At 39.2% G+C, this 251,741-nt stretch overlaps 4 protein-coding genes across 16 annotated transcripts; 3 read left to right on the plus strand and 1 right to left on the minus strand.

Annotated features, from left to right (window-relative positions):
* Positions 1 to 10,443: 10,443 nt before the first annotated feature.
* GRAMD1C (GRAM domain containing 1C) lies at positions 10,444 to 112,638 on the plus strand. Of its 4 annotated transcripts, none has more exons than XM_036018114.1 (18): positions 10,444 to 10,576; positions 14,356 to 14,505; positions 40,640 to 40,724; positions 49,491 to 49,594; positions 50,318 to 50,413; positions 55,580 to 55,660; positions 75,914 to 76,032; positions 78,987 to 79,119; positions 82,075 to 82,237; positions 86,831 to 86,968; positions 93,615 to 93,733; positions 95,348 to 95,490; positions 96,277 to 96,380; positions 97,709 to 97,877; positions 98,928 to 98,996; positions 101,080 to 101,190; positions 101,419 to 101,524; positions 111,046 to 112,638. In XM_036018114.1, the coding sequence occupies exons 1-18, from the start codon at positions 10,550 to 10,552 to the stop codon at positions 111,124 to 111,126; spliced, it is 1,998 nt and encodes a 665-aa protein (XP_035874007.1). In that variant the 5' UTR covers positions 10,444 to 10,549; the 3' UTR covers positions 111,127 to 112,638. The 4 variants fall into 4 exon arrangements, with proteins under 4 accessions (XP_035874007.1, XP_035874004.1, XP_035874008.1 ...); XM_036018111.1 differs by lacking the exon at positions 10,444 to 10,576 and adding an exon at positions 10,594 to 10,662; XM_036018115.1 differs by lacking the exons at positions 10,444 to 10,576; positions 86,831 to 86,968.
* A 753-nt stretch (positions 112,639 to 113,391) lies between these two features.
* Positions 113,392 to 126,209, plus strand: ZDHHC23 (zinc finger DHHC-type palmitoyltransferase 23). 7 transcript variants are annotated; one of them, XM_028504429.2, is made up of 6 exons: positions 113,393 to 113,636; positions 114,251 to 114,445; positions 117,071 to 117,778; positions 119,503 to 119,670; positions 121,508 to 121,683; positions 125,976 to 126,209. In XM_028504429.2, exons 2-6 carry the CDS (start codon positions 114,285 to 114,287, stop codon positions 126,002 to 126,004), a joined length of 1,242 nt encoding a protein of 413 aa, XP_028360230.1. In that variant the 5' UTR covers positions 113,393 to 113,636; positions 114,251 to 114,284; the 3' UTR covers positions 126,005 to 126,209. The 7 variants fall into 7 exon arrangements, with proteins under 7 accessions (XP_028360229.1, XP_028360230.1, XP_035874012.1 ...); XM_028504428.2 differs by lacking the exon at positions 125,976 to 126,209 and having other exon boundaries at positions 113,392 to 113,636; positions 119,512 to 119,670; positions 121,508 to 124,914; XM_036018119.1 differs by lacking the exon at positions 125,976 to 126,209 and having other exon boundaries at positions 114,164 to 114,445; positions 121,508 to 124,914.
* CCDC191 (coiled-coil domain containing 191) lies at positions 125,460 to 210,202 on the minus strand. Of its 3 annotated transcripts, none has more exons than XM_036018117.1 (17): positions 210,012 to 210,202; positions 207,933 to 207,971; positions 197,849 to 197,990; positions 192,493 to 192,630; positions 185,668 to 185,846; positions 183,133 to 183,356; positions 180,435 to 180,588; positions 167,069 to 167,259; positions 160,058 to 160,316; positions 155,824 to 156,275; positions 154,962 to 155,074; positions 153,007 to 153,089; positions 152,158 to 152,259; positions 134,443 to 134,586; positions 129,674 to 129,826; positions 129,010 to 129,155; positions 125,460 to 128,270 (listed from the first exon to the last, which is right to left on the minus strand). In XM_036018117.1, the coding sequence occupies exons 1-17, from the start codon at positions 210,099 to 210,101 to the stop codon at positions 128,120 to 128,122; spliced, it is 2,760 nt and encodes a 919-aa protein (XP_035874010.1). In that variant the 5' UTR covers positions 210,102 to 210,202; the 3' UTR covers positions 125,460 to 128,119. The 3 variants fall into 3 exon arrangements, with proteins under 3 accessions (XP_035874010.1, XP_028360226.1, XP_035874011.1); XM_028504425.2 differs by having other exon boundaries at positions 160,058 to 160,301; positions 210,012 to 210,138; XM_036018118.1 differs by lacking the exon at positions 210,012 to 210,202 and having other exon boundaries at positions 127,232 to 128,270; positions 192,493 to 192,625; positions 207,933 to 208,262.
* An 86-nt stretch (positions 210,203 to 210,288) lies between these two features.
* On the plus strand, positions 210,289 to 231,574 carry QTRT2 (queuine tRNA-ribosyltransferase accessory subunit 2). 2 transcript variants are annotated; one of them, XM_028505179.2, is made up of 9 exons: positions 210,289 to 210,503; positions 214,472 to 214,692; positions 215,453 to 215,508; positions 217,110 to 217,186; positions 218,915 to 219,127; positions 223,556 to 223,755; positions 225,792 to 225,943; positions 227,962 to 228,079; positions 229,706 to 231,574. In XM_028505179.2, the coding sequence occupies exons 2-9, from the start codon at positions 214,493 to 214,495 to the stop codon at positions 229,935 to 229,937; spliced, it is 1,248 nt and encodes a 415-aa protein (XP_028360980.1). In that variant the 5' UTR covers positions 210,289 to 210,503; positions 214,472 to 214,492; the 3' UTR covers positions 229,938 to 231,574. The 2 variants fall into 2 exon arrangements, with proteins under 2 accessions (XP_028360980.1, XP_035874015.1); XM_036018122.1 differs by lacking the exons at positions 210,289 to 210,503; positions 214,472 to 214,692; positions 217,110 to 217,186 and having other exon boundaries at positions 215,467 to 215,508.
* Positions 231,575 to 251,741: the final 20,167 nt, after the last annotated feature.

Consider the following 251,741-nt stretch of genomic DNA (forward strand, 5'->3'; position numbering starts at 1 on the left):
AGGTGGCATGGGACCAGCTTGTTTTGTGTCTCTGCCCCTCATACCAGTCTCAATGTGGCTTCTTTAAATTCCTAGCTGTAGGACTTCTATTCAGCTAGATTTCAGGTGGTCCTGAATAATGGTTCTTCTGTAGTTTAGTTGTAATTTTGATGTGTTTGTGGGAGGGTGTGAGTATTCCATTTACCTATGCTACCATCTTGACTGGAAACTACTTGTGGTTTTAATTTCTTTTATTCTGAGTAAAATTAAGCATCCTTTTCTACTTTCTGTTTTGTTTTTTTTCTGTAAGTATTTTATTGTATTTTTCCATCACTGTTTATCCTCTTCTCTTTCTATTCTTTAAAGAGACACTTGTATTTTATTTTCTCTGAACTTCCTAACACATACTTTAAGAATTTTTTATTTGAGTATAGTCTTTCCATGTCAGTGTCTAGGAGCTCTTTATACATATTAATGTGCTCTCACTCTGAATGCATGTCCATGAATCTTGGTTAGGCACTGGTGCTGCCTAGCAACCCTACTGTTTTCCTAGTACATTTGTCCATTAATTTTTCTATGGTCCCAAGTAAGTATTTCATAATTTCTCCTTTCTCCTCAGACTTTCAACAACTTATCCTCCATAGTCGCTTTCAGCCTGTATTCTCTTTTACAAAGAAATATCAGTGCCCTCAGCCAAGACCACCAGGAATACACCTGTAGTTGAACAACATTTGGCTTATTGACTAATTGCAGCCAGGCTGAAAGCACACCATGGAGAAACCATGTGGACATCTTAGTTAAAGGGTTAGAAAGGTTTTAGTATAGAGGTTTATAGAATTTAGGTTGTGTTAGGTAATTTGGGGGGAAGATTCAATAAGTGGGGCTTTCTCTGGGATTATATGTTGTCAAAAGCTGCAGTAATTCTATGATGGGGTGTGTTAATAAACTAGTCTTACTTAGAAGGTGGGAGGGACAAAATGATGCTAAAGCTGTGATTGGGAAAGAAGCAGAAGTCATTCATATTAGCCACCACAGGGGGATATGTGGTCTTTTTTATAGTTTGAACTATGCCCACATTTTTATGTCTGTTTAGACATGATTATGCAGAAGCCTTGGTTTTGTTTTACTTTATTATGGTCACAGAGTGGCTTTTTTTTTTAAACTTTGCTGTTGTGTGAAATTTGTGTGTGTGTGTGAAATTTTTTATGTTCAACGGATCACCCCAGCCTGGCTGAGGGCCAGGCGACCTCCTGGCTGCCTAGGGCTGCTTTGGAGCAATCAGAAGGGAAGTTCCACACACTCTCCTTACCGCATCTTTTCAAGTACCTGCACATGTGCTTGTATTTGTTTCTTGATACTAAGGGTGAACAATTCATGTTCCTTTCCAAAGCCAGCTCATCTACTTGCATAGTAGACCCTACCTCTTTTCCTATTCAAGGTCTTCACTTCCTGTCTCTCATACATCAGTAATTTTACCCATCATGAACATTCCATGAATATTCAAATATGCTATTATTATTCACATCTTAAAAAACACACAAAAATTTTAAAATGAAACAAAATAGGAAACTCTCTTTTGACTCTTCTCCCTCCTCCAGCTACTTTCCTATTTCACTGTAAAACTTACACTGAGTTGTTTCTACATGCTGCCTTACACTCCTTTTTCTTTCTCTTGAGTTTGCTCTCTACTGAAATTGTTATGTCAAGGTCACCAATAACATCCAGATTGCTAAATGCAGAGTGACACAGACCTATTCTCAGTTCTCACCTTACCTGACATATTAGTAATATTTGACATCTTGATTTTCCATTCTCCTTGAAATACTTTTTTGGCCCCAGGGTAAAGTCCTCTATCTCGTTGACCATTCCATCTCAGCGTCTCTACTGTTTCACCTCCTCAACTTCTCTTTCTTGGCGTGTTCCAGGAACAAGGCATGGGATGTTTTTACTACCTACATTTATTCAGCTGGTTATCTCACTAATTTTTATAGCTTTAAAAAACATTGGTATTCTGATAATTCCAAAATTTATATCCTCTGAGCTTCAGGCTTATGTATACAACTCTCCATTCCACATTTCCACTAGGGTGAGTAATTGGCATCTCAAATTTAATATATTTAAAACTCAGCTCTCTGGAGTGTTCTTCTCTGAGACTTTCTTATCTCACTAAGTAGCTAATCCATCCTTTTAGTTGTTGAGGAAAATAGCTTTAGAGTTTACCTTAACTTTATTCTCTCATACTACAAAACCAATTCACCAGAAAATAATTTTAATTCTTCCTTCAAAATACTGCATATGCAGAATCTGACCATTTCTTGCTACTGCCATCATTATCATGCTGGTTCATTATCTCATCTGAGTTACTGCAGTAGCCTTCTAATTTGTCTCTTTGTTTCTATTATCACCCCTTTTAATCCCTGCTTCTAGCATTTGTGGAGCTTGGGCCAAGAAAATGAATGCCCATATTGCAGACATTTTTTAAAATGGTAAATAAAAAACTTAGATATCTTCTACTTTCCTGTCTTGACAAATATATGTCTACAAAGACCTGAGAGACCAGTACAAATTTAGAATTCTTGGGCTCCTCAGAGTTCTTGCCAGGAAGTAAGTGATGTGGAGATAAATTTCCTCGCCACTAGCCTGCAGCCTGTTCTTCTGTTCCCAGCTCTGGTTCCATTCTCCACTGCAAGGAGCACTGTTTTCATGCATATGGACACTGCAGTCTGTATGTCCATGCTCCATCCATCTCCATTACAAACAGCCGCTGGTTGGTAATGCCACAGCCTGAGGGTATGCACACCAGTGATGTGATCCAGTCTTGGAAGAGCAAATCAGTAGGGGAGGACTTTGTAGTTCCTGGAAGAGGACTTGGGCAGTTTGGGCAAGGAATTCCAGGGTTCTGGTTACTTGGAGTGTGATCTAGAAAGGGAGATTGTGCCCAGAGGAAGCCAGAATAGAACCCTCAAAAACAGTTCCAGGCAGGGGCCTTTCTTATTTGGGTGTCAGATGAGACACCTCTTCACTGTCCATAAGGGGAAAGGACGGAAGCAAGAAGGCCAGTCAGGAGACACAGTAGCCAGAGTGGTTCTTTGACAATGTAAGTCATGCCACTCTTATTCTCAAAAACCTCTCTGGCTTCTACCTCATGCAGAGAAGAAACCAGTCTTTACAATATCTAAAAGGTTCTCTGAGACCTGACTAGTCCTCAGCCACCTTGCTTGACCGATCTGATTTACACTACTCTTCCCTTCGCTTACTTGTCTCTGTCTACACTGGCCTCCCTTGTTGCTCTGCAAACAGACCAGGCACCCTCCCATCCTACAGACCTTTGAGATCACTCATCCCTCTGTCTCCAACTCCTTGTCCCAGATATCTGTGGGGCGTATTCCCTTCTTCCTTCATGCCTTTATTCAAATATTGCCTTCCTATTGAAACTGTCCGTGACCTGTTTATTTTTTTAAATGGTTATCATTTTTCTGCTTTCTTTTTAAAAAATTTAAATATATATATATATATATATATATATATATATATATGGAGAGAGAGAGAGAGGAGAGAGAGGGGAGGAGAGAGAGGAGAGAGAGAGAGAGAGAGAGAGGAGAGAGAGAGAGAGAGAGGGGAAGGGTGGGGAAAGGCAGGAGAGAAACACTGACGTGAGAGAGAAACATTGATTGGTTGCCTCCTGAACGCATCCCGTCTTGGGATCAAACCCGCAACCCAGGCATGTGCCCTGACTGGGAATCAAACCATGGATACTTTGCTTTGCGGGACATCACCCAACCAACTGAGCAACACCAGTCAGGGACACGACCTCCTTATTCAAAATCTTTCTCTCCCTTCCCTATTTTCTTTTTTTTCACAGCTATTATCACCATCTTACATAGATATAATTTTACCTGTCAGCCATCTTCCTACTTTAAAATATAAGCTCTATATGGATTGGGATTTTTATGTATTATTTATTCATGTATATCCAACTCTCAGAACATTGTATAGCCTATACAAGGGGCTCAATGTATCACTTTGAGTTAATGATTACAAACTGTTTTCAATCTTTTTATTTCAATACAGTGGTGCATAGAGACCTGAAGTAAAAAGTGTCATCACTTATCAATATAGTACCAATTTTGTGCCTGATTAAACAGAAATAAATTAGTATGTAGTCAAGCTTAGCCCTATAAAAATCACACTCTCATATTTTATATAGATGCCTATCTTCATTCTTTTTTAAAATGTATTTTATTGATTATGCTATTACAGTTGTCCCATTTTCCCCTTTCACTCCCCCCCACCCTGCTCACCCTCTCCCACCCACATTCCCCCTCCTTTAGTTCATGTCCATGTGTCATAATTCTTTAGCTTCTACATTTCCCATACTATTCTTACCCTCCCCCTGTCTATTTTCTACCTAACCTATGCTACTTATTCTCTGTACCTTTTCCCCCCTCCCCTCCCACTCCCCTGTTGCTAACCCTCCATGTGATCTCCATTTCTGTGGTTCTGTTCTTGTTCTAGTTGATTGCTTAGTTTGTTTTTGTTTTTGTTTAGGTGTGGTTGTTCATAATTGTGAGTTTGCTGTCATTTTACTATACATGTTTTTGATCTTCTTTTTCTTAGATAGGTCCCCTTTAACATTTCATAAAATATGGGCTTGGTGATGACAAACTCCTTTGACTTGACCTTATCTGGGAAGCACTTTATTTGCCCTTCCATTCTAAATGAAAGCTTTGCTGGATAGAACAATCTTGGATGTAGTCCTTGCCTTTCATGACTTGGAATAGTTCTTTCCAGCCCCTTCTTGCCTGTAAGGTATCTTTTGAGAAATCAGCTGACAGTCTGATAGTTACCTCCTTTGTAGGTAACTGTCCCTTTATCTCTTGCTGCTTCTAGGATTCTCTCCTTCTCTTTAATCTTGGCTAATGTAATTATGATATGCCTTGGTGTGTACCTCCTTAGGTCCAACTTCTTTGGGACTCTCTGAGCTTCCTGGACTTCCTGGAAGTCTATTTCCTTTGCCAAGTTAGGGAAGTTCTCCTTTATTATTGTTCAAATAACTTTTCCACTTGTTGCTCTTCCTCTTCCCCTTCTGGTACCCCTGTAATTTGGATGTTGGAACATTTAAAGATGTCCTGGAGGTTCCTAAGCTTCTCCTCATTTTTTTGAACTCTTGTTTTTTCTTTCCTGTTTGGTTGTTTCTCCTTCCTTCTGGTCCACTCTATTGTTTGAGTCCCAGTTTCCTTCCCATCACTATTGGTTCCCTGTGCATTTTCCTGCATTTCTCTTATCATAGTCTTCATTTTTCATCTAATTTGAGACCAAATGCAACCAATTCGGTGAGCATCCTGATCACCAGTACCTTGAACTGTGCATCTGATAGGTTGGCTATCTCTTGGTTGCTTAAAAGTATTGGCTCTGAGGATTTGATTTGTACTTCAGTTTGAGCCATTTCTTCTTCTTCTTTTTTTTTTTAAATCTGGTCGCGCATGTTATGTAGTGAGGGGTGGAGTTTTAGGTGTTCTCCATGGCAGGACAATCCAGTCACTGGGTTGTGACGTTTATGTGGGGGCAGGGTCCGAGAGGGGACAGTGGCGCTTGCTCCTCTCTGTTGGATTTCAGTCCCTTCCGCTGCTTCCCCCAAGTAAACTGGGATTTTCTGGTGCTAATTCCTATGTGAGTGGGCTTGTGCACATTCTAGGACCCTGGGGGGTCTCTCCAATGAACTCTCCTGTGAGGCTGGGAGTTTCTCCCTGTGCCTCAACTCCCACAGGTATTTTCAGGGTCACAAGGTTCTGTTTCCCGTGCTGGGACACTGGGTTGCACAGGTCTGTCTCACTGCCCAATTTCACCTGGTTTATCTGCCTGCCAAATGTGGCCAAGACAGCCAGGCACCTTGCATACAGTGCCTTGCTTCACAGTTGCCACCTCGCTGGGTCTGCCAGCTGCCTGTGCACTCGGGACACTTTAAGCGCCTGGGGTGCCTTGTGTGCCCAGTCCCACCACTCTTTGTGCCAAACCCTCACCCCCTGGCCTGCCCGGACTCCTTCCCTCCTACCGGTCTGGATGAATGTGTATATTTTAACTCTTTGGTTATCCGACTTCCCTACAGTTCAATTTTCTGTCAGATCTGGTTGTTATCTTGTTTCTAAATTGTTGCTGACCTTATTTTGGTTGTGGGAAGAGGCACAGTTGTGTCTACCTATGCCTCCATCTTGGCCAGAAGTCCCCTATTTTCATTCTTATATTTTAAGTTTAAGAAATTTAATTTTTGACCTCTGCCAAAATCAAAATAGTGTCTTACAGATAGTAAGTCTGAAACATATCATGGCTTCATACTGTAATTTCATTAATAACTTTTCCATATTTTTCTGAATATTTACTTCCTAATATATCACAAATTAGAAAGGCTACAGAGAATGTTTTGGTGAATAATGGATTGTTTCTTTAGTAGTACAGATTCCCAGAAAAGGGCTTATTAAGTACCAATTTATACTATCATACACCTGAGATATAAAGTGATTTATCATTTTATTTCTTTAGATTTTATTTATTTATTTGTTTATTTATTTATTTATTAGAGAGTGGGGAAGAGAAGGAGAAAAAGGAGAGAACCACGGATGTGCCGTAGAAACATCCATTGGTTGGCCTCTCACATGCCCCAACTGGGGACCTGGCCCACCAACCCAGGCATGTGCCCCTGACTGAGAATCAAACCTGTAATCTTTCAGTTGCAAGTCGGGCACTCAATCCACTGAGCCACACAGCCAGGGCTGGTCTCTCATTTTTAAATATGCCTTAATTTTTTTTGTATGTATTGATTTTGGAGAAAGAGAGGAGGAGGAGACAGAGAGAAATACTGATTTGTTGTTCCACTTATTTATGCATTTATTGGTTGCTTCTGGTACATGCCCCGATTGAGGATTGAACCTATAACCTTGATGTATTAGGATGATGCTCTAACAACTGAGCTGTCTGGCCACGGTTCTAAATATGCATTTTTTTTAATTTTTAAGAAAGATTTATGCATGTCCCAACTAGCAACCTGGCCTACAACCCAGGCATGAGCCCTGGTGGGAATGGAACCGGTGACCTTTTGGTTTGCAGGCTGTTTCTCAATCCACTGAGTCACACCAGCCAGGGCTATGCATTTTGTTGTGTTGTTGTGTTTGATTATCATATTCTAAAAAGAGCAAAATGGTAACTAAAAATTTGCTCTGTACTAGAGGCTGTGCTATTTTACATAAACATCACATTTGAGCCCATTATTACTTAGTATTTATGGACTGAATGTTTGTGTCCTATCTATATTAATATGTTAAAACCCTCATCCCTGTGCAGCTCAATTTAAAGTCAGGAAGTATTTAGGTTTAATGAGGTCATAAGGATGGGTTCTTATCAATAGGATTAGGGTTTTTTATAAGAAGAGGCATCAAAGAACATACCATGTGAGGACATAGCAAGAAAGCACCGCCTGCCCTCCAGGAAGAGTCCTTACCAGAAGTCAAATTGGCCTTGGACATCTAGCCTTCATAACTGTGAGAAAATAAATTTCTATTAAGATACCCAGTGTGTGGTATTTTGTTATGGCAGCCCTAGCAGTCTAATACTGTACTGTTGCTATTTCTATATAACAAATGAGAACACAGGCAAAAAGGCATTAGGTGAGTTGCTAATATGTAGCAGAGTCAAAGCTTTGAACCCAGACAATTTTTACTACATTTGTTTGTCTAACCAACAAGATTATCTATCATGTCCTTTGTTCATTTTATCTATGAAGGTTCTTATCTTAATAGTTACTTTTATTGAATATTGAGTAATTACATAATAGAATAAATATAAACACATATAAGGTTTCCAGAATGGCTATATAACAGACAACTTTATATCCACAGTCTGGTTTGAAGTTCCCTATACAACTCTTTCTGTAGAAATTCCTCTAGGATTCTAACCCCTTTCCCCCCTAAGGGAAATTTGTGCTTCTCACTTTTTGCTTCCTCTTAGAGTTTTATTAAATTTGTATTTTTAACTGTATTGCAGTATAATGTTTGGTTTTATATGTTTTGAAATTTTATAAAGTGGATTTACTGTATTTTTTGTGACTCCTTTTTACTCAACACTATGTTCTTGAGATCCATCTATTTTATTTTGTGTCTTCAATTATTTAATAAATTTCTATGTACTTAAAGATACCAAGTCTTTGTCTTTTTAAAAGTGTTATTTTTTTAAAGATTTTATTTTATTTATTTTTAGAGAGGGAAGGGAGGGAGAAAGAGAGAGAGAGCGAAACATCAATGTGTGGTTGCTGGGGGTCATGGCCTGCAACCTAGGCATGTACCCTGACTGGGAATCAAACCTGCGACACTTGGTTCTCAGCCCGTGCTCAATCCACTGAGCTATGCCAGGCCAGGGCTAAAATGTGTTATTTTTTACCTTTGGAATTTGTCATTTTAGTAGAAATCATTAATTTTTCTTTTGTGATTATTCTATTGCTTTTAACATAAGCCATCTTTACTTTTCAGATATTCAAATTCTATTATCCACTTCTCTTTCTTAATAATTAGATTAAAAATGTGTCATTCATTGTAAATTGAGTCTAAAACCAGAACAGTGATTTGCTCCGATCTACCTCAAGATATCCTTTATAAGATTAATCTTTTTAGCCTTTACAAACAATTTGAACTATTCAGTAGGGGTGGCATTCAAAGGTGTTGTTAGCACCTGCTCAGAGTGAGGAGGGTGTAGAATGCAGGGACTGTGATGGTTGGGCAAGGGGTGTTAAGGTGGGGTGGATGAGGAATGAGTCTGCCCTCGGGGGAGCATTTTTTTCCACACTGAAGGAGATATGGCAACTAATTGTAATGTGATTTGGGGTGAGGTTCTTTTTGCTATAAAGGACATTGTTGGGATGAGTGGTGGAACTTAATGGGATGTGAGAATTAGAAGGTAGCAATATAATGTTAATTTCCACTTTTATCATAATTTTAATATATTATTATTTATGTATTAGGAAAATGTTGCTCATATGTAGGAAATATTAATAAGGTACTCAGAGTTTAGAAGGGACAGTGTTGATAGTTTGCACTCAAATGGTTTAGGGAAAAGATTATTGTACCTATTTGCAACTTTTCTGTAAGTTTGAATTGGTTTCAAATTAAAAGTTTTTTGAAATACTTTTAAAATACTTTACATAATGACCACATCATCGTGAACCATTAAAAAGATACTGGCACTATTAACTCTTTCAATTCAAGTACAATAGAATTCTTGGTATGGTTTTCCAGTTCAAAGAATAGGCCAGCTATTTTTTCTTCAGCCTGCTCTTGTACACAACAGTGAAGAAAAAACACAGCTTATGCTAAGTTTTACAGCACAAGGACAAGAGCTTATCCTTTCTTGAATATCTTAATAGGTAATTTGTCATTTAGCATGTAATATATATTGTTAAAAATAACCCCATATTTGACTTTTGTGGACTGGATATTGACTCTCTCTTCTCATCATTACATTATATTATTTTCAAACATACAAAAAATAGAAAAAATATCATTGAACAGTGGTATTCATTCTATCTATCTATCTATCTATCTATCATCTATCTAGTTTTAGTCTACTCAGGCTGTATACGAAAAATAACCACAGATGGGGGGCTTAAGCAACAAACATTTTTTTCTCAGGATTCTGCAGTTGGACGTCTGACATCAAGACACCTGCAGATTTGGTGTTTGGTGAGAGCCACGTGCTATTTGTATTCGTAGACTGCAGTCTTCTCACTGTTCTCACATAGAGAGAGAGGATTATGTGTGAACACATGAATTTCCGGGGGGTGGGGGTGGTACGTGGCGCATTCAGGTCTATGGCATCTATTTTTGTTGAAACAATTGCAGTCAAGTTGCAGACTCATAACATTTCACTCCTAAATTACTTGAACATGAATTTTCTAACAATAAATATATCTCTAACATCAACCACAAAGTATTAATTATCCATAAATGATATCTATAAATTTATCCATAGGTCATTAATTATTCCATAAAAACAACTCTAATATACATTTCATATTCAATCTTCCCTAAATTGCTCTAGAATGTCTTTTATAGCTGCATTTCAGGGAATCAAGATTTGCACTACTCTTTGTCAGTAACTTCAAGGAAGGGATTAAAGGAACAAGACTGTGGTGCACTCACTTTTTGCGCCCTTTGGAGCAGGGTATGTATTGCAGCAGAGAAGGGGCTTAGAGAAGAGTGACTTGTGCCTGGAAGCCATTTCACGGTAGGTACAGGAATTGGAGATTGGTAGGTAGGTAGGGAAGGGCAGGCTCATCCAGACCCCTAGTAAAGACTGACTTCCAGGCTAACAAATCAACAGTAGTACATCAGGAGCTAGCGAAAGGTAGGGGTCCTCAGCTGCCGCCAGAGGGCGCGAGGCCCGCAGGCAGGACCCAAGGTGGCCCTCGGAGGCCAGCGGGCGGGCAGGCGAGGCCTGCCGGAGGTGGGCGCCGGGCGCAGGGTAGGTCGCCCCCTCCCCTCAGGGGCGCGCGTGCGCGGTACCGCGGCGGGCGGCGGAGGGAGCCGCGATGGAGGGCCCTCTGACTGTCCGCCAGGTAAGTGGCGCCTCGCTGGGTCGGGCTCCCAAATGGTGGTTTACCAGTTCTCTTCTCGACGGTTGTTTGAATCCTTTCGCATTACGGTAATTCATTTTTCCCTTTCCTTTTCTTGGTGCTTTTTGGAGTATCGTGGAAAGTTGTTACAAGGAAACGGTTTTCCTGTGCTTCCTGCGAGCCTGTGCCCTCGGGGCCACGGCGGGAAGGTCTGCATCTCTGTGGGCGCAGAGTGCGGGAATGTGGTCCCGAGCTGTCCTATTCCTGAAGTCTCAGCCTCGGATCCCGCTGACTCAGGCTCCGAGGCCGTGATTCTGGCCCATGTCACGTTGGTCCAGTCTCATCCACTTCCCTGAAATGTCAGCTCTTGATTAAAGGGCTCAAACAAGAGAGTTTAAATCACTGTGCTGTCGACCACGACTTTGGTTTCAACTAGTTTTGTTTAGTACCTTTTTTGGTAAATGGAAGAACTTGTTGGTTAATCTTCAGAGTGAAACTTTTGTTGCAGGACGCTGTCTTCATTACTTTTACGTTGGTTTTGTGTATATATTTTAGAGAATTGCAACCGGTGCAGTACGTTTTGAGTAAGATTTTACAGTTTGCAAAACGGTGGAAGCACTCAGTTGTTGAATGAACAAATGATGAATGTACTATTTCAGTTGATTCTCAACACATTACTATGAAATAGGAAAGATAGATATTCATGAACCTAATCAGTTACTCATTCAATTACAAGGGTGGGCACAGTAAGTTAAATTACTTGCATCATTACCTAAAAGATAAATCATAAGTAAAGATATGAAGTGATAACAATAATAGGACAAATAATACACATAAATAATATAATAATAAATAAATACGTAAAAATAAACTGTTTTGTGTACTCACAACTGTAAACCTACTTTCATGCGCCCGGGTATGTCTCTGGCACTGGGGGTTTGGGATAAGATGGTGAGCAACACAGACATGACATGCTCTCCAAGAGCTTATTGTCTAGACTAGACAGAATTAGTATCCCTGCTGTAGAGTGGAGAAAAGAGATTTAGAGAGATTGTGTGACAGCCAATGACCACACAGCTAAATAAGTTAGGGAGATAGGATTCTGTGGTGGCCACTCTACAAAGCCAGAATTTGATTTGGATATAGAAAGTGATGATGCCAAACACATACACCATGAAGATATGAAGAGGTTTATTACTCATTTATAAAGGCTTATTACTTACGTACTCACATAATGAAAAGGGAAGAACAGGGCAGTCTCAAGCAGATCTGAAATGACTTGAAAGGGCAAGGAAAGGAGACTGGCCCCAGGTTTTTTTGTGATTAGAAGGTGGGGTCCAGCGTGAATGGAGAGGACTTGCCTGGTTTGCCTCTCCTACCCACACCAAAGGGAAGAGCACCCAGGCTTTCTCACCAACATGCCCATTTGAGGGACAGAAGACGAAGAAGGAGGGGCAAGGCTTAAAAGCTGTCAGCAGGCAAACATAAAGAAAAATCGAATGAGACTTCTTATTCACCCCTGATGTTTGATGACAGAAGTGTACCATTTTTCATTTAGTTGAATTTGAACTTGCTTATGTAAGCCATCATGGCTCTCTGTGAGACCTGTAACCTTAAGCTAGTAAGGAAGATGACAGTTCCCTTGAATGCCTTGTTCAAGATCCCAGTGATGATTTTGAGAAATAAAATGAGTGCCTTGGTCACTATGAGTAATGTTTGGAACTCTGATGGGGATAAGGAGTATGTTGGCAACAGCTGTTGTTATGGCTTTACTATATGTAGAGAAATGCGTGACCTTGGTTTATATTTTGAGTATCTGGAAAGCACCAGAGTTCTTTACTTGAGAGGTCACAACTCTAAGGCAATGACCCAAGAATCTGTAAAAATGTGCTGATGGCTCCAGTTGTTGACTAGCGTATTCACTGTTAAGATGACTGTGGGAAGCTCAGCTAGTCGTGTTGACTCTTGGGTTCTTTCATTCATCAGGGACATCCTGGTTAAGGGATACAAGGCAGTAGGTCTCCAGTGAGTTTCATCATGTGCCATGGTGGTGATGCTGTCCACCCCACAGCAAATTTGTCCATTAAACTTCAAACAGGAGTTTGAAGAGTACAGACTGCTATTGCTGTTTACTCAGTTGAACCCAAGTTGCTCCTCAGGTAATCAAGGGGTTTAGAAAAGAGCTCACCTCTTCTGATACCATGACATCTGATAAGGGAGTGAAGGCCCTGGCTGGGTGGCTCAGTGGATTGAGCAATGGCCTGTGAACCAAAGGGTTGCTGGTTTGATTCCCAGGCAGGGCACATGCCTGGGTTGTAGGCCAGGTCCCCAGTAGCAGGTGTGCAAGAGGCAACCACACATTGATGTTTCTCTCCCTCTCTTTCTCTGAAAATAAATACATACAATCTTAAAAAAACGAAAATAAGGGAATGAGGACAAGGAAGGCCATGTCCTCCTGTAGGCGGTTGCAAAGTGTTGCTTTCAGGATGGAAGGCATAAGTAGTCCCTGGCAATGGAGGATCACAGGCTTTGTCTGTGGACTCTTTCCCACAGAGTCCAGTATGCTGGCAGTACTTGATGCTCTAATGGCATATAGTATGGAGCTGAGGAGGTAGTTTCTCATATCAGAAGCCTGTGGACAACCTATGGGCATTATTGGGGCAGTTGCTTCCCATGCCAGTGGTTACTCTGTAGTGTTTAAGCCCCAAGACTAAGTAGAGTTTGAATTAACCCTTTGCTGTGCCACACAAGTGCCCTGGGAGCTTTTTCCCTGTAACCCTGATCAGGATTTTTGTTAAACAGAGAATAGGTGGCGGCAGCAGCAGCAGCAACAGAGCTATGTGCTCTTGTCTTGGCTGCTCCCCCTCCACCTCTACACCTCCCCTACTCTACTCTTTTTTTTGACTCCATAACTGCTCTTTCATGAGTGACCACCTGATGGGCCCATATCTTGCATATCTTGTATAGCCTTTCCCCTGACCACTCTATATATTAGGGGCCAATGCCTGCTTGAGACATCTGATTCATTTATTTTAACTTTATTGTTTTTAATAAACCATAATTAATATATCAGTTTCCTTACCAGTGGACAGTAAGGTTATTTGCAGTTTTTTAGTATTAAAAACATTGCTGACTCCACGAACCCATTAAATTGCCGTGTTTTAGTATATATACCCTAAGACTCTACTAGGCATTGAATATTATTCTCCAAAGAGGTTGAACCAATTGTCACTCCCTTCTTCTTCTTTTTTTTTAAGAGTTTTATTTATTAATTTTTTTAGAGAGGGAAGGAGGGAGAAAGAGAGAGAGAAACATCAATGTGCGGTTGCTGGGGGTCATGGCCTGCAACCCAGGCATGTACCCTGACTGGGAACCGAACCTGCGGCACTTTGGTTCCCAGCCTGCGCTCAATCCACTCAGTTACACCAGCCAGGGCGGCTGCTGCTGCTGCTTCTTCTTCTTCTTCTTCTTCCTTTTTTTTTTTTTTTCCGTTTAATTATCCCTCTAGCTGACTGAACTACTGGAGAGTAGGGACTTTGTTTTATTCACTTTTGAATCCATAGTGCCAAATAAACTACCCAACAAATAATAGTAGCTGGAAAATACTTGTTTTATGTGTACCTGTATGAACTATGGAAGCAAAATCATACTAATTACTGTTTTCTAAAAGCTTAAATATTGTCCTTTTCAAGTTAATTTACATAGTTTGAACATTGACTCTTTTCTTTTTAAAATGGGCATTTCTCAATAAGTGACTTAAATTGATTGATACTTGTTTCCAGGTAATAAATGAAGAAGATGCAAGCTTTGCCATCGAGTCACAGGAAGAATTAGAGGAAAATTCTAGTCCAGTTGTGGATGAGAATAATATAGTGTCAGCTAAAAAACAGGGGCCACATTTACATAACTGGAGTGGTGACTGGAGCTTTTGGGTAATATTTTTTCTTATATCTTTATTTTAATCTTAAATGCAAATTTTTATGAGTCTACAGCAATTCATACATTATTTATAATTTTTTATTAGCTTCTAGATTTTAATTGTTTTAGTCCAGAGTCCCTAAGACATTTCTGATTATGCCCTCCTTTGGCCACTAGAATGCACTGTTGTCTGGTTTAATGGAGTGGAATCATCTGCTTCAGTTTCCCTGGGAGAAAACTATACCACGGAATTGGATTCCACTTACACTGTTGTTCGTTGTATTGGCAAGAGACTAATGTTATACAGAAACCGTATTTCTAAATGTTACTAAGAAGCCAGCTGTTTTACATAATTTTGATTTAAAGAATTAGTTCCTGTACCTAAAAGGAAGTTTAACTATTTTTGACCTGTATGTAGCATGTAGTGATTGTAAGATAGGTTTTAAAGTTAAGTGTTTCATATTCCGTCGCACTGTGCTCAGTAGGTTGTGTAACCTGGATATGCTTCAGGTTTCCCCACTGTAAAATGAGACTACTGCTTGTTGATTAGGTGCATAGAGTCTTTTGGTAAGAACGTTTCTTTTTCCATATGAATGCTAGCATGTATTATATTACAGGGTTCATTCTAAATCCAATGGTTCCTATGAGATTTATGGGCCATTTGACAGAATAATGCACCTACAAGTGGAATTTATATAAGATTATAAGGCATATATGTTCCAATATTAATTCATTAGAATGCTGATCTCTTGAGGATTAGGCACTTGGTAATAGATTTTCTAATAATTTTAGAGTAGACCAAAGACATATTATTAACAGGTTATAAGGATTAATACAAGTACCTTCATTCTGTTTATAAATAGCAGCTCAGTTATTGAATGTTATTGAATCTTCAGATGAGTAACAGGTTTTTACTTTCTATTAAGAAGGAAAATATTACTAAGAAGTAAATCAAAATAACTACACCCTAAAAATTATATCATCTATATTGATTTTATTATTTTTGGTCACATTCAGAGAAAGTTTATGACTATTAAAGTGTTTTGACCCTTCTGTACTCTGAGTTTTATAGCTTATGTTACAGATTGGGAACCTTTGTATTTCCAAGGACTGCATACAGGCCTAAAGAGTTACTGTGGTTACTCTTGGCAGACTTGGTGCAAGAAACAGGGTAAAGCAAGAAAAGGAAAAAGGAGGGGAGTGAGGACTTAGAAACAGGAGGGACAGGGAAAAAGGTACGTGTTCTGTAGCTCTGTAACTCAAAGTGTAGAATGTGGAGCTAGAATACTCGTATCACATGTCAATTGATTAAAAATGCAGAATCCTGGGCCCAACCTCAGACCTCCTGAGTCAGAATCTTCATTTTCACAACATTTCCAAGGGATTTGTATGCACATTCAAGTTTGAGAAGCATTGGTTTAGAGTGTTGAAGGCTCAGTTTTAGGTCCCTATGCTCATTGTAAGCACTTTATTTTGAGGAATTTTTATAGGGATTCATATGAAATAGACTTACAGATAAATACAACTTCTCAGAAGTTTTACTGACTTTTCCAGAGGTCACTTACCCAGAAATTGGAACTATCAGAACTCAGAGGCAAGCAAAAATAAAAAAGAACCTGAATATCTAAATCAAAGTTCATGCTAACATATGCGTATATTGTAAAGAGAGAATTCCTCAAGTTTTCCTCTGGAATTTAAAATATTTTGACATATTTTTAATAAGCCTAAGAAATAAGTTGGTTCTCACTATTTAGTTGACTAGACTGTTGAGGATAAGGGGATTACATGGTGAAAGCACACGAGCAGAAGCGAGAAATGGCAGCAGAAGCTCAAAAAAGATAGCAGTAACCTTTGCTTCTTAATGTGGAGGCCAAAGGTCTGTGCAGATGAGTTGGCTCTAATGTCATACCACTACAGCTGATAGAAATGATGATTAAGAAGTCTGCAAAATAATGCCCATTTTTCTCTGCCATTTTATTTTTTAATTTCTCTCTTTTCTGCCATTTTAAATTCACCTACTTCTACCCACTGACTCTATAATGTCACTATTTTCATGTTCTCCCAGCAATAGAGTAGGAATTGAATGAGGACAGTAAAATGGTGTAGTTCGCTGAGGGATCCAGAATGAACACAAGGAAGACCAGTAGCAGTAAAGGGAAAATACTCATGAGGCGCATGATCTTGTCCTTAAGCAAGAATTAAAAGAATGTCAGAGTCATTTCACTAGAACATTAAAAGAATCTGCATTTGTGCCTTTTCACTTTTGGAAGGTTTCTACCAAAAAGGATTAATAACTTTTTAAAGTTTTGGTATTTATAGAGTATCTAGGGACCTGAAAAATTCACTAATGTAGAATAACTCATACTCTGGGCTGGCTAACTCAGTTTTTCCATAGCAGTGAATTTAGAGGGCAGCATAATATAATGAACAAATTGGAGGTTGGGAAGAAAACATCTGGGATAGAGTATATGCTCTATCTCTGGTGATTTCACCTTGTGGTGCTCTTGAATATGCTGTTTAACCTGTCTGGCCTCAGGTGACTCACTTACAAAATTAGAGACTGGGCCACGGTATTGCAAATTTGGCATGTCTTGAATCAATAGGAGCAAAAGGGAGTTATGCCAGCAAGTGCTCATAACTTACAGTTGCAGTAGCTATGTGTCAGTCATAAAAAACTCTGGGCACACTCACCAGGAGGGTTTTACATGGGGAACAACTTTCCTTAAGACCATTCCAGAGTAAAAAAAGTTGAAAAGTGATGGATAAGAGGACCTACTCTTTGTAATACTGGAAAATATGTTTTGATGAATCCCCCATAATTGTGAAAACTTAAAAAGGATACAAGAGAGTGAACCAAAGTTTATGAAAGTTTTGTTGTTGTTGATACTGAGGTTGATTTCTTTTAGACTCTATCCATTTAATCTTGACAGATACTGAGGTTGATTTCTTTTAGACTCTATCCATTTAATCTGTGCTGCTTGACAGATTGGCTAGTGTCTTTCTGACAGAACTTTAATTTAAAGGAGTATGATTAAATCTCCATAGCAATTGATAGTGAGATCAACAGCTGCAGGTTTTCTATTTTAATCCTGTAATGTTAAGACAGGGATATAAAGTGTTACATGTGTTTTATTTTTAATTTTAAAATGAAAATATTTAATCCTAGTGTGTGGGAAATGAATTTCATCATTATAACTTTTAAATCCTAATGTCACACTGAAAATTATGTGAAATGAAGAAATGAAGTTTAAAATAAAGTTAATGGCAAGTAAATACTTATGCTTTTGCTTTTTAACTGTTGGTAAAAATACATAGCAAAAGAAAAAAGCTTTAAACAAGAGGCTTTTGTTTTCCTATTTAAAATAATGGTATATTCCAGGTGGATTAAGGTCTCAGAGGAAAACCACACAGAGATCTGCAGCAGATACATTTGTTGAATTTAACGTCTCTTAGTGATGTAGAGCTAGCAATTATTGGGAGGAGAAAAAGCCTTTGAGAGTTTCTGTTGTGTATGTTTAGAAGATGACATACTTTCCTGGATATTTCATAAAAGTAAAGTGCTGTGGGTCAGGCACTTAATATTGTGTCCATTTATAACCTGGTTCATTAATAATGTTTCCCTTAGAAATATGTGTCATTTGTGTATACTTTTCCCCTTAATACCTGATTTAGTTGATAATTACATTTTAAAAACTGGGGGATTTATAAAGTTTTCTGATTGTGTAACTAAAATTAAATTTGTCTAGGGTGTGGTTTTCTTTAAATAATCGTGTATTTGAAAATCTTCACAAATATATATAGAGTAAAAAAGATATGAAATCTCAGCTCCCTCAAATCTTTGATTTAGGAAGAGAAATAGGAAAAAAGGAAGATGGAGTAGGAGAATTTTAAAAGAGGTTAGAGTTCAAATTTGTCATTTCTTTTATATATTTGTTCTAAAATATTGTAAAAATAAAACAAGTCTATATTTTGAAACATTACCTATATATGTTCATATAATAACTAGTATACAAATGCTTTTCTTAAATATTTATTTTTTTATGGTTGTTTTTATGTTGCAGTTGTCCCAATTTTTTCCTGTTTGTCCTCCTCCGCCCAGCCGACCCCCTACTCCCACAGTCAATCCCCACACCGTTGTCCATGTCCGTGGGTCATTCATACATGTTCTTTGTCTAGTCCCTTCTCCTTCTTTCCACCATTATCCCCCTCTCTATTCCTGTCTGCCTGATGTCAATCTGTTCTGTGTTTTTATGTCTCTAGTTCTGTTTTGCTCGTTAGTTAATTTTGTTCATTAGATTAGTTTTGTAAGTGAGATTATATAGTATTTGTCTTTCACTGATGGGCTTACTTAGCATAATAGCCTCCAGGTTCATCCATGCTGTGGCAAAAGGCAGGAGCTCCTTCTTTATTTCTGCTTCATAGTATTCCATTGTGTAAATATATCACAGTTTTTTGATCCACTAATTTACTGATAGGCACTTAGGCTGCTTCCAGCACTTGACTATTGTAAATAGTGCTGCTATGAACATTGGGTACATAGGTTCTTTTGAATTGGTGTTTTGGGATTCCTAGGGTGTAATCCTAGGAGTGGACTCCCTGAGTCAAAAGGCAGTTCTGTTTTTTATTTTTTAAACAGAATATTTTAAAATATTTTATGTATTAGTATTTATTTATTTATTTATTTATTTATAGAGGAGAAGGGAGGGAGAAAGAGAGGGACAGAAACATCGATGTGTGAGACTACTTCAGTCTGTTGGCTCTCACATGCCCCCATCTGAGGACCTGGCCTGCAACCCAAGCATGTGCCCTGACTGGGAATAGAACTGGTGACCTTTCAGTTCTGAGGCTGGCACTTAGTCCATTAATCCACCCCAGCCAGGGCAGTATTTTTAATTTTTTGAGGAAATTCCATACTGTTTTCCACAGTGACTGCACCAGTCTGTATTCCCACCAACAGCGCAGAAGGATCCCCCTTTCTCCACATCCTCACCAGCACTTGTTTGTTGCTTTATTAACCATGGCCATTCTGACAGGTGTGAGGTGATGTCTCATTGTGGTTTTGACTTGCCTCTCTCTGATAGCTAGTGATGTTATACTTACATTTTAATAAAAAAAATTTATATTTGATCTTCTCTGGATCATAGTCAAGTTTTTTCTGATTGTACAAGAAATCGGAAGCCTTGATTCTGTACTTTATCATCCACTCGTCACATGATCACAGTCATGTGACTCACAGGTACACTTTCACACTCATAGTGGGGGATAATTGTTGCTACAAACCTGATTGAGAGGTATACATCATGAGGATTAATTCATGTTGTACTGTTAAATTTTAAAAAAGCCCAAGAGGATTAATTAGTATGTTTGTAACATATTTTGGCAACTTTGGTGAAGAGGCTTTTTGTAATCATATGTTGTCCTCTATAACATATCTTGGATTTATTCAACCTAAAAAGGATATTTCTGATTTTCACTTTGGTAACTGATAAAAAAAAGAATAAACTCATATTCCAATGTCTGTTGGGTTAAAAAACTATTTTATCCAGTTAAAATTTTCAATAATAGATACATATTGTTTGAAAGCCTACATATCTTTTAATACTTTCTGATTACTTTTAATTAGAAATGAATAGGAACTAACATTTTTAGAAATATGGAGACAGGCCGGTTTAACTTAAAAGCTTTTCTGTTACAAAGTCCTTAGAAATGCTGGGTGAAACATTATAAACATCTTGAAATGCGTGTGTGGGCTCACAAAATCGCAAGGGAAATATCTAAGGGCTAAATAAGAAAAGGGAACTGATTACCAGAGTTATAAGCAACGTAAGCTTCATGCTGAGGCCACCCTGAGGAATTTATTAGCCTCAGTAACTAAAGCTTTAATGGCCACATTGGGATAGGAAATGATGCCTTGAATGTGTGTGAATTGGTACTGAGAACTGTTTATAAAGCCATGACTCTTGAAGAGTTATATTGTCTGTGGAAGGTAGACTAGGAAAGAAATCCAACTATGTATGCAGGTTAAAGACACAGGCTTATCAGTCTCAACTTGGGCTTGGGTGGTGGGGGGAGGGAAGTCTCCCTGAGAGTACACAACTGCAGTTCATCGCTCATGAAGTTTGGAGGCTAGAATAAATAGCATATTAGACCCTCCAAAGCTTCAGATAAAACTACCAGATAAAGACTATGAAACAATCATTTGATATTATTAAAGGCTTAATAGAAGAAACTTAAAACATAATAAATGGATAAGATATTCTCAAAAATACTAGGCAGATTTGGAAAACAATCCAATACAACCTTTAGAAGTGAATAATATGGTTGTTGAAGTAATTAAAAATTCGGTGAACATGGGAAATAGCAGCTAGGGAGAAAATCAGTAAACTGAAATATATATGAAGAAATTATTGAGATTGTATTACTGAGACATAAAGATAAAATATTTGAAACAGAATGGTTTAATGAGAAACCTTAGAAGAAAAGTAGAGAAGTTCATTATGAATCTAAAAGGAGTTTCAGAAGGTGAACATAGAGACTAAGCAGGAGACAATATTCAAAGATAATGTGCGTGGAAATTTTCCACTTTTGATGAAAGACTTTAGAATCACAAAGTACAGTGAATCACAGAATAAATTAAAAGAGTATGAGAGCAGAGACATTGTTATAAGAGAAGTGGCAAAGGTAAATGTAACTTTTTCAAGGTAGGAATAACCTTATTAATTCATTTAGTGTCTTTTATGCACCAGACTGTTTGAACAAACAGGACTGCCGTCAAGCCAATAGTTCAGAATGGGAGATGGATAGTATATGAATAAGCAGATGTGTAATATTATGTCAGGTAGTGATGGAACCTCTGAAGTCAGTAGGAGAATGTAAAAATGTAGAGAATCACATGGGAAGGAGCAGCATCTTTGGTTAGGATGGCCAGGAAAGGGTTCTCTGAGGAGGTGCCATGTGAGAAAGCCCTATATGGGAGTTGGGGGTGGGGGACAAAGAAAGGACACAAACAAACTATGACGGAGGAGAAAGGGGAGTGGTGTTCCAGGGAAAGTCCCAAGGCAGGGAAGAGATTGGCTTGCTTAATAAACAGCTTGCTGATGGGATCAGATATAGTGAACAAGAGAAGGAGAAAGATCAAGAATAATCATTCCGCCCTGGCCAGCTGGCTCAGTTGGTTGGACCTTGTCCTGGTGTACCGTACCAAAAGGTTGCATGCTCAGTCCCCTGCCAGGACACATACCTAGGTTTCGGCTTTGATTCCTGGTCTCTGGTCCGGCACTTACCAGAGACAGCTGATTGATTTTTCTCTCTCACATCAATGTTTCTCTGTTTCTCTTCCTCCCTCTCTCTCTAGAATCTATAAAACATATCCTCGGGTGAGGATTTTTTTTTTTAAAAGAAGAATGATCGGAAGATCAGTGCAACTGGGTACTGGCAGCATCATTTAGGGGAAAGACTAAATGCTTCCTCCCTAAGGTCAGAGAAAAGCTTTCTTTAATGTAAAAATAGAATGGAATGATTTTGAATAAATTATAAGATTTGAGACTGTAAAAGTTAAAATTGTATTTTAATTTTTGGATGATTTCAGTTTTTATAAATTACAGGAATTTTTTAAAATTTGGAAATTGGAAAAATATATAAAGAAGAAAAGTAAAGTTACTTACGTTCCCACCAAAGAGAGAAAAGTATTTTGAGAATTTTTGTTTTTTCCATGTATGTGTGTGAATTTTTTCATTTGGCATATTTGGAATCAGTGTTCATATACATTTATATTTACTTTTCTTAAAGTTTAAACTATTGAGCTTTTTCTAAGGCCAACAATTTTTTATAATCTTGAGTTTTATTGACAGTGTTATGTACCATTACATTAATATTTTCAATGTTATTTAATGTCTCTTTTTTCTAGACATTTAGTTTCCAAATCATCATAAACATTGCAATGAGCATTTTTGAATAAAATCTGCCCAAATGTTTCTTTCTTTAGACTTAGATTACCATAAATGGAATTACTTGATTATAATCTGTATATTGTTTCTCTTTTTTTAAAAAAAGATTTTATTTATCTTTTAGAGAGGAGGAAAGGAGGGAGAATGAGAGTGAGAGAAATATCAATTGGTTGCCTCACACACCCCCACCAGGGGACCTAGTCCACAACCCAGGCATGTTCCCTGACCTGGGATCAAACTGGTGACCTTTCAGTTTGCAGGATGACACTCAACTCACTGAGCCACACCAGTCAGGGCTATTGTTTATCTTTTTTTTTTTTTTTTTTTTTTTTAAAAGATTTTATTCATCCATTTTTAGGGAGGGAAGGGGGGGGAGAGAGAGAGAGAGAGAGAGAGAGAGAGAGAGAGAGAGAGAGAGAGAGAGAGAGAGAGAGAGAGAGAGAGAGAGGGAGGGAGGGAGAGAGGGAGAGAGACATCAATGTGTGGTTGCTGGGGGTTATGGCCTGCAACCCAGGAATGTACCCTGGCTGGGAATCGAACCTGGGACACTTTAGTTCCCAGCCCGCGCTCAATCCACTGAGCTACGCCAGCCAGGGCTATTGTTTATCTTTTGATATGTATTGCAAACTGGTTTTTAAGAAAAAATGTGTCAGTTTATACTCCTAGCTGTAGTATATAAGAGTATGTACTAATCTCATTATATTTTATACTTGCGTAAATTTACTTTAAAATAAATTTGAAATGTTCATTTTAGTGAAAAGTATCTTTCTAAAATTAGATTATCCTTGATGAAACATCATCTTTATGAACATAAAATTTAGGTGTTGTTATTCATTTGTTGCATGTGCTTCTCAAAGCATAGTTTGGTTTATAAAATAATTATTAAAAATTAATGGTGTTTGTTGCTTGTAACCTGATATGCATAGTGTACTGAGAGATATACCTTGGTGTATGTAGGTCAATATCTCACTTTCTGTAGTGCAGGAGGGGAATTCTCAACACATTCATAGCAGCACTAATGGTATTCTTTAGTGAGGTGTTTCCCAGGTAACACAGACAGATTCCGATCTCCAGAGTTTTACTCAGGACATTTTTTTTTTTGTATGTATGTCCTCTGAGTGAGTTTTCTTGAAGTATTCAACAAGGTCACATGAATACTAATTTATGACTTTCAGGATTTTTCACAGCATGACTTAAATCATTCTGGCCAATAAATATGACTCATGTCCTTTAACCTAGTATTATTCTCTGCTTATCTTGCTTGGAGTTTGTAGGGCTTGTTGAATATTTTTGCTGTCTTTCATCAGATTTGGCAAGTGATTAGCCATTATTGATTCAAATATAACATCTACGTTTTTCTCCCTCCCTTCCTCCTGGGACAGTAGATATGAGGGGAGACCCCAAAATACCCAGAATTATCTTCTAGAGGGCAGTTCCCTTGTAGTTCAGGCTTTCCCCACTAGGTGAATGTTCTAGAAACCTGTCTGTATCAATGTACCACCTGTCATTGTTATGAGAGGCAGCCTTAGCCTCAGTAAATTTTTTTTTGAAGACACTTTCAATGAGTTTGCCCATTTCATGATGGATGATTTACAAGCACACCTGCCCATACTATGTTGACTGTTCAGCAGTTTTTGACCAAAAATGACATGACCCTTGTGCCCCACCCTCCCTATTCACTCAATCTTACCCTGAGTGGCTTTTTTTGTTTGTTTCCCGGGATGTAAAAAGCCCTCAGATGTTTTGCTGATGTGGAAGAGGTGAAACAAAAAACAGCAGAAGCACTAAAAGGCATCAAAACTGATGAGTTCAAAACTGTTTTGAGCAGTAGAAAAACTGTCTCCATAGGTGTATTGCATCAAATGAAGAGTACTTTGAAGGTGACTAAAGTTTATTTATTTTTTATGCTATTACAGTTGTCCCACTTTTCCCCCCTTCGCCCCCCTCGCCCCAGCTCACCCCCCACTTCCATAATCAGTCCCCTCACTGTTGTCCATGTCTATGGGTTTCTCATATATGACTGACAGATCTTATCACCTTCCCTCAATCAGTCTTCACCTTGCCCCTTCCATCTTACAGCTGTCTGTTCCATGATTCCCTGTGTCTAATTCTATTTTGCTCATTATTTTGTTCATTAGATCCCTCTTATAAGTGCAATCATACGGTATTTCTTTCACTGACTGGCTTATTTCATTTAGTATAATAGTTTCCTGTTCCATCAATGTTGGCAAAAGGTAAGAATTCCTTTTTTCTTTCTGTTGTGTAGTATTCCATTGTGTAAATGTACTACAGTTTTTTTGTCCACTCGTCTACTGATGGACACTTAAGCTATTTCCAAATCTTGGCTATTGCAAATTGTGCTGCTGTGAACATGGGGGTGCATAAATTCTTTTGAATTGGTGTTTTAGGATACTTTGGGTATTTTCCTAGCAGTGGAATCGCTGGGTCAAAAGGCAGTTTCATTTTTAGATTTTTGAGAAAATTACACATGTTTTCCACAGTGTGCATTCCCACCTACAGTGTACTAGGGTTCCCTTTTCTCCACATCCTTGCCAGCATTTGTTGTTTGTTGATTTGTTAACGATGGCCATTCTGATCGGTATGAGGTCAGGTTTTATTGTGGTTTTAATTTGCATCTTTCTGTATGTATTTCTTTGAGAAGTGTCTATTTAGGTCCTTTGTACATTTTTTAAAAAGATTTTATTTATTTTTTTTTAGAGAGGGGAAGGGAGGGAAAGAGGGAGAGAAATATCAAGGTGTGGTTGCCTCTTGCACACCCCACACTGGGGACCCAGCCTGTGACCCAGGCATGTGCCCTGACTGGGAATCAAACTGGTGACCCTTTGGTGTGCAGGCCAGCACTCAATCCACTGAGGCACACCAGCCGGAGCCCTTTGTCCGTTTTTTAATTGGATTATTTATCTTCCTGGTGTTATTACATAAGTTCTTTACATATTTTGGAAATTAAACCCTTTTTCAATATATTGTTAACAAATATGTTTTCCTATACAGTTGGTTCCCTTTTAATTTTGATGGTGGCTTCTTTAGCTATGCAGAAGCGTTTTAATTTGATGTAGTCCATTTGTTTATTTTTTCCCTTTATTTCCCTTGCTCTAGTAGATATATCGGCAAAAGTATTGCTGTTTGAGATAATACGAAATTTTACTGCCTATGTTTTCCTCTAGGTTTTTTATGGTATCACAACTTATATTTAAGTCTTTTATCCATTTTGAGTTTATTTTGGTGTATGGTGTAAAATGGTGGATCTAATTTTATTGTTTGTATGTACCAGTCCAGTTCTCCCAACACTGTTTATTGAAGACACTGTCTTTACTCCATTTAATGCTTGCCTCCTTTGTCAACTATTAGTTGACCATAGAGACGTTGATTTTTTCTGGGCACTCTGTTCTATTCCATTGATCTGGTCTGTTCTTAAGCCAGTACCAGACTGTTTTGATTACAGTGTACTTATAGTATAGTTTTTTAAAAGAGATTTTATTTTTAGAGAGTGGGGAAGGGAAGGAGAAAGAGAGGGAAACACCAATATGTAGTTGCCTCTCACATGCCCCCCACTACTGGAGACCTGGCCTGCAACCCAGGCACGTGCCCTGAATGGGAATCAAACCGGTGACCCTTTGGTTTGTAGGCTGTCACTCAGTCCACTGAGCCACACCAGCCAGGGCTATAGTTTGATATCAGGTATTGCGATCTCTCCAACTTTGTTTTTCTTTCTTAAGATTGCTGAGGCTATATGGGATCTTTTTGGTTCCATATAAATTTTGGATTATTTGTTCTCGATCTGTGAAATATATGCCATTGGTATCTTAATAGGAATTGTACTGAATTTATAGATTGCTTTGGGTAGTATGGACATTTTAATTATGTTAATTCTTCTAATCCATGAAAATGATATATGCTTCTACTTATTTGTGTCTTCCCTGTTTTGGAATTAGGATAATAGTGTCCTCATGTAAAGAGTTTGGAAGTCTTCCCTTTTCTTGATTTTTTGGGAATAGTTTAAGAAGGATAAGTGTTAGTGCTTTTTTGAATGATTGGTAAATTTTGCCTGGAAGCCATCTGATCCAGGGCTTTTGCATGCTGGGAGTTTTTTGATTACTGATTCGATTTCAGTAGTTATCGGTCTTTTCAGGCTTTCTGTGTCTTCCTGATTCAGTTTTATAAGATAGTATGTTTCTAGAAACTTACCATTTTACCCAGGTTGTCCAATTTTCTGGCATCTATTTTTTATCATAGTTTCTTAAAATCCTTTGTATTTCTATAGTATCAGTTGTTACTTCTCTTTCATTTCTGATTTTATTTTGGTTCTCTTTTTTTCTTGTTGCGTCTGGCTAAAGGTTTTCAATTTTGTTTATCTTTTCAGAGAAGAAGCCTCTGGACTCATTGATCTTTTGAATTTTTTTTAAGTCTCTATGTCATTTATTTTTGCTCTGATCTTGACTATATCCTTCCTTCTACTCACTCTGGTCTTTGTTTGTTGTTGTTTTTCTAGTACTTTTAGATATATGGTTAGGTTGTTTATTTGAGATTTTTCTGTCTTCTTTAGATAGATCTGTGTTGCTATGAATTTCTGTGTCAGGAATGCCTTCACTGTGTCCCATAGGTTCTGGGTTGTTGTGTGTCCATTTTCATTTGTTTTCAGGTACTTTTGATTTCTTCCTTGATTTCATTGTTAACCCATTTATTATTTAATAACATGTCATTTAGCCTCCATGTATTTGAATGTTTTGGAGTTTTTTTCTTGAGGTTGGTTTCTAGTTTCAAGCCATTGCGATCCAAGAAAATACTTGATATGACTTCAATTTTCTTGAATTTTTAAGGCTTATTTTGTGTCCTATCATGTGGTCTATCTTTGAGAATGTTCCTTGTGCACTTGAGGAGAATGTATATTTTGCTTCTTTGGAGTGAAACATTCTGTAAATATCAATTAAATTCATTTGTTCTAGTGTATCATTTAATGCTGCTATATCCTTGTTGATTTTTGTCTGGAAGATTTGTCCATTGTTGACAGTGGAGTGTTAAAATCCCCTACAGTGATTGTATTGCTGTCCATCTCTTTCTTAAAGTCGTCCAAGATTTTCTTTTTTACATTTATGGTGCTCCTATATTGGGTACATATATGTTTTCTAGGATTATTGCCTCTCTTTGGACTGACCTTTTAAATATTATGTAAAGTCCCTTTTAATCTTTCTTATGGTCTTTATTTTGAAGTCTGTTTTGTCAAATAGAAGTATTTGACCCTGGCTACCCTGGTTTTCCTTTCATCCCCATTGCATGAAATATTTTTTTCTATCCCTTCATTTTTAGCCTGTGTAAATCTTTCATTCTGAGGTGGCTCTCTTGCGGGCAGCATATATGTGGGTCATGCTTTCTTATCTAGTCAGCTACCCTATGTCATTTAACTGGAGCATTTAATCCATTTACATTTACGTTTATTATTGATAGGTACTTATTCATTACCCTGTTTCTTCTTTGTACCTGAGTTCTTTTCTCTATGTCTTCTTATTAAGGCAGTACCTTTAACATCTCTTGCAGTACTGGTTTGATGGATATGTACTCCTTCAGGCTTTTTTTTTTTGTTTGGCATGCTCTTGATTTCACCTTCATTTAAAGTGAGAGCCTTGCTGGATGGAGTAGTCTTGGTTGCTGGTTCTTGCTTTTTATTTCTTGGAATATTTCATGCCAGTACCTTCTGTCCTGTAGTATTTCTGTTGAGAAATCAGCTGATATACCATACTTTTTGGACCATAAGACACACTTAGGTTTTAGAGGAGGAAAATAGGGGGAAAAAATGAAGCAAAAAATGTGGTAAAATATTTAATAACATAAATAACATAATATTTCACCAATGTAAATGTAAACAGAACTCAACAGCAGCATTAACAATCATTATTCCTCCCAAATTTTGGAGTGTGGGGGGAAATGTGCATCTTATAGTCCAAAAAATACTACTTATTGGAGTTCCCTTGCAGGTAACTGATTTTTTCTTGCTTGCTGCCTTTAAGATTCTCTTTGTCTTAAACTTTACCATTGTAATTGTGATGTGTCTTGGTGTATGCTTCTCTGGGTTCACCTTGATTGGGACTTTGTGTATTTCTTGAAACTTCATGATACTCTCACTGAAGGTGACTGAAGTTTAAACATGTAAGAATAAATACACAATTTTTTATAAATAAATTCTGTTTTTGAGGGTACCTGCTAGCACATTTTGGAGCTTCTTATGGGATCCTGAGATTCTCATTATTTCTACTTTATTTTCCATCATTCTTGTAGACACATTTTGAGTCCTAGCACAATGTTGTCTTCTTCCAGAGAAGATTTTCATGTACTCTTTGTCACGGAGTTTGAGATCACCTGATTTCATTTTCAAGGATTAAGATGACCTGAAGCCGGACTCTAGTACTTGTGTTATTGATCTGTAATTTAATTCTATTGTTGACAGACAACATACTTCATATGGTTTTAATCCTTTAAATTTATTGAAACTTGTTTTGTGACCTAGCATATTTTATATCCTGGACACTGTTCTGTGTGTACTTGAAAAGAATGCCTATTCTGGAGTTGTTGAATTAAGTGTTTTGTAAGTGATAGGTATAGTTGGTGGATAATGTTTCTTCCCTTCCTCTCAGTTTTATTGAACTATAATTGACAAATAAAATTATAAGGTATTTAAAGTATATATTGTGATGATTTGATGTACATGTATATTGTGAAATTATACTTATATTTAGTTAATTAACACATCCATTACCTTACATATTAATTTTGTTGGGACAACATTTAGTCCTCTCTTAGCAAATGTCAATTTTAATTATACAATATAATGTTATCAACTATAGTTATTGTGTCATACATGAGATCCTCAGACCTTATTCATCTAATAGATGAACATTTGTACCCCTTTATCAATCTCTCCTTATTATCTCTATCTCCAATTCCCTGGCAACCACTTTCTACTCTCTGTTTCTGTGAGTTTCATGTTTTATTTAGATTCCATAGTAATCTGATACTACCCAATATTTGTCTTTCTTTGTCTTATTTATTTCATTTACCATAGTGCCCTCAAGGTAGTTGTTGCAAAGGACTGGGTGCTGTTGTTAAAGTTCTGCTTGCCTATTTTCTGTCTAGACATTCTGTCAGCTATTGATAATGGGTTAATGATATATCTAACTCATGTTCAATGGTGTTTTTTTCAGTTGTGTCATGTCAGTTTTTGTTTCGTGTATTTTGGGGCTTTGTTTTTTTGTATATACATTTAAAATTGTATCTTCATATATTGATCTTTTAATTATTACGAAAATATCTTAATGACTATTAATAATTTTTGTCCTTACATCTATTTCTGCTGATAGTAATATAGCCCCTCAAGTTCTCTTATGGTGGTTGTTTGTATGGTTTGTCTTTTTCCATCCTTTCACTTTCAGCCTCTTTGTGGTTTTGGATGTAGGGTGTATCTGTTGTAGATAGCATAGAGTTAGGTCTGTTTTTATCCAGTTTGACAGTCTCCATGTTTAGTCCATTTATATTTAATGTAGTTATATTACAGTTGTATTTAAGAGTAGCTAATTTGCTATTTGTTTCCACTATATTTTGTATCTTTTTGTCCCTCTTTTCCCCTTTACTTCTTTCTTGATGTGCCAAATATTTTTTGGATACAATTTTTTAAAAATTAAAGAGAATTTTCAATTACAGTGTACATTCAATATTATTTTATATTTCAGATTAACAGCATAGTTTAGGATACTATTTTAATTACTTCGGATTAAAAATATATTTGAGAGATCCAAGGTGGCAGCAGAGTGGGTGGAAGCCACAATAACCTCCTCCCATGACCAAACTGGAATTGCAACTAAATTATAGAAAAATTATCCTGCATAACCAACTGAATACTAGCTGGAAAGAAGCCTTATAACCAAGGACTTATGGAAAAAAATGCATCACCACAATGAGACTAGTAGGACATGTGGAGGCATGAGAGGGCTGGCTAGGTTTCCACGGGTGGCAGTTGAAGTTCCAGAAGATCAGTGACTGGAGGGTGGAGAGCATTTCCCTTGATAAGTGTGGGGTCTAAACTCCAAGCTGGTTCCTCCAGCCTGGAGCACCAGAACTGGGAAAGGAACCCAAATAACATCTGGCTGTGAAAAGCAGTGGGGTTTCTGTCTGCCAGGAACAGATGGCTAGAGTCACAGAGAGCCCCTTAAAGGGCCAATGCACAAAATTTCATTTGCAGCCACTTATCCTGCACTCCAGTAGAGGGAGAGCAGAGTAGACTAGAGCCACAAGAGGAGAGTCTGGGGTTGGTGGCTCTGCAGAGAGAGCTGAAGGGTCAGCCTCCAGGATCCCTGTGCCGAGTCATTCCCCAGAAGCCATCTTTCTTGGACAGAGCACTCCCCTCCAAGTGGCATCAGCCTGAGGTGAAGCAAAAGCCTTGCCCACAGGAATTACTCTGCCTCACCCAGTGGAGCTTACAGAGAATAGTACAGCTGGAGGCTATTTTAGTGTTTAAGCTTAACAGAAATCCTGCAGGTGAGGGAGGATTTCTGGGAGCTCTGAAACTTTAGCTGACCCTCCCCTGGGGTCAGTGCTGTTAAAAGTCAGCCTTGGTGTGCAGCCTGGTTCTTTCTGCACATACCCAGGCCATGCCATGGATTGCTGATAACTCCAAACAGGTTGGCCAGGGCCAGTCATGGGAAATATCTGACTATATAGGTCTACACCAGAGTCTGGGCAGATCTATCTAACATGTACAAACAAAAATAAAGAGGCAGTCAATAAAGGAAGACACAGAAAAAGGCCCCAAATGAAAGAATAAGAGAGTTCTCCAGAAGAAGAACTAAATGAAATGAAGGCAAGCAACTTTTCAATTATAGATTTTAGAGTAATGAGTATAAGGATACTCAACAGCAAGAAAAAAGGTATAGAAATCATAAAAAAGGATCAGTCAGAAAAAAGAATGCACTATCTGGAATAAATAATACACTAATAGGAATAAAAAGGTTAGATGAAGCAGAGGATTGAAACAGCGATTTGGAAGACAAGGTAAAAAAAACACTCAAGCAGAGCCGCAAAAAGATAAAAGAATTTTAAAAAATGAGGAGAGATTAGGAAAATTTTGGGACAACATGAAGCATAACAACATCTATATCATGGGATTACCAGAAAGGGAAGAAAGTGAGCAAGAGATCAAGAAACTATTTGAAGAAATAATAACTGAAAACTTCCTTAATTTGGTGAAGGAGAAAGATACGTAAGTCCAGAAAGTACAGCGAGTCCCAAACAAATTGGGCATAAAGATGCTCACACCAAGACACATCATACTTAAAATGGCAAAGCTTAAAGACAAGGAGAAAATCTTAAAAGAGACAAGACAAAAGCAGTTAGTTATCTACAAGGGAGCTCCAGTTAGACTGTCATCTGATTTCTCAACAAAACATTTCAGGGCAGAAGGGATTGGCATGAAATATTGAAGATGATGAAAAGCAGGGCCCTACAACCAAGGCTACTTTACCCAGCAAGGCTATCATTTGAAGTTGAAGTAGAAATAAGGAGCTGCCCAGACAAAAGCAAAACAAAACTAAAGGAATGTGTTAACACCAAACTGGTACTGCAACAGATGTTAAAGGGCTTTCTTTAAGAAGAAGGAGAAAGGAAATGGGAAGAGGAAGGAGAAGAAGTAGGAAGAAGCAGGAGGACAAGGGAGGAGGAATGAGGCGGAGGAGGCAGAAAAATAGTTAAATAAATGGCTATAAATTTGTATCTATCAATAATCACTTTAAAATGTAAATGTCTTAAATACTCCAATTAAAAGACATAGGGTAGCTGAATGGACCAGAAAACAACTCATATATATGCTGTCTCCAAGAGATCCACCTCTGATCAAAAGATATACATATACTCAAAGTAAAGAGATGGAAAAAGATATTTCATGCAAATGAAAAAGAAAAAAATGCTGGGGTAGCAATACTTATATCTGACAAAATAGACTCTAAAACCAAGGCTATAGTAAGAGACAAAGAATGACACTTTGTAGTGATAAAGGGACCAATCTAATCCAACAAGAAGCTATAACCCTAGTAATCATGTATACAGTGAACATAGGAGCACCTAAATATGTAAAGCAAGTCTTGATGGACGTATAGGGAGAGATTGACAGAAATACAGTCATATCAGGGGATTTTAACACCCCACTGATTCAATGGATAAATCTTCCACACATAAAATCAACAAGGAGACAACAGCCTTAAATGACACATGAAATCAAGTGGCTGTAACTGATATCTACAGAGAATTTCACTCCAAAGCAGCAGAATATACATACTTTTCATGTGCACATGGTACGTTTTCTAGGATAGACCACATATTGGGACACAAAACAAGTCTCAGTAAATTTAAGAAGATTGAAATCATATCAAGCATCTTGTCTGACCACAATGCTATGACACTAGAAATGAATCACAGGAAAAAAACTGAAAAATACACGAAGACATGGAAGTAAACTAACATGCTATACTAAACAATGAATGGGTCAACAACAAGATCAAGGAAGAAATCACAAGATACCTTGAAACAAATGAAAATGAGACATAGCAGTCCAAAATCTGTGGGACACTGGGAAAGAAATGCTAAGAGGAAATTGTTAGCTTTACAGGCCCATCTCAAGAAACAAACCAAAAAAAGCTCAAATAAACAATCTGACTTCACACTTAAAGGAACTTGAAAAACAAAAAAAGCCCAAAGACAGTAGAAGGCTAAAATAATAAGTATCAAAGCAGAAATAAACACAATAGAGTCTAAAACAAAATTATATAAAAGATCAATGAATCTAAGAGCTGGTTCTTTGAAAAGATAAACAAGATGGACAAACCTTTAACTACTCTTATCAAGAAAAACAGAGAAAGGACCCAAATAAATAAAGTTAGAAATGAAAGAAGAAAAATAACAACTGACACCAAAGAAATACAAAAGATTATAAGGAAATATGATAGACACCTATATGCCAACACATTGAACAATCTGGATAAAATGGATAAATTCCTAAATCAAGAAGAATCACAGAATCTAAATAGATTGATTATACCTAGTGAAATTGAAGTTGTAGTAAAAAAAAAAGAAAACTCCCACAACAAACAAACAAAATGCCTGGACTAGATGGCTTCACAGGTGAATTTTATGAAACATTCCAGAAGAACTAACAATTTTCCTTCTCAAACTGTCTCAAAAAATTCAAGAAGAGGGAAGACTCTTAAGCACATTTTATGAAGGTAGTATTATGCTAATCCCAAAGCCTGATAAAGACACTGCAAGAATAATTATAGGCCAGTATCCCTGGTGAACATAGATGCTAAAATACTCAACAAAATATTAGCAAAACAAATACAGTAATCCATGAAAAAGATCAAACACCATGATCAAGTGAGATTTATTCTGGGAATGCAAGGTTGGTACAACATTTGCAAATCAATAAATATACACCACATAAACAAAATGAAGTATAAAAACCACATGATCATATCAATGGATGCAGAAAAAGCATTTGATAACATCCAGCACCCATTTATGATAAAAACTCAGCAAAGTGGGAATAGAGGGAACATACCTAAACATAATAAAGGCCATATATGACAAACACACTGCAGCATCATACTGAATGGACAAAAACTACAAGCATTACTCCTAAGACCTTGAACAAGGCAGAGATGTCTGCTTTCACCACTCTTATTCAACATAGTACAGGAAGTCCTAGCCATAGCAATCAGACAACAAAAAGAAATAAAAGGCATCCAAATTGGAAAGGAAGAAACAAAAGCGTCATAATTTGTGACATAGAGAACCACAAAGATTCCACCAAGAAACTACTAGAACCGATAAATGAATACAGCAAATTAGGATAACAAATTAATATCTGGAAATCAGTTGTGTTTTTATATGCCAATACTGAACTATTAGAAAGGGAAATTAAGAAAACAATCCCATTCATAATTGCTTCAGGAAGAATAAAATACCTGGGAATAAATCTAACCAAAGATGTAAAAGACCTGTACCTGGAAAATTATAAGACACTGAAGAAGATACAAATAATTGAACACACATAATCTGTTCATGGATAGGAAGAATTATCATTAAACTGTTCATGCTACCCAAAGCAATCTATAGATTCAACACAATTCTTATAAAGATACCAATGACTTTTTTCACAGAACTAGAACTAATATTTCAAAAATATATATGGAACCACAAAAGGCCCTGCATAGCAATAGTAGTCCTGAGAAAGAGTACAAAGTTGAAGGAATCATGCTACCTAATATCAAACTATACTATAAGGCCATCGTAATCAAAACAGCATGGTACTGGCATAAAAACAGACACATAGACTAATGGAACAAAATAGAGAGCCCAGAAATAAACACACTTGTTTATAATCAATTAATATTCAACAGAGGAAGCAAAAACATACAATGGACTAAAGATACTTTATTCAATAAATGGTGTTGGGACTTCCAGCCAAGATGGAGGCATAGGTAGACACACTGTACCTCCTCACACTACCAAAAGAAGGACAACAACAATTTAAAAACAAAAAACAACCAGAACTGACAGGAAATGGAAGGCCCACAACCAAGGAGTTAAAGAAGACATTCTTCCAGATCGGTAAGAGGGGCCTAGTTAGGCAGCTCACAGCAAAGTAGTGGCTGGCAGACCCAACAAGGTGGTGGATTGTGGAATGGCGTATGGTGCACAAGGCTGCAGCTGGCCAGCAAGGCAGCAGCTGGTGAACCAGGCGGTCCCACATTTGTTTGCAGATAAACCAGGTGAAACTGGGGAACAGGGTGGACCGTACAACCCAGGGTCCCAGCAGGAGGAAATAAAGCTGGAAACCACTGATTGGAAACACCTGTGGGAATTGAGGCGGCAGTGGGAGAAACTCCCAGCCTCACAAGAGAGTTTGTTGGAGAGATTCACAGGGTCCTAGAATGTACACCAGCCCACCCCTTAGGGAATCAGCACCAGAAAGGCCCAATTTGCTTGTAGGAAGCAAGGGACATGACTGACAGCCGGCAGAGAGCAGAGCAAGTGCCTTTGTTCCCTCTCAACCTCCTGCCCCACATACAGCATCACAACACAGAGATGTGGGTTACCCTGCCAGGGTGAACACCAAAGGCTCTGCCCCTTACTATGTAACAGGTGCATCAAAACAAAACAAAACAAAACAAAAGGCTCAAATGAAAGAACAGATCAAAGCTCCACAGCAAATACAACTAAGCGACCAAGAGATAGCCAACCTATCAGATGCACAGTTCAAACCACTGGTGATCAGGATGCTCACAGAAGTGGTTGAATTTGGCCACAAATTAGATGAAAACAATGAAGACTATGCTAAATGAAATGAAGGAAAATGTACAGGGAACCAATAGTGATGGGAAGGAAACTGGGACTCAAGTCAATGGAGTGGACCAGAAGGAAGAAAAAAACAACCAAACAGAAGAGAAGGAAGAAACAAGAGTTCAAAAAAATGAGGCGAGGATTAGGAATCTTCAGGACATCTTGAAACGTTCCAACATCCAAATTATAGGGGTACCAGAAGGAGAAGAGGAAGAGCAACAAGTGGACAAATTATTTGAACAAATAATAAAGGAGAGCTTCCCCAATCTGGCAAAGGAAATAGACTTCCAGGAAGCCCAGAGAGTCCCAAAGAAGTTGGACCCAAGGAGGAACACACCAAGGCACATTATAATTACATTAGCCAAGATTAAAGAGAAGGAGAGAATCCTAGAAGCAGCAAAAGAAAAGGAGGCAGTTACCTACAAAGGAATTCCCATAAGACTATCAGCTGATTTCTCAAAAGATACCTTACAGGCAAGAAGGGGCTGGAAAGAAGTATTCCAAGTCATGAAAGGCAAGGACCTACATCCAAGATTGCTCTGTCCAGCAAAGCTTTCATTTAGAATGGAAGGGCAGATAAAGTGTGTCCCAGATAAGGTCAAGTTAAAGGAGTTCATCATGACGAAACCCTTATTATATGAAATGTTAAAGGGATTTATCTAAGAAAAAGAAGATTAAAAATATGTACAGTAAAATGACAGCAAACTCAGAGTTATGAACAACCACACCTAAAACAAAAACAAAAAACAAAATGAACTAAGCAGACAACTAGAACAAGAACAGAACCACAGAAATGGAGATCACATGGAGAGTTAGCAACAGGGGAGTGGGAGGGAGAGAGTGGAGGGAAAGGTACAGAGAGTAAGTAGCATAGATGTTAGGTAGAAAATAGACAGGGGGAAGGCAAGAATAGTATGGGAAATGTAGAAGCTAAAGAACTTATGACACATGGACATGAACTAAAGGGAGGAATGTGGGTGGGAGAGGGTATGCAGGGTGGAGGGGAATGAAGGGGGGCAAATGGGATGACTGTAATAGCATAATAAAATATATTTTTAAAAAATGGTGTTGGGAAAAGTGAACAGATACACACAGAAAAATGAAACTAGACCACCTTCTTACACCACACACAAGAAAAAAAAATCAAAATGGATTACAGATTTAAATTTTATATCCAAAACCATAAGAATTCTAGAAGAAAACATAGGCAGTAAAATCTCAGGCATTGCTTGTAGCAATATTTTATCTGATATAGCTCTTCAGGCAAAGGAAACAAAAAATATATAAACAAATGGGACTACATCAAACTAAACAGGTTTTTTTCACAGCAAAGGAAACTGTCAATAAAATACACAGACAACCCACTGAATGGGAGAACATATTTGCCCATACATCTGATAAGGGTTTAATATCCAGAATTTATAAAGTACTTCCAAAACTCAACACCAAAAAATCCAAACAATCCATTTAAAAATCGTCAAAGGACCTGAATGGACACTTCTGTAAAGGGTATATACACATGGCCAACAGACATATGAAAAAATGCTCAATGTCACTAATCATCATAGAAAATACAAATTAAAACTGCAGTGAGATATCATTTTACATCAGTCAGAATGCCTATCACATATAAATCAACAAACAAGTGCTGGTGAGGATGTGGAGAAGGGGGGGAACCCTTCTGCACTGTTGGTGGGAATGCAGGTTGGTGCAACCACTGTGGAAAACAGTATGGAGTTTCCTCAAAATATTCGAAATGAATCTGCCTTTTGACCTAGCGATCCCACTTCTGGGAATATATCCGAAGAAACCCAAAACACTGATTTAAAAGAACATAAGCACCCCTGTGTTCATTTCAGCATTATTTTCAATCATGAAGATACGGTAGCAGCACAAGTTCATCCGTAGAAAAGTGGATAAAACAGCTTTGGGACATTTACACAATGGAATCCTACTTGGCCATAAAAAGAAGAAAAATTTGCCTTTGTGACAGCATGGATGTACCTGGAGAACATTATGCTAAGTGAAGTGCACCAGTCAGAGAAAAACAAATATATAACTTCACTCATATGTGGAATCTAATGAACAAACTGAACTAACAAGCAAAATAGACAGACTCATAGATAGAGAACAGATGACAGCTCTGCGAGGGTGCGTGTGGAAGGGGTGGTGGGACTGAACGAAAAGGAAAAAGGACTCATGGACACGGACCACAGGGTGGTGATTGGGGGAGGGGGGGTAGCGGGTATCAGGGGGATAAATTGTAGTGGAAAAATACAATAAAAATAAAATAAAAATGTATTTGAGGGTTTTTATGTTGATTGCTAAGGGATTACAGTATACATCTTAAGTTTTCACAATATATTTCAGGTTACTAACTTAATTCCATTTAAAGTATTGAACTTCTGCCCCAACATAACTCCATTATCTCTCCCCTCCATTTATGCTGTTGTCATGTATATTGCACCTATTTGTCTCATAAACACATCAATAATACAGCATTATAATTATTGCCTTATAGATTCATATGTTTCTTAAAGATGTTAAGAGAGAAACTGGAAAATAGATTTGCTTGCTTTTATGTTTACCAACATATAGTCACTTCTGGTGCTCTTTTTTTCTTCTTGCACATTTGAGTTACCATATTTTGTTATTTCCTTGCAGCCTGAAGGATTTCCTTTATTATTTCTTTTAGGCAGTTCTACTGTCGCTATTGTTTTGTTTTATTTTATTTTTTAAATTTTTAATGTTTATTTTATGTTTTAAAAGATTTTATTTTTTTATTTTTACAGATGGGGGAAGGGAAGGAGAAAGAGAGGGAGAGAAACATCAATGTGTGGTTGCGTCTTGCACACCCCCTACTGGGGACCTGGCCCTCAACCCAGGCATGTGCCCTGACTGGGAATCGAACTGGTGACCTTTTGGTTTGCAGGCCTGCACTCAATCCATTGAGCTACACTGGCCAGGGCTCTATTGTTTTATAATAAGAAGTCAGCCATTAATCATACTGTTTTACACCTGTATGCATGAATAATTTTTTTCTTGCTGTTTTCAAGTTCTCCTTTATCTTTAAACAACTTGACTATGATATGTCTAAGTATGAATCTCTTTCCTTTATCCTAATTGGGATTCATTAAGCTTCTTTGATCTATAGGTTAATGTTTTTCATCACATTTTGAAAGTTTTGACCATTTTTTCAAGTGTTTCTGCCTCTTTTATTCCTTCTGACGCTCCCATCACATGTATTTTGCATCATATAATGTTGTCCCACAGGTCTCTATCTCTTCATTTTCTATAGTTTTTTTGTTTGGTTTTGAAATTAGATAATTTTTACCTGTCTCTCTTTAAGTTTACTGAGTTCTTTTTTTACCATTTGACTTCTTTGTTGAACCCCTTTAGTGAGTTTTTTTATTTCAGTGATTGTAGTTTTCAAGTCCAGAATTTACCTTTTTTCTTAGAAAAAAGCTATTTGTTGAAATTCTGTAGTTGTTGAGTCATTGTTGTCATGCTTTAATTCTTTAAGCATGGTTCTCTTTAGCTTTTTGAACATATTTATAATAACTTCCTAAATCTAAATCTAGTACCTGGGGTCCTTGAGTCTATTGCTTGCTTTTTTCTTTCCTTTTTTTGAGCCACATGGGTTTTTTTTTGTGTGTGTGTGTGTGTATGTTTTACAATTTTTTGATAATTATACAATTTTGATAATATATTGTAGCAACTGTGGATTCTGATTACAACTTCTCTGCCCCTAAAGCTTGTCATTGCAGATTTTTATTTAATATCACCCCTAGAGTAAGTAAATCTGTGAAGTCAGTTTGTCCTGTGGCTAATGGGAACAAATATCTCTGCTCTGTTTATTGTTGTTATTGTTTTTATTTTTAGGGATGGCTTCCTAGTGGTCACCTTTTATGCCAGACAACGAATGGTCAAAATTTGTGCACAAATACAGACAGCCAGTAAGACTTTTCTTTCCGCTGACGGATTTGTGTGGGTTGGGGAATGCACTCAAAGTTCAGACCATTTTCAAGTTTGTCTCAGTTTTTATGTTACCCTGAGACTTACTGTGTCTCTAGTCAGGAATGCGTAGGTAGTTTGGGATCCCTCTAGTCTGCTACACATGCACGCAGCCTCTGTTCAACCAGAAATATATTGAATATTTATAAAGCCCATGTATGGCTGTCTTTCTTTTCAAGATCTCTGTTTAATCCCCTGCTAATCTGCCAGTCTGCTTGTTTCTTGCTCCCATTAGGACTATAATCCCACAATTTTCCATTTCACTTCTAGGCATACGTTTTCTGCGTTTCACTTTGAGTACACTCAGCCCGCTCTCTCAGCAAAGCTGTTAGTTCTCAGGGTCTGTTCCGTCCTGGTAGAACTACAACACTGATTGAACTCTCAGGGGAGGAAGAGTACTGGAGGCTGGCTAAGGAAACGGGGCCATAGACTTCTACTGTTTCTAAGTTCAGTGGAATTTCATGAACAAATATTTTTGAGTTTGTATGCCTTTGGTCAACTTCCTATTATTTTGAGGTGATTGTTTTTGACCGTTTTATTTTTCTAGGTATAAATTTGCTTTTCCCGAGAGGATTTACCAATCTCCTTACTCCATCATGGTGGTAGCTTCCTTTTGGTGTTTTTTGAAATGTTTATTTACGTGGTTTTTCTATACAAAGACATATAAAATATTGTATAAAAAGCATATTATTTTAAAGATCATTTTAAATTTATTTTCTAAGGTGCTACATTTCAGTTCATTTAATGAAGATCATAATTAAACAGAAATTTAATCTTTTCATTGTTACAGATTTCAAGTTCCACCTATAAAGACAGGAATGAGGAATACAAAAGACAGTTCACACATCTACCTGATACAGAGAAACTGATAGCAGGTAAAAAAGACAGGAAGTTGCAGAAACCCATTTTAACACCTTATTATCAAATTGGAACTGATGAGTGACAGTATCATAGAAAATGTTAGACTTTGTGCTAGACAAAAAATATTTTTCCATATAAGCAGCATGTTATATTATTCATAATTATACTATGTTAAATTAAGTTGTAATTTGCAGAGGGGAGATTTCTGATTTACAAAAACACTAAGTACTGGCTAAGAAAATACAACTAAAGGGAAATGATTTGTCACTATTTCTACTTGTGCTTGTTTCAAATGGCTTTGTAAGGAAAATTTAAATTTGATATTCAATATATATTATCTTTCCCTATATAAAAGATACTTCTTAACATGTTATAGAGCAATTTTACAAATTTTTCTAGGGCTATATCATTATTCATGTAATATTTTTTAAAAGTATTTTTTTATTGATTATGCTATTACAATTTTCCCAATTTTTCCCCCTTTATCCCCCCTCCGCCCTATGCCTCCAACCCTCAAGCATTCCCCACCCCTTAGTTTATGTCCATGGGTTGTACATATAAGTTCTTTCAGTCCTCTGTTTCCTGTACCATTTTTTAATCTCTCCCTGTCTATTTTATGCCTACTAACTAAGCTGCTTTTTCCCTGTACCTTTTCCCTCCACCTTTTCCCTCCATTCCTCCCTTCCCCCTCCCCACTGAACTCCCTCCCTGTGATGTCCATTTCTCTGATTCTGTTCCTGTTCTAGTTGTTTGCTTAGGTCTTGTTTTCATTGTTTTTCTTTTATTTTAGGTTCATTTGTTGATAGTTGTGAATTTGTTGTCATTTTACTGTTCATATTTTTTATCTTTTTTCTTAGATATGTCCCTTTAACATTTTATGTAATAATGGCTTGGTGATGGTGAACTCCTTTAACTTGACCTTATCTGGGACACACTTTATCTGCCCTTCCATTCTAAATGAAAGCTTTGCTGGACAGAGCAATCTTGGATGTAGGTCCTTGCCTTTCATGACTTGGAATATTGCTTTCCAGCCCCTTCTTGCCTGTAAGGTTTCTTTTGAGAAATCTACTGATAGCATTATGGGCACTCCTTCGTGGGTAACTGTCTCCTTACCTCTTGGTTCTCTTAGGATTCTCTCTTTATCTTTAATCTTGGGTAACTTAATGATGACATGCCTTGGTGTGTTCCTTCTTGGGTCCAACTTCTTTGGGACTCTCTGGGCTTCCTGGACTTCCTGGAAGTCTATTTGCTTTGCCAGATAGGGGAAGTTTTCCTTCATTATTTGTTCAAATAAGTTTTCAATCTTTTGCTGTTGTTCTTCTCCTTCTGGCACCCCTATAATTTGGATATTGGAACGTTTCAGGTTGTCCCAGAGGTTTGTAAGACACTCTTCACTTTTTTGAATTCTTGTTTCTTCATTCTGTTCCAGTTGGATGTTTATTTTTTCCTTTTATTCCAAATCGTTACTTTGAGTCCTGGTTTCTTTCCTGTCACTGTTGGTTCCATGAATATTTTGCTTTATTTCATTTTGGGTATCTTTCATTTGTTTTTTCATTTTTGCCCAAGCTCAATCAGATCTATGAGCATTTTGATTACCAGGGCTTTAAATTCTCCATCAGATAGGTTGGCAATGTCCTCATCACTTAGCTCTCTTTCTGAGGCTTTGCTCTGTTCTTTCATTTGGGCCATATTTCTTTGTCTCGGTGCACCTGACAGGTTGTAAGGGGGTGGGGCCTTAGGTATTCACCCAGGCAGGGCAACCCTCCTTGCTGAGCTGCCTGTGGGGGAGGGGCCAGAGAGGGAATAGTGCAGCTCACTTGCTTATCTCTAGCCCACTTCCCCCACGGATTCTCATTTGTGACTGGGAGTTTCTTCCACTGTGGCAACCACCATAGTCCACAGTCAGCTCTGAGTCTCAGTTTCCCCTTAAGTCAGCCCCACCCCTGTGGTCTGCCGCCTTACAGCAGTTTTTCTTAGCTGGCCTGTGCAGTCTGACTGTCTTACCGGTCTGGTTGTTGTGGTTGATTTTTTCTTTAATTCCTAGGTTGTCGGAGTTCCATGAAGCTTGATTTTCTGGTGCTTCTGGTGTTTACTGATTTCAGATTGGTTGTTATCCTCCTTTTGGTTGTGCGAGGAAGCAAAGGGTTTCTACCTATGCCTCCACCTTGGTGGGAACTCACCAAAGTCTTTACTCATGTAATCTTTCAGATAGATTTTTTGGAAACAGATTTTAAGAGGAACAATTTAGTCATTTTTCTTATAAAAGTGCTTTATTTTTAATCTAAGCTTAATGTAGATACTTTACAATCAAAATATGGAAGTATATTTTAGTTTTAGTATATGCTTTATTTAAATAATTTACTCAAAGACATTTCTCAGATTTCTGATACTGTTGGTCAGTATTCAATTCAACATAGCTGAACTTGTAGATAGCTAAGTACTTTAAAGCCCAGTATCTTAAAAATTGTAATAATAAATTAAAGCAACTTTTAAGAACATTTAAAAGTATTACGTTCTCAAGATAAAATGTTCAAATACTGCAAGAGAGCTTTGGTGAAAAGAGTGTGGTCCTCTAATGCCTTAGGCTGGGGAGAGAGAGAGCTGTGTCAAGAGGTTCCCTCCCCTCAGTTCTTGTCTTGCTCAAAAGAGAATGATTCAGGTGAGAGACAAACATGTATAGTGGAAATGAGGTAGCAAGTTTTTGAGCAAAAAGCTACAAGTGGGCACTCAGCTAATCCCAGTGCTCTGACTATGGGGTTTTAGGGTTATATACCTTATTCAGCTTCTAGGTCCCCCGCCCCCTTCTCCTTCTAAACCTGGGGAATAACATACAGCTACAAAGGCTGTCTTTTCAGTTAGCAAAGGTTCTTTTTCTTAATTAGTGAAATCGTTACAGAGGCTCCAGTTCCCAGCATAGAATCTCAAAGACTACTTCCTGTATTCCTGCATTGATGTTCAGAACACCTGACAATCCTAGTAAGATTGTTACAGAAGCCCCTTTTCTCAGCTCAGTATCAAGGGCTCTCCCCTCTTCCTGTGCTATTTTGCTTGCAATGCTCAGGACCCCCGACAATCTTATCAAACCCAACTTAGGACTGCTGTGTTAATTGGGGAGACATGTCTTTCTTCTGCTTCTAAGTCTCCTGTATTACTGCAAGCACTCTGCTAGATTGCAGTGGCAAGGGCCCTGCCTCCGTTTTACCTCTGGCCTCTCGTTCCTAGGTGTTACCTAACAAATGAAGATCACTCCAACATCCTTCCTGGGTGATAATCATTTTTAGTAATTTCTTACAGATATTTCCAGAAATTTTCTGTATACATGGTGGAGCAAAAGTAGGTTTACATTTGTTTGTAGGGAAAATAATACAATAGTTAATAAATAATACAAGAATAAATTGTGTTTTGCATACTCACAATTATAAACCTACTTTTGCCTACCCTGTGTATTTCAAGGGGAAAATACATATATTTCTAAGAGAATTGTGCTTCACTTCATTCTTTTAATGATTGCTTAATATTTATTTGAATGAATTTTGAACCATAATTTATTCAACATAACCCCTATTAATAGACATTTTGATTGCTTCCTGTCTTTTACTGTTATCAATAATGTTACATTGAATCTTCTTGTACATTTGTTTTATCACACATGTACATACATTGTAGGGTAAATTTTATGAAGTGGAATTGTGGCGAAGTGGTAATGGGCATTTAAAAAGTTCACTGTTGCCAAGTTATCCTCCAAAGGGTTGAATTGGTTTTTCTTCTCATCAATAGTGTTTGTAAGTACCTGTTTTGGCCACACCTCAGGAACTTGGCTTCAGTAAAATTTGGTAAATAGAAATGGTACATAATCATTGTTTAAATATGCATTTCTTTAATTATGAAGAAGGTTGATGGAGCTCCAGTAGCGCAATTGGTTAGTGTGCAGTACTTATAAGAAGGTTGATGATCTATTTATATGTGTATAAACTATTTGTATTTCTTTTTCTATGAAGCTTTCTCTTCATAAACTTTGCTCATTTTTCTAGTGGTTATTTGTTTTTCTTAATTCAAAGTAGCTTGTTAGATGTTTAAAATATTAGGTATTTTCCATTAGTGTTCCAAATGTTTCTTGAAATGAAATGCTTTTTGTGGAAGCTTTCATAAATATATCATATTCATCATTGCTTTATTGAAAGAAATTAATCTGATGACACAGTAATATATAAAACATTAAAGCCATACAAAAAAGTATAAATAAAATATTAAGTCATTGGGGATCCTACCACCTATAGATAATTTTGGTTAACATTTTGTGGATATCTTTCTAGATATTTTTTACAGTGGGTATCTTTGCTTTTCATGTAGAAAATCTCAGATAATCTATATTTAATGAGTGAGTTTAGTAAGGTCAGAGGATTGAAAGTTAATTGAAGGTAAAAGAAAAAATCATATTAATACATACTGGCAGTGAACAATTGGAATTTGAATTTCACAAATACCATTTACATGAGAACCTCCCAATAATGAAGTACTTAGGTGTAAATCTAGCAAATGTCCAGGCTCTCTATGCTGATAGCATTGATAAAAGAAGATCCAATAAATGTTTATGCATCAGAAGACTTAATATTGTTAGCATCTCAAATCCCTCAAATGAAAATCCCAGCAAGCTTCTTCTTTTTTTAAATTGCATTTGATAGCTTTTTTTTTCATAGATTTTTTTAAAATTTATTTTTAGAGAGAGGGGAAGGGGAGGGAGAAAGAGAGGGAGAAAAACATCAATGTGTGGTTGCCTCTCATGCATCACCTACTGGGAGCATGGCCTGCAACCCAGACATGTGCCCTGATTGGGAATCAAACCTGTGACCCTTTGCTTCACAGGCCTGTGCTCAATCCACTGAGCTACACCAGCCAAGACAATAGCAGCTTTTTATAATGGTTACAAAACCTAAGCCCACTTCCAAAACTGGGAACATGTTTAGAAGCCTCTTTTGAAAGAATGTTTTAGTCTTTTTAAACTGAGTTTTAAAAAATAAGAATAATGTAATTTGTCAACACTGTTTTGAAAACTTAAGAGTGTAACAATATATAATACTTAGTTTCCTTATCTATGAAATGGCTCAGGTCCAATTCCATACTGATAAGGTCGCAACAAATTGAATCAAGCAAATACATACATATGTCTGTCTATGCTACTTGATGCTAATGTTCACTTATGTTAGTTTGCACTTAAAACACAAGAGGAAATAGGAATTGGCGCATTAGAGACCCATTTCAATCTCTACGTGTGTAAAATCCGAAAGGTAACTGTCAGTAAGTATGGCGAGTCCAGAAGAAACTAAACTGGAAGGGGTATGATTCACAGTATCAAGAAGATTTGGACTTTAAGGGTTTCACCGAAGTTTGTGACCTGAATTAGCTTTGACCCTGTTATTTCCTACTTTTAGTGAGCACCAATTTCAAAAATTTAGACTACAGTGTCTGAATAGGGTGCAGTTAACACATGAAATTTTAACTCAAAATTTGGGTAAAGAAAAAAGGCACAGTGAACTTGAACTCAATTTTATGTGCACAAGAGTTGAAAAATCTGAGCCACCTTAAAGAGAAATTGATTCTAAAATGTATAAAACCTATAAAAAAGCAGAGGCCAAATCACCATGTTAAAACATCCTCTAGCAAGTAAAATTCTTACATTTTAAACATACGATTGTATTCATTTTACATACAAGACAAAACTCACTTTTAAAGTGGCTCCACCTTGGCAGTTACATATATTTGTAATGAATGCAAATGTGCTATGTGCTGTTTATCAGTGAAGACACCCAGCTGATTCACAAAGCTCTGATGGCATCTGTCTCATCATCTCATTTAAAAAACACATTCTTTCATTCATTGTCATTTCCTGTATGGATAGATATGCTTAAATTCTTTGGTAAAACTAGATAGCACATCTTGTTTATTTAAATATGTGCATAGTACTTACTCTGAAAGCTTACTCTAGAAGTATGTACAGATGGTTCATTCCATCTGTATTCCCATAACACTTAGTATAAATTTCCACTATATCCATTGTTATATAATAATTATTAAAATAATCTTTGAGTTGGAGCCATTTGCTTATGCCAAAATTGATCATGTAATAGTAAGTTGATGTAACATGGGTATCAAATTGGCCTATGTTGCTTTTGAATTTACTTAATTTTATTTTAACTTTCTAGTAAACAGCTATAAGTTATAAAATCCATAAAATGATTTTTGATAAACATTACTTTTTTATTTCCATTTTATATGAATGAAATTGTTAGCATGACTCAAATCAGGTAGAATATCGCTTTCTAAAATGCTAATAATTGGAGAGCCAGGGAAAGAGCCAGACTTGAACGATAAAACAGAACTATATGCCTGTGGTTGCCTAATTTTCAACAACATGTGATCATCTTTCAATAGGGAGAGAAAGTCTCTTCAGCAAATGGTTCTGGGAACACTGGATATCACATGGGAAAGAATGACATTAGACCCCCACCTCACACTATATACAAAATTTAACTTGAAATGGACCAACAACCTAAATATAAAAGCTAAAACCATAAAACTTTTAGAAGAAAACACAAGCAAGTCTTCATGATCCTGGATTTGGCAATGAATTCTTAGATATGACACCAAGCAACAAAAGAAAAAAAATAGATAAATTGGACTATATCAAAATTTAAAACTTTTGTGCATCAGAGGATATTATAAAGAAAGTGAAAAGACAATCTATGGCATGAGAGGAATTATCTGCAAATCATATATTTGAGAAGGATCTGATGTCCAGAATATTTAAACAACTCAACAATAAAAAGACAAAAAAAACACCAATTTATTTTTTATTATATTTTAGTGATTATGCTATTAGAGTTTTCTCAGTTTTTCCCCCTTTGCTCCTCTCCACCCAGCAACCCTCACCCCCTCAGGCAATCCCCCCACCATTATTCATGTCCATGGGTCATGCATATAGGTAAAAAATAAAATAAAATAAAATGCTGATAATTGTATGCTTATTTATTAGTAAGGAAATTGGGAGGAAAATAGTAAAATCTTTAACTTTTAAAAAATTTTGGTCATTTCTTGTATAGGATATATTGCTAGAATGCTATTTCATAAAAATTAAATTTTATTGAGGTACAAGTTTACTATACCTGTTTCTGAGAAACTGTTTTTAAAAGCACTGGAAAGGTCTATCAACCTATATTAGTCTTCAGTTAAAGTAATCCAGTTGGTTGCGGTAGTTTTGAACATAGTTAATGTGAAGTAATGCAGTAGTTCTCAGAGAATGGTCCACAGACCGGCAATGTTGGCATCACCTAGGAGCTTGTTTGATTGACATGTAAACTCTTCACCCCACCCCAGACATTTAGTCAGAAACTCTGGGGGAGGGGCCTAGAGAATCTGTGTTTTAATAAGTCTTCCAGATATTTTTCTGACATGAAATTTTAGAAGCATTAAATTAATAAAAAGTTTCACTGATTTAGATAAAAATTTCAGGATACCTCAAGGTGACCTTTAACCTAATCCCTGTTTTAGAGAAGCATGCTAGTAAATGAATAACTCATTCTGCTTAATTATTTACTAGAATTTTTTGTTTGGTGACATCTCAGTTTTGTTTTGCTGAAGGAAGCATTTTGAAGAGCCCATTACTTTGTTCAATTTTCAGTATTGGCTTAGAATTTTAACATGAGTAAATATTTTGAGATTAACAACCTCCATAACTTTTTTCCTAAAATTGCTAATCACTGTATATGTTTTTAAAATGTATTGGTTTAACTAAATCTCCTCAAAGCAGCTCTTTATATCTTGTATTACTGATAATTTAGCAATACTATTTACATTATCGAAAGAGACAGACCTTTCGATGGTCTTAACTTGTTGATAGGCAGTGGCATTTACCAGCAGTCTTGATTTTGCTAGATTTGAGTGCTGAGGTGGAAAGGATCAGCTTTAAAACAAACTAAAATTTTTGGAGTTATCCTTGTTCCCTCCCTCACCCTTGTCCAACATCTAATTAATCACCAATTTCCCATCAACACTATCTCTTAATATCTTTGAATCTAACTACTTATTTATCTTAATACTGTCATCTGGTCTGAGCCACCATCAGTTTCTCCCTGGATTTCCAGCTGAATTATCCAAATCCATTTTCACTGTGTGAATAGAGTGGTCTTTATTAAGATACAACTGATCATGCCCCTTCCAGTTAAAACTCATCAATGGGTTCTCATCAAGACCATGTATTACCATGGCCTGAGACACCTTATATGATCTAGCTTCTCCAGCTTATTTGGGCCAGAGGTCTCTCTATATAATTGCTTCATGTGCTGTGTTTCTTTCTGCCATGGGGCCTTTGCACACACCATGCCCTCATGGTCCAGCTGACCCTTTATTGGTTGATCTTTAGATCTCAGTTTAAAGATTACCTTTTCTGGAAAACTTTTCCTGACATACTTTTTCCCTGCCCAGTCCTCCATTATCTATGTATGCCTTGTTGTATTCTCTTACAGCTTTCTCCACACTTTGGTCATTGTACTTATAAATGTATTTGTTTATTATATGCCTTCCCCTCTAGACTGTGTTCCATGAGGACAAGATCCTTTTCTGGTAGCCCTAGTGCCTGGTGCAGGAAGAATTAATTAGTGAATGAATGAATGAATGAATGAACTAAGGAATGAAGAGTGATGACTTCCCATGCATTAAAGCAGTGTAAGATTTATGAAGTTGCCATATTTTTGTGACTAAGCTGTTCCTTGTTTTTGTGTATGTAGATTATGCTTGTGCTCTTCAGAGGGACATTTTGCTTCAGGGACGACTATACCTTTCAGAAAACTGGCTATGTTTCCATAGCAACATCTTCAGATGGGAAACTACAGTAAGACATATTTTGATTTGATTTGTTAATACAAGTAACTGCTTGGATAGAAATGTATGCAGGCCTCCTAAAAGCAATGTACTTTATTAATTTTTTATTTTTTATTGAAGTTACTGGGGTGACATATGTTAATAAAATTATGTTTCAGGTATACAGTTCTACAGTATATCATCTGTATAGTGTATCATGTGTTTACCACCCTAGCCATCTCCTTCTGTCACCATTTATCCTTCCTAAAGTACATTTACATATATTTGTATATCTATACCTATATATATGTTAACACAGTATATGTGTTGTAGAAGTGTGCAATCTATTTTTCTTAATACATTGAGCTCTGTTTGTACATATGTAGTACAGTTGGAGAAAGATTTCAGATTGAAAAAAGCTTGAATATACATCCTTTTGACCGGCGAAGTCATGTCTTATGTGACAGACTGCCCGAGTTTTACGTGCGTGTGTTAATGTAGAACATGAACTTCCACATGTCTTTTCACACTTCACACTAATGTTAGAGACAGGAGTTGATGGGGGGAAATTACTGAAGGGAAGAAAGTCTGACTGCTCACTCTGTTTTTCTCAGAGAATGCAAGCATGTAATTAATATTATTAACTCCTTTAGGTTTTTCTAGTATTGATTAGATCAGGGTAATACTTGGTATTTGGTGTGATAGGTATTATGAAAAAATCCATTTTGTGATTTTTCATCTTTTGTGTGTTTAGATTTCTATTGCTTTAAAGAATATAACCTTCATGACCAAGGAGAAAACTGCTCGACTTATCCCAAATGCTATCCAGATTGCTACAGAGGGTGAAAAGGTGAAAAACTTTTCTACCTTTGCCTTATTACATAATGTGGAGAAAATCTGCTTCAGTGTTGGGAATATAAGCAATTCTTCTCGGAGTTAGGAATATCTAATTGAGATACATTGAATTTCCTACTAGATTTCTGTACACTTAAATACTTACTGATTAACTTTAAATGACTGCTAATATTTTTGTACTTTAAAGAGAAATTTCTCTCATATTTATCATTTTTTCATTGTGAGAAATAGATAGAGTAAGCATTAGCAAAACATACTTATTACTTCCAAGTCCTATTTAATAATTCCATAATGGCTTTTTATGCACAGTAGCAACTAATAAAAAAAAATGGTTCTAGTGAACAGAGGTTTGGGTAGCTTACAAGTAACACATGATCACTATAATATTTTTTAGGGTGGCAGTTATCTTTACCCGCCATCATGTTTTTATCCACCTGTAATATCTGCCATTTCTTAGTGGGGATGTATGAAGAATCGTTTTATACCCACGTAAAAATTAATTAGTGCTTTGTGTGTGACATTAGAAGCATACTGTTGGGAAAGAAAAAGAAACAAAGGAAGGAAAGTGTGGAAGGGAAGGAAGAGGAAATGAAAAAATAAAGAGAAAAAGGAGAGAGAGAAGTGGGGACAGAAATGCTCTCATAGTTTTTTAAAATGCACTTTGTTTTATTTTTAAATAATCCTCTCCTTGCAAGTGCAGTACAAAGAACTTTCCCTTTCTGAACTTTTTGAAAGTAAGTTTTTATTCTAAAGCCTCATCATTCCAGACATCAACCCACATATTCTAGTGTGTATGTCCCACAAAGACGTCCTCTACATGACCACGAGATAAGTATCAAAATCAAGAAATTAACATCGGTTGTTACCGCTCTTCAGTCCTCAAACCTTCTTCAATTCCCTATAATATCCTTTGTGACAAATGGACCCAGTTCAGAAGTTCATATTACATTAAGTTGCCATAGTCTTTAATTTCCTTATTCTGGAACAATCCCTTAGTCTTTCCTTGGCTTTTATGCTCTCAACTCTTTTAGGAAATTACAGTTCAGTTATTTTATAGGATGTCCCTCAGTTGTGTTTGTCTGCTATTTCTTTGTGATTAAATTTAGCTTATGCAGTTTTGGCAGAAATAACAGGAAGTGATGCTCTGTTCTTTCTGTTCATCCTGTCAGATGACACCCCATTCACTTTGCACCATTCCTGGTGATACTCACCTTGATCACCTGATTAAGGTGATGTCTGCCAGACTTACTATAAAGCTAGTCTATTTTTTTTTGTGACAATAATTTGCTGCAAGCTACTTTGAAACTAGGTAAATACCTATTCCTCATCAAACTTACATTTTTCATTTATTTACTTATATCACTATGATCTCATAGTTTCTTGTTTTATTCAATGAGTTTTAATCTATTACTACCATTATTTATTTTGATTCTAAAATTGTCACAAATTTGTCCAATGGGAGCCCCTCCCCAATCTAGGTCTGCTGTCCTTTTGACTATTCTTAGCATTGTTTGAGCATTTCCTTGCTTCTTAGCCCAAGATGTTACAGGCTTTTCCTGCTTAGCCCTGGAATCAGTCATTTCTCCAAAGAGTCCTGGTTTCTTTTAGGGTAGATGGATATTTAGAAGCCAGTGTGTTCATTGCAATTGAGGTATCACTGTTCCTGAGAACTCTAAGTGGGCAGAACAAGGTATATATAAGTACATATAATTACATACCTGTATACACAATACACACAGGTACACCCACACATGCATCGTTTATCTGCCTATCTAGCTACCTATCTGCCATAAACCACAATTCACATCAATACCTCTAATTGCTACTCAGCACCACAGAGTTCATTTTTGTTTTTTCCCTTTCATATTTGTAACTCCTTTCCCTGACTGTGAAAAACCAGGCCACCATTATCCTTAATATATTTACTTATTTTATCATTTGGCCTGCATGTAACCAATCTTCATGTGCTCTGCCACTCCTGCACCACATGGATGCCCTTTCATCCAGCTTGGTTTCTGACACTTCGAGTCAGGCTGCTGCCCATCCCACCGCAGCACGGATGCTGTCTCCTTGTGAAGCCTCTCTTTGCCCTGCACACCAAGCACCTTCCCTGTGTCCATTTTGCCTTGCATCAGGTCGTCCCTCCACAGGGATGCTCTCCATTCCCTGCTTGTGCTGTGACATTCTGTGCCAGTCTGTCACTTTGGTCACCCTTTTCACCCTGCTCAGGCCCTGACTCCCTAGCTCGGAATCACCCTCATGGACACCGTCACAAGGTAGGTGCTGTCCTCACCTACCCTGGCTCTGACGTGCCTTTCAGGCTACCCTGTGCGTGGCCACATTCTTTACCATGCTTGGGCTTTGATACTCACACCAGGCTATCCACTTACATGGGCACCCTCCACCCCAGGTTCTGATTCATGCCCCCCACCTTGTTCTTGTTTTAACACTGTGCTCCAGACCACTCCTGTTTGTGGAATCTCTGCTTGCCCACTCAGGCTCTGACACTCTGCACAGGGCAGCCCTTCAGTGTGGACCACCTCCATGTTCTTCTCTGGCCCAACACCCTGCTTTGGGCTGCTGAAGCTCCTCTACCTCTACCCTCACCTCTAGGACGGATGCCTACTTTACTCTGTTCCACAAACACCTTTAGGGCTGAACTGTTCAGGAAGAGAAGAAGAGCTAAAATAAACTTACTCTTATTATTACAATTAATTCATCATTTCCTCTGCCACTCCTCTGCCATGCTTAAAACCCATGACAATTCTTTTTTTTAAGATTTTATTTATTTATTTTTAGAGAGGGAAGGGAGGGAGAAAGAGAGAGAGAGAGAGGGAGAAACATCAATGTGCGGTTGCTGGGGGCCATGGCTTGCAACCCAGGCATGTACCCTGACTGGGAATCGAACCTGCGATGCTTTGGTTCACAGCCCAAGCTCAATCCACTGAGCTATGCCAGCCAGGGCCCCATGACAATTCTTAAACATCTTTTTTTCATGACTATAACTCCCAACCCCACTGCTTTTTTTAGAAGAAAACACTGTTATCAGTTTGGTATGTATTTTTCAGACCTCCGTGTGTGTGTGTGTGTGTGTGTGTGTGTGTGTGTGTAGTTTTGCTGTGTTTTTAAAGTAAATGCCCTTTTATACATGCTGGTTTTTAGTTCTCCTTTCTTAAAAAAGAACCGAATGGTATCTCTTGGAGTCACAGGTTAGCACATAAAGGGAGACCTACCTTTGTTTATTAAAATGCTGTATAGAATTTCATAGAATGGATTTACCATGCTTTCCTTGACCATTAGTTCATTTCCATTGTTTTGTTATTACAAATGGTGCTGCAGTGAATGGCCTAATGATGCCTTCTTAAGCTCATGTGTGACTTTTTCCCATCTATGTAATGGAATTTCAGGTATTTTAATGATAACAACTAGCATTTGCTGAACACGACTTGTTCGAGACTCAGTTTTAAGTTCTTTACATATATTTCCTCATTTAATTCTCACAAAATTTGCTACTTTAAGTATTCTCATTTTGTAGATAAGGAAACTTAGGCAAAGAAAAGTGATTCAAAGTCATAGAACTGAGTGGTAGAGCTAGGATGTGAACCCAGGGAGCTGAACTGCAGACACGCTTGTTCTCACCACCTCACAATATTGATTCAGAGGTCTCTCTTTCCATCATCACGGGAAAATACCTGCACTACTAAAGATTCACATGTTGTATGTATTGAAGGAGGATGAATCATGGCTTCCAGCTGTTTTAGGTTCTAGCATAAGTTCTGTGCCCCAGCAGCTTGGAGATATTATTATCTAGAACTCCTTCCAAATTAAGGTTATTATTGAACCAGGAGTTATTAATAAATTTTTGAAGCTGGATATATAGCAAAGAATAAAATAAGATGATCATTTGCATAGATTATCCAGAAAGATGGGACTGTAAAATAGTTGAGAATGTGGTGGTTGTGTACAAGGTGGGTACTGTTGATAAGAAGGTATTCAGTTTAAGAAGTGGGAATTAGTAAGCATAACATAGTGGTGAAAAGGAGAAGAAATAGGAGATTTTTCTTATTATATATCTGAACACAGGGTTGTAAGGTGGTTACAATCCAAAAAGCAAAACAGTTTGATCTAAGGAAGGGGAAAAGGGACAATAAGTAGTGATTATTAGGTCACATATTATACATATAATCCTGTTTGGAAGAGCTGCTAGCTATATCCTAATTATAAAAAGTTTTGCAGTATGGAGACTTTCATATAGCAAGGTTTTAATTTATTAACTGGAAAATTGCCCTTTAATATCTTTGTATGAAAAATATAAACACCCAAAATATTAGTTTGACATTTTATTTAATAAGTGAAACATAGAACTGAACTTTCTCATTCCTTAAAATAAGCATTTAATTATAAAATGTCACTAACTAGGGGGACTGGAAGAGATGATATACTGAGAAGCTGTGTTAGTGCTGCCACTTGTCAGATTTGCTCATAAATCCCTATTTTAAAATGTGACTTTGCAAAAATTCACTTAAATGCATAGGAAGAAATAGGGCTGAAGGCAAACATAGAATTATAGATTGAAACATGCTGTTTTTCTTCTATAACATTCAAAGCAAAGTTTATTGTTAATATGGGTGTTTTATATCTATAATTAGCCCACACTAGCTATTTCTAGATTTTTGAGAAGACTATGATATAATTTTAAATTAAGATCTTTAAAATAAATCTATCTTTGAAATCCACTGTATTCTTTCTTATTCTTTATTTATACTTGTCTTAAATGCCTACCAAGTCACATTTCTTAGCAAAGTTTAGAATAAATAACATTGATTATTTTCATAAATTTATTTAGATTGATTTTCATAGTTAAACTCTGATGAACATAAGTATATAAATATATGTAAATATATTTCAAACTCCTTTCCCTAGTAAGTATTGTAAAATGGTATTTGCTGTAAGATACGGTTTGAAAGACACCTTGTTCATGCACCAATTACCTATTTTTTGTCTAATGTAATAAAAAGTTAAACAAAAATAGTATGTAAAGTAGGCAGTGATGACCTATTAGCTTGCTTTGACCATAGCAAGTGCCAGCAGACCTTCATGACAGATACTTTCCCCTTTTTTAAAAATGACACTAAAATTATTCTATTATTTTTCTTTTCAGTTTTTCTTTACATCTTTTGGTGCAAGGGATAGAAGTTACCTCAGTATCTTTAGACTGTGGCAGAACGCACTGTTAGACAAGGTAAGTGTTCGTACCAGAGGCAGGTACTTGGTATAACAGCAGCCTCCCAGTGTGTACCTAAACAGTGCCTGTGAGTTGGGAAGCTCCTTTTCACTTTTCTGGAGTTAATTTTGACTAGGCTATTTAAATTTCAAGAAGAAACTTGAAGTAAAACATAATCCATGGTTATAAGTTAAGATATTAATTGTAGTCTCCAGGGTAACCACCAAGAAAATCACTTTAAAAATACAGTAAAAGAAACACTAAAGGAATTTAAATGGTACACTAGAACGATCTATTTAACACATAAGAAGGTAGTAATGGAGGAATAGAGGGGGAAAAAAAACCATGACATGTACAAAGAAATAGCAAAATTGAAGATATTTTATTAAATTGTTAAATGGATTAAATACTTCAGTCAGAAGATAGATAGGCAGAATGAATAAAAAAAAACATGATCCAACTATACGCTGAATATAAGAGACACATTATATTTAAAGGCATAAACAGAAGAAACGTAAAAGGATGGGAAAAGATATACTGTACAGACAATAACCGAAAGAGAGCTAGACTATTGTAATATCAGACAAAAGACACTTTGAGACAAAAATTAATAATGATAAGAAAATATGTTTTATAATAATAGAAAGATACATCTTTCTGGAATTTATAACAGTTATAGACTAATATGTACCTAATAACAGAGCCCTAAAATATATGAAACAAAACCAGGCATAATTGAAGGGAGAAATAGATAGTTCAACAGTAAGAGTTGGACCTTTCTCTTTTTTTAATATATTTTTTGATTATGCTATTACAGTTGTCCCATTTTTTCTCCACTTTATCCTCCCTCTGCCCTGCATCCCCTCACCCTCCAGCATTCCCCCCACCACTTAGTTCATGTCCACTGGTCATACATATACGTTTTTGGCTTCTCTATTTCTTATACAATTCTTCACCTCCCCCTGTCTACTTTGTTCCTACCAATTATGCTTCTTATTCCCCGTACCTTTTTCCCCATTCTTCGCCCTTCCCCTCCCTGCTGATAACCCTCCATGTGATCTCCATTTCTGTGATTCTGTTCCTGTTCTACTGTTTGCTTAGTTCATTTTGTTTTTGTTTTTAGGTTCAGTTGTTGATAGTTGTGAGTTCATTGTCATTTTACTGTTCATGATTTTGACCTTCTTCTTTTTCTTAGCTAAGTCCTTTTAACATTTCATATAATAAGGGTTTTGTGATGATGAACTCCTTTGACTTGACCTTATCTGGGAAGCACTTTATCTGCCCTTCCATTCCAAATGATAGCTTTGCTGGGTAGAGTAATCTTGGATATAGGTCCTGGCTTTTCATGACTTGGAATACTTCTTTCCAGTCCCTTCTTGCCTATGAGGTTTCTTTTGAGAAATTAGCTGATAGTCTTACGGGATCTCCTTTATTGGTAACTGTTTCCTTTTCTCTTCCTGCTTTTAAGATTCTCTCCTTCTCTTTAATCTTGGGTAATGTAATTTTGATGTGCCTTGGTGTGTGCCTCCTTGGGTACAACTTTTTTGAAGACTTTCTGAGCTTCCTGGACTTCCTGGAAGTCTATTTCCTTTGCCAGATTAGGGAAGTTCTCCTTCATTATGTTTTCAAAGAAGTTTTCGATTTCTTGCTCTTCCTCTTCTCCTTCTGACACCCCTATGATTCAGATGTTGAAATGTTTAAAGTTGTCCCAGAGGTTCCTAAGTCTCTCATTTTTTTTAAATTCTTGTTTCTTCATTCTTTTCTGTTTGGTTGTCTATTTCTTCCTTCTGTTCCAAACCATTAATTGAGTCCCAGTTTCCTTCCCGTCACTGTTGGTTCCCTGTACATTTTCCTTTATTTCACTTTTCATAACCATGACTTTTTCCTCTATTTTGTGACCATACTCAACCATTTCTGTGACCATCTTGATTACCAGTGTTTTGAACTCTGTATCTGATAGGTTGTCTATCTCTTTGTTGCTTAGTTGTATTTTTTCTGGAGCTTTGATCTGTTCTTTCATTTGGTCCATATTGTTTTTGTCTCAGCATGCCTATTACATAGTAAGGTACAGAACCTTAGATGTTCACTGGGGTAGGGCAACCCATGTCTCTGTGTTGTGATGCTGTATTTGGGGGGGGGGGTCTGAGAGGAAACAGTGCCACTTGCTCAGCTCTCCGGCAGCTTTCAGTCACTTCCTCCACTATCCACAAGCAAATTTGGCCCTTTTGGTGCTGATTCCTGGATGGGTGGTTTTGTGTGCATTCTAGGACCCTGTTGGTCTCTCCAACAAACTCTCCTGTGAGGCTGGGAGTTTCTCCTGTGGCCTCAACCACCACAGGTTTTTTCAGTCAGAGATTTTGAGGCTTTATTTCCCCATGCTGGAACCCTGGGTTGCGTGGTCTGTCTTGCTCTCCAATTGTTCCTCCTGGTTTATCTGAGCGCAAATGTGGGACCACCTGGTCCACCAGCTGCCACCTTGTGCGTGAGTCCTCAGCACCGCAACTGCCCATGTCCGCCCCTCCAGCTAGTCTGGATGAATGTTTCTGTAACTCCTTGGTTGTCAGACTTCCATATAGTTCGATTTTCTGGCAGTTCTGATTGTTTTTTGTTTTTAAATTTGTTGTTATCCTTTTGGTTGTGTGAGGAGGCAAAGTGTATCTACCTATGCCTCCATCTTGGCCAGAGGTCAGTTGGAGCTTTCGTTACCTCACTTTCAGTGATAGATAGAGCAGCCAGACAGAAGATCAATGGAGTAATAGAAGACTTGAACAACACTGTAAGCTAACTAAAACACATCTATGGGACACTCCACTCGAAACAGAATACATATCCTTCTCAAGTATAACTGGAGTGTTCTCTAAAACAAACAATATGCTAGGTTATAAAATAAGCTTTACTATATTCAAAAGGATTGAGATAATAGAAAATATCTGCTTTGATCACAATGGAATGAAATTAGAAATCAGTAACAAGGACATTTGGGAAATTCATCAAAAGTAGATATTAAACAGAACACTCCTAAATAACCAGCGGGTAAAATAAAAAAATCATAAAGGAAACTAGAAAATACTTTGAGTTAAATGAAAACAAAAATATATACCAAAACTTACAAGATACACTTAAAGAACATCTTAGAGGGGGATTTATAACTATAAACACCTATATGAAAAAAGAAGAATGATCTCAAAATAATAGCTTAACTTTCTACCTTAAGAAAGAAAAAGGAGAGCAAACTAAACTCAAAGTAAATAGGAACAAGGAAATAATAAAGATTAGAACATAAATGAATGAACTAGAGAATAGAAAAACAGAAACAATGAATAGAACCAAAAGGCCTTTTTTTGAAAAAATCAGCAAAATGGAGAAACCTTTAGCTAAATTGACCAACAAATTCATTAACCTAAGAGAAATGGATGAAGGTCTAGGAAATTACAAATTATGGAAACTGAAGTAGAAACAGAATATCTGAATAGGCCAGTGACAGTAAAGAGACTGAGTTAATAATAAAAAATCTACCCACAAAGAAAATCCCAGGCCCAGATAGTTTTATTGGTGAATGCTGTCATATGTTTACAGTACAGTTGATAGCAATTGTTCGCAAAGTATTCCAAAAACAGAAAAGAAAGGAACACTTCACAACCTGCTCTATGAGGCTGGTATTGCCTTGATATTAAAACCGGGCGAAGAACATCATAAGAAAACTGCAGACAATATTTATGTTCATTATGCCTATGAATATAGAAATAAAAATCCTCAACAAAATGTTAGCAAACCAAATCCAGCAACATCAGAAAAGATTATATGCTAGAAGTAAGCAGGATTTATACATGGTTGATTCAACATATGAAAATAAGGCAATGTAACATGCTGTATTAGTAGAGGACAAAAACTGTGTGATCATCTCAATCAATACAGAAAAAGTGTTTGATGAAATCTAACATCGCTTCCTGATAAACAAAACAAAGCAACCTAGGACTAGCAGGGAATTTCTTTGACCTGATAAAGCTAAAAGCTAACATATTTAATGGTGAAAAGCTAATGCTTTCTCTCTAAGTCAGGAATAAGACAAGGATGTCCATTGTTGCCACTTCTATTCAACATTGTACTGAAGGTTCCAGCCAGGGAAATTAAGGGAGAAAAATAAGTGTAAAACACATTCAGATTAAAAATGAAGAAATAAAACTATCCCCATTGGCAGATGACATATATATATGTATATTTCTAAGAAAGCCAATAAAAACCTATTAGAAATAAGTTTGACAAGGTTGCAGAATACATTATCAAAACACAAAAAACAATTATATTTCTATATGCTGACAATTAACAATCCAAAAAACCCAGTTTATTTATAACAACATCAAAAAGAGTAAAATACTTAGGAATAACTTTAAGAAAAGAACTGTAACACATGCATACTGAAAGCTAATAAACATTGTTGAAAGAAATTAAAGACAGGTAAATGAAAAGAATCTCATGTTTATGGATCAGAAAACTTAATATTGTTAAATGGCAGTAACCGCCAACTCCCCTTCACCCCTACTGATTTGCATATTCAGTGCAATCCCTATCAAAATCCCAACTAGCATTTTGGTAGAAATTGAGAAGTGGATAGTAAAATTCATATGGAAATGCAAGATATCCAAAATAACCAAAACTATCTTGCAAAAGAAGAATAAACTTGGATGAATTAGTATGTTAGAGCTGCCATGACAAAATACCACAGACTTGACTGGGTGGTTTATGTAACAGGAATTTATTTTCTCACAGTTCTGGAGGCTAGAAGTCCAAGATTATGGTGCCAGCAGGGTGGACTTCTGGCATGACCACTCTCATTGGCTTGCAGGCTTCTCACTAAGTCCTCACATGGCTTTTCCTCTGTTTATGCACAATCCCAGTGCCTCTTCCTCTTATATGAACACCAGTCCTATTAGGACCTCACCCTTATGACCTTTGTCATAGTCAGCTCAGGCTGCCATAACAAAATGCCATAGGCTGGGTGGCTTATAGATAAGAAATTTATTGTCTCATAGTTCTGGAGCCTGGAAATCTGAAATCAGGATGCCAGCATGGTTAGGTTCTGACTCAGAGATGACCACCTTCTCATTGTCACCTGACATGGGGAAAGAAAGAGAAAACAAACTATGGTGTTTTTATATAGGGCACTAATCCCATCAAGAAGCCCCCTGCCCTCATCACCTGATCTAAACCTAATTATCTCCCAAAGGCCCTGCCTCCAAATACCATCACATTGAGAGTTGGGGCTTCAACTCGTGACATTGGGGCAGAGGGGCGTGAGACACAGTTCAGTCCATAGCAACCTCATTTAACCAAAATGTCCTCCTTTGAGTCCTTATCTTTAAATATAGTCACATTAGGGGTTAGGGCTTCTGTGCATGAATTTTGGGAGATACAGTTCAGTCCATTACATTGGAGGACTTGTATTTCTTGGTTCCAATGTTTACTACAAAGCTTCAGTAATTAAGGCATAGGCTAACTTGTGACTTAAATCTGGACATGTAGATTAATGGAATAGAATTGAGAGTCTAGAAATAAAATCTTACCAACACTTATTGACCATAAATTGATTTTTGACAAGGGTGCCAAAACAATTCAAAATGTGAAGAATAATCTTTTCAACCAATTGGTTCTAGAACAATTGGCCCCTGCTTTGTAAACACACAAAATATTACCCAAAATAAATCATAGGCCTAAATGTAACATTTTAAATTATGAAACTCTCATAACAAACTGTAGGTTTAAATTCTCATAATGTTTGGATTAGACAGTAGTGTCTTGGATATGATACCAAAAGCTCAGGTGACAAAAAAAAATTGGACTTCATCAAAATAAAAGTAAAAAGCTTCTATGCATGAAGGAGTCTATCAAGACAATGAAAGACAACTCAAGGATTGGGAGAAAATATTTACAAGTTACACATCTAATAAGGGATTTGTATTTGGAATATGTAAAGAATTCTTACAACTAAATAAGAAAAAGACAAATAACCCATTAAAAAATGAGCAAAGGATTTGAACAGCTATTTCTCCAAAGAAGAAATGGTCAATAAGCTCATGCAAAGATGCTCAGTGTTATTAGCCATCAGGGAAACAGGTCAAAACCTATGTGAGATACCAGTTCACACTCACTGGGATGGCTAAAATAAAAAGTCAGACATTAGGAAATGTTGCTGAGGATGTGGAAAAACTGGAACCCTCATACATTGCTGGTGGGATTATAAAATTTGAAATCTATGAAAAATAGTTTAGCAGTTTCTCAAAATGTTAAGCATAGAACTACTATATGACTCCACAATAACACTTCTGGGTTTATACGCAAGAGAATTGAACACATACGATCACCAGAAACTTGCACTTGAACGTTCATAGCATTACTCCTGAAAGCCAAAAAGTAGAAACATCTAAAATGTCCATCAACTGATGAATGGATAAACAAAATTTATAGTCAATGAAATACCATTCAGCTATAAGAAGGAGTGATGTACTAATGCATGTTACAACAGAGGTGAACCTAGACACATGCTATGTGAAAAAAAGCCAGTCCCAAAGAAAACATTGTATGATTCTATTTCTATGAAATGACCAGAATAGGCAAATTCATAGAAACAGAAAAATATTGTTTCCAGGGGAAGGAGGAATGACTGCTAATGCATTCAGGTATCTTTTGGGTTGATGAAAATGTTTGAAAATTAATAGTGATAGCTCTGCAACTCTGGATATGCTAAAAGCTTCTGGATTGTACACATTAAACAGTGAATTTTATAGCATGTGAATTATAGCTCAATAGAGCTGTTATTTTAAAAAATGGCATGGGAGGAGAGTAGAGAATTCCAGCTGATAGGAAATGCTCCTCCTTCGCAGCAGGAACTTAACAGGACAAGCCTCAACTTTCTCTCCTGCCTTCCCCCCTAGCTAAGCCCCTCACTGGAGTGGACCAATTTTGGCTGCTAGGGCTCTTTGGGTTAAATGGCTTGAGAACTTTCCTGTAGCAGCTGGGGACAGCGTCTTCCTTGCTTAGATGCTTCCACTTTCCTGGAGTGTGGGGGATGCGAAGAATTGACCTGAGGTCCAGAGATGGAGGGGAGAGCAGAGAGAAGCAGGGTGGGGTGGGGGAGTTTGCTGACTGCTGACTGTCTTCCCTTCATGGGGGAAATAAACAAGGCTGGCAGGGAAGCCCCAAAACTGATCTCTCCTCACACCATGAGTCTTGGCATTTGGGCACCCTGTGCCCCACTGGGCTTCGGGCTCTCGAGTGGGTGCTGGGACCAGTGGTGAATAGCAGCCACCTGCAAGAGGCTTCAGCTTAGAGGTTGTGTGGGCCCCATAAGTCCAAGCCACACTTCCAGGTCGTGTTGCACAAGTCTCCTAACCCCACGACAGGCCTGCCCAGTTCAGATGCATTGTCATAATTACAGTGGCTGCTCTGTCATGGGCTAAAAACAACAGTGTTGCCCTGGGGTCCTGACTGACCCTATCCCCAAATGCCAAGTTTTTCCCAGTGCTCAGGGAATCCCCCAGGTGCATTCCTTCATTCTATTTAATAAGGAACCAAAGACTGGTATTGCAGCCTACATTTGGTTATGCACTGGTTCTGTGTGCTCCCAAAATCAGATTTACGCTAATCACAGGCGAGTAAGTTGGGATATGGCCTCATTAAAACAAATACCTCGAGGGAAGTCATAAAGTTCAGGTTTACAGATGAGCCGAGGGAGAAACTGTGATCTGAACTTTAATGTAAAAGCAAAAAGTTCTTTGAAGTGGGAGAAAGAAAGGGAATCCCAGGATACTGCTGAGGCCACCATGGCTGAGCATCTCTGCATCCACTCGCTGGGAGTAAAATCTAACCCTCTTTGAAAAGATCCTAACCTCACATGTGTTCTTGATGTGTATAAGAAGAGTATCACTATCGTTACTGTAGTTTTACCTTTCAAATATTTGGGTAATTTGGTTGTTTTTAACATTAAACATGCAAGTATTTTAGGAGGACACTATACTCTCATTTTTATAAATAGAATGATGGCCATTTCTGCTCTATACTAAGACAAAAATCAGTGTTTAAGTATATACTGTGTGTTAAATACTACGAGGGGGGACCCAAAAAACCCAGAGTTTATTTGTAAAAAATATTGTGGATTTATTCTTACTTTTTTTTAGTTTTATTTTTATTGTTTATATTGTTACAGTTGTTCCCACTTTTTCTCTCTTTCCCAACTTCCATCCAGCTGCACCCTCTCCCCACTGCAAGCCAATCCCCATATTGCCTGTGTCCACAGGTTGTACATAAATGTTCTTTGGTTAATCCCTTCACCATCTTTCATCCCATCTCCCCTGACCCCTTCTGGCAGCTGTTAATGTATTTTAAGTATCTAAGCTTCTGTTACTATTTTGTTCCTTGGTTTATTGTGTTCATTAGATTCCACATATAAGTGAGATCATATGGTATCTGTCTTTGACTGACTGGCTTACTTCACTTAACATAATGTTCTTCCAGTCCATCCATGCTATTATAAAAGTATCTTGTTTTTCTTTTTCTTTTTTCTTTTTTTTACTGCTGGGTAGTATTCCATTGCATAAATGTACCACAGCTGTTTTATACGCTCATCTACTGATGGGACTTAGGCTGTTTTCCAAATCCTGGCTATTGTAAGTAGTGCTGCTACAAACATAGGAGTGCGTGTATTCTTTTGTAATGGTCATTTGGGATCCTTGGGATATATTCCCAGAAGTGGAAATGCTGGGTCAAAAGGGAGTTCCATTTTTAATTTTTAAGGATATCCGTATTGTTTTCTACAGTGGCTGCACCAGACTGCATTCCCACTAACAGTGCACTGGAGTTCCCTTTTCTCCACACCTTGCCAACATTTGTTTGTTGATTTATTGTTGATAGCCATTCTGACAGGTGTAAAGTAATATCTCATTGAGGTTTTAATTTGTATTTCTGTTGCGATTAGTGATGTTGGGCATTTTTTTCATATGTCTACAGATGCTCTGTATGTCCTCTTTAGAGAAGTGTCTACTTAGGTCTTTTGCACGTTTCTTAGTCAGGTTATTTGTCTTCTGGCATTGAGTTGTATTCGTTCTTTGTATATTTTAGAGATTAAACCCTATACTATTCTTAACCTCCCTCTTTCTGTTTTGTTCCTACCATTTATGCTTATTATTCCCTGTACCTTTTTCCCCACTCCCACCCCTCCCCCTTCCCCTGAGCTTCCTGGACTTCCTGGGTTTTTTTTATTTACTTACAGAGAGAGGGAAAGGAGGGAGAAAAACATCAATGTGTGGTTGGTTGCCTCTCATACTACCCCAACTGGGGACCTGGCTCACAACCAAGGCATGTGCCCTGACTGGAAATCAAACCAATGACTCTTTGGTTTGCAGCCCAGCATGCAATCCACTGCACCACACCAGCCAGGGCTACAAGTATTCTCCTTAAGATCAGTAACAAGACAGGAATGTCTGCTCTCACCACTCTTATTCAACATACTTCTGGAAATCTTGACCACAGAGATCAAACAAGAAGAAATAAAAGGCATTCAAATTGGAAAGGAGGAAGTAAAGCTGTCCTTATTTGCAGTATCATGATATGATATTGTGCACAGAAAACCCTAAAGATTCCACTGGAAACTACTAGACCTAATAAATGAATTTGGCAAAGTAGCAGAATTAAAATTAATACCCAGAAATCAATGGCATTTTTATATGCCAATAAGAAGCTATCAAAAGAAGAAACTAAGTAAATTCAATTCCATTTACTATGGCAAATAAATAAATAAATAAATAAATAAATAAAATAAGGTACCCAGGAGTAAATTTAACCAAGGAAATAAAAGACCTGTATTCCAAAAACTATTCATATATATTTAAACTTCAGGTGTCTTCAAAGTACTCTCTATTCGATGCACTGCATCTATTGAGACATTTTTTCCACTGCTCAAAACAGTTTTTGAACTTGCTGATTTTGATGCCTTTTAGTGCTTCTGCTGTTTTTTGTTTCACCTCTTCCAGATCAGCAAAATGTTTCCCTCTGAGGATGTTTTTCATCTGGGGAAACAAGAAAAAAATTGCTTGGGGTGCAACTGGGTGAATAGGGAAAGTAGGGCACAGGGTGGGGGATGGGTCATGCTGTTTTTTGGTTATTGGTCAAAAATTGTTGAACACTCAGCACGGGTGTGGGCATGTGCACTCGTAAATTATCCATCATGAAATGGGCAAATGTGTTGAGAGTCTTCAAAAAAAAAATTCACTGAAGCCAGTTTAGCCTCTCGCAACATTGTCAGCTGGTACACTGATACAGATGGATTCCTAGAACACTGAGCTAGCAGGGGAAGCCTGTAGTATAAGGGGCCCACCCTCCAGAAGATAATTATGTATTTTTTTGGCGGGGGGAGCTGTCTCCCCTCGTAAGGTTATAGTTTTAACAAGGTTTAAAATTTAAAAGTTTTCTGGTTAAAGCTCAATCTATAATATTACTCCTTTCATGTTTCTAGTGATGGTATTATTGGATTTAGGATTACCAGGTACTAATAATATTGCTGCAGGTGTGTACAGATTCAAATGTTCTTTTTGCACTATTTTTTCTTGGGTAACAGTGATCTCTCTTGCCAGTACATGGAGGCTACTGGGAGGCTAACTCTTCCTGGAAATTTAAGAGTACATTTTGAGAGTGAATATTTAAATCTAGGGCCTAATAGAGCAGAAATCTGCACTCATTTTTAATTCTAAGGCTTAAAGGGCTTTCAGAGTCACTCTCTAAGGGCAAAAGGAGGGGGCATGTGTCAGAATTAGGGAAGAGGTGATGAGGGAAGTCTTTTCAATGTAGATAGACCCACCTTCTTCAAATTCTGATACAAGTCACTCCAGTTTCTTTTTGGGGAATGCTAATCCTAGAGGGGTGACAGAAGGGTGTCCAATTTCTCAGGTGTGTTGGGGAAAGAAGGAATTAATCAGTTGATTGATTTTATTAGTGTATGTAAAGAAATAATATGTCTGAGGGGCTTAGCCAGATGTAGGCCAAGAATTTAGGATTTAGGACAGAAAAATAGAGTCATAGAGGCAGACTTTGATTACTGGAGAAATGTACAGAGATGAATCTTTGGGCCTCACCAGCGTCAAAGTAATTGTCCCTTAAAACTGTCTAACTTTACTCTGATTCCATGCTTATCATGCAAAGTTCTGGTTACCCTGGATGAGTGACGTGGAATGAAAAAGTTTTCATGATTAGAAAGGTCTGTTCCTTTATCATGTTAGTATATTTACTGCTGAGCAAGTATATGCAGTTTGTGAGTGTGGCTTATTTTAAGTCAGCTACTCCGAGTGCAGTTCTAGGACACTGACAATGCTGGGACCATTCTCCAAACAGTTGGCAGTTTACGAAGTTAACGTCACCTTCTGAGGCCTTTTGGAAGAGTGTCACCCAGTCTTCTCCTGCAGACTCTGAAGCCTTATCAAATCCCCTCAGGAATTACTTGAAATCTAGTAGTTTTCCAGTGGTGTTATAAATCTAATAAGTGCAACACATTCAGACCTCCTTGGGAAAAATAAATGTTAAATTGCTATTTTAGTTGCATTTTCTATATAATAACCTGGCAGTGTAGAAGTATTTATGTTGTATTGTTCCCTCTTTTCCACCTTTTCAGTTGTCAGAACTCCTCCACCTATTTTCCCTTTGTCAGTGAAGTATGAGCCTCCTACCTTGTCCCAAGCTGAAAACCTGGATGCATCCTTGTTTCTTACCTCTTTTTCACCAACCATGTCATACTGGTCACCAAAGCCCTTATCATTTTTAGCTTGAAACATTACAATAGTTCCCTATCTTTTAATTTATTTTAAATATTTTATTAATTTATTTTTAGAGAGAGGGGACAGGAGGAAGAAAGAGAAGGGGAGAAACACTGATGTATGAGAGAGACATCGATCAGGGCTGCTTCTCACAAGCTTGTGCCCTGACCAGGAATCAAACCCTTTCCTTTGCAGGAAGACACCCAACCCACTGAGCCACACCTGCCAAGGCCCAACTTCTTTCTTTTTTTAAGGTTTTATTTATTTATTTTTAGAGAGGGTAAGGGAGGGAGAAAGAGAGGGAGACAAACATCAATGTGTGGTTGCTGGGGGTCATGGCCCGCAACCGAGGCATGTGCCCTGACTGGGAATCAAACTGACAGCCCTTTGTTCGCAGCCTGGTGCTCAATCCACTGAGCTATGCCAGCCAGGGCCCTACTTCTTTTTAATACTCTAATCTGTCTTTTATGTTGTTATCAAGGTAGTAGTAGTTTTAAAAGTGTTTTATTTTATTTTTTAAATTTTATTTATTATTGAGGTGACATTGGTCAATAACATTATGTAATGTAGAACACTATAATTTTATGTCTGTATACTCTATTGTGCTCACCACCAAAGGTTGTTTCCTTCTGCTACCTTATCCTTGGCCCCTTTACCCATTTTGCCCTCCTTCCATTCCCCTTTTCCTTTGGTAACAACCATTCTGTTGTTTGTATCTATGTTTTATTTGTTTGTTTCTTTTTTTCTCTTTCACATATGAGTGAAATCATGTAGTTTTTGTCCTTTTCCATCTGACCTATTTCACTTTGTATGATACTCTCAAGATCCATCCATGTTGTTGCAAATGATTCTATATAGAAAACTCTAAAGATGCCACCAAAAAAACTATTTAGAAACAAATACAGTGAAGTTGCAGTATACAAAATTAATATATAAAAGTCCAGTGTGTTCCTATATAGTAACAATGAAACTGCAGAAAAAGAAATGAAAAAAATTCTATTTGCAGTTGCATCAAAGAGAATAAAATACCTAGGAATAAACTTAACAAAGGATGTGAAGGACCTATACACTGAAAACTATGACATTGTTAAAAGAAATTGAAGAAGACACAAAGAAATGGACAGATATTCTATGTACATGGGTTGGAAAAATCAACATAGTCAGAATGGCCATATTGCCCAAAGTAATACAGAGATTTAATGCAATCCCTTTCAAAATTGCAAGGGCATTTTTTAAAGAAATAGAGCAAAATATCATAGACTTGTATGGGACTACAAAAGACTCAAGTAGCCAAAACAATCCTGAGGAAAAAAAAATAAGCCAGCATTGTCACACTTCCTGACTTTGAAATATAGTTCATTCTTTTTATGATTGAGTAATATGCCATTGTTTATGTATATACTACATCTTTATGTCTTCATCTATCGGTGGACACATAGGTTACTTCTATCTCTTTGTTATTATAAGTAACATTGCAATAAATACAGGGGTTCGTATAATGTTTTTGAATTAGTGTTTTTATATTCTTTGGATAAATACCCATAAAAAGTATATCTTTTAAAAACACAATCTGAACTTGTTGCTTTTCTATATGAAACTTGTAGGTGGCTTTTTATATTTTGACAGTGTAAACCATACTATATTCTTGAGCATGGCATATGAGGCTCTTCATGATGTGGCTGCTTCCCTCTTCCCCTCCTTTCCCCATCACCAGTGTTAGTCATGGTGACCTGACTTGCCAGGCCGCTCCACTCCCTTGCACACTTGCATTTGCTGTACTTGTGCTTATCTTACTTAATCTTTCAGTAGCATTTCACACCATTGCACACTCCCCTTCTTTTGCAACACCTTCTCTCATTGATTTCCATGGCATTCCTTCTGGAATTTTCTCTTACCTTTCTGGTATTTCCTTCCTTCTTTTTGGCAGGCTACTCTTCTTCTACTCAGAATTTATATGCTGGTCTTTCTTGAGGGTCAGTCATAGGTTCTATTTTCCCTCTTATTCCTACTCTATATTTAGCTCTGCTCTAAATACCAGTAGTTTACCAGAAGAATTTTTACATTTAGTAAATATATAAAAATTATTTATAATATATGTTAGTGTACATTTTTTCATAGTTGTTCAGTTACTATGGAAGAATAAGGATATCTATATACCATTTCAGTCAATGAGAACTAACATCATATGTGAAAAGCACTAATTTTTTAGATAGTGGAAGCTAGCCCCCTTGACCCCTCCCACAGTGTGCTTTCTTCAGTTTGAGTGAGTGCTCTTCTCTGTCTCTCTGGTCCCTCATTCTGCTATTGTAGAAAATGATTAGATTTTAGCAACCCTTCCAAAATGTTGATCTTTTCAGTTCATCAAGTAGCATTTATCATGTCTACACACCTTACTGAATTAAATGGAGCAACTAGGTAGAAATTAGGGCAAGCTTTTATCTTTTTCATTTAGAAGAAAATTTTTGTTCTGAAAAATATATTGGAATTATTAATAAAGACTCTCTATGATGTTTATTATAGTCCAGACTCCTGACAGGAAATTATTCTGAATAAAGTAAAAAATATTGTTAAAGGACAGAATTATTGAGTAATCAAGATGTAAACTTTTTGATGATGTAAGATGTGTGTATTAGAATTGCTCCATTTGATTAGCTCAGTCTTCCTGCTATGTCCTGACATTCCATTTATGATAATGAAGAGATTCAATCTTTGATAATACTAAAAGGTTAATACAGGAGGCTGATGGGGCTGCTACCTCAGTACTGAAGAAGTAATAATGACATTGCCAGAATTGAATAGAAAGTATTAGTATGGAGAAGAAAGTTTAACCTTTAATATATTTAATTTTTAGAATGAGATTAAAATAATGCAAAAAACATTTTACATAATTGAACATAAGTAAGATGATTTCATTTGCATTTTATTGTTTCTAATCAAAAGAAATTGGGAACTGTCCCTTTAATGAAACCCTGTTTACCTATCTCTTTTAATAGGCGTGGCTTAGGAACCTGTAGAGTGAGGTATAACTTCCAATTCTGCATTCTGACCTGCCACCTTGGAAAGAATGCTGATACTACAAACCAGGAAGTGACAAATACTGTGCTTTAAACTACAATACAGCTTGTTTTTTAAATAAGGAAAAGCTTCTTAAAACAAAACTAGAAGATTGAAGCAGTGATTTTACATAGTTGTCATTAAGTATTTGGAATTCTGCTGCGGGCTAAAGACTTTGCAGCACATTGAGAATACAAAGCTTTCTGGGCCAGAAATTGATCTTCTGACTTTTGAGCCTTATCTGATTACTGCTTGGTTCATCTTTATTTTGTTAAAGTACTCTTGTAGGCTGAAACGGGGAGACTCTTCATTGTTTGCAGGTAGGTGTTCAGTCTTTGTTTAAAATTTAGGTTGTTTTTTTTTAAGGTTACTTAACTCTGATTCAGCTGCCGATTATTGAAAGAATAATGAATAACAGTGTGGATGGATATGTGTTTCAATGTTTGAACATTCAGCATGGCTGTAAATAACTACATTTTTGTGACTTCTGGCCAACTTTGAAAAAAGTGTCATTTTAAAAAAAATTAGCAAATCTGTAAGATGGTGAGCTGTGAGTTCTATTTTGTTTTCCATTAACCTTTTATGTATACAGTTAAAAAAACCTAACATATTAAAAAATACTGAAACTACCCTGCTATTAATTTCCCAATAGTATTTGATACTATATTTAAATCATTTATTTATGTAGTCAAATAAAATGGAGTTTTTATTTTTTTACTTATAAGTTTCATTTCTTTCACTCTTAGGAAGCTGCCTGAATATTTATCATTGGTTCATATACTTGCTTTAGTCTACTTTTGGTATATTTTAGTACCTATTATTTCAGAATAGTTTATATAAGAGGTATATTTATAAGAGGTATAAGAGGTATTCCAGAAGTATATTGAAATATTGCTGGTTTTCTTTATAATGTTAACCATCCATTTATGATACTAAAAGTATTTCAAAGATAATGCCTTTGGAAAAGTGACTTAGTTTATTAGTATGAGCTAACTGCTATTGTGAAAAAAAGTTCACAAATAGCTCTTCTGGAGTGGGAGGCAAAAAGAAGTGCGTGGGGACATTTTTAGGATCGTGGACAGTGGTCCCTTTCTCTACCGTGAGCAATCCTTTTGATTTTTTTTCCTATGGACACCATGTTTCAAAAGACTTTTTGTCTACCAAATAAGCGGTGTATATTAAAGAATAAAATGTTAGAACATTATTGTTTATTAGTTGTATGTTATTTCCAGTGAGAGTTTATTATCAGTCTGACATAACCATTCTAGGTTAATATAATGCAGCCCCAAACAAAGAGGCTGGACATTTTATTTAGCTTGAATAACTTTATTGTAGGTAACTGTTTGGATATTTTTGACTTTTGAAATACTGATAATATTCTGTGAATTTTCATCAACTACTCTTGTGAAATCTTAATACTGTAGGCATGGCAAATTGGGAACTAGTGGGCTAAATTGCAGAATATTTGTTCTTAATTTATTTGAGGTTTCATGAAATATAATGAAGTTCATCAAGTGTAATGTAACAAACAAAGCTACCATAGCTACTAGACAGAGAAACCAAGAGAAAGAAAAAAGGAAGTGGAGGGACTTCTGGTCAGGCGGCAGTATGGGAAGATGTGGCTTGCTTCTTTGCACAATCACATCAAAATTACAACTAAAATATAGAGCAACCATCACTCAGAACGGTCAGAAATTGAGGTGAATGGAAGTCTGACAACTGCAGAATTAAAGAAACTACATCCATCGAGACTGGTAGGAGGGGTGCAGACGTGGAGCAGGCTAGTCTCTCAACCATGTGTGGCGGGTAAAAATTTGGGAGAGATATCTCGGAAGCAAGGAGTCCTAGGCTCCCCACCTAAGGTTCTAGTGCCAGGAAGATAAGTCCCCACAACTTCGGGCTGTAAAAACCAGCAGGGATTGAGATGATAGAAGCCCTCAGGAGTTCCTCTTAAAGAACCCACACATGGACTCACCTATTCAGACTCATTCCCTCTGAGCTCCAGTACCAGGGTAGTAGCTTGAAAGTTACCAGTGACATATTGGGAGGAACTGAAGTGTCTGGCATCAACGTGAGCAGAGGCCATTGTCCCTTTTCTAAACCTTTCCCCAGTAAAGCTGGCAAGCTGGTACCATATCTGAGACTCCATCAACCTGGCTAACACTGTTTGACCTGCCTTGGAGATCCCCAGAGACTCTGCTCCACTCAACTTGTGGGCCTACCCAAGCTGCTTTTCCATATGAGTGGCTAGTCTTGGCTCATGCTTCACAACTTCCTAAATCCTCTCACAGAAACAACAGCTGGCCTTAGTGAGCCCCAGACCTGGCACTAGCAGCAGTTTGGCTTCACCTGGGAATCTCCAAGCCAGCCCAAGTAGCAGCCATCTCAGATTGCTTTGTAGCTCAGGCATGGTGGCCCTGGGCAAAACACAGGTGGGGGCTGACCTTGACCTGCACCACCCAGGAAACCCCAAGGCCAGTATATCCAATGGACAGCTACAGACCACGTTGGAGCCCCTGCACAACTGATTCTCCATGGAGGGTGGAGGTTGGTGGTAAGTGGTCACAGCCAATCCTTGCAACTGACTGGCCTGGGTAAATCCCTCTCATTGATCTGCCAACAGCAACCAAGGCTCAACTACAAGAGGAGGGTGTTCTCAGCCCACATGAAGGGTGCACCTCGAGTATCCATCTTGGGTGATAGGGGAGGCTCTGCCACTGGACCCTACAGGACACCTACTACATTAGGCCACACTACAAAGACACAGAGTCAAAGCAGCTCTACCTAATAAATAGAAACAAATGCAGGGAGGCTGCCAAAATGAGGAGACAAAGAAACATGACCCAAATGAAAGAGCAGATCAAGACTTTAAAAAAAGAGCTAAAGAAATGGAGATAAACAGTCTATTAGAGGCAGAGTTCAAAATACTGGTTATAAGGTTGCTCAGAGAATTTAGTGAGGACCTCAATCAACAACATAATAAAGGTCTACTCAGAAATGAAAGATACACTAATTGAAACAAAGATCAATTTACAGAGAAACAACAGTAGAACCAAGTACCAGTAGAAACAGCCGAGAACCAAATCAATGATTTGGAACATAAGAAAGGAAAAGTACCAACCAATCAGAAGAGAAAAGAATCCAGAAAAATGAGGATAGTATAAATAGCCTCTGGGACAACTTCAAGAGGTCCAACACTCAGTTCATAGGGGTGCCAGAAGGAGAAGAGGAAGAGCAAGAAATTGGATATCTGTCTGAAAAAATAATGAAAGAAAAATTCCTTAATTTGGTGAAGGAGATACACATGCAAGTCCAGAAGCACAGAGAGTCTGAAAAAAGATGCCCACTCCAGGACACATCATAAGACTGTCAGCTGATTTCTTGAAAGAAACTTTGCAGGCTAGGAGGGATTGGCAAGAAATATTCAAAGTCATGAAAAGCAGGGACCTACAGCTAAGGTTCCTCTACCCAGCAAAGCTATCATCTAGAATTGAAGGGCAGATAAAGAGCTTGCCAGTCAAGAAAAACTAAAGGAGTTCATCATCACAAAACCATTATTATACGAAATGTTAAAAGGACTTATTTCAGGAATAGTAGATCAAAACTATGATCAATTAGATGGCAAAAAAAATACATATCTTTCAACAATTGAATCTAAGCAAACAAGAACAGAGACAGAATCTGGATGCTGAGAGCATTTTGATAGTTGCCAGATGGGAGGTGGGAGGTGGAGAGGGTGAAGAGATGAGGGAATTAAGTACAAATAGGTAGTTGCAGAATAGCCATGGGGATGTAAAGTACAGTTAGGAAATGGAGTAGCCAAAGAATTTATATGCAAGACCCATGGACATGAACAATAGTGGGGGGAATTGCCTGAGGGAGTGATGGGTGCTAGGCGGAGAGGTTCAAAGGGTGGAATAGTCAGGACAACTGTAATAGCATAATCAATAAAATATAATTTTTATAAAAAAGGGAAGTGGTATTTGCCATAGGTAATACCGGGGAGGAATTCAAGGCAACTTTATGTTTTGGCTCCATTAAATCTCTGTATATTTGTTCCTACTATTTACCAACTTAAAATTTTTACTCCAGTAGATTGATAAACTCTTAACTGACTTCAAAACAAGTATTAGGTTCTTCATGTATTTATTCTATATTTGTATGTTAGTTTTCCTTTTCCAGAATTTTCTCATTTCTCCATTTCCCCCACTCATGTCCTTCTTTCAACGCAATGGAAGACCTTTCTCCAATGTGAAGCCTTCTTTGATCACCCTAACCCACAGTGGTATTACAGTGTTGATTCCACTGGGACTTAAGTACATAATAATATAGCTTGTCACATTTAATTGACATAAAAATCACCTGGGTTTCTTCAATTCTATTGTAAGCTGTTTGAGAGCATTTTATCCTCCTTAGCATCTAGTGGAGTAAATTACATTTGATAGGTCCTAAGTAAATATCCATTGTATAAAAAGAGAGATAAAGAATCTTGCCAACAGTTGCTTCAAGTTGCCTCCCTCTGCCTTGCTTAATCATGAGATTAACCATTAGAAATGTTTCTAGAAATGAGACCATTGGTTATCACACTTTTTTGTTTTTGTTTTGCTATGTAATGTGAGTTTTTTGTATTAAATTATTTCAATACTGATATGTTACCTACAACGAAAGAACAAGATGGGCTACATTAAAAATAAATCAAGCCCTGGCTGATGTGGTTCATTGAATTGGACATTGTTCTGCAAGCCAATAGATCATCAGTTCTCTTCCCCCTCAGGACACATGTTTGGGTTGTGGGCTGGGTCCCTGGTGGGTGGTGTGAACGAGGCAACCGTTCAATGTTTCTCTCCCTCCCCTTCTCCCTCCCTTCCCCTCTCTCCAAAAATAAATAAAATCTCTAAAAAATAAAAAATATTCTGATTTCCAACCCCTTACATTTTATATTTTAGGAGAATATAATTTAGAGTTTACTGCTATGTAAGGTTTTTAAAATGGTTAAAACATGCACATATATATTATGAATTCAGAGGATGGGTTCTGTTTGATGATTAGAACTCTGAGTGGTGATTCGGTGGTCATGGTAGACTGGTTGGATTGCAGAATTTAAATTGCAGATTAGTAATTGCTGGAAACCATGAACACATCATTTTATAAAAGGAAAATTTTAAACATCCTTCCTTCGATTTACAGTAGTTATCATATGTTATGATAATTACTCTTATTAATTTATTCCCAGCACGGACTCTGCCAGTTAAGTTTTGTTAACCCATATTTTTATAGCTACAGAAAATTGGTGTCTATTAAGGTCACATAACTACCAAGTTATACATCTAGTAGCTGCACAACAGGTCATTTTTATTCAATACTTCAAAGTACATGTTTGAATCAGGGTATTATACTGTCTTACTTTTTTGTGTCGTTTTAGCGCTTGACCAGACAGGAATTCTGGCAGCTGCTCCAGCAGAACTATGGCACTGAACTAGGCTTAAATGCTGAAGAGATGGAAAGCTTGTCCCTGTCGATTGAGGAAAATGTGCAGCCAAGGTACAGCAATATTTTGAAATGTCAAGATTTCTTAATCATTATTCAAAGCAGAATTATTGTAACCTTTACTAATTCAGAACTTCTATTAATTCACTCTTGGGTGAAATTTGCCTCCATTCTCCCTGATGGAATGTGAATAGTTTACTAAATTGGTAAACAAATACAAGACATAGAAGGAAATATGTCTCTGTAACTGTGTCACATAGGATTTGCTTAAAGCATGGTTTTAATAAACTTTTTAAATTAAGGACCTGGAGAAGTACTTAGTGAAATCTTTGTGCTTATTGGTAACAATAAAGTAAATTAGCTGGTAGATTTCTTTTTATTTTAAAAACATTTTATTTAAAAATTTCTAAAAAGATTTATTTATTTATTTATTTATTTATTTAGCGAGAGAAGAGAGGGAGAAACAGAGGGAGAGAGGGAAAGAAACATCAACGTGCCAGAGAAACATCCATTGGCTGCCTCTCACATACCCCCAACTGGGGACCTGGCCTGCAACCCAGGCATATACCCTGACTGGGAATTGAACCAGTGACCTTTCAGTTTGCAGATCAGCACTCAATCCACCAGCTAGGATAGCTGATAGATATTTTGAGGGATATACAGATACTGCAACTTTTCCTCAAGGATATCCCAGCATAGTGCTTGAGATGTAGTTGGCACTCAACAAATATTGAATACATTAATGAAAGGAGTGTGTAGTACTGCAGGGAATGCAAATAATTATAATACAAGTTTGAAAATGATAAGGGCCAAATGAAGCAATAGATAATGTGATAAATTCAGAGTAGAGAGATATTGTTCTTGACTTACAGGAATTCATTTGGAAGAGTGGACATTTTTATTAACCTGTACAAGTAAAAGTGTATTTTGTGTAATGATAATTGAGGGCATAGCAGTAAAAACAGGTGAGGATAATATATTAAAATTCTAAAGCAAACATTATGCTAAATGAAAGAAGCCAGTCACAAACAACCACATATTGTATGATTCCATTTATATAAAATGGAGTCCAGAATCAGTAAATCCACAGAGACAGAAAGTAGATTAGTAGTTGCCAGGAGCTTGACGGAAGAGAGGATGAGAGTAGCTGCTAATGGGTACAGGATTTCGTTTAGGGGTGACGAAATGTTCTAAACTTGGATAGTGGTGGCTGTTGCACAACTCAGTAAACCACTGTATTATATACTTTAAATGGAGTGACCATAACTAATTATATAAATTATTACTTAATAAAAATTATTAAAATTCTGTAGCAAATCCTAAAATCGAAGTCTTCTAAAAGTCTTGATGTGTCTACAGAATTTTTATACCGTCTAGTCTCTTAGTTATGTTGATTCTATTTATAGTCTTTCAGTTAAGCATCAGTATTTTACAGCCTTTTTTACATGGTTACACATTCATATTTTATTAGTTTTCTGTAAAGTTAAAAATTTCTATTGTACTGCTCTCCTTGTCAAGTTTATTAGCTTCTTTCAGGTACTGGAGTTGAGTAGAAAAGCAACTGGTACAATGCAAAGAGGCTTGGATTGTGGTAAAGAAAATCTGGATTCTAGTCTGGACTCTGCCACCAAGCAGCTGAGCAACTTCAAGCAAATCATTTAGACTTTCTGATCCTCAATTTACTCATCTGTGAAATGAGGCAGTTAAACTAGATGATCTCCAAGGCCCCTGCCAACTCAAAAAGTTTCTAGCCGTTGAAGAAAGAAAGAATAAATATTTTTGACCAGCTGCTTTATATACTCTAAGGTATGAAGCAGCTCGAGGTCACCAGAAAAGATGCTGTTTTCCTGGTGATTGAGTGCTTTCCAAGAAAAGTTGTGGCAGGATCCTCATTCCACTTTCTACTCCTTTCCCCATTCTTCCAGTCTCTGAAAGAAGTATGTTTGTCTCTAACTTTTATTTCCTCAGCTTTTCCATCATCCTACTCTTCATTTTCAATTTCTCCTTCACTCTCCCTCCTCCTTTTTTCTTTATTTCTTCCCAACCCAACTCCATCCTTAAAATCCTTAAGTTCAGACACATGGCTGGTGGGTTAGTCTCAAGGAGCCACTTTTTTCCCTTTGGTTCCCTCAGAGCGCTGCCCGCCTGGCCAAAAGTGACCAGGTAGCAGACCTGGGTATTATTTTGGATGGAAGAGAACAGAACTGAAAGGCCCTTTGGCATTTCTGTTCCTTCCTCAGGATAATATGGCTTAAAAGGTCAGGCTGCTCCTTTATTTTAGAAGAGCTTTAAGTGTATGTGTGGCAGAGATTACACAGAATAACAATTTCTTAATAAGGCCAAACACTGGAAGTTAGATCAGTTGTGCTCCTTTTCTGTTTAATAGATTTCCCTTTCTCTTTGCTCCCTGAGAGAAATAAAAAGCAGGCCCCAGGACATTTATTGTAGTCTTGTCCTGATGACCATTTGAAAGCTGTTCCTTAAATCTTGTTCTTATTAATAAGGAGAGCAAGAAGGGGAGCATGGACTGGTTGATGGGCTCTGTTCTCAGACATCAGGGGCTTCCATTCTGGTGAGGATTCGCCGTCTCAGCTGGGACTGAATCAGAGGGAAGGAGGACTTAAACTGCCTTCTGGTGCTGACCGGCACCCAACTCAAACGTCCACCCTGCACCTTTCAAAGCATTGTCGTGTCCATAACTGAAATTTAAACAAGCAATGTTCATTTTATTAGAAATTTAAACAAGCAATGTTCATTTTATTTGGTTAATTTTGTAATGGTTTCTGAAATTTATAAAATCGCATATTAGCATTACCTTACTTTCAGAAATAAAGCCAATTTGCATGAGATTTAAGAAAATAGTGTGTTATAAGTAGAGGCTTATTTGTTACATTACAAAAAACCATTTGTTGTCAAAATGCTTTATAACAGAAGGACCTCTGTGAAGAGACGAAATCACTTATTTGTGTGACCTTGTTTATGTTTCCATAATGATATGTTTCTTGCAGAAGTCCAGAAAGAAGCAGCTTGGAAGACTGTGGGGAGAGAGATGAAAAATTATCCAAGTCTATCAGTTTTACCCGTGAATCAGTTAATCGGGTTTCAGAAACAGAGTCAATCGATGGAAATCTACCAAAAGCGGTTAGTGTGTGACACCCCTTTTAAAATACACTGATGCTGCCATGTGTTAATCAGAATACAAGATCAAATGAGAATATGGTATACAGAATGTTTAAAACTTAAGACGTCAGGCTGCTCCTTTATTTGGGGGGAAGAGTTTCAAGTCTCTCAGTAGCAGAGGTTAATTTGGAGAAATTTATAGTTAGCAGAGGTTTTTCCCCAAGTAGGGAGTGTGTGTGGTGGAATCTGTTTTGAAAGGGGAGATGAGAACCCTGCACAGCATGCTTGAGTAACAATAGATGCTTCTTAGGCTGACTACCGAAGCAGGCACACCCAGTTAATTACTGGGTTTCGTAGTTAGTTCCTTCCTTGATTTTTTCAAGTATCATTAAAAGCCCACTGAATTTTGAAAAATGTCAATGAGTTTCTATCATTTGGAATCTTTTTTTTTTTTTTGTAGTACTCAGATGGCTTCTGAGTCCTTTCAGATTGGCTTCTTTGTCCTTTTGAAGTGATCAATAATTTCTGACAGCTTCCTTCCCTTCTGGTACAAGAACATGCCCCAGGCACATTTTGTGTACTTTCTGCCTGAGATCTAGTGTCAGCCATTTCCCTAATGAGCCATAACTCTTGGTGAAGAATGGTGTTTAGAGACCACTTCTGAGTGCTAAGCTTACATCTACTGTAGAGCTTCTGTTCTGATTGGGGATGCAAGTTTGAGGCAAAACCTGAGTTCTTGGTTTAGAGCAGAGCCATCAGCTTTGAATCCTACCTCTGCCATTTGCTGTATGACTTTAACTTAATTATTTAACTTTTCTGTGTTTTTGTTTTCTCAATTCTTAGAAGATGAGGACAATAATATCTCATAGGGGTATTTATAAAGATTGCATGAATTAATATATGTGAAAGTACTTTGAACAGTCCCTGACACACATTAAGTCTTCAGTAACCATAGGTGTTATAATTGACAGTGAATCTGTGTGTGGCCAGCAATGGACCATTTCTACCTTCTCCCATGGAGCTCCCAGCATCTCCTATGAATAAACATTTGGAAAACATTGAAACAGACTGTATTTATGTGAAAGCCCACCAAGTTATCAACCTGTTTCAGGCATCTCATGCATCTCTCTTGGTGTGCTGTTGTGTTGTGGGTTTCTTGCAAAACTGATCCATCTAGAGGAACTTCCTACTGGTACAAGGGAGGTGATTCTAGATGCTGTTTTCTTTGTGTGTGTTCACTGAGAAAATCACACTACTCAATTTTGGGGAGGTAACAGAACAGGGGAATCTCTTACACAAAAGTCTGACTTTGAGGACTGGGTTCTCAGAACTACTAAATTTAATTTGAGTCTTTCCTACAGCTTCCTTAACAATGTCTCCTGTACCTCCTCTTGGAATAGTTAAGTCGTTTGTTCTTGCTTGTAGTTTTGTCCCTAAAGGAAGTCATTTTTTTCTCTAAGGGAAGAGATTGGAATGCAGAGGAATAGTTTAATGTTTTAAGATTGATTATACAGTCAGTGATATTTAGTATAGATGTCTGCAGGTTATGGAATACAATATAGGAGTTTGGTCCTTTTTTACCTTTTGCATTTAAGAGCAGTATGGTGAGATTCTCAGATGTCAACAAATATCATGTCACTTTATTTCATTTTTACTTCCAAAAAAGTTAGAAATAACATGATGTCAGAAATAACATTTTTCTAAGACAAAAAATAGATTTTTCTTAAGTTATAAGATTAATACTCTAAAAATTAAGGGAATATAGAAAAGTATACAAAGAAATAAAAATTGTTCAGGTGCTAACCACTTAAAGATAGTGACTGTTACTTTTCCTATGAGTATCTATCTATATTCTCTTTAATAGGAACCATATCTTAATTAGATCAACAGAAGAAATATGCGTGGAAACTTACTCTACTTAACATCTGTTACAGACAAGCTGGGTCAACTAAATAAGCATGTTGCCTTGTAGTGTGGAACTCCCAAATAAATCAAATCTTGATTTTAGCAGTAACCTAAGCTTGAAGAAGTAATGTTCTGACCAGGATAGGCTACTCCTTTAATACACTATGTCCTAGTCCCAGTTGTTATTCTGCTTTCTGAGCACCCTGTGGAAACCTGTGTCCTCCCTGGTGCTTCTGCTGCGCAATGTGCTCCAAGGTTTCATGGGCAGGAAGTGTAAGGATGGCATCTATGTTTTATGCACTCTTTTATCTGCTTACACACAGACAATGCAAGAAAGTACTTTGCTGTATAGTTTATATTTTTTACACTGTTCTAGTAAGCCTAATTATAGTACTATTCACCTTGAATTCTAACAGCATTAACATTCATACTTTAATGGCTATTAAGAAATAAATGTATCTGTATTAAACCATCCCTGGAAAATGTAGATAGCTTCATATAGTGAATGTATTTTAATGCCCAGTCCCTTAGTCCCTTCACAGCAAGGACCATTGTGCTGTGAGTTTGCAGTGAAATTAATTTCCCCTTTTAACCCTCTGTTCCCCACTGTACTCTTATGTGACTTTTATCTCTCTGTTTTCTTTCTCTTTCCCCTTTAGTTACTGGTCTTGAGAGATGGGTGAGTTTTCTTCTTTGAGATGATGGGGCAGGTTTTGTCTGGGGAAACTAACTGGGTTTTTTACTCTTCTCCTTTCTGACCCCAAAGAACTGAATTATTTTGTCTTCTGCCTTCTTTCCCTTCTGCTTAAAGTGATTCACATGGTGTTAATTCTCTGTGAGTTCTTTTTATATGATGTTCTTTATAAGATATTGTTAATTTCTTTTTAAGAAGATGACTTTAGAATGATATATATTGTTTACCAGTTTTTTATGGACTGAATTGCAAATGTGATGCAAACATAACAAACACATTTTTCAAAGAGTAGTATTTCAGTGTCTTTATTATTAAAGAGCTCACTGTAAAATTAAGCCTAGAATATGGTTTTTTAAACTGGATTGTTTGCCTTTTAGGAATTAGGGAAAGATGAAGCCCAAAGTGAGAAACAGATCAAAAAGAGTCCTTTACTAACCTCAGAAAAGAGGTTAAGTAGAGTGCCATCAAAATCACTGGACTTGAATAAAAATGAGTATCTTTCTCTGGACAAAAGCAGCACTTCAGATTCTGTTGATGAAGGTAAAGAATTTCTTATAAATTTTAATGAAATTTCAGTTATATCTTCTAATGTTAATCTTTGTATTAGTTGTGTGTAGGTTGGAATTTAGTTGCTTTAGATATAGTCTCACTCTATAAAGAACAAAAAAAGGATGCAAGTTAATAAAATACAGGGGGAAGAAGCTGCTAAATCTAACTCATCTCCACTTCCCAGAAGCCTTGATTTTGAAAATCTCCATCACAGTTAACCTTTAAAATTCCAAACACTAAGTTGATGGGGATGGAGCAGCAATGAAAAAGCAAATCTTAATGCAATTTGTTATGTTATAATTATACTTTCTTTTAACCACCAAAAATAAAAGAAACATAGAGATGCAAAAGTAGAGAATAAAAATAAAAAGCAATCACTTCAACAAACTATAGTAAATCATATTCTCCCTACTTTCTCTATGTTAGTACCAATAACCTTGGGCTTGTCATACTTGTTAAGTTGGCATTTTAAGGAATTTTTTTAAAAACTATAAGCCAGTGGATTAGGGAGACATTAGGACAGATTCCAGGTAGTGACTACTTTTCAAATTTCAGGAACTGGAATAATGTCTGGATTTTTTCTATACTTGCTTTCCTACCATCAGTGCCCAGAATAGTACTGGGGACATCAGAGTGGGTTGGATCTGTAGGACATGATGTATGTGCTAGCCTAGCTGCTGTTCAAGTTAGACCTGGTTTGAGAACCCCTGAAGTCTTGACTAGCATGAAAACCAGACCCATGAAAATTCAAACTACATCCTAGTCAACTCTAAATCCAATTCAAATCAAGTCCAAATCTAAAATCAAATCCAGATTTAATCAACCAAGACCAAATCCATGAAAACCCAATCCAAATCAGGGTAGACCTTGGTTTGGGAACACTGAAATAACTTTGATAAAACTAAATTCATGCTCTTAAAAACAAATGAAAATCCACTATTTCCTAGAAATCATAGATTGCTCCAAGAAGACAGTTGTTGAGTTCTTTTGAGAAATTAGTCAAGAAGAAGAGTTTTAAAGGGATTGGGTCCTGTAAGTGACTAGACCCCTAGTGTTCTCACCATTCATGTGTTGGTAGACAGCGGGTATGAGTTAGTTATCACCTGTCTGTCTGAACCTCTGACTTTAGAAAGACCTACTCTGGCACCCAGTGGCCAGATCAGTAAGTGACGCCAAGCAAGGATTCTTTTACTCACCTGCTCATTTATAAGAATGGTGCTTCAAAAGTATTTAGTTTCCTTATTGAGTTCCTATAAAATTAGCATTAATGATAAGTTACATAAAGGGTAACATTAAGACTCATATAAGCTGTGTTCATGTCTGGAAGTAAAGAAGGAACCACAGGGGTGTAGATGCTGTGCTGCATGTGAGCCCTCATCACAGTTTGCTCCTTGCTGGTGCCCCTTTAAAGATCCCGGTTTGGCTTTAGAGCAGTGAGACCTCCCATGTGACATTCAGCCTTCTGTTTGTGCTGGTTTTCTTTAAGGTGTATGGGGTGACTTGTTTTTCTTACTAGATGTTCATTCAATAACAAATCAAGTACTCCTATTGCTTTTCCTAAGCAAGTTACAAAATCTTGGGCTTATAAAATGTATTAAGTGGGTTTTATAATGAACCTATTTTTTTTTTGTTTCTGAAACTTGTGAGGTGATGAAGATGCCTAAGTCCATGAACTGGGGAGATGATGGGAAAGGTCAAAAGGAATAAACCATCCCTAAGGAATTTGGAAACGTGTGTAGGGATTTAGAGGCAGCTAGGTACATGGCAGATTATTTTAAACCACTCCTTGCTTTATTTAAAATAGTATTTTGATCTACTGTTGTGAGCAGGCTGAGTTAGAAAAGGAGAGGATTTCTTTTCTACCACATATAGCCTATAATCTTTGGGAGGAAGGCGCTGGACTATTTTGCTATAGAGACTCCTTTTAGATCCATGCAAACTTGAGAGGAATCAACAGGGCAGAGCATCATGAAATACCTCATGGGGGGACTCCCAAAATAACTTCTAGCACAGTCCTTTGATGTGGAGTTTAACTAGAACCCAGATATGGAAAGCTTAGAATCTGCTTTGACTGGCTCCTTTTTTAATGCTCTTAATCCACACCAAGCAGTTTAGAACCCATCAAGAATGATGAGTGCCTTTTTTTAGGGACATTTCTGTACTTCTGGAAATGGGTTCTGGGCTTCCAGCTGCTGAACAAAATAACTAAGCATTGTGTTTTAACAATCTGTTAAACCATATTACTAACTTAAAACTTTGATATATAATAATTCATAGAAAAAGCCACAGAACTTTGTTTCTCCAGAGCAGCGATTTGCAACCAGTGTGTTGCGAGAATTTTTAAAACTCACAATACTTTACCTCTTTTCCCTTAGGTTGTCAAATTTTAAAAAATGACAACAGCCAACACAACAATAGCTGTCTACTGTGAATGAATCAAAATTATTCCTATTTTTTGTCAGATCAGGAAAAAATGTACTTTTTGGCATGCTGCAGAATTTTAGTAATTAGTTTGTGTGTGTCATGAGGTGGAAAAGGTTGAAGATTGCTGCTCTCAAGGGTTGTTGCTGATAGACGTCCTCTGCTTACTATTTGCCCACTTTGGGGGAGGAGTTCAGAGCATCTGAGAAAGTGCTGGGAGTTTCCTTGCAAGTGGAGATGAGCTGACACAATGTATTTATATCCACAAGTACAAGGAAATTGTGGTTGTGTTTTCAAGGATCTAATATTTATGTTGCTGTCAGGATTTCCTTCTTTTCCCCACCCTGCTTTGTCATGCCATGGATAGTCTGTGAAGCATTTGCCCCAGGAGGTAAGAGCTGAGAGTGGAAGCTGACAAACTAGCTCACGGCATGAGGCACCTGGCCTGTGTCGTATGATAAAAGTTAAATTTAATTTTGGATAGCTGGGGTAAGAACTTGGTGTGACAGGGCTTCTGAACCAAAGTGACTTCTGCAGAGAATGTAAGCTAAGTTAGGTGAAAATTAAGTTGGGGGAGGAGTGCATAAGAATAGCAAAATTAGAATCCATCATCTACAGCTGGCAGAGCAAGATGAATTAGAGACAAAGCCATGCAGAGAGAAATAGGAATCAAAATATCAGTTGATGCTTATTAGTCAATAAATGTGAGGACCAGGAGACCTCTGGGGCAAGGCAGAGAAAAGGCCATAAACTAGTCTAGCAGGAAGAAGGTAAATCAATATTTACTTGGTAATCTCTAAGTTCTGTGTACCTGTATCAAAGTAGTTAATATCAAAGTATCAAAGACACAAATCAGTTAATGAGAAAAAAACAATGGTTGGAATGAAGGCAGAGCTGGAAGAGTTTTTCTGATTCTTACACCTATCTTTTGTTTCCCAGGCTGCTTCCCGTGGTGTAACATTGACAGGTGCTCTAAATAGATAATTCTTAGAGCTTGATTTCTGACATAAGGGGAGCTTTGGTCACACGTTTCCATTCTGTATCAATGGGATGTAATCCTTGAAGTAATAAATAACCCCAGCCCTGAAATCATTGAAATTTTGAATTGCTTTCCTCCATTTCCTATACTTTACCAGGCTCCTATATCTAGCTGTCTTTTCTTCTCTTTTCTTTTTGATTCTTCTAAGTTAAACTCCTGGAAGTATAAAGTAGAGGGTAAGTTTGTGTGCTTTGGAGCTGGAGTGAATTCACATTCCAATTCATCACTCATTAGCTGTGGAGCTTTGTGGAGTCTCTCAGTGCCTCAGTTTCGCTCATTTACATGATGGAAATGATGACGACAGCACGTGTCTCACAGGATTGCTGTGAGAATAAGAAGAGTATATACTTATAAGGTGCTTAGCACAGTGCATGACATGTAGTAAGTACCATACAAACATCGGCTATTTTATATAATATTTCCTAGGTATACGTGGAGAGGTGAGCAGATTCTGCTTCTTTCTTTGTTGCCAGTAGTTTTCAACCTCATTATCATTATCAGGTTCCCAGAAAAATGTAATATTCTATTGGACATTATTTAGCTTTGAAGCATACTTTTCAGAAGGATTTCTTCTTTTGATGGGTGGCATTCAGAAACGGTTATGAATACAATGATACTTTGCTCGGAGGAGTCAGTGGCTAGCAAGTTAGTGGGTGCAGCAGATGTTAGAGCCGTTTGTGACTTCGTGTTTACTGAATGTACAAGTGTTCAGAAACAGGACCTCCTACGTGCTGTGGCAGATACCACTCTGCATCTCAGTCTTGCCCTCGTCACATTTGAAATATTCTTTTGAGTGATATATTATGGAAATTTGATGTCACTCAAATTAAATATTTATATTTTGAGTATTGACAACTGAAATATTGATCATTATATATCATTCTGATCAATGAAAATATTTATCATTATAGTTTAATTAACTATATACTCTTATGTATAGTTATATATGATATGTATGTATACAATACCAGTTTAGAGGTTTAATGGTGCCCTGAATGTGCTGATCACAATAATCATATTTAAAAGCTATTTTGTAATGTACCAAAAGCAAGCAAACAAAACAAAACCTTGAAATTATCTGTTTTTTGGTTTCTTTCCCTTTGATTCTGTTCTTTTCCCCCCAGAAAATATTTCTGAGAAAGATCTTCATGGAAGACTTTATATCAACCGTGTTTTCCACATCAGTGCTGAGAAGATGTTTGAATTGCTCTTCACCAGTTCACGCTTTATGCAGAGATTTACCAATTCTAGAAACATAATAGGTGGGTGCTTGTGTTCTTATCTAATGATTAACTTAGGAGAATTTTATTATCTTTAGAGGGTTGAGCTTGTATAAATTTATTTATGTTGTCAGGGAGAAAAATTAGACAAGTTCTGATTTTATTTTGGTGATATATGAACTAGTATTTAAGTGTTTTGATTAAATTCACATGTAAACAAGTTATTCAGTTAGATTCTACCTACAGTTAAGACCCTTTGAAAACTAAAATTCAGTGTATTAATTAATGTAGCAGTTCAGTTGGGTTGAACCCCATTTTAAAAGGGTGCAGCGTGGGACAGCTGGATACTAGTGGGGTGAAATAGGTGCAGCCGCTCAGCAGTGTGGCTTGGCAGAATCTGCTAAAGCTGATCATACGCGTTCTCTCTGACCCAACAACTCTGCTGTTAGGCATATATCCTTCAGAGATGGGTACGTGTGTGCTCTGAATGGCATGTACTACTATTCATAGCAGCATTATTTACAGTGCCACAAAACTCAAAAAAAAAGCCCAAGGATCCACCAGTGCTAGGTACAAAAAAATAATTATTTATTATTCATAGTAGAGTAGCAGTTTTTAACTGATAGCTATTAATTGAGTTTTGTGATTATATTAAGAATTCCATGGTTTAAAAAAATCATTTATTGTTTCTGTCCTTTCAGTTTTAAAAAAGTGGGATATCTGAGGTATATGTCTTTTTTTTTTACTTAGCTTATTATATCTGTTCTGAATCTTTTCATGTTTTCTTACTATTCATGTCTACCTGTTGAACCTGGTATTTCAGAAGAGCTAGAGACATTATTTCTCTTAATTTTCTAAGATGATGCACTACTATTTTTATACTGAAAAGGTCCACGAGGAACTAGCATTTTATCCCTAAATGAAGTTTGCATTTTGGATCACAACTGCACTGAGTGTCTGATTTCACATCTGGCTTCAGTATGGATGAATATATGTGCTGTTTGATGTTACCAGTGGCTTTGGGAACCAAAGGCTTCTAGCTAATTCTAAATCTAAACAGTTATAGTCCTATTGCTATTTAGACCTAGAACCACTCAGGTTTTCTCCAAAAGAGATAATCTGTTTATGATTGCACATGATTATGCTATCTTTTGTACGAGTTACCTGGTAATTGAAGTTATATTTCATTTTTAATTTACTGACTGTTAGAGAAAAAGAGGAACGGAGAGAGAGAAACACCGGTTTGTTGTTCCACTTATTTATGCACTCATTGGTCAATCCTTGTGTGTGCCCTGACGGGAATTAAACCTGGGCGTACTGGGATGGCACTCTAACCAGCTGGGCTGTGTGGCCCCGGTAAATTATATTTCTTGATAATGGGTTTGAAAGACTCTTTTAAAAAATATTATGAATTTAGGGAATATGAGAAAGCTGCGTCCCTAGCCTGAGGATGGTACTGCAGTCGCCAGGTTTCTGAATCCAGCCCACCTGATGGCATGCAGTCAAAACAGTGATAGGAAGGCCTTGCACAGCAGGAGCTACCGGATTTAAACTTCAAAGCACAAACCTTACTTTGGAAGCCTATCTATAACAGCGCTTATTGAAATATGAAGCCATCTACCAGCTTCTCTTATTCAGCAGTGTCATCCTGTGGATACCGTGTATGCTGCCTTCCAAAGACAGCAATTCTCCTCCCTCATGTAAAGGCTTCCCTCTGGAGATAGCAGCCAAAGAAATGTGTTCAGGACTTCCAGCCTAGAAGGAGGCATAGGTGGATGCACTGTACCTCCACACACAACCAAGATTGGAACAACAACAATTTAGAGGCAGAATAACACCTAGAACTGACAGAAAATTTATCTGGATGGAAGTCGGACAGCCAGGAAGTTGAAATAGACCCATTCATCCAGACCGGTAGGAGGGGTGGAGACAAGCAAGCCGAGCTGGGTCGTGGTGAGGAGATCTGGGAGAGGTTGGGGCGGAAAAGGCAACCAGGAGTGCGTAAGGCATCCAGGGCGTGCAAGATTGCAGCGGGTGGACACTGAGTACACAGACGGCAACTAGCAGACCCAGTGAGGGGAGATTGTGGAGCAGGGCAGAGCTTGCAGCCCAGGATCCCAGGGAAGGGACTGAGGGAGAACGGAGCTACCACCATTGTTCCCTCTCGACCCCACCCTCGCATACAACGTCACAATCTAGCAAATGGGGTGCCCAGCCCTGGTGAACACCTAAGGCTCTGCCCCTCACCATAACAGGAGCCAACTAGACCAAAGATGAGAGAGAGAGAGATAGAGATGGCTCAAACAGAAGAACAAATCAGTGCCCCAGAACTCATCCTTTTGAGCGACTAAGAGATAAACTAACCTATCAGATGCACAGTTCAAAACACTGGTGATCAGGACGCTCACAGAATTGGTTGATTTTGGTCGGCAAATTAGATGAAAAAAATGCAGGGTTACCATAAAAGAAATGAAGGAAAATGCACAGGGAACCAATAGTGATGGGAAGGAAACTGGGACTCTCAATCAGATGGAGTGGACCAGAGGAAGAAAGAAACAAACCAAACAGGAAAGAATGGAGAAATAAGAATTAAAAAACACAAGGAGAAGCCTTAGGAACCTCCAGGACATCTATAAATGTTCCAACATCCAAATTATAGGGGTACCAGAAGGGGAAGAGGGTAGAGCAACAAGTGGAAAAGTTATTCGAACAATAATAAAGGAGAACTTCCCCATTCTGGCAAAAGGAAATAGACTTCCAGGAAGTCCAGGAAAGCTCAGAGAGTCCCAAAGAAGTTGGACTCAAGAAGAAATACACCAAGGTACATCATCATTACATTAGCCAAGGTAAAAATGAAGGAGGAGAATCCTAGAAGCAAGCAAGAGATAAGGGGACAGTAACCTACAAAGGAGTTTCCCATCAGACTGTCAGATGATTTCTCAAAAGAGATCTTGCAGGCAAGAAGGGGCTGGAAAGAAGTATTCCAAGTCATGAAAGACAAGGACCTATATCCCAGATTACTCTATCCAGCAAAGCTTTCATTTAGAATGGAAGGGCAGATAAAGTGCTTCTCAGATAAGGTCAAGTCAAAGGAATTCATCATCACCAAGCCCTTATTTTATGAAATGTTGAAGAGACTTATTTAAGAAAAGAAGATAAAAAAACATGTATAGTAAAAGGACAGCAAATCACCAATTATTAACAACCACACCTAAAGCAAAACCAAAAGAAACTAAGCAAACAACTAGAAGAGGAACAGAACCACAGAAATGGAGATCACATGGAGGGTTTGCAACAGGAGAGTGGGAGGAGGAGAGAGGGGGAAAAGGTACAGAGAATAAGTAGCATAGATTGTAGGTAGAAAATAGATGGGGTAGGGTAAGAATAGTATCAGAAATGTAAAAGCTAAAGAACTTATGACACATGGACATAACTAAAAGGGGGGAGGAAGTGGGGTGGGAGAGGGTGGAGGGGAGTGAAGGGGGGAAAATGGACAACTGTAACAGCATAATCAATAAAAATATTTTAAAAATATTATGAATTTAATGAAAAATTTTCATAGTCAATTATTTGTAATCTTATTTAGCATTAAATGCCTATGATTGGAGTTAATTTTTTTTTAATTAGGGAGCTTTTACATAGGTATTTTTTTAAGTCTTTGTTTGCAGTTGTATGACTATTTTGTGTTTCAAAGCTCAAAAGCTTCAAAAGCTTGTTTTTTATTCAACTTTTTTAACTTTCAAAAAATGTAAATCTTTAGAAAAGTTGCATGAATGGTATAATAAAATGCATATATCCATCACCTAAATTTACCAATTTTTTTTATTGTGTTTGTAAAATGTATATAACGTAAGACTTCCCATTTTAACCATTTTAAAGCACACAACTCAGTGGTATTAAGTGCATTCACATGGCCATGCAGCCACCATCACCACCATCCAGCGCCAGAACTTTCCCGTCCTCCCAAACTGAAACTCTGTGCCTGTGAAACACTGCCTACTTGTTTCCCCCTCCTCCCAACTCCCGATGATCAGCATTCTACTTTTCCTCTGTTTTAATTTGACTCTTCTAGGAACTTTCTGTAAGTGGAATCATACTATATTTAACCCTTGGTGACTGGCTTATTTCACTTACCGTAATGTCTTCAGTGTGTATCTATGTTTTAGCATGTGTCAGAATTTCATTCTTTTTTAAGGCTGAATAAACATCCCATTGTATGCATATACCACATTTTGTTTATCCATTCATATATTGGTGGAGTTTTGAGTTGTTTCCACTTTTTGGTTATTATCAATAATGCTGCTGTGAACACTGATGTACAAATATCTGAGTCCCTGTTTTCAGTTCCTTCGGGTGTATACTCAAATGTGGAATTGCTGAATCATAAGGTAATTCTATGTTTAATTTTTTGAGGAATGACCACATTGTTTTCCATAGTGGCAACATCATTTTACATTTCCACCAGCAACATAAAGAGGTTCCAGTTTCTCCACATCCTCACCAACTTGTTATTTTCCTTTTTTTTTGTGATAACAACCATCCTAATGGGTATGAAAACTCACCAGTTTTAAAACTTTATTACATCAAAGGATTCTTGAAGTGGTTTTCTGAAATTCCTGATTTTTATTACCGCAGGTCAATATATCAAAATGGCTCTTGTGTCTTTTTTGTGTACTATTCCCACTTTTCTTAGAATTTCATCTCCAATTTTTTATACTATGATGAGCTTTACTCAGGTATTGGGGGACTTGACTATTCCGGGATGTTGTTAATTAGATGGTGCCATGGCACATGATACTCAGTAGGCTTGTTGGCAACATTGGTGAAAACACAAGTGGAAGACACTTTCTTTCTCCTTATTAATTATTGCTTTGTTGAATAGTGTACAATTTCAACAGCAAAATTCAACAATATCTTTAAATTCTATTGCTGATTCACAATGGATTATTTGTATAATTTTTCTGAAACAGACTGACATATAATCAAAGTAACCTTTGAAAAGTATTTTAGAATTTTATATCTTTCATGTAAATAAATCATTTTTTTACTCACTAGATTACTGATTTATTATAAAGGACATTAAAATATACAAATCAACAGCCAGGTGAAGGAAGAAATAAATAGGGTGTGGTCCTGAACAAAAGACATAATAAAAAAAAACACCTTGCCCTGGCTGGTGTAGCTCGGTGGATTGAGTGTGGGCCTGCAAACCAAAGGGTTGCTGGTTCGATTCTCGGTCAGGGCACATGGGTTGTAGGCCAGGTCCCCAGTTTGGGGCGTGTGAGAGGTAGCCACACATTATGTTTCTCTCCCACTCTTTCTCCTTCCCTTCCTCTCTCTCTAAAAATAATAAACAAAATCTTTTTTTAAAAAGACACCTTTATTGTTTTCTTTACTTAGGAAATTCCAAGGGTTTTAGGAGCTCTGTGCCAGAAATGAGATCAAGACAAAGTATATACTTTTAACATAAATCAAAATATCACACTTTTCCTTACTGTTATGTTTCCATAGTCATTTCATTAGGATTTTGGGAAGGAAAAGATGTGTGCTCAAAATGCCATCTTGAAATGATGGTGGCAGGAAAATGGAGGCAACTGTGCTTGAACAACAATTAAAAAAAAAGAGAGAAAAAAATTAAGGGGCAGAATTACTACCACTTACCTACTCTTAAGAAACTAAAATGTAGGAAAGATGGGCAAAAACAATATAATAAACCATTTTATAGCAAATTTGGGGTGATAACCTTCCATGGTTTATGATGATGCTTTTTAAATTTAGTTGTAAGATTTTTCCAGGTACTCAAATGGTGGCTTCAGCCAGACCTATCTGTATGAAAGAAATTGAGAAAAACTGGGTAGATCACAATGCCTGGTACCATTCCTTTGACAGTAGGTAATGAGTTAGATAAAGGCTCCTATATTTTAGTATGTTGATGAGTAGCAGCCAACATACTAATTGCCCAAATCCATTCGTGCTAAAAGCATTAGATGATTTAGTCAGATCTTTGAATAGAGTTCATGATGCCCTTACCTATACTTGCTTAGTTTTTGGCTTGTAAAATGACCTTTGCTGTGTAGTGCAATGTTCTAAAGATGTATCTGTTCAAAGTGTGTCTTTACTCACCATGTTGTTGCTAAGCAATCAGAAGAGACTTTTCACCAAGGTCTCATCATAGAGAGGTTATCCTATAGCTTGTGCTATATAGGTTATATAGTTATTTATATTCCATCACTTCCTCCTTAATTAAAGACTTCAGCAGATAAGCCACTAACATTACATGATTTCTCCACAAGTTGGGATCACGACCACATTGCTGCATAATCACAAATGTCTTTCAAGGTTTTGTCCTCAGCGGTGGGAATGCTGAAGTGTTGTTCTGTCTCAGTTTGACAAGGCTGGTGCCATTACTTCTCTTCATAGGTACTGGGGACTTTAAAAAGAAGCCTGCAGATGAACCAACTTTTATCTTCTAAAGGGAAGTAAAAAGTGTATCGAGTGACAACAATTTAGAAGTAAATAGATCAGAGATAGGGATGTCACATATAAGAAGAGTGCCTAACATTTAATTTTATTTTTGAATGGTCAAAAATAAAACCTTAAAATATTCAAAAACTACCTCTTTGATTCCATTTCAAGTCATACCCTTCAAATTTCTAGAACTGACTCATTTTATATTTGCTGTGAATAGATGTAGTATCTACGCCTTGGAATGTGGAACCTGGAGGTGATCAGCTGAGAACCATGACCTACACCATAATTCTGAATAATCCGCTCACTGGGAAGTCCACTGCTGCCACTGAGAAGCAGGTATGTCTGCCCCGTCAGAGCCTCAGGAGAACCATGCGTGTGAGAAGAGAGAAGATGCCTGTCTGAGGTGCCAGTTTACAAAAAAATTTCATCAAATAAATGGCAAGAAAAAAATGTGAGGAGAAACTGTTACAGGTTAAAAGAGACTCAAGAAACATATCAACCATATATTCATGAGATTTAAGGAACTGTTATTTTGTGTGTGTAATGGTATTATAGCTATGCTTTAAACAAAAGTATCTTTTAAAAAATAAAGAACAGTATTTTTTAAAGAGACATACTGAAGAATCTATGGAAAGAGATACTTAGGTGTTTATGGATGAAATTCTATTGATGTCTGGGCTGTCTTTTAAAAGTAGCCTAGCCAGGCCAAGGAGGGTGGCTGGACATGAAGGAGGGAGGGAATGTGGGAATGGGGTACAGATGAAACAGGGTTAGGCAGGAGTTAGTGTTGTTGAAGCTGGTTGATGAGCTTATGAGAGTTCATTATATTTCATTTCTACTCTTGCGTACGACTGACCCTTTTAAAAAAATGGTTTTAAAAAGAATGCTATGGGAATTTGATTTGCAGAATCATGTCAAGGGTTTGGGTCAAATAACTAGATGGCTGCTGTGACACACGGGGAAGAGATGGGGAGATATTGAATGCTCCGCTCTGCACCAGTGTGGCACTGTCTCCGAGTGGAATTTGTGCTTGGTCAGTTCGTGTTGGAGTGTGGTGTCTCTGTTGTGCGAATAGTTCGAAAATAGCTCTTAACATCTGAACTAATTCTGCTCTTGTAATTTTGTCCTTCAGTGTTAAAAAGGGATTAAACTTTTTTCTCAAAAGATTTTCAGACAAATAAGAAAAGTCTGGCACTTTGGCGTTAGAGCATCTTTGATAACCTCACAGCACAAGTGTAAAGGGCGTGATCACAACGAGCAAGTCTTGCCCAGTAGCCACGTCAAATCCCACTGAGGAAAAGTAGCGTTTTGTTTGTTTGCCTGCTTCCTTCACTTATTTGGTGAAGGGTGGTTTTATTAAACCTTGGTGAACTTTGGGTGGAGTCCTTAATTTTTTCAAGTGATTTTTGAATTGTTTCCTAACAGGAACATTTAAAATTCTTTTCTTTTCTTTTTTAAAGATTTTATTTATTTATTTTTAGAGAGGGAAGGGAGGGAGAAAGAGAGAGAGAGAGAGAAACATCAATGTGCGGTTGCTGGGGGTCATGGCCTGCAACCCAGGCATGTACCCTGACTGGGAATCGAACCTGCGGCACTTTGGTTTGCAGCCCGCACTCAATCGACTGAGCTATGCCAGCAGGGCTTAAAATTCTTTAAAAACTAGTAATATACACAAGAGGTTACATGGTTCCTTTCTCCTTCTCGTATCTAAGAAAGAAAAATACTTACACTGTGAGATTACGGAGAGGCAACAAATAACCATTTCTGCAGGTCCTTTCTTCTCGTTTGTAGATAGCACAGCCAACGTGGAGGCTCTTCTGGCTCTGTACTTTGGCTTCTCATGTCTTTCGTAGTATGTGAGAAGGAATTCTAATACATATGTTCTGAATTGGCAAGGAATTTGATGTATTAAACAAGTACATGGAAAACATTTTTGTCTTATTTTGGCAGACACTGTATAAAGAAAGTCGGGAAGCACAGTTTTATTGGGTAGACTCAGAAGTGCTGACGCATGATGTCCCCTACCACGACTACTTTTACACCCTGAACAGATACTACATCATCCCATCTTCAAAACAGAAATGCCGGCTGAGGTGAGCTACTGTAGATGAGTGTTTTACTCAGGATAGGCTAGATTACGCTCTGGTACCATAGTAGTAATCCTAAAATTTTAGTGATGGCTTTACACAACAGAAGCTTTATTGTTTGTTCAAATTACACGTCCATCATTGGTCAGCAGAGGGATGGGGCTCCTCCCTCAAGGACCAAGCCAATGAAGGCTTTGACATCCTGGAGCTACATAACCGAGATTATGTGTTGTTTCTGTTGCTATAGGAAGAGAGAGAGCTATAGAACTGTGCTCACAGTCCAGTGGCCAGAACCCATCACCAGTTCCTCTTTAATGGCAAGGGGGCTGGGAGTTCTTGAGGGGCACATGGTGAGGGGTGAATGACTCTGCTGCAATGGAGAGTGAACAATGTCAGTGCATTGAAGTTAGTGATGAGCCGTCATCATATGCTTGGCCTAGTCGTAGCTAATGGAGTGATTTTCAACTAATTCCTGACCATTGGAGATTTTTTTTACAAGGCATGTAGGAAATTCAGAATTTATTTTGAGCCTTTCCTACTATGCAAAGAAAAGTCAGGACTAGAGAAAGGAAAGAAATAAAATCCCATGTACTTAGAAGGGAAATTTGATGAAATTATTAGTAGTACATAGTAATTTTTGAAAGAAGTTGTTATCAGTAAACAAATTTTCTTTTATAGTCTAATTGACTTTGAATCCTTCTGGCTCTCCACTGAATACAATCTTATATTTAATGGCAATGTTAATATACTTAAATCCTGTCCTTGAAATAAATATTATCCTTATCCTGTTAGAATCTCCACAGATTTGAAATACAGAAAACAGCCATGGGCCATTGTAAAATCTTTGATTGAGAAGAATTCCTGGAGCTCACTGGAAGACTATTTCAAACAGCTTGGTTCGTGCATTTCTTGATTGATCTATTTTTGTAAAGATGCATTTATTGACAGAATGGACTGATTGTGCATTTGAATTAACAGCAGAAACTGGTAGATGGTGTTGGAATGACTCCCACTGAAGTACTTGTAACCACCCCACTTGGACTTTCAAACTTTTAATTTTTGTTGGTCTAACAAACACTTACATAATTCTTACTATCAGCCAGACATTGTTCTATGTGCTTTATAAATATCAACTTATTACAGCCCTGTGAGATAGTACTGTTACTATTTTTTTTCCATTTTACTGAACAAGAAATACTGAAACAGAGGACTCGGTTAAATGATTTGCCCAAGACCACAGGGGGTGTCACACTTGCTGACTGCGGGAGGCCCTGGAGGCTGACTGCAGCGAGGGCTCCACCGAGGAGCGCACAGGTGCACCTGTGCTTGCTAATCTCGGGGAGTCCTCAGGCCCACACTGTCCTTAGCAGCACAGCATTCCTGGTTTTACATGGGCCCGCTAAGTAATGCTGTCCTGTACAAGTATGAACTCTGTGAGGTGGGTGCTAGACTGGAGGAAGTAATATCATAGTTCTATTTGGATATTCCTTAGAATATACACAAGAAAAAATATACATGAACATAATTAATTTTAGTTAAAGAAAAACTGGTGGTCAGTCAAGTCTTGTAATTTCTCTGTCATCCTCTAGTTTATTATTACTTTATTTCCTTGTTTTTCTCTCTTTGGTTATTTTGTCATTAAACTTCTAATCAGGAGCAAAAAAAAATTAAACTCAAAAATCAGTTTGGCCACTGGATAATGAACTTCTAATAAAAAATCTGATAAAGGAAGAGATTGAAACAATTGACAAAAATGAGGTGTTTTAGGTTGTTTGCAAATTTTTGTTATTAGGGCTTCCTTTTCTGCAAACCCTTATTGTAAATTAGAACTATTATATGCTACTCCTTCCTTTGAAATTGACCATCAAGTACCATAATCTATCTTGGAAATCTTTCTAATGATCCAGGGTAGGCCTATTGTTTCTAAAACTTAAATCGTTACATTAATATTTAATATAGCACATGGCAAATTCGCTCTGATGATCCCATCATTTATTAATATAGTTCATTCTTCCTAGAATAACGAAGTCTTATTATGGGATCACTGTACTCTCCAAGACTTTTCATTAAGAGTAGCTTTGAATCTAGGCCATGAAACCCAAGTAATTGTAAAAGAAATTTTTCAAAGCTTAAAAAAACAAACAGAACGCAAAACAACCACTAAGCCCCCTGCATCTTACAGTTGAAGTTTCTCCACTACCTAAAGATTTTTTTCCCTTTTTAGAATCAGATTTGTTAATGGAAGAATCTATGTTAAATCAGCCTGTTGAAGACCCCGGAAAACTGAGTGGCCTACGAAGGAGAAGGCGAACATTCAACCGAGCAGCAGAAACAGTTCCTAAGCTTTCTTCTCAGCGTTCTTGTGGAGATGGGGGTTTAGATGCCAGAGGGGAGATATCTGGGATGATGGAGCGGGGGAGAGTAATCAGGATGGGATATCACCGGTAGCTGTTATCTGGTAAACAGAGATGGGAGGTTTTAGTTTACTTACATTAAGCAGAATATGTCTCTTTGGCAGTTGTAAAATGTCAGGCACGTGGTCAATAGAAGCATTTTACTGGACCACATGGTATTTTAAAAATTGGACATTTTTGTATAAAAACTCAGATCTGACAACCCTGGACCCAAATACTTTCATAGCAACAGTCTGTTGGAGCCTATAGCTGCTGCCTTATTAGACCAAATCCCCAGGTCACCGGTCCCCACCGTTGTCCCTGGATGCTGGGCACTTCACTCGTTAACTTCCTGCCAAGCATTTTCAGACATTTCATTTCTGCCCCTCAATGTACTAAAATGATTGTATGTTTTTAATTCTTATGTACTTTCAGGGCCAGCCCAGCAAAACTGCAGAAATGGAATTTGACTTTTATTAGTCTCACTCTCAATTTTAAAGGCATCCTGCCTCTACTAACTGTTACTCCCTCCCTCTCAGAACTGTAAAACTGTAACATCTTCACATCCTTCCACATAAAAAATTCTCTTCCGAGGCTCATTTCTTAGTGTGAATATGTTTAAGCTTAATGGCTCTAATTTTGGAGTTTAAAAGTATGGGCAACAGAGAACAGGTGGCAATGACTTACAAAACTTTTTCCAGGAGGGAAGTATCATACATAAACCCAGCTCAAATATTGTTTGAAGAAATGGAACTTAGCTACCGATCATACATGATGTATTGAATTGCATATTTAATTTTAGAGTAAATTAATTTTTAATATAGGCCAAATTTGAAGGACTGATGTAAGTTTCTTTTTGTAGATTTGACTCATGTTACTCAGGATATTAGAAACAAGCAAACAAAAAAAGGTGCAGGAATTCACCCTAAATCACTTTATTCCTTACAAATAATTTCTTAAGTTTCTAGTTATTTCAAATGAAATTAAAATGTTACTGGTTGTAATCACAGTTCCAATTCTAACTTCTAACGAAGCCTGTGTGTGTGTGTGTGTCATCTGTAGGAAGAAAAAGGAAGCGGAAAACTGGAACACCGCCCTTATCGTGGTGATGAGTGTTTTGTAAGTATTGGTTTTGAATGCTTATTTAGCTCGTGTTTTTACTTTTAATAGTTTATAAAAGAATTTGAATGCATTTGTATATTATTGTATAGAACTTACCACTATTTGACCAGTTTGAACTTACAAAAACAGTAATTTTACAATATATTCTTCAGTCTGATAGTTTTGATGTACAGTAGTCCCTCGCTATATTGTGGTTCACTTATTGTGGCTTCACTGTACTGCGCCTGTGATATAGCGAGGGATGACTGTATACTTCACTGGGGAGTACCCATATAGAATTTCATATGCTGTTAAAATTACATAGGTTTAAGAGTGTAGAAAGTGTTTAAGAGCATATGAAGTGTTTATGAGTGTGGGAAAGGTTAATAGGAGAGCAGGAAAGGTTTCTAGGAGTGTGGGAAGGGTTTATAAAGCCTTAAATATATATAAATAATAAAATAAATATAACACCACTACTTTGTGGATTTTCACCTATCTCAGGGGTCTCTGGAACGTAACTCCCGTGGTAGTGAGGAATCACTGTATGATTTTCAGAAAAATCATTAAATTTGAGTGAATACCAAGTACATGTCCAATCAATGTTTCAGTTTTTAAACTAATTTGATTTATTTCTTCTATCATAGGATTTTATGGGATGTTCCATAAATTTAAAGGGAGTATTTATATATGTAGGCTAGTGAAATCCCAATAATGCTGTTTTACTCTTTTTGATTGGACCAGTAGTCCTTACCCTTTCCTGTGCATAAGAATCACTTGCTAAAATGCAGATTTCTTGGCCCCAAGTCCAGAGACTGAGTCAGTAGGTCTCGAGTAGTGATCAGGAATCAGTAGTTCTGCACAGTATTTTGTGCAGGTTATTCTGATGAAAGTGATCGAAGATCCCATGAAGAGAGATATTGGGCAATCAGTCTGAATCTCACATTCTATAGTAATCCATTTGGCCAGTTATGTTCAGACTGCTATTATCTGCGTGGCTATATGGGAATGTCGGGGGTAGTCGATTAGAGTCCATTGAATTGGCTCCTACTGGGTGACATACTCGTGGATTTTTTGGAATGAAGTTCTTACTTATATCAGCTGTTTTTTCTAATTACAGATTTCAGAGCATAGAAAATGATTGTTGTGACTTTAAGTTTTATAAAAAGGTTTCTATATTCTGGTTAAGTTGATTTGCTATGGCAGTTTTGAATAGCAAATATCATCAGTGGTCTTTTGCTTTACTTTGCAGAAAGTTTATACTCAGATGTTGAAATGTTCATCAATGAACCATTTCAGTGCCATAATAAGTTCATAAATTTGATTTTATTGCCACTACATAAGCTTTCATTAAAAAAATTCTCTTCTGGATAGATAAAGGGAATACTGTATATTTTTAAGGGCAAGTCAATATTCTAACAGAAAAAAATGAGATGTGATGCACCTATATATTTGCATACGTGTATAATAAGAAATATATTCATTCACTGGAAAGGCTGCTGTGAGAACCAATAAAGTTCATTTAGCATTTAACATTTTGTACATGACACCATGAATGTATATTTGGGGTTTGATACTTTCTTAGTCCAAGTTGAACTTGAAGTTTTTGCTGAATGGTAATTTTTAAAAATTTCTTTTGGCTTCCACTGGGAATAGCAAGTACATCATGATCTATCTAAGATTAGTCCATATTGATCTCCATTTTCTGTTTGAAGTACAGCATTATGGTTTTATAACTACTTAAGCCAAAAGCACCCAAAACAGATACTGAAAGCTCACCTGGTCGATCTCTAAGCGGGGGGTCGCACATCTGCACTGGCTGCAACCCCTAACATCCCTTCTAACAGAGGGGATGTCAGGGACCATCCCGACCTGCTTTGAGGGCTTTATTGTCCTCCACTTGCCTTCTAACTTTCACTTTAATGTCTGTTTAGTACTTACAAGTAATTATTTTACATAATAGGGATAACTGATTTAAGTATTAACAGTTGAAAACTGGTCTGGATACTATACATTTTTGAAGGTTTTGCATGTATATTCTGCATTAGCAGTGCTTCAGGTCTGGGGAAGAGTGGATTAACCAGGTATGATTTGCTCTGCCTAGTTTGCTGTTGCTAGTTTTGTTGAATGTGACACTGTTTCTGAAGCTGTCAAAGATAGAGTATGCTGCTCAGTCCTTTTACCGTCTCCACCTCCAAGAAGAGAAATCTTTGAAGTAAGTCTTTTTTTCCCCTCCAACCTGTTATTATTTCAGTAATTCCCTAGTTGAAGAAAACTTAACCCCTGTTTTAGCGATTTTGGTCTATTAACTATTCTGTAGTCACAGTTTTTTTTGTTTCTTAATTTTTTGTTTTGTTTGTAAATTTATGGAGCACTGGTAATTTCTGGAAATAAAATATTTGTAGTTATTTTCCTGAATTTTAATATGGTATTTTTCTTTCAGTTTAGCCTCTGATATGGTGTCAAGAGCAGAATACAGTCAAAAGCATAAAGATCAGGCCGGTCGTTTAAAGGGAGTGCTCCGAGACTCCATCGTGATGCTTGAAGAGGTAGGCAACTGTGCGCTCTCACACCAGTCTGGACCCGTTCTGCTCTGGCTGTGAGGAAATATTCCGTATACCATTATTGGAAGAATCCCCTCCTAGAGGCACTCCCCTTGCCGTGCCAATTTCTGTATTATGCATATTATGCACATAGTCCCTGGAACTTTTTTTTTATAAAATAGGAGCACACTGCAGACACTGTTGTGTATCTTTTTTTCAATTAGTAATATATTTTGAAGATGTTTCCATATCATCATACTTACATCTACTTCTTTCTTTTTATTGATTCTTCTATATGAAATTTTATGCTTAATTTAACCCTTTTATAGAAATGATAGATCCTATATACACTGTTCATTATTTTGTTGGAGATATTTCCATATGAGGATATAAAGTGCTTCCCCCTCTTTTAGTAGCTGCATAGAATTCAACTATATAAACATGCCCCAATTATTTTTAACAAATCTCCACTGAAGATTGAACATTTAGGTTGCTTCAGTGTTTTGCTATAAACATTATCTTTTGAACTTAATACCATCAATATATGCCACTTACTTCCATGAACCAAAAGTTAGGATTCCCTCTGAAAAATAAAGATTAATATTTCCATTAAATATATATGCTTACTTTTCAAAAATTGAAGAAATAGAGAATTGAAGAAAACCTATAGTTCTAGTATTCAGACATAATCACTGTTAATATTTTATTTCCTTTCATCCTTTTCTCCCATGTGTAGGTTTGTTTTATAGAAGATTCAACTATTGAGCATTTCATAGTATATCATGTGGGGCACTGAATGTTGAAACTTCAACTAGGCACTCTTCAAGTGCACAGTATCTACAGTTCCTTAGTAATTTTCTCCTACTCTTTAGCAAGGAGTATATCATATTCTCACTTTTCTCATTATCTCCTTCCATAGCCCCTCACTCTCAACTGATGAGTATGCATCAAGGAAAAAAGAGACTTTCCCTCTCCTTCTATAACCAAGTCTACAGACCCTCCTATTGCTGCACCCTGTCTTCTCCACTCCAGTTGGATGCATTCCTCAGCCTATGATAGGCAAGTCCCAGCACGTGTTAGGAGGAGACTCCATGCATCTCCCTTCTAGCTTTCCCATTTCCAGTCTCCCTCATTCAGTGGATCTTTACCATCAGCACATGACCATGCTATGTTATCTCCTGCATTTAAAAACCTACACCATATCCGCATCATCTCTCTACTGCTTTTCACAGTCGAGCTCTTTCAGAGCGGCCTACTCTGGCTGTCACTACTTTATCCTTCATATATCATTCACTTTTTAAAGTTTTTATTTTCTCTAAAGTCACTCACATTGTTTAAAAAGTTGACTTGCTTTACAAGACTTGTTGAGAAAATAGCAATCCCAGCACTCTCTTCATTGCTTTCCTAAGACAACAGTCTTTTAGTTATTCTGTTGGTGTTTAACTTCACATTCATAAATAAGCATACACTGATATGTCTTGATTTTTCAGTTTTAGACATTACGTTTTGACTTTCTATTAGGGAAGTAAAGAGAATACAGTGATTTTGTTTTCTTTCCTTTCATCTCATTTTCCCCCATTTCAAATTTCCCCATTCTCCCAAATGAAGTCATACTTTTGGTTAGGTCAATATTTAGTGTTTGCTTTGTTTTGACCAACTTTGCTATTCTGAGCTGTGCCACAGAATAAACTATGACTGCTTTTTCTTTTCTGTTCTTTTTCTTACCCCTGAATTTCATTATGATTAGTTTTATCAATATTATTTGTAAGTATTTCATCCTATTGTATAAATCTCTTATAATCTTCATTCGCCTCAGGCATTCTGTTAGTGGAGCCTCCTCCACCTGGCTCCAGGCAGGTCTGTGGCCCTCTGTGTGGGTGCCCAGCTGTCATCCATCTCCTCTGTTTCCTATGGCCCATGCTTTCTCCTTGCTTGATTTGCTTCCTCCTTTTAATGGAGCATATCCTTTAGTAGCCTCCTAAGAAAGAGTATGGAGGGTAAATATTTTAAGATTTCACTTATCTGAAAATTTTTTTTCTACCCTTCCCTTTGATTAATAGTTAGGGTCGGGATAGAATTCTAACTTGGAAATAATGTTTCTTTAGAATAGTTAAGGCATTGCTCCATTGCCTTTTGGCTTCCAGTGTTACCATTAGAATTCTAGAGGATGGTATCATTCTTAATCCTTTAATGTGGAAACTCATGCCCTTTAGTTCTGGGAAGTATTGTTTTATATAGTTGATGGTTTTGTTCCTTCCACTATCTACAGCTCCTAAAATTCAATTCATTGGACAGGTTGTCAAATTTTCTTAGCCTTTTTTTCCAGCTTCTATCTCTTTGCCTTTTTGTTCTGCTTTCTCAGTGATTTCCTCATCTTAATCTTTATTTTTATTTTGTATACATTTTTTATTAATGTAGATGTTCTAGAGATTATTGATTAAAAACCTCCAAGAATCTATGAAGTTCTGATGTACTTTCATTTATACTTCTAATTGTAACCTTGGAATGTTATATCTTACAGAAAAAGCAAAGTCTTTCTCAATTATATTATAATCCATCTATAACCACGTCATTTTGTTTTGTCATTTATAGACAGACAACGTCTTACTCTGATGCATTTCAAAATGTTACATTTAAAAAATTTTTCTATTGAGTTTTTAAATTTTTGCTAATTAATTTTTAATTTCAAGGAGCTATTATTCCTCTGAATTTTCATTTTTTATGGCATTGTGATTTTTTTGAATTATATTTTATTGATTTTGCTATTACAGTTTCCTTGATTTTTCTCCCTTTGTCCCCCTCCATCCAGTACCACCCACTCCCTCAGGCAGTTCCCCCACCATTGTTCATGTCCATGGGTCATGTGTACAAGTTTTTGGCGACTCCATTTCCTATACTGTACTTTACATCCCCATGACTATTCTGTAACTACCTATTTGTACTTCTTAATCCCCTCACCTCTTCACTCATTCTACCTCTCCCACCTCCCATCTGGCAACCCTCTGGTAACTAACTTCTTTTCTCTTGCTGCTTTTAAAAGTCCTCTTTATCTCTAACCTTTGGCCTTTTAATTATGATGTGTCTTGGAGTGGGCCTCTTTGCATCCATCATAATTGGGACTCTATGTACTTCCTGGACTTGAATGTCTATTTCCTTCACCAAATTAGGGAAGTTTTCTTTCACTTTTTTTTCGGATAGATTTCTAGTTTCTTGCTCTTCCTCTTCTCCATCTGGCACCCTATGATGTGAATGTTGGACTTCTTGAAGTTGTCCCAGAGGCCCTTTACACTATCTTCACTTTTTGGATTTTTTTCTTCTTGTTCTGATTGGTTACTTTTTGCTTCTTACGTTCCCAAACATTGATTTGATTCTTGGCTTCATCCACTCTATTGTTGTTTCCCTGTAAATTGTTCTTTACTTCAATTAGTGTACCCTTCATTTCTGACTGAGTCTTTTTTATGCTGCTGATGCCCTCACTGAGTTCCTGGAATATCCTTACAACCAGTGTTTTGAACTTTGCATCTGATTTTATCTCTGTTTCATTTAGCTCTTTTTCTGGAGTTTTGATCTGTTCTTTCATTTGGGCCATGTTTCTTTGTCTCCTCATTTTGACAGCCTCCTAGGTAGAGCTGCTTTGACTTGGTGTCTTTGTAGTGTGGCCTAATGTACTATGTGTCCTGTGTCCAGTGGCAGAGCCTCTCCTATCACCCAAGTTGGGTACTTGAAGTGCACCCATCGTGTGGGCTAAGTACACACTCCTCTTGTAGTTGAGCCTTAGTTGCTATTGGCAGATCAATGAGAGGGATTTACCCAGGTCAGTCAGCTGCAAGGATTGGCTGTGACCACTTACGACCAACCTCCGCCATCCATAGACAATCAGCTGTGCAGGGACAGGGTGGTAGTCTATAGCCATCCAGTGGGTGCACTGGCCCTGGGGTTTTCCCGGGGGTGGGGGTGTGCAGGCCAAGGTCAGCCCCCACCTGTGTTTTGCTTGGGGCATCCTGCTTGAGTTACAAAGCAATTTGAGATGGCTGCTACTTGTGCTGGGCTTGGAGATTCCCAGGTGAAGCCAAGCTGTGACTCTAATCTGGCTGCTGCTAGGGCTCACTGAATTTAGCTGTTGGCTTATTTGATAAGATTTAGGATCCAAGACCAGCCATTCTTATGGAAAAGCAGCTTGGGTGGGCCCATAAGTTGGGTATGGCAGCTCCTCTGGGGATCTCCAAGGTGGGTCAAACAGTGTTAGCCAGACTGATGGAGTCTCAGATATGACACCAACTTGCTGGCTCTGTGGAGGGAGGGTTTAGAGGAGGTACAATGGCCTCTGCTCATCTTGATGCCAGGCATATTCAGTTTCTCCTTGTAGACCACTGGTGCCCTTCAAGCTGCTACTTCGGTGCTGGAGCTCAGAGGGAGTGAGTCTGAGTAGGTGAGTGTGTGTGTGTGGGTTCTTTAAGAGGAACGCTTAGGGCTCCAGCAGTTTCTTTTACTGACTCAATCCCCTGCTGGTTTTTGCAGCCAGAAGTTGTGAGGACTTACCTTCCTGACACTGGAACCCTGCGCTGGGGGACCTGGTGTGGGGCTGCGACTCCTCACTCCTGTGATATCCCTCCCCAACTTTTATCCCTGTGGGTGTGGTACCAGCCTATTTTGCATCTGTGTCCCTCCTACCAGCATGGATGGATGTGATTCTTTAATTCTGTGGTTATCAGACTTTCATTGAGCTAATTTCTGTCATTCCTGAGGGATGGTTGTTCTATATTTTAGTTGTAATTTGATGTGGTTGGGCAAAAGTGGTAAGCCATGTCTGCCTGTATCACCATCTGACTGAAGTTGGTCATGATCTTTTTAAACCGCCAAATCTTCTCTCTCGACCTATTACTGACAATTAAGTAATTTTTTTCTTCTTGCATACTCACTTTTTCATCAAAATCCTTTCCCTTTTCTGATTTCTATACTTAGTGTTAGTGAATTTCTTTAGAGTCTGTAGTCCTTGGTTGTCTGCTTATGTGGCTCAGAATCTCTAACATGTGGGTCAGGCTGGTCTACCCTGAACTTCTCTGTAGATTTGGCTGGGTTATGGTTGAGAATCCTGATCTGAATATGTTTAGGTGTTTGGATTCTTGGGTCCATCATTTTCTGTAGAGAAGACTCTTCCAATCCCCTATATGAAGGATTTAAGGACTGGCTGCCAGCATTTTGGATGCTGATGTGAAAGAGGGATGGGAGGTCAGAGCAGAAGGGATGGTCTGAACATTCAGTATACATGTTTCATGTAATCCTGCTGCTTTGGTATGGCACCATTGTCCTTAATGATGGCTTAGTATCCCCTGAGCACACACAGCCAGAGACCTTCTGTTTTTTTTCCTTTTAATATTTTATTGTTTATGTTATTATAGTTGTCTCACGTTTCCCCCCCTTACCACCCCCATCCACCCTGCCCCCTGTTCCCACATTCAATCCCTTCACCGTTGTCCATGCCCATGGATTATGTATATATGTCCATGGATCATGTATATTATTCTTTGATAATCCCCTCACCTTCTCTAAACAGTACCCCCCTCCCACCTCCCCTCTTAGAGTTGTCAGTCTGTTCCATGTTCTAAGCCACTGGTTCTATATTGGTCATTAGTTTGTTCATTAGATTACACTTATAAGTGAGATCATGGTATCTGTCTTTCATTGACTGGCTTATTTCACCTAACATAATAGTCTCCAGTTCCTTCCATGCCGTTGCAAAAGGTAAGGATTCGTTCTTTTTTACTGCTGTGTAGTATTCCATTGTGTAAATGTATCACAGCTTTTTTATCCACTCATATACTGATGGAACTTAAGTTGTTTCCAGATCTTGGCTATTGTAAATAATGCTGCTGTGAACATACAGGTGCAAATATGCTTTGATTGGTGTTTGAAATCCTTAGGATATAATCCCAGAAGTGGAATTGCTGGGTCAAAAAGCAGTTCCATATTTAATTTTTTGAGGAAATTCAGTACTGCTTTCCACAGTGGCCTCACCAGTCTGCATTCCCACCAACAGTGCACTAGGGGTCCCTTTTCTCCACATCCTCACCAGCACATATTTTTTGATTTACCATTTGGCAGGTGTGAGGTGATACCTATTGTGATTTTAAATTGCATCTCTCTGATGGCTTGCAGTGTTGAGCATTTTCTCATGTGTCTATGGGCCATCTGTATGTCCTCCTTAGAGAAGTGTCTGTTCAGGTCCTTTGGCCATTTTTTAATTGAATTGTCTTCTTGGTGTTGAGTTGTATGAGTTCTTTATATATTTTGTAGACTAAACCCTTGTCTGATGTATCATTGGCAAATATGCTCTCCCATATAGTGGCTTCCCTCTTTATTTTGCTGATGGTTTCTTTTTTTTTTTAAGATGTTATTTATTTACTTTTAGATAGAGGGAAAGGGAGGGAGAAAGGAAGGGGGAAAAACATCGATGTGTGAGAGATACATTGATTGGTTGCCTCTTGCACTGTTACCTCTTGCATGCCCCCAACTGGGGACCCAGCTTACAACCCAGGCATGTGCCCTGACTGGGAATTGAACCCACAATCCTTTGGTTTGGAGGCCAGCATTCAATCCACTGAGCTACACCAGCCAGGGACTTACGGTTTCTTTAGCTGTGCAGAAGCTTTTGTAATTTGATGTAGTCCCATTTATTTTTCCTTTGTTTCCCTTGCCCTAGCAGATATATTGGCAAAATATTACTACACAAGATAACTGAAATTTTACTGCCTATGTTTTCCTTTAGGGTTTTTATGGTATCACAACATATTTAAGTCATTTATCCATTTTGAGTTTGTTCTGGTGTATAGTGTAAGTTGGTGGTCTAGTTATATATTTTTTGCAAGTAACAGTCCAATTCTCCCAACGCCATTTATTGAGGAGACTTGTCTTTACTCCATCATATGCTCTTGCCTCCTTAGTCAAATATTAATTGACCATAAAGGTGTGGGCTTATTTCTGGGCTTTCTATTTTGTTCCATTGATCTATATGTCTGTTCTTATGCTGGTAGCAGGCTGTTTTGATTACAGTGGCCTTATAGTGTAGTTTTTAAAAAAGATTTATTTATCTTTAGAGAGAGGAGTGGGAGACAAATATCAATGTGTGGTTGCCTCTCACATGTTCTCAACTGGGGACATGGACCTCAACCCAGGCATGTGCTCTGACTAGGAATTGAGCTTGCAACCCTTTGGTTTGCAGGTTGGCACTCAATCCACTGAGCCACACCAGCCAGGGCTGTAGTTTTATATCAGGTATTATGATCCCTCCAATTTTTTTCTTCTTTCTCAAGATTGCCGAGGCTATTTGGTGTCTTTTTTGGTTCTATGTAAATTTTTGGGATATTTGTTCTAGATCTGTGAAATATGCCATTGGTATTTTAATATGGATTGCACTGGATCTATAGATTGCTTTGGGTAGTTTGGAGAATTCAGTGATGTTAATTCTTCCAATCCATGAACATGGTATGTGCTTCTACTTATTTCTATCTTCATCAGTTTCTTTCTTCAGTGTCCTGTAGTTTTCTGAATACAGGTCTTTTACCTCCTTGGTTAAATTTATTCCTTAGGTACCTTATTTTTTGAGACCCTTTGTTTTATATCCTCTCCAGAAAATAAAATTTTAGACATCTGTACAGGTAGTAGGAGAGAGACCATATGCCCAAAGATTCATCTGATCCTTCTTATTTTAGCCTTTTTCTGTTAGTTCCTACTCCCAGAGATACCTGGCCATCAATTCCTGAGGCTTTTGAGGATTCTTCAGGATAAATTTTGTTGGTTCTCAGCTTTCTCTGATGTTAGCTTAGTACTCAGTTTTTTCAGGCTGCGAAGTCATCCCTCTGCTTTCCAGCTTCCAGAGTTGTTTTGGTGTTTGTCACTTTGTGTTACGTGCATAGGTGTTTTAGGTCTTAAAAAAAATGTCCCCCTGTGAGGTTTCAGTGGGGAGCAAAACTTGATGCATATATTTAATTCACTCCTTCACTGTTCGGTGCCCCCTGCCTTCCTTGTTTTCTTCTCCACCATCTTCCACTGATATTGCTTGAGCTATAATCCCCGGTGACCTCTGGCTTGTATCATTAATGTACCTTTTTCTAGTTTTCAACTTACAGTGTCAGCATTTTGACAGAGCTGACCACTCTTTTCTTGAAATGCATCTAATCTTGCTTTCTTTAAAACCATGAAAAAAAGCCCAGGTTTATTCTGAAATAATTTCTGTATTATAAAATTCACCCTTTTAAAGGATTATTAGTATATTCACACGTTTATACAACCATCATCACTAATTCCAAAACATCTGCATCACCCCCAAAAGAAACCCCACATCCATTAGCAGTCACTCCCATCCCTCACTCCACTCCTGGCAACCACCAATCTTCTTTCTGGTTCTATAAATTTGCCTGTTTGGGACATTTCCTAAAAATATAATCTTTTAGGACTGGCTTCTTTCACTTAGCATACAAGAAACTACTTTTTGTTTTAAAACCATCTCCTGTACCTGACCTCTTCCTGGTTCAGTGCTCCAGGTTCTGTGTTAGATTCTCTCCCCTTCGCCTCTGCCTCCCCATTAGGTGATCACATCCACTCCCATGATTACCAGATCCACTGTCCTTACCCTGACCTCCAGACTCATAGTCGTCTTCACCTGGCTAATAACAGGCATCCCAAACTGATCATGTCCAAAACAGAATTTCATTTTCATCCCAAGCCTAACCCAGTTCTCGTCTAGTTGAACTTTAGAAAATTATACTACCCTCCTCCAGTTGCTTAAGTCAAAACCATAACAGTGTGTAACTATATATTCATGTGTGATCATGGGCTTTAGTTCTGTTTTGCTTACTCTTCTGCAAGCTCCATGAAGGCAGAGACAGTGCCTGCTTAGTTCACCATTGCATACCCTGTCTTAGCACAGAATGAATCAATGAATACAAAGAAGACTACATACTTCTTGTTCTCAAGTTGCCTACAATTTTTAGAGAAATCCAATGTCCGTGTGTATTGTTAAAGAGTACTTAAAAATACAAAATTAAGTATCAAAGTAAGTAGTAATGCTTACTTACTTACTCATCCAGTTTAGAGGCTGGATAACTAGGGAAAAAACGTGGAGACAGTAGGCACGGGTAAATTTTAGAAGGTAACAACAAACATGAGCGTAAGAGCAAGCACAGGCCCGGAAGTGCGACCTGAGCTATTCAGGAGAAAGTAAGACCACTTCACCTTCAGAAACCATTTATGAAAACAAACCAGCCTTTCACTTTGGATAATTTGATTATGGACCTAATGAGAGGTAGAACACACAGCAGTTCATTGTAGGAAGAAGTGCAATCCTACAGCAAATGGAACAACTCTGTAGCAAACATACCGACATACCCTAAGGAATAAGGTATTTTATATTCAGTGTTTTATTTGGGCATTAGTACAAACAAAATTATGTTAAATGTAAATATGAACTCTGGCATAAAAATAATCAGAAAAATTTAAACGATTGATTTTGAAAATTATTTTGTTTGCAGTTGAAGAGCTCACTCATTATGCTTCAAAGAACCTTTGATCTACTAAATAAAAACAAGACCAGCATGGCTGTGGAGAACTAGTGATCCTAAAGACTGAGACTGGAGAAAGACTTGTAGCTAAAAGAAGACATCTAGGAGAAAACCAAAGGATGAAGGATTTAAATTGTCATAGAACATTTCCATGTTTTCTCATTGGTACCTTATGAATTCTTTTTAATAACATTTATTTCATAATTGGTCTCTGATGGCCTTAAGAATACATCCCTTTGCTTCTTATACACAATTCTAAGCTGTGAATTTATCCAGTGGAGCATGGACTATATTGTGGATTTGAGTTTGTGTGATACAAAATAAAATGAGACACTTGGCTTCATTTTTATAGTGAGGTTTGAAGTTTGATGCTGTATCTGTTAGCACAGAATCATTGTGTGTCCAACTGGCTACTTTCACAGTTGAGATACATTCAAGAGGCTAAAGACAATCAATATAAGAAACCTCTATACCATTACGAATTTTGAAGGATCAGTTTTCAGGCATATTATCTTTCTAGGTTTGCACAGTGTAAATATTACAATGTCTTCACTTATTTAGCATGCAAATTCACTAGACCTTTTGACTCTGCACACTGATGATAATTATCTGAAAGGTTCTTCAGCAATGTTTTTATCTTCGTGAAAGAAACAGGTAACTATTAGAGGTGAGATTATTTTGCCTCTTCATACATCAAATGAATTAAAGAGTCAATTTCATAAAAGGAAATATGTAGGATATCAACACTGAAAATGAAGAACCAAGCTCTGAGTTTTAAAATCCAGAAAATCAGGTTAAAACCTGAGCATTTAGTGATCAACTAAATACTTGAACTAAGCTTGCCTTCAGTTTAGCAGATAATTTGTGAATTAGTTTTCAGTAGCCACATATCACTTCATTTATTTATTTATGTGTGTGCCTTGTTTTACTGAAGTTGTAAGACACAAACTCTTTAATAAAAACTTCTGGATACATTATCTCCCAATAAAAGTGCACTGACGGAAAGGTGTAAATCAGACACAAACTCTGGTCCTTTCATAAAAAGGCTTTAGGCATATGTCTCAATACAAGTGATGTCTCTGGAATGAGAGAAGGACAGTGCAGAATAATTTGTATATAGTCTTACTGTTTGAGCAACTATTGCCTTTAGCTTCTTTTTTCTCCCCAGAGTCACCAGAGCCACGTGGGATTGCTCAAGTCATTTTTGAGATGCCTATAGAGAATGAAAGTATTGACTCAATTAGAGGGAAAAGGGTTCTGTGGGTGAATCCCAACTCACGAACTTTGGGGAACCAGTGTACTTACCTGGGTCGTTTTATGTAGCGTAGGGCTGTGAGCAAGAATGAGTGAATTATAACTTGAAACCTTGTTCTCGTAAATTCACAGAAATTATCAGTGAAAAGCTGAATATTTTTGAGATGTTTCTTTAAAACTTGTACTTCATAACATACCTCAAAGGAAATGACCAAAGTTGCTGTATAAATTATTACTAAATATGTATGCAGTTCAATTAATTGTATTTGAATGTGATATAAATTGAGTATCAATAAACCCAAAATCTGAGTTGTCGTTTCTTTTCTGTTTGGAAGAAAAAAACCCTAAAAGTATAAAGTCGACCGTAGTGAAAACATGTACATGGGCTTACACTCTTTAAAATTCTGGGTAAGAATAAAACCAAAGAGGACTGTCGTTTTAGAACAGTTTCATTTCAAACATGCTTACTACTGAAAACAAAAACTCTACATAGGCCTGAGGGTCTAATGTAGTGCCTGCTCACCAGAAATAAAAAAAATGAGCAAAATCACCAGTCACGGGCAGTTTTGGGCTTTTAAGAGAAGGTTAGAGAATTTGGGGCGGTACCTCAGTAACCTTTGGCGGTGGAGAGCTCTCCCAAAGCCTGTAGCAGGCGTCTGAACAAGCGGTGGCACACCCACGGGTTTCAAGGACTTGGGAAAACCTCAGGGTTCTCAGGTTTCCCACATTTCCGTCACCACCCTTCCCCCCCGACTGGAGCTTTGGAAGCTGCCCCACCCACGTGTCGCTCGCAGGCTACAGCCGGGCGGGAAAGGGTCCAGGCGGCCGCCTCTGGGGCGGGGCGGAGGTGCCGGCCAGCCTTTCACCCCGCCGTCGGGACTCGCTCGAGGAAGCCGGTCTACTGTTCCTCCAGTCCCGGCAGAGGCAGAGCTCCGGGACAAGGGAGGGGCCTCGCGAGCCGGCCGTGCCCGGCGGTGGGCGGTGCACGTGAGGGCGGGCGGGGATCCCCGGAGCCGGGGGCGGGGCACCCGGAAGAGCGCGCGGACTGTCGCGGGGAGCCCGGGCGGCCGCGAGGGGGCGGGGACGGCGTGGGGAGGTGGACGCACCGCTCGGGCCACGGCGGGCTGCGGTCACAGGTGGGCGGCGGCGGCGAGGGCTCGGCGGAGCCGAGCTGGAGTCTCCGTCCGAGACTCCGGCCGTCACGCCGGGAGCGCTGCAGAGATCCAGGCAACGCGTCTGTGTCTCCGAGGGAGCGGACCCTTTTCCCTCCGCATTAGTTGCCTCTGCACCTCGGCCCCGGAGAGCAGGTAACTTCCCTCCCAAGGTCATTCTTCGGGCGGGGCGACGCTCAAGGCCCGCCCACGTCCTCACGATTGGTGGGGGCGTGAGAGGCGAGCTGTGCGCGGGGTTGGAGAAACGGGGCTGGCCGAAGACCTGGAGCGCTACCCGGGCACCTGGTGACTTCCTCGGAGCCGCGTCGCCGGCCCCTGCAGCCGGGAGCGTTCGCCCTCCCCAGCGGACACATGCTACGTCTCTGCCCGCAGCCCCGAGGGTGACTTTCCATACCCACCCAGGTTCGGGCGGGACCGCTCAGCCCTCCTCGGCCGGCACCGGCAGGGTCGCGTAGGCACTGGCGTCCCGGCTTTCCGGGGTAGCGTGGTCGGCTGTCGCCATGGGAACGGCTGGTGCCCAGTAGCCTGTTCTGGATGGGATGGGGAGGTGAAGGCGGCTCCAAGCCCCAAGAGCCGTAGTGCTCTCTCTCTGGCCAACCCGAGTCAGAAAAGCCTGATGAAAATGGGACCCCCTCACCCACTTCTCAATTTTGGTTTCTCAGGCGTTGACTGTTGATCCGAGAGAGAGAGAGAGGCGTTAATGTGTTTACAAGATGTGACTTGTGTTCTTGCCTCTTTTACCTTCTGAGGGCTTCTTACACCTCATGGTGACAGGTGAGAATCATGACACAGAAGGGCAGTTTGAAGGCAGTGAAGAAAAACAAAGCGGAAGAACCTGAATTGGAGCCCCTGTGTTGCTGCGAGTACATTGATCGAAATGGGGAAAAAAACCACGTGGCTGCTTGTTTGTGTGATTGCCAAGATCTGGATGAAGGGTGTGATAGGTAAGAGCAGAGTGTTTCTTGATGCTGACCCTCTTGGCCCTTTTGAAAACTGCCATGTATACTTTCAGTTTAGCTATCCAGGACACTAGAATTTCCTCTTGATTCTGTTTCCAAAGATCTAAAATTGAGAGTTGTCTTCTGTGTCAAGGGTACTGATTTTACAAAGATGGATTACTCAGTCGTGCACAATTGACTGTTCAGCTCAGTTTACTAGGACCTTATTTTTCATTTAAAGGGAGAAGATGGAAAGAACAGGCAGATAAAGGGATAGTAGGCAAATTAAATGTATAAAAAATAAAATGCAGCCCAGCAGAATCTGTAATTTTTAAATGAACATGGTACCAGAAAATTCCTATGTTCTCTGGGATCTCAGCATTTAGAGACTGTGTGGGATTGAACTGTACCTGACTGCAAAGGGCCTTGAGGGTTGAAAGATCATTTTTCTGCTATTGGAACTGGTCTCACCCCTTGTTTCTGGGGAGGAAATACAGCTAGAAGGAAGGTCCCTCTTCTGGACTGGCTATTTCCAATACGAGTGGTAACACTGTTTTGTTTGATGCTATTGTATCTGGCTTTTATTTTTACTGTTAATCTAAGTGACGGGAATTACTATCCAGAAAGATAATTTTTAACATCACTGAAACAATTTTGTATCAAACAATGATAACCTGTTTTTTATCCAGTTTCTTAGTAATATATTTAAAAATTGTTGCCATATGGAAGACATAATGTGGGAAGAATAAGGATGTTCAAAACTTGCTTTTACTTTTCCCATTAATAGCTACTCTGCTTAAAAAGTCATTGCAATGGTAAATTGTTGACTTAGAGCTTGGTGTATTAATCTAGCATGAACAGCATTCTTGGGGACCACTGTGGTCTAGTACCAACCTTGACACTTGAATACTTCATAACCCCTTTGTAATTATTACTTAACAGTGTCTGTTATCTTTTTTATAGATATCATTAAATATGGGTTCTTTAGACTTAGTCTAAAATCCAAGAGAAAATGGAGCACTTTGTGCTAATGAAATAAGTGATGCTACTTCCATAATCTCCATCACTCAAGACCGCAGCCCTTCCATTAACTTTCTAACTCTTCCTCCCTCCCAGCCCTTGAGACCTGGGCTGTCTTTGAGTTCTTGCCTGTGCTCTCTCCATAAACTTCTCTGGACATAGGCTTCCTGCATTTCCACTCTCCTGCTGCTCTGATGACTTCCATATAGTTATCTCCCACTTCCAAGTTCTAGCCCTATTTTTTTTATTGTCTAAAATCAGTGTGATCATTCCTTAAACCATTCCTTTCCTTACTAGCATTAAGTATGCAAAAAACGTCAACAATGCTGTGTGTCCTCCAAGCTCAGTCATTTGACCCATAGTAGTTTGACCTCCTTTTTTCCCCATATAGACCCGTCCCTGCTGAACTGGTTTATCCCTGGGCCCAGGACAGGTTTTGTGCCATACCCAAGTCTGTCCACTGGAACACATCCCTCCTTTCCTCTCCACGTGTACACATGCTAGCCAGCTGTCAAGGTTGAGTACAGATCCCAGCTTTCCCACAAACACCCCTCTAATGACCCGTCCTTTGACCATTCCTTATGGTATTTGACCGTAATAGTTCGTTGGGTGATTTTGCGGCTTTGTCACTTACCTAATAATTTTTTTTTCAGTTTGTTTCCTCTGACAGGGTACAAGATGAATACCGAATTTGCTTGAGTTTTAAAAGGATAAGTCCAACCAGTAAAGTGAAAAGGGGGTCCTAATAATTCTTGATCCCATGTTGTCTTCACAACTGGATTGTGAATTTTTTAAAGACTTTTATGTGTCTGTACCCACCCAAGGGTAAACAGTACTTGTAGGGAATGTGTGTATTTATATGAGGTCGGACCCCAAAAACCGGAGTTATCTTCTGGAGGGTGGGCCCCTTCTAGTACAGACTTCCTTGTAAGAGCCTTGGTTTCGGTGAATTTGTTTGAAGACTCTTTCAATGCCATTGCCCACTTCATGATGGGTGATTACAGATACCTGCCCACATGGCGCTGAGGGTTCAGTTTTTTACCAAAAATGGCATGAACCCCTTGGCCCACCCTCCCTATTCACCTGATGTTGCCACAAGTGACTTTTTTTTTTGTTTCTCTGGATGCAAAAAGTTTGTTTCCCTCAAAGGGAAACACTTTGCCGATGTGGAAGTGGTGAAACAAAAAATGGCAGAAACACTAAAAGACATCAGAATCAATCAGTTCAAAAACTGTGTTAAGCAGTGGAAAAAAATGCCTCGATAAGTATATCGCATCAAATGGAGAGTACTTTGAAGGTGACTGAAATTTAAACATGTAAGAATAAATACACAATTTTTTATAAATTCCATTTTGGGGGGGTTCCCCTCTCATACATATTTGTTTCATGGAGAAATGGTTTTAACTGTTAAATATCTAAACATTATCTTTTGGTCCGTATTTAGAAATGACACATGAATTTGAAATTAGCATGTTTAGTAATCAGAAAGTAGATTACTTGGCCTTTGGCTTCTTTTTATCATTTATCCTGCTGTTTGGCCTACAGTGTTCAGTGGTTTTTAACTCACCAAACTCATGTGAGGTGTCTTCTCTTTCTGCTCTTTTTGAATAGATGGATTACGTGTAAGTCTGTGCGGCCGGAGACTTGTGAAAGGATCATGGATACAATCTCTGATCGCCTCCGAATTCCTTGGCTTAGAGGAGCCAAAAAAGTTAACATTAGCATCATTCCCCCTCTCATCCTCCTGCCTGTCTTCCTCCGAGTGGCTTCCTGGCATTTCCTCCTGGGGGGGGTGGTTTTGACCTCCCTTCCTGTGCTGGCCCTGTGGTACTACTACCTCACTCACAGAAGGAAAGAACAGACTCTGTTTTTCCTGAGCCTTGGGCTCTTCTCTCTGGGCTACATGTACTATGTGTTCCTGCAGGAAGTGGTCCCTAAAGGGCGTGTGGGGCCCACTCGGCTGGCTCTTCTTACCTGCGGGTTATTTCTGATCCTATTAGCTTTGTACAGAGCCAAGAAGAATCCAGGCTACCTCAGAAATCCAGCAAGCAGGGACAGATCTCTAGGTAGCAGCCAAACTGAGTGCCTGAATGGAAAAGGGCAGAAGACCAAAGGGTTCCCCGGCACAGATGTGATGGGCATTCTCAACAACCGCACGCTGAAGGATGATCAGAAGGACTCTGCCAGGTTGTTGGCTGGAAGCCCCACCATGGTGAAGGATGACTGGTGTGCCAAGTGCCAGCTGGTGCGACCAGCCCGGGCATGGCATTGCCGGATATGTGGCATCTGCGTGAGGAGGATGGATCATCATTGCGTCTGGTACGTGGGAAAAATTTGGAGGCTTGCAAAGTGTAAATTCACGTGAGACTCGCCATGTTTGATCTTCCTTTGTATCACCCTGAGATCTTTCTCCTTCTCAGCCTTACATCTTGTAGATATCTGTGGGCTGTTAGGGTGTTCCCACTTAGTCACCGTTTTTTTCCAAGTTTCACAGATTTAGTTCTTTCATAGTCATTTCCTGAAGGTGATTTTTCGTTTTCCTTTTTTGCTATTCTCTTTTGAGCTGCCCCTCATTTATCTTCTCTTTTCTAAAAGAGAAGCATCTAGAGTTGAGTAATTTAAAAAACAGTAATTTATCAAAATCAGTATAGCCATATTTCCTTTACAACACAGTTCAAGCAAGTGTTCCCCTATTTTTAGGTGACCCTTTTGTCCTAACCATACATCCTTAGTAGTTCTTTCTGATGCTACTGATGATTTCTTGTCCACATCGTTGAGGTAAGGTTCTGCCAGATAGCTCCCTATCTGGTTATTGGTAGAGAAATGGGCTTTTTGGGTACATACCTGCTGGCCATTGACAAATGAGGACATAGGAAGGCCTATATGATACAAAGTGCAACTGTTAATGTTACATCTTGAGTAAATTTAAAATTTTTTTTAAATTTACTCATTGATTTTAGAGGTGGGGGAGGGGAGAGAAACATGGATTCGTTATTCCACTTATTTATGCATTCACTGATTGATTCTTGCATGTGCCCTGACCAGGGATCAAACCTGCAACCTTGGTGCATCAGGACGATGCTCCAACCAACTGACCTACTCGGCTAGGGTTACTGAATACATCTTAAACTAAAGGGGGTGGAATTAATTCATGTTTGCAATTTTATTGCTCTTAAAGCATTCAAGGTCAGTGAGTTACGCATTTTATGACTAGGATCTGGCTATGTAGCATACCTCCCTCTCAGAAGGGGACCTCAGGGGGGGCACATGAGGTGCGGAGGAGCCAGGAGGACGTTGGGGTGGACCTCAGGTACAGGCGCAGCTCTTTTCTGGGGCATTGTCTTAAGGAGTAAACAGGTATTTTCATTTTTAGATTTTCTACTTCTGTCATTTATTTCTCTCTCTCTCTCTCTCTCTGAGTGTGTGGCCCATTTACAAGTACTGGTTTGCAGAAGGCCTGACAGTCACGCCCAAAAGGCCTCTGCCTCCTGTGGCATCCTGGTGTCTCTGCACATGCTGTCCTACAAATGGCTGTGACACGAACTCTTCTTACCTGACTAGTGGTCTGCCCATCATGGCGTTGGTCTCCATCCCATACCATGTTTCTACTCTCCCGGGATCTTTTTATTAATATATATTTAACATTTTCTGATGCTGTGTAACATTTCAGATTTAGCATTTTTAAGTTTTCACAACTCTGTCATCACCCTTTCTGTAAATGATGATTACAGTATTAATTCTCTTCATAGTTGGGTGATAGACTTCATTTATTAATATTTAGAAAGATTTGTTAGCCAGGTCTGGCTTTTTACTTAGTATTGTCCTTAAACTGATGATATGATTTCACTTTGTAAAGAGCAGAGACTAGCAGACTACATTTCTCAGTGGGCAAGATTTTAATGCCCTCAAATTGAAAAATAAGAGAACTTTTTGATAACTGATATTTACACCATTCCTGTTTTAAAAGCTTTTTTGTTTATCTGAGTTATATAGAGAACTTTCTAAAACGTGTTTCCTTTTTTATCCCCCTGTGCTGTTTTGAGGATAAATAGCTGCGTTGGAGAATCAAATCATCAAGCATTCATTCTTGCGCTTTTGGTGTTCTTGCTCACCTCCGTGTATGGGATCACGCTGACACTGGACACCATTTGTAGGGACAGAAGTGTCTTCACCGCTCTCTTCTATTGTCCTGGAGTATATGCAAATTACAGGTGAGGTACGAAGTTGCCACTATTGGAAGGGGCTATGATTTGCTACTATGGTTAGGGACTCTCAACCCAAACATAGAACAGATTATAGGGCTTTTGGATATCCCTGAAATTGCCAACAAAATTGTGTAGTGGATAGGTGCGTTTTTCTAGGGTGATGTCAAAAGGATCCTTGCCCTTAAAAATGAGGAAGTCATATTGCGTAAGCAGGAACACGAGGCTTCATCAGGGACTGCAGGAGTCAGTTGACCACTCACATGTCCAAGCAAGTGGCAGTGAAACTGAAACTAACTAGCAATCCATTTTGTCATAAATATCAGCAATTGCTTCACTTTATTGCTGCTTTCTGGGACTTTTTAGCCCAGTCTTAATTTGTAAAGTGCTTACAATCTAACCTTTCTTTTCTGTTCGGCCTCTATTGGTTTTTCCTGTTCTACTTTTTTTTTTTTTAATTACCACTCATGATTACTGTACTTATCTAGGTCAAAATTTCCTTCTGAATTGTTCTTTTGGGCATGTTTCTGTATTGTGAAGATTTGCACACTTCGGGCGAAGCTGGCATTTTTCAGCTTTGGCCTGAGCCACTCCTGCTGAAAGCCACAGGCTCCCCCTGCCTGTGTTCTTGGTTCCCTCCCCCATTTCTCTCTGGTGTGGGTGCTCAGTGCCATCTGTGGTCCGAAGCTGAGGCAGTTCTGCCCCATGGTCCTTTTCTTCTGTTTGTTTTCAGAACAGTCCCTGCCTTATCTCCATAGTGTCCCTGTGCAGGTATTCGTTTTTATTAGTCTGTGGACAGATCTCCCCCATTGCCATGTACATCTAGACATTTATGGGCATCATTAGAATAGACTGGCCCTCCTCCTTGGAGGTAAGTTCCTTTTTTCCCCATGTTGTGAGTTTTCAGTAGGTTGTGAAATTCTTCAGCAACACTGAAATTCTTCTGTAACTACTATTCTTAGTATGTGGAGACAAATGTCCTAGAGCAGAGCATGTCTGTATGTTACAAAACCTGAGTTTTGTCGACTTTCTGTGGGCCACTTAAACAAAATAGTCCTGCCATTGGTTCTCACTGCTCTGTATGGGTGATTCATATCACCTCATCTTTACAGTGATTTAACCATCTCTGAGGCCCTTTTGGCTTAAGAAATGAAGGTTGTGAATGAATTTATTTCCACCTAACTCATTTGCAAATGTTTGAATGAAAATAATCAGCTGGCAGACATTGAATGGTAACCTCTCCTCCCAGTCTTATTAATGAGCTGAAAGGAGCTTTCGTGTCCTGTGTGGTGGTTTGGCTTTAGGAAGTAGAACTTGAAATGCGATGGGGCTCCCGCACATCTCACATGCAAACAGCTTCTGGGGTTGGGAGTTGTCTCTGTATTTGTGCTCATCAGCATTGGACTAAAAAAAAAATGGAAATTAAGAACTTCCCACCCACAGCTTCCTTGAGGATGTTTACAGCTAATTCGTGGAGCCTTCATTTTCTCCTGGGTTAGGAGAACAAATGAGGAATTATTCATTCAGCAAACGGATTCTGAACCCTATTATGTCAGGCACTGTGTTGGTTGTGTGGGGGATACAAAATGCAGGAAACAGTCCTTGTTATTCTAGTATAAAATACTAGAAAAAGAGGCACTAATAATTAAAATAGGACATGGTAATAGTCATAATTTAAGCAGGTTATTGTTGTTTTGAGGATAGAAAAGCATCTTCCAGTGGGATAATTGGGAAAGGCGCCAAAGTGCTCTAGAGTAAGTGCTGCATGTGTAAGCTGTCAGGACAGGGACAGGCTTCTGAATGCGCACACATCCGTAGCCCTGACCTGCCCATCCCCCCTCCCCAGCTCAGCGCTGTCCTTCACCTGCGTGTGGTACTCGGTGATCGTCACAGCGGGCATGGCCTACATCTTCCTGATCCAGCTGATAAACATCAGTTACAACGTGACTGAGAGGGAAGTGCAGCAGGCCCTTCGACAGAAGACGGGACGCCGGCTCCTGTGTGGGCTCATCGTGGACACAGGCCAGTACAATCGGGGCTTCCTGCGGAACTGGCACCAGTTCTCCACCCTGGGCGCTCATCCATTGCACGACCCCGCTGAGGACATCGTCTGAAGTGCCTTCTGGGCGGCTCCCTCTGTGTCCTTCAGTCGTGCACTTCACTGTCCACGCAGGGTGTTCGTTTTTATCCCTCGTCTCTTAAAGGCATTGTAGGGCCACTCTCAGGTTTAGAGACTGGACTGGAGAAATGAACTTTTCTGACTTCACAACTTAAAAGAGATTTTTATGTTGAAGCAGTACAAGTAGAGCCGTTCCTTTCCAGCCACCTTGTTAAGAGCTCAGTCACAAGAAGTCGAAATGGATGTGGATTACTAACGCACAAACTGACTGAAGCAATTCCCATCCCTTAGTACAGGAGAAAGAGTTTTGGATTAGGATAGTTTCTAGTCCCTCTTTTAATTCCTAATAGCCATGTGACCCTTAGTTGAGTCACTTCCCCGAATCTCAGGTTCATCTGTTGGGTGGGGTGCCGGTGCCCACCCTGGCGGCCTCACAGAGCGGTCATGAGGGGCACGGGAGGGATGCGGTATGTGGAAAGCACTGAGAAATAGTGAAAGCCCCACAGAGATAATGAAGCATTATTAAGAAAATCCCAAGACTGAAAAAAAAATAGTTTGTAGGTCAGAATATTGAAGTCAATGTTATTAAATGCTTTTCAGCATTTCAGAGTAAAAAAAGATCCCCGAATATCATGTTGTACAGTTACAGGAATTTCTCTTGGAAGTCTTAGACATTAACTACTCAAACGGGGTAGGAGATGACCAGATGGATTTACACTGTCGCCTAATCTTGAAAGTGGAGTTCATGCCAGTTATAATTATTGCTGGTGTAATGTACAGTGGTCATGAGTTTAGGTGATGAGTTTTTATGTTTTCTTAAGCATTGTTGTTTAGATTTAGTCTCAATAACTCCAGTAGGCATTAATGTTTTTGCCTCTTGCCATGTCTCACCTGATAAGGTGGTAGCCACACGTGTGACGATGACTGGAAGAGGAAAACAGACACCCCTACAGGGAACACCACTCTCTTTCCTGGGTAGGGGGTGGCTGGCTACTGTCAAGGGCATGATGATTTTGATTCATGTAAGTGATTCAAACGCTGTCAGCTATAGTGCTGAGTTGCAATAATCCATGTCTAGTATTCACATTATTCTGGCATGGACCTAATTTGAGGGGTTGGTTGACATCTTCCCTCTTACCTTGCACATGACTTTTCACTCACCTTTCCCTGGATAAAAGTATCTCACCAGGAGAGAAAAAACAGCGTCATGTGTGTGGTTTCCAGGAATTAATGGATTGCTGTTCTTCCCTAGTTCTTCCTAAAATACCAAGTTGTTTCTTTAATCATATCTTAAAACTGAAAGTTTAAAAATAATTAAATATTTACATATAATGGATCTATTCTGCCATAGAATTAAGATGAGGCAATTTCAGATGCGGGGGGGAACCCCTCTTGGTTTTGTACGTGTATCTTTTTTATTGAATTTATTGGGGTGACACTGGTTATTAAAACCAGTTATTATATAGGTTTCAGGCGTACAGTTCTACCATCTGTATATTGTATTGTGTGTTTACCATGCCAAGTCAAGTTTTTTTCTTTTTCTTTTTTCAGTTCCAACAGCAATTCATGGTCCTTAAATTTGTCTTGGCTTGTAGCTTAATATAGAGGCAACACTGCCAGGTTTTTCAGTCTCTCTGTGCATACTGCTGCAACAAGAGGTTTATAAATGTTGAGAGGAAGCAGTGCTACTTCCTGCCACGCTACCCCGTGCAGCTAGCACCGAGTCCTGCCGTTAGCGGAAGCTGTCCATAAGACAGCTTGTCGGTGCTCTCCCCGGAGATGGTTTAACACATGATAGGCCGCTGGGGTGAGCCAAACAGCAAGTCTGGGGGTGTTAGCTGAGGCTGTGGTTTCTCCACTGAGGCATTCTCCCTGGCCCAGAGTCATGCATTCATTTGGAATTAACATTGGATCTGATATAACTAACTCCCTCCTGTGGGGGTTTGCCAGAAGAGAGACAGTAATAATGTCAAGGACAACATGTGGCCAGAAATCTCTAGCTGTAGTCTCTTGAATACCAGATATATACCAACTCTGTTTGACAACTGATAATAACATTCATAGAAATGTTACTATAGTCAGTAATTTTAGCCTCTTGTCAAATCTTTAAAAACAATCAAAATATGACATGACGAGTCCCACCAGAAAGATCAGTCATTTGAGAGAATGGGAATGTCATCATCTTTAAAGCCACATAATAGCGTTACCTGGATGGGGTGACTCGGTGTCCCTCTTTTGGGTAAGGACTTCCTCGTATATAATTCTGGTTTATTGGAAGTCAGAGGCTTATTTTAAGTTCCTTGAGGATGTCATGATTGGCAGTTTACAGAACAAAGCTCAAACCTTTGAAAATCTCAGTGGTTTTTTGGGGGGTGAAAGTCTACTGAAGTATTTGCACTGAAAGGAGAGCAAACAAGCAGCTCTCGATGAGAAGGGCTCTGTAGGCTCTAGGACACCCTTGGCCTACACCTTGGACACCTCCTAGACTTTTCGAGCTTTTTATGCTCTGAAACCATCGCAGGGACCATGTCCTCTAAAGGACAAAGCCTCTGTGAGCCAGTGAACCCCAGAGAAACATTTGGTGGTGGCATGGGGAGCTGCCCTGTAAACTCCATGCCAGTGTCTCTGGTCCCTCAGAGCATGCTACCCACATAATTCCAAATAAGTGGGTCCCCTTCTCTCCCCCCATAGACTTGGCCTCTGTTACTAAACATACTGAGTGTGGAGTTTAGTAAATGATCGACTGTATTCTAATCAGTATTGCTGTCTTGCCAGGTGTGCTATTCCTGGGAAAGCGAAATGGGTCTATTTGAGAGATGCAGTGGAGAAATAGTTAAGGAGCAGAATTGCATGAAAGGAGAAAATCCTTCAATGTTTAAAATGTTTCTTATGACACCTAAGAGTATTCTGTGGTTAGAGCTGGGCCCACCTGACTTGAGCTGATCATAACAACGGCTCTTTGCTGGGTTTCTCTGATGCTGCTCAAGTCGAGCTGTAAGTGTGTTTCAGGGACGCTGTGCTGCTTGTGTCACCTCGGCCACCTGTGTGTCTGTGAGTAGGACACTGTGAATCTGTGCTATCCAAGCAGCGTTTTCTTTTGGTGAATGAAGTGATTGTTGTCTTCCACTGTACCATCTGCCTAGCAGAAAGGCTGCTACAGACTTTCTCTTATGCAGTAGTCCTTGGTACTTTGAATATTTTTAGCAAGAGAAAACTTTCCACACTAGAATCTTCCACTGCCAGAAAACACAACGCTCATTGTAATATTCACAATGTGCTTAATATACCAAATTTCCATTGAGTAGGACATTAGATTTTTATTATAAAACTCAACTAATGTAAGCAAAAGTATGACATAGAAGCAGCTTTAACAAGGATGTTTAAAAATTAATGTTTTGGCCCTGGCTGGTGTGGCTCAGTGGATTGAGTGCCGAACTGGGAACCAGAGGTTTGCTGGTTCGATTCCCAGTCAGGGCACATGCCTGTGTTGTGGGCCAGTAGGGGTTGCACAAGAGGCAACCACCCATTGATGTGTCTCTCCCTTTGTTTCTCCCTCCCTTCCTCTCTAAACATATATAGGTAAATCTTTAAAAAAATAAAAATTAATGTTTTGTCAGATTTAAGGGTCTCTCTAAACTAGGTAAGCAGGTTTATATGACTTGACTTTATTTAAGTCATATTTTGGTCCCCTGAATTTTAAGAGAGTTTCCTCACATACGCAGTGGATGAGAGAAACTTTTGCTTGAGGCACCTGTTTGGAATCTGGTTTTCTCATCAGCAGCTTGACAAGTGCACCATTTTGTATTAAACATTGCAAAGGTGATGCAAGGGAGAATGAGAGCTGGGCTTAACTTAATGCTGAATAAAACTCCATATGTCGTACATATTTGCTGTAACTAATATAAACTTGTCAAATCAGCTAAATTTGATCCTGTTGCTAATGGACAGTTCTCCCCACTCCAGCTGGCACTAAGTGTTTCACTGTAGTATTAGCCGCTGGCCACAGACTGAATGCTCAATGAAGACAGAGTTCCTGGAGGTTGTGGCTATTTCCAGGTTGGGCTTGTGACTTATTACTGCTCTAGGCTTCCCGATGGCACCTTCCACTTCCAGAAAATTCATCTTTAAAGGCACAGCTTTAAAACCAGATCTATTCTAGTTGTTGATGCAACTAAAATCCTGTATTTTTTTTCAGATGGCGTCACTGACAAGATGCCATGTTAGGAACTTGCAAGAAGCTCAACTTCGATCCTGTGGTCTGGGTGACTGGATGGTCGGAGTTGCTAGGGCTTTTGAGCCTTTTCGTTTGATTAGGTTTCTGGGCCTGATATTATCAACTAAAGGAAACCCAGGAATGTTTGTTTAACATTAAATTTAATATTTAATATAACTGGCCCACCAACATTGCAGGGGATTTCTGAAGCCAACTCTAGAAGCTGTAGGCTAAACATTTTGCACTGTTTTTATACTTGTATTCATGATGTCTTATCACCTCAGACTCAGACACAAGGCCTTTCAAATGGAGATTTAAAAAAATTACTGCCATTTATGTAAAACAATGTACTGTGACCAAGTTATTTAAATGGAAAATAAAGTGCTTTCTTCAACGAAAATAGTTGGTGTTTCTTGGTGCGTCTCCTGAATGCCTTTGCTTTCAGAAAAGCCTGTATTGTAGCGGGGTCCTCTCTCTGGCCCCGTGGATGGCCCCAGCCTGTGTACCTAAAACTCACTTTTCCAGTTTTGCAGGCCAGATACTGCTTAGTGGGCATTTTGATAGCAGTGACATTTCAAATCGTATCTTTAAGATAGCCCAGCAACAAAGAGGTCGTTTACTAAGTTTTTTCCTTATGTCTCTTTAGAAGGTTCTATAAGTAGGCAAAAAGTTCTCACTGGCTTAATCAGAATATGGGCTGCTTAAAGACTCAATGATGCTTGAGGTGAATTAAAAGAAAACTTAAGAGAGAAAACTTAAAGTTTATGAGTCTTGGTACTAAAATAAAATTGGTATTTGAGTTCTGGATGCCAATATCAGCCAATATTCTCTAACTACTACATACAATTAAGTATGAACAGTGGGTTAGGTGGAAAGAGATTAAAGAGTTACTTTTAGTGCCATTTTCTTTAGTGGCTGTTAGTCTTAAAAAGAGTTCTCAGATGACAACTGTATAATCATACTAAAGGAAAAGGTGTGCGGACAGGGATATTGCAGAAGAAATAAAGTTCAATATAGGATATTTTGTCATGTCTGAGTAAATCACATCTTCCCTAGAAAAAAGGATAGAAGTCATCTTGCCGGTGGTATAGCTAGATAGCCCTTCTAGGAAGTAAGAGACGAGAACAATTTACTGAACACAAAGAATTTATCAACTCATTTTCAATTTACTAAATAATAGTTGCCTCAGGGCTGCAAGGGAGGTTCTCGTTTTACTGTGTGCATTTACCTACCACTTGAAATTGTTGGAGTAAATGTGTTTTGCAATGAGATATTTTTCTTGCAGATAATTCAGTTCACAGAAGGGATTGTCCTTACAGTCTTTAGCATCTTAGAGATTAAAACATGTTTTGAATTCAAGATAGATATCTTGACACACAGCTCAAGCTGAGCTGAGGTCTAGAAGCCAGATCAAGTACTATTTAGAAGTTGCAGTTGGGAGCATGAACAGACATTTTAACAAATTGCTGGCTTTCCCTTGCTGCTTATTATGTACACAGAAAAGCAGTTTTTTGGTGCCCCAATTTCTCTGAAATTAGGAGACACTGTTACCCTTGCAGCAAGCGCATACAGTGCCTTTGGATACGCAGTTTTCCATTGGGGTGGGCAAAAAGGATGGAGTCTGGCAGAATGCTTGTTGCTGATACGAAGGTATTAGATGCCTGACTGTGTAGGGCTCCTTTTCTTTGTACTCACTACTTTTAATTTCTATTTGATTAAAGGTACACAAGTCATGTTAAACTGTAAGGACACATTTTCCTCCACAAGCTCAGGCAAGCAAACACTCGTCCTTTGTAAAGTTTATGATGCTAAAAATACATACGATGCATTTGAACAGTGGAACAGGAACAGTTTCTTTGGATGATCCTGCTGTGATAAATGCTTTAGTGAACTGATTAGCAACCCAAGAGAAATAAAAGAATGAAGTGCAAATTCAAAAATAATCCCTGTGATCCAAGAGTATCTGATAGAACATAAGCAGCCAGGTGTGTGTGTGTGTGTGTGTGTGTGCGCGCGCGCAACATGTATGTGCTGTTGACCAATGGACATTCCTGTCCTAAGCACGCTGGCTGGTGCTCCCCACACCAAGGACCCCCTACACGAGGGCTGCGCGAGCGCCAGCACGGTCAGGAGTCAAGGCAGGGCGGCACCTGGAAGTCAGGCAGAATTTCAGCTACCTTCTTACGGAGTTGCTGTCGCCTTTCTTCTCTCACTCTTTCTTCTTTCTTGAATTGTACAAACTTCTTCCATGTCTGAAGTGTGATCCAGAGAATCCTCCTTTAAGAGTAAAAAGGACAAAATGTGAAATACTAAGGGGAAGTTGACTTTCCACATTAAAAACCTTATAATAATAATCCTTACGCACATAAAACATATAAAAAAAGGCATGGAAATCACAACTGGAATCAGACTGAGAAATACTGTAAAGAAATAAAAGGAAAGGACTGGATAGTAACGGAAAAGGACCCAATAAAAAAAAAGAAAAGTAAGCAACACAAGTGGGTGGGAGGGACTGACAGTCACAGGAGGAGAGGGAAACTGCAGAACATGGAGGCATCTGTCCTCCATGCTGTGCTCAGTAGGCAATGACACCCAGTCACCAAAAAGGACAGATCATTTGTCTATTGTCAAAAGAGGTGCATAATACAGTTTAGAGCATTTCTATCCAAAACACTTAAAATTACAAAAAAAAAGGAAAATATATCAAATGACCTTATTCCCCAGGGAATAAAGAATACATACATTTGCTTAAATTTGTTTCATTCATTGCACATCATTTTATTCTTGTGCCCATCTGTGAGGCAGAGAAGGCGGCATCCTCCTCCTTTTAAAGATGGGGACCTGGAGTCCCACATAGTCAAGAGCTGAGCTGGAGCTCCTGCCTCTGCCTGGTGCCTCTGAATGCCCAGCCCTCCCAGCCTCCACCTCATCTTTTCAGACATGTTCCAGGCATAGAATGTGTTGCAGCGTGATTGTGGAGTCAGTGAGTGAATTTCCTCAGAGATCAAAACCTCACCTGTCACTATGCTCTGCTGCAATCTTGTGTTTGCTCTGTGAATCGATCTTGGCCTCCCTGACCATGTTAAACCAGGCTCTGAAAATCTTCTTTTGAAGAAAATGTATGCACAGTTTTTGTATTTCTTCTTCTAGCTCAGTCAGGTACTGGGGGTGAGGAAAGGAACAGAGGTGAGACAAATAGTATCACAAAGAATTAGGGCAAATAAACAGTACAAAAGAGAAAGGATCGAACAAACACAAAACAAAGGACACTGGAAGCATAAAGAGAGAACGTGGCAGCCAAAAAGAATACCCTCTGTCACACATTAAGGAAGTAGTAATGGAGCCAGAGGGGCAGAAACAGTTACAAGGTTGAGGAGGTGGGTTTCTAGTAAAATCCCCTGAGCAATTATGGGATAAGAGATGAGTATAAAATAAAAAGCTGATGTAATGTCACATTATAATTTATAGAGATAAACACTATATAAAAAGAAACATGCTTAAGATTCTATAGTAACAAAAAACTCAAAATTTCACATTCATTTCAAGGCTTTGGTTTGGATTGACTATTTTACATTGTTCTTGAAAAACCATAATGACTGCACATTCTGGGTTGCATCTGATTTCCTTACACAGCATTGAGGAGAGACATGTATTTCGAATGCCTGTCCCTGTGGCCTTACCTGCAGCCAGCTCCGGATGACTTTCCTAAGCAATGTTTGTGAATGAAACTGGGCGGCCCGGGCCGTCTTCCTCGCCAGGCTTTCCCGACTGCACTGCAACCAGGTGAGCAGGCATTTCCTCTGCAGGGCCAAAGAGTGATGTTCTTTGGCCACCTGGACAATTTTTAAAATAAGAAAAGGAAATTATTCCCTTTATCTTAAATCAGTTAAGGAAACACACTCGCTTGGCAAATGATGCTGCAAAACACATCCAGGCAGTTACCAGAGAAAATAATCTATGTCCCCGCAGCTTTGACTATTGACCCTATTATAAGGGGGTTGAGATTCATCTCACGTGCAGCCTTTCAGTGCCGACTCCCTGAAGACCACAGCAACTGGCTGGTTATTAGGAAACTGGAATAAACAACCTACAAAGCCAGTATTTCACTTGCACTGAGTTTTGAAGTGGGTGGCTGGCAACGTTCTCTGTTCAGTTGGAGCTTAGACAGCAGCTCCATAACAAACCTCTCTTCTTTATGTACTTACTTAACCACTGTCTAATTGAGGAAACATGAATACTTTCAATTAGTTCTGTAGAATGAGCTGTCACCAGTGCTGAAATTTAGACATTATCAATAAACCACAAAACCATGTGATAGAAAAATAACATGATGAATAATTTAATATCTTACCAACTTAAAAGGCTCAGAGCATCATTCTATCAAAGTAATAATACAACTCAGAGTTTATAGATTGTAAAAAGTAACATTCTTTCAAGAGGTAGGAGGAAGAAACCCTTCCCCCTTGGTGCTTTCCAATCGCACATTCCTCTAGGCCTTGCCTGGCCACCCAGCACTGTGAACGTGACTGACCGGAGCGACTCCCTGGGCAGTCAGACTCTTTGGTCAGAACGACCATCCCAGGAGGTCTCTGTGGCACCTGAGGATGCTGCAGGTCCTGACCCCTCACAGTCTGGGAGCCAAAAGGCAAGGGCAGCCAGAAACACACAGCCCCCTCCCTGCCCTTCTCCTCATCCTCTGGGAAAACAACCAGAAAGGGGAAAAAAGATGCTCAGAAGGTTCCTTAAAAGTTCTGAAACTGGTTGTTGGATTAAATGGAACACCGCATGAGGAGGAGAAAATACGGAGATGTTCTGAATTACATTACAGTGGCTGGAAAGTGAGAGAAAGATGGAACTGCAGTCTGTTAATGACCGCTCACATTCCTTCTGTTGCCTGTCGGAACTTCAGCTTCATTTCTCGGTGGCTATTGCCACAGATTATATTAGCTGGGCCCCACCTGACTCCGGCAGCCTCAGCTTTTGTCTGCACGTGTGCTTTCCTACTGTTGCCCACAGCCACTCTACAGGAGTGAGCACTTCTGTATGCTGGTCCTGCTTTACCGCCTCCGACCCTTTGCCTACATGCAGCATGAAATTTCTTTCAGACTACCCCTTTCTTCCCCCCTCCCCACTACTGGACCTACAAAACACACTGGCGAAACTCTGGGACCATGGACATGCTGTGCTTTCCATCTGGTCATGCTGGTGACTTAGGCTCTACACGCCAAGCCCTGTCTTTTTGGGGCTGGCACTTGGACCAATGAAACCACTTAGAAAAGAGTTCAGTCATGGAAGTTAACTTTGTTTAACAAGCACATGTGAGTTTAAGGGAATCTGCTAAATAATCCTTCTGAAGAACGTGTCAAAAACCACCCGGGAACTGTTTAACTGGACCTTTCTCCTTAGTTTTTTTCTATCCCTTCCTGAAAGCCAGTTCTGATGGGTGAGTAGTCCTTCCTCTTACTGTTCTCCACAGCTCTTCATTTCACTTTTCTATTTTTTTTTCCTTTCAACTGGTGCTTGGCACCTACATCCAGCTCTGATTCCCACCATAGCACAAGGTGTGCCAGAACGGGGCAGGACTCTTGCAGGGAGATGGTGCTGAGCTCCACTCTAGCTTTGTAACCAATGCACTCTGTGACTTTCAGCAAGCCGGCTCCCTATCTACAAATTGCAAGAGATGGAGAGGATTAGTAATGTTCTAAATTTTATTATCTTGTTGTGGTAGGCTGAATAGTGGTCCCTTGGGGATGGCTTTGTCTTGATCTCTAGAGCCTGTAAATAGGTGACCTTACATGGTAAAAGGGATTTTGCACATGTGACTAAGTGAAGCGTTTTATTAAAAAAGTTTTATCGATTATGCTATTTACAGTTCTCCCATATTCCCTTTATTCCCCTCTGCCCTGCACACCCCCTCACTCACACATGGGTCATACCTATAAGTTCTTTGGCTTCTCCATTTCCTGTACTATTCTTAACCTGACCCTGTCAATTTTGTGCTTACCAATTATGCTTCTTATTCCCTGTACCTCTTTCTCCATTCTTCCACCCTGCTCCACTGCTGATAACTTTCCATGTGATCTCCATTTCTGTGATTCTGTTTTTGTTCTAGTTGTTTGCTTAGTTCATTTTTGGTTTTGTTTTAGGTTCGGTTGTTAATAGTTGTGAGTTTGTTTTCATTTTACTGTCCATATTTTTTTATCTTCTTCTATTTCTTAGATAAGTCCCTTTAACATTTCATATAATAAAGGCTTGGTGATGATGAACTCCTTTAACTTGACCTTATCTGGGAAGCACTTGATCTGCCCTTCCATTCTAAATGATAGCTTTGCTGGATAGAGTAATCTTGGATGTAGGTCCTTGCTTTTCATGACTTCAAATACTTCTTTCCAGCCCCTTCTTGAGTGCAAGATTTCTTTTGAGAAATCAGCTGATAGTCTCATGGGAACTCCTTTATAGGCAACTGTCTCCTTTTCTCTTGCTGCTTCTAGAGGAAAAGGTGAAGGCCATATGAAGAGAAATGTACAAGGAACCAACAGGAAGGGAAGGAAACTAAGACTCAAATCAACGATTTGGAGCAGAAGGAAGAAATAAATGTTCAACCAAAATAGAATGAAGAAATAAGAATTCAAAATAAATGAGGAGAGGCTTAGGAATCTCTGTGACAACTTTAAACATTCCAACATCCAGATCTTATGGGTGCCAGAAAGAGAAAAGGAAGAGTAAGAAATTGGAAACTTTTTTGAAAACACAATGAAGGAGAACTTTCCCAATGTGGCAAAGGAAATAGACTTCCAGGAAGTCCAGGAAGCTCAGAGAGTCCCAAAGAAGTTGGACCTAAGTGAAGGATTTTTAAAATGGAGAGATTAGCTTGGATTATATGGCAGAGTGCTAAATATAATCAAAAGGGTCCTCAGAGGGAGACAGGAGGACTAGGAAGTGATTAGAGTGACTTGAGGAAGAGGTGATGGGCAATGGAATGCAGGCAACTGTTAGAAGCTTAAAAAGGCAAGGAAACAGCGCCTCCCCCTGGAACCTCCAGAAAGAACTCATTCTGCTCACAGTCTGACCTTAGCCTGGCAAGTCTGATTTTGGACTTCTGACCTCCATCCAGAATTTTAAGGTAACAAATTGTGTTGTTTTAAACAAATAAGGTTGTAGTAATTTGTTATAACTGCAATAGGAAACAAATACACTTGTATGATCTAGAAAGGTAATTCTCAAAATATGGTGCTCAGACCACTTATATGAACATCCCCTGGGCTACTTTTTTAAAAATGAAGACTCCCTGACACCTGCCCCCCTTCTCTATCCCCTGCACCAGGAGGTGGGACCAGGACTGTGCATTTTTATAAGTTCTCCAGATGGTTTTATGAACAATAAATTTTGAAAATCCTGGTTTCAGACCTACGATTTCCATTTTTATTTTAATTGGTTTTCTATATAGAAAACCTATAATTGTTATTTTGAGCTCAAACTTCTGTTTCTATTTTTACATTCTTCTGAATGAATTTTTAAGTTTAATTTGGTTATTCACTCAAGATTCTATTTTGTTTCTAAATTACATACCTTTCTTGATTTTACTCAATCAAAAACAAGAACCAGCCTGGTTGGGTGGCTCAGTTGGTGAAGTGTCATCCTGTACATCAAAAGTTTTTGGGTTTGATCCCATGTCAGGATACATATCCAAGTTGTGGGTTAGATCCCTGGTCAGGGTGTGGACGGGAGGCAACTGATTGACGTTTCTCTATTACATCGATGTTTCCTTGCATATGATTTCATAGTGCCCCCCAATGGAGTAGATAAGCCTCTTTCACTCCTCAGTGACTATTAGTTTAGCCCTATGACTCGCTTTGGCCAACTGGGTGTTGGTAAACATGATACAAGCTGAGGTTTCATAGGGGCTTACATAACAGGGTTTTGGCCTTTGTACCTCAGACATTTGCCAAATGTACCTCTGCACCTCAGACAGGTGAAAAGCACGCTCAGAATAACTTCTGGAGCCACAAAGAGAAGCTACGAAGAGACATGAACCCAATCCACAACTGTTTCACAGACATGTGAGAGAGAAATAAATGCCTGAGTTATATGCCACTGATATTTGGGGGCTGTTATGTAGCTTTACTGCAGCAGAAACCTGACTAACAGACCTTATGGTAATTATATTTAAACACTGTTAATAATGAGAAAGGCTTCTATCTATCTTACCTTGAAGATCTATAATAAAATATTTACTCTAGTTTCTTTAAACCTGTTCAATCACAGCAATCTTTTTCTTCCTTGGAAGACCAAATCTAAACGCTTACCCCAAACAAGTAAATATAAACACTCAATTCATTTATCTGTCTGGCTTTTAAATTACCAAACAACACCTAAAACCTAATTAGGTGTTTATCCTATTTCAAAAGTCCATTTTCAGATTTTGGAGGTTAGGAGAATGACATTATACCTGCATGTTTTGCTTGCTTTGAATTCTCAGTCTCTTCCAAGGCTCCAGACCTTTTTCCCTTAGCAACACACTTTCATAATGATCTTTGGCTACTGCTTCCAGCTGCTGGTTCCTCTTAATTCTTCTGTGTTTCTCTAGTTCTCTCTGAAAAAAAAAAAAAAAAGTAAAAATGCTGAGGAAGGACCAAAATGGCAACATAGGAGGCTCTTGAACTTCCCTTCTCCTTTGGATGCACTGAATAGAGCAATTTCCTCTAGAAGAAATCCCGAAACTAGCTGAGTGACTTTTCTATATTGGGAAAATGAGAAAATACCCACATTAAAATGGGTAGAAAAGGCTGAGACACATTCTTGCTGTGAACTCGTCCCTGGCACAGACCCATACAATAGGGAGGCAACTCCCAACTCGCAGCTTCTCCCGGAGGAGCAAAGGTTTTGGGCTGTACATCTATAACACCGTTTTTTAAAAAAAACTCTTAAAAATAAGTTTACTTGAGTTGTACATCATCTATGCCAAAATATTTGATGGAAATGGTATACAACAAAGTTTCCTTTCCCATTCTTGTCCTCTAGCCAACTGGATTTCCTCTTTACTATTAGCAAGTTCCTATGTGTCTTTTTATAAATGGTTTTTTAAAACAGAACAAGAGCTCTGATTATCACCAGAGCTTAATTCATCTTAAAAAATATCTCAGGGCAGCCACCCTCCCTTTTAATGGCTGTGTAATATGTCATATAGATGCACACATATGGATATTATATACAAGTAGAACCCTAATTTTTAAAACAACAACCAAAGGGATGGTCCCCAAAACACGTAGGTCTGAAAAGCAATGGGGCTCATGTCCATGAGACATGCAACTATGCAAAGAAACAGTTCTTAGTGGATGGGTGAGATCTCACTGGCTATGCGCCTAGGGTACAGCCCTAAGGGAGAACAGGTGAAAATGCCCACCTCCTAGACTTTTCCTAAAAGGGGTTTGACTGCATACTTTACAAGGGTCTGCCTCAGGGTCTGGCTTCTAATTTAGCATGCATCTAAAGGGTCAGCAGCAAACCTCCAGAAGGTTGGGGGAGCTTGTTTGCCCTTACCTGACCTTCTTCCTTCTGCTCGCTCAAATAATAAAACCGGATTGCCAGCATCTCTGGAAGAAGTCTGTGTACACATCTGGCATGCCAATTTTTGTGAATGACACCGAGGGATGGGTCCCTGGATTGCTGGCTGATAGCCAAAAGAACTTAACATTCATATTCCCACAGGACTATAGCAAATGAAGCAATTTTTAAATAAGTGGAAGGACATTAGGACTTCTGGTCAAGATGGAGGCATAGGTGTACATGGCTTACCTCTTCGCACAACCACATCAAAATTACAACTAAAATATGGAATAACCATCACTCAGGAGTGACAGAAACCAAGCCGAATGGGAGTCTTACAACCACGAATTCGAGTTGAATGGAAGTCTGACAGCTACTGAATTAAGGAAACCACATCTATCCAGTCTGGCAGGAGGGGCACAGACCTGGAACAGGCTGGTCCCATACCCACGTGTGGTAGATAAAAATTCAAGAGGGGTATCTCGGGAGTAAGGAGCCCCAGCCTCACATCAGGTCCCCAGCCCAGGGTTCCAGTTCCAGGGACGTAAGTCCCACAACTTCTGGATGCAAAAACCAGTAGGGACTGAGTCAATGGAAGAAACTTCTAGAGCCCCAAGCAGTTCCTCTTAAAGATCCCACACATCAACTCACCTATTCAGACTCACTCTGAGCTTCAGCACTGGGGCAGGAGCTTAAAAACTGCCAGTGGTATATGGAGAAGAAGTGAAATATTTGGCATCAAGGTGAACAGAGGCCATTATCCCTTTTCTAAACCCTCTGCCCACAGAATCAGCAAGCTTGTGCCATATCTGAGACTCCATCAATCTAACACTGTTTGACTTGCCTTGGATACCCCCGGAGACTCCACCCAACCCAATTTATGGGTACATCCAAGCTGCTTTTCCAAATGAATGATTGGCCTTGGCTCCCGTTTCATAACTTCCTAAATTCTATCAAACAAGCAACAGCTGGCCTCAGTGCGCTCCAGGCCCAGCACTAGGAGCAGCCAGCCTAGATTCATGGCTTGGCTTCACCTGGAAATCTCTAAGCCCAGCACAGGTAGCAGCCACCTCAGATTGCTTTATAGCTCAGGCAGGGTGGTCCCGGGCAAAATACAGGTTGGGGCTGAACTTGGCCTGGACTACCTATGAAACGCCAGGGCCAGTGCACCCAGTGGATCAGCTACAGAACATGTTAGAGCACCACCACCTTGCCCCTGCATAACAGATCCTCCATGCAGGGTAGAGGTTGGTGGTCAGTGGTCACAGCTGACTTGCAGCTGACTGGCCTGGGTAAATCCCTCTCATTGATCTGCCAACAGCAACCGATCTCAACTACAAGAAGAGGGTGTACTCAGACCACAGAAAGGATGCACCTTGAGTACCCATCTTGGGTGATAGGGGAGGCTCTGCCACTGGACCCTACAGGACACATAGTACATTAGGCAACACTACCAAGACACAGAGTCAAAGCAGCTCTACCTAATACATAGAAACAAATGCAGGGAGGCTGCCAAAACAAGGAGACAAAGAAACATGGCCCAAATGGAGGAACAGATCAAAATTCCAGAAAAAGAGCTAAATGAAACAAAGATAACCAATCTTTCAGAAGCAGAGTTCAAAACACTGGTTATAAGGATGCTCAAGGAACTTATTGAGGACCTTAACAGCACAAAATAGATCCAGTCAGAAATGAAGGGTACATTAAATGAAGTAAAGAACAATTTATAGGGAAACAACCGTAGAGTGGGTGAAGCCAAGAACCAAATCAATGATTTGGAACAAAGGAAGCAAAAAGTAATCAATCAGAACAACAAGAAGAAAAAGGAATTCAAAAAAAAAAAGAATAATGTAAACAGCCTCTGGGACAACTTTAAGAGGTCCAACATTCATATCATAGGGATGCCAGAAGGAGAAAAGGAAGAGCAAGAAATTGGGAATCTATTTAAAAAAATAGTGAAAGAAAACTTCTCTAATTTGGTGAAGGAAATAGACATGCAAGTCCAGGAAGCACAGAGAGTCCCAATTATGATGAATGCAATGAGGTCCACTCCAAGACACATCATATTTAAAAGGCCAAAGGTTAAAGATAAAGAAAGAATCTTAAAAACAGCAAGATAAAAGCAGTTAGTTACCCACAAGGGAGTTCCCAGAAGACTGTCAGCTCATTTCTCAGAAAATTTGCAGGCTGGAAGGGATTGGCAAGAAATATTCAAAGTCATGATGAGCAAGGACCTACAGCCAAGATTACTCTATCCAGAAAAGCTATCATTTAGAATGGAAGGGCAGATAAAGAGCTTCCCAGACAAGAAAAAATTAAGGGAGTTCGTCATCACCAAGCCCTTATTATATGAAATGTTAAAGGGACTTATTTAAGAAAAAAAAGAGTTCAAAACTATAAACAATAAAATGGCAAAAAATGCATATCTATCAAAATTGAAGCTAAAAAACAAACTAAACAAACAAGAACAGAGACAGAATCCTGGATATAGAGAGTGTTTTGATGGTTACCAGATGAGAGGGGTGTGGAGGAATGAGTAATGAGGTGAGGGGATTAGGAAGTACAAATAGGTAATCACAGAATAGCCATGGAGATGTAAAGTACAGCCTAGGAAATAGAGTATCCATGACCCGTGAACATGAACAATAGTGGGAGGATTGCCTGAGGGAGTAGGGGGTGCTTGGTAGGGGTTCAAAGGGGGAAAACTTGGGATAATTGTATTAGCATAATCAATAAAATATAATTTAAAAAATGAGTTCAGGATCAACAGTTCCCCTCCCATTCCATCACCCCCAACAGTGGCTACACACCTGGGCTCAGTGCAGAGGGAGAAGCCTAAAACATGGATCTCCTGGTTTCCTCCTGGAAGGGGCTTACCTATATACATTCCCGGCTAGTGCCTGAGGGTAAAGCTTCAAATAAGCTTGCCTCCAATTACTGAATGAGAACCTCCCTTTTGAGACACTGTCAGATCTGGGCATATATTCAACTATTGGGAGTTACTAAGAACAAAGGTAGCAGCTTGGGTGATCACAAACTTTTGACAGACAACCAGGAGCCTGTGTCAAGTTCGCTGATGTCCTACACATGACCACTTTTTGTCAAGACTAGGAGAGGTTGCTGTTATAGCTAATGCACAGAAGCCAACAGTGAGAGTCAAGAAAAAAACAAAGAAATGAGGAATATGTTCCAAACAAAAGTCCAAGATAAGTCTCAGAAACCAATCTTAATGAAATGCAGGAAAGTGACTGATGCATTAGAGTTCAAAATAATGGTCATGAAGATGCTTATTGAGGTTAGGAGAGCAAAGCATGGAGAAAGAATTTCAACAAAGAAACAAAATATAAAAAGTATCAAACATAAGCACAAAGCTGAAGAATACAATAATTGCACTGAAAATTTCACAGGGGTTCAACAACAAACTAGATCAAACAGAAGAAAGGATCAGCTAACTTGTAGACAGAGTAGTGAAACATCCAATCAGAGAAACAAGAAAAAAAATAGAATACAAAAGAGTGGACATGTGACACCATCATTAAGGGGACAGATGTATGCATTATATGGGTCGCAGAAGAAGAAGAGAGAAAGGAGAAGAGGGCTATTCAAAGAAATACTGGCTGAGGGAGGTGGTGGGGCACCAGGCAGAACTTCTTCCCATCTTTAATATGCTTGTATGCGTTAAGAATCTCCAATAAGGGAGACTTCTGGCCAAGATGGAGGCATAGGTAGACACACTGTGCCTCCTCGCACAACCAAAATAAAGACAACAAAAGTTCAGAAACAAAAAAACCCCCACCAGCACTGACAGAAAATTGACCTGTATGGAAGTCTGACAACCAAGGAGTTAAAGAAGAAACATTCATCCAGACCAGTAGGAGAGGCAGAGTCGGGTGGCTGGGTGGAGAGGACTCGCAGCAAAGCAATGGCTGGGCGCACAGGCGGCAGTGTGTGGACCCAGCGAGGCAATGAAATTGTGGAGGGATGCAGCATACAAGGTGGCTAGCAGACCAGGCGGTCCCACATTTGCATGCAGATGAAGCAGGCAAAACTGGGTACCAGTAACCTAGGGTCCCAGCGGGGGGAAATAAAGCCTCAAAACACCTATTGAAAACATCTGTGGGGGTTGAAGTTGTGGGAGAGACTCCCAGCCTCACTAGAGAGTCCATTGGAGAGACTCACAGGGTCCTAGAACGTACACAAACCCACCCACACGGATATCAGCACCAGAAGGGCCCAGTTTGCTTGGGGGAAGCAGCAGAAGTGACTGAAATCCTGCAGAGAGCAGAGCAAGCACCCTTGTTCCCTCTCAAACCCCTCCCCCACATACTGCGTCACAACCCAGTGACGTGGGTTACCCCGCCCTGGTGAACACCTAAGGCTCTGCCCCTCACTACGTAACAGGCATGTTAAGACAAAAAAAATGGCCCAAACGAAAGAACATATCAAAGCTCCAGAAATAATACAACTAAGTGACAAAGAGATAGCCAACCTATCAGATGCACAGTTCAAAACACTGGTGATCGGGATGCTTACAGAATTGGTTGAATTTGGCCACAAATTAGATGAAAACAATGAAGGCTACGCTAAATGAAATGAAGGAAAACGCACAGGGAACCAATAGTGCGAACCAATAGTGATGGGAAGGAAACTGGGACTCAAATCAATGTAGTGGACCAGAAGGAAGAAAGAAACAAACAGAAAAGAAGGAAAAAACAAGAGTTCAAAAAAATGAGGAGAGGCTTAGGAATCTTCAGGACATCTTGAAACATTCCAACATCCGAATCATAGGGGTACCAAAAGGGGAAGAGGAAGAGCAACAAGTGGAAAAGTTATTTGAACAAATAATAAACGAGAACTTCCCCAATCTGGCAAAGGAGTCCTTCTTCCAGGAAGTCCAGGAAGCTCAGAAAGTCCCAAAGAAGTTGGACCCAAGAAGGAACACACCAAGGCACATCATAATTACATTAGCCAAGGTAAAAATGAGGGAGAGAATCCTAGAAGCAGCAAGAAATAAGGGGACAGTAACCTACAAAGGAGTTCCCATCATACTGTCAGCTGATTTCTCAAAAGAGACCTTACGGCCAAGAAGGGGCTGGAAAGAAGTATTCCAAGTCATGAAAGGCAGGACCTACATCCCAGATTGCTCTATCCAGCAAAGCTTTTATTTAGAATGGAAGGGCAGATAAAGTGCTTCTGAGATAAGGTCAAGTTAAAAGAGTTCATCATCACTAAGCCCTTATTTTATGAAATGTTAAAGGGACTTATCTGAGAAAAAGAAGATAAAAACATGTATAGTAAAATGACAGCAAACTCACAATTATTAACAATCGAACCTAAAACAAAAACAAAAACAAACTAAGCAAACAACTAGAACAGGAACAGAACCACAGAAATGGAGATCACATGGAGGGTTAGCAACAGAGGAGTGGGAGGGGGAGAGAGGGGGAAAAGGCACAGAGAATAAGTAGCATAGATGGTAGGTAGAAAATAGACAGGGGAAGGGTAAGAATAGTATGGGAAATGGAGAAGCTAAAGAACTTATAAGTATGACACATGGACATGAACTAAAGGGGGGGAATGTGGGTGGGAGAGGGTGTGCAGGGTGGAGGGGAATGAAGGGGGGGAAATGGGATAACTGTAATAGCATAATCAATAAACTATATTTAAAAAAGAAAATAAATTTTAAAAAAAAAGAAATACTGGCTGAAAACTTCCCTAACCTGGGGAAAAAAATAGACATCCAGATCCAGAAAGCCTGAGGAATACCAAAATAGATGAAATAAAGAGACATACACTAAGACATATTATAATTGAACTGTCAAAAGTTAGAGACAAGGAGAAAATCTTAAAGGCAGAAAGAGAGAAGCAATTTCTTACATAAAAGGCACTCCCATAAGACTATAAGTAGATTTTTCAGCAGAAACCTTGAATGCCAGAGGGAGTGGAATGATATATTCAAAGTGCTGAAAAAAAAATACTGCCAACTAGGAATGATCTACCCAACAAAGGTGTCCTACAAAATTGAACGATGAATAGAATTTCCCAGGCAAACAAAAGCTGAAAGAGTTCATCACCATTAGAACAGCTTTTCAGTGAAAGACAAATACCATATGATCTCACCTTTAACAAGAACCTAAATAACAAAACAAAGAAACAAGCAAAATATAACCAAAGACACTGAAATAGAGGACAGGCTGACGGTGACTGGAGGGGAGAGAAGAGGGAATTTAAGGGGACAGTGGGAAGGGTTCAAGGAACAAACTTAAAGGACACATGGTCATAAACTAAGGGGAGGGTGGTAATGGGAGGGAAGTGGGGAGGGTGGGAGGGGGGACTGGATTGGGAGTAAAAAGGAGAAAACTGTATTTGAACAATGATTTAAAATAAAAAAAGGCAAAAAAAAAAAAGAAATGTTAAAGGGACTTCAAGCTGAAACAAAGAATGCTAATTAGTAATATAAAAACATTTGAAAGTATAAAACTTGCTGGTGAAGGGAAATATATAGTTAAATTCAAAACACTAATATTGTAATGGTGTGGGCGAATCACTTATAAGTCTAAATAAAGGTTAAAAGACAAAGTGTTAAAAATAACTATAACTACAATAATTTGTTGTAGATAAATAATATAAAAAGATGTATATTATGACATCAAACAGATAAATTGGGGATGCAGGAGTATAAAAATAAAGTTTTTGTATGCATTCAAAGTTATTGGCTATAAGATATTTTATAAAAGCCTCAAGGTGATCAAAAAATATAAACATATAGCAGATACATACACAAAAGATTAAAAAAATCAAAGCATATCACTAAAAGAATCATCAACTCAAAGGAAGAAAGAAAGACAGGAACAAAGGAACTAAAAACAGCCAGAAAACAGTTAACAAAATGACAACAGTAAGTCCAAACCTATCGATAATTACTTTTAAATGTATACAGACTAAATTCTCCAATCAAAAAACAGAGTGGCTGAATGTGTCAGAGAAAACAAGAACCAACTATATGCTCTGAGAGGCTCACTTCAGCTTTAAGGACACACAGAGTGAAAGTGAAGAGATGGGAAAAGATATTACATGCAAGTGGAAACCAAAGAGAGAGGGGTAGCTATATTTATACCAGTCAAAATAGACATTAAGCCAAAAACTGTAACAAGAGATAAAGAAGGTCATTATATCAGGATAAAGGGATTAACTCATGAAGAGGCTGTAACAATTGTAAATACTTATGCACCCAACATAAGAGCACCTCAATACAGAAAGCAAATACCAACATACTGAAGGGAGAAATAGACAACAATAGAACAATAGCAGGGGACTTGAATAAGACACTTTAAACAATAAACAGATCATCCAGACAGAAAAATCAATAAAGAAACTTTGGACTTAAACTACATGTTAATCCAGATGAACCTAACAGACATATACAGAACATTACATCTAATTGCAAGTGAAGACACATTTTCTCAAGTGCACATGGAACCTTCTCCAGGATAGATCATATGTTAGGCCACAAAACAGGTCTTAATAAATTTACAAAGATTAAAATCATATCAAGCATCTGTTTTGATGATAATGTTACGAAATTAGAAATCAATTTCATATTTATTCTCTATGCAGGCCATTTCCCAAATTGATTTCATTCACTTCCAGAGCATCAAAAACATTGACATGCTTTTGACTCCAAGATTCCTTACTAGAACCTTGATGTTCAGACTTGTATATTCATCTGCCAATCTAACATATTCATTGGGAGGTCTAATAGGCATCTCACAGTTAACATGCCTTCAGCGGACCTTGCAGAGGACTTCTCAGCATCCAGCAGCTCAAATATCACCTCCTCAGAGAGGCCTTTCCCATCTTGCTTCTCCTATTATAGCTTTACCTCCCTACTTCTTTAGCTGTTACCTTATGTATTACCTGTTTTCCCCAGATAGCATATATATTTTTGAGGGCAGGGCTATTGTCTGTCTTTTCCACTGCTCTACTCTAACACCCCAAACAATGCCTAGCACAAAGTAGATGCTCTAATGGTATGTGTTAAATGAACAAATATACTTATTAAGCAATTACGGAAGATTTGATGTCTTTCATAATTTTCCATAAACCAGAGAAAACCTGGTTTTCTCTGATAAAATTATCTTTTCAAACATAAATTTCATCAACTATCAATAGAAAGCATATTTATACAGCCATAAAGTCATTGTCTAGAAAGTAAGCTTTTATCAAAAGTGAGCAATGAGGCCCTGACTGGTGTGGCTCAGTGGATTGAGTGCTGGACTGCAAAGCAAAAGGTCGCTGGTTCAATTCCTAGTCAGGGCACATGCCTGGGTTGAGGGCCAGGTCCGCAACAGGGGGCATTCGAGGGGCAACCACACATTGATGTTTCTCTCCCTCTCTTACTCTTCCTCCCTTCTCTCCAAAAAAAATAAAGTCTTTAAAAAATTTTATTAAAAAATAAGCAATGAGATGTTAAGACAAGTTTAGATTTTTATTTTAAAAGATTGTTGTGAGGGACCTGTGAGTGGCCATGTTACTGCTGTATCTGACACTAAAGGACAGGGCCACCTGTGGACCCTCAGCAACCATGCTGCCCCAGGTGGGACTTCCTCCATTCCTACTGCGGCTCCCTCTCTGAAGAATTAAGCACATGTAGGTCCAGGGGAACTGCAAATAACAAAGGTCTTGCAGAGGACAGCCAAGTCTTCATCCTGAACCACTTTCCTGAATACGGAAGGCAAATAGTTCATGAGATCTTTCCTGAGAAATTCTTCCAGTTCCTTTATCCTAAAACTGGTACCATAGGACTTCCTATCCAAGGAAATATATGTGAATGCCTTGAGACCTTCTCTACCATATTAGCATTTGGGTTGCTTATCTATGTAGTTAAAAAATATGGTACCACTGTTGAGCAACTTGCTGATAAACCTGAGCAAAAAAGCGCACAACTAAAAGAGGTAAAGCACACTTCCATCAAACACATGTAAGATGCGACTGCCTTTGAGAAGACACAGCAGGCACTGGTTTAGAAACGTCATTCTCTTTTTGATGTCCAGAGGAATACCACTGCTATGGCCTTGGAAGTGGCTTATTGTGAATGGCTCTATGAAGTATACAAGGAGGCAAAGAATCACCTGTGCAGAATATGAGAAGTACAAGGAATAAGACTACACAGAATAAGCTGGGTGGAGAAACACACTGTGTAGAGCATCTATGCCAGAAGCAAAAGGACACAACTGCCAAGTGCATTTTAGATCTAAAGCTGCTCACAAAGAAAACTCAAACACAAACAGTGGGTAAATGTGTCTATTTCAATTGACATAGCTACAAACGGCTTACTGACTAAAGAGAAACTAGTCTATGTGACAAAGTCTTTTGTCTTTTGTTGGAGACCCAAGTTACATTTTACCTTTCCTAAAAATGAAAGATTTTGGTTTGGTATAGTGAGAGAAATAAAATAACCTATTTGTCCATTATGTATCATTCTTCTTGCTCAGCATAAGCTTTAATTTTCCAGCAAGAAAAAGCAGAACAGACACTAAATTAATGACTTTCTATGAACCAATCAGAGAATGCAAGCCATTGTACATCTGGAGAAATAGGCATCTTTAGGGAGACAGAGAACCAGACCATTTGCTTCTCTGAGACAGAAGCTACCATATACCATAGGAGCCAGTAAAAGGATTAAACTCGAAATTTTGGCAAATTGCAGGAGGCCAAAGGTGGGCCAGCATGAGAAACGTGAAGCTCCTGTGGGTCACAGCTATAGGGACGTTCCCCCGTTTTTGCAGATCTTTGTTCTAGGAACTCCACCAGGTTTCCAAAGAGAGAATCAGGGAGAGTCCAGTTAAGTTCCCACTATGGTTATGGCTGACAGAGAGAAACAGCGACCACTGCAAAATCTGCCCAGACCACCCTCCCTTGGGGAACAAAAGACTTCATCCACAAGTGGCACCACCCGAGGGCACTAGTGGAGTACCACTGTAGCTGGGGGGAGGGAACTCTGATGAGGCCAGCACCCCTATCTCACCTACGTGGAGGGGGAACCTCACAAAGGGAAGGACTTCCAGGTCATACACTACCTAGTGGGTACTGAAAGAATAGAACACAACGGTAAGGAAAAGCTCAACTCCTATAGTAAGGGCAGAAATTCTCCTAAACGACCAATATTAGGCCTCCAAAGAGCGAGGCCTCATGAGAACATTAGAAAATGCTCCCCCTTGTTTACACCCTACCAGCAGGCTAACACACCTCCAGTAGTAAAATAGAGTACAGCTGAGAGAGCTGCAAGAGACAGATTCTCTATGGGGAACAGTGCAAAGGGAAGACCCAAGGCCACAAGAGGAGACAAAACAAAGTCACTAGAGGAAACTCAAGTCTATGGTGCCCATAGCAACAACAAACCTCAACAATGGTGATCATATAATTAACACACTTCAAATGCAGCCCAACTCTGGCTAGATTAACACCCATCTCCACAGTAAAGGCTTCTTTATCTCAGTTTCTACTGTTCTGAACAACACGTCTGGCATATATATGTGTGTGTGTGTGTGTGTGTGTGTGTGTGTGTGTATATAATATACCAAAAGACAAAAAATAAGGTCTGAAAAGATAAAGCAATCACCAGAACAAGATTCAGATATGATAGAAATGTTGGAAACATCAGAGAAATGAAGTTTTAAATAACTTATGATATCAGTAAACAGTAAAGGCTATAACGGAAAAAGGTAGTCATCATTCAAGACCGGACAGGTAGTTTTGGCAGAGACATGGACAATATATATAATGGTAAAATGAAAACACCAGAAATAAACAACATGATAACAGAAATGAAGAGGGCCTTCGATGGACTCATCTCTGGATGTGACACAGTTAAGGAAAGGATCAGGAAACCTGAACTTAGGCAATATAAATTACACATACTGAAAGGCAAAGAGAAATAAGAGTGAAAAACACAGCAGAGCATCCAGGAGCTGAGGGACAATACCAAACAATGTAATACAAACAGAGCTGGAATCCCAGAAGGAGAGGAAAATATTTCCAGGTAGAATATTTGAGGAAATAATGAGTAAACATATTTTTAAATAACTGACTGCATATCTAAGAAACTCAAAGACCACCAAGCAGGAAAAAACAGATAAAAAACCCCTCCACACACTCAGACATATCATATTCAAACTGCTGAAAGCCAAATACAGAAAAAGTCTTGAATGCAGCTGGTGGGAAAAACTCACCTGACCCACTGTTACAGACCAAATGTTTATGTTCCACCCAGATTGGTGTGCTGAAGCCTTAATACCCCAGTGTGGCTGTATTTGGACATGGGACCTCTAAGGAAATAATTATGGGAAAATGAGGTCCTAAGCGTGGGATTAATGTCCTTATATGAAGAGAAACCAGAAAGCTCATGTGTTCTCTCTCTCTTCCTCTAAGTGCATGCACTGAGGAAATGCCACTGGAGGACACAGTGAGAAGGTGGCCAACTACAAGCTGGAAAGGGAGAGAAACCAACCATGCAGAAACTCTTATCTGAGATGAACAGCCTACCAAACCATGAGAAAATTAATTTAAAAAAATTTTTTTTTATTTTTAATCATTGTTCAAGTACAGTTTTCTCCCTCCTACTCCCATTCCAGCCCACCCACCCAAAGAAAATTAATTTTTGTTATTTAAGTCACCCACTCTGTGGTATGGCAACCTGAGTAGGCCGACACCTACAATGGAACAAAGCTAAGAATTAAAGCAAACTTCTTGATTTTCTTGTCAGAAACCCAGCAAGCAAGACAATGAAGTAAGATCTTTAAAGTATTGAAAGAAAAAACTGTCAACCCAGAATTCTATGCTGAGCAAAAATACCCTTCAAAAATAAAGGAGAAATAAACTTTCTCAGATGAACAAAAACAAAAGGGGCCTTGGTCAGATGGCTCAGTAGGTTGGAGTGTCATTCTGTACATGAAAAGGTTGTGGGTTTGATTGCCAAGTAGGGAATGAATCTAGGTTGCAGGTTCGATCCCCGGTCTCAGCACACACAAGAGGCAACCAGTTGATGTTTCTCTAACATTAGCCTGCCTCCCTCCCTCCCTCCCTCCCTCCCTTCCTTCCTTTTGTCTTTTTCCCTTCTTCTCTCTCTAAAATTAATAAACATATCCTCAGGTGAAGAAAAAATGTTGGCTTTTTTAAAGGGAATTCACTACCAAAAGACTTACCCTACAAGGAATGTTAAAATTCTTCAGACAGAATAAGATAAAGGTTAAAAATTTAGACCTACAAAAAGAAACAAAGAGCATCAGCCCTGGCTCAGTGGATTGAGTCCTGGTCTGTGAACCAAAGGGTTAATAGTTAGACTACCACTCAGGGCACATGCGTGGATTGTGGGCCAGGTCCCCAGTGCAGGGAGCATGAGAGGCAACCACACATTGATGTCTCTCTCCCTCTCTTTTCCCTCCCTTCCCCTCTCTAAAAAATAAATAATCTTTTTTTTAAAAGAAAGAAATCCATAAAGAGCATCAGAGATGGGTGAAGTAAAGCTAAAGTATAATCTTAAGCTTATTTTTATTACAATATATAACTATTTAAAGCAATAAGAGTTACAAGGTACTGGGTATTTATATAAATAAATACACAAAATATATGACAATAGTAGTGAGAGAGTGCAAGGCAAGGATGTCTTCTCCCACTATTCTTACTCAACCTTGCACTGCTATACCTAGCTAGTGTAGTAAGGCAAGAAAAATAAATAAAAGCCATCAGATTGGAAAAAAAAGAAATAAAACTGCTTTTATTAGCAGGCTTGGTTGCATATGTACAAAGTTCTAAGGAATCCACAAAAACTTCCTAGAACTAACAATTGATTTTAGCAAGGTCACAGGATACAAGGTCAACATACAAAAATAAATTGTGTTCCTACATACTAGCAATGAATAAATAAAATCTGAAATTTTAAAAAGATATCATTTACAATAGTACCACAAAAAGAAGTACTTAGCTATAAATCTAACAAAATATATATAAGATCAATGGAAAGCTATAAGACAATCATGAAACAAATCAAAGATCTAAATAAATGGAGATATATCATGTTCATAAAGATTCGATGTTGTTAAGATATCTATTCTTCCAATTTGATTCATAATTCAGTATGATCATGAACAAAATTTTAGCAAGATTTTTGTACTTATCAACAAGATTAGTCTAAAATTTGTATAGAATGGCAAAAGAGCTAGAATAGCCAAAACACTGTGAAAAAGAATATAGTGGAAGAATTCACATTTACTATATTCAGGATTCGCTATAAAGCTATAGCAATCAGAGACAGTGTAGTACTGTTAAAGGAATATACATAAAGATCAGTAGACCAGAATAGAGCCCAGAAGTAGACCCACAAATATAGTTAACTGATTTTTGACAAAGGTTAGAAGGTAATTCATAACTACTTGATATCAGGAACCACTAAAATTACATAGCACACATATTGGGAAATGCTACTTTCAAACCACTTATATCATTTTTAAGGGAGGTAACTGAGCTGTATCTAGAGACTTCTTAGACTGACTTAACAATGAATTATAGTACATTGTATATGCCTTTTGCTCCATGGACAAACTTATCCATTTGGGGGATACCCAGTTAGCCTCTTTCTCTAGCCAGTCCTACCATTGCCCAATAAGCTCATAAACAAAGTGGCCCAGGTGACAGGGATGGAGGTTATACAAGGGCTCAGCAACACAGGCTTCCACTCACTAAGGCTGACTGGCTGTGGCCACTGCTGAGTGCCCAAATGGATAGCAGCAGAGACTAATGCTCAGTTTCCAATATGGCACCATTTTCTGGGTTGACCAGCAAGCTATCGGGTGGCAGGTTGATTATATTGAAGTGTTTCTATCATAGAAGGAGCAGTGTTTTGTTCTCACTGGAATAGATATTTATTCTGGATATGGATTTGTTTTTCCCCTACCCGATGTTTCCACCCAAATTATTATCCATGGACTTACATGGTCTCATCCGTGGACTTACACAATGCTTATCCACCGTCAAGGTATTTCACACAGCATGGCTTCTGATCATAGAATTCACTGTACAGCAAAAGAAGTATGGCAATGGGCCTATACACATGGAACTTACTGGTCTTATCATGTTTCCTACCATCCTGATGTAGCTGGCTTGACAGAGCGGTGGCATGGTCTTTCGAAGAATCAGTTGCAATGCCAGTAAGGCAGCAATACCTTGCAGATCTGAGGTACGGTTCTCTAGAAGGCTGTACATACTCTGCACCCACATCCAGTATATGGTACTGTTCTCCCATAGCCAGGATTCATGGGTTCCAGGAATCAAGAGATGGAAATGGGAGTGGTACTACTTACTCATGATTATCTCCCATGACCCACTAGTAAAATTTTTGCTTCCTTTCCCCACAACTTTAAGTCCTGTCCGTCCGGAGGTCTTGGTTCCAAATGGGGGGAATGCTTCTACCAGGAGACACGACAGTAATTCCACTGCACTAGAATTTCAGAATGCCACCCATTCATTTTGGGCTCCTTATGACTCTACACAGGCAAAGAAGGAAGTGCTGGCTGGGGTGCATGATCCTGATTACTAAGGGAAACTGGATTACTACTCCAAGTGGAGGTAAGGAGAAGTATTTCTGGAATACAGGAGACCCTTGCTGGGGTGTCCAACCCACAGCCTGCAGGCCACATGCAGCCCAGAATGGCTATGAATGGGGCCCAGCACAAAATCGTCAATTTACTTAAAACCTTTTTTGTTTGGCTCATCAGTTTTCATTAGTGTTTGTGTATTTAATGTGTGGCCCAAGACAACTCTTCTTCTTCTTCCAGTGTGGCCCAGAGACGCCAAAAGGTTAGACACTCCTGCTATAGTATATCTTAGTATTACCATGCCCTGTGATTAAGGTCAATTGAAAACTACAAAAGCCAATCCACACTGGACTAGTAATGGCCAAGACCTTTAGGACTGAAGATTTGGGGTCACCTCACCAGGTAAAAAACTGCAACCAGCAGAGGTACTTGCCAAAGGAAAAGGGGAGAGTGGGTAGTGGAAGAAGGTAGTTATAAATCTAGCTATACTCACTTGACCAGTTACATAAATGAAGACTATAATTGTCATGAGTATTCTTTTCTTATTTTGCTATGAATATATCTGTGTGTGTGTGTATCTTTGTTTTCTTTACTCTATTATTCTCTTACTATATAATGTAAGATGTATTGGCTTTATATCATGGTATTTAAGTATTATTCATTTTAAATCACAGTATTTAAGTTATGGGATATCAAGAAGAGTAAACATCACTCAAAGACTTTACCTCTTCTTTTGGGGCAGAGGCTAGTACATTTCCAGGGTAGCTGTATCATGCTAGGTAGAGTTATGATATTGTTATTGTCTTTATTTGAAGATTAGTTTGGTTTAAGATGTATATGAATGTCAGGTTAACAGTGAGGTGGACGTGTGACGATTAATTTTATGTGTCAATTTGCCTGTGCCACAGAGTACCCAGATGAAATGTTATTTCTGGGTGTGTCTGTGAAGATATTTCTGGATGATATTAACATTTGAATCCATGGACTCAGTAAAGCAGACTGGCCTCCCATGAACATGTGGGCACCATCCAATCCTTTAAGAGCCTGAATAGGACAATAAGGCAGAAGGAGGAGGAATTTGCCCTCTTTTGTGTCCTGCCTGCCTGTTTGAGCCGGGACATTGGTCTTCTGTCCTTGAACTGGAATTATATCGCTGGCTTTCCTGGGTCCCCAGCTTCTGGGTGGCAGATTGTGGGACTTCTCAGCTTTCATAATCATGTGAGCCAATTCCTTATATAAATCTCTTCCTATAGTATATATATTTATATACACATATATCTTATTCGTTCTGTTTCTCTGGAGAACCTTAACACAATTTTCAATTCAAATCTCTTTTCTATGAAAATGCCTCTAATGTCTCCAGAATCTCCACAGATCTTGCCTCGCATGACCCTGTTGATCTCTTCTGGTCTGTGATGCACAAAAACGGCATAGGCTGTACTGCACCGTCTCTGACAGGCTTGTATTTTAAGGCCTTATCTTTCCAACTAGAATTTAGCAACCTTGAAAATAAGAGTTTTACCTCTTATTTCTTCTGTGTGTATTTCCTTCCATTTGTTCATTTATTCTTTCATTCAACACATTTGCTGAGTTCCTAGTATGCTCAGCACACTGCTAGCCAATACAATAGTAACATCAGACTGTACCCTCTACTCTTATGATGGAGATTACAGCTTAGTTGGAGATGCAGACATAAATAAAACAACCACAGAATAAATGCATAATTAAAGCCCTGGTAATGCTTTGAAGGAATTCAAAGGATATATTCAAAGGTAGAGAGAGAGAGACCTAACCTAACCTTGGGTGGAGAGAAGGGTGGGGCAAGGCAGGAAAGGCTAATCTGGAAGAAGTCATATTGATCCAAGATGTAAAGAATGAGGTTTTCACAAAATAGAGAAAAAGGATGGTGGTGGGAAAAGAGTGCTCTAGACAGAAGTCAGGGGAGGGGAAAGTGCACAGGGCCATTGCATCGCACACAAGCGGCCTCCTGAGACAGACAGCTGACCAGACAGACACATGGCACTAACCATTTTCTTCAGTCTCTTCTCTTCTCGTTTTTTCTGAAGCTGAGCCTCCTTTTCTTCTGCCTCTCTCTTCTGACGCTCCTCCTCTTGGGCCTTTAACTGGGCCTGATCAAGACCAGAATTTATAAAAATCAGAACCCTCAATTCTTATGGAAATATGATCTTTTAAGTTGAGGCTGAGCAAAGTTAAGTATCTACCAAGGTATCCACCCTGTCTCTGGAAAAACTTTGCTCTTTGTGATAAAAGTAAAAAACCCAATCAACAGGTGGTCAGTTGTATAACTTGAAAGTTTCTCTAAGGAATCCTCTTCTCCTTGGGAAGATGAGACTAAGCATGACTAAGACCATTAACTTTTTTATCATAAAAGGATTACTTTCTAGTTCTTATTTTCATCTGTGAAGTACTAAGTCTGAACTATATATAGCATGGGAATTTTTTTTCTTTCATTTTACCAAAAACCCTTCAAACGTGTTAGTATTATCTATTTCTTCTTAGTAGGCACAAAATTTACTTCTGACAATCCAAGTCAAAATTTCAAAAAACTTCAAAAGACCTTTGCAAACTTGTCAGGTAGAACATCTATATTAGTCTTGGTTATGTGTAAATCTTCCAATTTGCTAGTTCCCATCAACTTTTGCAACATTTGCTGCTATACTAATGATCAACATCAAGCTTTCTCCCCCTCATTTTTCTAAAATTGTCACAGAGTTCAGGCCTGTAGGCAAAAAGCCATCACCAAAGTTGGTTTAACTCTGTTGTCTCCTTAGGTTTAAATGAGCTAGGTTAATTTTTTTAATAAAAACCTATGCAAATCCTTTTTCTTGCCTCAGTTTGCATTCTTGGTTTATTACCAATTTATCCTCTTCTTGTTTTTTCTTCTTCTCTGCCAAGATCCGCCTACGTTCAGCTCGCTGAGCTGCTCTCTCCTCCATGGCTAGAAAATAGTAAGAGTTTCAGTATCAAACATATAAGAAACACTGCAAAACAAATGCCTCTATTTTTAGTAAAATTTGGTGTTATTAAGGTTTTCTTATAAGTTGAGTGTTCACAATCTCAGAAATATGTATGTGTAAAATGTATATAAAATATAAATATATAAATTTTAGGTGTGTATATATTCTCTAAAGGTGAAAGAACTATAATCCCTTTCTCAGCGATGATGAACAATTTGCAGATTATGTTTTTATTTATATTTCTATTAGAATAACTGTTTACTGGTTTAAATAAGATAATGTGCTGATGATACTTTTAGTATATGAAACCCAAAAACCAGAATTTTAATTTGATAATTCCTTTAATGAATGTATAAAACTTTACTTATATCTAACAAGTACTTTCAGAATAAAATTATTCCTGAAATTGCATTGATCCTACTAATTTTTCCTAAATCACTATACATATGTCTGTACGTGTAATAACAACAAGCACAAATAAAGTTGAGGGTCACAATGAATATATTTTAATTTAGTTTTAAAGGCCTGGATATCCAGATGGGCAGGAAATGGAACTGTACTAAGTGCTGGGAGGACTGGCATCTGAATGAATCTGAGTGTCAGACTCCTGTTCTTAACAGTCTGTTAAAAACTGGTCCAAAAGAAGCAAATGCGCAAGACGGTCTAATGTGATAACTGCCATCAGTCCGACCTTCCCAGGAATAGGAGCATGGGTGGGAGGAGTACCAAGCTCTGCTCACCTAAGTCAGCCAATATCTATTTTCTGTTCCTTGTGCCATGTTATAGGTGGAGAAAATTTAACTCCAAGCTTTAAATATTAATAAAAAAAAACAGCTCACCAGGCTATGTTTTATAGATACTAAGTGTCTGCTTTGCTAGAGAAAGAACAGTGGGGGCTCCCCACAGGGAGTGGGAGTGAGGCTGTCTTTAAGGAGGCAGAATGGATTAAAGTGAGAGAGCTCTGAGAAGCAGTCTCTGGTAATGTGCCCTTCCTCTTCTTTTCTGGAGCTGGTCATCAAAGGTGACTTGAAAAGTAGCCTGGCCATTTTTTGATTGTCCTCAGTGGTGGACAGAGATGGCATAAACTGCTGTCCTGGCAGAGCCAGTGTAAAGACTGCTCATTTCTTCACTGATAGGAGTTGAGTTGTAGATGCAGTATCATTCGGATGATGTTAGTTCTTGTTGGGGCAGCAATCTTGCCACGGGAGAAAAATCAGATTTACCAAACACAATATAATTGTCAAAGTGCCTACCACCACATACAGACATATGTAGAGTATGTGACTGCAGTGAAAACAATTAGCAGATTCACTAGGTGGGTTCTGAGGAATGCTTCTCTTCTCATAGTATTGTTCGGTTTAAATAACAATTTCTATGTTATCAAAAATCCCATAAATTAAAATAGGAGGTTTATAAATTTCATTACTAAAAGCCCATCATCAAGGCATAACTCATTATAAAATGATGTACTGACAATGTAAACTGCTGTGAACTATTCAATATTTTAATGTTAAAATACAATGATAAGTGATCTTTCAGTGTTTATTCTTAGCAGCTACTCAGAGTTTTCTCATGTATATATTTGTCCCATTATTTTTCTATCACAATACAAATCTTAAGTTAGAGGAAAATAATAAAACCTCTTAGCACTGATTCTTTGGTATTGGCTGGAAAGGCCAAAAAGCTTGGCAGAAGATGCAGGGAAAAAGTCATGGAGCTTGCTGGTGCATTCTGCCTCTCACGTGTCCACCCCTCAGACTGACCAGGTTTTCCAAACCTCAAAACCCAACACCAGCACATTCTACTCCACAGGGAAGATAACCACCACCAAGACCAAACCAAGGTGGCCCTGCCTTTAAGAATGGGATGGGGTGTCATCAGCTTCTTTGGGCTCCTTCTGGGTCCAGAAAGATCATTTTGGGAGTTACTTCTACTACCTTCGGTCCCAGGGGAAGCAACAGACGAACTGGAAGGGGAAAAAAAAGAATTCAGACCCATAACCAGCTTCGTTCAAAGCCTTTGCACCTGAAGAACTCAAAGAATTTAAAAAACTCGAATGAATCCTTCCTCTCTGAGGTAACTGTGCATTACTACACCCACTAGAGAGACTGGCAGGGAAAGGCTGAGTGACTGGCCTGAGTCTACAGAGTGAGCCAGGTGCTCCGATTCCCATCCTGGTACTTGGAATCAGTAGGTGTCGCCCACTCTTACCCTACTGTTTATCACACATATTGAATGCATGTCTGAAACCTTGTTAAATGGGTTATTAGAAATTTGGACTCTTATTCCAGGCTCCAAGATATTTACTTCTATCCAAAACAACAATAAATTTAGGCTAGATAACTGGTAGGCCCCAGGGACTGCTCCACTGGGACCTGATATTGTCTACCCTGGCTCCTTGGCACTAAACAAAATCAGAAACCCATGAATCAAGTTAGAGCAAGTAAGTATTTTTCTCTTTTACCAGAGCTCCTTAGCCAAAGGTGGCGACAATGCAAATACTATGTAAGTGGGTCCTTACAGGCAGCCACTTGCCTTAAATACCTATTTGTATCTCTCTGGACCAGTCACAAATGGGTTCTTTGGTCTGAGAGTGCACAGTGAAAGGACAGACCATGGAGCCTGGAAGCTAGGCAAAGTTCAGAAGCCCATCTACTGTAAAGTGAAAAACTCCAAATAATGAGTCCAGGGAGTGTTCTGATACAATGGACATACTTTGAAGGTGCCTTGTAGGTTTTCTTTGGTTCTTTGGGGTTGGACAGCAGGCAGCTCTGTGAGTCAATCACTGCTGTGTCACGCTCTGCTGCCCACCGAGCCTTCACCAGCCTCTGGCTTTCCTTCAGCTCCAGAATCATTTTGTGTTGTTCCTGAAGTTTCTTCTTTTGCTTCTCAATCAGCTGTTGCTGGAAGGCATGGCGGTTGTGGAAATGACTCATGCAAATAGGTTTTGTTTTCTGGCTGGTGGTTCTGAGCTTCTCGTTGCTGTCAGGCTGTGGGGAGGGCTCAAGATCCAGAGCTTTGTGAGGCTTGTTTTCAGATGTGTTCAGAGGGACATTCTGAAGGCAAACTTGCAAGATGCTGTCTGTTGGTTTGCTCAGGTGGGGGCTAGGCATACAACCACTGCTCCCTGAGGGAGGCTTTTCCCACAGAAGGGGTATGGCAGTCACCTGAGAGAGAAGGAGATGGTATGGAGCTCAGCTATTGAAAGCACTGTGCTGACGAGAGCCAGCTTCATCTAGTCAGCATTGCTCTGTTCAACGGCACAGTTGCCCTGCACCCCAGCCAGAGTTGCCCTGTGCTCCTGGCCTGGCTACCTCAGAGGCTACCAGCCTCAGCTCTGGAGCCACTCTGAGAATGTGCACTGCTGGCCAGGAAAACTGGGTGGGAGGTGGCTACAACTGTATGGACCACTGACATGGGCCAGGACAACGAAAAATGTGCTGTTACAGTTTTCTAATTAGGACAGTTCATTTGTGAATTAGGCAAGATACTCCAGATATATGTCACAGGAATTTTAATCTACATGAATTAACATTGAATTTTGCAGAAAATTGAAAATTTTGTAGCAAAGGATATATTCTTTGTCAAGAATGTTGGAAAACTAAGGAATAGCTTTACTAATTAATAGTAGCTCTTTATAATAGCTGCTTAATAATAACAACAGCTCTTTAATAATAGTCCTTTCAATGACTCTCTTACCACCAGTAAATTAAAGTCAGAGTATTTATTTCAGGATTAAGGACTGGATTAAAGTTTATAGACTCCAGTTATTTCCAAACAAGTTATATGTGAAAAATGTTGGCAAACCCAGGACCAACAGACTAATATCTACATCACATAAGAATAATGTTACCTAATAATACTTTGTATTAGCATATGGCTTAATAGTTTTCAAAGCTTTATCACTCAAATCTCATTTAACAGACTGAGGTGTTACAAGTTCTATACAGAGGAAAAGGAACAGAATTTTTAATCCAAAAAATTTATTCTGACCAAAATAATGCCACCGTTAAAATGTCTCTTTTAGTAATGGTATGATGCCATGGTCTAAAGTCTAGCCAGTTTTGATTCTTCCATTTGCAGTAGTACAAAGAGAAAAACACTGTGAACTGTCTCATGTATCTTAGAAGCTTCTAGCTGTAACAGGGTGCCATGCTTGGGTACTCAAAGATATTTTTCATGATGATGGAAATATTTCTGTAGGTTCAGCTAAAGTAAAAGATATGATACATGGAAACTCTGACATGTTAAATACTTTTCAAAATAATCTACTTCAGAAATGTCAGTGGACAGTTCTTCATGACAACACCTGCTTAAGTAATTTAGCATCAAGAGGGGTACATGTTTTATGCCCTTTTGAACTTTGTGATAATGATGTATTATTAACCCAGCAAGGCTGTAAAAGCCTTGAGTATAGCAACAAGATTTCTTTTGGATCATGGTAACTTTTTCAGGTGAAAATAAGAGAAAGAAAGAAAAGCTTACTGGTACAGATTGTACTTGATAGAATAGAACTGAATGGTCTGGCTTAATTAGAGAAAATCACCTACATCAGCTAACTGGTAGTTCTGAAAAATTTCAAGGTATAGTATATGTGCTTGTGGTACATGAATTCATATGATTGTGTAATTAATGAACATCTAACTAAAGATTTTATATTTTCATTTGCTCATGCTAGGCGCTACACTCTAGAAAAGATTAGTTTATCTAGTAACCTATAGAGTCTATTATATCCTGTATTTTCATTTGCTCTATTTTTTTTACAATATTATCCTTTTCTGATAAATTCTTTTGTTTTTGATTTCAGAGATTTGGAGATCTTTTTTCTTGAGTATAAATTATATACATATATTTAGTAATTTTTCCATTTTACACACACAAAAAATACTTTCTGCTGACTTCTTTTTTCGTTTAAAGATAATAACAGTGGACCTTTGTAAGGTAAAAGGTTCCACATAGCTATTTCCTAAGATAGAAGACTCTCCTGGGTCTCTTTGGAAACAAAATGATCTGACTGACATAAAGGGAGATAAATGGCCTAGGGGAAGGGACCAAAATGTTACATAAGTACCAATAAGCATCCTCATGATCCCCTTTTGCTGAGAGACAAGGTTATATTAAACCAGCTGCTTGCTAGCAGTAGTCACAGTAAAAAGCAAGGCCAGGACCCTCTAGTTCCCAGTGTAACTTAGTTAAGTACTTGGCAGCATTATGGAGCAGTGGAGGGGGTCTGGGGTGGAGATGAGCATACAGGACCTCCTCTGAAAGGCTCTTCAAACACAAGTGCAATTATAAAAGAGAAAACCTGATATGATGGCCTTTACTAAAAACTTAGCTGTGTATAGTACCAAACACTATAAAAAACCCAAAAGACAAATGACAGAATGAAAAAAATTCGAAACATATAATAAAGACAACAAATACTTTAAAAAATATACAGAGCTCCTATAAATAAGAAAAAGATACATAACCAAGTAGAAATACAGACAAAAGGGCATGAAGAGACCAATCACGATATATCTATCTTACTATATCCATTTTCATATTATATATATAATTATATATTCATATATGAATATGAATATATTCATATATATTTCATATTATTTCATAGGAAACATTTCATATTATGAATTTTCTATTTCATATGAAATATAGTATTTCATATTTTGAAATATTTCCTATTTCAAATATATTTCATTATATATATATCCAATGCAAAAAATGTTTAACCTCAGTAGTAATTTAAAAGAAGATCTGAGAATGTTTAATAAGATGAAAATATTTTACCTGTTAACTTGGTAAAAAATGAAAACTATGTTATCAGGCACGAAAATAGGTGCTTCTTGGATACAATCTTTCTGGGATGACAATTTGGTAATAGTCTTTAGAATGGGCATACTAGTTTTAGGTATTTATCCAAACTAAAGCATTACGGATGCGTGCAAAGATTTAGCTACAAGGGTACCAAGGAAGCTTTGTCTGCAATAGTGGCAAACTGTAAACAATTTCAATGTCCTGCAACAGAGAAGGAAGTAGACAGAGTCTAGCTTACAGTTCATGACAGAGAATCATGCAGCCATTACAATATGATGGCACAGAACCTGGTGGTCCTTAACCAGCGGGCATTCATCAGTTCACCTGTGGAACTTTCAAAACGTACAGGTGCTCCACTCCCAGAGACTCTGATTTAGTGGTCTGATTCTGCACTATACTCTCAGCTGAGAACTACCATTGTAAATTTGTTGACATAAAAAATTCTCATGTTAAAAAATCACATCATTATTAAGAAGAAAAATACATGGCTTTTCTTTTCCTGTATTATGGCAGACTAATGCCCTCAATGACTTGACTGAAGAAAAGATTAAAGCTAAATAAAATAATGAAGAGAAAAATCTGCATATGCCTGAAGAGAGAGAAGACAAGATGTCTATACTTCAACATGTTATCACTGGTTATCCTCAAATGATGAAATTATGGGCAATTTTTCTTTTTTTCCTCTGTCATTTTCTCCTACTAAATTGCTACAATTAATATATATTATTTTTCTCACTAGAAGAATAAACACTTAAACATTCCCCTCATAAGTCACAAGGCTCACTTAGGAAAGAAATGTTTGATGACCAAACAAGAGTGCACAAGCGAGGAGACAACACTTTCTATTATCTTCCTGAAAGAGTCTTTCTCGTAGTAGTTTTAAATTCCCTGTGCTAACTTTGTACTAAGCTTCAGCTACACCAAAGTTTATATGTGATCATAAAAAGAAGATTCAGTTCAAGACAATGAACACTGACTGAAAGTTAACCTTCGGGCATTACAGCAGTTCTCATCTGTCAGATGGTGTAGGCAAGGCAATCTGACAGTGGCTAACAGCCCAAGCTACCCACGTGCCAGCTCAAAACCAAGTGATTAACAGGCAGGGAGGCCAATCAAAAGAAACACAACGTACCTCTCCTATAGGTGACTCCTCCATAGCTGTTCCCTCCTCAAGTGGACTGATGCCTGATGACCCGTTTGCACTGAGTTTCCCTAGTGATACTGCCTTCAACAACTCATTCATTTTCTTCTGGGTTTCTCCCTTTTTTATAGCCAGCTCTCTCTTTAGGATCTCTGCACGATGCCAATGCTGCCATTCTGTAAAATGGTGTCGGAGAACTTCTTTCCGGTTGTACTCAGCGGCCAGTTGGTGTTTTCTAAGCAACAAAGCACTTCCATTAAAAACAGAAGCCATTGACAACTTGTTACTTGATAATATAAATGGAACGCAAGTCCAGAGGAGTCCCAGAAATGCTCCACTTAGCTCCAGCTTATTCTTTTATCAAAGCTAAATGGAATTACTTTATAAAATTCCTCGGTGGAAAGGGTGTGCTCATAGAAGGCGTTGGCACTTCAACACATTACCTCAGAAGAAAGAGTGACAGTTCTGTTCTATCATGTCATGAAGATATCACATTTTTTGATTATCATAAAATAGTTTATGAGGGCTTTCAGAGAGGAAGTAGCAAAAAGAATAGGTATATAAATAACTACTTTTTAAAAGATGAATGCATAAGGGAGACATACAGCTATGCTTGGAAATCTAAGGAAGATAGAAGATTAGGAGAAAAGGAAAGGAACAAAACAAGCGAATTGTCAATAATTAAGTGTAAGACTTAATAAAAGTCAACATGAAACTATGAAGGTAGATCTTAGGAAAGGAGGACTTGCTTGGGGAAAGGTTCCCTAAAGAAGGACTCATTTACAGACCTAAAAACTAAGTGAATGAAAGATTGCCTTGTGAAGATAATCGCCAAACACCAGACACATGTGAGAGGCAGAGACTGGCACTTGCTCTCATGGAATTCATTTGCAGTCTGGTAGGGGTTGTCCCAACACATTCTCTCCCTAAGGAAGAGCTCCTTTGATTCCTGGACACTTCATGAACATGACAGGACGTGACTGAGTGGAGTTGTAAACTGCCAGCTATGTTCCCTTCCCACAGGGGATCTCCATTAGGAGGCACTCTGGAAGTGACCAGTTGAGAATTCAAGCGTAAAGTTCCCTGAGCTCTATCCATGCGCGGATGGTTGCTGTCCCTGAAGAAATTATGTCGCATGATAACTTGGAAATTATGTCGCATCATAAATGGGTCTGTTTAGAAGTTTAAAACCCAATATTATTTAGATACCTACTTGATTTTATCTTGTAAAGGAAAATCAAATAAGTTCTCTATAACACTATTCGCATATCTATTTCTGTTTAAAAAGCATAATGCTTAACTCTCCTCATGGACTTCTGGGGGTCATAACAAAATAGAAGCAGTTTTTAAGTCAATGTGTCAGAAAAACATTCTTATAGTTTTTAAATACTTAAGTGACTTTTAAAAAAATATTTTATTTTTTTAAAATATTTTTTAAAAATATTGGACAGAGGGGAAGGGAGGGAGAAAGAGAGGGAGTGAAACATCAATGTTTGCTTGCCTCTTGCATTCCCCACATTGGGGAACCCAGCCTGCAACCCAGGCATGTTCCCTGACTGGGAATTGAACCAATGGCCCTTTGGTTCACAGGCCAGAGCTCAAGCCACCGAGACATACCAGCTGGGGACACTTAAGTGACTCTTAAACCTTTCTAATTGCCACCTACGGTAAGAAAAAAATGTTACACTGTGACTCATTATGTAAGTTTACATGTGCATATATGAAGCAAAACTATATGTAACTGAAACAAAAGTTTCACCAAACAATACTTACTCTATTACCAGAGATGTGCTTGGTTATTTCTGTTCTAACATGTTCTATTTCTTTCTTTCTTTTTTTTAAGATTTTATTTATTCATTTTTAGAGAGGGAAGGGAGGGAGAAAGAGAGAGAGAGAAACATCAATGTGCGGTTGCTGGGGGCCGTGGCCTGCAAGCCAGGCATGTGCCCTGACTGGGAATCAAACCTGCAATGCTTTGGTTCGCAGCCCACGCTCAATCCACTGAGCTACGCCAGCCAGGGCTTCTATTTCTATAAAATACATAGCTCATCTTGAGCCTGATTTCAGGACCCTCTACTGGGTTAAAACCCTTAGTCTGAAAAAGACTACTCTAGAGTCACAAACTTTAATCTATGTCAGAAGAGTTGGGTGAAACAACCAATTAGTAAGAGCAAAGTCGACCGAAATAATGAATTTCAGGATAAGCACTAACAGTACCTCTGCTAACAGCATTTTTGATTACATTCAATTGCTTCTTTTTAATAAATAATAGGTATTCAATAAATACTTGGTGACTGATGGTTTTTGTAATGAAAGTACAATGTAGGTAAAATAGACATTTGTATATTATTTTACTTTGATGAAAATAAGTATCTATCCCTGGCTGGTGTGGTTCAGTGGATTGAGCACTGGCCTGAGAACAAAAGGGCCACGGGCTCAATTCCCAGTCAGGGCACATGCCTGGGTTGCAGGCCAGGTCCCCTAAGGGGTGCGCGGGAAGCAACCACACATTAATGTTTCTCTCCCTTTCTCTCTCCTCTCCCCTCTGTCTAAAAATAAATAAATAAAATATTTTTTAAAAATAAGAAAATAAGTATCTAATATGAGACTGAATAACCTTGAAATAAAAATTATAGAGGGAAATAAGAATAATAAGTTAGGTAGCAACACAGGTATGAACAAAGCCCCCAAAACTCTATAGCACTTTATTTAAGTGAATATCATAAATTTTCACAGAACGAAGGATGTCCATTGCTCTGATTAATGTGAAATTCGATTTACATGAATCTGCTCCGAAAGGAGGAGTATGTATTACCTGATGTGTTATTTTCATGTTTTTACAGCACAAACAGTCAAACAACACTGAGGTTTTGACTGTCAGGGAAGAAATTATTTGGACACTACAAAAAGGCAAAGAGAAAAATATTTTTGTAAGTATAATAAAACCCTAAACAGTAAGAAAATAGGTTTAAAAAATGCATGTTCACTATAGTGCTTAGAGCCCACTCTACAATGGTTATGTGGGTATCTTGAATATCTATTTAATAATCTATGTTTCTGCATTGAGGTGGAAAGGTAGCAACCGAAGCCAGGGATCCAGAGACCAGGTTGCTTCTACTCCTGCACCCTTGCAATTCACTCTAGCAGAGTGACGATATTCCAGATAAGCCAACTTCTATACTTTTAAAAAGATGATACCAAAAAACATAAGTATTTCTGAAAGCGAAAAATCACTTAAATTTCTTTTTTTTTTAAAGATTTTATTTATTTATTTTTAGGGAGGGAAGGGGGGGAGAGAGAGAGAGAAACATCAATGTGCGGTTGCTGGGGGTTATGGCCTGCAACCCAGGAATGTACCCTAGCTGGGAATCGAACCTGGGACACTTTGGTTCCCAGCCTGTGCTCAATCCACTGAGCTACACCAGCCAGAGCTAAATTTCTTAAAAGCTCAACCAGATGTGATTTGCTTGGGTACACTAACCCAAAGAAATGGTTTCAGACATAGTTCCCAGATAATCATGAAATGAAAGATGGAGTTCCCGCACGGAAAACATCCTGTCCCAATATGCTTCCAATCCACAATCAGGGAATTTCTGGCAAGGGTATATAAATTTATAAATTGATCATCACAATTATATAACTGCATGCAGACAAAGGCTGTCTCTAAAGACCAAAGAATATAAAATATATTCTTTTATACATATAAAAGAATAAGGTTTCTATTTAAACCTTATAAAAGATTTAAATAGAAATTTAAATACGAACCATGATGCTTAGAACAACACCTCAAATGACACTTAGTTGCTGGTGTGTGTTACAGAATGGAGAAGTCAGAGGAGTCACTATACAAGGGACACTGGGTAGTGACAGAAAGTTTCTAAGCTTCAGATTCCTCCTCAAAATGATGTCATCCCCACTTCCCTAAAAAGCCCTATACTACTTATCCTACAAGAATCTTTAATAAAAGAACCTGAAAAATAGAAAACAAATTCTCATGTAAGTTAGTAATACTACCTCAGGATGATTCTAGATATCTACAGAGTGTCTTGAATTTTTTAAAAGTGAGAAATGAGAAATAAATAACCACATACTAGTGATCTGATTGAGTGCTGAGATCTGATCCAGAACACAAAAACAGCATTGATGCAAATGCAAGAATAGGAAGGAAAAAAGCTTATGTATTCAATAATGCAGCAGGAGCCCCTCAGAGAAAAAGTAAAAGATAATTCTGTTTTAGAGCTTTAAAGTGAGCCAGACGGTACAAGTCTTGTCCTCCTGCCTCTCTGACAGACACATCAGGAATTTTACCAGCTTCAGATGCCCTTCAGTTTCTGGCCTCTGACCTGGATACCCAGGTAAGCACGGAGGAAGCGCGGTCCAACATGATTAACAAAAGTGCTGCAGAAACAGGGACACCCTCAATCCCACTGACATTTCTTGGTTTCTGCTTGCAGCAACTACCTTTGAGCTTTTTTCCCCACCTTTAATATCCTAACCTTCTTTGAACAAGATCTCGAAATTTAACATCCTAAACCAATTTCAAGAACAGAGAACAAGATGCAGAAAGCCAGGGATTTGTAGGAAAGCAACAATGTGTGGTTTATGTTTAACAGATCCTTTCTTTTCATGTTTTTAGCATGTCTTATCATTTGTAAATTGCCGCTCTTTTCTAAAACCATCTATGAGTAAATTACAACATAACTCACAAACATGGTTGTCTTAGGGACAACCAGATGCCGCTTAACACAGCAGCTGTGTGCTACAGGGTACAGTATCGAGCTCAGAATCCAAAAGGCCAGGGCCTAGTTCTGGGCTGGCTGCTCTTGACTCTATGACCTTGGGATGACAGCTTCCCTCTCGGGCCTTCCTTGTAGTGTCTGTAAAATGAGGGGCTAGATTAGAGGATTCCTGCTCTAAGGTATGTCTGCTCTAAAGTATTATAGTAAAAAATTATTATAAGTTAAATATTTTCTATCTCTTGCAGTTTTAAAAAATGTAGTACCCATTCTCAACATTTAAAAATAGACACCTGAAAATAATTCACAGATATGAGACAGAAAGTTCTGAGATCTTAAAAAAAAATGGCACATTATGTTATTATGAAATCCCCTTTTAGTGTTTTTATATAAAACAGTTTAATTGGAATAGCATATCCAGTTCTTTAGATTTTTTTTCTACAAGCTTCTTCTGGCATGTGAATTTCACAGGCCACTTCTGACTTGAACATCTCAGTGTCCACTCCCTTCAGGCCGTCGCTCATGCTGCCCCCCTCTCACCGCTCCGCCACGCGCCCTGCGCTGTCCAGCAGACCTTTTCTCAGCTATTGCTTTTCCAGTTAGACTGTCATCCCATCAGTCCCTTACATCAGTCACTAGGTCCTGAGAACTTAGAAATGGATTATGGAAGAGTTCTCTATGTTGACCTTTTTTTTTTTTTTTTAAAGTGTTTTTTTTTTTTTTTTTTTTTTAAGATTTTATTTATTCATTTTAGAGAGGGATGGGAGAGAGATAGACATGAGAGAGAGAGAGAGAGAGAGAGAGAGAGAGAGAGAGAGAGACATCAATGTGCGGTTGCTGGGGGTTATGGCCTGCAACCCAGGAATGTACCCTGGCTGGGAATCGAACCTGGGACACTTTGGTTCCCAGCCCGCGCTCAATCCACTGAGCTACGCCAGCCAGGGCTACCTTTTTTTTTTTTTTTTTTTTTTTTTTTAATGAAGATTTCTCCCAGTATACTGTGGAAAGTAAAATTGACTTGGTCACCCTTCTGCTTAAAAACCTTCAAGAATTTATCTTTATTTACCAAAGAATAACTAAACTCCTTGTCCTGGCATTAAAGGCCCTTTGCAAGTCGATGAACTTTACGACCACGTGCTTGATGGTCTCCAGCCTGTCAGCATGGCAACACTCCATGCCACCACCTTGTCTCCCCATGTCCACCAGGAACATCCTGCTTACAGTGCAGAGCCCAGCTCAAGACCCAGCTCCTTGATAACGCCTCTCCTGGCACTCTGTAGGAGCCTCCTTGGTCACAGCGACCCTTCCCTCTACTAAGGTCTCCTCAGAAGGGGATGCATTACACAGTTTATAATGATCCTCGACATCTCTACTGTTTCCAGATCTTGTTTTCCCCACAAAATAGTGAGCCTGTGGAAGACAAGGGGTCATGCATCATTCTCCTCTGTGTCATCCCCAGGGCCCAGTGCTGTCACAAGGCTGTGCAACTCCAGGGTGGGGTGCTCTCTTCCACATAACAATGCTTTCACATACCATTTGTTTAATCTGTCACCCTGAACGAGTGACAGAGTTGCTTATAGAGAAGTAAGCAAACATAAAAACATGAACTGCCCTCTCCCAAATAAATAAATGGTTCCTTTGAAATTTATGATTTTGGTTCAAGAATGCAAAGCTAAATTTGGAATGGAAAGAACAAAATGTATTTAATTTTAAGATGATGGAGCAAAGAAAGTTTTATTTGAAGGCAAATTCTGTCATTCGCAAGAGTATGAGGGAGTTGATGCAAAGGTGTCAGAACCTCTGTATAAGATGAGGAACAAAAGATGGGGGAATGGGAGGAATCACTCTTGGCAGGTCTGCCCTCTCTGATTGATGTTCCCTGTGTCCCTAATTAATATTCCAAGTGCAGATTGATTTCTACGAATGTGAATCACTGGCATACAAACCAAACTCTGTCTTTTGAATTGTAAAATGGTCCAAGTGCAATGCTACTACATCAGAGGACAAGGGAAAAAACATAATATTCATTTCCTTTAAAAAAGGAAAGCATGCACATTAGTACATATTAATCAAATCATTTTGTACTTAGAGTTTTCAGTTAAATTTTCCTAGCTTGGAATGAAACATAGGAAAACAGTGATTACCACATTTATAAGCAGATGAGATGATTCCAGTGAACAGCACTTTTGGAGTCCATTTCTGGATTCTTCAGGAGGAAAGCTGTCCTGAACATGCCAAAGGGGTTTTCACAGTACAAAGATGGTACCTGTTTTCTTCTCTAAGGTCATTCTCCATGGCTTGTGTCTCCCGCTGCAGCTTCTGAAATCTTGTGTAGTCTCTCCAGGCCCGCAGGACCTTCAGCTGGAACTTCCAGTCAGAAAGGGTCCCAGCTTTCCCCAGCTTAATCCTGTTATCAAGCAGCAGCTTGTGCCAGGCAGAGAAATAGCGTTTTTGACACTGCAATGGAAACATTTGGAAAATCATCACTGATCAGCACCAGTGTTTCTAATATGAACTAGAGCCCTTTCCTCAGACTCCCCCCTCACACTCTCTCTAACAAAGGTAGGAACCATTGTCCTGATGGAAGGACACCGTGCAGAACTGTGTTATGCTAATAATGACGAGAAATATTCAAGTCATGAAACTGAGACACTCTCAGCTTTGTGACCAACTAAAATATTCAATCCTTACTGTTGAGGCCCCAGTCCTGTGTGGAGCTGGAGTAACAGTCCCATCTAAGATGTAAGTTAAAGGGCCTGTTTGAGACGCCTGAAAAACCTGCTTCCAACAGGATCTACCCTGCCAGGCTGTCTGGGAGCTTAAAATACCAACCATTTCATTCATTCCTGTTACTGACTCTGCCAATGTCCTGCACAAATAAACATGGAAGATTCCATGAGGATGGAATGGGTTCTCTGGTCTCCAGGAACCAGAGAGGTAAAAACAATAGCTTTAGCTGGGCCACCACTAACTGTGTTAGGGCCTTGGTTGAACAGGCCTAGATACTCAGGCCACTTGCTATCTTCCACTGTGTGCATGTGACAGCAAATAAGACAAGGTTTACTGGCCCTAAGGACATCCTGGAGAAGTACTCTGGCCCTAGTCTTAGAATATCTCTGAGATCCAGTCCTGATGTACGAGTATATCTTGTATCTTCACAGCAAACTTTATGTTCCTAGCACACCAAATTATTTCCATCTCTTGGCCTTGCACCAACCATGCTGTTTCACACTTTTTTATCTATGGTCATCCTAATTCTCCATCCTTTTCTTCCCTCTCTCTGCCTGCCTACTTCAGGAGTCACCTCTCTTAGGGAGCCCTCCTGTTCCCAGCTACTCTCCTAAATGTCAGCCCTCTTCCACTGTATTCCAGAGCAATCTACACTTTCTTCAGTCAAGACACTCAACGTGCTGTATTATAATCATGTCTTTACTGGCTTCCACTAGACTGTGAGCCATCATTCTCTGGAAGGAAGAGACGGGGTCCCATAAATGGGAATGGCAAATCTGGGAGTGTTACCAAGTGTGGGAGCACTAAACAATAGAAAGTGACCTCATAAGAAGTGCCTTTGTGGGACATATGTGGAATGGCGGAAGACCTGCATCAAGAACTGGGTAGCCTAACCAAGCTCAGCCTGATTTACTGCTTCTTTCTCTATAAAAAGACTTATCGTTCACTGTTTCAACACTTAGGAAGCATTCACCACTGTATTTGAATTTGGGAACTCTGAACAAAGTTAAGATATAGATTTTGGGGTGTCATAGGGAGAGAAAATATATACATAAAAGATCTGTAATATGAGGGACATTATGCTAGAATTTTAGAAATTAGCCAGAAATATTTAGCCAGAAATATTTTCTATGTAGGAAACCAGTTCATAGTGCCATTTAATCAAACTACAAAATATTTACTTCCCAACAGGAGAAACCATGTAAAACCTAAAAAAGCCATTATTCCCTTTCTGTTATGTCAAACGAGGGCACATTTTCTGGACTTCAGATTCCATGGAAGGAGGGAGAGATGGCAGAAGGGAGGAAGAGAAGAACGGAGGGGGGAGATTTGCTGAATATAGGGTATCCTTCAGTCGTAACAAGGAAAACTCACAGCTGCCAGGTTCAGCAGATTATGCTTTTTTTTAAAAGATGTTTATTTTATTATTTATTTATTTTTAGAGAGGGAAGGGAGGGAGAAAGAGAGGGAGAGAAACATCAATGTGCGGTTGCTGGGGCCATGGCCTGCAAGCCAGGCATGTGACCTGACTGGGAATCGAATCTGCGATGCTTTGGTTCGCAGCCTGCGCTCAATCCACTGAGCTACACCAGCCAGGAGATTATGCTTTTTGTATTATCTGTTTATCTATCCCACAAAATACAGCATGAAAAAAAAGTGTTCACTTGTATACCATAGTCAACAGAAAATATCTTCTATTTACCAGATTCATTTAAAGGATTCCTCTTGAATGACTTAATTTTTAACTCCTGGAATATTTCTAATGATGAAATAGCACAAACATAATCCACTTTGGCAGCAACACTATTAATAGTGTCCTTCTTGGATTTCTACATTCTTTTTCTCTCAAGTTCAAAGCACCTTACATGTACTATTTTATTAATCTGTAGACCATCATTAGAAAATGGATACTGCACATATCATTATAATTTACATTACAAAGTTAAACTTCAAGTAAAGAAGAGTTAACAACTAAATTCACAAAGTAAAAAGTTAGTGGTACACTTAAGGCTAAAAACTGGAATATTCTGGCATCCTGATGACCCTAGTCTCTTAGGCAAAAAGTCTCACTTCAAAAGGAAAGCATATTCTTCTTCTTTTTTTTTTTTTTTACTGAAAGAAAGAATTCAATATAAAACTTGCTATGGGTAGAAAAGCACTGCTAGAATATATAGGGGGAAAATCTGAGTTGATAAATTCTGTTAATACATTTCTTGAAAAATACTTAAGTTTAGATTTTGAGAGCAAAGTGATCAGTTTTTTTTAAATACATTTTATTGTTTATGCTATTACGGTTGTCCCATTTTTCTTCCTCCTCTTTATTCCCCTCCACCCTGTTATCTGCTCCCACCATCATCCCCCCACCTCAGTTCATGTCCATGGATCATATATATAAGTTCTTTGGCTTCTCCATTTCTTATACCATTCTTAACCTCTCCCTGTCTATTTTGTACCTACCATTTATGCTTCTTACTAATAATAGTTAATAATACTTAATAAGTAATAAGTAATTATTATTAATAATCCTTAATAATTAATAAAATCTATACCTTTCCCCAACTCTCCCCTCCCCCTGATAACCCTCCATGTGATCTCTATTTCTGTGAATCTGTTCCTGTTCTAGTTGTTTGCTTAGTTCGTTTTTGTTTTTGCTTTTTTAGGTTCAGTTGTTGATAGTTTGAGTTAGTTGTCATTTTACTGTTCGTATTTTTTATTTTCTTTTTCTTAGATAAGTCCCTTTAACATTTCATATAATAAGGGCTTGGTGATGATGAACTCCTTGAACTTGACCTTATCTGAGAAGCACTTTATCTATCCTTCCATTCTAATTGAAAGCTTTGCTGGATAGAGTAATCTTGGATGTAGGTCCTTGCCTTTACTGACTTGGAATACTTCTTTCCAGCCCCTTCTTGAGTGCAAGATTTCTTTTGAGAAATCAGCTGACAGTCTTACGTGAATTACTTTGTAGGCAACTGTGTCCTTTTCTCTTGCTGCTTTTAGGGTTCTCTCCTTCTCTGTAATCTTGGGTAATGTAATTATGATGTGCCTTGGTGTGTGCTTCCTTGGGTCCAACTTCTTGCGGACTCTCTGAGCTTTCTGGGCTTCCAGGAAGTCTATTTCCTTTGCCAGATTGAGGAATTTCTCCTTCATTATGTTTTCAAAGAAGTTTTCAATTTCTTGCTCTCCCTATTTCCCTTCTGGCACCCCTATAATTTGGATGTTGGAATGTTTAAAGTTGTCCCAGAGGTTCTTAAAAAGCTCCTTATTTTTTTTTTTGAATTCTTATTTTTTCATTATTTTCTGGTTGAATATTTATTTCTTCCTTCTACTCCAAACCATTGATTGAGTCCCGGTTTCCTTCCCTTCACTGTTGGTTCCCTGTACATTTTCCTTTATTTCACTTTTCATAACCCTGACTTTTTCCTCTATTTTGTGACCACACTCAACCATTTCTGTGACCATCCTGATGACCAGTGTTTTGAACTGTGCATCTGATAGGTTGGCTATCTCTTCATCGCTTAGTTGTATTTTTTCTGGAGCTTTGATCTGTTTTCATTTGGGCCATGTTTTTTTTTTTTTGTCTCAGCATGTCTTTTATGTAGTAAGGGGTGGAGTCTTAGGTATTGGCCAGGGTGGGGCATCCCACCTGGCTGTGTTGTGGCACCATATGGGGGGGGCGGTCAGAGAGGAAACAATGCAGCTTGCTTAGCTCTCTGCCAGCTTTCAGTCACTTCCTCCACTATCCACAGGCAAATTTGGCCCTTCTGGTGCTAATTCCTAGGTGGGTGGGTTTGTGTATGTTCTAGGACCCTGTGGGTCTCTCCAATGAACTCTCCTGCGAGGCAGGGAGTTTCTCCTGTGGCCTCAACCCCCACAGATTTTTACAGTCAGATGTTTTGAGACTTTACTTCCCCATGCTGGAACCTTGTGTTGCTTGGTATGCCTCGTTCCCCAGTTGTTCCTCCCGGTTTATCTGCACATAAATGTGGGACTGCCTGGTCTTCCAGCTGCCGCCTTGCCACTAGTCTTCTCTACCCTCCCTGTTCATCTCCACCCCTCCTACTGGTCTGGATGAATGTTTCTTCTTTGACTCCTTGGTTGTCAGACTTCCATACAGTTTGATTTTCTGGCAGTTCTGGTTGTTTTTTATTTTTAAATTTGTTGTCCTTTTTTTGGTTGTGCAGGCAGGCAAAGTGCATCTACCTATGCCTCCATCTTGGCCAGAAGTCAAAAATGATCAGTTTTTTTTTTTAAGATTTTTATTTATTCTTAGAAAGGGAAGGGAGGGAGATAGAGAGAGAGAAACATCAATGTGCGGTTGCTGGGGGTTATGGCCTGCAACCCAGGCATGTACCCTGGCTGGGAATCGAACCTGCGACACTTTGGTTCACAGCCTGCGCTCAATCCACTGAGCTATGCCAGCCAGGGCTAAAAATTATCAGTTTTAAAGGTCTATAGTTCAGTCTCACTACACAGAAGTTAATATTGGCAAAGTGACAAACTCATGCAGCAAATGCCTTCCTTTCTGCCCCCAACACTAATGTTGCCCCTACCTTTTAAAATTAATTTTTGGGGGTGACACTGGTTTATAAGATTATATAGGTTTTAAGTGCACAAGTCTATGATATATCATCTGCATATTGCACTGTGTGCCCACCACCTGAACTGAAATCTGCTTCCATCACCATGTGTTTGACCCCCTTTACCCTTTGCTACCTCCCACTCCCTTTCCCACTGGTAACCATCATACTGTTTTGTCTGTGTCTATGTTTTTGTTTGTTGTTTTTCTTGCTTTGTTCACTAGTTGCTTTCAGTTTTATATGCCACACATGAGTGAAATTATATGGTTCTTAACTTTTTCTGTCTGACTTACTTCACTTAGCATGATATTCTTAAGATCCATCCATGTTGTTGTAAATGGCAGCTTTTTCAAAATCAGCTTGCTATTGGTTTTTTCCCTGACTACTCAAAAAAGCAATCTCATTAAATTTTTAATTAAAAAAATAGAAGTATGAATCAAGAATAGCCACTTAGATGTTCTTGATTTACAGCACACATTATTCAGGCAAGTAGGAGTCCCACAAATGTGCTTAGAGAAAAATGTTTGGGAAAGGAAAATACTCTGTCTTCTCTGGGAGATGAAAGCACTCTGACTTACGTGGAAGGGACGAGGAGTGGCACACTTTCATAGTCATTATCTGTTTGTTACAGGGTGTAGCCAAGGGGGGGGGGGCCCAAATAGGCATTTGAAATGGGGTCCAGAACTTAAGGTGTCCAGGAGATTTTAAGATGTCTCCATCCCCCACCCCAGGGTGTGGGTTGGGGGAAGGGACAAATGAAGCAGGGCCATTGAGAGCTGTTTTGCATAGCAACAGCCTTGCAGCTAACCTCTGGGTTGGTCATTTAACATATCTATAGCCTTTGGCTGGTTGCATAGATATGTTAAGTAGCTGTGATCAGCTCTAAGACAGGGGAACAGAAGTAACTTCCCCACCCAGAAGTAACTTCCCCACCTAGATGTAACTGGGGGGGTGGGGCAGGTCCCCTGAGTTACAGCGCCTGCGTAGGAGCTCAGAGAGGATTGGCTCCAGGACATGGGGCCACACCTGCCCAGACTCATGATGGCAGCCCAGTAAAGCTGGAAGGATACGAGTTCTGGCATGTGAAGCCGAGTGTGGGAGGAGTTGGAAATGGGGCTGCAGAGGAAGATTGGCTGCGGGGATTTAAAACCCAGATTTGGCGGCCATTGAGGGAAGAACTATGCGGACTCGATGGAGTGGAGAGCCATGCACAGCCCTGAGAAGGAGAGCCACGCGCAGCCCTGAGGAGGAGAACCATGCTGCTTTAGGGAGAAGCACGCGGACTTGACGGAGTGTAGACTCCTGCAGCCCTGAGAAGAGAACCACGCGGCCTGGCAGAGTGGGGACCCCACCCCCCCACAGCTTTAGAAGGGGGAACCACCACCTGGTTTTAAGCAGACATCCCGGCGACTCAGCCGAGCGTGCCGGAACCCAGGGAGGTCTCCCAGTCGAGATGGAGTACTAACTGGGAAGAACCAGAGGACTGCCTAAGCCATGGACTTCTATTTCCTTTCCTGAGATATGGTACTCTGGACTGGGCAAAGGGGGAAGGAAGGAAGGACTGTGTCTGTTTGTGGGTGTTTTTAGGGACTTTGGGATTTTGGTAAAGACATTAGGTCACTACTTTAAGTTGGTATAGCATTAAATAAATGTTTCCTTTCCTTTTCACAAATCTCTGGAATTGAGAGACGTCTTTCCTCTGGCGGCGGACATAATGGACCCGGGGCCTTCTTTCAATAATAGTATATCATCCCAGGCCCCCCTTGTTGTGTTCTGTAACATGTTTACCCTTTCTGTTACCCAGCTGAGCCCCTGCTCCCCCCGGGCCTGCTTCTCCTCTTCAGCTCTACACTCTGTAGTTACAATAGTGCTTCATCTCTTATCTCTTTGAAACAGAACTATTATTTAAAACCACAACTGGGTTGGAAGAGGAATACATTCTGCTTAAGCTGGAACATAGTGTTTTAACTTAGTCAGACAGCCAAACTGACCTAGTTCAGACTCCATTTCTTACCTAGTTCAGTTATTTCTGACAGATTTTCAAATATAGGGGTGGACAAAAGTTGTTTAATAGTAATAAGAATAATATAATAACTAATAAATAATAATACAAGAATAAACTCTGTAGTTTCACATACTCACAACTGTAAAACTACTTTTACCCACCCCTGTATAGTCATGTATTCTTTTACTAATTTCCACATCTTTTTCCACAGTTGTTGTGATAATTAGGGCTAGATTCAGGTCAATAAAATACTGAAAGTCACTGTGGGAAGAACTGTTCCTAAGTACACATCTATCTATAATAATTTTGATAATAAAATACTACAAAGTAAAACTTAGAAACTTTTTAAGTGAAATGCCTTTCTCCTCTCAGAATCTTCTACAAGGCATCATCAGGTCATTAAGGATTCCACTAACGAGAAGAAATGACAGTTCTCCCTGCCAAAAGTATTACCTGCACTGGAATTGCCCTCATTGTTTCGGCAAGAAAGCTCTTTCCTGAAGTGTAATCACACTGCTGTCACTGGGAATGATTGACTTTAGGTGGAACGGCAATTTGCTATCTAATCTTCATTGTAATGCTAACCCTGTCACTAGAGACGCTTGTTCTGATTAATGAAGTGGGTAACTCATCAAAATTCCTCAGCTATTTCCCTTTTGTGAGAAAGCTCAGTGATAATTGCTAGAAATTCTCTGCCATGGAAAAATAAACAATGAATTGCAAAGAGGACACAAATGTCAACAAGTTCACAACTTATCTCTGTCAATGGAAATAACTGGTGCAACTAGCAGTCTAGGGGAGCTGGCCACGGTGTGAATGTTAGCAATCAAGCTGCACTCTCCCCACAGTCCTCACTGACCCCTTGTTGCTTCCAGGCCAAAAGGAACAGGCATTGGATTGCTACCTAAGGAAGTAACCCCCAACTCCTTTTTTTCCTTTTGGGAACTACTATAGCTGGGCAAAAGACCCCACAGACCACATGAAGTGTGTGGCGGCTGGAGAGGGGAGGACCTATGCATTGGCAGAATAAATACCCTGGGAAGGAGCAGCACTGAAAAGTACTACCTTGTGAACCACGCTACTCCTGATTTTTATAATTTTCAAAAGAAAACAGAGGAAATCATTGCGTCCCCTAACCCTATGTTCCTATAACTAGTCACATTAGGAACAATACATTTAACTCTCAGCACGCAGTGCTAAGACTTGATGTTACTGAGTTCCATGGAAAAGCCTAGAGGCCTAAACTTTGACAACCACTGCTGGGTGAAATGCTACCTGTGTCTACTGGCTATAGACAAAAAGCTACTTTTGTTATATACCGGAAGATGTGATGCTCATTTTACTCCAGTATTTAAATTATCTTTCTTCTTTAAACTTAAAAAAAATGTAAATTATAGAAATTTAACAAACACATCCAAAAGTAGAACAGAAGAATAAATCCCTCACTCAGCTTCAAAAATTATCAACATTTGGTACTCTTGTTTCAATCTCCTTTACCTACTTTTTTTCTGAAGTATTTAAAAATAAATCCCAGGCATCAGACATTATATCATTTCACCCATAAAAGCATCAATATGTATTGCTAACATAAGGACATTTTGTAAATTCTTCTTAATGCTGTTAAGAAGTTTTAATCAATAATACTGCTATAGTAAGCTAGTTCTGCTTCACTCTAGAAGTAGAATTTCAGAGAGCAATGGCTTAGTCTCACCATACAGTAAATTCTTAACCAGTAAAACTCTCTGGGATCTTTTAAGGCAGAATGACCGTAACACAGCTATAACCTCACTATTCATTAATCTGGGGCTCCTTTTGCAAAATAGCCTGGACCAGTTTTCATGACTTTATTTATTTTTTAAGCGGAAAGGCAGACCTACCACTCCCTATCACCTTCTCTTCCCTTTCCTTTCTTCCTTTTCTAGACCTTCTTCTCCACTTTACGAAACCCCGCTCCCTGCCTACTTTCCCCACTCCCAGCCACACACACACAAACTATGCCAAAAGTACACCTTATCTCAGAATACATTAGACAAATGCGTGATTCGCCTCTATGGAAGTCTAACAATAAGACGATGATGGGATACCATTTTGTTTCTCTCTCATATGGTTTTCAAGATCCTTATAATATTCACCTGAAATGTCTAGTGTTTAGGGGGAAAAGATATTCTACTCTGTACAAGTTTAGAGGATAGACTTTATTTATGCCAAAGGCTCTTGTCTTAGTTTTTCAAAAGCAGATTTTAATTAGTTTATTCCCAAAGAAAAAAGAATTATATGTACATAAATAGAACCTGTGGGATCAAAAAAAGGCTTTATGTTTGAAAAGCAAAACACCAGTGCAATGGTTTGGTAACTTGGTCCTCACTGTCCCTTCTGTTAGAATAAGGAACCCTGGTTACTTGTAGGGTGAAGGTAAGAAAGAATATAATAACAAAACGAACAACCTCATTACCAATCCTAAAACTACTTGAAAAATTTCCAGAGTTGGCTATATTAGGTAACATGTAATAATAATGTAAATACTAAATTGTACACTACACGTGGTTCTTGGCAATAAAGAGGGGAGTTACACGAATCCCAATATTCTCCACCTATGTGCCCGACATTTCTCTTTCTTGCAATTTTATTTGCAAAGTGGCATTTCCTTCATTTCTTTCCCCAAACAGACAACATTGCTGAGAGCATGGTTGCTGTATTTCAGTTCAGAAATGGGTTTGTTTCAGTAGTGTGTAGGCAGTCCTGGTAAAACTAAGATCTTTGGGAAGGAATCATGGTATATAAGTGAGGTACTTAACCACAGTTTTCATCATCTTGTCACAGAAAAATCCAGGCTTGTTTTCCATATGTACTCATGAGCCTTTGGTTTAGTTTGGGGCAGCCTTTTGGAAGACACAATGCCACAAACATAACAGTAACAATGACTCCTTTGGGTCATTACTATCTTACTCTCAAACAGAAAAAAAAACAACCAAATAAGCAATTTTGGTTTCCCTATAGGCTAAAGATTTAGGTTAGTGGCAACTCATCTTTCACTGTTCCAACTTTCACAAACAGGAAAGATCATAGACTTTCTTATCTCATTAAGAAAACATGAAATGTATTTCGGAATAGGGTGCAAAATTACAAAGGCTATTTTCCAAATGGTATAAGAATTTCATAGTTAATCCCTCATTTCTGCTAATTAGCAATGACATGTGTATCGCTGAACTTCCCCAAGAGATTTCACTGCAAAATCAAAGAAAAAATAAGAGGCAAGAAGTAGAAAGTTTCTATAAAAAATAGCTTTTTTGATAAAACAAAGAGACCTAGAAAGGAAATGTGTGGGAAAGATGTATGTATAGCTCTGCATCTGAACTTGTGCTTTAATGAGAGCCTGCTCTGCTTCTCTCAGAAAGTCTTCTATGAAATAATGTGCTCCTAATATGACGTTAAGAGATTGTTTGGAGGAGCAAACACGATCCAGAGTCAAAGCACAAAAAAGTACAGAAACTAAAGGAGCCTGAAGTCGAGCAACTCCTAGAAACATTCAGTCTTCCTGCAGACACTCCATAGAGCCAGCTGCTGGGCTTGTGCCAGTGTATATTCTGAGGGTGCTGACAAGAGCTTCCTGTTGTTTAGTCGCTCACTGCGAAGCCAGCTACGCATTTCCCCCCTTTTATCCTGTGGTCATATTTAAGCTGCTGAGTATCCAAGTTTCATTTCCCAAGGGCAGCCTCGGGCTCCTTTAGAACCAGGCTAGGAATGTGGACTGGGACCAAGAGGATCCCAGAGGGCCTGCTACTCTGGTGGCATTTACCAGAGGACCATGCTGTCTCTAGCCAAGTCAATGTAAAACCCTGAGAAGTATGGCAGGTAGATTTTTCCTGCGTCTCAGCTACACCCATATGCACTGGGGAAATCTAAGTTAGAGGCACTGACAATAATTCCACTGAAGGGGAGAGAAGAAAAGAACTAACCTAAGTAACTTTGAAAAACAATATTTTGGCTAATATGGCTAAAACCAAAAATAACTGTACAAATATTATACTCTAGTTAGTAAATTTGTTTCCATAGCTGTATGGATTAGGAATTCTGAAACTATAATATACTAAATAAACAAATAAGAAAATATATTTTAAATAATAAGCCTCAGGTTTCTCACTGTCCAAGAAAGAAGTTGCAGACAAGCAAGAAGGGAAAGCTATGTGGAAACCTGTGGTACTGGGGTAGGGCAGAAGTTATCATTATAAACTCATGATTAAAATATATACAGATACAGAAATAATGTACAAATAAGGAGGAGGGATGGCATGACCCCTGTGTTGTTGCACTGGAACTGGATGTGATAGTATGAACTCATGGATTTCAATATACACACGGATAGACACAGAAATAACATGTGTGTGCATGGGTTAGTATACATATATATATTTTATTTCCCAGTCCTGTCTGCTGAGAGGGTCCAGAAACAGTGACATTCCAGGAGCAGTGAACACACCTAGTTCCAAGGTCTTGGTTTCTAAATATTATTCTCCAATAAAAGGAACCAGGGTTCCATGTAAAAGTAGTTGATTCCAGGGTTAGGGCAGGGAAAATACGACACAAGCCTGAAACATCTTGTGGTGAAAGAAAGAAAGGGAGCACCCAAAAAAGCATTCAGAAAGGGCAAAAGAGTCAACCTAAAGTATTTCCTAATGGCTAAAGTTAGAACAATTTGAGTAGCAAAGTAAAAACAACCATAATATTAGATTATAGCTCACAGAACACAATAAATATCCACAAGCCTATACTGCTACAAATAAATAATTGAATAATTGAATAAATGAATAAACAAACAAATGGGGGGAAAAGGACAGTTTTTCCTTCTAAAAGAATTTCAATTAATAAATGGAGAATAAATAAGTATAAAAATATCATTAGACAAACACCTCACTATGTAACTGTTACAGGTAAGCTCCACCAATGGATATTAAATTAACAGGTTAAAGTTTAAGGAAAAGCAGGATAGTTGCATAGTTTCACAATATTTCCTCTAAGGCATTTATGAGTTACAAAGGGGAAATAGTAACTTTCCAGTGGGGAAACTCATCAGACAAGGTTAACATCAACAGTAGTAAGATCTATTAGTGCTATGTGCCCTGGATATGATATGCTGAGATGGGCAGAGCCTCACTTTTTGTAGTATTCTTACCAAAGTGTATAACCTCAATCTAAACAGAAGAAAACATCAGAAAACCAAAACTAAAAGATATTCTACAAAATACCTGACTAGTACTCTTCAAAAATGCCAAGATCATAAAAGACAAGGAAAGACAGGTACCGGGAGGAGACTAAGAAGACATAACAACTAAAGGCAACATGAAATTGTGGACTGAGTCCTGGAACAGAAAAAGGACCTCAGTGGAAAAACTGATAACATTCTAATAAAAGCTACAGTTTAGTTAATGATATTTAATAGTATTATACCAATGTTAATTTCCTAGTTTCGATAATTATACTATGTTTATGTAAGACATTAAAATTGGGGAAAACTGGGTGAAGGGTATTCAGGAACTCCGTGTACTATTTTAGCAACACTCTGTATATCTAAAATTATTTCAAAATAAAAACTTAAAAACAATAAAGTATAGCTTCAAATCAAATAGAATCTGTGGCAAGATGGAAATAATTAATTCATAATCTCTCATTTTAAAATACACTGGCTGGTCCTTTTAAAGTCGAGTAATCTATTTTAGTAGGGCACTCAATTTGTAAAACTCTTATGTGTCTTAAATTCATACCTAGCACTTCTATCTAAAACATACATTATTTCTTCTTGTACAGCAGGCTTCAATAAAATTTAAAAGTTAATCTTATTGGGAACACAAGTCTTATTCATCTCTCACTGGCTGGGTAATACATCACAGCACTTTTTCCTTATGCCATCTCAAGAAGGCCCCCTGAGTACTGATTTCCCTTCCTACTTACTGTCAGAAATCCAAGCGGTTACTGCAGCAGGATGAACTAACTTCATGAAGAATGCAGCATCGAAGACTATTTGCCAATCTTTCTCAAAATGTTAATCCCAGTTCTTAACATTACCTCCCCACCACACTTTCCTCTTTATTCCTAAAGCCAAAACTCTGACCAAATTCTTGCTATTTTATATCTGAATAATTATGATCTCTTGACCATTAATCCAAAATGCCACCATCAAATACAACTAGCTTTCTGAAAAAGTTACTCAGTTGGGCTTAGTGTTATTTTGCCCCATTGCTGATGGAGCCCTTTGCCATTCTACAAGAATGCTTATAGATGATGTGACAGAATGATGAATAAAAAAACATTACAAGTCCCACCTGGTGATTTTCCTTGTAAGTTTGAATTAATAACTCTTTCAGTTTCTTCTTTCTTTCTTTTGCCAATTTTTCTTCCTCCTGAAGAATATGAACATGTTGAAACATGCCCTTCTCTGGATGTTTTGGAGAACTTTCTTCTTGCTTTTTCTTTTCTCTGTTTATAACAATTTAAAAATACATACATAAACAATAGACTTAATAATGAGTAATTACAGACCATTGTGGAATGAAGACTAAATTTTCCATCAGAAGACACAGATTTAGATCTGGCTTTATTTATTTATTTATTTTTAAAATTTTCATTTCATTTTATTTTATTATTTTTTTAACGTTGTATAAGTATAGCTGTCTTCATTTTCCCCCAACACTCCCCACCCCCGCCCCACCCATCCCCACCTACCATCCTTGATCCTACTCTCTTTGGCTTTGCCCATGTGTCCTTTAAACATGTTCCTTGACATCCCTTCCTTTTTTTGTCCCATAACCCCCCTCCCCCCACTCTCTGGTTACTGTCAGTTTGTTCTTTATTTCAATGTCTCTGGTTACCTTTTGCTTGCTTGTTTGTTTTGTTGATTAGGTTCCACTTATAGGTGAGATCATATGGTATTTGTGTTTCAGTGCCTGGCTCATTTCACTTACATAATGATCTGGCTTTAAAACTACATGATAGGGCCCTGGCTGGTGTGACTCTTTGCACTGAGTGCTGGCCTGAGAACCAAAGGGTTGCTAGCTTGATTCCCAGTCAGAGCACATACCTGGGTTGCAGGCCAGGTCCCCAGTAGGGGATGTTCAAGAGGCAACCACACATTGATGTTTCTCTCTCTTTCTCCCTCCCTTCACTCTCTAAAAATAAATAAATAAATAAATCTTCAAAACAAAAACAATAAACTACATGGTATGGTGATTATTTTTGAGCCTTAATTTATTCCTTTTTTAAAATAAAACATGGATTAAATGAAGTGAAATTGTTATAATGTGCTCTGAAAAGTAGAAAAGTATTATCTGCTCATGGTAAAAAACTGGATGGAGATAAAAGCTATCCATATTTCCACACAGACTAAAACACTGATAACATGCCAGTGCTGTTTCACTGTAGAGTCACTGTTTATTCATTTCTCCACTATTTATTAATGCCTGTTATCATAAATAATATTACTTTAATTATCTTTTTGCACAAATCTTTGTCTGGATTTCTGATCATTTTCTTAGGGCAGTTTCCCTAGAAGTGGAAATTCCCAGGTCAAGTGATACTAACATTTTTATGGCTCTTGTGTTTATTGCCAAATTGCCTTCTGGAACGTTTAAATCAGTTCATCCGCCAGAAGAAGAGCACAGTATCTGTTTCACTGTAACCATGGATAAAATTCTAACTTTTAAAAGAAATGACTGGTGAGTGATCATTTGCTGAGTGCCCACTGGAGCAGAGCTCCCTGCTACCAACAAATTTTACTTGCTTCACAGTTTATTTCAGGTCAGCCTAGATTTCTCAGGGCTTAAGAGCAACGGGAAGAGCATGGTTGACCTTAGCAAGAAGTCACTAAAACACTGGTGATTGCTTTCTAAGAGGAATGGCATCCAGAGGAGGCCTGAGCCTAGCACTTGAAAGTGAAGGGCAAGCCCACTGCAGAGCTGTTTTAAACTGGGTAGAATGAGAGCAATCAAGAACACAGAGGGAAAAGCTGTGTGGGCTAATGGGGGTGGAAGCGGTTATTTAATAGGTCTTTGTGGCCTCTCTGAGTATTCAGTCACTTCAGGCACACTGTTCCAAGGCCTTTGCAGTTCAAGCATCAATGCTGTGTCTCTGAATAAATACATGTTATTTCCTTTGTGAAGCTCATTTTCTTCATGAGGATACACAATAGTACTACATCCTGTGAGAACTATTTTGATTTTCCTTTTATGTCAGATATCCTTTTCTTTATCAGTGGCAGCCTGGCAATGCAGACTCTCCCTATGATTGTCATAAGACACTACACTGACACCATTCACAATAGAATGAGGCACAATTAGTGACTGTGCATAAGGAAACATGTTAAACCTTCAAAATGTTCAGGTAATCTAAGAGATGGAAACTAACCAATATAATACCTATTACAAGTGCAAAATATATTGAAAATGATGATACTTCTCAATGCTAAGAAAACTGGTAAACTGGCCCACGGCCAGCAATAGTAATATAATAAGTCCAATCCATTTGGAAAGCAACTTGGCAACATTACAAGAGTCATAAAAAGGCCTATACCATTTAACTCAGTAATTACAATCCTAAGAATATAATTCAAAAGAATAAAAAAGTTCTTTGCTTAAGGATGCTCAGTGCACTATTAGTGAAAAAGTCTGAAATAGCTGTAATGCTTACCATTATAAGGAGGGGAGATTATTATATAAATTATGGTATAGAACTCAATGGAGTAATGTACAGACCTCAGGACTCCAGTTAATGTGATAATTACAACAATCAGATAACAAATTAAATGCACTTTATAGTATGTAAATTAAGTATGTAAAAGGACAAAGACCAGGAAGACATATGGAAGAGTGAAAAGAGTTAATTTGTTAAGATGGTAGAATAGTGGGTGATTTCTTTGTTGTGTTTTGTAATTTTAATGTTTGTTCACTTAAAAAAACTTTAGAGTACTTCCAAAATGACTGCTTAAACAAAAAACGAACTCTACACTGCTCATTGCAGCTGACTTACATTTTCCAAGCCTCTTCCACGGTGCGCCTCCTCTCAATTATCTCTCTCCGCAGCTTTACCATCTCCCTTTGAATCTCCTCCTCCTCTTTCTTGGCCTCCAGAGCCTTCCTTTTCTTCTCTTCCTGTACCAGATACTGAGCCTCTAAGAAGGCCGATTTTTTCAGGGTCTTTTCAATTCTCTGGCGCTCTAATTCTTTCTCCCGTCTTAAGCGATTTTCTTTTACCTTAAGGAGAATACAAGGGTAAAACGCAGCTTTTCAAGTAGAAGAGATTTGCAAAATCATAGAACACATTTTGAAGTTCAGAATATACCCATTCTGCTCCAGAACCCCACTGTTTATCGGAAGAATGGAGGGAATTCATTTGTTTACTGAGTAAGGGCCAATACAAAATTCTAAGTGAAGTTAGGTAAGATGACTCTCAAACAGTTAGGGAATTATCTGCACCACGGAAAAGTTGAAAATCTAATGGGTCAGCTGCCAAGGTCTGTATTCTTATTTAGTAATGATTTCCCACCCATAAGATTTTTCAAAATATACATTACTACTACTTATTTATGCCATGTCTGCATACTAATTATAATCTTTTCAAAAATAATATTTTGGGGAGGCTACACTGTGAAGGATAGAACGGTGATTTATAGATGGTTTCCAACTTATGATGGTTTGACTTACAAGTTTTTGACTTTACAAAGGTACAAAAGCAACATGTCTTCAGTAGAAACCATACTTCAAATTCTGAATTTTGATCTTTTTCTGGGCTAGTGGTATGTGGTATAACACACTCTTGTAATACTGGGCAGCAGCAGTGAGATTATTTGGCCCACCTGGAAGCTAATGTAAATGTCCTGAGCACGTTTAAGGTGGGCTGGGCAGAAGGTGTGTTACCGTATTTTGCTGTGTACATGTGCAATTTTTGACCAAATTTTTGAGGGAAAAATAAGGATACACATTATACATGGGTAGTACTAATTCCATTTCTATATAGATGTTTTTACTTCTTTTATTTATGCTTATGCATTAAAAGTGTAACACTAGAGAGCAATAATAATATTATATGCAAAAGAATACCCTGGAATATGTTAATCAATTTTGTTTCTAAATATAAATAAGTAAAAAATTGAATTAAAAATTAAAACAAAAGATTTTTCTCCTGAAAGTTTGGGCCAAAAATGTGGGTGTGCACTATACACAGAAGTGCATTATACATGGCAAAAAATGGTAAATGCAGTTTTGACTCACGATATTTTCAACTTACAGTGGATATATTGAGGTGTAACCTCATCATAAGTCAAGGAGCATCTGTATTGCCTTAAGGAACACCACAATCCTTTATTCATTTCTATCACTATTTAAATATATTAGTGATTCTGGGTCAAATTTGAAAATCAAAACCATGAACTTCACAGATATCTCTGAATAAGCACAGTAATTTTAAAAAATCAACTAATTTGCAGGGGTGTCCAACCTGCTGCCTGTGCACTGCATGCAGCCCAGGGTGGCTGTGAGTGCAGCCCAACAAAAAATTCTAAATTTACTCAGAACACAAAGATATTTTTTTATGGTCATGTGTTGTACTGTATTTAATGTGTGGCCCAAGACAACTCTTCTTTTCCTAGTGTGGCGTAGAGACACCAAAAGGTTGGACACCCCTGCTAGAGGCGTGACAGTTATAAATTAAGGAGTGGTCCTTTCCCTCCTGCTTCACTTGACTTTACTCATATCTAACCCTCCAGATATGACTTCTAGGTAATGACTATCTCTTATTGAAATGTCTTTCTTCCTTCTTGTTACAAATCTGAACCAGGGTGTACTTCTGTGCAGTTTTTCTAACATGCCCAGTCCTGATTAGGCACACCTTATCGTTTAAAGCAATCAGAAGTTCAGTGTTATGAAAGACAGCACACATGTGTACACATGAATTCTGGTTTAGTCTCAGCTATGGACATGTGGCAAAGATATGGTCCTTCTGATTCCCTGAAGCTTCTCTGCAAAGTGTGGAGATGCATCTTTTTCCTATAACCTACTGTTCCCTTGAGAGAAAAGAAAGTTTCCATATGACTTTCTAATTCAAAACAGCTGAACTAGATTTAATTCAGATTTGTCCTCCCTTTCAAATTATAATCACAAAATGAGTGAATTTTTTTCAGTTGTCTAGAAAAGCATTATCATTATAACATTCACCAGAATATTCATGATATTAATATACTGATGTCTCAATTCAAAAACCAAATTCAAGCAAAACCCAATCTACATACTTATAACAGGAAGTACCACATCCAACTAATAAAGTTCATCCCACAGCTCTATTGGTCAAATTCAATTATTCCCTTTTTGGAAGTTTCTTAAATAGTTTCCTATCCTCAGTTTATGAGCACTACTTTTCTTCTGAAGTTCTTTTATTTTATTCTTTCTAACTGAACCACAGATGGCACCCTTTTTCATAATAAATCCTCAGTCTTTATTTAAGCTTATTAAATGTGTTATACAAAGATTGCTTCCTGTTATCCATTTTAATTTTGTTTTTCCCTCCCACCTGCTTATGTCTTATCTCCATGGTAAGACGAGGATCCTTCTGCCACTTCTTGTCTTGCTTTCCATTCATTCCAAGATCTTCCAACATCCCAGAATCCACCACATCTTTATGGAGCAGATGGTCTATAAATTTTTGAACAGTGGTACTTTCCTCTTCTTCCTCCAAATAGCCACAGAAATCTGGGGGAAACAGAAAAATGACAAAAAAAGAAAAAAAAATAAATTTAAAAATGTTAAGATAATTTCCATATTTATATAAACAATGCTGGTACAATAAAAATACAATAGTGTTAGTGTTCAATACATAGTAACTGATAATGCCAATTGGATGAGTATAGTCCTCACCAATTAACTGCACTGAGAGGGAAAATACCTCTACTCATGAAGAATTGCCCTCACCCATGTCACTAAAGACTTCCTCGCAAATTTATTTAATCTAAACATCCTTGAGGACTCTGTTACCTTTTTTGTTTTCAATCATCACCTGAGGACATATTCTTGTTGTTTTTAGAAGTGGGGGTGGAGAAAGAGAAGCATTGATTGGTTTCTGTTCCATATACGCCCCTACCGGAGATTAAACCCAAGACCTTCTGGTCTATGGGACAATGCTCCAACCAACTGAGCTACACTGGCCAGGGCTCTATTTTTTTTAAAATAACAACTGCAGTTGTAATTAACAAATAAACTAAATATTTAAAAGTTTACAATAAGTTTTGACATACACATATACCAATAAACCGTTAATACAATCAAGATAATGAACACATCTGTCAGCCTCAGAAACGTCCTCATGCTTATTTGTAACTCTTCCTCCCATTCTTCCCCAAGCTCTCTGCCCTAACCCAAGCAAACACAGACCTGCTTTCCATCACTACAGATTAGTCACATTTTTAGAATTTTGTATCATTTAAATCTATGCTATGTACTCTTGGGGGTAGGGAAGGTCAGGCTTCTTTTACGCAGCGTAATTATTTTGAGATTCACCCATGTTGTATCAATAGTTTATCTCTTTTTATTGATGAGTAGTATTCCATTGCAAATGTATACCACAGCTTATTCAATCCTTCATCTGTGGAAATAACATTTTGGTTATTTCCAGATTTGGGCTATTACAAATAAAGTTGTTATGAACATTTATGTACAAGTTCTTATATAAACATGTCCTTTCTCTTCCCTTGGGAAGAGAAACTTTTTAAGAAACTGCCAAACTATTTTCCAAAGTGGCTATATGATTTTATATTCTCACTAGCAGTATAGGAACATGCCAGTTCTTCTACATCCTTACCAATACTTAGTAAGGTCTTTTAATTTAAACCATTTTAATAGGTATGTAAGTGGTAGTTTTAACTTGTGTTACCCTAACAATTCACAATACTGAACATCTTCCTTGTTGATGTTCTGTTTAGTACACTATGTAGTTACATACACTATTAAAAATAGGATATTGCCCTGACAGGTGTGGCTCAGTGGGTTGGGCATCATCCTGTAAACCAAACGGTTGCTAGTTTGACTCCTGGTCAGGGCACAAGCCTGGGTCGTGGGCCAAGTCCTTGGCTGGGGTCATGCAAGAGGTAACCAATTGATGTTTCTCTCTCCTTTTCTTCCTCCCTCCCTTCTCCTCTCTCTAAAAATAAATAAATAAAATCTTAAAAATAAAGTAAAATAAAATGGGGTATTGAAGTTTCTAGCTGACATTGTTGAACTACCTATTTTTCCCTCCAATTTTGTCAGTTTCTGCTTCACATATTTTGGGACTCTTTTGTTACATGTACATACGTTTATGCTTATGTTTTCTTGATGGATTGACCCTTTGATCATTATAAAATGCCCTTTTTTGTCTCCAGTAACACTTTTTAAAAAAAAATCTTAGTCTTTTTTTTTCTTGTATTAGCAAGCTGCTCTTGTTCTTTTTCTGGTCACTGTTTGCATAGTTATCTTTTTCCACCCTTTTACTTTCAACCTTTTTATATCTTTGAAACTAAATTGTGTCTCCTATAAATAGCATATAGGTAGGTCATGTTTTTAAATTCAATCTGCCAATCTGTCTTTTGATTGGAATGTTTAATTCATTTATATTTAATATAATTCCTGATAAGGAAGGAAATACATTTATCATCTTGGTATTTGTTTTTGATATGTCTTATGTAAATGCCCTTTGTTAAGTTAAAGACTTTACCTTCTATTACTAGTTTGTTAAGAGTTTTTAATTAGGTCAAAGTACTTTTCCTATGTCTACTGAGATAATCACATGTTAATTAATATTTTTGGTAAGCATCGTTTTTATGGCTACATAATAATTTTGTTTAATGTTTTACTAAAAAAAATGAAATTAAATTAAACTAACTCCCCCAAAACAAAACTCTATAAGCATAAGATGAGTGAGATCTGGTATGACACTAGGCAGTAATAGCCAGCCTAAGTAAAGAGACATAACTAGCTGTATTAGCACCATAGGAAAGGAAATAATAGTTTCACTACATTTCATATGTGCTTCAGAATAAATATGAAGTACTAAAATGCCTCACTTTAATAATGATATTAATAAACTAGAAAACATTCAGAAGGTGGCAACTGGGATAAGATCTAGACACAATTAGATAATAAAGAACTGTTGAGAGAACTGGGGTTAATTCAATCTAGGAGCAGTAGAGTATATGAGGGATCAGATATTATTACAGCTTCCACAAAAACATAAAGACTGTTCTTGAGAAAGGGAATACATTATTATTTTCTGTGGCATTATAGGGTAAAAGTTACTGAGGACAACTTCTGGCCATGATGGAAGTGTAGGTAGACACACTGTGCCTCCTCACACAATCAAAAGGACAGCAACAAATTTAAAAACAAAAAATGACCAGAACGGCCAGAAAGTCGAGTGTATGTAAGTCCATACACTTGGTTACAACCAAGTATAACAGGGTGTGGTCAAGAGGGGGGCAAATAGGGATTTCTAATGGGGTTCAGAACTCAGGGTGTTCAGGAAATATTAGAGAAAAATATATATATGATGTCCTTACCCCCACCAATCTGAGCTGGGGGAAGGGACACATGGAGGGCCATAGAGAGCTGTTTTGTACGGCAACAGCTTTGCAGCTAACTTTTGGCATCATCATTTAACATATCTAAAGCCTCTAACTGGTTTCACAGATATGTTAAATTGCTGTGGCCATGCTTTGAGCCAGGGGGATGGGAGTGACTTCAACCCAGGATATAACTGGGAAGCAACTCCCCCTGGTTACAGCGCCTGCGTGAGAGCTTGGAGATGACTGGCTCCAAGCCATGGGCCATGCCTCGCGGACTTACTATGGCAGCCCAGCAAAGCTGGAAGGATACAGGAATGCTGGCAGGTGTGGGAGGAGTTGGAAATGGGGCTGCAGAGGAAGATTGGTACTGGGATTTAAACCCAGAGGCAGAAGCCCTGACAGGAATCACCAAGTGGGTTCGGGTTGCTACCTGTTGCCATGTGGCTTAGGAAGCAGGAGAGACTTTGCCTGGAAGAAAAGGAGTGAAAGGACTCTTGCTGATGGGCCATGAGAAGGTGCCACATGGCTTTGGATTAACTGGAGATCGTGGTGATGACACAGCTGATGGTGCCAGGAGCCTGAATCACGGACTTCTACTTCTTTTTCTGAGATACGGTACCCTGGACTGGGCAGAGGGAGAAGGAAGGACTGTGTGTATTTGTGGGTATTGTAAAGAACTTTAGTATTTTAACGAAGACATTAAGTCATTACTCTAAGTCTGTATAACCTTTGAATAAATAATTCCTTTCCTTTTCACTGATCTCTGGTATTGAGAGATGTCTTTCTTCTGGTGGCAGGCAAAGCAAACCTAGTACAGGGGGGAACCCCTAGAGAAAAAGGGGGAGTCCTTTTGGTAATAGTATATCATTCACTCCCCCCGGGGTCTGTTCTGTAACACAAGGAGTTAAAGAAGCAACATTCATCCAGACCGGTAGGAGGGCCAGGAATGGGAAGCCGGGGCAGAGAGGACTCGAGGCAAGGCCGCAGCTGGAGAAACAGGGTGGGTGACAGGGCAGCTGGCAGATGGGGCAGTCCACATTTGTGTGCAGATAAACTGGTAGAAACAACTGGGAAGCAAGACAGACAACCAACCCAGAGTTCCAGCACAGGGAAATAAAGCCTCAAAACCTCTGACTGAAAAAATCTTTGGGGGTTGAGGCTACAGGAGAAACTCCCAGCCTCACAGGAGAGTTCATTGGAGAGACCCACAGGGTCCTAATGCACACAAACTCACCCACCCAGGAATCGGCACCAGAAGGGCCCAATTTGCTTGTGGGAGGTGGGGGAAGTGACTGAAAGTTGGCCAAGAGCTGAGCAAGTGGCATTGTTCCCTCTCAGGCCCCTCCCACACATACAGCGCCACCAAGCAGCAACGAGGGTTGCCCTGCCCTGGTGAACACCTAAGGCTCCGCCTCTTACTACGTAACAGGCATGCTGAGACAAATAAAAACGGCCCAAATGAAAGAACAGATCAAGGTTCCAGAAAAAATACAGCTAAGCGACAAAGAGAGAGCCAACCTATCAGATGCACAATTCAAAACTCTGATAATCATGATACTCACAGAACTGGTTGAGCTCAGTTGCTGAATGGAGGGAAAAAGTGAAGGCTATGAAAAGCAAAATAAAGAAAAGTATATAAGGAACCAACAGTGAAGGGAAGGAAACTGGGACTCAAATCAATGCTTTGGAACAGAAGAAAAAAATAAATGTTCAACTAGAACAGAATGAAAAAACAAGAATTCGAAAAACTGAGGAGAGGCTTAGGATCCTCTGGGACAACTTTAAACATTCCAACATACGAATTATAGGGGTGCCAGAAGGAGAAGAGGTAGAGCAACAAGTGGAAAAGTTATTTGAACAAATAATAAAGGAGAACTTCCCCAATCTGGCAAAGGAAATAGACTTCCATGAAGTCCAAGAAGCTCAGTGAGTCCCAAAAATATTGGACCCAAGAAGGAACACACCAAGGCACATCATAATGACATTAGCCAAAGTAAAAATGAAGGAGAGAATCCTAGAAGCAGCAAGAGATAAGGGGACAGTAACCTACAAAGGAGTTCCCATAAGACTGTCAGCTGATTTCTCAAAAGGGACCTTGCAAGCAAGAAGGGGCTGGGAAGAAGTATTCCAAGTCAGTAAAGGCAAGGACCTACATCCCAGATTATTCTATCCAGCAAAGCTATCATTTAGAATGGAAGGACAGATGAAGTGCTTCTCAGATAAGGTCAAGTTCAAGGAGTTCATCACCACCAAGCCCTTATTATATGAAATGTTAAAGGGACTTATCTAAGAAAAAGATGATCAAAAATACCAACAGCAAAATAAAATTAGCATTTAAAAATCAAAAACAAAATATGAATAGTAAAATGACAACAAACTCAAACTATCAACAACTGAACCTAAAAAAACAAAAATGAACTAAGCAAACAACTAGAACAGGAACAGATTCACAGAAATAGAGATCACATGGAGGGTTATCAGTGGGGAGGGAAGGGAGAAGGAATAGGGGGAAAGGTACAGGGAATAAGAAGCATAAATGGTATGTACAAAACAGATGGGGAGGTTAAAAATAGCATGGGAAATGGAGAAGCCAAAGAACTTATACGTATGACCCATGGACATGAACTAAGAGGGGGAGGATGCTGGTGGCAGGAGGGGTACAGGACAGAAGAGAATAAAGGGGAGAAAAAAATAGATAACTGTAATAGCGTAATCAATAAAATATATTTAAAAGAGTTAAAAAAAAGTTCCTGAGGATAAAATTCTAACTCTCCTAACTAAGAGAAAATGCAATGAAGAGTAGAGCCTCACAACAGCAGAAGGGGCCCCTCCAAAGAGCAGGCCCTCTGTCCTGGGAGGTGTTCAGGCAGAGATTGTATCACCCCACGTTAGGTGTACTGTAGAAGGATCTCTGTGTAGGGGGTGAAGAGAATAGATCAGGCTAGGTGATCTTGAAGGATTTCTCTAACTTGAAGAGCTCGTGGCTTTGTGATTCCTGAGCTGGTGATATTGAAGGTTCCTAACAAAGGGAACGCTGCCAGATGTGTTCACCAAGGGAGTCTGAGCAATGCATGAGGAGCTGCCACCACTGTCACCCTGCCTACCATTATGCTCAGGGGAAAAAGTCTCAAGACTCTGGCTACATTTGAGGAATCATCACAAGTTAGCTATATTTAACTTGTCTGACACTAGCTCTGTGTACAAGGAATAACTGTTTTATAAAGATATATAAAGGATTTTATAAATATAAAATGATATATGGGTGTTTAAATGCAGTGTCCAAAGTAAACAGTCATCTGACAACATAGGAAGAAGCACTCTTAAACAGCATTACTTACCATTATAATCATAAGAATTATAAATCATAGAATATGTTAAAGAACATCATGAATTTACTGAGGATATAGATAATTTAAATTGAATCAAGAAAAATTAAAGCCAATTATAAACATAAACAAAACACTGAAAAGCTAAATAACATATTTATTATTCAAAACAATTAAAAATAAACACATCCTTGCCCTGAGCAATGTGGCTAGTTGGTTGGGTGTTGTCCTGGACAGTGAAAGGTTGCCAATTCGATTCCATGTCAGGGTACTTGCCTAGGTTGTGGGTTCAGTCTCTGGTTGGGGTGCATATGACACTCATCCAATAGATGTTTCTCTGTCACACTGATGTCTCTCTCCCTCTCTTTCTCCCTCCCTTCCCCTCTCTCTAGAAATAAATAAAATCTTTAAAAAAAAAAGACATCTTAGACACATTTATTGGATGCTAAAGCTTAGAACAATGAGATCAGTTCTTACCATCAAACTTGTCATGTTCTAAACAACCACTGGCTTCTAACACAGGAGGGATACTTGACACAGTGTCTTCAGCTTCCCCATCACTTGCTAGTTCTTGCTTAAGTTTGGTGTCTAGCCACTCACTGACCAGCTCCTGAGCTACCAATGAAACAAAAACATTTTTTTAGTATTTCAGTTACTTCAGAGACCTTTCATCATTCACTGTTTTCTTCATTCAGTAAATATTAATTGAGCACTGATCATTTGTCCAGATGCATTGTTCTTGATGCTAGAAATACAGCAGTGAACAAAACAGGAAAAATTACACCTACACCAGAAAGCTTACATTCTAATTGGGGAAGAGAGACCATGAACAAGTAGAGCAGAAGAGCAGGGTCCTGGCTGGTGTGGCTCAGTAGCTTGAGCACTGGCCTGTGAACCAAAAGGTTACCAGTTCGATTCCCAATCAGGACACATGCCTGGGTTGTGGGCCGGTTCCCAGTAGGGGGCAAACGAGAGGCAACCATACACTGATGTTTCTCTCCCTCTCTTACCCTCTCTAAAAATAAATAAATAAAATCTTAAAAAAAAAAAAAAAAGAAAATCAAAGCAGGAGAAAAAGAAATGGTATATAAGAAATGGAAGATAGGTGTTGGTAGTTTTAAATTGGGTAGTAAAAGGATGCCTAACAAAGAAGATATTTTAGCAAAGAAGGGGAGGAAGTGAGAGTGTGAGTCATATGGATATGTAAGGGACATTATTCCATGCCTAAGGCAGGCAAGTGTTTAGTGTGTTGGAGAAATAGTAAGGTAGTGTAGCGGGAGAGGAGTGAGTGAAGGGCACTGGGAGAAAGGGGAAAAGATGAGGTGGTAGTGGTAATATGGGAATCAGGTTTAGATCAGTGGTTCTAGATTAGGGCAAAAATGGGCTCCAAGGGACATCTGGCAATGCCTGAAGCCATTTTTTGTTGTCACAACTGGAGGAGATGATATTGGCATTTAGCAGGTGGAGACTAGGGACGCTGCTAAACATCCTACAATGCACGTGGCAGCACCAACAAAAATTATCTGGCCCAAAATGTCAACAGTGTCGAGGCTGAAAACCCTTCCTTTAGAGTCCTGACACCATTCTAGGTACTTTGGCTTTTACGCTGAATGCAATGGGAAGCCCCAGGAGGGCTGTGAGCAACCAGGCCACTCTGCCTAGTATGTTGAAATAAACTATAGGGGATACACATGGAGGCAGGGCATACTAACTGGAAGACAAATGCAGTGATCTAGGAGAGGGGTGATGATGGCCCGGACCTCGAGTAGAGCTATTACAAATGGTAATATTCTAAAAAATAATGTTTTGAGGTAAAGTTGACATGATTTGCTGATGGACTGGATGTGGAATGTGAGAGAAAAAAAATGTACAGGTTTTTGGCCTAAGCATCTGCAAGAATGGAGATACCACTTACTTACTGAGCCAGGGAAGGCCAAGGGAACAGCAGGTTGGGAGGAAGGTCAGGAGCTCAGTTTTAGACTTGTTAGGTTTGAGATGCTTATGAGATATCCGAACAGGGATGTCAAATGGGTATTTCAGGGGAGAGGTGAAGAAATCCAAGCTGAAGAAATTAATGTGGGTGCTGTTAGTATACAGATGGTACCTAAAGCTGTAAAAGTGGATGGAGTTGCCAGAGGAAGGTGGATAGAGACTGGTTCAAGGACGAACCCTGAGGAACTGCAGTATTTACGGGCCGCAGAGATAAGGCAGAACCAGGAAAGCAAACTAGGAGGGACGGGTCATTGAGACAGGAGACAAAAAACTGAATGTGATATCTCAAAAGCCAACTGCATTTGGATTTCTTTCCTAGTGATATCAAGAAAAACCTTAAATACATAGGTGAGAAACATCTACTTTAGTATTACCTTCTTCATCTCCAAAGTTCTTATGGGTATGGTATGGGGGTTTCAAAAAAGAAAAATATTCCCCCCAAAATTTATTTATAAAAAATTGTGTATTTATTCTTACATGTTTAAACTTCAGTCACCTTCAAAGTTCTCTCCATTTGATGCAATACACCTACTGAGATGCACTGCCACTGCTCAGAAGAGTTTTTGAACTCTTCAATTTTGGTGGCTTTTAGTGCTTCTGCCATTTTTTTCTTGCACTTTTTCCACATGGGCAAAATGTTTCCCTTTGAGGACTTTTTCATTCAGGGAAACAAACCAAGGGAAAAGAAAAGTCACTTGGGGTGAGTTTAGGTGAACAGGGAGTACAGGGCATTGGAGTCATGCCGCTTCTGGTCAGAAACACTGAGCACAGTGTGGGCAGGTGCGCTGGTCAATTACCCACCATGAAAGGGGCAATGGGTTGAAACAGTCTTCACACTGAGGCTGAACCCAGCCTCTCATGATAACACCAGTTGGTACACTCACACAGATTGGTTCCTAGAGTACTCACCTAGCAGGGGAAGTCTGTACTACCAGGGGCGTGCCCTCCAGAAAATTATTCCATTTGGGGAGTTCCCCCCTCATATGTCAGCATTATCTTCATCATTAATATCATTAACACATAGCTCTGAGAGAATGGAATGTTTCTAATATATTAAATGATGCGAAAAGACACTTAATATAGATAGCTATGATACATAAAATGGGAAAAAATGAATTAAGGTAGTAGAAAGTAGATGTAAAAAGTATACTAGCAGCAAACATTTTTGGCTTTCAGAGGAAAGTAGAGAAAGGGAGCAGACATTTATTGAGTCACCCTGTGTATAATTCAGATATTTAGGTGTATAATAACTTATATATAGAATAATTCAGATCTACTAAGCACACTTCATTGGTAAATAGAGGTTTACAATAGTCCCGCACCCCCTTACCCATGGGAGAAATGTTCTAAGACCCCCAGCAAATGCCTGATACAGTGGACAGTACCAAATCCTACGTGTACTGTTTTATCCTATACATACATACCTATAATAAAGTTTAGTTTATAATTAGGCACAATAAGAGATTAACAATAACTAATGGTAAAACAGAACAGTTATAACAATATACCGTGGTAAAACTTATGTGAATGTAGTTTTTCTTTCAAAATATCTTATTGTTCTACATTCACCTTTTTACTTAAAGGAAGCACTTACAGCTTCTTTGGCATATCTGAATTGCCAGCATCACTATTCTTGTACTTTGGGGCCATTATTAACTGAAATAAATGTTACTTGAACACAAGCATTGTGATACTATTGCAGTCTACAATAGTGGTAGACTACCAGGTAGACCTGGTAACCAGGACGGCTACTAGGTGACCAAGGGGAGGGCAGTGATTTTCAGTGCAGATAAGCTGGACGAAGGGATGATTCACATTAAAACAAAGCAGACAGTGAGAGATTTCATCCTCTACTCAAAATGACATGCAAGTTAAAATTTATGCATTTTATTTATTTATGGAATTTTCCATTTAATATTTTTTTTGTGGAAAGTGAAACCATGGGCAAGGGGGGACTACTATGCTATAAAGCGTTCCAAAAGAGTAAAAATGGTAACTTTCCCTGGAGTGCTCAACTGTAGGAACTCCTCACGCTGGACCAGAGGAGGGGTACAGAAGGCTTACTTAAAGCAGAATTTCTCAAAGGACGTTCTCAGAACACTAGCTCGTGTAGGATATTAACAGCTGGTTCATGAGAGGCGAAGAGGATAAAAACCTTCAAAAACCACATTCCATCCATATACCAGTACTTCCTAACACGGTCACTAGTTTCTCCAGATAATAACAGGTATTTCTGGATAAAAAGTTCCATGGTATAGGAAAGTTGGGAAATGGGATAAGTAAAAACATGTTTAACTGCAGGACTCCTCAGAAGTATATTGTGTAATCCTGTTGGCGGAATGGAAAGTAGGATGGGTAAGACATCCCTTGCCAATTTCTGAATCCAGCTCGCCCCTCTGTCTCCAGCACTACCAGCCACCCAAGACCAGGAACTATTACTGCCACCCCAGCTACTGCCACAGCCTCCCACTATTCTCCCTTTTCCCACTTTTTCTCCTCTATAATAAATTTTTAATACATTTAAAAAAGTTATCCTATTAAAACTTTTCAATGCTTAAATTATCCTGCTTAAAACCTTTCAATGATGCCTCATCATACTCTGAAGAAAATCTAAATTCTTTTTGTGGGTTCATAAGGCGCTGTGTGACATGTCTCCTGTGTGACATGTCTCCTGTGCACTCCTGCAAGCCCATCTCCCTTGGGAAGCTCCAGCCACACTGGTGACCACACTGGTCATCTTTCAGTTCTTTCAGCTTGTCTGTACTTTAGCTCTTTTTTTTTTTTAGATTTTATTTATTTATTTATTTTTAGAGAGAGGGTACCGGAGGGAGAAAGAGAAAGAGAAGCATCAATGTGTGGTTGCCTCTCACGCACCCTCTACCAGAGACCTAGCCTGCAACTCAGGCAGGTGCCTGACTGGGAATCAAACCAGCAACCCCTTAGGTCACAGGGTGGCGCTCAGTCTACTGAGCCACACCAGCCAGTGCTGTACTTTAGCTCTTGATGCCACCTTTTCCTCCGCCTGGGATGTTCTTCTTCCATCACTGCTCAGACAGCTCCTTCTTGTTATTCAGGTCCAGACTTGAATTATTTGTCACTATCTGATAATTTTTAAAATTTTTTCTTTATTCCCACACTAAAATGTTTACTGCATAAAAACCAAGGCTTTGCCTGCCTTGTTCACAACCTGTTCCTCTAGTGCCTAAAATAGTTCCTGACACTGAATAGATTTAAATATACATGTGTTGAATAAAAGAAGTAAACTGAATAATTGGAGACATAAATAATCCAGATGGAAGTTGGCTTCCAGCACATGGTACTGACTTTCCTCCTGTCTCTATGGCCTCTCCTTCCCAGGCTTTTTCTGCTAGTTCCTCCTAATTTCTTCTTCCCTAAACAGCGGAGTTAGTCAGGGCATCAGTAACTAAAACACTAAACTGCAGAGGAGTAAGTGCTTTGGGGAGGTAGGGAAGTTAGATCAGTTGTAGGCTCTCTTCATAAGGAACAAAGGTGAATTATAAACCAGTGGTCAAATTCACAGGCTGCCCTCTGAGCCACCATGAATACCTTCCAACACTCATTAGTTAACTGTTACTTATGTCAAACTGCCCCTGGCTGTGGTTCTATTTCAGAAGACAAAATGGACCTTAAACACAGCGTAACCTGTAATACTGAGTTAATTCCAGAGTAAATTAGCTTCAGGGCAGTAAAGTAAACAAAACTTAAGAAGAAGAGAAAGAAAAGCTTTCTTTCATACTTTGGAATTCATTATAGGTTATGCTGTAATAGGTTGTACTCCAAAGAACTGTTAACTTCAAAGCAGGAAAATGTAGTCTCTCACCTTCTGCATAGACTTCATCATGATCCTCTATTTGCTCAGATGTTTCCAAATCTATATTTTGGCCCCAAAGCCTTCTGAATAAATCAGAACTTCCAGCAGAAAATGCTTTCAAAACTCCAAATTCTGAAGCTTTCTCCACTTTCTTTAATATAACAGAAAAAAATCCATTAAGATGACAACTTTGTACAGAGTTAGAAAATTTCTCTCCAACCCTCAAGAATCTGATTTTTTACCAGCTACTAAAATACTTTCATTTTTCCATTTCTGCAGGGACTGTGAGGCTTAAACATCCACCCTAAATAATTCCATTCATTAAACATGAAATTAATTATAGTATTTTACCAGGTGTTCACAACGTTTGTATTAGAACAAAATGTTATTTAAGCTTTAGATAACTTTTGCTAAGCATTAGTTATGGGATTCTGACACTTGAATATTTTATTTTAAATAAAAAATATACCATTAGTTTCCATGCTACTGAAATTTGCATATGAATGTGAGCCAGAGGCAGAGTAGCTATACTTCCTTGAATTACTAACCTGAAAGAAGTATTCCACCACATGGGCAAACTATAGGCTAAATAAAACTGGGATAAAAAAATCTCTGAACTGTAGTCTTCAGAATATTTTAAGTCAACAGTAAGGATCTAGTAGAAACAAGGCCAAATTCAGGGGCTTGGGGGAGGGGATGGCAGAGGTGCACAAACTTTCTCAGCATTTTGGCTTACCTACACAGTATAAAAGAACTTATTTCACAATTAAAGCCCTGCTTTCCCCCTTCCCATCTCCATAAACCTGCTTCCCTCCATGTCTTCTGTGTCCTAGGTCTTCTAACTCGGGTAGTGACAACTCCGTTCTTTCAGTTCCTCAAAAACCTTCTTGAATATGGTTTTTCTCTCACTCTTTCTTTCTTAACCCACATACAAGAAAACTGTTGACTCTATTTTGAAAACATATCCAGGATCTGACCCCTTCTCATCACCTCGACAGCTATTACTCTAGTTCAAGGCACCACAATTTCTTGACTGGGTTTCTATAACAGCCTCCAGCACAGCAGCCAGAGACCACTTTAAATGAAAGGCATAACATGTTAGAAGTGCTCTCAAACCCTTCCATGGCTCCCTATTTCACTCAACTCAGAATAAAAACCTAAGTCCTTATATCAAGCTTCAAGGTCCTGCACCACCAGGTCCTTTGTGAGTTCTCCAACCTCCTCCTCTCTACTCTTCCCATTGCTCCCTCGCCTTCGGCCACACTAACCCCCTTGTTCCTTCCTCCTCAAATATGCCCAATATGTTCCCACCTTAGGACCTTTGCACTGAACTTCCCTCTGTGGACAGCTGTCCCCCAGATATCCGTATGACTTGTCCCCTCGCTCCCCACCCCAAGTCTTGATTCGAGTGTCCGCTTTGTAGTAAGCCTTCACGGATGATCCTGTATGGAATTGCAACCACCCCCTCATGGCTCTCCCTATTTCCCTTCTGTTTAGACTTTATAGCACTTAAGACCTTATAATATATTGTCATTTGTTGCTCTGCCTAAATAGAATGTAAACAGAAATTTTTGTCTTTTACATGCATGAAACCCCTAACACCTAAAAAGTATTTGGCACATAACAGGTGCCCACAAATATCTGTTAAAGAAATGAATACATGAGGACTTCCGGCAAGATGGAGGCATAGGTGGACGCACCGTACCTCCATGTACAACCAAGATTAGAACAACAACAATTTAGAGGCAGAATAACACCCAGAAGTGACAGAGAATTTATCTGAATGGAAGTCGGACAGCCAAGAAGTTGAAGTAGACCCGTTCATCCAGACCGGTAGGAGGGGCAGAGAGAAGCAGCCCGGCGCCAGTCGCAGCGAGAAGAGAACAGGGAGAACTGGGGGCATAAGGCATCTGGGAGCGCGTAAGGCATCTGGGGTGCGCAAGATCACAGTGGGTGGACCCTGAGTGCGCAAGCGGCAGCTGGCGGACCCAGTGAGGCAGCGATTATAGACCAGGGTAGAGCGTGCAACCCAGGATCCCAGAGAAGGGACTGAGGTCCCAGGAGAACGGAGCTACCACCATTGTTCCCTCCCACCCCCGCCCCCATATACAACATCACAATCTAGCGACTGGGGTACCCAGCCCTGGTGAATACCTAAGGCTCCACCCCTCACCATAACAGGAGCGACCAGACCAAAAAAAAAAAAGAGACCGAGAGAGACATGTCTCAAACAGGAGAACAGATCAATGCCCCAGGACTCATCATTTTAAGCGACCAAGAGATAGGCAATCTATCAGATGCACAGTTCAAAATACTGGAAATCAGGAAGCTCACAGAATTGGTTGATTTTTGGATGCAAATTAGATGAAAAAATGCAGGTTACCATAAAAGAGATGAAGGAAAATGCATGGAGAACCAATAGTGATGGGAAGGAAACTGGGACTCAAAATAATAGAGTGGACCAGAAGGAAGAAAAAAACAACCAAACAGGAAAGAATGGAGAAATAAGAATTCAAAAAAAACCCCTCCAAAAACGAGGAGAAGCTTAGGAACCTCCAGGACACCTTTAAACGTTCCAACATCTGAATTATAGGGGTACCAGAAGGGGAAGAGGAAAAGCAACAGATTGAACATGTATTTGAACAAATAATAAAGGAGAACTTCCCCATTCTGGCAAAGAAAATAGACTTCCAGGAAGTCCAGGAAGCTCTGAGAGCCCCAAAGAAGTTGGACCCAAGAAGAAACACACCAAGACACATCATAATTACATTAGCCAAGGTAAAAATGAGGGAGAGAATCCTAGAAGCAGCAAGAGATAAGGGGACAGTAACCTACAAAGGAGTTGCCATCAGACTGTCAGCTGATTTCTCAAAAGAGATCTTACAGGCAAGAAGGGGCTGGGAAGAAGTATTTCAAGTCATGAAAGACAAGAACCTATATCCCAGATTACTCTATCCAGCAAAACTTTCATTTAGAATGGAAGGGCAGACAAAGTGCTTCTCAGTTAAGGTCAAGTGAAAGGAGTTCATCATCACCAAGCCCTTATTATATGAAATGTTAAAGGGACTTATCTAAGAAAAAGAAGATAAAGAAAAAACATGTATAGTAAAAGGACAGCAAACTCACAATTATTAATAACCACACCAAAAGCAAAACCAAAAGAAACTAAGCAAACTAGAAGAGGAACAGAACCACAGAAATGGAGATCACATGGAGGGTTAGCAACAGGGGAGTGGGAGGAGGAGAGAGGGGGAAAACGTACAGAGAATAAGTAGCATAGGTGGTAGGTTGAAAATAGACAGGGGGAGGACAAGAATAGTATGGGAAATGTAGAAGCTAAAGAACTTATAAGTATGACACATGGACATGACTAAAGGGGGGATGTGGGAGGGAGAGGGTGTACAGGGTGGGGGGAGTGAAGAGGGGAAATGGGACAACTGTAATAGCATAATCAATAAAATATATTTAAAAGAAAAAAGAAATGAATAAATGAAAAATTTATTTTAAAAAGTAGCATTTTCCCATAGTTTACATTGTCACTACACCTATTTTGAAAATGGGCTTGGTATGGCCAATCTTGGCATGGACTTTCCATTGTAAGTATCAAGGTTTTCATATATGAAGTTTAAGTCAGAAGCAGAGAAATAGTCAAAATGTCAACTTCCCGTTGACATATTTTTCAAATCCCCGTTGACATTTTAACGGGGATTTGAAAAATATGTAAAAAATAGAACACACAGGAAAGGAAATGATGGTGGCAGGTATATGCCATTTATTGGATGGTTACAAAATGCTTGGTACACAGTCCTTCCCCTTAAGGTTCTTAAATTCTAAGACAGGAAGATGAATTTCACATATATTGTATGTGGTTGTATGAATATACACACAAATACAAATAATATGCAAATAAATCAGTCAACTTTAATTTTTAAACTAACACACACATACAAAAAAATAACAGCCCTGGCCAGGCAGCTCAGTGGGTTGGAGCATCAACCCAATACACCAAGGTTGTGGGTTTGATCCCCGGTCAGGGCACAGTGCACATACAAGAATCAACCAGTAAATACACAGATAAATAGAACAACAAATTGATATTTCTTTCTTTCACTCTCCCCTTTCCTTTCTCTCTAAAAATCAGTAAGTAAAAAATGTTTTAAAATAATCTCTATATTTTTTTGTTTTGAAATAGTATGTCCTTACCATGTTTTTTTTTTCAAAATAAACATGTAAGAGACAAGAGAGGTCTATCCTAAATTATATTTCAGTGAAACAAACACTGTGTCACTTGAACAAGTTATTCTTTAAGCTAGTTCACTGAATGGTAGCTCTGTTGCTAGCTCTGTGGTGAATATTAAGGGAAAAACAAAACTAAAATCTGTTTTCAAAGAGTTCACTTTTCTGTTGGTTTGTTTCCTATACCATGTGCACAGTAAGCAACTCAAAAACAATTCTAAAGCAATACAGGGTGTTTTTTTTAAAAAAACCAACAACTAAATACCTTCTAAAGTTTATTACTTAAGAGCTACATTATATATAAGTAATTTGTAGAGGAACTATCTCAGTTATTTCTATGAATTTATAAATTCTCAGGACAGACATACATTGGATATATTGTGAACTTGGTTCCAGACCCCCATAGTAAAGTAAATATTGCAATGAAGCCACACAAAATTGTGGGGTTGTCCAGTGCACATGAAAGTTATGTTTACACTATACTGTAGTCTATTAAGTGTGCAATAGCACTAGGTCTAAAAAAACAATGTACTTAACTTCATTAAAAAGTACTTTGTTGCTAAAAAATGCTAACCATCACCTGAGCTTTCAGCAACTTATAACCTTTTTGCTGGTAGTGAGTCTTGCCTTCGTGTTGATAAAATTGCACTGTCTGTGAAGATCAATAGTGCAGAGCTCAGTAAGATGAGGTATACCTGCATGTGGTCCTCCTGTGCCATGGCACACATCAATCCTATTGTCTACGCTACTGGACTCTTTGCAGCCTATCACCATCGATGGCACAAACAGCAGCTACAACACATTCCTTCATTCCCTCGGGGCTCAGAAGTACAGGCATGAGTTTCTTGAATGTGCAAATTCCCTGTACATATATACCAGTTTAAAGAGCAATATATTTTTGAAAGTGCCCATTGCTTTTTAATTCACTCTGTATACAAGCAAATGCTTAACACTGTATCTGTGTGTATGAGTGCCAAAATAATTCCAAAGAAAAGAGTATTACAAGATGGGATCAGGTGGTTGAGATGAGGGGAAGTTGTTCACTGAGAGGGACATCTCAAACTGAGCTTTAACAGGAGGAATACCCCAAAGAGGACGGGTATTCCAAGCTGGGGGAGAAGCACAAGCCAAAGCAAAGGGAAATCTTACATGATGGAGGGAAAGATTAGCTGATGATAGGGAGTCACACAGAGTATCAGTAGAAGGGCTATAAGAAGTAGGTTGACCCTGGCTGGCGTAGCTCAGTGGATTGAGTGCGGGCTGGGAACCAAAGTGTCCCAGGTTCAATTTCCAGCCGGGGTACATTCCTGGGTTGCAGGCCATAACCCCCAGCAACCGCACATTGATGTTTCTCTCTCTCTCTCTCTCTCTCTCTCCCTCCCTCCCTCCCTTCCCTCTCTAAAAATAAATAAATAAAATATTAAAAAAAAAAAAAAAGTAGGTTGATAGAGGGTCTTAAATGCCAATCTGGATTTAGAGTTTCATCTGATGGCATGTGGAATCACTGAAGGTTCAACAGTGAAGAACTGACATGATGAAAATGTTTAAAAAGCTCAAAGCAGCAGAATATACTAGAGTAAGAAGATGAGTCAAACTTCCCATCAAGATGGAGGCATAGGTAAACATGTGTAACCTCCTTGCACAACTACAAAAATTACAACTAGACTACAAAACAAACATAAAAAATCAAGCTGTATGGAAGTCCAACAACCAAGGATCTAAAGAAACCACATTCATCCAGATGGGGTAGGACGGGTGGAGCCGTGCAGAGTGGAGGAGCAGAGAAGCACAGCGAGGCATGGAAACACAAAGTGGCATGGACAGGAGACAGAACAGGGGTTCTACATTCATGTGTGGTGGATGAAAATCAGGAGGGATCCCCCAGAAGCAAGAGATCTCAGCCCCAGACCATACAACCCAGGGTTCGAGGAAGGTAAGTTTCATTAACTTCTGACTGTAAAAACCACTGGTAGTTGGGGCAGCGGAACAAACTGCAGGATTCTCAGGAGACTCCTTTTAAAGGGCCCACAAAGGTCTTAGGACTTACGCAGACCTACCCTCCCTGGAACTCAGCACCAGGGCAGCAGCTGGAAGGGCACAAGTGGCAGACAGGGAGAAAGGGAAGCGATTGGCAACAGGGCAAGCACCGGAGAGCTTGCTGCTACGTAAATCTCTAGATGCTAGGCAGCAGCACTGCCCCTCTCCAGGCCCTCCTCTACACAGTACCACAGGGCTGTAACACGGGTTGCCCTGCCTTGGCAATTACCTAAGGTTCTGCCCCATACAACTTACAGGTGCACTTTTCTACAATAGGCCTGCTACTAAGACAAGAAGTCAAAGTAGCTCTACCTAATACACAGAAACAAACATAAGGAGGCTGCCAAATTGAGGAGACAAAGAAATATGGCCCAAGTGACAGAACAGAGCAAAACCTCACCAAAAGAACTAAACAAAATGGAGATAAGCAACCTATTGGGTGCAGAGTTCAAAACACTGGTCATCTGGATACTCAAAGAACTCACTGGGTACTTCAACAGCATAAAAAAACCCTAGGAGAAATGAAGGTTACAAAAAGTGAAATAAAGAAAAATCTACAAGGAACTAACAGTGGGGAAGCCAAGAATTAAATCAATGATTTGGAACATAAGGAAGAATAAAAGCATTCAATCCGAACAGCAAGAAGGAGAAAGAATTAAAAAAAAAAAAAGAGGATAGACTAAGGAGTCTCTGGGACATCTTCTAACATAACAACATCCGAATCATAGGGGTACCACAAGGAGAAGAGTAAGGGCAAGAAACTGAAAACTTAGTTGAAAAAATAATGAAAGAAAACTTCCATAATTTGGCAAAGGAAACAGACATACAAGTCCAGGTAGCACAGAGTCCCAAACAAGTTGGACCCAAAGAGTGCCATACCAAGACACATCATAATTAAAATGCCAAAGGTTAAAGATAAAGAGAGAATCTTAAAAGCAGCAAGAGAAGAGCAGAGAGTTACCTACAAAGGAGTTCTCATAAGACTAGCAGCTGATTTCTCAAAAGAAACTTGGCAGGCTAGAAGGGACTGGCAAGAAATATTCAAAGTGATGAAAAGCAAGGGCCTACAATCTAGATCATTCTACCCAGTAAAGCTATTATTTAGAATGGAAGGGCAGATAAAGAGCTTCCCAGACAAGGTAAAACTAAAGGAGTTCATCACCACCAAGCTATTATTACATGAAATGTTAAGGAAAGTATATAAGAAAAAGAAGATGAAAACTATGAACATTAAAAAGGCAACAAATTCACAGCTATCAACAACTGAATCTAAAAAAACAAACTAAGCAAACAACCACAACAGGAACAGAATCATAGATATGGAGATCATTTGGAAGGCTATCACCTGGAGGGGGAAGGAGTAGAACGGGGGAAAAGGTACAGAGAATAAGAAGCATAAAGGGTAGGTACAAAATAGACAGGTGGATGTTAAGAACAGTATAAGGAATAGAGTAGCCAAAGATATGCATGGCCCATGGACATGAACTACAGGGGAGGTTACCTGGAGGGAGTGAGGCTACTGGGCAGAGGGGGAAAAAGAAAAAATTAGGGCAACTGTAATAGCATAATCAATAAAATATATTTAAATAAATAAATAAATAAATAAAAGATAAGTCAGTCTATCAAATCAGGATGAGGATGAACTGTAAATTGTGGTGGACAGTCCCTTTTGGGATGAGCTACCCCAGGACTCATAGTTCTGCCAAGCATCTGTCTGATTCTAAGTGCCTTCAACATCCCTGAGGAAGTCCCACTCACATTCTGGCCTCAAGGTTTGTTCTGATGTTCTGTTTTCCAACAACCTTCCCTTTCATTGCACTTTCATTGCAACCCACTGACATGGTCATCCTAAACTATGTCACACAGAATTTTCCATTGGTCAAACCAAATGATGATCATCTCCTCTCCAACATCAACCTTCTATCCATGTCCCTCTTTCACTCCCCCTACTCCACTACACTGGTGTTGCACCTAACCAAGTCGCTATTAACCTATGAGTCCTTCAAAAGGTCTCCTTCCTTTCCTGCTCTGCATTGATATTCAGCTGCTGTCTTTCATAAGCCTCACATCTCCTGTTCTTTTCCCTCCCCAGTGAGAACTTTCAAGCCTGGATCTGATTTAGCAATTTTCAGTACCACAAAAAATTATGGTTACCTGCTTCAGCCAAGTCCCCAGTGCTGTAGTTATATTAACCTTCCTTTTCTGTTCTAAAGAAAGCCCATTCTCAACCTTCACAATCCTCCATGTCTTTTCTATACATTCCCCCCTCTTCTACACAACAAAGTCTTAGCTGATTTTGAGAGGGTGGTCCACTCAAGTAGATTTGGAAGTCTTAGGTTCAGAGGTTATACCTGTTTTAGGGTACACCCAGAATTGAGATATATTAGGAAGCAAAATCAGAAAAGAAGACATAGAAGTTAACAGAGAGGTAGGAAAAGATAGAAAAAAGTGTTAAAAAGATAATGGAGTTCTAGGATAAAAAAATCGGTAACTATAGCAAATGAACCTTAAAAAGTTTGAGAAGAAAAAGGAGACCATTAGATTTGGTCAGTAAATCATTTATGACAGCAGTTTCTGTGGAGTGGTAAGAAACAAAAACTGGAGTAAAATAGGAATTGTGGACAAAAGAGGATAATAAAAATACAATGGCAAGAAGTCCAGGCTACATATCCAAAGGCAGTAGATAAGACAAAGAAATTGCATGACAATCCGAACAGATGCAGGGGTCAAATGAGGACTTGCTGATTTGTTTTCAAGATAGGAGAATTGAGGACATAATGGAAAAGAACTATTGCAGTAGCTTTAGAAGAATGATAAAAACCTGACCAAGTCATGCTGGCTGACAACTGTATGAAAGAGGAAAATGACTTCACCTATATTAGCAACCCCTCCACGTGCTTCCATTACATTCTTAATTCTCCCAACAGTTTTAAATTGTTTATCCCCCACTGAACTATAAACTCTGGGAAGGCAGGGACTGTACCTTCCCTATGCACTGTGTATTCCCTGTGTATTCTCTTTAGTGCTCAAAATAGTGGGCTAGCACTTAGTGAGCACTTAATAAATACTGGGGGGGGGGGGGCGGTGGCGAAAAATGGTTAACAATGGTTAACCTATCTGGCCTAGGTTCCATCTGGCCTGCTGCTCATAATACCTATTAATAAGTAACAACTCTTCAAACATTACCAGAGAGAAGACTATTTTGACAGGAAAGTGCTGCATCATTTTAAACCATGTGGTGTGCAAATGATTTGAGTATGCTAAGTCGCCAGAGTAAGACTCAGAAGCATGAACCTCAAGTGGTTTAATGGTATTTCTACTTAAATGGCAGCTGGACTCAAAAACACTCCTTTCAGGCCTGGAAGAGATCTCAGAGGTTATCTAACCCAATCCCCCCACCCTCTCACTGAATGCTCAGGTATATTTTTCATTAGTCTTAACATTAAGTGACCATGTAGAATCCACTGGAATATTTCAGTGATAGAAAATACTTACAAGAATGCGAAATTCTGTTTTTGGATAGCTCTAGTTATTAAAAGATTCTTACTTATGATGCAAACATAGCTTTTACCTATTGTATTGGTCCCACAGGTTAAAGTAACTACAGTATGGTCTTTCCAATGATCTGAGGAATGCCTCTCCTAAGGTTTCTCCTCTCCTCTGCTCAACTAAAGAGTATAAAACTAAGGCAACATATATAGTCACATGGGAACAAAAACAGCAAAATATGTGCAAAACAGAGACCTATTAGTATGCCTTTTCCATCTGATTATGTCTGACTATTAATTGTCTTTCTATCTTAATTGTGTAATATCCTTACCTTAATCCAGTGTTCTACATTGTCAAGGTCAAAAGCAGGCTGCGGATAATATATACAGAATATTAATGCACAGTAATATCATCATCACCTTTGCCATTTTAATCTATCCTTGTTACTGAAGTACATGAGAGTATCCTTTATTCTTTCCCCAAATCATTTCATTAGAAAGTTCAACAACAAAAGAACAAAGAATGATGGTAAGAGGAAGAAACATGGAGACTTCTCTGGGACATCTGAATGTTTTCATCTCCTGCCTAGGCCCACCATATTGACTTAATTGGTCTGGAGTAGAGCCTAGGCATGAGTATTTTTTTAAGCCCCCCAGGATAAAGAGCCAAAACAGAGGAAAGCTACGTATAATATTCCTTTTAAAAACCCAAACAAGCACTGAATAATTAACCAGATTATTTAAGTGTCACAGAAGCAAATCTGCTTACAGAAGGGTGTGTGCTTCTCCTCAGGCCTCTTTCTCAGGAGTAACCTGTAACAAGAGGCTTTCCTCTCTTAATTAGAACAAGGATATTGTTTGGTCGAGTACTGGAGAGGAGGGGTACAGTGAGGGATAATCAATCTTCTACTGTTTTACAAAGCAGAAAATGAAGTGGAAATCATATAAATGCTTATCCAAATCAGTCACATGTTAATCAAACAGGTAATACACCTCCTTCTTAGGAACATTAAAAAGCTTGCAGAATTCCCCCTAATAGTTACTTAATGGTTAGAGATATTTGCTTTGCTAGTAATTCAGGTGGGTTTTTTAAGAAATAAGAAAATATCTAAATGTGGAAGAAGAAAAGATAGAATACTCTTTCACTTACATAACACTTCACCTTCAAAGCACCTTACAGGTAACTAATTAATGGAGCTGTATTGCTGGTTCTATTAAAGAATCAAAGAAGTGCTCATTCTATTAGAACATAAGTAAACATCGAGGGGCTCTTGCGTTTTTATCCCTTCATTTTCTAGGAAGTAACAATGGACACTAGCAGTGAAAATCCTTCCTTTGGAGTCCTAAAAAATTGTCCCAAATTTTTACCTTTCATCAACAAGTCTATATCCATACCTATTTGGATCCAATCCATTATGGACCTGGTACATTACAATAGGAGAAGACTCTGTTTCCAACTCTCCAACACCTCAGTATGCACCCTCCAGTACGTGGGCAAGATATTCACCAAGTGGAATACATCCAGTGAGTTATATAGCTGGTATATTTAGAATGCACTGCAAGCACAACTTCCTAGGACCCTCAAAAAAGTCACATGTCTATAGATTATATTTTTAAGTGTAATTTAAGGGTGAAAACAGCTGGTGAAACTTCTCTGGAGCTGAAAGCTGAGAAGCCAGCTCCATTTCGGTACTCTCACCTACATACAAAGCATTTATTTTTACGGCTGTGAAAAAGGTAGTCTGTGGAAAGCACACATCGCTGTGACCGACTTTGCACGTCATTTACGTATATTTTAAGCTTAAAAATGGGGTTACCAGTTTTCCATGCTTTGGATGCTAATGCATCAAAGGACGAAACAAATATAAAGAGGATCTATTTTATAAATGTTGGTTGAATTTGGAAATTTTCAAGTGAATCAAGAAGTGATATATCCACTTGCATTTGAGCTCATTTAAAATATTTTGGGTAAAACTATTTACCCAAAATATTTAAAATGAGGGGTAGGGATATGAAACAGAGGATTTAACGTGAAGATCTTCCAATAAGATCAGTTCTGTATGATTTGAAAAGCATAAAAAATAAAAATAATGTGAGGAAACTTCGCTAAAATTGTGGGAGTGACAGTAAGTAGGAGGAGGCAAAGGAGTTCGTGAATTCTCTTCAACCAGAAGAGCACTACCAGACCTCTCCGGTTTGTAAAAAGAGCGTTAGATCGAAACAGTTCCTCCATGATGCTGCCCACCAAAGCTGTAAGTTAGCCAGACCCCAAAGTTCCTAGGCCGCCTTCACCAGGACAATGCTGGTAAAGGAAAAAGGCATGCCAGGTAAGGATGCTCTTGCTGAAGAGGAAGGAAGCACAGGTGGGGCTGGTACCCGCCCCCCCAAGACTCCCGAATGGGATGGATCACCTTGGGATTTGGCTTCCTTGTAAATTGTTTCCAGCGACTCCGCCCAGGACTCTTCCACGAAGAGGACCCTTCCTGGGGCGCCAACTGCATTTTACAGGTTCAGACCCGAACCTTAGCCGAAGCTGAAACAGCCGCTCCTCTGCACAGGCTACTCCTGGAGCACCTTGGGAATTGTAGTTCCTCCGCGCCCAAGGCAGGCAGCTGTGGGGGCGCCAACGAACCACCACTCCCAGTAGGCTTTGCGCAGGCGGAGCGAGTTAGCTGAGTTACCCTTGGCAACGACAGCGGTCCAGCCTCCTCGCTTTCAACAAAGTTCGCTTTGAGATTTCCTTTGCCTTTTACTGGCGCCTGGTGATGACGCAATGCTTCCTGATTGGCTCTGCAACGGAGGCGCTGGTTTAGGAGGCCCAGAATTCTTTCGGCGGGACACGTGGGAGAGAACTGAGGGGAATTTGAGGAGTCTGAAGGCCAAAAAAGTTGGGAGGTTTGTAGGTAAGTGACCCCTCTCCCTGATGGTGTGGAGCTGTTACGGTTGGATGAGTCGTGTCGCTCCCAGACGTTTCCTGGTTGTGTTGTACTAGATGTAATTGTACGCCCACTATGTCTCTTTTCTGGGTGTCCTGGTGGCTACTGTAAGTCCAGATCCTCTCAGATCGTGTGAGCGTCACCGTATCTCTAAGTGAGAGGGGTCTTTTTTCGACTGGCGTCTGCTTAAGGATCAAGTTGTTAGCCGAAGTTTTTTTCTCGGGACTGCCCAGCGTACTGGAGAGGCTTGGGAGGAACGCAAATCTCTGAGCTAAGCGTTTCACAAGCTCTGAGGCGCTGGCAGATGGTTTATGGGGTGACGACAAATCCATCCTCATTGACCGAGCATAGATATTTCCGTGGGCAGTCCTTTCTGGAACACTGGGGTACATAAGGCAAGGGTAGATATTTAGCGCGGGACCTTAGGACCCAGCTAGTTTGTGGCTATATAACCCCAGACAGCTTCTTTAATTACTCACGGACCCATTGACAAAATAAGGGAGATAGTATCTAAATCACTGTAGTGTGATATGTATAGAGCTGTGCCAGGAAACGTAAACTAACGTAGACGTGAGATTGGTGAAAATGAGATCAGGGAAGCTGTGCCCTTACACCTTTTGCAGCGATCTTAGGACCTGTTCTGTGTCTTCATTACCTATATGAAGGCTGATGGTTGATTAAATTGTATTACAGTCAAATCTGCAATGTCGTGAAGTAGTTATTTTAAAAGAGTAAGTTAGCTCTGAGTCTCTTCTTCAGGAAAGGTAACCATCAGCTATCTTTCAGCCATCAGTTATCTTTTGTGTGTACTCCTGGGGAGAAAAGCAAATTACAGAGAAGTGCTTACAGTATGTTTCTTTAAAAAAAAAGAAAAGAAAACACCCACCCATTCCCATATACAAATATATTTAAACGTATGAAAGGAGAAAGTTTGTAGAGGCTGGGAAGATGGATAGAGACTGATCAGGGAGATAAGGGAAATGAAGAACACTATTGCAAAATGTAGTATATGACTATAAAATTATATCTTAATGTTCAAATTAATAAGTAAATATTGCATATGCTTATGGACAAGATTCGGGACTTCTAACAGGATACCAGCCTATAAGAGTACAGTCTCTAAAGCCAGACGTATATGATTTAAGTCTTGGCTCTGCCTCTTTCCATATGGGGACTTCGTTAGTCTCAGTTTTCTCATCTGTAAAATACACATAGTAAACAAGTAAAGAACGGTACTTGATATGTAGTAAATGTCCAGTAAATGCTATCTGCTGCTATTGTCATTGTCTTTAAATAGGTGAGATTTATTTGCTCAGTTTTATTGTGATTATTAACATATTCAGACTGACTTCTACAATCTTACTTTGTATTTTCTGTTTTTGGCCTCTCTTCCTCTTTCTTGCCCTTGATTGTATTAACCCATTTTTCTTTATCCTCTCCTGCCCCTCTGCGGTGAGTTTGGAGATTAGGCATTCTGTCATTAGCCTTTTAATGGTTACTTTAATATTTTTTTAAGCAAGCAGAGTTTAACACTATTCATTGCCTTTCTCCTCCCAAACAATGTGAGGGTTCTAAAATACTCTATTTCAAGTAGTCTTATCTTCAGTTACTGTATTCTAGAATTTCAGAGTCTGTTATTACTCTGTTTCTGAGTTAGCTTGGGGCACTGTATTGTTAGGAAGTCCTTCTGACTTTTTTCTGTGCATATACAAATGTCGTAGAGTGCGTATGAATTTAATTTTAAAAATACAACTTATGAGCATACATTTAAACTCTTTATAAGACTTAAATATGTCAGATGAGACAATTTTTGGAGTAAGGAAAGGAACCAGCAAATTCTTGTCTCTAGCGTTTTCTGAAAAATTCTAGACTATAGAATCTTCCACTAGTTCTTTCTTATGTTTCAAAACCTATTATGTATTTGGTTGATTCTAGTATTCAGTCACAATAATAGTCATTGATTCATTAACTTTAAAGTGCATTTCTCATCTTTTTGCTCCTCCTTATTCAATTCCCCAGAGCTTACTTAGATTGCAAAATGCAATTTTTAACTTTGCTACAAATGGCTTCAGAGTTCTGTTTAAAATATATTTTTATCACTTGAAATCAGGTTATGTGTATTACCTGATAAATCAATAAGGAATATGGTTGTGTAAACTAATGACTCTTGTATTTTCTAGAGTATGTTCTTATTATAATTTATGTAAATTATACAAAAATAATTTATATTTGCCCTGACCAGTGTGGCTCTATTGGGTGTTGTCCCACAAAGCGAAAGGTCACCGGTTCAATTCCCAGTCAGGGCAAATGCCTGTGTTGCTGGTTTAGGCCCTGGTTGGGATGCAGATGAGAGGCAACTGATCCATATTTCTTTTTCACATCAATGTTTCTCCCCCTCTCTTTCTCCCTCCCTTCCTCTCTCTTAAAATAAATAAATAAAATCTTTAAAAAATAATTTATATTTGTATAATTGGTTGAATATACACTTTATTTTTTAACAGGTTTAATATGTAATGGCTTTTTAAAAATAACTTTTATGTTACTCTTTGTTAGAGCATAACTTTTTTCCCTTAATCTTCAATTCTGTGCATTTCATTGATACTTATTTTTATGTCTATCTTTGTGATAATTTGAAATAATGAAGTTAGAGTCAGAAAATTGACCAGGCTTCCTTAAACATATTATCTTTTTAATAATTCAGTTTTAGCATGAAATTTCTTATTGAACCATGCAGAAGATAGTTATTATTTCTAAAATTCTGAAGACTGTAGTGGCTATTTTATTTCAACATAAGGATTTATGACTCCCCAAAAAGTAGTAGTAACATTACTGAATATTTTTTAACTCATGATATATAATCCTATTTGTTCGGTAATCCCTTAAACAATGGTTGACCTTCAGAGTATGTTACAGCATAATACTTAAAGGGGCAGGGTCTAAGGTTGGAGCCTCTAGATAGCTGTAATAACTACCACTGATAAAACTGGGCCTAACTGCACTGGCAAGAATGCTGGCAAGAGGGGGTGGCCCCACTGTAGATGCACCGGGATTTGTAAAGTGCCAGCATGTCTAGTGACATTGTGTGCATTGTCTGCCATGCCCAGTTACCAAATTTTGTAGTGTATTTTAAGGAATGGAGTTTAGGATTTGCTTCACTAAGTAATAATTAATTAACTGCATCCAACAAAGTAATAAATGTTTTCTGATTTTTTCTCTGTATCTGTAGAAATTATAAAGTATATCTTCATTTTCCTTTTATCAAATATTTTTCCTTACCATTTATAAAAGTAATGCTAAACTGCTTACGAACTACATGCATATTCAACACAGTTTCTCACCTCTATTTGGACACCAGGTAAGAACAAACTGGAAAATAATCTCACCTCTCAGATATAATATCTGTGTTTTATCTTTTGAAGTATATTCTTTCATGTATTTTAATAAACACCAGAATGCAGTTTTGGGACCCATTTTCTTCTTTTAACTACATATTAGACAAAATTGCTATGTTGCCTAGGATCCTCTTATGTTAGAGAAACAAAAATGGGTCACATTAATCATCAGTGTTTCCTAAGCAGTGTGACTTTTCTGTACACATTGGCGAGGCTGAGAGCGAGCCTCGGCTTTATAGCACACATTCCGAGATTAGTCTTCACTTCCACCCTTCTATTTGTTTGGATTTCATCAGGTCAGACAAAAATTCCAGGACTGAATTCAAATGTGATGGGTATCATATTGCTCTGGGATTTGGGAGAAGGTGCCTTATTCTCTTCATGTCTTTTCCCATTCTCCTATTCCTGATAACTAAAAAAAATCCTAGACTGGAAGTAGTAATATATAGCTATCATTCATTTTTTTGTAGGTTGCTATCTTCGCAAAATGGTTAGCCTTTAGATGTCATAAAACTTCTGAATTTAATCCTCTTTTCTTATCAGGACCTGAAAGAATCCTTCAAGATGAAGCTGAGTCTTACCAAGGTAGCTAATGGCTGTCGCCTAGGAAAAATAAAAAACTTAGGCAAAACAGGGGACGGTTCCATGGACATCCCAGGCTGCCTTCTGTACACCAAGACTGGCTCTGCCCCACACCTGACCCATCACACACTGCAGAAAATCCACGGGGTTCCTGCCATGGCTCAGCTTACACTGTCATCGCTGTAAGTATTAGGCCCAACCATCCAAGTTTCAACTTTTGCATCAGCTTAGTTACCTTAACAAGGTACAGTGAAGCAAAAGACTTTTTTTGCTTATATGTATAAAACTTGTAGATTTTTAGAATGATATCAGAAGAAATATATCAAGTATTATACATCATCTGGTCCTAATCCTGGAAACCATTGGCTGGGCCTACATGTTAAAGCTGCTTCAGTTTTCCTCTGAATCCAAGGTCCCATCCTTCCCTCATTGCCGCTGCTCCCAGGGGTGACAGAGCTCAACTTGGAGCCTAGAGGCTGCCTCCATGTGCCAGCCTCAAAGATTTCTCTTGTGTCGGTGCATGTACTTACATGTACTACTTACAGAAACAGAACTAAGGGAGTTAAGGGATCATTTGTGTAATGTGCATGTGAATGTTACCCTTAATTGCACAGTCTGCTATATGATGAAATGCCTCCTCAGTATTGTGTTAATAATAAACTGTTTTTGAAGTGGCAAGGGGAAGAAGAAAACCCAGATATTCTGGAGCAGTTGAACTTTGCCAGTTTCTCTTCTCACAGAACTACTTGCAAATTGAAAACCTTTACTCTGGCGAATGAACTTGGCCTGGCGAGTTGGAACTCTGGAGCAATGGTGTATTTGTTGTTCAAGACTACATTGACTGTCGTGTAGCTTGCTTGCGTGAGCAGAGGGCTTCAGTAGTATGGAGCATCTGTAAGGCGATCCATTGTTATGTTACGTATTTTTCTGTTTTACTTATAGGGCGGAACATCATGAAGTCTTGACAGAATATAAGGAAGGAGTTGGGAAATTTATAGGTAAAATAATTTAGTACTTGTGTGTGCTTTGTGATATATTAATTCAGAATTTGGAGGTGCTGTTTGTTCTGTTATCTTTCCTTCATACATTTATTTACTCATTAATTTAGTCAGCACTTATTGAGCATCTAAGAAGCAGGCATTGGGGACTCAAAGATGGATAGGAAGCAGTTGATGCCCTCGTGGAACCCAGAGCTCAGTTAGGATAAAGATAAATAGGTAATCCTAGTAGAGTGTGGGGTCAGGAATATGTATCATGAGAGCCAGAGGGGGAAACATAACCTGATGTAGGGTCCATGTGAAAGAAGGTCAGAACGCAGAAAGAATTCTTGAGAGAGAAGATGAAGGGGCACCTTAGCTGGAGCAGGGAAGAGTGGGAGTTAGCGAGGTGGTGGTAGTGGGCAGGTGTGGGCAGATGTACCAGGCGTAGAGCAAAGACCCGGAGGTGAGACCCTGCATGGGCCATCCCTAAGGTCCAAAGTAGTCTTGTCATGTTGGAGCCTAAAACATAAGGCAGAGGACAAAGAATTTATATACTGCTATATTCTGATATGTTAATGTTATCTTTTGTTCCAGAAATAGGACTTTAATACAAATGTATGTGCCATTTATTTATAGGAAAAGCTTAGCAGTGACAGCTAGAGAACAAATTCTTCTGTAGACCACCTTCTCCTGAAGCTTTTTCCAATATCTAAGACTCACTTAAATGAAAACTCTGTTTCCATTGGTTGTTCAGTCTGCTTCTGAGAAAAGACTGCGTGATGACTTGGTTGTCACAAGACTATTTCAGTAGAGGAATTTATGTAATATCATTTTTCTTGATGTGAGAACAATTTTAATAGCCAGCTTTAAAGTACGCAAGCATATAATTAAGTGAAAATAGCTAATATAAGCTTTTAACAGACAATTGTAATTGAAATTGTGGAAAATAAGGTGGGGAATTACAGAGATTTTAAAATTTTATTTATTTCAGTGGAATTCTAATTTTTTTCTTATGAAAATGAAGGGTAGCAGAAAATTTATGTACATATGATTTGCTAAACATTTTTTTGGATTTTTTTAAAAACAAGTATCCTTTTGTCTAAAGAACCTAGGAAGCTGTTATCTTGAGTCAGTGAAATTAACTATTCTATAGCTTCCCTTTAATTCTGCCACTAGGGACTCTTGATGTGGGGTGGCTTTATTAATAAGTACCTTCGATTATATCTTTTCATCTTTCCAGGAGCTAGCTCCTTGCATAGTGCCTAGAATGAACATACTCGATACTCCTTCAAAGCAAGTTGAAGAAGGAGTCAGGTCAACATGTCATTAAACACTTTCATGTATCTCATACTTTAAGATACACCTTCCCCTTGTAGCAACTTCCTGTGTTATTAGAAATGAACCTTTACAGTTCATTGTTCTTTTAGATTAGTAAGTTTCAAAGTATTCTGTTCATTCACATTGATAGGCCTCCTATAGTTCTAACATCAGGTATGAGCAGTTCACTGTGCTTAGGGTTGCTTTGTCTAGCAGTACATATCATGAGGCTGCTCTCTGTTACAGCGCAGTGTGGTTGCTGACATAAGTGCTTTCAGGGGTTCTTTTCTGTGTTTATACAGGCATGCCAGAATTTCTCTTGTACTGCTCCCTGCATGATCCAGTCAGGCCCTGCCCAGCTGGTTATGTAACAAACAAGGTGTGTTCTCCATTCTTTCAAGGCTACAGCTTTGTCCCAGGAAGTCAGCTTATTGTATCCTTCAAATACCAGGGTCCTACTTCCTGGGATGTTGGCCCAGTCCTGACCCTTTTTTCTTTCCCTTCATTTCTGTGCACATAGTGGGGTGGGGTGGTTTATAGAAGTTAAAGGCAGTCAGCCTGAGGATGGGATGAAGGTAAGGAATATATTTTCAGCTTTTTTGTTGTCGCAAAAATTTGGGGTTGGAAAAGGGTTAAGTACATTCCAAAAAAAGAAATTGCTGTGATAGTAGAAAACAATAGTCTTTTGATGCCATGCTTTATTTGCAGTTTTAACAACCTCAGGAAGAGTAAGGAAAGTTGCTGATGGGTATTATCACATGCACAACTATATATAGTAGAACCTCAGTGTAATACTGCTTGTTTTTAGAACAGAATTTGAAAAAGCTGGGTCCATAGCCAGAGTTTTTTAGCTAGTGAAGAACAGTATCAAAAGGACTTCATTAAAAGTTTTCACCTGAGACACGGCCCCATTTCATTGTCCTTGGGGATAGCATTCTGGCAAGGCTTCAGTACAGGGGTGAGCAAAAAGAGGTTTCTAGTTGTGAGTACGTAAAACACAGAGTTTATTTTTGTATTATTACTTATTCTTGTATTATATATGTTTCCATACGAACAACTGTAAACCTCCTTTTGCCCACCCCTGTATGTACTGCTACTTTGCAAATGCAGTTCCGTTTCCTCCTCCACTTCATTGATGTCAACAGTATCTTGTAATCTTACCTAAGATTATTCTTTTAAATTACCCTTCTGCTTTAAACTTTTATTTTGTAATATGTATACAAAAGAAAATATTTTGACATCCGTTATCCTACCCCATTTATAAGGGAGAGAGGACTCATTTAAATTGTGTTCTTATGTCAAAATAAAGACTGTATGTTGCCTCCATCTACATCTTTGTCAATCTCTTCTAAGAAGAGAGGTGTTGTAGGAGAAAGAGTAACCGCAGGACCGTGCAGAGATTCCCATGGGCTATGGGATTTATGTTTTAGCGCATAAATTTTGCATCTAAGTCAACTTGGTAAATACTTATTAATAATGTGTAAGGCCCTAGACTGTGCTTCTGGGGTACAAACATGGATTGGGATACTCTAGTCAGACAAATGTACAGTGGTGTGCCAAGGCCTATCATTTCTATAAAGGAAATAAGCACGCATTTCTGAAAGAACTTAAAGAGTGAGCAATTGATTAAACCAGGGAAAGTTTGGGGAACATGTTAGACTAGGTGATATTTGAACTCATGTTTTAAAGGGCGCTCAGTATTTTACCAGGCAAAGAAGTAGGGGAAGGGTATTTCCGTCAAAAGGAACAGTGTGATCAAAGACGGAAAAATCAAAGTGTGCAGTATACTCAAGAACAATATGGGCAAGAGTGGGCTGTGGGGGAGGGGAGACTGGAAGACTGGGCTTCTAGAGAAGTATAATGAATTCTTGGGGACAAGCTCAGAAGCTGGCTTGTATGACTATTGAAGGATTCTCTATGAGCTATAAGGTTCTTAGAGAATTTGGAATACAATATAGGAAACCTTTCAATCACCATGTCTAGGATATTGAATTGCTACCATCTCTAGTTGTAAAGAATTAAATTCAGAATTGCTTTAGCACTTTTAAGTTTTCTTTTTATTTGCATTTTACTCTTGCTAACTCCCCATCATCTTGTTCCCTGGCAGTCTGTGTCTGTGTGGGGTGTTGGAGGACGAGTGGAAATGACTGCTTCCAGGTTCATGGCAATTCAGCAGGCCCTCCAGCCAGACTGGTTCCAGTGCCTCTCAGATGGAGAAGCATCTTGTGCAGAACCAACTTCCATAAAAAGAGCCAGAAAGTCTGTTGACCGATCGCTTCTATTCCTGGATCATTGTCTGCGGTTGCAGGAGGAGTCAGAGGTAAAGCTGTACATCTCACTACTTTCCCTTTGAGACTCTCGCTAATTGACATTCCATGATACAGCTTTTACTGTTCCTCCTACTTCTCTTCGTCTCTGTTATGCTCTACTGTCTTTTTTCCTGAACCATTAAGTATTATTGCTCTCCAGGATTCTGTCTAAGGCTCTCTTTACATCCTACTATATATGTTCTCCCTAGGCAGTTGCCCCTTACTTTTTATTGCTGAATGGTTCTAAAATTGTAGGTACAATCAAGATCACTCTGCTCAGCTTCAGAATTATATAAGTACAGGGCTTTTGCTAGGTTCTGTCACTAACATATCCCTCACATGCACCTTAAACTCTGCATCTTATCTCTTCAATCCTCTTCTTCCTTTTGCTCTCCCTCCATACTTTCTCAGTTTTTGTTGGCCACCAAGTTCCTCAGCCCAGAATTGTGAGTCTTTCAAGACTTCTTTCAATATCCGACTTACTCTCCAATATTCACTCCTTTTTTATTCTATCTCCCTAAATTTATCTAGAATCTTCCCCCTCATCGCCTTTATCATCACCTTAAGGCATCATAGCCTCAGCATCTCTTATGTGGACAAATACTTTTTAGTTGTTCTTGCTACTTCTTTTCTCCTTTCCACCCAATCTAGCTTCAGCCCTGCGCTCTGTAAAGCACAAATATGAACTTGTCTCCCACCTTCTTAAAAGAATTTAGTGATTTTTCACTTGTACTCTTAGAGGGCATGGACAGCCAGCAGAAACCCAGCCTCTGCCTCTTCCTCTAGCCCAGTGTGACCTACTTTCTCCTGTGGCTGGCACTCTGCCCCTTTGAGTTACCTACAGTTCCCTGAGGTCTTATCCTGTTTCATGTCGCTGTGCCTGTACACAGATTTCTTTCTGGTTTGTTTCTTTTCTTTTTCTTTTTTCTTTTTTTAAATCCTCAGCCATATTTCCCCTCTTGCTTCCTAATTGGCTCATTTAATTCCATTGTTCATTCTAGGAAACTGACCTGACCCTTCCAAGAAGCACTTTTCATCCTTTGCCACCCCTTTCATTTGTATGTAGCTGTATTATAGCCCTAATCATATTCTACTGCAGTGATTTATATGTTTGTTGTTATTAAACTTGACCTCCTTAAGCTCAATTTCTGTGTCTTCATCGTGGAGCAAAATTCCTGACGTATAGTAAGCCCTCAGTAAATGATTGCTGATGGTGAGTGGTTCTGATGGGTTGGGGAACAAGTTGTAGCAGTAAACAAGGGCTCCTGATTAGCAGGGTTAATGAAGCTGGAAAAAGATGCATTCACCAGGAGAAAGCAGAGGCAGTAGGAGAACAGAAGACAGTGATCAGAGGGGCGAATCGGTGAGTCGCCCAGAGCAGTGGCCAGGCCCCACTATGGCAAGCGCATTTAGTGTGAGGAACATTGTTACATGAGTTTACTGATAAAAATATAATTTGACTAATGAAGTTAATATGCATGATATAATTAGAGGAAGCTTAGTCGTCATTCTGAATAGACCTCTCAGTATCTGCAGTAGGAATTCAGCTTGGGGACAATGCCATGGGTCTGAATTTTTAGTGTTGCTCACTGGCCGTTGTTCTGAGCCAATGATTATCCTTGTAGGGTAAGTAACGTCTGATAAGTAGAAGGGAGGACAGCATCTGGCAGAACATGGTTGTTGGAAAGGCCAGATGAGCCTCAAGTCCCTCTTCTATGTTACAGTCAGCCTCACCATTTCACAGTTTCTGTGTGTTGGTCAAATGCTGGGGTTCCTCTTGGTACCCCTAACACTTATGCTATTATGTTGATATGATCATTAATAGTGCCCCTTTTACTCTTTAGTGTGTTCATTTTTGGACAATAAACTATATACAATCATACTTTTTGCACCCATGAAAAGGAGTTTCCCAGAAAAGGCTGTGCTGGTCATGTGAAGGGGTGAGACGGTAACTGCTTTGTGTGCTGCACACGTCTTTTCCTTTCCCAGTGATTCCTCCCCTCTCGCTCACTGGATCCCCTTATTCTAAATGCCCTTAAATATCGGAGTTTCCCAAGGTTCTGTTGTTGGCTTTTTTTCCCTCTTCTTGGATTCCCTAAGTCAGGAATGGCAAATGGGTTTCATCCCAAGGTGGTAGGAGCTGTGCCTGGGAGCAGCAGGGAGAGAGTGGTCTTAATATTTTTTTAGGATTCCCTGCCTGCTCTTCTCACCATCTCCCTGGACTTCCAAAACAGGAGCCAGGAGTCCTCCTAGACTGTCTTTGTCCTCACCTTGGAGAGCTTTTCGGTTGTATAGACTGTATCTCCTGATAAGGTTTCAAATCCCACCCCTCCTCTTCTCCCCACTGGCACTGCCTTAGTCCAGGTCCTCTTTGCCTTTTACCTGGATTATTACAGATGTCTCCTACCCCATCCTTGAGCCGTACACCCTCTTAATTCATTCTCCGCATGGTGTCCAAAGCCTTCTTTCTGGAGAGGCAATCTGAGTGTGCCCCTCCTGCTCAAGCCAAGAAGCAAAGTTCGCTCTTCAGAGCCTGCCAGGCTCCCTCCCCGTCCCTGTGTTCTACCAGAGAGCCACTGTTGCTTTGTGTATTTTCTTGCAAAGCTTATTTTTATAGTCACATATACATAATTATTACATATATATGCATACCTATATGTGTTTTTAACAACATGAATATGGTCATATGTTCAGAAATTGGTTTGTTTTTGTTCAACAATATCTTGAAACTCCCTGTGAAAATATTTGTAAGAGAAGTTTGTAGAAGTGGAATTTTAGGATGTGAAGATAAAAATGCTGGCGCTGTGACAAGTGTGGACGTGCCCTCCCATGAGGCTGAAGTGATTTTTAACCTCTAGTTATTGGGGTGTATAAGTACATTTGTCACTTGCACTTCCACTGTGTTATCTTTGAGCTTTGGTGTCAGTGTGATGGGCACGAATGGTATCTGATTGTTTCCTGTCCGCATCTCCTTGCTGGTGAAGTTTAGTGAGCTCTCTGTATATGTACAGGAGATTTACATTTGTTTTTCTGAAGTTCATACTCACACATCTGCCTAGATTTCCTTGGAGTTGTCATTTCCCTAGAAGATTTTTGGAGCTTTTTCTATTGTGTAGATATTTATCTATTCCTCCAAAGAGTAAGTCTTCCTTTGCCCTTGTTGATAGTATATTTCACTAGAGAAGTTTTAATGTGTTTGTACTCAAGTGTGTTGGCCTTTTCCCATAAGCTTTAGGTTACTTAGGAAGGCCTTATGCCAAGATTATAGAAATATTCAGTATGTTCTTCTAATACTTGAACAACTACATTTTTAGGCTTAAATTTACTTCCAAAGATGGTATTGGCAGTCTTTTGTTTTTGTTTTTTTACAAATGGATAGTTAATTTTTCCAACCAAATAGTTTTGAAGTGCCTCAAGTTGTCTCTAAAAGACTTGGAGGTGACCCCAAGCAGGAGTGGATGGTCATTTAAACAAATTGAAATTCTTCTTTTGTATTTTTCTCTTGTACCTGCTCAGCGTGCATTCAATTTAAAATAAGCTAAAGCATGGCTGCATATGTAGATCACCTCAGTTTCTCCTCAGTCATTTCTTAACCTGTTCGGGTGGCTTTCAAATTGTGTTCTTCGGAGCCCCAAGAGATCTCGGGGCAGAGGGAGCACCATCTCCTTGCATGCTTCGACTACAGCAGCTGCACTGAGATCTGATCTGTCCACTGGGCTTCTGTGTAAGGTTCATTTTTAAAAATTTATTTATTGCCCTGGCTGGTGTGGTTGAGTGGGTTGAGCACCTGCCTGTGAACTGAAAGGGCACTGGTTTGATTCCTGGTCGGGACACACGCCTGGGTTGTGGGCCAGGTCCCGGTTGGGGGCACGTGAGAAGCAACTGATTGATGTTTCTTTCTCTCCTTTTCTCCTTCCCTTCCCCTCTCTCTAAAAATAAAATCTTTTTTAAAGAATAAAATAAAATTTATTTGTAGATTTTTCTTTTTTAGAGAGAAAGGGATATATATGTGTATATATGGGTGGGGGGGTAGAGAAAGGGACAAAAATATCGATCTGTTCCACTTATTTATGCATTCACTGGTTGATTCTTGTATGTGCCCTGACCAGGGATTGAACTCGCAACCTTGGTGCATCCAGAAGACCCTCTAAACAACTGAGCTGCTTGTCCAGGGCCATGTGTGAGGTTCATTTCTTTCCAGGGGCTCCAGCCTTTTGGCTTTCTGGGCCACAGTGGACGAATAAGAGTTGTCTTGGGCCACAAATTAAATATACAGACACTCATGAAAACTGATGAGCCAAAAATGGTTTTAAGTAAATTTACAGTTTTGTGTTGGGTCATATTCATAGCCATCCTGGGCTGCATCGACCTGCCGGCCATGGGTTGGACACCCAAGGTACTGGAAACAGTTAAAAACATTCATTCCTTTTTTACCTTAGGTCCTTCAAAAAAGCACGATCATCGGCGTGATTGAAGGTGGAGACGTGTTGGAGGAGAGGCTGAGGTCAGCAAGAGAAACAGCCAAGCGGCCTGTAGGTGGCTTCCTTCTGGATGGCTTTCAAGGGAACCCAGCAACTCTGGAGACTAGACTGAACTTGCTGTCATCAGTTACCGCAGAGCTGCCGGAAGACAAACCGAGGCTAGTGTTGAGTTAGGATGCTGGCCAAGCCTCACAGGCTGCTGCAGAACAGAAGTGCTGGGGGTTGGGTATTATGTAGTCTATACGTGGGCATGTCTTTTCTGGGCTGAGTCTGCCATGCCTCACCATAGGGGGAGCCTCCATTGAGGCTGTCCTGTGCTTGATTTCAGAATGTAGACCAGAGGACAGTTGCCATATGGATTAGTTTATTTGGTGTTCATTCTAATTGTCATACTGTTTCCTTTATCCTTGTGCCAAATACAAATACTGTTCTTCACTCATTATGCAATAACATGGTTTCTCGGGACGTGTATAAAGTCATGTGGAACTCTGGCCTTACTCAAAGCAAGTCGAGGACAGATCTGGGATGCCTAGCAGAATGAAGATGGGTGCTGCTAATAAGGACCTTTAAGAAGTTCTTAGATTTTGAGGCAGTGGTATCATTTTTTGACATTGAGGGGACCAGCAACACTCACAGGGTTGTTTTTTTCTGTAAATCACAGGTTTTACTATGTGCCAGTGAGAAGAGATGATCTACAAGATTCAGAGCTTAAGGTTTCTGAGTGCAGCTGATGTCTTATTAGACTACCCTAATTTTTTTTTTTTTTAAAGACAAGTCTTATCCCACTTGGTATGAATATTCATGGGCTTTTCCTGCAGATATAGTAAGGGGTTTGATCACAGTGCTGCTTAGGCTGTTTGATAGTATCTAACATGTAATTTCACCACTTAAAAAAATCCAGGTGTGACTTGCTGTGAAGTGTATGAATTTTATGTAGAGTTTGATGACTGTATACACTTGCGTAAACACTAGCCAGAATGAGATATTTTCATCACATCAGTATTTGCCTCAACTTTAACCTAGTTGTCTGTGTTCACTGCTGCTCCTCCTATTTCATTCTGGTACAGAGAACCATTTAGTGCTAGTATTTCTAGTCATTTTCTGGACTTTGAGTTAAGTGCTCACAGATGTCTGTTGCTAGATTTGAAAGCTGAAATTGTTTTCCTTCTGTAAGTGTGTAGAAATGCCAGCTTCAGTCAGAGAGGAGTTCTAAAACATTATGTTACTTGAAGGAAACTGTAGTCAGAAAAACCGGCATATATTTAAGGGTTCTATTTGTTTAATATTACATAAGCCTTTTTTTTTTGGACTTCTTATAGAAGTCAGAGAGTCTATAAGCTTTTCTCTGCCAGTTCATAAAAGGAATTATGGATAGAAAAACAAGCATGAAAAACAGTAGCAAATCAGCCCTGATCTAGTGCATCTTCCCATCTTGTTTTAGTGGCAAAACCTGGCTGGGTGTTATTAATATTCTCAGAATGCCTTGCCCAGTACCTCTAAAATTACCATCTCATTCCACCATGCAGACAGTCTATTAATGGAGAAAATGTAAAGAAGCATAAATAAAGCCAACTAGATTCCTAGATTCTGTGGGCAGAATTGAAATTCTAAGAGCTAGAGTTTCTTTGTAAATGAACATATGAAGAACACAGTAGATAAAAATGTCTTTTTGGAACCAGTTATTAAAAAATTATAGGCAAATTACAGTTAAAACATAGAAGTATTTGAGGGGGAAATAAAGCACATACCTCTGCACTCTTAAAAAGTCTATGTGGTAGATAGGTAGGCTATTAAGTTCAGTCTAAGACAAGGGAGGTTGTTCAGAAGGGGTGAGAACAGAAAGAAAACCAAACTTTATTGAATTTTTCTTTGGGACCAGAAAACACACCATGTGCTTCTTCAAATATCTCATTAGTTCTGAAGTTTGTATTAATGCTCTTATTTTTAAAATGAGAAAACCAAAACTCAGAGAGGGTAAGAAGTTTTCCCAAAGAACACAGCAAGTAAATTAATAGCAGAACTGGGAATCTAGCCTAGGTCTCTGCCTCCAAAGTAAAGGTTCTTCCCACCACATCTTATTATTTGCTGCCTGCCATGCTAACCATGACTGATGGTTTTCATTATTATTTTAATGCCCTTTGGAAAGACTCTGATTCCTGGCATTGCTCTCATGTCACTGTTCTTATTTTCACAGGCTCATCTCTGGTGTTGGCCGGCCAGATGAGGTGCTCGAGTGCATTGAAAGAGGAGTGGACTTATTTGAGAGTTTTTTCCCTTATCAAGTGACAGAGAGGGGATGTGCCCTGACTTTCAGCTTTGATTACCAGCCGAATCCTGAGGAGACATGTAGGTCTTTTAAAGTTAATCTCAATACTATCCTAAAGTTTCTTCTATTTGCTATCAATTTTTGGCTTGTGATTCAAGCCAGAAGTATGTGCATATTCTGAATCCAGCCTTTCATAAAACTCCATCTTTGTTTCTTATCTGTACGCTTTGGCATGTTGGTCCACAAAACCTGGGTACTTAGTACTGTACACATAGCTCATCGATATTAGGAAGTAATTTTGTAGTGAGCAGAAGCAAAAACAAAACAAAACCTCCTCTATTAACAACCTGAAAAAGACCATTCAGAGTGAATAGTGATGAAAATCTAAGAAAATAAAACCTTTGAACTGCTTGGTAAAAGTTAATTTGTTTTTTCACAAAAGAGTTCTTGTCTGTTTTTTGCAAACCTTGTGCTATTAAAATACAGGGAGTCTCATCCCCTCTGATCCTAGTGATACTTGGGCTTTTTCGTCTTTGCACACTGAGATGTGAAAGCCATTTTCCTCTGCTAATATTCCTTTGAAGTGCTGCCATTTTCCTTTTATTGTTTAGTTATTCAGAGGTCAAGAGAGATCAGTTTCAGATTCTGGCATTTAATTGGAGGTAGTAAAGGAATTGGGATACAGACTTTGGGCTGGAGCCCTTGAAGCGCCTACCCCATTTTTCAGGAGCGTGTTGCACGCCCAGGGTCCCCTCCGACCCTGGGCGGGGTGAGGGCTTCTCCCTTCCGGCTGTTCTTTGAGCTCTTCCTGTGTCACTGTCCACTTCAAATTTGACTAGGGCTAGAGACTTCCTTTAAAGGTCCATTTTGTTCCCCACAAGTTATCAGAATTTCATTCAGAAGATGTTACACATTTATAAAGCATCTGAAACACTGATCTAAATGGAATTACTTCTGGAAACAAAATAAATCAGCTGATCAAATAGGAGGTCAATTTTACTGTCCTTTAGACAGGCCAGAATATAATGTATGTACCATAAGTAAACATTTATAAACGTTTATGACTTTACTTATAAACTTTATTTCCACCAGGATGTATGTAACTATTAGTCATTGCGTACCATGAATATGCAAGCTCTGAAAAAGAATCTGATACTGAGTTCTCTGAAACAAACAAGTTCCTTTTTGGCCACAGAAAGCTGTTTATGATTGAGGCTTTGAAATAGTTTGAACATTTTTACTAAAGTGTTGTTATTAATCCCATTTGTGTATATTTGTATAGTAAATGATAGTCCTTTGCCAAACACAGTGTGAAAATTAGAAAGGAATAAGCTGCCTAATGTGGGCAGCAGTTCCCCCTGGTGCCGGGGTTCCGTGGGCTCCCACAACACCAGGCAGACTCACAGCAGCAGAATTACAGCCCTGTGCTCAGTGCTCAGGCCACACTTCCCTTTTTCCTTTGACTTGGACAAAATTACCGCCCTGGGACCATTTGCCCATCTCCTTGGCGAACCTTGAGATTGTTATTACTTGTTCCCAGAAATACCTATCTACTTGCCCCTGTTTAAGGCAGCTGGCTCTTTGCATAAGAATCGATGTCGCTCTTTTAATCCCAGGAGTGTTCTTTCTTAAAGCAAAGAGTTCATGGGAACAGTTCAAGTCCCCATTCAGTTCTGGATTATCTGAGTTCCCCAGAGGACTAGTCTCCATACAGAGTACATAATTTAAACCATATTCTACTTTTAATCCCTTTGGAACATAGGCAGTTCTAAAGCCCAGTTAATTTGCATGTACATTATGCGGAGACATAACTTCAACATACACACCAACCGGTTTTTAAAAATCACTTTTTGACAGTAAGAATACATGCTATATACTTGTGACCATAATTTAGACATTGTTGAACCTCCAAATTTTGGTATCATAGACGTATAGATAATAGGTCAGTGATCATCTTGCTCATTTTCTTGTGTCATTCCCTTAAATTCTCAGGGGTGGCACTAGACAGTAAAGGGGCATGAGGTGGTAACCAGAAATTCTCCCAATGGCCATTTTTATCTGATCTCCATTCACGACTTTGTGTTGGTTTGCCCTTCAGTATTACAGCAAAATGGGACACAGGAAGAAATAAAGTGTGTGGATCAGACAAAGAAAATTAAAACTACCAGTTGCAACCAAGAAATGACATCATTTGAAATTAATCTGAAGGAAAAAAAGTAAGGAATTTTTTTTAAGTTTAGATTTTGATTTCTGACTTATGTTTCAATCTGTTTTAATAGTTTATGTAAACTATTCCCTTTTCAGTTTGTGACTTCATAAAATACTTATAGTTGGGTATTATTTAGGCCTTCTCAAATTCACTTCCAGAAAGTCTTTTTATCTGTAGATGAATTCATATACTTTGTCTTGTACTAGAACTGAGGCTAGGTAACTGTTTTAGGAGAGCTGTTGTAAATATTAGACCAAATCCATGTTCGGGGTTTTTTACTCCTTCGTTACTTTTAATAAGACAGAGCAAAATAAGGATTTCAAGATAAAATACAACCAAGTTTTCTTAGTTTTAAGGAACTTAAGTTATTTTGGTTATATACAGATTATGGACCTTAAATATTTTCCTCTATAAAGAATGAATTAGGATATCTTGCAACTTTGCTCATATTTGGTTGGAAGCAGTAATAATCAGGGAACCAGTGAGTGGTTTATCTGTGACTTTGGTACACCCACTTTAGAACTTGGCTGATTTTGGTCTCATGTGAAGGGACATTCTAGGGATTCAGACTTACTAATGTCTATCTAGCAATAGTACAGACTTGAAAATTTATGAAAGAACATGTAAGTCCTAGTTCTTTCCTATCCTATAGGGGCTTCTTGATTGTTGGTATGAAATAATGATGTTTAACTTATTGAAAAATAGCCAAAGAGACTCATTTTTATTTCTAAATTGTTAGAGTACTATCAATGGTTACTACTAAAATTTTCTATATGTTACAGATTTAGCTGGAAGTTGTAGTTTTTGTAGTTTTCTCATTATCAGTAGTAGGCTTGAAGTTACAGAGACCTGGAGTTTGGACCCTAGCACAGCTCGTGCCTCAGTGACATTGGCCAAGTCACTGACTTCTTTCTGATAGCTGATAAAAGGTAACACGTATACGGTGCTTAGTATGTGCTCAGCAGTGTCCAAGCCTTTACTCTATTAGCTCATTTGATCCTTGGGACAGCTCTGTAAGGCAGGTGTTACAGGTGAGAAAACAAAGTCAGAGGGAGGTGAGTGACTTGCCCAAGTGAGTTCTGAGCCGGGAACCCAAACCAGGCATTGTAGCTTCAGAGCCCACTTAACCTGAGTGGTCTTTCTAGGTTAAATGACAACAAAAATGCCTGTCTCCATGAGTTGTTGAAAAGATTAAATGACACAGTTTATGTAAAAGTGCTTTGTAAAGTGCAAAAAGCTATGCAAGTAAAAGGTCAGACCATGTCTTCTGGCATGGTTCTGGTGGCAGATAGGAGAAACGTGTGTTCGTCAGACAGCATTTCCTAACACTGTGTACCTTTACAGTGCAACCGATAGTGTTCAGCCTGAGGGAGCGACCACAGGACTCTCTTTGCTGCTCCTTTGTAAGCCTTAGGCTAGGAGGTGATGTATGGCCAAGGAAGACTCCTGAGTCTCCTGGCTCATTGTGCTCTGTTAACTTGGACCACATTGCCATGTTAAGCAGGTGCCCGGCCGTGCACTGCCAGTGATGTTACTAACTGTATTGCTTATGCGCCAGCAGAACAGATAGCCTAGGTTGTGGAGTTCTTGTATTCCTCACTTTCTGGGACATCATTCTGACTTCCTTTCTCAGGTACCAGGAGGACTTTGACCCATTGGTGAGAGGGTGCTCCTGTTACTGCTGTGAGAATCACACCCGTGCATACATCCACCATCTGCTGGTGACCAGTGAACTGTTGGCTGGGGTCCTGCTTATGATACACAACTTTGAACACTACTTTGGATTTTTCCACTCTATCCGGGAAGCACTAAAAAGTGACAGACTGGCGCTGCTGAAAGAGCTCATCCGCAGGCAAGCATCTTGAGTCCTGGCGTATAGAAGTCTGACTTCGAATTGAGCCAGTACCACTGTGGTAAGGTGGGAAGGAGAGAACAAGAAATGATCTTAGCTGTCATCATTCGTATTGGAGAAGAAGATCTGCTCAGACAAGGAACGTGCATACCAAACTCTGTCCACGTGAGGCCAAAGAGATTTTTTTTCTAAAGACTTAAGTGACTTGGATTGATCAGAAAGAATTGAAGCATGACCTTTAATATTTCAGTGCTAAAAGTGAGAGATTTTTTGCTCAAAGGCAAAAGCTTCAGATGTGAAGAGACAGCCTTGAAGTGGCGGTGATGAGGTTCTGAGGGTTCTCTGAGTGGATTGGAGCTTCAGGGGAGATGATTGGTCGTGAGTAGTGTGACCCGGTGGACACATGCCTACTCACTGGAGAAGGAATCGGGTTGATTCAAGTGTTTTCTCTAATTCTTATATTCTCAGTGGCCTCTCTGGACCCTTCTGTCTTCCTAGCTGCCCCAGCAGTACAGTCTGTCTGAAAGGGCTCTTGTGACTTGACCGGGCTTGCCTCTCCCTGGAACATGGGGCTCCAGCCCCAGCACACATTCCTTCATTTGGCTCCCTGGTCTGTTTGAGACTTATCTCCCTAGACTAGCTACATCTGGCTGTGCAGGTCCACTGTATCCACCCTCAGGTCATCAGTATCATGACCATAACTGGCCCCATCACTCGGGGAGATTCCTTCACCATGGGTTCACTTGGACTGGCAGCTGGAGCATGGGGTTCAGGGCTACTCACCTTTCATGCTTGTTGCCTCCTGGACAAATGGGGACAGACACAGTGGATAGGACTGAATGAATTTCTAAGATTCCATCTAGCTCTAATATTTGGGGAACAAAAAGTTTTAGGTTAGAGTCGTAGCCTTACTTGTCGTTCTCGTTTATTGATCACTGTCGTCCTGATGAAAAATGCATCAGTGCCAGGCGTCGGGCAGCCGTGGAGATATTTAAGAGCCTAAAAAGAGGTGTGGCCTGTGGGTTTTGAAGTGCTTGGTGAACTGGCATTAGCAGGTCCTGAGGCTGGAAAGACCTTCCCGGATCATCTCTGATTCAGTGAGTTTTTCGGGCCCTTGTCAAAGGAGTGACATTCGTGGCCTGGTAGGTGACTTCTTTATTATGTGCTTTTTTTATATTTATGAAATTTTCTATAAGAATATACACACACAGACATGTATATAAATTTTTGTAAAAATAACAACAGAACCTAAAAGATGCTTTCTTTTTATTTGTAAGAGCGTGGAATTATATTTGTTTTACATTATTGTGCTGTATTTTGCCGTTTGTTAATTTTAGTGGGCATTAGTGAACATTTTTTAAAAATTATTATGTGGTTTCTATATTTTTATGTGTTGAATGGCCATCTCTAGGCTTTTAATAGTGGTATAGGCATGTCCGTGAATTCTGTTTTGGAATGCACAGCTTTTGGAATTCATGGACCTTCTTCTGAATTCTCTCCTCCATGAATGGCAAAGGCACTTATCAAAGAGAGAATCAAATGTTTCTTTAATGTAAATCTATAGCCAATAAACATTTCAACTAAAATATATATACTATATTGTTTCCTGTAAATAGTAGTGAATATATTAAACAGAATATTTTAAATTTCCATGGTATCAGAAATGTTCGTCTTTCAAAGAATACTACATTTACTCCATCTATAGTCATTGTTTTGAGTGCACTCACACTAAATGCAGAATCCAGGGAGACTCAGAGATGCAACTGTCACTTTAAATTATATAATTAGGGACCTTAAGGCCGTGCTTAGCACATAATTAAAGATAATAATAACCATAATCTTTGGAGCATTTTTAATGTGACAGGCACCTCAGTAAATGAATGCTTTCCATATATATCTCATTGACCCTTAGAGCAGGGCCGTGAGGTGTTGATATTGTTAGTCCTCTTACTGAGTTTCAGGAAGGTTGAGTACCCTGCCTGAGGGCCTGCCAGGAATTTCTGGAAGATTGAGTAGTTTGCCTAAGCATCTACCTAGGACTAGTTAGTTCACAGGTTAGACTTTGGCTCCATCTGACTAAAACTCAACAGTTAACCATTGCACTAAATAACCTCTTACTTTGTGACTTGCTCCTTTGTGTAAGCTCTTGGGTTTACAGGGACTAAGAGAAGCAAGGAGTGAACAGAAGGACCTTGTGGTCTGGAAGTATACGGCGCTTCTGGAGCTCTGCTGTAGCTCTGTCCTCGCTCCCCCTCCTCCAACAGACTAGCTAGGACTTCCCTGTGCAGCCCGCAATACCAATGTCACCTGTAGGGTCTATAGGTGTGCCACATGAATGCCATTCCATGTCCCCAGATCATTCTCATCCCCCCAGTTTGGGGACTACTCACATCCTGAATGGTGTTAAGAGTGGGCCTGTGATAGGTTCAGGTGCCCGCCTGGGTAATCAACAGGAGTCTGAGGTTTCCTACATGCCACAGGGGAGGAATATTTTATTATTATTTTGGAATAAAGGGGAAAGAGTCTTCTAAAACATTTTTAAACCAAATACTAATGTAATTAAAGAATTTTAATAAAAACTTCAAACAAAGACCGTCAAAAGGTCAGGAGTAGAGTGTGTAAGCAACTTTCTTATCCAGGATTTTTTTTTTCTGTTAAGGCAGCTTGGAGCTCACTGAGTAATCACAGAGTTAAATGATTATCCTGTGCCGTCCTGATTAGGAACAGGCTGCTCTCCGAGGTTTGATTAGTCTCGCTGGTAGCTACGGGATCACAGCTAATTAAAACTGACAGTGCTGCGTAGGGCAGGGAGCCAGGAAGGTCAAGCTTACATGCTGAGCCAGCCACCAGCAAGCCTCTGCCTTTACCTGAAGGTTTGGTGTAATTGGCATTCATTTAAAAATTCTTCATTTCATTCCTTTTTTAAAAAATCTCAGGTCTCTTTCTTTCCCTTATTCCTCAAGTGTCTCTGACTTATGACCACATAATCCAAGTGACAATAGGAAGAAGAGCAAGCCCAGTGTGAGCAATGTGGATTAGGGTCACCATCCCTCCTCACTGTCTGCAGCAACCCTGGTTTCTGTCTGTGGTCCCGGCATAAGTACTAACAACACCTGCTTTACTCTCAGTAGTTTGGACAACAAGTTATACAGTCACCCGTGAGTGGCAAGGCACTAGCCAAACGGGAGGGAGCACAGGTGTCCATCTAAATCAGGCAGCTGCTGCCCACTCACTAATTGTTGCTGTGGCCCAGTGCTGTCAGATCCTCCAGTCTCTCCAAGGGGCCAAATTCTGGATTTCCAGGTGAAATAGCACAATTTTTGAGTGTTGGGTCTTTTAAAAAAATACTCTTTTTTGTCTTAAAAACAAAACCTAGGTGTGCCTAACTTGCAACCTTTGGGTTAGAACCTAGAGGGAAGGCATTTTCAGCATTTTAAAACCCTCAATGACTCATAAAATGTAGAGAAAAAGCACCTATAGTTTCTAGTTCCTGCAGCTGATTACAGATTCCCACATTAAGAAATTCTCATGTTCTCCCAACTTCATGACAAGATCCCCACACAACTCCCAGAACCATTCTGAAATGCCCAAAGAGAAGGTAAGCATCACCTATTTAATGGATGAGAACTCGAGTGTGGAGAGGAAAGGCTAGCTGTTGCTGTGCTTTACTGTTACGGAGTCTGAACAGACATACTTCTTTCCAGTTACCCCTTTGGCTGTCCTACATCTTACCGTATTTTCTGCTAGGCGCAGCCCTTCCAGGGTCAGCAGCGATTTCTCAGTACTCACTCTCCAGTGATCCTTTGTGACTCACAAAACCAGTTGGTACAAAGACATAAGGGCTCCCGTCGTACCTTCCAGCGTTAATAGTGACAGTCCTTGCTGACACAGTGAGAGCTCAATTACTTTTGTCAGGTGAAGGAAAATTCTCAGAGCAGTTGAGACATTATCTGCAGATTTCAGCCTGCTGAGCACTAGTTAGAAGTGACTCGCACAGCGGTATGTGGTAGGACCTTGGCTGAATGTCTTGTCAGTGGTAGTTTTACCTCCTTTATGCCAGGCAAGGTCCCAGTGACCTGACTTTTTTTTCTTTTATTGGGTTCTGCTTTCCACCATTAGCATCTCCTAGTGCTGGCTGGCCTCAAAGCAATTTCCCCAGATCTGACACGAGGATCTCGGAGTGAACTTTTCTTTTGTTCTCATTCTTCGCAGTCCACTTTGAGACCCTGCTGAAGTTGCAGAGGAGTTCAAAGAGCCCACGCTTCCGCCAGTATGATGCAGAGGGATTAGCACGTCCTCTCTGCCTGGTGTTCACCTCTTTCCTTGAACTACTGTCTCCTGCTGTCTGCTCCTTTGTCTGAGAAACACATTTTCTCTTATTATCACCTGTTCCCTGCCCGTTTCAGATGGCTTCAGCTCGCCTCTTAACAAAATCAAGGTGTTGCTGTTAATGTTCATCTCTTTCTTTAACAGCTTACAGTCACCTTCTTTTATTTAGTCCTTTCTTTCCCCTTACCTCCCGAACCATGTAATCATCTCTGCTTCAAATAAAAGTTTCATTACCATTTTATAACTACTTTCTTATCGTTGCTATCAATAAGGCACAAGAGGGAGGAGATAAAAGGGGAGAGAAACTGAAAGTGAGGGGTGAGGGGTACTCCAGTCATTGAGAAGTGGCAAGCATCTTCAGGACTCTTAAGAAGAAATTAGGCAAGATCAGCCTCAAAACTGAAGGTTACAAGCCCAGTAGTTTAGTGAAGGTTTCCTTTAATTTTTTTTTTTTTTTTGTCTTCACCCAAGGATATTTTTCATTGCTTTTAGAGAGGGAGGAAGGGAAAGAGAGAGAGAAAAAACATTAGTGTGAGAAGAGAAACATTTGATCAGCTGCCAGGTCATATGCGCCCAAACCAGGGATCAAACCCACAGCCTGGGTAGCTGCACTGACAGGAATCGAACCCGCAGTTTTCGGGTGCACGGGATGAAGCTCCAATCAACTGAGCCACATTGGCCAGGGCAATTTTTAGGGATGGAATCCCTCTGAGGGGAGACCATCTTCCAAACTTAAAATACTGCTTAGAACTATCCCAGCATCATTTATGGTGGTCATAACTCCTTTCATAGGGTCCAATTTCATAATAAGTAAGAGTTTTTCTGACCACACCTCCAAAAAGCTAAAATATTTACCCATATTTTCTAGTGTTTTTCATTCCCTGCTCTTTTATTTTTATTTAACAGTCTTGTATAACATTTCCATCACAAGTCCATTTGTTATTCCCCCAATGCCAGTTGAAGAAAACAAACCATACAAATACACTCAGTTCCCCACATAGTAATTCCACATCAAAAAAGAATAACAGTATGTTCAGTTTTTTTCTGATTTTGATTAAACTCTTGACTTTCATGTTGTTTAAGTATCAAAGTTGCTTCCAGTCATGTTGAAAAAGTCAGTTCAACTTTACTTTTCCATTTGAACATTCAGCTACTACCACAAATTCAACATGTCAGAGAACAAATCCATTATCTATCTTCCATCAAGCTGGTGCTCCAACTTCCATGCCCCCGTCCATGGCACCAGTCTTCCAGTCAATCCAACTGGGAAACTTAGTTCTTGGATAAAGGAAATAATTTATAGAAGTGGTGGGGATAAGATATTTCAAGGAAGAGATGAGAAGACTTGACGACTCTCTTCATCAGGAGAGGATGCAGAGGGTGCAGGTAAGGCGTGATTCGAGGAAGATTACCACCTATTCTGCCCTTACTCCCTCTTGTCCTCCCACTTTCTTCCTCCTTTAGTGTTGGTAGGCTAAGCTGTCATAAATATTATCTTCATTGGGATACTCTCTAATTAAAATCTTCATGGACTCTCCATTGTTATCCGGAGCAAGTCTCAACTGCCTGACACATTTCTAGACCTGTAGTAATCTTACCCCATCCAATGGTCATATCTTAAGGTGCAAGAACCAGATCTTCCACAAACGTTTGGCTTTTCTGGTAACCTAGACTCTCAGGATTAGAAGAAGAGGGGCTTTTATTCTGGCTTCCCTTGTTCATAAAGGCACCAACAGCCAGTGCTCTGGGCATTTGGTTTGGTCAGGCGTTCCATTCTGTAAGCCTCATCTCCCAACCAAATGGTCAGCTCTGTGAGGGAGGCTGACTCCTCAATATTTTCCTTGTCTGTACCCCAACTCCTGCCCCAGTTTACAACACATGTGTCCACTGAAATAATTAAAGGGGGAATGTGTGGCTAGTTTTCTATAGTATGACCTCTGCCCGTCTGTCTTTAACACATGGCTCGTCCCATTCCTTTTTTCATGATAAGTTGTTCAATACTTTCTGTGCTTTAGCATATTGCCTTCTTTACTGCTCTTGGCAATATTCTGAAGGTGATAGTCTACCATTTACAAGAGAAGGAACTGAGCTCAGAGAGATTATATGACTTGTTCAAAGACAGGAAACAGGAAGTCCAGGATTTGAACTGGGTACTGTGACTTGGAAGCCCAGCGTTTCCTCATTTCACTCCCCGTGCCCCCTAAGTTGTGTTTACAGAGCATCTGCTCTCCCTCAGGAACAAAGGGCAGAGGTAGGTGGAGGCTTATGCCAAATAAACCTTTCCTGTGTGATCACCTCTCCTGGCTGCCCTCTGGGCCACTCCCCTAATTACTCACTGATACCTAGGACTGATGATCAGTCAGGATGACTTAATAACTGTTTTTTCCCCCTTTTGGTCCCAGAAATCTGTAGTTGCATTTTAATGATGAGAGGATTGAGGAGTGATCCAGAGATGGTAATTTTGTTTTTATCAAAGGCTCATACATTTACATATAAATGAAAAGCAAAAGCCTTCATACAATCTGTTAAGGGCCTGAGTAGAACAAGAAGGTAGAGGAAGGATAATTTTGCTGTTCTCTTGCTTGGTATCCGTCCACCCCTCACCCCTGAGGGGTTCTGGTTCTTGAGCTTTAGACTTGAATTGAAACTTACACCTCTGGCTCCCTTAGTTTTCTCGGGACTTTGGGTTTGAACTGGAATTACATGACCAGCTTCTCTGGGCCTCCAGCTTGCAGATGGCAGATCAGATTGTAGGACTTCTTGGCCTCCATAATTGTGAGCCAGTTCCTCCAATTCCTGTAATACATCCCCTTTTCTCTCTCTCTGTCTTACTACCCCCTCCCCATTCATCTTCCTCCCCACCCCCCTCCCTGCCTTCTATTCTGTTTTTCTGGAGAACTCGCATAGACATTATTTTACCATTCTGGCAGTGGCCTTCTCAGCTGCTAGGATAATAGTGATTCTTGCACACACAGGTCATTCTGTTTGTAGATAGTTTTAGGAGGCTTCATTGACCTCATTATGACCATGGGCATCATGGGAGCTGGCAAAGATGTCTCAAACCCAGTTCAGAAAGATCATAGAGACCAAGCCCTTTCCAAAACATTATGCCATTCATAATCCCCTCTCTGGCCTATGCCCCTTCCATAACTAGAATGGGCCCCCCTGCTTTTTATGGGTCACTGATTTGTGCCGGGAGAGGGGAAGGAATAAACAAGGGTGCTCATTTCTCAGCGCCCCAGCAGGTGATCCTCTCTTTTTCTCATGGGTCCATGAAAATCTATGGAATTCTGTCCAGCCAAGCAGGAAATAAAAAACACATCGGAATCTGGGACTTCCCTTATCTTGGCACTAGGGATATTGGTCAGTCTTGTACCTTCTCTCCAATACCTGTATTCATTCATTCATCCAGTCAAGAAAAATCTACTCACTTCCAACTAAATGTCAGGCGCTCTCAACACTTGCGATTCACTGACAAACACCCCATAGAGAGCACCTATCTTCTTGGAACTTAAAGGTCAGGAGCAAACTTAAAAATTAAATATATTCTAGAGTTAGAAAGCTTCAGTTTGCTCATATAATCTATCAAATCATATCCCAACCACAAAAGTAGGGCAATTAAATTGTCCTAAGAGATGAGAGAATGTGGAAAATCACTAGACGACAATATCTATAGATGAAGAAAATTAAAATGTCAAAGAGTTTTTTTTTCTTACTATTTATAATCGAAGGACTAGACTGCAGGCTCAAATAGTGAGCTGAGTTTGCCTCTTAGCTGGCTGCCTGGATTAGCTTGCATTCATTCAGTTTGATGTGGTCCTTACTTGAAGACTCCCAACAAATCTATAATTCCAGTTTTACCTCCTTCACTTGACCTCCCTTAGCAAGCCCTGAGCAATTCCTGCCCTTATCTCTCCTCTCCTCTTTCTATCTCAGTCTTCTGGACACCTCTGTCTTTACAATAGTTTCAAAAGCGAAATAGGTCACCTAAGGGGACAGTAACATTTTGATCCATGAAACACGTCTACTTTCTCAGCCTTTCCTTTCATCCCCTGTGTGTGGGGATGGGACAATTCTTGATTTAAAAACTTGTGCTTAGTGTTCCTGGCTCAAAACCCTCTCTAATGATATTTCTACTGTTTCACACTCAAAAATTTCACCCGTGATGTTTTCAGGCAACATATCTGTGATTAAACACAAGTAGCAGATACAGATAGTCTTTTATAGACAGATCCTGCTTTCCAATGTATATGTTTGTACACACAATTTTTCAACAGCTCTGTAAAGTGGGCAGGGCAGAGGTCATTGCACTCATTTTACTCCTGAGGAAGTGGAGGCAAAAGGTTTGCTCCTTAGGGTTTGTCAGTTGAAGAAGGTGGACTTTAATTGACTTTGATTGAAGCAGGACAGTTAGGAAATGGAAATCCCCAGCTGTGGGGGGTTACAGAGGTGCTTTCTCTACTGGGCTCCACTCCTGGACTTCTTTGGATGCAGGTGATGGGTGAGTTTGCCCGGTACAACAAAGGCTTGCTCCAATACAAGAATGAAAAGTACTATTTCAGCCCTGACTGGTGGCTAAGTTGGGTGAGCATCATTCCATAAAGTGAAGGGTTACCTGTTCGATTGCTGGTTAGGGTACATGCCAGGGTTACAGGTTCAGTGCCCAGTTGGGACACCTACAAGAGACAACCAGTCGATGTTTCTCTCTCAGGTCAATGTTTCTCTCCCTTTCTTCCTCCCTTTGCCCTCTCTTCAGTTCAACAAAGCAGAGTCTGGGGGAGAGAAACCCAAGGGGCTTACAGGGACCCGGGCAGGAGGAAAACTACCAGAGGGGAAAAGGACAGGAGGAAAGGGGCGGGGGAGGAGAATAAGCAACAGAGAAGAAGAAAGGTGTGAAATAATTCACCCCTAATTTGTCTTTATGAAAATTTGATATATGAAAATTCCTACTTGAAAATGAGATAAATAATGAAGTAATTATTTGCATTACAAATTAACTCTCCACTTCAAAAGAGTGTTTACCACAGGTGCGATTCTGTGATGTGAGATGTTAGAAAGGAATATGACTGGGGGAGGTGGGAGATGTAAACAATAAAGCCCTGATTATAATGTAATAGGAAATAATCCGGTCCCAAAGAGGGAGACACCTGAAGAAGGAGGTGGTGGTACTGGGGGCTCTCGGCAAAGCTCGGGTTTTTAAAGTACGAGAAAGAAAGACAGAGCAAGGGGATTATAGATAAGCTTTAACACAAAAGACTGTCAGTAACCTTCAGGAACAGAATAAAGAAGGCTCAAAGTCAGGAATAAATCTAGCTTTGCAAAAGTGCTAAAGGCTGCCTTAAGAACCCTAAAAGCTTTCCTTGGGTTAAGGAGAAGCACTAACATGGAATGACTTGCTCTTTGAGTAAGTAAGGTGGTGCAATGTTAAGTTAAATAATTCTTATTTTTTCCTAATGTTTGTTTTGCTTCTGTCTTCAACATGCAGAAAGATAGAGGAACCTGTATTTCTCTTAGTGTGGAAGGAGTGTATTGATATTAACCCACTTGGGCAAGGAATGAAATTCCCCAGGGTCTGGGCATCAAAAACAGATTTGGAAGCCCTCCGGCCAACATTGGAGAGAAAGATGGTGAGAAGATATGGGAGAGAGACAAACCGGGGAGATGTGACCTGCCCCTCTGCACGCATCTTGGATAAATTTCACCAAAACTTGTTAATTGTTTAGTGTGAGTGGATTTTTTAAGGAGATAAAAGGTGGACTCAACTTGGGTTTCTGTGGGATGTGGGGAAAGTGAAAAGCAGCTGTCAGATGCAGGAGCCAGAGGAAGGGGACACCAGGATGTGCCACCTTTAGTTTCGAAAGGAAGGCAAAATGAGAATTAAAATACCACAAAGGTGAGAAAGTAAGAAAACATGGAGCCTCTCTAAGTGGGTGTAGGCTTTTAGAGCTTTCAGAGGAATTAAATGTCAGGAAATTGAAATAATGTACCCGCAGAGATGTTCCCAGAGCTTGTATCAGTGATCCATTGGGTATTACAGCCAATTGGAGAAGTGCTCGAAGGCTTTTTGAGAAAGGGAACAGATTAGGTTATACCAACTCTGGGTTGGTGAGGCCTGACTTCCATTCCACTGCAAAGATTGGTCTGGGGCTAAGCCAAGCCTGGTATTCCACTCCCCTGGCCAGGATGGATTTGGGAGTGCTACAGGGTCCTAATCCTGGTCAGTAAGACATGGGGAGTCTGTGGGGAGGTGGGGGGGCAGGGGGGACTGACAGAAATGGCAGGAGAAGAAGACTGGCTTTTCGGCTGCTGTTGGACATTTTTGTATCAGATAGGAAAGACCCTTGGAACTGTTCCATATTGCCTTGTACTCATGGAGGTAGCGGTTGGGAGCCAGCTCGAGAGCAAAGCCAATCAATATTTTGGGACTAGCAGAGAGGTGAGCTGGGGAGAGTCTGAATCCACTACAGCATTGCTAAACTACTGAATCTGACAACCTGAAGCTCATACTAACACAGACTACTTTATAAGTAATAATAATAAACTTTCTCATAATATAAGGCAATTTGAGGCAGGGCTTTTCTGTTATTTGGGACAAAGAAATTCTAACTGGTGCAATGGTATATATTGAATTAAAAAAAACCACAGTTCAGCTATTTTCATAGTGTCATGAAAGGAACTTGTGGGCTGGAAGCTAGTAACTGGGAGAATGCGTGTGCACGGTTGGGGTAACCCGTGCAAGTCCTGCACATCGTCTGACACCGAGGATGCGAGCCTCAGCATTTTATCAGAAACACGGCAGCATTCTCTTAGATGTCGTCTTCCATTTGAAGATCTTCTAAATCTCAGAGGAAGTTTAATACAGAAGACAAAGTTAAAATTCAAAGTGACCTCACAGGCTGGAATGCTGGGATACAATCAGCAGGTCAAACAGATGACAAATGTGAGATCCAAAATGAGCAAAACAGACCAGAGACGTGGAAGTAAAGAACAAATGGGAGGTGGGAGGGGATAACGGGGGAAAGATGGGGAAGGAGCAAGCAAAGAAACATGAATACAGGACTCATGGACACAAACAATGACGGGGGGGAGCGGGGAATGAGTAATGGGGAAAGAGGTGGGACAACTGTAAGTCAACAACAATAAAAAAGAAGAAAAATAAAATTAAATATATATATAATTAAATATATATATATATATATATATATATATATATATATATATAATCCAGCACAGGCTCCAAAAACCAACTCCAGAAGTGGAACTTTAATGGGAAACACCTGGGACCTTCCATTAAGCATGTGTCATGGATGCTGTTTGCTTCTTAGGTTCTCCCTTCAGAACTAAGGCAATAATATCCCCAGCCGGTGGGGGCGGGGGGGCCTATGTTGCTGACCCTTCTGCAGCAGAGAACTATACACCTTGTGAAAAATAGTCCCTAGTGTGCTACTAGTTCCTGGTGGAAATAGAACAGTTGACCATGGGATACCAGGTATCCATGCAACTGGAGTTACCCATCATCAGTTTTGTCAGGTCCCCAGTAACAATCACAAGGGAGAAAGTTGTACATCTGGGATCAGGCGTGCGCAGAACCAGACAGCACAGAGAAGCTGCACAGCAGGTGGCCCAGACCTCTGTGTCATCCACTGTTCTTGAACTGATGCCTCACCCTCAGCTCACACTTAGAGGCACCTGGGGTGAGGGAAAGAGCTGAGTCTGGTGTATGGGGTGGATTTGCCGAGTATAGAGTTGCAAGGCAAAAATAGGCTGTTGCTGTATTTCACAGGTGCAGCCCCACCCAGGAGTGTCTTTGAACGATAGGGATGAGGGGAATTCCTCATGGACAAAGCCTCAGGCAGTATGCCTGCCACAAGAAATACTTTGAGGTACAAATGCATGACTCAAGGGCAGTAGTGAACGACTTGGCCAGTAACTGCAGAAACTAGGAAACAAAATGTCTTAGCCAGTTGGTGTCAGCTGACTTCTATCAGTGCTGGCACAATGGGTGCATTGAGGGACTGGGTACCAGGTGAGAGATGGAGTCACCATCCAGGTAGAGCTAACTGGTCTTGATCATCAGGAGAAGGTAGCTCTGCTTTTACAATAATGGAGACAGAAAGAATACTCCTTTGCACAATTTTTTAAAATAGTTTATTTTTTATTGTATTTTTTCCATGACCATGTATCCCCCTTCCACCCTCTCCCCTCTCCACTCAGTCCCTCCCCCTGCAATCACCACACTGTTGTCCATGTCCATGAGTCTGTTTTCTTTGTTTTGCTCAATCCCTCCCCCGCAACATTTGCCCCCCACCACAGCTGTAAGCCTGCTGTCTACCTATGAGTCTGTCTCAGTTTTGCTTATTAGTTCAGTTTGTTCATTGGATTCCACATATGACTGAAATCATATGGCATTTGTCTTTCTCTGATTGGCTTGTGTCAGTTAGTGTAATGCTCTCCAGGTCCATTCATGCTGTAGCAAAGGCTAAGATTTTCTTCTTTTGCATGGCCTAGTAGTATTCCATTGTATAAATGTACCACAGCCTTTTTATCCACTCTTCTACTGATGGACACTTTGGCTGCTTCCAAAACTTGGCTACTATAAATAATGCAATGAGCATAGGGGTGCTTCTTGCATATTCTTTTGATTTAGTGTTTTGGAGTTTTTGCTTAAGTTCCCTGAAGTGTAATCACTGGGTCATAATGTAACAGTGGAACATTGTAATGGTGGGAAATTGTAACCCACTCCACCATTCTTTTGACATTGTTTCTGTAAGTGCTGTCTCTGACTAATATGTAGCTTGTAGATGAACAGCATGCTTATATAAAAATTCTAGGAACTAACTTCAGAAGATAAGGACCCCATCCTTCAGGCATCCCAGCTCTGGGAGATCTGCTGACCTTCACCATGGAGCCAGGATGACATGAAGCCAGGATGAACAAACCAGGATGATGCACACCTGGTTCATTGTATCAGACCATCACGCTCCTTATTGAATGGACTGTGCTAGTCGGCACGTAGAGAACTTTGCAGCCGCCTCCCTTGATCTCTTTTCTGTTCCTCTCTCCCTCCTTATGAAACCTCCGCTTCCACTGAGAGGTGGAGATGGGCTTTGAGACATGAATCCCCTATCTTCCAGGTGGCTGGCACCTGAAAAAATAAACCACTTTCCTTTACATCAGCACCTGCCTCTTGAGTATTGGCTTTCATAGCTGCAGGCAGCCGGACCTGCTTTCAATTACAATAAGGCAGATCCATTTTTAATTTTTTTGAGATAATTCCATACAGCTTTCCACAGTGGCTGCACCAATCTGCATTTCCACTAACAGCGCAAAAGGGTTCCCCTTTCTGAACATCCTCACCACAACTTGTTTGTTGATTTATTGGAAACCATAAAAAAAGGACAAGTTGGGAATAAAGAATGCAATATGTAAAGTAAATAATGTACTGGAAGGAATAAACAGTAAGTCAGATGAAGCAGAGGATCAAAGCCCTTCCACAGTTTTGGTGGTAATGGATAATGCAGCCAGCACAGCCTGAGAAATGGTGGCGAGCACTGAGGCAGTGCACGGCCCCAGAGCATGGGCCCCCGCTTGCAAAGTCTGGTCTGGTTATTGCCACTGCTGAACATGCAGCCTGCCAGCCACAGACACCCCTGAGCTCCCGGTGTGGCTCCAACTCTCTTTTTTTATATTACGAGTGTTAGCTTTATGTTTTTAATTTAAATTTTATTTTTCAATTACAGCTTATGTTTAATATTATTTTGTATTAGTTTCAGGTGTACAGAATAGTGGTTAGACAACCATATGCTTTACAAAGTGTTCCCCCCAAATTTCCAGTACCTATATGGCACCATAACAGTTACTATAATATTATTGACTATATTTCCTATGCTGTACTTCACATTCCCGTGACTATTCTGTTACCACTTAGTACTTTTTAATCCCTTCACTTCTTTTACCCAGTCCCCCAAACACCCTCCCCTCGGCAACAGTCTGTTCTCTGTATCTATAAGTCTGTTTTATGTGTTCATTTATTTTATTCTTTAGATTCCACATATAAGTGAAATCATATGGTGTTTGTCTTTCTCTGACAGACTTATTTCACTTCACATAGCAATACCCTCTAGGTCCATCCGTGCTGTTGCAGATGGTAACATTTCATCCTTTTTTTATTGGCTCCAACTCTTGAAGATACAATCAGCTCTTTAATATACAAGTTTATTGCAATGGGCCCTTCTATATTGTGATTCATCTTGTTAGGAATTGACCGAAATTGACACGTATTCCAGTATGGACTTACTTTTCCTACTCACAACTTCAGCCAGACAGTGCTCATGTAGCCTTCGATTCATTGGAACAGAATACTGCCAAGCATTGCATCAGACCAAGGTAATTGCTCACATCAGTGGAGGTAAGGCTGCACGCACAGGACCGTGAGATCCGCTGTTCCTGTCACGTCCTACACCTCCTGGAAGCTACCAGCCTAATGGCATGAGCAACTGTTTGTTGGATGCACGACTGAGGCATCAGCTGTGAGATGATAGTTCTGGTGATGGAATCATCAGCCTTCAGACACTGTACACACTCTGAATCAAAGACCATTATGTGTGGCTGACCTGATCAGTAGAATATGTGGATCTGGGGAACACTAAGTGGAAGTAGAAGGGCCCCGACCCACTTGAGGAATTTGGTACTTCTTGTCACTGCAATTCTGAACTCTGCAGATGAAGAGGTCCTTGTTCTTTTGTTGTTATTGTCATTAAGTAACTCTATTGAGGCATAATTTACATAGCACACAATCACCTGTTTCAAGTGTATACTTCACTGATTTTTAGTAAGTTTACCAAATTGTGCAACCATCCAACAAATCAGTTTTAAAACATTTGTATCATCCCAACAAAATCCTTATGCCCATTTATGGTTAATCCCATTCCCTCCACCCCCACCCCAGCCCAGGCCTCCACTAATCTACTTTGTCTCTACAGATTTGCCTTTCCTGGACATTTTATTGGACTGGAATCATGTAATATATAGTGGTTTCCTTCAGTCACTTAGTGTGATGTTTCCAAGATTTGTCCGTGCCATAGCATCTACCACTAATTTGTTACTTTCCATTGTTAAATAGCATTTTGTTGTATGGATACACCATATTTTGTTCATCTATTCACCAATTTGGGGTATTTCTGACTTTTGACTCTCATGAATAATGCTGCAAAGATTATTAGGGTGCAAGTCTTTGTGTGGGCATTTATTTTCATTTCTCTGGGGTAGATGACCAGGAGCAGGATCACTGGCTGATATGGTAAATTTCTGTTAAACTTTTTGAGGATGCCAAAACATTTTCCAGAGTGACTGAATTGTTTTACATTCCCACCAACAACATGTGAGGATCCCCATTTCCCTGCATCCTTTCCACATTTGCTATTGTCTGTCTCTAATGACAAATGATGTCGCCCACTTTTTTATGTGTTTATAAGTAATTTTTATATCTTCTTTAATAAAATGTTGAAATACTTTGCCTTTTTTTGATTGTTTGGATTATTTGGATTATTTGGATTCTCACTATTGACTTGTAAGTGTTCTTTGTACATGAGTATTCTGGGTATAATTTCTCTATCAGGTATGTGTTTTGAAAATGTTTTGCAAGCCAGTCTGTTACTAAATGGTGTCTTTTGAATTGCAAATAATTTTCATAAGGTTCAATTTATCATTTTTCTTTTTTACGGTGTTTGCAGTGTTATATCTAATAAATCTTTTCCTATTCTAAAGTCAAAAAGATTTTCAATTACCTTTTCTTTTAAGAATGTTATTGTTAGTGCTTACATTTAATTATATGATCCATTTTGAGTCAATCTTTGGGCATGGTGTGAAGTATGGGCCTAAGTTCATGTTTTTGTATGTAAACATCCAATTGTCCTAACACCATTTGTTTAAAAGATTCTCCTTTTCCCAACAGATTGCCTTTGTTAAAAATCAGTTGACCATGAATACAAGAATTTGTTTCTAGACCTTTAATTCTGTCGCATTGATCTAAATATCTACATTCCACTACCATGTTGTTGTGACACTGCAGCTGTATAGCAAGTTTTGAAATAGGAAAGTAAACATTCTTCGACTTTGTTCTTTTCGAAAATTATTTTGACTATTGTGGATCTTTTTCACTCCATTAAACTTTAGAATCTGCTAGTAAATTACCAGGGGGGAAAACAGGTCTTTTGGACTTTTGAGAGAGATTGCACTAAATGTACAGATTAATTTGGAGAGAACTGCCATCTCAGCAATGTTGACTCCATTCAAGAACAGGGAAGTTTTGAGGTCCTTGTTCTTTTTTATTTATTTTTAAAATAAAACATATGCTATGCTAAAATTCATATAACATAAAATTAACCATTTTAAAGCGAACAATTAAGTAGCATTTAGTACCTCTATTTTGCAACCACTACCTCTATCTAGTTCCAAACATTTTCATCACCCTAAAGAAACCATGTACCCACTAAACAGTTGTTCCCAGTCCCCCTCCTCCCAACTTTGGAAACCACCAAACTTCTTTCTGTCTCTATGGATTTACCCATTCAAGATATTTTATATAAATAAAATGATACAATATGCAATCTTTTGTGTCTGTCTTCTTGCGATTAGCATAATATTTTCAAGGACCAAAGGGTGAATTTTATAAGCAGGCAGGTTTTGGCTTAAAGGAGAAAGGAAAAGGATAACCTGTCACGCCTTGGGAAGAAGTGAGCCAGCTCCTTAATACACCTGAGTAATCATGGGTCAGAGATATTAGAATTTCCACAGTAACTAGGGGATTGGTCTGAAGTCCCTTTTAATTCTCAAATTTATAAGCTGTGATAAATTGCAAGCTTTTTAAAGGTCTTTAATATAAAATCTTATGGAATCTGCTCGAAGCATAATGTGAGGCAATTATATCTCTTACTCTTCCGGGGTCTTTCATTTTAGTCAGTCTGGACTGGTGTGATGTGGGGGCAGGAGAACGACAAGATACTCCATCCGAGCTTTCCTCAGGCCCCAGGTGAGTTGCTGTTGAATTCCAGCCCTCCCGCCACGCCCACTTTTAAGACATAGAAAAGCAGCTAAGCATTGCCTTTACAGTTTTGACTTTTATAAGCATGTTTATTGGCTTTTAGGGCTCAGGACATGATCTCTATCCTTCTAGAATTATTGTTTAGCTTGTCTGGTCATAGTTTACGAATGCAGACACCGCTCACAAGAAAGCTGAGCTGCAGGAAGCTTACAGACTTGACTCCGACCACAGAGGGACTCTGCGCCGAGGCTGGAACCTGACCTCTCACATCTGGTAGCATGGCTTTGTACATTTCCTGATCTCACTAAGTTCCAAGTTTTCTTCTTTCAGACCACTGTCGCCATGTTTTATTAATTGATTTGTGTCTTCCAAAAAGATATGTTAAAGTTCTAATCCCTGCAACCTGAAATATGACCTTATTTTGAAATAGTGTCTTTGCAGATGCGATCAAGTTATGACCAGGTCATATTGGATTAGGATGGCCCCAAATGTGATGATTTATGAGAAGAGAGAGATTTGGATACATAGAAAGAACACCATGTGAAGGTGTAGGCAGAGTTTAGAGTTAGGCTGAAACAAACTGAGGGTTGCCGGCAGCCACCGGAAGCTAGGAAGGGTCAAAGGATCTTTGCATATTGTCTTCAGAGAAAGCATGGCCAGGCCAACACTTGATTTTGCACTTCTAGCTTACAGAACTGTGAGAGAATAAGTTTCTGTCTCTTTAAACCATTTAGTTTGAAGTAAGTTGTGACAGCAGACCTGGGAAACTAACGTACTAGATCCAATGGACTTTTTTCAGGCAGGAAGAGATAAAGTAAGAGACAAAGGTGCTGGACTCAGACACCTTGAGAAACAAATATGGAAAGTTGTGAAGGGTAAATGTGTTCTGCTCCTCCTTCCCTGGCCAGGGGAGGAACAGAGGCTCCAAAGTCGCCTTTAGCAACCAGGTATGAGCCACTAGCCTGGTGCTGGGTCAGGCCACATTTGGGTGCTTGGCTTTGTGAAAGGGTACCCTGTTTGGATTACCCTGTTTGGATTATGCATTTGCCTAACAATCTGACTGCAAATTCAGCCAAGTATCATTTAGGAAATAGAAGACTAAAAAAAATTAGATTTCATGTGGGAGACAGAACAGACTGTGCCTAATAACTTGAGACAATTAGAGAATCAGCGGAGAAACAAAGATGGTCTGTGAACCAGATAGCTACGATAGAAACAGCTCCTTAGAGGGACAATAATAATAATGCCAATATCAATGATAATAATCTCTTACATGTATTAGAGCTTTATGGTTGACAAAACACTTCTAGTACATGATGTAACCTAAATTTTAATGGTTGAATGAGGAAGGCTAGGCTTCAGTTCTGTCATTTTACTAATGAGGAAGTTGAAGTTTGCAGAGGTTAAAACTCTTGCTCATGGTCACTTGTCCGTGCTAGCACTAGAACTCCAGCCCTTGACTTATTTCCGTTCATTGTCTTTCCTATAAGGTGCTTCAGCTCCGCTCTCTCCTGGGGACACATCGTTCCTAAGAGGCCTACAGCCAGCTCTGCCCTCCTCCCATACCCAGCAGACTGAACAATGATGGAGCCTGGGTATGACTTGAGGTGAGGGTGGGTGGAGCAAGTGGTTCCAGGGTCTTGTGCTTGGCATAGACTCCCAGGTTCCGCCACTGCCAGTGTGTGTGCTGTAGAGCTGAGCTGACACTGGCCTCACCCTCAACTGAATCTGTGTGTCAGGAGGTAGCCATGGAAACTCCCTTCCTGATCAGGAGGGAATTAGGCAGAAAAGAAGAATCAAGTTAATTGCCTGTCATCCCCTCTCTGCTCTCTGTGTTGATTTGAATTAAGCTTTTTTCAGTTTTCTGATGTCAGCAGAGACTAAATGACCAAAGCGTAGGCCTGGGAGTCAGGATCTCCAGGAAATAGCCAGTTCTGAGTGAATCCCTTAGGCTTTTTGCCTCTTTGCTTAGTTCTGACCCACATTTTTCAGGGAAGCAAATCTCTTTGCCTGACCCTCCCTTGATTTCTGACCCAAACTCTCTGACTGTGTTAGTTTTAACCATCTATGATCCTACATTCATTCAACTAGCCATTCCCCTTCTTGGAGAGAAGAAGAAAGAATTGAAATTGAATCTTGCATTTGTTGAAATTCAACATGGCTGGCTCAGAAAGAAATAGTTAAGTAAGTCAGGGCTGGCTGCTGCATGATGTGTGTTGCCCACAGGGAGGGGAGTGGAGGCACGGTCCAGAAGTCTTCTGAGAGAGGTGTCACCATCAGCTCAGCTGACATCTGAGCAAAAGCTGAAGGAGGTCTCCAAAGACGAGGCCCTTTCCTGCTCTGTCCTCTCTTTGGGAGTCCTTTTCTACATCCAGATGGGTTATTTGGGGTTCCTTGCATGCTCCTTGCTTGTTTTATCTTTAGCTCTTCAGAGGTTTTTTATGCCTGGAATGCCCCTCCTACTTTTCTTTTCTTTTTTCACTTTATTTTTATTGTTTACTCTATTCCAAATGTCCCCATTTTTTTGGCCCTTTGCCTACCTCTCTCCTGCCCTCGTCCCCCCTTTCCTCTAGCCATCACCTCACTGTGTCTATGGGTTTTGTTATATATGTTCTTTGGCTAATCACTCCCCCTTCTTTCATGCAGTCCTCCTCTTCCCCCTCCCCTCTGACAACTGTCAGTCTGTTCCATGTATCTATGTCTCTATTTCTATTTTGTTCATCACTTTATTTTGTTCATTAGGTTTCATATGTAAGTGAGATCATATGGTATTTGCCTTTCACCAATTGGCTTATTTCACTTCACATAATAATCTCCAGGTTCATCCATGCTGTCACAAAAGGTTAGATTTCCTTCTTTTTAACAGCTGCACAGCTGCATAGCTGATTCCTTTGTGTAAATGTGCCACCAGTGGAAAAGAATATATACATCCCTATGTTCATAACAGTGTTATTTACAATAGCCAAGATCTGGAAACAGCCCTAGTGTCCACCAGTAGACATTGATGGTGTCAAGGTTAATAGTGTCTTAACCCTGACAATGTCTAAGGAGCCTTCTCAAGGGAGAATATGGGACTTCCAAACACATGAAATCCCTTCACTATAGACAAGTGGGTCATCGCCATGTGCATGAATTCTGCCTCCCTGCCTCGGACTGTAAGCTTTGGGGCCAAGGACTGTGTCTTCCTCCACCATGCGTCCTAGCACCAAGCACTGTGCCTGGCACATAGAAGACAATCAATCAACATTTACTGAACAAGTGATTGATTTAGTTAATGAATAATGCATGGACTTTTGGAGCATAGTGTCCTGGAAGAAGGAAATATAGTTCTTATACTTAAGGTCTGAAATTGAACATTGGTTGTAATGTATTTGGATTTTCCATACTATTTGTATTACATTCAAATAGTGTAGATAGAGATGAGGCTACTTTGAGCCCACACAGGGTTTGCCCCAAGAACTCTGCCCTGCTTCATTCGGGCCAACACCTTTCCTGGGATTTTAAGCCTCACTGGCTCTAAAAGTGGCAAGCCCTGAGGTCACGTAGGAACTGTGGAGGTAGAGGAGGTAGAATGCAGAATCCTGGAAGGAGGAGGCTGAAGCGAGCGCTTGGGATTCCTCCAGCAGGGTCTTCCTGGATAAGAAGGAGATTCGGGGAGGGGGATGTTGCCTTCTAATACACACAGTTTAGGGAAAAATTACCTCTCAGTTTATGGTGGAGGTGACAACATGACTTTCACCTCCTATGTATATGCTAGAAGTTTATAGTTTTTATAGGGCTCTTGGGAAAGAGCGCTGAACTAGGACTCAGCAGACTTGAGTGCTTTCCTGTCATTAACCAACACAGGACAACAGTTTTAGGCCATGTCTGTGAATGAAGGAGAGGGTAAACCAAATACCCTCTAAGTTACTACTGTCCCATGATTCTGTAGAAGTAGATTATGGATTTCCCATGTGAGTGTTTCAGAAATTGAACTTGTCTGAAGAGGGAGAGTAGTACCTTGGGCTGAGTTCTTAGGAAAGCCTAGGGGTGGAAGTGGGTGGAGTAAAGTGAGATTCTCCCAGAAACCTTGTTCCATCTTTTTCTTCCCACCCCTTTATCTCTCTGGTGGGAGGAAGTGATTAATTGCATGGGCTTGGGAATCAGAGAGAAATATATTTGAATCCCAGCTCTGTCACTTACTGTGTGTGAGTTGGGGCAAATTTCTAACTTCCATCTGCCTTAGCTTTCTCACCTACAAATGTAGTTTGTCTTCCTAAGGTTATCAGTAGGGTTGAATGACTTGATGTGAAGAGAAGATACATAACATTTGCTATCATTCCTCACAAATATGTTAGTAATGATGTTGTTTATGTTTCTATCCTAAAACTCTAGTTTTGACATGGAATTCTGTGACTTTTTACCCCACTATCCAACCTGTTTACTATTGACTTTACATGGGAAAAC

The sequence above is a fragment of the Phyllostomus discolor genome, chromosome 2, assembly GCF_004126475.2.
Source record: "Phyllostomus discolor isolate MPI-MPIP mPhyDis1 chromosome 2, mPhyDis1.pri.v3, whole genome shotgun sequence".
NCBI classification, from domain to species: Eukaryota; Metazoa; Chordata; class Mammalia; order Chiroptera; family Phyllostomidae; genus Phyllostomus; species Phyllostomus discolor.

Coding starts and splice junctions, on each gene's coding strand:
- GRAMD1C (XM_036018111.1), top strand. CDS start 10,609: ATGGTGGTTTACCAGTTCTCTTCTCGACGGTTGTTTGAATCCTTTCGC. Junction 14,506..40,639: donor GTGGTGACTGGAGCTTTTGG/GTAATATTTTTT, acceptor TCATTGTTACAG/ATTTCAAGTTCCACCTATAA. Junction 93,734..95,347: donor CTGCTGCCACTGAGAAGCAG/GTATGTCTGCCC, acceptor TTATTTTGGCAG/ACACTGTATAAAGAAAGTCG.
- ZDHHC23 (XM_036018119.1), top strand. CDS start 114,285: ATGACACAGAAGGGCAGTTTGAAGGCAGTGAAGAAAAACAAAGCGGAA. Junction 114,446..117,070: donor CTGGATGAAGGGTGTGATAG/GTAAGAGCAGAG, acceptor CTTTTTGAATAG/ATGGATTACGTGTAAGTCTG. Junction 117,779..119,502: donor ATGGATCATCATTGCGTCTG/GTACGTGGGAAA, acceptor TGCTGTTTTGAG/GATAAATAGCTGCGTTGGAG.
- CCDC191 (XM_036018117.1), bottom strand. CDS start 210,101: ATGCAGTTGGCGCCCCAGGAAGGGTCCTCTTCGTGGAAGAGTCCTGGG. Junction 167,260..180,434: donor CTTACAAGGAAAATCACCAG/GTGGGACTTGTA, acceptor TTTCCATTGCAG/TGTCAAAAACGCTATTTCTC. Junction 134,587..152,157: donor AGAAGAGACTGAAGAAAATG/GTTAGTGCCATG, acceptor TTTTTTTTTCAG/AGAGAACTAGAGAAACACAG.
- QTRT2 (XM_028505179.2), top strand. CDS start 214,493: ATGAAGCTGAGTCTTACCAAGGTAGCTAATGGCTGTCGCCTAGGAAAA. Junction 215,509..217,109: donor AGGAGTTGGGAAATTTATAG/GTAAAATAATTT, acceptor GTGTTTATACAG/GCATGCCAGAATTTCTCTTG. Junction 228,080..229,705: donor ATTAATCTGAAGGAAAAAAA/GTAAGGAATTTT, acceptor TTCCTTTCTCAG/GTACCAGGAGGACTTTGACC.